At 40.9% G+C, this 288,358-nt stretch overlaps 5 protein-coding genes across 7 annotated transcripts; 1 reads left to right on the top strand and 4 right to left on the bottom strand.

Moving 5' to 3' along the window:
• The first annotated feature begins 4,701 nt into the window (after positions 1-4,701).
• ICOSLG (inducible T cell costimulator ligand) lies at positions 4,702-16,392 on the top strand. Its single transcript, XM_048955981.1, has 6 exons — positions 4,702-4,967; positions 6,952-6,992; positions 8,822-9,184; positions 9,753-10,037; positions 11,097-11,270; positions 13,888-16,392. Exons 1-6 carry the CDS (start codon positions 4,954-4,956, stop codon positions 13,896-13,898), a joined length of 888 nt encoding a protein of 295 aa, XP_048811938.1. The 5' UTR covers positions 4,702-4,953; the 3' UTR covers positions 13,899-16,392.
• A 48,212-nt stretch (positions 16,393-64,604) lies between these two features.
• GATD3 (glutamine amidotransferase class 1 domain containing 3) lies at positions 64,605-71,461 on the bottom strand. Its single transcript, XM_048956198.1, has 7 exons — positions 71,247-71,461; positions 68,846-68,898; positions 67,960-68,073; positions 67,531-67,650; positions 66,702-66,794; positions 66,213-66,369; positions 64,605-65,583 (listed from the first exon to the last, which is right to left on the bottom strand). The coding sequence occupies exons 1-7, from the start codon at positions 71,358-71,360 to the stop codon at positions 65,455-65,457; spliced, it is 780 nt and encodes a 259-aa protein (XP_048812155.1). The 5' UTR covers positions 71,361-71,461; the 3' UTR covers positions 64,605-65,454.
• Positions 71,462-73,696: 2,235 nt separating this feature from the next.
• Positions 73,697-92,159, bottom strand: PWP2 (PWP2 small subunit processome component). The gene is made up of 21 exons (XM_048955818.1): positions 92,038-92,159; positions 91,849-91,961; positions 90,914-91,008; positions 90,504-90,603; positions 89,358-89,501; positions 88,749-88,884; positions 87,842-88,059; positions 86,571-86,714; positions 85,315-85,385; positions 84,364-84,500; positions 83,169-83,317; positions 82,388-82,535; positions 80,693-80,843; positions 80,163-80,343; positions 79,093-79,240; positions 77,884-77,992; positions 77,391-77,456; positions 76,837-77,055; positions 75,396-75,546; positions 74,371-74,445; positions 73,697-74,199 (listed from the first exon to the last, which is right to left on the bottom strand). Exons 1-21 carry the CDS (start codon positions 92,053-92,055, stop codon positions 74,040-74,042), a joined length of 2,733 nt encoding a protein of 910 aa, XP_048811775.1. The 5' UTR covers positions 92,056-92,159; the 3' UTR covers positions 73,697-74,039.
• A 1,468-nt stretch (positions 92,160-93,627) lies between these two features.
• Positions 93,628-134,878, bottom strand: TRAPPC10 (trafficking protein particle complex subunit 10). Of its 2 annotated transcripts, XM_048955799.1 has the most exons (23): positions 134,500-134,878; positions 125,082-125,163; positions 124,296-124,431; positions 122,643-122,839; positions 121,737-121,932; positions 120,564-120,675; positions 119,333-119,580; positions 116,897-117,043; positions 114,626-114,740; positions 113,538-113,614; positions 110,853-110,944; positions 109,426-109,566; positions 107,689-107,801; positions 106,191-106,705; positions 103,860-104,001; positions 102,660-102,818; positions 100,696-100,925; positions 99,650-99,750; positions 98,660-98,786; positions 98,130-98,300; positions 96,741-96,918; positions 95,410-95,604; positions 93,628-94,595 (listed from the first exon to the last, which is right to left on the bottom strand). In XM_048955799.1, the coding sequence occupies exons 1-23, from the start codon at positions 134,588-134,590 to the stop codon at positions 94,357-94,359; spliced, it is 3,804 nt and encodes a 1,267-aa protein (XP_048811756.1). In that variant the 5' UTR covers positions 134,591-134,878; the 3' UTR covers positions 93,628-94,356. The 2 variants fall into 2 exon arrangements, with proteins under 2 accessions (XP_048811756.1, XP_048811767.1); XM_048955810.1 differs by lacking the exons at positions 113,538-113,614; positions 114,626-114,740; positions 116,897-117,043; ... (5 more) ...; positions 125,082-125,163; positions 134,500-134,878 and adding an exon at positions 110,993-110,997.
• A 21,385-nt stretch (positions 134,879-156,263) lies between these two features.
• On the bottom strand, positions 156,264-248,671 carry AGPAT3 (1-acylglycerol-3-phosphate O-acyltransferase 3). Of its 2 annotated transcripts, none has more exons than XM_048955926.1 (10): positions 248,540-248,671; positions 207,394-207,514; positions 172,979-173,205; positions 167,910-168,079; positions 167,578-167,739; positions 165,076-165,229; positions 164,256-164,358; positions 161,651-161,726; positions 159,772-159,970; positions 156,264-159,273 (listed from the first exon to the last, which is right to left on the bottom strand). In XM_048955926.1, exons 3-10 carry the CDS (start codon positions 173,154-173,156, stop codon positions 159,185-159,187), a joined length of 1,131 nt encoding a protein of 376 aa, XP_048811883.1. In that variant the 5' UTR covers positions 173,157-173,205; positions 207,394-207,514; positions 248,540-248,671; the 3' UTR covers positions 156,264-159,184. The 2 variants fall into 2 exon arrangements, with proteins under 2 accessions (XP_048811883.1, XP_048811872.1); XM_048955915.1 differs by lacking the exon at positions 248,540-248,671 and adding an exon at positions 247,479-247,596.
• Between the last annotated feature and the right edge of the window lie 39,687 nt (positions 248,672-288,358).

The following is a 288,358-nucleotide window of genomic DNA, read 5'->3' as shown; positions in this document are numbered from 1 at the left end:
TTCCTGTGTGTTCTGTTTTTGTTTTTTGTTTTTTGTTTTTTTTTTCAGCACAGAGAGTCTTTTGGCTGAAATGAAATGCCCTGGGTGTGGTTGGATCAGGTCCCAGAGGCACTGATGTTTGGGGAAGATGAAGCTCTGAAACTAGCCCTCTTGTGTACAGAGTTGAGTCCCCTGATCATCACAAAGTCAGGAATCAATACCTGCTTTGCAGTGCTGACTGTGCAGCAAGGCTAACCAAGTATTTCTGTATCAGCTCTTTGACTCTTAAAACGGGCAAGCATGTATTCCATTTTTCTGCATTGCCCAAAACAGTGGCGTCCCAGTCTCCTCTGAAAACAAAATTTAGTACATGACCAAGATTATTTCATGACCAAGTTTACATAGAGTTCCCAGGCTCAGAACTGCTCATAGCCAGAGGCCACATCTCCTTGAAATCTTATAAGGGCCCTGTAAGCTTTTGAAGGAGCAGCCCTGCATAAGTCCATGTCCAAGATCCCTTGGCTGCCCCAGGCCAGCATGCAGCCCCAGGTACCAGAGCAACTGCTCTCCTCTGCTCCCCTCATTGCCTGGACAAATAGGAAAGTTACCCTGGGGTAGGCTGACATAGAAACTTCCAGTGCTCCAGCTGCTTGATGAGAATTGCCTAGCAGCATGTCATCATGGGGCAGATCTCATTGCTTTCTCACTGCTTTCCTGGAGACTTCAGGGAAGTAGCATGAGCTTGGACAGTGCACGCACAGTAAGTGACACCATGCTGGTTCACATCCTGCTTTAGACCAGATAGATTACGTCTGTGTTATTATACAGAAGAAAACATCTTAAGTATCACAACGCTGTGGCAGATCATGACTCCTTTTAGTAGAAAAGAGTAAGGCCTTCAAAATTTCTCCTTCAGAAGTGAAAGCCTGGAAGAGCTATATCTGAAATTTGTCCAGACAAGATCACGTTATTGTCTTGACCTCTTTTTAATACCTCTCAATTTTTTTCCTTCTAAACGTCCGCTATTAAGCAATATGTCAGATGATGCTTTACTTGTACGTCTGAACTCTTGACTTCAACAGGAAAAATAAAGCTACAATCAATAAGTCGAAAACAAAATAGAGAAGTAAGACATCACTTGTGTTTCTTATCTCAGCTGCAATAGTAACAATAGCGCACATTGCTTCATCAGAGCTTGCATACATTACATCATACCAATGCTAGTGGTGGGAAAAGAAAGAGGAGACCATATCAAAATATTAGTTAGGCACACGCGCAAGGGGAGAAATAAAATAAAAAGAAATAAAGTGGTCAGGAGTGCTGAAATTAAAATTTTGCAAAAGATTGCCTGTCTATAAACAGTAATGCGAAGAGTGATGTTGGAGAAACTGATCATCATTTAATGAGCTATGCAGTATTGCTTCTTTTTAGTTTTCTGGGGCAAGAGTTGCTCTGGTGTGAATGGAAGAAAGGGCTGCTCAACCATGACTACATTTCCTGACATGACAACACATACAGAACCAGATGGTACTCCCAGGAAGATCCACCACCTGTACTTATTGGAAGACGGCTAATGATGCACCTTTAATTGCAACACTATTCACTCTAAGACACCAATTATAGATTTTGTCTAAATATTCTGACCACATCTCCTACAAGATTGGGCTTTTAGGGGAATTCAGCCAAACCACTCAACTGTCCTATAAACACACTTGCAGAAGCTGTAAGCTGTACTATGTGCTCTCTACACTTTATTGCAGGTGATATCCAACGGAAATTTTGAGCCATTTAAGCAGACCAACTTTTTAAAATAAAATGGAACTATAGTTATTATCAAGCCTCCAAGTAGTGGTAACATTTTCAATAAAATAATAAATAAACAACACAAAACTGAGAGATTTCAGTTTCTGTTCCTCACTACTTGGCATTCAAAGCACATCCTGTTGCATTACATGGTTTCCTACTGTACTGTGCTATGAGGAGATATAAAACTTTTTCTAAATGTTATGTTTCCTAATTCTGAAGACAACATTAAATTCTTTTTTTTATTATTATTATGTGGTGGGCATTGTTTTGGCCTGACAAAATTTCCTGATAATACTGTTTTTCTTCAAGGATAAATATTTTCATACCAAAGAGTGTTTCGCAAAATCTGCAAGATTCTTTATTTATGTGATGGGAATTATTTCAGTCTGGACAAATCTCTGGATAGTTTCAGGGTACTACTATTGATCGTTTAGTGAGTGTTGGTGAGTGTTTATAGAAACACAAACATTCTTGCTTCCTACTGTATTAGGAAAAATACTGCTTCCTATAACATTTGCTTTAAAAACAGATTTCTATACAATCCATTTATTTGCTTGTTCAGAACACTGTATCAGTTTCCAAACTCATGCTTAATGTGCTTTTATATCATAGAATCATAGAGTGGCCTGGGTTGAAAAGGACCACAAAGATTATCTAGTTTCAAGCCCCCTGCTATGTGCAGGGTCCAGAGCCACATCCAGTCTGGCCTTGAATGCCTCCAGGGACAGGGCATCCGCAACCTCCTTGGGCAACCTGTTTCAGTGCATCACCACCTTCTGAGTGAAAAACTTCCTCCTAGTATCTAACCTATATCTTCCCTTAGTCTTAGGGGTCTTAGTTTAAAAGTGTTCCCCCTAGTCCTATATGTATCCACCCTCATTAACAGACATACCCCCGGTACACTGAGTACTCAACTCAACATTGAGTATCTCAACTCAGAGTTCATTGGCAACATAATTTTGACGCAAAGGCATACATAAGTGACACTTAGATCGACAAAATGACAAACAGTACTTTTTCTTGTAACCTTCTTCTAAAAATCCTTACTGATAATCAGTGAAATTAATATATACATTTTTTTATTTGAAGAGCAAATATCTCCATTTATACCTTTATACCTGTGTTCATAGAGTAAATTTAAATCTTGACTTCTTATATAAACATATTTGTGTTTGAAAACGTTTCACCTGTTCAGCTATTGCAAAGATGGCTCTTAAGCATTATTATCAATTATTAGAATTTCATGAACTCTCTTCCCAGAAAGCTGTAATGATCAGAAACAGAGATTTTATTTGTACAAATGAATCTAATCTTACTACCTTTTAGGAAGACTGAGGCTTGAACTTAGTATTGGTAGAACCTATATACCCTAATATTTTAGTTTGAACAAGAGATGAGTCGCTTCATGCATCTCAGTCAAGATTCTGCTACTCGCTGGCATCTAGGCTGAGCACTAATGGATTTCCTCATTCCTAACATGTTCTGTGAGAGGTAAGAAATGGCATGCTGAAGAAGTTGACCTGAAAATCAACATCTACAGCTGGATGGTCAGGAACAAACATTCCTTTTCCTGCTCCTTACCCAAAGGCCTCTGCATTTAGCTTTGAGTTTGGTCTTCAGCTGTGGCTGCTCTCTTGCAGTTCTTACTGTTAATGCATTAAAACAGCAAAAAAGAAAAACTGTCCAAAAAGCATTTCACACTCCAAAGCATGTGAACTCACTCCATTTCTACAACAGTATCTTTGATGCATTATCTCATGTGCAAGCAAACAAGCTTTTTACCTGTGATCAGAGCAAGGAATCCCCATAACACCTTTTCAGGAAACTGCGATCAGCCTGCTATTGTAAGCTCTGCTCTCCTTTCCAACCCTTTTCTGACTCTGTGTTGTTTTTTTTTTTGGCTAGTGAGGAAGAACAAGAATGACCAGTAGTGATGATTACCCATCAGCAGTGATGGATGCCCCATTCCTGGAGGTGCTCAAGGCCAGGTTGGATGGGGCAATGGCAGCGTGAGCTGGTGGGGGGTAGCCCTGCTCACAGCAGGGGTTGGGACAGTGGATCCCTTCTAACTCAAACCATTCTGTGATTCTATGACATGTTTCACTGCAAGACAGAAATTGACTGCTAACAACACGTTCTGTACCAACTGCAATTCTTGTCTATCTTTAAGTACAACATAAGTTTAAGTCAACTCTGCCAGAACCAGGTTAATGATATGCAGTGTATCAGTAGCGTTCAGATAGGGTGAAGGACTGTTGGCTCATACATCTGAAGCTTAGTTCTCTTCCTTGCCCAGGGCTAGCAATGGAAATAGCATTTAGAATCACAGAATCAAGAAATGGTTTGGGTTTGAATGAACCTTAAAGATCATCTAGGTCCAATCCCCTGCCATGGACAGTTACTAATCACTAGGTCTGCAGCCTTGCCTAATACTGGAGTTTCTTTGTCTTCATGGACAAAATATTTGGTGTTCCCAGGGCGACTCGAAGACCAAAACCAAACAAATATTAATGCAGCGATCATTTTTTGTGACCAACAGTGAAGCATGCATTCGCAGCACAGAGCTTTGTGCCATGTGTCACGGGGGTGACAGGAGGGTGCAAAGGTGGCCCAGCTGGCAGGAGGCTCACAGCAAACACACCAAACACCGGCACTGAGATGGAGCCAGATGCCAAACGTGTTGAATGGGAACAGTGGCTTTCAAACATCTACAGCTACAACACCTTTATCAGAGCGCTTTCAAAGCCAACTTAGATCTTCCACCTTCTAAGCATGATCATGTGCCACCTCAAATATTGCTTACGGTCATTTACTAATTAGACCTCTAAGATCATCAGTCCAACCCTACCAAGAATAAACCTAATCTCTCTTGAAAGTCATTTTGAAACGTCATTTGGCAGCCGAGCCCCAGCAACCAGGACAGCTTTCCATCGGCTGGCAAGATTGCACAACCTGTCCCAACTCCACCCGGACGGGGCTCCCCCCGCTCCCTTCCCACCTCCAGCTCCAGCTCCGAAGCGGCGGGGAGGGCAATGCCCCGAGCCTTGGGCTGGCCTCAGCCAGTCCCAGCCCCGCGGCAGGCGGAAATCCCCGGCGGAGGAGGGGAAAGCGGAATGGCCTGACCCGGGCTATCCGGCAAGGCACAGCGCGGCTCAGCCAGCTGCAGCGATGAGGCGGCGCGGGTGAGTAAGCGGGAGAGCGGGCGGCCGGGGGCGGGAACCTCGCGGGGGTCCTCAGCAAAGCGAGAGTGACTGAGGGGGCTCGGGGGATGGGGGAGCCGGGTATCTCCGAGCCGCTCCGCAACCCGATAGGGAGAGCGGTGTGTGGGCTGTCAGCCCATCGCGCGCCCGAGCTGCATTGAGTTTATTACGGAGCGATGAATGGGAGAGGGGCCAGTGGCTTCGATGGCATGGATTGGTGCTGTCTGAACAGTAGGAGAGCAGCAAAGCGTCACAGACAGTCCGTATATCAACGAGAGCAAGAGGAAAAGGGATTTTGCTGCAACAGAGGGGATAAAGCTGTAAAGCATACATATGGAACAAAAGCACAAAGTCATTACTGCAAGCATGAGGTCAGCTTTTATCGGGCTATTTTGTACCAGAACAGCACTGTCTTTTGACTACAGAATAAGTAGCTCATGACAAAGCTGAGATGCTGGTAGAAAGAGTTAACTTACTGAGCAAGAATGCTTGAAAGAGGAAGTACAACTTTCTCCCACTTCGCATGATATTAAAAAAAGAGTAGTAAAAGAAGAAGGTGTGGGGAAAAAAAGAAGAAAACTCCTACACTACTCCTACACTATCCTTAAAACAATAATAATTTTTTAAAAAGAGTGATGCTAAGGGGTTAGTGTGTTGAACACATGAGCTGCACATACACACAGTGCAAAGAGAGATTTCACTGCTCTTCGCAGGCAAGAGCGCCTCCCCGTTCCAGCAGAAGCTTGGCATTAAGGGGAAGATGGGCTGAGACAGCCCACACAGCCACAGCTGCAAAGTCCTCAGAGAATGAGCATCCGTAGGTCTGTCCAACAGTATATGTGGCATAATCTACTGAAACAACAAATGAGATTTACTCGTATGTATTAAAAAGTGGATTCTGGCTGATTAACTAAGAATTCATTGATATCTGCAAATGCCTCCTAAGGGAAACTCCCTGCGGAGTCCCACAACGAGCGATCAATTGTCGTTTTCCATTTAATGCAAATGACTTGCTACATCCAGAATTTCTAACTTGGGTGGGGAACAGCAAAACAAATACAACCCAGGATTAAGAAACACACTCAGGTGAGCTTTGAGGCAGACATTTACAAGCTTGGCACAAGATACACAGATACTTCTGCAGAGGATGAATACAGCAAAAATGTAGCGTGAAACCACACACACCCAAAGTTGCTGCCAGGAACGCAAGCAAAGCTGCCTCCATGCAGTATTTAGTTATACACACATGGGAGACTTGCACTTCTGGCTGACTGCAGATTTGCTAAACTGAGGGCTACACTTCCACCTTTCTCAAAGCCTTATTTTAGGAGAGCATAAGATTACTCAGGCTTTATAGGTAAGCGAAACTGGGTTTTCTTTTATCAACTATCAGGTGCAACTCTGCTGGGGAGGTCCCTCATTGTTTACTTCTCCAAAGTAATAGAACACACCAAGCGCTTTCCATCGAAACCTTTGAATGACTCCACACTATCACTGTTTCCTGTTTACATGTTTGATTGAGGGCAGAAAACACACTGCTGCTTGCAGGGTCATAACTCCAAACAACAGGATGCAAGGCTCTGACCCAAAACTCAGCCTGCACAGCTGCTCACCTTCCAGCGACTGGGGTACAGCCCAGGGATAGTGGGGCTTCCTGTCCATCTGGGTGGTTTGCCTTCAGCAGATAAGATGGGCATAACATCAGCTATTCTGCTCTGGATTCCAATATCAGTGCATTTTGCTTCTATTTGTGGCTTCAGCCACCCACCCCAGTTGTGTTGTTTGCAAGAAGTTTGGCAGCTGTCAAAAATGCAAATACTTTAAGGGGAATTTGCATAATTGTCATTGTTACTTTATTTATCTACTTCTATGCTCCTGAAACAATCAATATTATGCTTATCGTTTGTGTAAACAATCCAGAAACTAACACCTATCTTGTAACATTTCTGTTTTCCTTTTCTTTTAGTTACGGATTTCTGTTACTGTTCCTTCACATCCTGAGAGCTGGTAAGTTGAGAACCCTTCAGTTAAAATGAATTTGCCCCTCTTCGAAGTTTTTGGCCAAATAGGCGAATTACAATTTAAACACCTGCATGTTTTCAGCAAACTCATGAGAATTCCTCAATGAGATGTTCCTGTGGTACACATCAGGGAATGAAGATCAGTTTCTGCCTGTTCCCATATACAGACTAGCAAGGAACTAGCAGTTCCTACAGACTAGCAGTTTTACTCAAATTGCTCTGCTTGCTTCACAGACATCCCCACTTATATATGTCTGAGCACCAACAGAAGTCCTTAGAAGTGGATGTTGATAACCAATCTCATGTACTTGCATCAAGTCAGTGCTCATAATATGCCTTAATTATCCATTACTGTGTCGAGTGCCCAGAATTAGCACATCATCTACTACACTTCTAAACTTCACTTTCAGAATAAAGATAAGGTTAAAGGACGTCACCTGGTGATATTTAAGTATTTCTAGAGATGTCTCTCCATTCTTTCTTAATGACTAGGAAGCATGTAATGCCATCAAGGAAACTCCGTATCCCCCAAAACAGGACAAACTGTACTAGTTTGTCTCAGTGAATGCTGGCTGACCCATCCTATAGAAGACCAGTAAAGGAGGTGCCTCCAGGCAATGCTTTTTGCAGCATCACTTTTCCCACTGCTTCAAGGAGTTTCCCCAGGTCTGAGAAACATCCCTGCTGCTATTCAACCCTGCTGCTTCTCCCTGTGCCCAGGAAAGGTCATGGGCCTGGAAGCAGACACAGCTTTCCTCCCCGCACTGTTTTTAAGCCAGATGCCCAACACTTCAGAAGTGGGTGAGCTCATTCTGAAACCACTTACTCACCAGAAGAAGAGGCTTCATCTATCCTACTAGAGGCCTGGAAAAGTGCACTAAGAACCAAATATGGTACTGTCTTATCTCAGGTGGCTCTCAGGGGCTGTAAGTGTCTAATGGACGTGTCACTAGCTGTATATTGGTCATGGTAGTTTATTTGTTCAGAGGGTGACGCCTGTAGGTAATAAAAAACGTTAACAGTACAGATATGCCCGCTTTGAGACACACCTGGTTGTTTGTTGTTTTTTTTTTTTTCACCTGCCTTTTTTATTTTGTTCTAAAAATAGCAGTAGCACTCTCTTATCTGTATTTCCAGTCCTTATGATTTCCCTACAGCATTTTTCTTATTCAAACAAAGTGACTATTGATGCACTTGGATTGGAGTATGTGTCTGCAGCCAGTTTAGTCTGACTGTCCTCCAGCCATGGGGCTGGGAACAATTAGACTAGTTGACCGTGGAGGAATAAATAAGCAGAATGCTTTATACTGTAAAAGGTCCCTTTGGAAAATACATAGGCAAATAGACACATAGAATTAGCCACTGATGAAGAGGAGCAGGTCAAGAAGGACCAACTGAAGTGAGCATCATCACTTGTTAGAATACAAATACTGGAGACACTGAATCATTAAATCATTAATGTTGGAAAAGACCACTAAGATCATCTAGTCCTCTCATCTGTCTGCTGCCACTGTGCCCACTGCCCACGTCCCTTAGTGCCACATCCACACGGCTCTTGAACACCTCCAGGGATGGTGACTCCACCACCTCCCTGGGCAGCCTGTGCCACTGCATCACCAATCTTTCAGATAAGAAATATTTCCTAATATCCAGCCCGAGCCTACCCTGGTACAACATGAGGCCATTCCCTTTTGAGTCCAATTGTGGTAGAACGTACGTAAAAAAAAAAAAAAAAAAAAAAAAAAAAAAAAAAAAAAAAAACCCAACTTTTTTTCATGCAAATTCCCCTTATTCTCCCTCTTTTTATTTTTGCAGTTACTGCGCTGGAGAAGATCATCAGTAAACCTGGGGACAACGTTACACTGAGTTGCATTTATCCAGGAAGAGAATTCAGCTTAGACAGTCTGCGAGTATACTGGCAAATAGCTGATGATGAAGATACAGAGCCATGTTCAGTAGTGCATGCACTGATCTCTGGTCAAGACAATGAAAGTCTGCAATGCAGTCAGTTTAAAAACAGGACTCAGTTATTATGGGATAAACTAGGAGATGGCAATTTTTCTCTACTACTATTTAATGTCAGAAAGAGCGATGAACGTACGTACCGATGTGTAGTGATGCAGACAATTGAATATACCAGAGTGATTCACCAGGAGCAAGTGGTTCTAAGCCTAGCAGGTAAGAACTGTTACTGCTTGCATGTGTTTGCCCAAATTCTAATTCTAGTGGTTTTAGTTAGTGCCATTTTCATAGTGTCTTTAAGCACGTACTAATGTTGGAAACGTATCTTTTGTGGGTCCCTTCCACCTTGGGATATTCTATTTTCTACTTCAATACTTTGCAGGAATGAAATTTACTTATTTTAAATGTTACAGATAGAGAATCTACAGTTGTAACAACCATTTATCCAGTGTTGTTCGCTTGTTTCTTCTCAACTTGTCATTAATATACCATACAGTCATTATTCTGAAATTGATAAATATGTCATCGGTATGCACTAACAGATAATTGGGTCACGGTAGTTTAGAAACTTGCTTTCATCCTTTGAAATTGGCATCAGCTTTCTGCCCTCCCAGCAGTTCTCACAGTACTTTGGCTTATGTACCAAGCCCGACAAATGTTTTCCTTTCAAGTTGTGAGGGTCTCATGTAACCCAGAGCTTCTGATCCAGAATTCATGTCAAGATTCTATATTTCCAATACATCTCAAAGTTGTGACAGCCATTTCCTTTTCCCTTTCTCTCCAGCTAGTTACAGCCAACCAATACTCAGTGGGCCTATAAGAAACAGTAACAACACTGGAGAAGAGGTGACTTTCATCTGCAGATCTGACAATGGATACCCTGAACCAAATGTTTATTGGATAAATAGAACAGACAACACACGCCTGTCTCAGTCAGGTTTTAATATCACCCAACATCCCAACGGCACTTACAGTGTTTTGAGCACACTGAAGGTTAAAGCAACTTTTGATATGCAAATAGAGTGCTTCATAGAAAATAAAATACTGCAGGAAAACACATCAGCCAACTGTAAGTTCCTCTGTGACACCTCCTGTTTTCTAAATAGCTGATATATCAATCAGCATGGCTCTGTCTGTAAAGATGCACTAACAAGGGCATTAAAAAAATGCAGTAGTTAAAAAAAAAAAAAAAAACACTAAGAAAGCTCAGTTTTTCCCTATCTTCTTAGCTATAGAATTTATTCTTCAAAAATAAACCTAGCACCCCATTGAGTATGTCCTGACAATAGTACTGAGTAGCTCTATTTTTCAAGGCAGTCACTAGATTCTACCTTTGGGTTCCTTGCATTAGATTACTCTTCAAATGTTACCATGCAGTTGATCTGCAATACCTGAACTCTCTGTCTGATGGCTTTGTAGCACTCATATTTGCTTTGTGCCTTGTCTAGTTTTGAAGTTCTGCTTTCGGTCTCCAAAACTCAACTCAGTGCACTGCTTAAAGGAGGCCTGTAGCTAACAGTTACCATTACCCCAATAGAACAACACTTCTAGTATCACAAGTGCAATAGGCTATTTACAGCTGATGTTAGCAACCAATGGTAGGAACACAAATATTTAGGCACTATTTTTCACAAAATTTGAAAACTATTAAAAAACAAAAGCTCTAAAAAAGTTACAGCTACAAGATCAATAGTGAATGTCACAGTCCCTGAGTAGCTATGTTACTGAGATAAACTATTTGCAGTGGTAGAACTTCTCCTGAGGTGGCTGTTCAATCTCCTTGCAGTTCTTAGTTCTGGCTCCCACCACCTTCTTTCTCAGCTCTAGCATGCCATATCCTGAGATTGGCAGGAAAGAAGAATGAAAATGAAGAAGGTGTGCAATATGATGACAATGGTGGGATGAAGTGGCACTGTATGATTATATTAACAAGTTGTCTAAGATAGAGATGGGCCTTGCTCAAAAGGAATACCTTCATAACCACAGTGAGAAGAATAACACAAATAATTAGTCCCTCAGGGTTTTTTTTTTTGTGTGTGTGTGTAAGACATAGTCACATCGTTGCCTGATATGAAATGAGCAAGTTTACAACTTATTGCATCCTTTTTCTATTTTATTCTTGACACAGACAAATCTAGACCAATCAATGATTCCAGCACAGAAAGTCATAAAGACCCAGCAAAAAGCGGACAAGGTGCTCATGCAGCTGCAGTTGTGTCAGTTGTTATTCTGATGGCTTTTCTGACTGTGTTAATCTGCTGGCTGCGGAGACGGAGATCCTCTCAACTAGTGTCATACACAGGTAATGAGGCCCTTTATTTGTCTGACTAAATCTCCAGGGAAGACCTGGGTCAAGTGGGGAAAAGCTCTTGCCCAGCTCCTGCAGGAGCTGGTAGAGGCCACATTCTTCCTTCAGAAAGTTGAGCTGTGCAACTCTTTTCCAAAACATGGAGCAGTGGAGTTCAAACCCAAAAATCTATCCTTGCTGAAACAATGACCTAGACTGTAAGGAAATAGAGTATGCAGCCCATTTTGCTGTTCAAAGAGCATTTACCACCCTCCCCCTCAACTTTGTAACTGCTGTGCAGATACTGTGGCAAAACTTGAAAAATTGTTTTAAATGCTGATTCCTCACGCCCAGATAACAACGACCACTGATCATGTCAGTACCCATGATAAAAGGGTTGTTCCCTGCTTTGCTAGGCATCATATCCTTGAAAGTCTTTTGCTTAGCTACACAGACAGATAATTTACTTTATGTCTATGAACTTGAGCCTGTACACAGCCAGTTAAAACAAACAAATAAATACTAAGCACTCATTTCCAAGGAAAAACAAGGTTCAGACTTTCAACATTTTCATAATCAAGATGACAGCGTGTGTTTAACAATTCATTATATATAGCAGGGGTTAAAAAAAAAAATTGAAAAATCCAAGACATTTGGAAAAACAAGCTCAGCACAGCCAACTAGTGAGTGCACAAAGGGCATGAAATATTTGCCTATTAATTTGGTAATTTTTGGTGAAACCAAAAGACCATTAACAGTCTTTACAGAACAGACACAAAATACTGTGGTTCTACCAAAGCTTGTAATATTTGAAACAATAGAAAGCATAGTCTGCATTAGCAGATGCAGTGAATGCACCAATTGATAGTATCCAGCAGAAGCAAAATAACCCTTAAAAAGAAAAATGTCAAGAACTAATGTTGTAGTCGTGCAAACTGGATCAATGGTCAGTTGTTTTGCAGGCCCATCATGCAATCACAATCTGATTCACTAAAGCTGTGTTTGCTAAATATCAACAGACACTGCACTGTTTCCCACAGAAGGTCATGTAGAAAGAAGGATTACTTATATCTCTTCAGATAAGAAACAATTTCTTCTTCATTCCTATGTGCTGCATTAGCATAAATCCTAGCAGTTCGTTAAACATCAACCTTTTCCTCCTCTGACTTATACCAGGCCCTACGCAATTAGGTTTCTGGGCTTACCCGTACCTAGAAAAACCCTGACATAAAAGTAAATATTTATTTTGTATTGAAAGCTGCTATAGCAAAATTTGTTTAATAAAAACAAAATGAAGACGCTTTGTAAACACTGTATTTTCCTTGGCACAACTCTGTACTGTTTGTGGAAGAGGAGGTGGGACAGCAGCTTTTATATTTTCTTACTATCAGAATCTGTCACACCTCCAAGGGCAATTTTCTGCCAACAAAGCTGTGGAAGACACTGAAGGGAAAGGGTGCTAAGTCTTTTGATGATCCCAATTTGGAGACAACTTAGACCAAAACCAGAGAAATGATCACTGATGAAAAAATTGGTTGTCCTTGCCTTTTCCCCTCTAAACAATAACATACAGACAAAATAACAATCTTCTTTGGAGAGTCTTTACAGAGGACAATTTATTTATTGTCCTAACCCCATGGTCAACATGCTTTCAGGCACAATGGATTTAAACAAAGAAGATTTAAAATGCATGTTAGGAAAACAGCTTCCCTAAGGGAAATAGTTGAGCACTGCAACAGGCTACCAAGTCTCCATCAGCACAAGCATGCTGTTGGCCTTTTTTTTTTTTTCTTTTCTTTTTTTCTTTAAACAACAAAGAAAACATGATAAATATCCTAGAAGTACCTGGTGCATCACTGGGGCAAGAAGATTGTCTCTTGGAGAAATTCCATCTCAATTCAGCTGTCACCAGAGATTTTCAAGCGCACTGTGTGATAGGGAGTAAGGCACTGCAGAGGTTGCACCCAACAGGAAGCTCTGCCATGGCATTCTGCTTTTCAACACTGGTATGTTTCTGCTACTGGTGATTTGACTATGAAGATCAGATTGCTTTGGGAGGTGGAATCCTGAATACTGCAAGAACAAGAATCATCTACTGAGACTAGCTGCTATTAGAAAGAAAAAGATTTTGGAAATGGGAGGAAGATGCAAAGAAGCCTAACTTCATCTCCATGGGATTTAGTCTCTCCAGCTGTGCATTGTAGTTGGTGGGGCAAGATGCTCCACTCAGGAGAAATTCAGACCTGGATCCAAAACTGCTGTTCTGACTGCTGTCCAGAGAGATCCCTCCACTGCCTGTAGAGCTGCCTCAGGAAGCTAGTTTCTTTTGGCTACATATAGGCTACATATAGTGCGTCTGATTTTTGGATGGTCCTGTGTGGAACCGAGAGTAGGACTTGATGATTCTTATGGGTTCCTACCAACTAGGGATATTCCATGATCTCTTTATCTGAGATTACCTTAAAAGAAACCAAAAATGCCACTGACATCCCTTTCTTTCTTTTCAGCTCATTCCACCAATTATAAAGGAAAAATAACACTAGGAGATGATTATTTATGTGGGCTTTTGTTGTTGTTGTTGTTGTTTTAACTTTTTTTTTTTTTCTAAAAATCAGTAATTTTGTTTTTACAGCACCTATCTAATAGGAACATCTGCCAACAACTTAGGCAGCTGGAGGTGCACCAAGAGGAGCATCACCCCTTGTCCCAGCAGCAGCATTGCTTGTAATACAAGCGACAGGTTTCTGCAGAGTGTGCCAAGATTGATGGCAAAAAGCTTCTTCAACAGAAGAAAAACCAAAGTCCATTGGATTCCTGTTCTGACCAGGAGCTGTGTCTCAACACCTGCTAACTTCTTCAGATGGTTTTCAGTGATAGCTGCCAGTGTTTTGAGCTCTTATGCTGGGGAAGAGCAGTGAGCCTCGCACTTAGCTACTCTGTTCTAGAGTCTCTCGCCATCACCACCGAGGAATTTGTTTTGAGTACAAGTGGCCATGTTTCAGGAGCATGGGAAGTTCTGTTTCCTTCTCCTTACGCTGACAGTGACTACTGAATGTGAAAAGGCAGCTAAAAATGAGAAGGAAAAGAAAACTGAGGGACTTTCTACGAAGTGAGATTTGTAACTTTTTCCACCTTTCTCTATCTACAGTACATTCTGTCGTTGGTTTCACCAGCTACATGTTATTACGTACAGAATGAGCTAGACTATCTTTACCTGATCCCAGTAAAATAGGTTTTGCCGTGGCTGGGTTAGGCACTGAATGTGTAAACAAAAATAAATCTCCTTTAAAAAGCACTTGATATTAAAATTGTATTCTTTACTGAATATTCTACCAAAAAGGAGACTTCAACTTGCTACAGAAGCTGGTGCTTACTGTGGAAAACAGATTAAAAACAGTGCTCTGATGTAGGGTTACCTCAACATATCTCTGCCTGGATGAAACGAGAAATCCATATTCAGGCTCTGTTCAATTCAGCTTGTCTTTATTTAAGGCCAGCAGCACCCAGGGAGAGTTTTGAACTGATTTTTTTATTTTATTTTATTTTTTTTAAATGCTTCTTGTCTCATCCTTTCACCAAAGAAAAAGGAGTGCAAAGCAATCAATATGTTAACCATGAATGTTCTTGTCATGTTGATGGCTAAAGGAAAGAAAGGGAAGAAAAGTGAAGAACAGCATTTTCTTCCACATGCCATTGCCTGTGCCTTACTTGTTCAGATCCGACTGAGCTGGAGCAAATAGATGAAGATAGCGAACAGTGTGACTGATAGCCTAAAATTTTGAAGGAGAATAAATCAATATTAGTCCTTTTCTGTTGGGGTGGGTGGTGGTAATGATACTGAGTCCAGGAAAAACTCCTGCAGCAGTTGCTAGACTAAAATTCTACTATTTCTGCAGTCACAGCCTTGTTTGTCCTAGCTCCATATAGAGAAGGCTGCCCAGTGTCAACCACAGGTTAGGAAGTTTCTGTTTGTTTGTTTTAAATCAAGATCAGCTTTCAAATCCTAGTGAAGCAAAAAAAAATTATCTTTTTCTCTCTTTGTGCAAAACCCATTTGGTGACACCTTCTGTTGAAACAATACCCCTATGTGGGCTCAGAGTTGGCTAACTGCACTGTCTGTATTAGGTAGGAGTCTCATGGGCTCAGCCTTTGTGACACTCAAGGGAAGGAAAAGTACAGCTCTCACTTGATGCAATCTGAGCTCACTCCCCGGTTTGAGTAGGATAGAAAAAATTTTTAAAAAGGTCCAAGCTATAACTAAATAATTGTTCATGTCTCCTGTCTGCAAGTAACTGTGTACAATAATGTTTTAAAGACATTTTGTCTATTCATGTTAGAAAAGCATTGTATATTTGTTAACTTTCAATGTCTGTTCTTTTATTGCTAAAAAAAAAAAAAAAAAAGAAAGCTATTCTTTTATTTATTAATTCCATTTTTGCCATATCTTTCATTCCTATTCACAACCATAACATACCCTACCAGGCAGGACATTTAGCTCACAATATGTTTCAGATTAAGTAGACTTACAGCATGTCATTAATCTTAAGCATCCACTTTTTCTCGCTTATCTCTTGTCCATTAATCTAAGTGTTTGAAATCTTCTGAGCCCATATTTAATCTTCAGGCAAAAATCTATTCAGTGTTTGCTGAAGACAGAATGCAAGCTCGCGAACACATTTGAAATGTGACTGCCACCTGCACAGATGTGAGGGGCAACCATTTCCTGGTGGTTCAGTGAGCCATTTTCTCACTCTCTATCCTGTGAAGTTGTTTTGGGTAACCTTTTTAGCGCCAACATAACTGACAGAAGGCTTCTATAACAACAATTTTCTTCCTGCATTTTCTACCAGTACAAAAAAATCATAGTGCTTCAGAGATGTAAGGGGTGACCTAGCAATCACTCCACAGTATGCTGTTGAGAAAATTTAGATCAGAGAAGTTCTTACTTTTGGCTTTACTTCATGACACATAGTGAATACATCTAAGAACAACAGCTTGCTCTTGCAAAATCCATACTTTCAACTGGTTTAAGTTTCCAGCTGTTTTTGGAGGCAAGAAAATCCAAGATGACAGCTGTTTGTTACTTGGAAATTCTGTAATAACAGCTTGTCATCACATACTATGTTTATATTATAAATAAAAGCCTATTAATTCTTCTTTATGTTTCACTAAGTCTATCAACACAGTCAAGACAAGCTACAACAGAACGATGCTTCAGCTAAGGCACTATCAACTGAACTCCTCTAGGCATACAAGTGGTCCTTTCCAAAGCCCTCAGATAAGAAGAAACTGATGAAACACAGAAGCTCTGCAAGCTTTTGCTACATCTTGCTCTACACCTTGAACAAGTGGAGCAAAAGCTGTGCAGTAGCTCAAAAATAGCACAAAGCCTGGGCTGGCTGACACATCCTTTGCTCACCCACCTTAGGAACCCATAACAGAGCCAAGATACAAGGATCACTCCCACTTCTAGAACCAAAACCCTCGCTTCACTGTCCCAAGCTGGTGTTGCACTTGAACATCAGCATCATTTTATTTCCTTCCGTTAAAGGCATCAGCACACACGAATCCTACCTCCCAAGCAACTTAAACACCTTGCACAGAAAAGCATCGCTTCTGTTGTGCTGTGGGAAGACTCGAAGAAATGGACTTTCACAGAAAAGCGAAAGGCTTTCACTGTGGGATGGCTGGTAAACCACAAATGGAAAGCCCCGAGAGAAAACATACATTGCTGCTGAGCAACCTAAATCCATCCTTAGAGTAGTTCGATTTTTTATTTAAATCTTTTAATTTGTGAGCTGAAGACTGAAAAATATTTTCCTTTTTTCCCACTTCAACAACCGTGTCTCTAGCCACTTATACTCACTGCTCATATTACATCAGAAAACCTTAGTAGAAACTGCTTTTGCAAAACGCCAAGGTTATTCTTCTCATATCTATGGCTATTGATTAATTAAAAAGACATGAAAGAAGGGAGACAAAAAGTCTGAACTTCTCCCAGAGCACTGTAGCTGCCTCTAGAACAAGGAGAAGTCAAAGCACTTTTATCAATTTATATTGGACACATCCTTAGACAGCCAGCTCAGATCAGTATGACAAAATATCAGCAACACTGGAATCACAATCACTTTGGGTAGAACGGACCCCAAAGCCCACTCAAATCCCATCTCTGCCATGGGCAGGGCTGCCACTCACCATCAGGTTGCCCAAGGTTCCATCCAACCAGGCCTCGAGAGGCTCCATATTAGCAAATTACCAAAAGTTCTATTACAGACATTATCTTCTTGCAGTGCTTCCTCACTTTCCACATATATTCTGATGTTTCTGTGTACACCTGGCACTAGCTGCAGCTCAGGAAGTTGCTCTTTAATTAAAAATACATTAATGAATTCTCTTATCAGAATTATGAGGAAAATCCAGTCCTGTCATGGCTGCCAATCTTCTGAACCAGTCAAGAGATCTGGCCACTGGCCAGAAACTTATAGTCCCTTCTGGTGAAATTTACTGAGTCTTTCTGTACAAAGTGGCCAGGAGCCAGCACTCCAGGAAGGTCTCATAAACTCCTGACATCATCCCACACGACTGTTTAACTTCAGGGTTTTGTTTGTGTTCAGTGGATTTAAATGTTCAGTCCATTCATGAGGCAGACCTGCCTGCTAAATTGCTGCTCATGCTCATGGAACATCTTTATCCAGCTGAGAGCTGGAAGAATGAAGAGAGGGAAAAATAGTGTTCATCTGCACCAGCCCAGTGAAACATGCAGTGTGGGAATGTTTACTTTTTTAGAACAAAGTAGGCCTTCAGCAGAGCTCTTATCAAGCATATATAATCTATCTGGCTGGAGTCATCAACCACAAGAACCATCAGGCACAAAGAAATCAAGACAGTGCCTTTTGTGAGTGTTTTTGGCAAAGCAGCAACTGCTGACAAGATTCAGACAATGTGTTTTAACTTCATTTCTGAGCAATTCCTATCAAGACATAACATATCTGGATGGAAAATTTCCAAATGAACAAACATTCAAACAAACAGTTCCTCAGAAACAGAAAATTCGACAAAAGAAAAGGTGATTGACCACTAAGCCCTGAGGCTATGTTTACTGCGTCAGCAGGCCTTCTGCCCTGGGAAGAGAGAGATCATTCATGTGTTACCTACTTGCCCTGGGAAGAACCAGTTGACCCAGTTTTTGCAATAAAACTTGCATGTCCCCATGCTGAACTCCTAGTAGCCCCACAGAATCCTAGGCATAGAGTTGTGCCCCTACCCACATGCTTCTCAAAAGCCTTTGGGGGTAGCCAGGGAAGGAAGGAATTTTTATTTATTTATTTATTTATTTTTTTAATAGTCTCTGAGCAGGAGGAGATCACTGAGAATGAGAGGCAATGGTCTCAAAGTGCAGCAGAGGGGATCTCATTTGGATATTAGCAAAAAATTCTTCTCAAAAAGAACATGCCCAGGGAAGCGGTGGAGTCACAGTCCTTGGAGGTGTTCAAGAGCCGTGCGGATGTGGCACTGATGGACATGAGCAGTGGACACGGTGTGATGGACTAATGGTTGGACTGGGTGATTTTAGAGGTCTTTTTCAGCCTTCTATGGTTGTGCATCCAGACAGATCCCAGGCAGGAATTTTGTTGTGAAGCTGGAAATGGATCCTTATCCCCTCTTAGGAAGGTCTAGCTTTAAAGCCCAGCACACTTATGCATTGCCTACGATATTTTACACAGTGTAATGAAGCCATAATCACTGCACACATAGATGCTGGGAAGGGATAAATCAGCTTGTAGACAACAAATAACCATAACATTTATCTATTGGCTGGAAACTCCGTGCATGCAGTTAGCATAATTACTTTTGTGCAAGAACAGGATAAAAATAGGAAAAAAAGGAATAGTTAAGGACCTTCAGAGATCAAATCCAGCTGCCTGATCACTTTGGGGCTAACCAAGACATAAAGCATATTTTTAAGGCATTACTCAGATGCCCCTTGAAAACTGACTTCATGGGGCATCAACCACCCTGGTAGGAAGCGTGTTCCAGTGTTTGATCACCTTCAGGGAAAAGATGCTTTTCCCTGGTTCAGTCTGATTCTCCTCTGGTGCAGTTCATTGCCATTTTCATGTGTTGTACCACGCTTGCAAGGAAAGGGTAGAGTCTAACCTTCCACTTTGCTTCCTAAGGGAGCTGCAGAAAGCAATGAGGCCTCCTTTTCTCCAGATGGGAGGCCTCAGCCTGTCCTCACAAGAAATAAGCCTTTCTTACCAGTCCTGCTGCCCTTCTCTGGAAGGGTTCAGGGACCTTAACAATACTCAAAGTGTGGCCACATCAGTGCTAAACACAGTGGGATAATTAACTCTTTTGACTGGCAGGTATGTTGATGCCCTCCAGCCAGCACTTAATATTATTTTCTGTATTCCTAGTTTGTGAGATACACTTTCCCCCTCAGAATCCTATTTTCAACTTCATTTCCTTTTGACTTACACATATGATCTAAAACCAAAGCCTTTTAGAACATTCATACAATGATGATTACATAATCAATGATGGTGATTAGAGCTGAGGCACATTCCTACACCAAGTAGTATGGAAATATTGTAATTTGCTACTTTTGCACTTTGTAGATATGTAAATTAATGCTCCATATACACACATTTAAATTTCTGTGATTAAATAAACTTATATTGCATTTGATTCCATTATACGCTAACACATGTACCTCTGAGTAAAATGTTCCTTGCAGTGTTGAAACAGTTTGTTTTTACTTTTGTTCTTGTCATGTTTTTTTTTTTTATAGGAGATCAGAGAAGGTAAATGGAATGGAGCAGCATACTAAATGAAGGTTAGATTTTGCAAGATGAACAATACGGCTCCTGAAACAAACATCTGTCTTCATCTGAGAAACGGAACTGGCATAGACCAAGCACAGACACTACTCCAATGCCACTGCTTTGTTCAGACATTCTGCTTTCAAAGGAGGACAGATCTGAACAATACTCCCACACTGCACACCTTCCCCAAGACAAGTCAAAGCCAGCACTGCTATTCATCATCAAAACAAGTTCTCCATGTGTCTCTTTGATGACGCTCCCTGTAACAATTGGCAAAACAGCAAGTTAAGCAAGTAGATATCAGAGCCTGCTTGAACATTCACACTAACAAAAAAATTGAGATTCCTCTTTTCAAATGTAGCTAAAATTGATTCTTCTCATAGGCAGAGGCCAGTGTGCTCTGGAGAAGTATTTCTTCAGGATTCTCCCATTACAAAGTGTTTGCTCAGTGGCATACTGAACATGTGCACATTGCAAACCCAAAAAAGATGTCTATGAGAAGAGGGTCATGCACAGAGCTGTTCTCTAGCATGCAACCGTTTCACCGCTCGTGCTTAGAAGCACATGCATCATATTTGGCAAAAGTCACAGAAGGCACCAAACAGCTCACTTAGTGTTGCATAGACCAAGTTTTAAGCAAGTTGGATTTTGCAGTTTCTCTGCCACGTCAAAATGAAAGACACGTTTCCCCAGTTAACTATTCTGATTGCTCTTAAGGACTGCTGATAACATTGCAATGGCTGCACTGAAATTTCAAAATACTTCTCTCCCCCTGATGGAGAGCACAGGGCAGACATTCAGAGCATATAGAGTTACCAAGCCCGAGAAGAAACCACTTACATTCCCAATCATTTTGTTACAGCCATAAATAACTTTGGAAGGTAACAGACACGACAGCAGGTGGGTTGTCACCGCCAGCTCACTCAGCTTCTGTCTATCTAACCAACCAGGCAAGGCCACATGCCACTTGAGCAGGGAGGAAAACAGAGATGCCTGCAGCAATATACGCATTCAGCTTCCCAGTCCTCCTTACTCTTCCCTAGGAAGCCTCAGAAGCAAACAAAACCATGAACACACTCATAGAAATAGCAAGAATTGCTGAGCATTTGGCATCCTGAACACATGGGCATCCATCCACATCAACATGTGACACAAGAGCAGAAGAGACCTCAGAAGTACAAGCAGCTCATCAGCCAGCCTGGAAACTTTGTCCCTTGGGGGGGGTCAGGCTGACAAAATAGCAAGAGATCAACATTGCTCTCATTCCTTTCTCACAGTCAGGCTCAATTTCTGCTTGACCATTCAGGTCATTAAGGCCTCAATCATGTATGTGTTCATGCCATACATTTGTTATTGTCAGGACATAGAGGAACATTTCTCATCTGAAATGACAACACTGCTGACTGTCGCTTCTTCATCTGCAAATGATTATACTTCATTTTTGCTGCTGCATAACGAAAGGACTTCAAAGTTGTTTAAATGATTCAATAGCCAATACAGGCTCATATTTCTTCACATCTGTGTCTTCCCTCACCCTTAGTTAGGAGCCCTGGCCACGTAACACGAATGGACCACATTACCTCTAATCAGTGGAAACTACTGAAATTAATCACAACTGGGAATACTTCTCACAGGTTGGAAAGCTTTATTCTGCAGCTGAACTCAAAACACCAGTTAAAGTATACAGATCTGAATGTTCACCAGCCCAGCGTGAGTAGCCTTTGTTCCCACCTGGACTGAAAAAGTAGTAAGTTTAGTAAAATGAAATCAGAGATTATGAGAATTGCTGCCTCATTCAAAAAACTAACTTTCTTGTCTTTTGCTTGTAGTTCACACTTTCCTTCTAACATGAACCTGACTGTATCACTTAGTTTACTTGACAACAAAGGGGAGGAAAGGAAGAAAAATCCCATTTTATTGATAACACCAGGTAACATCACCAGTGTTAATGATTAATTATGCATAACAGCCAAAGATGTGACTTACTTTTCTGGGGAGTAGTCTGCCAGCAGGGCCACAAGTTAGTATGACTACTAACACAAGGGGAAGATAAAAATAAAAGAGGAAAATTGCAAGGTTACAACATGCTAACATAGCACTCAAAGAAAAATTGCCCATTCCTTGCCTGCTGTACAGCATTACATCATTAAATTTTAGATTCCAAGCACTGGAGACTAACATAAACTCTCCCTTCGTTCTCCCATTCATCCATCCGTACATGGTCAAAATTTCTAGTTCAACTTGAAAAAACATTTAATTCATAGTGTGCAAGCAGAAGTACAGCCAACTATATTTTGCAACAAAGCTAAAAGTTTTCTAAAGTGGGTTTTTGCATTCTTTGGAAAAGGAGACTATGTTTTTCTTCCATTGAGAGACTTTCAGTAAATACAAAGAATACCACAACCACCAGGGAAGAGGCAGAAAAAAAAAAATTAAGAGGTTTATACAACCTAAAAGCAATGCACAGAAAAGCTACTGCCTTATTGAATGTCTCCAAACACTGAATTGAGTAGTTCCAGAGACTAAAAATCAGGATATTAGGAGCAATGATCTTTAATACATGAATCTGCTTAAATATTTGATGTCAGATTCATAGCTCATCTCATTGTATTTGTGTTCTGTCCATCCCAATAAGCACAAAGTCAGGCAAAAGAGCCAAGAGACCTGCATGCATGATCAAGAATCTTATGTCAAAACTCAAAACAAAAAAGGAAGCCTACAAAGGGCAGAAAGAAGGATGAGTAACCTGTGAGGAAGACAGGAGACATTGTTCAAGCATGTAAGGATGAGATTAGAAAAGCCAAATACCATTATTAAATTAACAGCCACAGATATCAAATGCAACAATGACTCCTTTAAGTACATTGGTAAAAAAGAAAAGCAAGGAAAAGAAAAATGTGGGCCCACTGCCAAAGGAGACAAGAGATCTGGTTATAATGGACATGGAAAATGTTGAGGTATAAATACGCCTTCTTTGCTTCAGCTTGTACCAGCAAGGCCAGCTTTCAGGAATTCTAGGCCCCAGAGATCAGAGGAAAAATCCAGAGTAAGGAAGAAGTAAGGTGGAAGAAGAGTATCAGGTCAAGGAATGCCTATGCAAACTGGAGTCCATAAGCCCTGATAGGATTCACTCACAAGCGCAGAGAGAGCTGGCTGATATCTCTTTGAGGTCACCCTTAAACAGCCACAATTATTAAGAAAAAGTACCTGGTGACTGAAGGGAAAAAAAAGTGGTGCTGCTGTCTTCAAGAAGAGCAAGAAATAGGGCTCAGGAAACTACAGGCCAGCCAGTTTCACCTCCATCCCTGGGAAGATAATGGAGCAGCTAGTTCTGGAAACCATTTCCAAGCACATGAAGGACAAGAGCCATTAGTCAGTGTGGATTCACCAAAGGGAAGTCACACTTGACTAACCCGATAGCCTTCTAAAATGAAGCGAGTGGCCTGGTAAACAATAGGAAACCAATGGATAGTGTCTGCCATAACTAGAGTAAGACTGAACATAATTTCCCATCATCTCATAGGCAGGCTGTTGAGGTCAGGGCTGGAGGATTAAGGAACAATTTGGTCGATAACAAGTGGAATATCACAGGGTCAATATTAGGCCCAGTCCTTTTCAATATCTACATTAATGATCTGAATAATAGGGAAGAGTATTCCTTCAGCGTATTGGTTGAAGGAACAGAACAAATAGGAATGGTTGATACGCATTAGATGGGCATGCTGACTTCTATAAAGAACTTGACACACTAGAGGAATGGGCTGACAGGAACCTCAAAGTTCAAAGAATGGAAAATCTTGCATCTGGAGAGGAACAATATCAGACACCAGTACACGTGTTGCCAACATGTTGAGGGAGATAATCCTTCCCTTCTACTCAGCACTGGTGAGGCCACACTCTGAATACTGGGTCCAGTTCTGTGCTTCCTGGAACAAAACAGACATGGACATACTGGAGAGTCCAGTGATTGGCCAGTAGAGTAATTAATGGATTGGAGTACATCTTCTGTGAGAAAAAGAACTGTTCAGTCTGGAGAAGAGTTTAAGGGAGGATTATATTGAAGTCTATAGATACCTGAAGGAAGGTAGCAAAGAGCCTGGAGTCAGGCTTTTTTTTTCCATGGGTGCCTAATTCCAAGAACAAGACAAATAGGAACACAGGAGGTTCCATGTGAATACAAGGAAACATTTCCTGCACAGATAATCAAACAGTTGCACAGGTTTCCCAGAGAGGCTTTGGAGTCTTCCTCCTTGGAGGTATTCGAAAGTCACTGGAACAACCAGTTCTAGGTGCTCTTTCCAAAACAAAGAGGTTGCATCAGAGACTTTCAATATCAACTATCCTGTGATCCTGGATGAGTAATAGTTGGATTTTTAGAGAACTTCAGTAAATTGGTCAGCCAAAACAGCAATCTCCTTCAAGTAACTCAATTCATTCTGAGTTTAATGGGACTGTATTGAAGAAAGAGAATTGAAAGTTTAAAAAAAAAAAAAAATGTTAAGCAAGAAAAATCATCCTCATTCAGTAATTCAGTCCTCTGTCAAAATAAATAGTTATAAACCATTTCTACATTCTTGCCAGCTAAACTTTTAATTTCATACTTAACTACACTCACTGTAGCACTGTGCAACACCAAACAACTGCAATGCACCTTTTTTAACTGGAATTTACAAGCTTCAAAAAACATACCAACATGGTTTATCCTTGTAAGCACATCAACTTACCGAAAAAAATCAAATTAAGTAATAGGCACGTTTCCATGCACAGCAGCCACATAGCCTTCATTTCAGATCACTGGAAGACACATATGTAGGACACCTTTCATATATTGAACAGTTTTGAGAGAGAATGCATTGATAATCCAGATCTAAGCAGCCTGATTTACTGCCAAATTTAGTGGTCAGTAACTCTGCCCATGACAGAGGGATTGGAACTAGATGATCTTTAAGGTACCTTCCAACCCAAGCCATTCTTATTCTATGATCTGCTGCCTATTTACGTAAGATAGAAGTGCATCAATTAAGTGAGCAAGTGATGGAATAAAAGAGACAGGATATTGAGACACAATGCTAGAACACAGCAGCATTTCAGTTCTCAGGATTTTTGTGCTAGAAAACTTTTGTGCTTTATACTCCATCACAATGTTAGTACACTTCTTCAAAGACCAAATTCAAGAAAAAACAGAGTATTTACTGAAATAGGACTTGATAGGGTAGGTACTAAAAAAAGGCTACTGGAGTCAATGAACACAAAGTCTTAGTTCAGCTGATGTTATAAGGTTATGTTCGGTTGCATAATATTTCAGAAATGTTCCAAAGCACACAAGAAAGGAATTAATATAAGAAACACTCCAAAATCTTGAACTTGGTTATAGAATTATTTTCTTTTACTTGGAGTTGGACTTGCCCGAGAGACCGATTTCAGCAGCTTTGTTAATATGGACAATGCTTCTGCTTTGTTTCACATAAGAGCTCTCTGAGTACTTTTCCATGACAAAATAAGCCTTCAGAAGAGCAAGAAAAAAAAAAAAATAGTATTTTTCTCATTACATAAACACAATTATAGATGGTTTCACAATTTATCAGGATTTTATTCTCAGAATTATTCTAGTGTTGTGCTTCAGTGCCAAACTTGAAGGCACTCAGAAGAATTTTCCTCTGAGTTGCCTTAGCACTCTCTGTGAATGCAAGATGTATCAGCCATTCAGAGCTTTCCAAAAGTGAAATACTTACAATCATCAGCAACATAGAAAAGAATAAGTTATTCCACTACAGCATAATGTGTGTGAGAAACATGATATTGCTGGAATATTATCATGAGGTTGACTTATTTATCAAGTATTACTTATCAAACCATGAAGTAGGGCATGGTTTGGGTTGTTCAGTTGTTTGGTTTTTTTTTTTTGGCTTCTCACAAAGGGAAACATGACCTCCTAGAGTTTCTTTGATTATTTAATGTCTGGCTTGATACTAAAAAAAAAAAAAAAAAAAAAAAAAGGCAGCTTAGTACTAAAAAAAAAAAAAAAAAAAAGACAGACTTGTACAAAAAACTGCTTAAACTTTGGTGTATGAGAGTTGAATACTGATATTTAATTTCATCCATCATCAGTAAACTCTTTGCTTAGTCTAAATGGAGGAAGATCTGAAATGGAGGTGAACACTGTCTGGAATGCTAGTCATTTCAAATCAGTTTGCATACCTTTTACAGAACGTTTACACAATGTGAAGTTCAACACTAGCAGTACATTACTGGGCGCATGTGCAACACCTATATCAGAGTATAGATGCTTTAAAAAAAAAAAACAAAAGGAGATGTCAGAAGGACTAAATTCAATGGTAGGACTACCCAGAAATCTGCAGAGAGGATAACTAAGCAGACTCTAATCCATTTTTTCATTTCTGAAGTTCTGAATTGTACAATAACACAGCTATGCGCAACAAAAACCTCAGTGAAGTGATGGCTTCACTACGTGATGGCAATCACAAAGGAAAACTTAAAACCTATCCTGAAACAACACAGCAGAGCACACCAAGTACCCCCATCCAGGATGGCAGCCCAGCAAGAGAAGCAGGAAATCCCTCAAGGAGACGGGCTTTTTATTTTTATTTTTCTTAAAACCAAGATACACTGAAAAAAACAAGAACTGGTCATTGCTTGGTGCTTGTACATTGAAAGTTGAAAGGCATTGAAACTGGGATCATATTCAGAGTAAGAAATGAACTATTTTAGTTGTGTATTTCCTTTATTTATTTATTACTATGATTGAAAGGCACGCCTGGAAACAGTTTCTGTGTTCAGATGCACTGGACATTAAGTATATTTAACATCAATTAAAAGCAATTACCAGATAACCGTTTTGTTCATTTATTTTCAAAACCAGAACAAACAAACAAGAAAATGTTTTCTTACGTAAAGAACCAAAGTCTCAAGTACCTGAGCTAAGTAGCAAGGGCTGTTTTCAGAAGCATTACCAAAATCCTTTCCTAAGCACGTTCTAGCAACACATTCATGAACATAAATGCTTCTTGGTATAGATGCACATTTCAGAGGACAAGAGGTAGACAACCTTTCTAGGAAATGCTGCAGTACCAGAACATTACACTATCACAGGCAGCTGATGCTTCAGTCCATTAAGTGAAATCACAAAGTGTGTGCCACTAAGAACAACTCACCCAATGTTTTCCTATCACATACTCCCTCATCCTGTATTTTAAATAAATTAAGTCTCAGGACAACTCCACACCACCAAAAGGGTGCAGATTGATCTTCAGCAGTCACATCATCTGAGACCTATGTCATATTTTATGGATCCTCTCTCTCTGTATGCTGCATCAAGACTTGTGATCTTCAGGAATGCTTTCTTACCCCGGCAACATAGGGCTTGTGGTAGGCAATGAAAAGAGGAAAGGCGGAACAACACTCCAGAGCTTTGGTTATTTTGGTGCAATGGTTGCTAACAAGATTGACATCAGCTGAGCTTGCCATAGTGAGCACCCTCAGTAATTCCCTTCCTTCCTCAGCAGCCAAGAGACTCAGCCTACATATCTGAGTCACTGCTTCACATCCTGCCTTGCTTCAGCACTTCCTTATCTAAAAGCAGAGGCTCCTCGGAACAGCAGATTGAACTTGCAGCCACTTCAAACAGAACAGCGAGAAATCCCAAGTAAGTAAGATACCAGGTTTTCTGACTTGTATTAGAACTGCAGTAGCTATGCCTTTTTGGCTCATGTCTTTTATAACTGCTTCAGACAATGTGGATGCAGGGAGAAAATACCTTTTTCCTTGTTATAAAATAGCAGCTTGCTGGAGACAGTGTACAGTTTGAATGGTTTCTGGTTTAAGATTTCCTGCTCTACAGCTTCACTCCCTTCAGCTGCTGGCAGCTGCAGTACCCTTGTGCATTATGCTAAAATGAAAAGTGAGTCTAACGCTATAGGTAAAACAAACAGCAGCCTTCCTAGCTGTCACATAACACCCCAAAAGGCATCTCAAATTAACTTAGTCAATTGGCACAGTTTTGCCTTTGTTGCGGCTCTTTGTCTTTTATTATCCTCAGTCAAAAAAGCAACATACCGGCAGGAGTGACTGAGCAGTTTAGTGAAGTTCAGAAAACGAAAGCTATGCTGCACGTAATCATACAGTACCTCAAGGCGTCAACCAAGAAAGAAAAGGCTCAAACAAGACTTCCAGTATTATTAGTCACACCAAAAATGAAATCTATTGTAACTTTTCAGGTTCTGAACAGACTGTTCACAAGCTGGCAGCATATGGAGCTATTAAGGTGCTATTACCCAAGGAGGGAAACAAGCCCTATTGCACTGAGCTGCACATACACATGCACAACACCTGCACCATGACATATCAGTTGGTAGCCGCCAAAGAAATCTCGTGCAAGAATAAAAGTACAAGAAACAGGGTGAACAAACGGTGTAGGTAAAGCCTTGCCTGTTATAAGTGACCGTGGTTTTTATGGTGAGCATTTATGAACTTTGGAAAGTAAGATAAGATACTGCACTACATGCAGGTCTCAGAACTTGTTGCTATTTCATTTTGATGAAAAGTTTTTAAAATTCAGTTAATATAAAGAAATGGAACCACAGATGCACACAGAATTCCACAGGGGAGGGCATTTAGGACTATCTTTTCCCTTTAAAATCTACTTGTATTCTTGTTAGCTTATCCCTTCTCCAGAAGGGACAGTACTCCCCAAAGATAATGCAGGGAGAGAATAAGGTAGAAGATAAATACTGGAAAAATACGAAGCAACCGATGCCACAAAGCCAAATTTCTCCCAAGTCTGTGTGAACATGGAATTAGGGCAACTTAAGAGCCAGCCTGACCCAGACAGTTTTGCCTTTGTGAAGACTAAACTGACAGAAGTATTTCAGCAACTGACTAAAACTGAATCCTGAGGGCACAGTGAAACTATACAACAATAGGTTTTGGTCTTCATCAAAACAAAAAGAGTTACAGAACAATTAAGATTAGAAAAGAGCTTTAAGATCATTTAGCACATCCAAAGCTTGCTACTGTTCTCAGCTGAACTTGATAGCAGAGGTGTAAGCAACGTAAAGGCAGAGATCAGCACAGATGTGTTCTTCTATAAGTCTATCCCCATGTTAGTGGCTGAAGTCAGATGTAATAAACAGCTTCTTGTGAGACAGGGTCTCTGGCTGCATGCCCTAGTAAGACTGAAAGAAGCATGCATCCTTCAGTCATTGCCTGTCTACTCTAGAAGGACTAGAACACAAGTCCTGAAGTACAAAAGTCTCAGTGTACCTATTGATCCCTAAGAATACAGATTGCCTGGAATAATCCTGTCTTCCTCCAGCACGAGCAGTTTAAGAACAATAATTACAGAGAGCTCAAGAACTCTGAGCTAGACCAGCTTCAGGCATGGAAGATTTGGCTTCATGCATGTTGAATTACACAACCTCTTACTAGGATGTGACTGCATTCAAAGTTCAATTTGGACTTCCTAAGAAGTCCCAATATCCCAGAGCTAATCTCCTAGCCAGAAGGTTTTCATTCCCATCTGTGGGTTACCACTTGTTTTTGAAGCAGCCGCAGAAAAAAAATTTCCCCACATGCAAATCAGAAAAGCTCAACCCAACACAGCTTTTTTGGTTGGAGCATAACAGCATCTCTAGCAACAGATACTGCTTCAGTTCAGCCATTGCCACAGCGTACATCTCCTTCCGATGGTAGGGAGAAGCCATCCCTACAGATATAGAAGCCTTAAGGGCTAACACCAGAAATTATTTCACTTAGAAGGTACTAGTTTTCAAGTTGTTTTAAATTATTTCTACAACTTGATTTTGCAGATATTTCCTCCTCCCACCTCACCACCCCACTCTTTGCCCTCCAATGCCTTCTTGTGCATATATTAAGTTTCAGCTTTTTATATTCTCCCCCCCCTCCCATTCCATTTTCCTGCAAGCTTGCCAGAAGCACCAAGCACGATGAGTTTAAGGAGACAGCTCTTGGCTTTCTTGGCTTTCTTTCTCGAGTTTATGAATCAAGTTACAGTTAGACTTTACAACTATTTCTCAGCTAAATATGTTTGAAGGCAATCTTTTCTCCTCTGGCTTCCCAGATGTTATTTCCCAACCTCTGAGTTTCCCATGCTATGCATTGCCATGTGCTTAAGATCAGAGCCAACAGCTGTTTGTAACAGCAAGCTTGCTTTCAAGCTCCCATCTAAGCACCCTTGCCAGGGGAATGTCAGTTGCCACCATGATTAGAAAGCTACTGGAGCCAGAGCCAAATTGATCCTTGCCAGCACATCTGAGAAGAAAGAATTTCTTTATCTTGACCTCAGGAAAGGGAAGAGCATCCAGAACTCTCTAGATATCCCTTGCTGATGCAGCCAAGTTTGAACTAAGGTTGTTTTCTTAAAGATTCCTTTAAGATTTCCAGGGCTTGCAGGGAATTGTGTTTTGCTTTCTGTATCTTTGTATATATGCAAATTTATTATTGTATACATCAGCAGAACCGGCACATTTTAGGTACTCAGCTTGGCCAGAGCTGATGTTTTTTCTGATTGTAGCAGACAAACAGCACTGACCTGTACCCAAAAACACATGGATTTTGTGATTGTCATGAAATCCTACTGCATGTTCAAGAAAGGGCCTTGAATAGTGCCTAATCTTCACTGTTCTCATCTCCACATCCTCCACCGGAAATACCCGTTCTAGGGTTCAAAAGCAGGGAGGTGAAAGGAGGGGTAAAGATGCCCAGAAACATTTGTGAAATCCCAGAGATGAGAGGAAATTGCAACAGGGAGCATCTCTGCTTCTCCAGCTCTACCACACATCAACAAGAGCCAGGATGTTACCCTAGTTCACTCCCATGCACTCCTCGCAGTCATATTAATGCTCCCTGTCCGCCTGGGCTGCAAGCGTTGTTTTCCTTGCAGCTGGCACAGTTACAGCTAGTTAGCAATGCTGCTGCCTGGGGCAGCTCAGCATTGGGCACAAGATAAGCACACACACAGCATGCAACAACACAGTACCAGTCCATTATCAAAATACACAACACTGGCAAGAATACTGTCTCAGACATCTGCACATCCTGTAGCAGCTGCACTGGAGTTCTGTTTCCAATAGGTTTTTGAAGACAGTGTCATAATACATAGCTCAGCAGAATTTAGAATACCCTTTAATGGCTTCTACTGGCTCCTACAGCAAAACATTCTTTCACAGAGTTGGTTTCATTTCATTTTTTGTTTCTTACCCCCACCCCAATGAGGTAAGTAAAGGCTCTTGCTTGACAAAAGACTGCTACATCCAGTTGAGAGGACTGGAATGAGAGCCCCTTGAGGTACCCACGTTATGCGCATCTCTTCTTTTCCCAGTGTCCTGCTGGGAGGGAGAAAAATAATAAATTTGAAGGTAAAAGGATTCTCTGAAAGAGTCTCATCTGCAAGACAGTCTGTCTTATAGCTGTGTCAAGCTAGTGAGCAGGAGGTCAACACTTCTTCAAATTATTAAAACCTCTTACCCATTTTACTACTATCTTTCCTATTTATTCCCTCTTCACTGGGGAAAAAAAAAAGCACATTGATTTTCAGTGGAACATTGTCATCCACTCAGTAAGTATGCTGCAGGGAAACTTAATTCCATAAGAACTCTGGCCCACGATGCAGACATATTAAGACCAAGAAGTGCAACAATGCCTTGGTAAACACAGTCAATTCACAACACCAGAATCTGGCTGAACCACACCCTGAATGAAAGCCTAATCTTCTCAAATTAAAACTACCTAATTAAAGAGCTAACAGTGTTTCGTGGCTTGTTGGCCTGGGGGATTCCAATTTCCTCGAAGAAAAAAAAATATATTTCTGCCCTCCCAAAAAAATCACCCTTTGGAGACTTCAGTACAGCTGCATGTTTTATGGTAGTCATGGTATGACATCATCACATCAATTTAAATGCATCTTCTGGATGGTTTCACAGCTATAGCTGAACATCTTGATTCAGTTTCAGAAGTGATATACAGTTCTACAGGCCCTACTTCATCCCAGCTACACATCTGTTTCACATGTCAGAAGGCAGAGAAGGATTCAAGTTAGGATAGCCTTGATCAAGTTTTAGTTTTATCATCATTTGCCCTCACCCTTGCTTCTTTTCCATGTCAAGAGGAATAAAGCAGATTCTATCCACAAATTCCTTCCGTCAAGAGTTATCTCTGATGGATGTTACCATACTACTTCAGCTCCAGCCCCCCTTGCATTTGCAGCCTGAAGTACAGGAGAGTTTAGGAGGAACAGCTTTAAGGGCTGAAGCAATACAAGCCATAGCCAAGCCCACCATCAGCTCACTTACCCCATTTAGACCAGGGCCAGATGGTGGTGTCTTAGACCAGGCTCTGGCGTCAGAGAGGTTGCAAATGGTGTACTCAGACATTTTGCCTGCCCTGAACTACTGTTTACAAACAAGGTTTCTTCAGTTCCTAGGAGCTCTGGCTTCCACTTTTAGAGTGGCTCTAAAGAGCCCACAGTCCTTGTCCAGCTGCCATTTCAATTTAATCTCCTAAATAACTGTTTACAGCTCGAATTAAGGGTTATGAAAGACCAACACATAGCATTCTTAGTCCAGCCCCCTAAATAAACAGTCACAGATGCACCAAGATCAGCTCTGAGGACCTCATAAATCTGGAGACTGTAAGATGTATGAGCAACAAATTGAGATTCTTCAAATCCTAACCAGTGGAAAGACAGGGACCCAAGAGCTTCAATACGGAAGCATGAGATCAGTATTAAACTTCTGAAGATTTTCATAAATGCTCAGAGGAAGTCTTCAGAACTAAGCCATCTGAAATTTACATAGTTTTACTGCTTTCTATGAGTAATTTTTCTTATTTAAACTCATAAGCATGCACTCAGTTTAAACAGAGGGCACAGTACCAATCAGATCCAATCATTGCTAGCTTGCTTTCACTGGCATGTAGTAAAGACAGGGGAAAAGGAACTTGTTTCATAACAATCTCAGAGATAACAGACATTTGTGTCTACAAAAAGGGCAGCAATGATGTTTAATGATATTTAAAAAGGTGCTCAAGGATGAAATACTTCATTTGCATCTGTAGAGATGGCAGCTGCCAGTGAAGTCAGTACAATGCCATAACAATGTAAACTTTGTACTTTCGTGTCCAAGGCCATCACAACCTTTTTCCTGTGAGAGGTAGGAATGCAGTAGGTAACATCTGCCAGAGTTCTGTCAACAATTCTCACTTCCCCACCTGAAATTACAAGACACAGCTTGGTTAAGCAGTAGGCAATCTCCCTATCCTCATCATCACAAATTCATCAACTTAGGTTCATAGAATCATTAAGGTTGGAAAAGACCTCTAGGATCACCTAGACCACCCATTCACCTGCCATCAATGTCACCCACTATACCACATTCCTAAGTACTACATCTATTCCCTTTCCTTAAAAACCTCCAAGAACAGCAACTCCACCACCTGCTAGGATGGAGCGGTGAGTTACTGGAACAGGCTAAGAAGAAATTTGTCCTGATATCCAACTTGAAGTTCTCACTGAATGCGTTGTCTCTTTTTACTATGATGAAAATACAAATGGGAGGAATCCTGCCTTTCCAGATCAATTTCTGTGAAGTTCAGACTACAAGTTCAGACATTTCAGTGAGTCTTCAACTTGTGTCTTACATTACAACAAATACCCAGAACTTAGGTTTTGGCCACCTTCAGAAGATGGGTATTCACTAACCATCACTGGTTAGAGAGGACATGGATTCAAGCAGCACAGCTGTGGCAGGCAGTAGTCCAGGGGACATCCAGGGCACACATTCCTTGCCAGCAGCAGGAGGAAGCTCAGCACTAAACCAAGTGGTCTACTAAAATAACAAAAGCACACCTGGATACAGCTTTGTTAGTCATCACCATAGAAGTCCCTAAAATCTCCCTAAAATCTGATGGCAAAACAGAGAAGCAAGCATTTACTTTAGCTCTAACAGCTGTAGGTTGAATTCTGTTTTCAGAGGATTTGACTTTATCCATAAAACACTCAAAAGCACTTCAAGATGTTCGAGACGAGACAAGCTTTCAATCCTAACAAAGTAACTAGCTCACACTACAAAGTGTCAGAGACCCTCTCCAGATTCAGGCTACATTTATGCTCCGCATTTTGTGCGTGGATAAACACAACTTAAAAAGATTTGGCCAATGATTTTAAATGAATCTTTCACAAGGACTGAATTAAGGAAATTAATCTGTTTCAAAAGAGTACCAGGAGTTTTTTAGTTAGAGAAACCTGAATAAGCCACAGAATTCTCTCTAAAGAACACAAAAACAAATAACACAAGCACTTATCCCTTCAAATAGTTACTTGTCTTGCACTCGCTTACAGAAAGCAGGGCTGTTTGCTGATGTTTGCAGTCCTCAGAATGCATATGATTAACAGAGACAAGGTGTTATAACATGCTCACTTGATTTGGGTAAAGTACACCTTAGGAAATCACTGAAGTAGACACAGTCAGAAGCTACGATTGTGCACAGTTTCATAAATACCACAGCTGGGATGCCCAACATCTTTTTAAGTCACGGCTTTAGGATATTTAGACAGAAACATTTGAGAAGGCTGGCCCTTAAACTACAAAAATCAACCTGGATTTTGGGTGGCCTCCCGAATGATATATATTTGCTGACAGTATCAGAGAAGATATTCAAGGATGCAGAGTTACGCCATGACATAATCAGAGATGAGAGGGGCTCAGCCACTCTTGCTGCCATGAAGCAAAGAGGAAGAAGGGCTGGGAAGGGGTAAGAAGGGGTAAAGAAACTATGGAGAAGCTGCCTCCAGCTCCCAGAACAGCAGCTGCCAATCCTCACAACTTAGTGGCTCCTTCCTTAGACTCCAGCTGCTTCTCAAAGAGTGCTCTAGGTGCCTGCCTCCTGTGCAGGATGGAAGCTGCAGTTGGCAGAACTGTAGAAGCATACAAACTGTATCCCTTAAACATTTGAGGTGATTTTGCTTTAAATCAACTCACTGATTACAAATATATTTGACAGTACCTGAAATTCCCACCTGCTATGGATGATAATCTCATTTAACCACAGAATTTACCTAATGGAGAAAGGTGAGGCCTAGAGAGCAAACAATAGGTCATGTTACATACTGTCAAAATTGCAAGCCTTATTTAGGATGCAGTTTCCAGATCATCAAATTTCAGTTTATGGCTGGTTGGAAATACAAAGTAAAGTTAAGTTTACCCAACTTTCACAGGGGATTTCCTATAATGAAAGTGAAGAACCACAGAGAGGTCAGGTTGGCCTTTCACAGCATGAAAACTAGTGACTTGGTGCAAACGGCTCCTCTTTCTTTTCAAGTCACTATTTACCTTCACATTTAAAACAGCAAAGTTTTAAAACTTAACACAAAAACTTAACATAAACTTGAAGTTTTTTTTCAGCATCTCTGACATCAAGAAGGGCTAAGTTTGATGGATAAGAGACTGCAACAACTACCTATGCACTGCTCTACTGATATGTGTCAGATTTTAATACCTCACCAGCAAGCTGCATTTATAGCAGAATTGTACAGTGTTGATCCAGTGACTCATTACTAAGGCATTTTGGGCCCAGAGCCACATCTGAAGTAGTCTCTGCTAAAATGCTCAGGATGACCCCCTGGTCTGCTACTAGATCATTGGATGCCACTGCAACACGAGACATCTGGGTAGCATTCATACACTTGACAACACGCTTTCACCTATGGCCTACTTTCAGATGACAAATATCATGCTCTGTTGTGTTAAACATGGTAATTGGTGAAAGGATTTTGTCATCACAAATGAAGCAAGCCTCTCTTGAGGAAATGAAACAGTTTACTAACAGAGCTCCATTATCACTGAGGTATATCATCATAGAAGAGCAAGCCAAAGACCACTTTAAGACTGCTCCCCGCCTTGTCAGCAACTTTCAGGACTTAAATCCCCCCACATAGTTCTTGGGACCCTCATTTTGCATATTGGGTTCCCAACTTCTATATAATAAATTCAAAAAACTAGCTAATCTTTTCTCTCACAGCCCAGAGACATAAGTACCAACTAATAGTTCAAAGATGCAACTCGTGCTTTACAGCCTGTTTTAGGTTTTTTTTTGTTTGTTTGTTTTGTTTGTTTGGGAAAAATGAAGGTTTTGTGATTAACTAGAGCACCATTCTAAACTCCACCTCCTCCTCCCCAGCATCTGTTGTAACCCTTAGAAGTGCATTTCAAAAATTAGGAAAATAAAATAGAGGAGATAGTTTGCACCACTTTCAGGGTGATGGAAAACACAAAACCAGAACAATCCTATGAATTTAACTCATACAAGAGTCCAAAAAAATTTTAACAAGAGAGAGTTCACTAAAGTCACAGTAGCAGAACAAGATAAAATAGCATGCAACTTCCCCTTGTATGGTTACATGGCTATCCCATGTAGTTTTGTGCAGTTTTCTCATAGAAGTTCCAGAGCAAAAAATTCATCTTTGGAAATGGATGGCATTGGATGTTGTATTCCTAACTTGACTGCTGGTAACTGTTCCTTGGGCAACTTCTTTAACATAACCTGTACTGCTGTTGTAGTAACAGCAGCTTTATTTCCTTAGCCTCTCTGTCCTAGTTATCTTTCCTTGTATATAATATGAATTGCATCCTGCAGCTCTTGCCAAGCAAGACAAGATTTGCTGGATCAGACAAGTCTAGCCTAGTGCTTCAACTCAGCAAGAGGAAACATTACAGAGCGATAGCACAGATATCTCGCATATCAGTCAGGCTTATATTGTGCTTGTGCTCCACCACAAAATAAAGTCGACTTTTACTGCTTATGTGTACTAATCAGTCGCAAAGCCAGAGCAAGAGCCACTACAAATGCCTCCCAAAATGGGAAACAGCATTTGCTAACCTTTAGGATCAGTAGTGTGAAGAGTAGAATATAGTAGAAGAGTAGTAAATAAGCCCGTGTTTCAGAATCACTCCCCATCACTAGGTTTCAGATCTTTTCTAGCACTAGGTTGCCATTTCAGTCAAGCCCAGATCATCCTCAGAGACAACTTAGATGCTCCTTGAGTTCTTTGTCCTGCTGTATCTCTCCAGCAACACATCATATTGCTAAACCACACCATCATCTGTGTTTTTTCAGTCAACTCCATGCTACCAGGGAGAGGAGAAATTATACAGCTAAGTTCAACAGTTGAGCAATTCTTCTACAGAGCTTCATAGTCTCTTGGGGGTCATTCTTGCTAGCTTTTAATAACTCTAAGTTCATCTGAGGCATCACTATTGCCTCAAAGCACACCAGAAGTTATTACTTCAAAACAAAAAAATGGATCTGGCAGAGATTTTGGGACCTCCCCCCCCCTCAAAAAAAAAAAAAAAACACACAACAAAAAAAAACAAACTAAGCTTGCTATCTCACTTCTTTGCTGTAGCAGAGTTAAGAATCACTGTTGATACATACATAAAAATCCAACCTGCTATCGATTGCTACACAACAACCAGATGATTCACGGAGCAGACAATTAAGCGAGAAGAAAAAAAAAAAAAAAAAAACAATAACAGCAATAAAAACCATAACCAAGAAGCACAAGATGACCAATTGTGCCCTGTGAAGACCAGGGCATGAAAGGTTGCCAGGGCTGGTTTGTAATCTGAAAATGGAGTCACAGAAAAGCATAGAAGTACTGCAGAAGGAAACAGGATAATATAATTGTAGTTTCAATCTCTCCCTGTTCCTCTCCTTTTCTCTAAATGAAGAGGCCCTTCTACTGCAAAGGATCCATTGGAGGGGGAAGAGGGAGGGCTGTTACTATTTGTTTTCCTGGTTTAGTACTTTTAGTACTGTTTTCTTTACTTCTAAAAAAAATACAATCTCTATCCAAGAAGCGGGTTACCTCCCAATTCTGGAAAAGCAGCACTCCAGGCAGCTAACAGTCCTCACCTAAAAGTAATTCCCAAGAAACACTGCTGAAGTACTACACAGTCCCCAACATGAATGTCAAGACACCAAATGACCACAGAAAAGGGAAAGCAAAGCCTTCATACATCAAGATGCACACTTGGAGTAGATTTCCCACATTACCTATGGAAGAGGCCAGGCAATATGTGAAAATTAATGGTACTCTAATAATGGAATAGGATTCCATTATTAGAAAAAGGCAAGGAGGATGAAAGAGGTGACATAGATCTGAATAGAATCTTCTACAGGAAATAAACCTAAGTAGTCTTTCACAGTACTTTGAGAGAAAGGAGCTTTTCCCTTTCAAACCCCAATCTTGCTTCTTTGAAAAGAATCTAGCAACTTCTTGTATCATCATGACTAGATATAGGAAAAAAGTAATATTACTGATAACAGACACAGGCATTTCGGGGACAGAAAAGAGGCAGTATCTGATCACGTTCACAATACTTAAAGATGGTTGTAAAATAATACAGTTGAACTGGATCTGAACTAACCATTAACAACTAAGTCTTAAAGCTTTAAGAAAACTGAGAAACAATCCAGAGTAGAGGGCCTGCAGAAAGTGCTTATGAATCCATTATACAAATAGGAAAAAAATGCTTATGGTGTATGGAACTGTTGAGTTGGAAGAGAACCTTAAAGATCATCTGGTCCAACTTCCCTACAATGAACAGGGACACTCTACAGCTACATCAAGCTGCTCAGAGCTCCCTTCAGCCTGATCTGAGTTTCACCAGGGACAGGACATCCACCACTCCTCTGGGCAACCTGTGCCAATGCATCAACACTCTGATTGTAAAAATAAATAAGTCTTACATCCAATCTCCAAGTCTTCCCTCTCTTAGTTTGAAGCCATTTCCCTTTGTCTTATTACAACAGATCCTGCCAAAGCATCCATCTCTTCCTTTTCTGTAGTCCCCCTTTAGATACCAATATTGTATGTTGAATTAATGGGATGTGCATAAGTTTCATCTCCACTTAGAATGATTATTTACAGCTTAGAAAAATGAGCACAAGTGTTCTCAAGCATTGCTAGACAGCCCTGTTTGAAATGGTTTGTGATTTTTTTTTTTTGTCCATCTCTGGTGGAATGGAGTTAATGAGACATCAGAATTCTTATGTTTGTAACTGAGCCATACCCAAAGAGAAACATTCAGTTTCCATACCAAAGAAAGCATAGAAGGCTGTAGACTTCACCCTTGTAAATACTGTCTAGGCACTGGGTAGGCAACTGTTTTATTTTCTAGGACCGTAGTATTTGGCAACTGCCAGCTTTATTTTTGTCACTGGTTCAAGAGCCCTTGAACCATTAGGTCTTCATGATTTTACTACAATGAAGTTTACACTTCACAAGTACTCTGCACATTTTATTGGGTAACTAAGAAGACGACCAGCAGTGATTCCTGCAAAAGGAAAAGTCTCCTCTTCGTTAGTTACTTGCATTCAGTGCACTCAATTGTCTTTTGGGGCAAGAAAGTTGCCTCTAGAGCCTGTAGGAATATCCTTTGTCAGGACAAAGGTGTACATGATGTGAATTACTCTTGGGGAATCTGTTCTGTAAACACCTTCTCCCTCCCCAGAAGAGTTCACGTGTGAACTGCAACAACAATTAAAAAAATAAACTGAAGAATCATCAAATGAAACCCATAGAACTTCAGTTTCTTTAGCAGACAAGACAACAACTCAGGCAGACACTAGCTCCTTTAGGATTTAGTGACAGAATTGAGTGAGTTAATACCTTCAGTTGATCTCCAGATTTGTTCTGGCACTATAAAAAAATTTACAATGAACAGTTGGTTTGAAATACGTTCAATGAGTTGCATTATATAGCTTAGGAAAATAAACCAGGATGTGATTCAGTGGTTCCTCTCACTTGGAAGAGCTATTACCACGGAGTTAATTCTCTGTATATTCAAGGCCTCCAAGAGATGCCCAGCACTGAGCTTGGCCAGTTCAGTCAAACCAATGCTGTGTTCCTGGGAAGAGCCACAACATACTATGCCAACCTAGGCTAACCTCAGTTTATTTTTCTCCTCTCATCCTGGTATTCTGAGCTTTCATTTTCATAGTTGCTATTCTCAGCATCTACATGCTCAACATAGGAAACACAATAGCAACCAATTGGTCTCTTTTACCTCTAAAGCTCACAGCTTTGCTGTAAATATCTACTGAACTTCATCTGCTCTACAGCTTCCCTCCTGATCTCAGCTATTGGGAAGTATAGATCCAATAGACTGTAGGGTCACAGTTTGGGAAGGAAACACGTACTCTAGGAACAGGTCTGACATGAAAGAGAAAGCTAACTAGTATACCTACGTGAAATTGTGTGCATATCACTAATAATATCAGCATGTCTTGAAGAAAGGTAGTTTCTACAATATGTGAATTAAAGTCAGAGAGAAGAGTCATGCCCAGAAAAGCAATGGGCAGCCTCTACAATCCCATGAGCCTGTTGTTAGCAACAGTTGCCAGAAAAAAAAAAAAAAAAAGTATCTAAAGGGCAGGATTTTCCAAAGCTATTTCTGTGCCAAAGCAGACAGCAGCTTTGGAGAATGGAAATTCTCTGGAGATACCGCATTGCACTTCCTCCTACCCAAGGCATCAAACAAAAACAAAGACAGTTTATTGACTAAACTATTCACTCAAAGCAACCTTCTGAGCCTGAAACAGTTTCCCTTCTGCTTCCTAAGAAAGTCCCTCAGAATCTCCCTTTCTCCCTATCACTTGTGACTGGGCTTTACACTCTACTCTACAGATCTGAAAGTTCAAAAGGGAGGGATTTTTCCTCTTTCCTTCTTCAGACCGATGACATTTCTTAAGGGTTTTTTTCTATTTCTTATTTTTTATTTTTTTTAAATAATCCCACCTTAGTGTGAGAGAGAACTGCTGACTGAAGAGGAATAGAAATCCTTGTAAATAGATGATAAGTTGAACAAGACACAGCTAAGACTATCACCCCAAACTTGTAAAAAAAAATTATTTCCTGCTTTGGTGCTTTACAGTATGAAAAGCTCAGTTTGGTCCTTCCTTCAGGTTCAGCAGATCAGTTCTTGTTATATCCCTTTAAGATCTGTGTCCATCCCGTTGTGCTCTGCCAAGACACCACACAGGTGAGATAGAGAACAAAGATAATGCTCATAAACACAGACTTTCTTGCCAGGCTTATCAGCTGTGAGCAGGTGGTAAAACCAAGGCCTGGTAGGACAAACCTGAGGTCAGACCATATCCCTGCGTCAGCAGACAGCAGGCCCAGCTCAAAATAAATTATACCAACAGTGGGAGGGAAATGCCACACAAGAGTGATATCAAAGACCAAGGAAAAATACCCGAAAGCCACACCCGTAAAGTTCAAGAACCTCCCCCACATTTCAATCCATCTCAGTTATTCTTGACCACATCCATTTAATGAGAAACTACATAGAAGAATTCATATCATTTGACATACTGCCTAAAGGAAAAAAAAAAGTAATTTAAGTACCTGGGAGGAAAGGCAGTGAGAAAACCTCATTTCCCGCTTTTTTTCAACCCCCAACACAGTCTGCAGACCTTTCTCTTCTGCTTATGACCAGCAAAAACATGGAACTCATACACATTCTCAGGCAGTAAGAGAGTTGACTAAACTGTAAAATATAATAAGAAAAAAAGATAATGGCAATAACTAGGCACCCGTGAAGAGTCACCTTTGTAGAAATTGAGCTCTTTGCTCTTAACAGGTAGCAATAACGCAGCTCAGATCATCTCTCTTCAAAACCAAGTCTCATCTTCCTCAAAAAAGCTTCAGACCACCCAGCGTAGTACTATTATTGCCTGTCAGTGAGTCCAACAGTTCTACTGACTTTAGTTTAGTACCTTCAGGACTCCTCATGCAGATGTGCCTCAGCATTAGCTGAGCTGTTTGCCATTGAACAGAGTGCTCCAGAATCAAATAACGATTCCACCATCAGTTTAAGCAAATGTCAGAAGGAAAAAAAGAATTTAAAAAAAAAAAAAAAAAAATCAAGTGAAGAATCAAAAATGGAGATCCTTGTTCCGTGTTAACACTTTACTTCAGAATACCTCTATCTTCAAAGTTTATACAGCAGTAAAACAAGATGTCAGGCAGAGAGCACTGGAACCATTTATTCAGACAGTAATTACCTTTGGAGACAAAAAAAAAAAAAAAGGAAGAAAAATACACAATGCTGAATCCTTTCACTTCTTTCTGCATCAATTCTTTAAAGCTTAGGTTTTCTAGAACAAAATGTAGAAGCACATCTGCCTGTGTCATGTAACTGCAATCTCTCGGAAGAGCAGTTCTTTATTCTTCTTAAGAAGAATGTATTCATCAAAAGAGAAACATTTTGTTGGGATGGCCAAAGAGCAGTGGAAACTCTCAGAAGAGGACAAAAAAACTGGGAGAAAGAGGAACTTGCGGTGTCTCTCTCGCAGCTCTCTCACAAAAAGGAACAGCAACTTCTTGGTTTGTCTTCGTAAGTTTCATAAAAGGGCACGAGACCACCACCACATCACCAGTCACGGAATAAGCCTCACCCAGCAAATGCAAAGCAGACAAAAATCAGGACACACAAGGTACTGCTTGGGTTATGCTTTCTGAGCTTCCACCCAAAGAGATTCGAATCCACAACATTCAGAAACCCAACAGAGCATAGGATGTGCAAGATGGGGATCAGTGGGGCTGAGAAGATTTTTTCAGGATTAAGAGCATAGAAGTGGCTCCCTAAATCAAGCCTTCGCCCTCAGATGCAAAACAAATGACAGGCACTGCCCTGACATTCTGTAGGGCAGCTGTATTGTCTTGCAAACGTCATTGCTAAATCTAGCACAAAAGTCACAATACTTAAAGGACAAAGTGTGCTTCAAGAGAATGGGATACATTCACACTATTAAACATTACTGGCAGTTGATTTGTCTGTCTGACAAACCCCACAGGCAGCAGCCTAAAATATCTCCAAGATCTCCAGACATCCTCCTAGTCCCTGTATTGGTCCTTCCAGTCCCTGCATTGGCCCTTCAGCTAAGGGAACCGTTGAAATTTCTCTCAATTGAGGGCTGGAAACAAGGATCACAGGGATCTCAGTTGCCTGAGAATTCACTCAGACACAACATAAAATGAAACTGCCCAATAACCACAAGATAAGAGCAATATTTGATCAGTGTTGAGATCTACTGACTCGCATACTGAGAACATGCTTCCTTCCTTCTGAAACTTGAAATGAAACGTGCCACATTTAGCATAGGTCCCACTAGGCCACCCAAACTGTTCTATTTTGCAAAGCCAAGAACAACTTCAGTCTGAGAGCTATTAGGTTATTCTGAAATCAAGATTTATGTCTAGAAACCAGAACACTCAGACAAAGTGTTAACTTGGATATGTTCCCTTTTTGGCCAGGCACATCCAGAGTTCAGCTGTTTTCCTCCAAGCCTTTGGGAAGGTGCATATGTGAGTTTGAATCCTGCATACTACAATTACATATAAACCTTAATCCCTGTTTTATTTCCATGCATATGGATGAATTTCTTTTTACCAGCATTGCTTATACAAAGTCAAGAGAATGAATGCGGTTTTCTGCTGTAGGACTCTGCTTTGGATACAGCTTTCCTCTGGGAACAGATCACACACCACCACTTCTATTCTTTAACCTCAAGAAGGAATGACTTGGCAGAGTAGATAACACAGTCGATAACAGTCAGGCTCCAGAGCCTGACATGCTTCATACAGGCAGCAGGAAATTCCAGCAGAATAAGAAAACATGATCAAGCCTGAATCCAGCACTCCACCCACCACGTGACTCCTCCATCACATAGGTGGTGTGACCAAAGCATGGGATGAAAGAGGGCAAGTGCAAACAGTGAGAAAAGGACAAGGTACAGGAGTTTCAAACAGCTATAAATGACTAAACCAAACAATCCTTGAAACAAGACCAGCCTCCAGCTCTCCTCATAAATACTGGAAGTTCACTACAGTGCACCTGAAGAAGTCCTGCTCAGAACTCGGCTGTTAATCTCACATAATTTGCAGCCTGAGGACTGGGACAATCCCCAGGTGTCAAAGGGCACTTCCCTCCCCCTTCCCTCTCCTTCCTCCCTCCCAGCCTGCCTTGAACAGAGAGGATGAATTACCCAACAGTTCATCTACATAAATACTAATTGTCATTGTTCACAAATCCCCAGAACATTACTTCTAAATTAGCTGTTGAAGTAAATAACTCTAACTCCTTAAAGGAGAAAGACATGGTCATATCTGGATATATGACAACCTTATCCCTCACTTGATGTCATTAAAACTCTTCTCTTAAAATAATGATGGGACAGCTGTCCAAGTGACACCTTACTTTGATTACAGCTGTCTTTCAGATTGGAGTTAATTACCCAGTTTTGATAGAGATCGTTGCACCATAAGAACACTCTCCAGGAAGGCAGTAATTTCCACCTGCAAACTCATAAGCCTTCTATTAGCAAACGTAAAAGGACTGCACAGTTACACAGGCAGAGGGCACTTAAAGAAATGACAAAAGATTGCCAGGTTTTGGACAAGGAATAGTAAAGGTGACATTTCTCTGCTGAACACACTCTCAGAGTTTCTAAACTAAACTGGGGAGAAAGTTTTCCCTCCCCATCCCTCCTCCCACTAACAAGAGCCAGTTAGCACAAATTTGTTCATATAAGGTAAAGAAAGAAAGGCACATAGGATACACACTTGAAGAAGCAATCAGTGACTAAGCTGCAAAGATTTGCCAGGTGCATAACAAGTTGTTTCCTTCTTGACAGTGGCCTTCATTCATCTGCTAAATGCTTTGGGCCAGCTCTTTCTAAACTGCAGGTGCGTTCTCCAGCCTGTGCTACCATTCATTCCATTCCCATTACTTATTACTGAGCCAGCAGTGGAGGTTAGTGAGTCAAATGAGAAGGTAGTAGACCAACCAATTTTGAGAATCATAGAATAGTTTGTATTGGAAGGGACCTTAAAGACCGTCTAGTTCCAGCCCCACTACACAGGTAAGGATGCCTCTAACAGTAATATAACATTTTCCCCCTCCTGCTCTCCCATTTATCCTGGCCAGCATCCTTAATGCACCGCAACAACATTATCTCCAGGGTTAACAGATCATTCTTGGAAAATACCATTCTAACTCATTTTACAAGAAGCATATCAGTCCTGCAAGAGGGAAAAAGCCTTCAAAAGTAACAGTGCCACCCTCATTCCATGGAAAGAAAGAACGTGAATCTGTTTTCTCTGTGACAAAGCCTCCCCACTCTGCTTGGAACATTTGGTTGTTATCCTTCTTGGTTGATTGCATTATGTTGCACGCTGAATGAACATGTTCAGTAAATAGCTCCACACCCATCTGACGCCTGCATCATGAGAAAGATATTGCCAAGAAGTTCAAATTTTGCAATTTAATCATATGCTCTAATCACTGTGCATGCCTTAACTACTTCAAATAAGTTAGTGTGCTGAAAAGAAGTGGTACTTAGTGTTGTAATTCTTCTAGGAATGATTCTTCATCAAAAAGTCTTATTCAGTTTATCGTTCTAGCATCTCAAAGCAAGGTCTAAATACTTACTTCATCAGATTAATGAATAGTGGATTAATTCTTAAGTTTGAAATGCAGTAATTTCCTCAGCTTCCATTTCATTTAAGCCAGCACTTTAAAAAGTTTAAAATAAAGATGTGAAAGACTGAACAAAGTAATAGCTTTGAATGCTTTTCTGTCTGGTGACTGAAACATCCGAGCTGCACTGCACAGACTGAAATGAATCTCCTTTCGTGTACCAAAAACAATCCTGGTCAATGCTCTGTGTAGACATTGACATTTCAAGCAGTGTCAGCTTAATTCAGAAAGAAATGTTACTCCAGCAGAATCTCATCCTGGTAAGATAAATTAAGGGCCAGCTAGAACAATCTTGTAGTTTGTTATGAAGAATAAGACACAAAACAACACCTTCCTTGCTAGTTTTTAGGCATAAGTTTAAACTTCAGTGGGGAAGTAGCAAAATCACGTGGGTGGCAAGAAATATTAAGGTTCTCATGCAATTCAGATGCAACTTAGTATTTCAGGTCTGATTTCAGAACTTCCCCCCCAGCCTTGGCTTTTGTACAGATATTTGTCAGATTCAGAAACCCCACAAGGACTCTGTGGGAGTAAACTCTTCTGTCTTCGCAGGAACAAACAACTTCAATTGGCTCTTGTGTCAGGAGCAAAACTGTTAGAAAATGAATGATTAAAAAAAAAAAAAAAAACCACTTCTAGGAGATCTGACCTCAGGGTCACTTCTGTTTTGCTGCTCTTGCACCTTTCTCAGACCCCATAAGCTAGTGACACCCATTGGATTTTGAGTTCTTTCTGAACAAGGAGATACCACAAGGAACAACCTTGTACACTGCAGAGCACTAGCAAGCACGCTGCCTTCCTTCGGCCCTGCAACAGACCTGCTGCTGCCTAGCAGCACAGATGCATGGAGCCCCAGTCCCTCCAGATTCATCCTGTCCTCCAGGCCAGGGCACAGGATAAGACTGCTGCTGGTACTTTTGCAGAGCAGTCTTCTGTAGAGCGGAACATTCACGCAAAGCTGAGATGGAGGATAGAGTCATTGTATCAGGGTTATTTAAAGGAAGGAAAATATGGAATAAGCTTGCTTTGCCTAAGTTGATTTTCCTGTTTGAAGTAATAATCATTACAAAGGAGATGGAGGCAACCACAGTGGAAGTCTGTCAGAGACATACAGACTACTCTGGTTAAGATCTATGAGAAAACTCAAACAGGCAAGTAATTCACGATAGTTTCACTTCTGAACCAAATCCTTCCCTACATCAGTTACATCAACCAAAACACATCCCCTGCTTGCTCATCTCAAGCCACCACAGAACAGCCCACCAGCAGCCTTCCACCAGCTCTCAGTCACACACACTGAGTTTAACTCTTGCAGCTTATAGCTACCAGTCTGGGAGATGATTGAGCTTTCCAACACAGAAGACATTCATCATAATGTTATAGCTCAAATTCAACCTTCACAGCACCACAGCAGGAAGGAGGAGGATCTAGGAGCAAGACAGGAATCCCAGCTGGCATTCAGTTCTTGCTCTCAACAAAGACTTGCACTGATTATCAGGAAAGGGCAGGTAAATTAAGCAGGGCTTGACCACAATGGAAGAGTACAGAAATTCAGCTCTGTTATTAGATTTAGAGAACAAGCACACAAGCTTCAGCCCTTGTGGGACTAGTGGGCTCTCCACCATTTGAGGCCTCATTTACCCCAAGCAGCACCATTTCACCAAAAATAATAAGCAGCACTTTCTCCCTTCCCACACAGAACTGACTCCGAAAAAGATGACTACCTTTGCTAAACCACTACTTTCACCACTAGCATCATCTCTGAAGCACAATTGGGAAAAGCCACTACTCACTTGTTTGTATTCCCTAAGTTACAAGATGCTGAGAGGATGGCAAGAGGAAGCCCAAAAAACCCATTTGTTTCATCCTTACTCTATTTTCTTTCTTTTTTTAATCTCTCTGAGAAAGCATCTGATTTAACATCCTCCTCAAAAAAGCTCTTTCAACCAGTATTTCTCTTACAGCTTATTATCTAGAGCTGTGTTTTGATGGTAGATATGCCAGTGGGAGTCATGTTTGGTAGAGTCTGAGATACTGTTTGTACCTCTTCGTCAATACAACATCCTCTAGGTTTCACCACCTTCTCTGATCTCCACTGGCTACAGAGCAAGAATTCCCAACAGCAGAATGAAAGCTCAGGAACTGCAATGGCATGGCTAATTACTCACACACATCCCACCCATGAAAATAAGTTCCTGCTATTGTACACACAGAGTGTATAAGTAGAGATTGAACCACCAAAAACTAAGCAATAAGAATACCTTATTCCCATCTATAGAAATGCTTACGGCAGCAAACATTAGAATATCTTTCACTCTTTTGCTTTTCTAGAGACCAAAGGAGCACCGAGTGAAGTCAGCAACGTGGAAGGATTCCTAAGGACCAGCAAACTAAAAAATGAAATGGTAAGCTACGTTTTCTTGTGTTGCAAAACAGCTGAAGCTTGTAGGCAGAGGGAATTTCTTTTAATTGCCAAAAGAAAATAATCCCAGGAGCAAATTATGGCTACACATATGCCATTAACTTTGCCCACATGAGAATGCAAGAGGGAAGCATGGGTCTTGCACTTGTGACTGAAACTCATCCCATCATGACCACCAAGAAAGCTTAGGCGTACAGGGAGGACTTACACCCCACACCAAGACAAGATGACAAATCAAGCCAGGAACGATAAGCCATCCAATTTTGTATCCAAATTCTCTTCAAAGATGAGGAAGTTATTTCACCTAGCATAACTTGCGCCCCATTTCATGTCTCTGACCTCTGCTCTAGCGTTCTGATAAAGTACTCAGAATTTCTATTTCTCTCACTTTACTAGGGTGACTGTCTGGATGTTTGCTTGCTTGCTGATTACATCTCTACCCAGAGGTAAATATACAATAATATACATCCAAGAGTTGTGGAAATATTTACTCATGAATACATAAACACTTATGATAACGATTCACTAAGAATCTTCAAGCAAAACAAACAAGTGTGTGCTGTGTTTTGCTTTGAATTTATTTCATCACAGTCCAAGACTTGCAAGTGCAGGCAATAACTTTGAGATAAATCATATTTGAAATAAGGGTTTTTGAGGTGTAGGCATTTCCAGCCCACAAATCTCCACCTGTAAAGATGATCTGAGCCATATCATTTAAATACTCTACCATTTCCATAAAATTAAGGATGGGTTGGAATCTTATTCTTTGCAATCCTGACCACCTTGTATCCCTTTTTAAGTTAGCTTAGAAATTCAGGAATGTAATGAATCTACAGGAGTAAGCAGGTAAGCAAATGGACCACAGCCCAAGATCCCTCTCTTTCCTTGAGCCTTTGCACAATTGCTGCCAAGTTCTAGCAGTTTGACTTTTGGAATTACATAGACTAGATATCACAATCTTCCCTATAAAAGAAGTTCATACTGATAAGAAAGATTTCTACAAGCTACAGGTGTAACTTCCTGTAATTTCTCCTTCTGAAGATGAAACTTAAGAGCTCTACACAGAGTTAAAATTTCTCCATTTATCTGAAGGTGTCTCATTCTTACATGCAAAACATGCATTTCATGAAAAGCCTATGGCAACTAAAGATGAACACACCTGCAAGCATTTTGAGCTATGACTCATTTTTTGCCCCTGTAAATAAAGAAGTTCAAGTTCAGTATTTCCAAATGAGCAACTGGGATTGCAAATAACATCCTGCCTAATCCAATTGCTTTGACACACATGTGAGACAAGATATATAGAAACCGTGCAATGTTACCTTGCCAGGGTAATATTTCAGTTTGAACTCATAGACACTCAGAAACACAAAAGCTTTCCCATTACCACATGCCTAATATCAGAACGTTTCTCTACTTAACCCATTACTTCTGAAGCTACTTTCATTTAATAACAGAAACACAGTAGTATTATCAGTGACAAGAGAGAGATGCCAGTAGGAGATCCACAGCTTGCACCTTGTGGAAAAAGGGCCTGGTGGATGGAAAGCTCTTGCATTACATTTCCCTTCAGCACAACTAACTACCTCACATCATCCCCAGAAGTGGGAAGAGAGAACAACAAGAAAGCCCAGTCCTTATGACCATCTCTGCACCATGCTATTATGGAAGTAACAGTGCTTATTTGTTATAGAAATCACATTAATTGGTTACATTATCACTCTACTTCACATTGATTATCTCAGCATTTCGGTCATGGTTTTTTGTTTGTTTTTGCCAGCATTTAAAACAAGTTGTTTTTAAAAGAACAGAGGCACAAAACAAGCCTAAGCCACGCATTACATGTGAATCTTCTACCTACAGGTACAAGCTATGTACCAGAAAGCATTTTTGCCCAAAACCCCACACAGAGCTGCACAGGTAGATCAGATGAGAACTACTCACCATACTCCACACGCGCCCAGCAGCAGGATTCGAGCAGCCCTGAAGTTCACCTTGAAAGAGCTTCAGTCTCTAGACCAGTGAACATCCATGTCTTCTGCTATAGCAAGGATCTTGACAAGAAGCTTAGCAAAACACTATCTAACCAGTAACATCTACCTCCTTCTCAAAGCTGGCTTTCACACTCAATTTACATCTGGGTCTGCTTTTCTTACCTACCAGAGATCTCACACACCTGTAGGCTCTGTTAATCAGTTCATTAGAGCCAAATTTCAGCCACCTGTTCTTGCCCACAAACAACTTCAACAATGCCCCTTTTACAGCTTCTTGCTGTCCTGATTTCACCAGCTGGAAGAGTAGGGCAAGGTGGATTGGAGCCCTCATTTGTTCATACACTCTCTGTAAGCGTTATGAGGTGTGCACTCTGCATTACACATGAAAGGAAGAGTTATGCTAGGCTTATGTATGCTGACCACTGCTGTTCTCAGCATTCAAAAGGAGGCTGAAGAGACAAAAGCTGATGTACTTATCAAATTTAGAAGTGATCACAGTCTGGAGATAGATAGGAGAGGCTCTTCAGAGCTGAGGCTGCTCTCTTTCTCACTCTTTCCTTCCTTCAGCCCTTCCAGGTGTGCAGGATACAGCCAATATAGCACTGGGGGAAGCTGCTAGTCACAGGGTGGAGGCAACCCCTCTCAGGTAGTGATAGGATGAGGGGGGATGTATTTAAACTGAAAGAAGGAAGATTTAGGTTAGATGTTAGGAGGAAATTCTTCGTTCAGAAGGTGGTGAGGTGCTGGCACAGCTGCCCAGAGAAGCTGTGGTGCCCCATCCCTGGAGATGTTCAAGGCCAGGTTGGATGGGGCCTTGGGCAGCCTGAGCTGGTGGGGGGCAGCCCTGCCCGTGGCATAGGGTTGGAAATAGGTGATCTTTAAGGTCCCTTCAATGTGAGCCATTCTGTGACTATATTATATTGCTGTAATTTGGGTTCCAATTGAGGATGTCATCAGTGACTTGATGCAATAGGAAAACAACTGAGCTTTCTGCACAACAGGAGGAATCTCTTTGCAATTACAAATAGAAGTAGCTCTGGGGATATGTGTTTTTACCAGCTAGAGGTTTAAATTGTTGGGCAAAAGAGGACTGGGATTTTCAGCTGAAAAATCCGCAAACCTAAGAAAAGCATATGTTGAGTAAAAAGGTTTAATGGAAGACACTTATCTCTGCTATTTAGCAAGCTGAATAATAGTTTTCCTTCTGCTTTTATATCTGTTTCAATGTACATACTCTAAAAACAAGCAGGCCTTAAAACAGATACAGATAAATATAAAAACAGAGGCCTGAGTGTGTAACCAGCAAAGCCCCGGTTGGTGTCAGTGACTTGAAGAGAGAACTGGGACTCATTTTAATCTTTAGCTCAATATATGTACCAATCTGGTGTGTTTACAGGCCTACACAGGAATAGTAACAATGCCACCAAGAACATTTATTTCTGTATTTAGTCTGATGAATTACCCCTTAGGCTTCACAATATTTTAGCCATGAAAGCAGATTGAGTTCTTTCACAGTGAGATTTAACTTTTATTCTTGCCGCAATTCCAAACTCCTGCTGATTTTGTTTTAGCTCCCTGCTGGGGATGGAAGTTTCCCGTTCAAATTAATTCATCTGTATTTCAATTCATAACATTGTTTTATGAAATAGGTTTGGTCAAAGCATTAATTTCGCTCTATGCTGTAAATACCTTGCTGTCCATGCCTTGAAAATCTCGGTTTTATTTAAAAAAGAAAAACAAAAACAAACCACCACCACCAACAAAAGCTAAATACAATGTCAGTACAATTCAGGGAGTGCAATGTCACTCCCTGAAAATGTAAAGTTAAAATCTAGTCAGGTTTTGTAAGTCTAATAAGTTGTTCAACATTATAGGCCTGAGAAGTGGGCCTATGGAGTGAACGTCATGAGGTTCAACAAGGCCAAGTGCAAGGTGCTGCAGCTGGGTCAGGGCAATCCCACATATGTATACACACTGGGAGAACTTATTGAGAGCAGCCCTAAGGCTGCATCTCCCTGAGTTCTTGCAAAATTAATATAGCTATTGGGGGAATCTCTTAGGGATGCTGGGAGAATAAACACAGCAAAGAGTAGGAGAAGCCTGGACACAAGTGTTAGTAGCAGCCTTGAGTGCTTGCACATTGACTCACAGAAAGCAGCTTTGTTCTGTCAGGCTGTCTTCTTTATGTCAGGTCCTCCAAGCCAGAGCCTGTACCTTACCTATGAATCCAGAGCCATGATCAGATGCAGTGAGGATAGCAGGGAGGACCAGGCTCTTCCAGGACCTTCCTATTGACAATGCAACATCCTTTTCACACTTCTCCTTTTTTGTTCAGCCAGACTTCCTCCCTACCCAAAAGTTGTTTAATCACTTTATCCTGTCTCCACTTCCCTGCATCACTTTCTGCCCTTTTGAGCTGATTGATTTAAACTGTCTTACACTTAAAGGTTACTGTTCCCAGGAGCGAAGAGAAAAATTGCCAGCTAAGCAGACAGACTCAAGCAGCACCCACATTGACAGATGCAACTTGTGTGCAGCAGCATCTGCCCCTCTGCACCTCTCTCCAGCTGGGCACTGAGCACACGGGGCTCTTAGTCCTCCTGACGCAGCCCGTGTTCCCTCCTGTCTGGCTGGGAGCAGCACACTGTCAGAAAGGGGAAAGAGAGGCTGTAACGATGCGAGCAAGCCAAGTTATAGGAAACTCAGTGTCCCTAGTGCTGCTCTGTGATGAGAAAGTTGTCTGTTTGTATTCCAGGTCAATCAGACATGACATGCCATGCATTTGTGGGAGAAACTGTTGTGTTGCCTTGCACCAGCACCTCTCCTGAAGAGCTGAACATTTCCCACTCAAAGCTCTACTGGCAGAAAGAGGATGACTTAGTGCATTTCCTTCTTGAAGGGCACGATGATCTGATGTCTCAGGATGAGCAATACCATGGCAGAACCAGTCTTTTTTTAAATGAGGTGAAGCATGGCAACTTTTCCTTAAAGCTCTCCAATGTCCAGCCACAGGATGAAGCTGTGTATAGTTGCATCTACAGCCAGTCTGGGCATCAAACACAGAAATCTAAAATTAAGCTCAAAGTATCAGGTAAGAATTTTTTCTTAGTTCAGAGGGAAGGAGCTGAGGGCAGCATTTCTTGCTGACAAGCCACATACAGCTATCGATTTGGCTAAGCACAACTTTTAAAGCAAATCTTCACTCAGTTTCTCTCTATTCCTTGCTTTTCTTGGAAAAAAAAAAATGTAAAGGGAATTGAATAAAGTATCTTTGATATGCATCAGCATATCAGAATGTCTGCAGTAGCAGGACTCCCAAGGTCATGCTGCCTGGCTCCTCCTCCTCCCTAGATTCTTTAATGATTAATAGCTCTCCCAGACTTGTAAGCATTTGGTTACTGAAGGCTCTGTTCTGCCCAGGATCCATCTTGTCCCCAGAGAAATGCAGAGTTCATTTCATTATTTTGTTCTTGCATCTGTGAAGCAGATTGCTGGTAATCCAAAGTCCAGGTTCCAGATGACAAGATGGTTGTTAATTATCTTTTCCCTGGTCTGGAAGACCTGGATCTGATTGCAAGGCTGGACTCATACCATGAGAATATTATTTTTCTTTCCTAGGAAAGCAACTAAGACCACAACACGTGCTTAAACAATGCCAGCAACTCAAGCAACTTGCTTGCATTGCCTATATGTGTGGCCAGTGAATGGTGGGGTATTTGGTTTGACCAGCTGACTGACTAAATAAAGCAAAGTAAGAAGAGGGATAAAAATCAAAACAAATCCTTGTTTGTTGAAGTTGCTTGAAGAGATCAGCTGGAAACTTTCATTGCGGTCAACCACACATTTCATTCAGCTTGAAATAAACACTTGGTTTCAAGCAATATGAACAATATCAATATCCTTGTTTTAAAGCATGTAATTCTCAAGAGACAAATGTTTTAGAAATGTAAAGTGAAATACTTATATTCAGCAAAATTAATGTGCTGCAGCTTTCAAAATTAATAACTTATTTTGCTTTATTTTATTTTATTTATTTGAAAATGCAGAACCAAACTGTTTTCATCAACTCATTTTTGGGATCTGTAAAGCATCTTTTCCTCTGATTTAATTTTGTGACCAAATTTAAGGTTTTGTTTGACAAACGTTCTTTCCCAGAAGAAATACTAACCCTTACACTGATTATTGGTACCTATTTCCTAAGCTAAAACAAGTAACTTTGATTATCATGGGTTGTTTTTCCCAGACTCACCTGGCACTGAGGAGAAACATGAGTATTCCGGTAAGGCAATAATCCTTTACCTGCTAAGTGCCTAAGTGATTAGCTTTAATCAAATTAATTGAATTAAATTGCTTTAATTTGAAATTGATAGATAGATAAGCTGTGCTGAATAGAGAAAGTCCAAGACACATCAAGCAAAATACAAACTTAGGTACAGCTGCTTGAACAGGGAAAAACATCTTCACCACTAACACAGAGAGAGACCACAGAAAGAAACATATTAAAGTGCCAGTGGTCTCCACAAAGTCATAACATTGAGTTGGAAGGGGTCCTTAAAGGTCATTTAACCCAACTTCCCTGCAATGAACAGGGACACCTACAGCTACATCACGTTGCTCCAGCCTGACCTTGAATGTCCCCATGGACAGGGCATCCACCACCGCTCTGGGCAACCTGTGCCAGTGCCTCACCACCTATACTGTAAAAAAAATTCTTCCTTATATAAATTCCCCACATTTAGTGTGAAATTATTTCCCGTTGTCCTATCACCATTGACCCTGCTAAAGATTCTGTGTATTCAATTGTGTAAATGCAATAGAGAAAGACTGTCCAGCATGCAGACACCTTCAGATTTATATTTCCTAGGAAACAAAAAAACTTTAAAAATTGAAGGTAGCATTCTTTTTATCATAGAGTCATAGAATGGCCTGGGTTGAAAAGGACCACAATGACCATCTAGTTTCAACCCCCCTGCTATGTGCAGGGTCGCCAACCACCAGACCAGGCTGCCCAGAGCCACATCCTGAATGCCTCCAGGGACAGGGCATCCACAACCTCTCTGAGCAGAGATTTTAGATCTAAGATAACTCATCTTGTAGGCTTAGAGGTCTTTAAAGCATATGAAGTTACATTTAAGATGGCATCATACACCATCAGTGGCACAGCATTACAGAAGAACATTGTAAAGGCAGATAGAACAGGAGCTTGAATATCTCTGGCTGTCGCCTTCCACAGGAAACATGGTATAAGCAAGGGTCAAGCTGTTTAATGTTGCAGCAAGGGAACTTTCTGAAAACAAAAGGTAAATAGTGGGGGTATAAAAATGGCAGCATTTAAATGAGATAATTGTGTATTTTTTTGGCTTGGTTGAAAACTCTGGCAACTTTTCCTCAGCAGAAACAATAATTAACATGAAAAGGTTTTCAACTGAGGAAGAAAAAAAAAAAAATAGAGAAGCTATTCAAGCAATTCAGCTTTGCAGTGGGGCAAACTGAATCACACACTTTAAGCAGCTAAAGAGTTCTATACTGACTGATAGATTGGAGGGGTTTGGGGAAAGGGCAAAAGCCTAACTTTTGAAACATAACATTTTGAAAATGAAAAAGATATTTCCTTTAGGCAACAATCTTTTAGAGAATAATGTTAGGCACACTTCTCACTTTTTTGTTATTATTGTTATCAGTTATTTCTTAAGAAAGGTGGGAAATGTTTTGTTTTGTACCAGTTGCCATTTTGGAAGGGATTTAGCAATGTTAAATGAGCTGTTGAGAGCAAAGAGACTATACGCAGAAATAGCTTTCACATTATGCAGTCATTACAACCAGGTGAGCAGAGTTTTTTATTTTTTCTTTTTTAACAAAGCAGAAATATTGCTGAACTGTTTCACCACTTCGCTTCTGTTCATCTGTTTGCTTGGTTGATTTTTTTTTTCCTTATTATTTTAAAGAGCCTGATTTCACTGTCAATTCAATGCCATCATTTCTTGGGAGAGTCCTTCTGGCTCAATAAAAAACTTATTTAGAGTTTGTTTCAGAAATGAAAATGCATGAGCCTAGCAGAGGTCACTTGCTATAACCTTACATCTACATCAAGGTGTTACTGACAGCTGCCAGCATCAACTTCTTTTATATACAACATACTCCTACAGAATGGAGGGAAGAAAATCACATCCAAGCTAACAGCTGTGACACACTGGAAGCCTGGAGGAGCTGAGATACCACAGCAAAAGGAGCAGCCTAAAAATTAGTGTAGAAAACAACATACAGCTTCACCTTTGCAGAGAAGGGCTTCAACCTAAACAGTGACGGGGAAAAAATTCTGTACTATTTTAGTCAGGGGGTCAAAATTGTTCTCTTTGCTTGTGGACTACATTCAGCATGGGCTGCAGGTACAGCTGTGGGAGGGCCGCTCTGGGTCATGTGCCAAACCACGATTGCTCATGCACCCATTGCATGACCCAGTGCTACTGCTGTCTGTGCATCCATGGCCTGAGCTTTTTAATGTTCATTGCCTTTTTTCATGGACTCTCAATCAAAATGCCTATCTCAGGCTCTCACTTTGAAGAATTATAATTTATTTAATAGTCTTTTTGTTGCTGCTCTATCAGGATTCTAAATAAGTATTCCCAGCCATCTAGAAATGGAAGCTATACTGATTGATGCTGAGTGGCTGTAGCACTTTTAGGAAAGAAAAAAAACATTATTTGTCAGAGTACCTTGAAGCAGGTTTTTCTGGATGGTACAAACACTCACACACGTGGCCACAAGTTGTGACAGGGGAGATTCAGGTTGGATGTTAGGAAAAATTTCTTCTCAGAAAGAGCAATGGGGCAGCAGCACAGACTGCCCAGGGAGGTGGTGGAGTCACCATCCCTGGAGGTGTTCAAGAAACACTCAGATGTTGTACTGAGGGACATGGGCAGTGGGGAAATAATAGTGGTAGGTGGATGGTTGAACTGGATGATCATGGAGGTCTTTTCCAACCTTGGTGATTCTATGAAAAATTAAAATTTTGAAAACAAGCCAAAATCCACAGGATTTTATTTATTGTCAGTTTTCCTGGAGGGCATTTATATAAACTATATTACACAAAATCCAAAAGAGTTCCTTGTCAAGTCACTGGTTACCTGCAGATCTTCTCTTTTTTAACTTTCCAGGACACGCTCAGATTTCCTTGAGAAGTGCTGGTGATGCACCACATCTGGATCTGTTTCCCCTCTCTTTTCATCTCTTGGTGGCACTAGGGGTTTGTCACCTGTACCTGGGGAAGCTGACCTTCTTTCCCTTGGAAGCTGTCCAGAAAACAGAGCCTTACTAGGGAGAACAGCTCTGTAAGATCAGCATGACAACTGCTCCAGAGCCACATGAAATAAACACCATCATCTGAACATGGACCCAGCACTAAGGTGCTTATGTCTTCTATTTGGTGTTCCAGAAAACCAAATGCAGCTGAGCTCATAGCTTGCTTTTCATTTGTTCCTGGAGCCCAGCGTTAGTGCTGCTAGTACAAAGTTTTTATTCTGAATGTTGTGACTCTGATTTAATGACAAGATAAAAGGCTCACGAAGCTACAAGGTCACACACTGTCAGACCTTGTGAGATTTTTCACCTAAGAACTCATCTGCTGTCCTTCAGGAGAATTGAAAGCAGGAGAAGAGACAACTACTCTCTGTCAGATCAAACATGGAAGTAGGAAGAGGCTCACGTCATGAAACATAAGGATGGAAATCTTGTGAAACTTGAGTTTCTGTTTTATTGCCAAGCGTCATGGTCTGTCATCAGAAGTATTTTTTTCCAAAAGAAATGGACTATTTCTTCATCAGAAGGGTGAAGCTGACAGAGATGATGGTGAAAGTTCAGAGAATATCAGTGCAGAAGAAGGAAGTGATGCAGTATAACAAATCACTTCCTTATAAACCAGAGGCTTTAGAAGGCCAAATTCAGCATTTTCTTTTTGCCATGAAGCACAGAAAAGTAAAAGTGGTCGTCGTATAAAAGCTCTATTTGTAAGCTGGAACTGCGCAAGAAGAAATTCTTACTGTGATAATGTTCCTAACTTAAAAATGGTACCTTTTGGAAGAAATTTCAGAATCTGGTCAAAAATGATTGTAGCACTTACCCACGTGTAGTAGGCAACACCCATGCAAATGAAATGAGTTCTTAAAATGTCCAATCCAGGTAGCATAAGATGTCCTGCGTAAACTAAGATTGAAAGGATCCTGAATAAGAATATTATCAGGAAATGGCTAAGCTTTGTTTCAAGCCAGAACTGCAGCAACAGCACTATTGCAGAAGTGAGATTCTGTTGAACTACTCACCCTGTCCCGCAGGGAGAGCGATGCAGTCATTGTGGCAGACAGAAGAGAGTGACTGAGAAGAATGCACATCGAGTCATCCGGATTTGGAACAACTCACCCTCTTTCCAAAGGAAAGATAGGATTGTTTTTGCAAGAAAAGAAACAGTATAAAATAGGGCTTTAAATGGTATCCATTAAGGTAAAAGAGACTGTTAGCTTTAACCTTCTTTAGCAAAGGGCTATCTATGGTGGGGAAGTGAGACAACATTCCACTTGCAGCTGCAGGAAAGCTCAGTTGGTTTTTAACTGCTGTGGGTACAGAGCAGCTTTGTCTATCACCTCTGGTCCCACTTCAGGAAAAGATCTGAATATGAGAATTGTACATACTGTGATCTTCCCTTTGTCGTCTTACCCTCCAGAGGTTTGTCTCAGATTCTGTGTATTTTTCAAAATGAAAACTGATTAAAAATAAAAAGTGACAAAACAAACAAACAAAAAAACCAACAACTGCTAAAAGCAATGGCTTGGTATCACATCAAAGTTCTGTATTTGTATTCCAGTTGTACTAACAGTTTGCTAATCTCCTTGTTCTATCAGTAGGTCGGAAAGCTGGGATCTGTACAGGTCCATAGGTCCCAGAACTCTGAGTTCCTTGCTCCCATCTCAAGGGCTGTGACTTCTGTGTGATTTCTGAAATCCAGCAGACCCTTTAAGCAGCCATCTACTTTTCAAAAGGTGCTGAGGCCTGTGAACAATATGAGCCTCTCCAATCACTTGTGGACACTGTGTGACCATACAGGTGCAAAAAAGTTTATTGGACAAATAATTACTTACATAAGTGTAGGCCATGCAGGGCTACAACAGTGCCTCACTGCTGTGAAGGCAGACAGCTCAGAGGTATGCTCAAAAGCTGCCAATGGACTGGCTGATGCTTATGAGGAAGCTCCAAATTCCTCAAGCCCTTCTTCAACCCTAGAAGTGATTCTCCCTGGCCCTTGCAAGCTGGCATGAATCACAGTAAGCACAGGGGCAGCTGATGGCTGGAGGAATGCAGAGTGGGGGGAAGAAGCCTGGATGAGCTCTTGATATCCTCTGCAACCATACTTTTTTATTGATCAGATTTGCAATGGCACTTGGGATGCTTAAACATCCCTGTTTATTATATTTTCCCATAGCTGTAGTTAATGCCATTCTCAATAGTAACACATTACTAGCATTCAGCTTTCCTATAGGACTGCAAGGGAACATGTGAATTACTGCCAAACCTTGATGTGTCCTCCTTCACCCACGTGATGATGTGGTGAGCAAATGTCTTACAGCATGAGCAGCACATACTGCTTCCGTTTTCCAGAGTTTCACTATGAACTAGAGGGATAGCTTTGAAAACAAAGGAGCAGAACAATTCATACATTAAGAAGGCAGAATCTCAATTTTGATAGGACCCGGGAAGAGTTTTAAACTAAAAAAGGGAAGATTTAGATGAGATGTCGGGGAAATCTTTCACCGAGAGGGCGGGGTAAGGTGCTGGCACAGCTGCCCAGAGAAGCTGTGGTGCCCCAGCCCTGGAGGTGCTCAAGTCCAGGTTGGATGGAGCCCTGGGCAGCCTGAACTGGTGGGGGGCAGCCCTGCTCATGGCAGGGGTTGGAAATAGTTGATCTTCGAGGCCCCTTCCATTTCCCTCAGTTGCAGTACCTTTGGAGGCCACAAAAGCACAGAACACAGAATAGCTGTCTATACCTTAAAGAAATTCTTCAGTGATCTTTGTGAATTATTCTTGCAAAAGAATGACTGTTGAAGCAAGTTTTTCATGTGTGACAGTGACAGAAGTGACAGAAACAAAAAGGAGTTTGTTTGCTTATCTTGTAGACTATCTAATTTTACAGTGAGGTAACTCTAATACTTGTCACTGACCTCCTTTCAGTTCTGTATGACACAAGAGAAATGGCCCATACAGATCTCATCAGCAAGGCATGAACGTGATATGTTTGGTGTAGAATTTTCACTGTTATTTCAGCTAAGTCTAAGAGCACTCATTCACATAGCACGCTACTCAGCAGTTGAACAAAATAATGCTGAGAATAGGCATTTTCTAAATATAAAGGAAATTACATCACTATGGATAATGCAATCCTTGTTGCAACTTCTGTTTCAGTTTCTGAGATCGCCCAAGCTTAGTCCCTTCTCTTCCCCTCTCACACTGCCTCTTTTCCCAGAAGCTCTGAAATCATCTTGTAAAACATATCCAACTATCAGCTCTCTAACTCTTCTGAGGGCTGAGGCTGACCCATACAATAAAACAAAGGCTTTCCCTCAGCCACTGCAAACCATAGCAAGGAGAAAAAAAGACAGCTTGAACCAACAACTGCAGGCTTGGAATGCAGATAACTTCAATTATCTGCAGGTGGATGATTATCTAAGCAGACAAACTTCTTTTTTTTTTTTCCAATGTATACACACAGTTAATAGAATTATACAGGTTGGAAAAGACCTACAGGATTATTTAGTCCAACCATCCACCTATCTGTGATATTTCCCCATCCTCCATGTCCCTCAGTACATCCACACGGCATTTGAACACCTCCAGGGATGGTGACTCCACCACCTCCCTGTGCAGCCTGTGCCACTGCCTCACCAATCTTTCAGAGAAGAAATTTTTCCTAATGTCCAGCCTGAATCTCCCCTGGTGCAACTTGTGGCCACTCCCTCCAGTCCTATTGCTAGTTATGCAGGAGAAGCACTGACCCCCACCTTGCCACAACCTCCTATAAGACAGTGCTGGCTTGCAAACCCACAAACCCTTGAAAAACAGTTTGTTTCCTCCCAAGAGTATTACTTGGCATGACAAAAGTCCCTCCTTACAAATCTTGTTTTTATGTCATCTTTTCTATAAAAGTATCATTATTTAAAAAACCTAAACTACAGCATCATGTACTTTTAAGACACTACAAAATTCATCTCATTTTTCAATGCTAATCATATCGTGGGAAAGTTCCATAGCTTAATGCAAGCATATTTGATAGTATCCTTTCATGGGGATAAATAAGTAGTCACAGTGGAAAAGAAATGGGTCTTAAGAAGAGAGCTGGACAAATGCATTCACTATAACAGAATGGGACTTCTATTTCTTTTCGTTAAACAAGTAGGGACCAGTACTTGTTTGACTCTCTCCACGTGTCCAAAATATTAACATAAAAATGCCATTAGAAACCACAGCTGGAATATTATGCCTGACAGCTGGGTGAAAACCTGCACCGACTATTGTTCCCAAAGTGTTCTCTGCTGGGCATTTGCTTGACAAATGTTCTCTTGTCACCACAAACCACAGGGGAAAAACTGAGAGACTCTCAAACCCTGCCACTCTGTTTCAGTAAGAACGATTTTTGCCTGATCCAGGTCTATAAATACCTAAGGTGTGGGGGGCAGAATGGCGAGGCCGGACTCTTTTCAGTGGTGAGTGGAGACAGGACAAGGGGAAACGGCTGGAAACTGCAGCATAGGAAGTTCCACACAAATGTGCACAAGAACTTCTTTACAGTGAGGTGACGGAGCACTGGAACAGGCTGCCCAGGGAGGTGGTGGAGTCTCCTTCTCTGGAGATGTTCAAGACCTGCCTGGATGCCTACCTGTGTGACCTGCTGTAGGGAACCTGCTTTGGCAGGGGGGTTGGACTCCATGATCTCTGGAGGTCCCTTCCAACCCCTGCAATTCTGTGATTCTGTGATCAAAAATCAAAAGGTCCATAAGCCAGATACTGCATGCCTCCTTGTGGAGGCTTGGAGAACGCACACTTTTTCACTTTCATTTCTGATAGCACTTAACAAAACGTATCAGTCACAAATTTCTGTCCACTTAGTTGAAATTAGCAACCCCCTAAGCAGCTCCAAACATCCCTAGAGAATGAAAGGAAAAACCCAACTTGGCAAATGCTGCATTAATCTCTTAAGTGTACGTGGAATTCCCCTCTAAATCTACGCTTGCTGAAGGCCAAAAGGACAATCTTATATTTCCCACCAAAGTCAAACAACATTCTAAAAACACAAAACCTTAAAAAAACGTGTGTTGGAAGTTAGCATTCCGTACAGCACTGTGGAATTACAGCCTCTCCAAATGAAGTAAAGGCAGCCAATTATTTCATTCTTAAAAATCTCTCTAGTAAGAGAAAGGTAGAAAGATATTCTGAAATGAATTATTTCTGAAAATAGTATTTTGTCTTTTATGGGTGCTTCCAGCACTGACAATACTATATGGGGAGTTCTTTTTTGGTTTTTTTTTTTTGTAATTGCCTAGAAAAAGGTTACAGGCAGAGAGTAGAAACTGCTTTCTTAGGGGCTCTCATTAGAGCTTAGAACTGTAGCACTCAAACAGGCAGCAATACTGAAATCACCACTTTAGAGTACTGTCTGCTCTTGCATTACTGCTAGGTGAGATAACACATCAAATTAGGTGCCTTTCAAATTTGCAACCTTGATTCTAAGCATAAGTTTTTGTGATATTCTGACCTGGAAATCAGTAACTCAGCAATTAACACGACCAACACTGTATCTGCCTAGAATGGCATACAGTGGATTATTAGTAGCTTTTGTTATTTGAGTAACTATTCAAGAAAGAATCTCAGAGGCCAGAAGAGTTCTTGCCAATCTCTGCTCCCTGGTGACAGTAACAGGACCCAAAGGAAAGGCATGGAGCTGCGGCAGGAGATGGTCAGGTTGGGGTTTAGGAAAAGGTTCTTCACCAGAGGTTGAAAGCTCCCCAAGGCAGCAGTCAAGAAGCATTTGTACAACACTCTTGGATATAGGGTTTGATCTGGGTGGTGCTGTGTGGAGCCAGGGGTTGGACTGCATGATCTTTGTGAGTACCCTCCAGTTTGGGGTATTCAATGATTCTGCAACTGTAAGAGGCCAAAAGAGGCACCACCTGGATGATCCTCGAACTAACTTACAACAACTCCATATGATAGGAGCAATCTCTTCAAAATATCTTCTCTTTCTCAGCACATCTGAATCTAAGCAAGAGAAAAACAAAGGTTTATGCCACTAAAGGTGCACTTACTAGGTACTGCTGATAGGAGAAATCCCATCTTCATACACGCAGCCCTGCTATGGCAAGTGTTGCTCATACAAAGACTTAACTTATAGTTCCCAAGAGGAAAAGTTGAGCTCAATTTACATCACTCATACAGATGACAGTGCACAGGCAGCTGCTCTGGAGATTTGAATACTACCTCTGATTTGTGGTAATTTCTGATGTTACCGCATTTCTTATAAAATTCCTGGAGATGTGGGAAAGGTAGCAACATTTTAAAAATATGTTTACATTTTATTTGGAAAATTCCTAAGTTTCTTCAATTCAAATGAAACCTGCAGATTTTCTATGATATTTAGGCCTTCTCCCATTTTCTCCTAAGCCTCTCTGTATAAAACTGACAGTATAGGTTTCCACTTGTGTACAAAGCTTATGGAAGAAAGTTTTGATTTGCACTGAATTACACATGGACAGCGTTTTATACTCTGTTACCTACTAACTACTGAAATTTCCCACAGAATGTGATGCACAAGCTGAACACCAATCACTGTTTCAGAATATGTCCAAAATCCATTTTGTGAACCATGTCTGCTGCCATGACGACAGTGCACGATTTCTTAGTAACCACACTGGAGTCTGTGATCTGTACAAAGGATGTCTATGCAGCCCTTGAAGAAAACAAAGCCTTTGGAGGGCAACTTCAGACCACCTAAATCCAACGTGACTTTTAATGACAAAGAATGGATCGTGTGCTAAAATGGTCGAGAAGCAAGAACACATTCTTCATGAACACTCACCAAGCACACTGATAATGTCCATTCTGTTTCATTCCTCCTTTCTTCCCAACAGTAAAAACTATCATTCCATATCCTTAGTGACTCTTCAGCCATAGACAGTATTTCCAATCCACTCTAAGTCTTGTAGGTCTAATTTATGAAACACACAACTATCCCTGAAAGATAGGGATTTCCTTCAGCATGTCTTTACATAAAAGGAAGGGCGTCTTTCTGTTTGTGTAGACTTGAGAAATGTTGTTTCATGATGAATAGAAAGGTGGCAAGTAGCTTGGAAGGTGAGGAAGGAGATTTTGGATTCCGTATATTAAAAATACCTCAAATATGTAAAGGGAACTGAAAAGCAGAAGAACAGCTAGCATGTATAAACAAATAATCAGAGGCAGTTATGAAACAAAGATGAAGGATGAGATAAAGACAGATTTATTTATACACCATTATTTTAGACATTCAGCGTTCCTTTGGAGAAAGTTTTACTACTCTGAAGCAGGGAAAGTGAGTGTATTTTCAGATTTTTTTCTCCTATCCATTTGCTAGTTGTGCAACTACTTCAATAAGGACATTATCCTTAAAAATTGTGCGTCGCATCAGCAGATTTTCTCTCCTCCCTTTCAAGACCTTTTCAGCTAAGATGGGCCAATGGATGAATTTTTCCAAGTGCTAGTACTGTGACAGCTAAGAAGCTGATATTCAGAATGACTCCTTGGTGAAAACATGGAAGAGGAAAACTTAAATCTTGTAATTAAGCCAACAGTAGGATGTGGAAAATACGGAGTCAGCTGGCCCTGGCTTATAGTTCACAGATACAGATCTGAGCACATCAACAATGAATTATACACTAATTCCACTCTACTACCATTCTTCATCCACTGGATAGATATAGTGGCACTGCATCTGCTGTGTCTCTACAACACATTCTCCTCCCATTTCTGAAAGAAACTTCAGTTGCTATTTGTTCTCAAGGAAATGACTTGATACTGGTGCACTGTGACAACTGCTGCCAAACACATCTGCACAGCTCCCTCCAGCTGAAAAAGCTCAAGAGAATGCTCAATGTCCCAGGCCAGACTGTTTGCATAGTGTAAGCCCTCCCACAGGCAGCTCTTTCACAAAAGCCCTGCAGCACAGCTGGGAGTCGATCAGCTTCATAAAAGCAATTATCAGACTGTGAACAGGAAAAGCAGATGAAAATACTTCCATTGGTCCATACAGCTGTTAATACTATACCTTCAGCTTAAACATTTTTGCTTTTCATGTCAGAAATAGATGTTTTATTTGCCAGTTAATTTCAGCACATTCTTTACCATGGCCCCAATGCCATCAAAGATTTTATGTAATTCTGTTTCACACATAAATGCTGGGGTAGTCACCACTTTGTTTTTGGTATCCACATGAGCTTCGTAAAAAGAAGTTAAGGAAAACACAGCCTGTGACTCCCTTGCAAATGCTACCTGCAAAGTAAACCATCACTGACATAACCTTACAACTCTATTATCCCATAAACAGACACCTCCAAGTTCAGCTATAAAGACAGCTGTAACCTGTAGCCTGAGATAGTAGAAGCTATATTGCCTGAAACACAACCACTGCCAGAGCAATCTGTAGGAATGACATCATCAAGAACACAGGAAAACTTATAGAACCTACTGATTGCAATAAAACACCTCTCTCTGAGTACAGTTTGAACACAGCTTCAGCCTTCTGGAAAAGAAAAAATATATATCTCAAAGGTAACTGATGAACTGTATCTCATGCCAGTTTTATGCACAAATTCACTTGGCAATTCTGGTCTGTGTTAGCAGGTGTCCAAAGGAGATCTCTGGCAATAACTGAGAACTTCAGATTACACAGCTAGGTACAGAAGACAATGTTTTCTAATCACATATTATTCTGCACGTGCTATCTGCTACAAACCATATATTCTCTACTAAACTACAGTGTTAGTAGAAAAGCACAGATCCTGCATGTATTCATTACCACAATGACACGTTACTGAACTCTTCATGTGGAAATTAACAGGAAAGGATATAGTTACTTCCTTCACACAATGCTTTCCTCCCAGTTCTTTAATGGCTCCTGCAGTTCCAGCATAAGGCCACTTGCCACCTTCCTCCTCTTCATGGCCCACAGTTACTTCAGCACCAGAAAGAACTTTTGCTGCCAACACCGGGGAAATGCAGCAAAGACTACAACAAAGGGAATCACAAAAACAATGCTGTGATGGCACTCTTTCAAAACTTGGTCATGATTGGAAAGACCCAAATGGATGCGGTCTTACAAATGTGAAAAGCATACCAAAGCAACATCCACTCAACATTTTCTTAGTGTCTTCTCTCACAAACACCTACACACACACACACACACCTTGAAAAAAAAGCATTTTAAAAATAAGCTACAACTGATAAAACAAAAAAGCTGTTTTTTTTCTAGCTACAGCATAAGAGCCACACATGTCAACTGCAAAACACACTTGGTCTCTACGTGCAAACAAATACCCCTATCTGACCAACATACATACCCAATAGGTTTGCCCGCTTTGTGGAAGTCTTTCAAGACACGTTCAACTTCTGTGTTCACCTTGCAATCTTTCCCATCAACAGCAAATGTAGATCTGCCACAATAAGAAACTTTATTCCTCACCATAAATCTACAAATAGGGCTGTCTATCTGCCCTGGCTCTTGAGGACAATACAAACACAAAACTTTCTGAAAAAGTTGAACAATGCTGCAGTTGACCAGCAATGCATTAGTCAAAATGATTCACTTCTAAGGTTTTAGCATGTCATACAGCTACTTATTTAAAATAAACATCTAGATAAAAGAAGTATTAAATTAGCTTTCTAGGATTACTGAGAAGAACAACAATGCTGACACAGAAAAATTCATAAAGTAAGTCAAATTTCCCAAAGCCAACAAAATAACAAAACAATTAGAATTCCTTGTGGCTAATACTTTTTTTTTTTTCCTGAACTAGTTATTATTTTATAGTTACTAATGCAAGAGAATACTTTTTGCCATGAAGGAAAAGAAGGATAATACTAGCAGCATCTGAAACTAATGGAGTTTTACCTTTGCTTGCCTCAGTCAACCTCAAAAAGGATCACCACAAAGGCAGGGGGAAAAGTACTTGTTGTGCATTATCTAAATTCTCCAATTCTCACCAATACTGCTAGTGCCATCAAGAATTATAACTGGAAACCATCACAAACAGCACTTACTTTAACAATTTGAATGGAGTTTTCCTTATTAAATAGTAGTTGCGCGTGTGTTAAATAAAGCCATTTGTTACTCCTTGATTTTACTGTGTGAATTACAAAGAAGGAATATAATATTTAATCGACACTTACAAATTTTTAGCAGCTCCAAATCCACCAGGGAATATCACAGCATCATGGTCCACTGTCGTAAGCTTAGCCAGGTTAGTGATTTTGCCACGAGCAATCCTTGCAGATTCCACTAAAACATTCCTTCAAGAACCAGAAATAAAACAATGACACGAATTAAGCATCTGCACACAAAAGAGCATAAGGAAAGTTTTGGCAGAGGAAGGGAGGAAGTGAGAAACGTGGCACTCAATAGCTGAAGCTATAGATGCTTTTGATATATCAGCACCCACCAGAACTATTACTTTTTAATCTCCAGCAAAGCACCAGCTAGCATCAAGCTATTAAAGCCAGCCAGCAAAGGGCTCTCAGCTCAGTTACAGACTGCTACCTCTGAAAAACACCAAAGGTGAAGACCCAGGAGTCACAGGAATCACAGTAACATGGCCTTACCTTGACTCAGCTTCAGTTGGTTGCCCCTTACTGTGGTCAATGACATGCATCTGAGGAACATCTGGAGCATACATCTGAACCTCAGCTCCCCCACGACTAAGGTGTACCAGTACGCTACAAAAACGGAAACAAAACGTGCTGAAAACCTTAGGAGAGAGCATTTATCTGTCCTGTATGTCTCGCTAGAAACATTCCACCTGATTTTGAAAAAAGAGGAAGAACACATCCTATCAAAGTAGGAGCAAAAGAGGGAGCAAGAAACACCCCTCTTTGGTGTAACACCAAAGTTCAGAGTAGAACAGAAAGTCAGTCTGGGGGATGGTCAGGAAAGCTACAGACAAGTTTCTTTGCTCAGTGTTCCCCTTCAGGAACCATACAAACTTCTTTTCTCATTGCAAATTCCTGGGTGTTATAGAAGAGTCCCACCATTAACACTAGGAGCACACTTAATCTAGGTGAAAGATCTCTTATTAACAAATATTAAGAGTTAACAATTCAACTTGAGAATTAACATCTACAGTTTTGAATTTAGCTCCAGGATGAAAATTCCAGACAATTATGAACCTAACTCTCTACTTATCTCTGCTGAAATTGATTCCGGAAGCCTGAATTTCTGTCTCTGAAGGAAAAAGTCTCTAACTCATTGCTCTGGCACCACCTGCAGTGCTCTGCATCTTTGGACAGGGATCATATAGCAAGAATGCAATGCAAGCTCCCAGTTATGCTTTGACAAAAGCCTCACAAACCCACAACAGGACTCTGAAGGAAAACTATACCACATCTTTCAGGGAAAGTTCAACACCAGAGATTGCAGAAATGAATTCAATGGGTCTCTCTAACATAAAGCAAACTTCTTTTGAGCCCACAATTTCACAAGGTAACTTACGCAGAAGCCTCGTGGATTTCTGTGCCATCGTAGACACCACAGCCAGACAAGACCTGCAATAGGAAAATCAAGTACTTCAAGTGATACAAAAGTTTGTACAGTCCTTCTTAAATTTTAAAAACACAAATGAAATAAATAGGAGAATAGAAATAACTTCAGGACAAGCTCTTTGCCAAGCCAGTCAGCATCACACCATTAGTCCCAGCACTGCCATTTGACATACAGCAGAACTGGCATTCCCTATTTTTAGCTACCCACCCCAGACAGCCAGGACTCAAAGAGAACTACAGTTTATTTATTTGCTCTTGTACTTGTTCCTCAGAGTTTATAAACTGGCAAAGTATCATGAATGCAGTGGGTTATTTTGAGTGCCATACATTCGATGTATCAAGTGTCATTAAGGTGTGAAACACGCTCTTACCTAAACGCAAATCAAACCCAAGTGGGTTAGAAGCACAATTATGGCACTTACAACTGCTGCTGCGTTTTGTCTGAGGATCCAAATCACCGATTAATAGTTAAATCACTTTCAACCCAATTAGAAAACGTTAACTACACTTTACTACCATGGTAATATTATTTTCAGTTTGCTCATAACGCAAAGGAGATGAAAAAGCACAAAGCAATAAGCTGTTCTTGTATGGCTGGAGGGAATCTTTCACAAAGTAGAAAAAAAAGAAGGATTAAAAAAGGAAAAAAAAAAAAGTTGTGAGAACAAACAAACAAACAATCCGAAGTGCTCTCTGGTTCTTGAAAGTATATACACAAACACTTCTGAGTTTCGGTTCCGTTTTCTCCAAGGAAAAAATCCAGTTGAAGAGAGTCCATTTCCCCTCTTCCCTCCTGGCTTTACCCTTGTATTTCTGAAATCTGAAAGTTTTTTTTTAATCACAGATACATGAACAGAAACTGTCTTAGTTAGAAACTTGGGATTTGGAGGGGCTGTCAGCTTTTCACATCCAGTTCTCTGCTATCAGTCTTGATGTCCCACCACCTCTTCACTAGATCAGACAACATTTTGTTGTCCACATTAACTACAGTTAACTACAGTTTCATTGCTCAGATATTTACAAGTGATCTTTACTTTTTACATTTTTACTACATCTTTTGGTGAGCACAGAATGAATAAACACAAAAGCAACTGTCCTGTACTTATCTTCTTTACACAACACTTGCTAAATGTTCTTGAAACTCCTTAAAATCCTGGGTTGTATCAAAAATAGTGTTGCCAGCAGGATTAGGGAGGTGATCATCCCTCTGTATTCGGCACTGATGAGGCTGTGCTTCCAGTGCTGTGTTCAGTTCTGGGCTCCTCACTACAAGAAAGACAATGAGGCCCTGGAGTGAATCCACAGAAGGGCAAAAGAGGTGTGAGAGGTCTGGAGAACTTACGGGGAGTGGGTGAAGGAGCTGGATTGTTCAATCTGGAGAAGATGAGGCTTAGGAGAGACGTTATTGCTCTCTACAACCACCTGAATGGAGGGTGTGATGAGATGAGGGTTGACCTCTACTCCCTGGTAACAGCGATGAAAGGGAATGGAGTACCAGGTCGGATATTAGGAACCACTTCTCAAGACCAGTGAGGCAGTGGCACAGGCTGCCCAGGGAGGTGGTGGAATCACCATCCGTGAAGGTGTTCAAGAGCTGTGTGGATGTAGCACTGAGGGACATGGGCTGTGGGCATGGTGTGATGGGCTGCTGGTTGGACTGGGTGATCTTAGAGGTCTTTCCAACCTTAACAATTCTATGATTCTATACTAAAGCACTGTTCTCTTCTGCTGTGCCAGTACCTTCCTAGTTACAAAAAGTACCTTGTACTATAGTCAGAAGTTTACATGGCTAATGTCAACAATAAAGTCTGTTTTCCAGTCTCTATTTGAAGGGTGATGGTTTGCTAAAACGTCAGCATTCATATTGAGCTCTCTGTAACGCACAGAATTAGAGAAGCAGGGGGTTGGAAGGAACCTCAGGAGCTAATCAAGTCCAAGCTAAAGCAGGTACACTACAGTAGGTCACACAGATAGACGTCGAGACAGGTCTTGAGTATCTCTACAGAAGGCGACTTCACAACCTCTGTGCAGCCTGTTCCAGTGCTCTGTCATCCTAACTGCAAAGTTCTATGTAAAGAACTCAACTCCAGGCTCCACAGAAGCCCAATTTTACATAAATTCCTACCGTGACCTGGCTCTCTCGGAGGTGCGCTATTCCAAGAGCAGCTTTACCACTCAACTGCCGCTCGTCTCAGCCAGGCCTCACGGTACGCCGAGCCCTCCCACCGCCACCCCAGCACCGAGCCCCGCTGCCCTTTCACCAGCACAGGAACGGGGCCGGATGGACGCTACCAGCGCGCAAACCAACTTCCTCCCCCTGCTGTGCTGCGCCGTTCTACCGCCTCACTCACCACAGCGACGCGGGCGCCGCGGGGGCGGCGGGCGGAGCAGTGGAAGGAGGCGAAGCCGCAGGGCGCTGCCCGCCGCAGCGCGGAGCACAGGGCCGGCCCGCGGACGAGCAGCATAGTCGCGAGAGCTCGGAGCGAGGCCGGAGGGCTGGCGGAGCGCGGAACTGCAGCGGGGCAGGCCGCGGGAGGCGGGCCAGGCCGGGAGGCCGCTGAGCCCTCGGCTGGGGTGTTGGAAGCGCCCTCTAGGGGCGGGGAGGCCCACGGCTAAGCATTCACTGGGGAAGGTGAACAGCGGGCATGCCAAGTTCCATCGCAGAGATTGGGCGTATATACACACATACACACACACACACACACACACACATATATATATACATATCTATATACATAGCAAATAGGTGTATCTATCACCTATTTGCCACAACGAAAGCAGTGCTTGCGGCCAAGATCAGCTGAGAATCATCACACCTTTCAGCAGGGCCTGGAACTGGTGCAGAAGAGCAATGGGCTGCCCAGGGAGGTGGTGCAGTCACCGTCCTTGGAGGTGTTCAAGAGCTGTGTGGATGTGGCACTGAGGTGTGATGGGCTGGTGGCTGGACTGGGTGATCTCAGAGGTCTTTCCAACTGCAATGATTCAATGAGCAGTGCTGTATCCTTTTCCCCAGTTTCCCCGTGATGCACCACAATCAGTTTTGATAACGCTACTAAGTGTTTCTCACAACATTCCTGTTGAAGTAAACATCTATACAGGATCAGATCAAATTAAACTGCACATGCAATCTTGCATCTTGGTTTCAAGTGGCAACAGAAGGTAAGGAAATGACACTGCTTCAAGGCATAGCCTACTCCACAGCTTGTGGAGTGCTTGTGTCCAACTTGCACATTTTGCTAACAGGCACAATGATTAGGCCAAACTTGGACCTACCAGACTTAACATTCAGTTTCTAGTATTTTCCAATGTGTCTTTCCTTATCGAGGGAGAATTCTTATCTATCACATGCATCATGGAATTTGTCTTGATAACCTAACAGCATGTTGCAGCTCAAGCAAAATGACAAATGTGAATGGAACACATCCTTTTGTGTAAGAACAGATGCTATCCCACCTCTCCCACTTCCTCTCAAGGCTCTTGAATGCTTTTGTAAAATTTTTATCTTTAACATTCTGAACATGAAGAATATACCCCAAGCCACATCTCTAAGTTGCTCTGAAAGGCCAGATTTTCTCCAGGTTTGTGTTTCTTAATATTGCAAACCCAAAAGATTATTAAAAATGTAGGGATAAAGTTAGTCTGCTCAACGAGCAGCAAAAACAGCAAACTCCTACATAACACAAAGCTACTGTCATGACAGACCCAATTAGAGCTATGGGTTGTACAGTTTACAAGAACATGGTCCTTAAAAAACAAAACAAAACAATGCAGGTTTGACAATAAGAAACGCATATGAAAACCAGTGAATTAAGAAGTAATAATCACAATCATGTTATCTGACACATAATATGTTCTCTGGGTTAGCTAAACTCTGCAGGGATTTACACAGATCCCAAGATGAATTTTTCCCTTCTTTCTGTACTACTCCCTCCCTACATATATCTATGCCTCTATTCTGTGCAACTTGCTTTCTGCCATGGTGGGGAAAGGAAGCAGAGCGGTGGAAGAGAATGAGAAGCAATTCCAAATCCCAACACAAAACCACAAAGCAGCTTCTACAAGTGTCTCTCCAGTCCAGCAACTCCCTTCACTGCCTCGAGACCCTGAAACATTGTTATGATCATGAAAAAAAACATGAGGCAAGAGAGCACCAGCAACTGAAAAAAAATCTCAACAAAGATTCTATGAAGAAAGAAAAAATAATTAAAAAAAAAAATCAAAACATTTGGTATGCTTATTTAAGTAGCGAGTGCATATTAATTTTACGTATTGAAATGCAACATGAACTGACTGCACATGTCTGGTGTATACTTTGGATTTACTTTTCTCTGCAGCACTTCTCTATATTCACACCTCTTTTCCAAGAGTAGAAAGAGACCAGAGAAGTAATCCAGAAGAACAGAATACACTGAAAACAAAATCAATCCTGGCTCATTGTTATTATTTGCTGCACCTTAAATCAAAGCCCTTTCAACATATGGCTTGAAAACAACACAAATATGGATATAGTTCTTTGCATTCAGAACCTCAGTGTCATTATTAGCCAAGTCCCATGCCAATTCCTAAAAGCAAGGAAAACAGAAGTTTCTAATTTTCATGTTAATAAACAATGATGGGGAGTTACATAACCAAGAAAACCAGGTCCACTTATTCCTAACAGTGCTCCAATAATATGCATGTATTATAACACAAAAAAAAAATCAAACAAATTGAGAGCAATAAGCAGCCCTCCCACTAAGAATGACATAAAAACAGAAGTAAAAAAGAGTCCATCACAAAGTATGACAAGGCCACATTAAAATTAATTCTCAATATTTAATCTATTCACAATGTGTTTTTAATAAAGAATGCATTTCTTCCAGTCATACTTCTAACTTCATAGATAAAAACATGTTTTTACCTTACCTGAAATTGAGAACAATTTAAAAACCTAAGAAATCAGTGCTGTCAAGCAACCAGTCACTGGCATTATGGACAGAGGCTGGCACTGCCTATCCTAAATCTCTCCCACTTTGTAACCCAGATGCAAGCCCAGCCCACACTGTTAAGAAGAGCTAAATTATGCCACTATGAGGGCCACTCAGTCCCAGTGAATACCACTGCGCAAATTTACGTTGTCTTAGGTTTTCTCCCATGAAGAATAACTAGGAAGTGAAATTATCAACATGAACTTCTTGCATGAGATAATCACTGTCTGAAGACTCCAAGTCGTCTTCATCTACTGATGTTTCTGCCACACGCTTCATGCCCCGCTGCTGTGAAATGGCCAATGCATATTTGATATTGTAGATATTCCATTCACAGCTGTAAAAATAAGAACATGTTAGAAACAAGATGATGTTTTTTCTCCTAAAGCATAAGCACCTCTAAAAGAAGAGGGTCTTGAAACTTCTAATGCTACATTATCGTCCTTCTAATTACTCTACAGTGCAGTGAAGGGTTTTGATTTAGACTTTAAAATATAACAATACATACAGCTTGGATACATCTTCAAAGTGACGCTGGATGCTTTTCTGAAGAAACTGAATCATGGGGAGCAGCTTCTGCGACCTTAAATGGAGAAAACGTACAACTTGCATTGTAATTTATATTTATGTGTAAAAACAGTACTTTTCTATATACTCAAAACTTTAACAAACATAAGTGTCATTGTCTAATTTAACATTAGACAAACAAAAGCATCTTGCTTTTGATTGTGCCAAAAATGATTATATTTAAATACAAATAATCTACTTCCAAACAGTTTTTAACGTCAAGCTGTAGCATGAAAAACTAAATTCTGCTTGCTGCAATGACAACGATTTCTTCCAAGTAATAACTTACTTTCCAAACAACAAACAGCTTGTTTTAAACTCCCTACTTCTACTTTAATAGAAACAAAAAGAAGAAAATTTGATCTGGCCATTTCAGCCACTCAACCATTAATACTAATATTGAGGTAAGCCATGAGTTACACAGTGCACTATTACTTTAACCTGCATCTATTTCAGATGGCTGTAGCTCTCTATCATACCTCCAGTTTACCTGGCTTTATTCCAAGGAGTCTACAAGCTGTATAGTAAGAGAAGGTTGAATACAGTTCACAGAGCAAGCCCATATAGTTTTGAAGAAAAACTTGGTAAAAAAAAATCAAAGCACTTACTAAAAATGCATGCTATAATCACAAGCTAACTCTATGAAGTGCAGCCAATACAAGCTTGTTATCCTTCAGTTGTATTTAATGTACATAATTGTTTAAAAATAAATCCCAAAATCCTAATAGTGCTTTTGAAATCTTCATGCATTTATAGACTAAGCAAACTATGGAAAGTTTTACCTACAGTATTTGAAAAATGCTTTTACCCCCACAAATGCAACCCAGTTCTCATACACACTCGTCAGCAGAGAAGCTGTAAAAATCAAGTTGTTTCAATTCCTATGTATGCATCTACCATTTCAGTCCTGAACTGAAAGGAGTGTTAAAATCCTTATCAGCTTTTTTCATTTTCACAGCAGCTCACCTTGTTTTTAATTTCTGTCCATGCAGCATGAGCAACTTATGAGCCCAAATAAGATAGAACTCTAAATGACAAGATATCTCAAAGGCAGAGGCCAGGAACTCCAACACCTTTTCCACATACAGATCTGGGAGCGATGAGCAGACAACATCAACTGCGTGAAGAGGAAACAAACAAAACAAAAAATACACAGACATTGGTGTTGAATTATTATTTGGAACAACAAGAAAGAGACCACAGGAAGGGATGTGGAGAAGCAGAAGAGGGAACATGGTCTTTTAGCATCTATTCAGTGTTCAATATTCTACTTTAGGGCACAGTATCACAACCTCTCAGCAAGCCTGTTTTGAGCCTTACAAGGCCTCTTTTGAGCCTTCCAATCATTACTGAATTTAAAAGCATGAATTTAACTCTCCTCCTATCCAAGACATGCAATCTTCTCCAGAACTTGTACCTGTCTCCTTCTAATCCATAAGTGATCTTAACCACAGTTTTGTTGCTCCTGACTTCTTGTAGAGTTAAGTGGAACTAGGAAGGTGTAATATCAAGAGGCAATAAAGGATGCTTGAAAAGATCCAGAGCTGCCTGCTCACAGAGGAAGTACCTGAATGCTGTTAACAATTGCTCACGATGAAGCAGCACAATTTGTAATTGTTCAGAACAATGATGACCTCATTATATACAATTATTTCTCAAATTAACAAACTCTCACTCTCTGCAGCCACTCCAACAGTTTCACATAATATTCAAGCCAATCTATCTTTCTCTATTAAAGAAACAGTCCCACATTCCTTCTGTTAACAGTGGATTTCAACAACCTAAATTTCCATGCTTCACCCTCACTCAGCATCTCCTCAGCTGTTGTGTATTCTGGCCCTCTAATAGTTTTCCAATTCCTCCTCCTGAACGCTCCAGAACAACAATATCAGTTTTGCATGAGTTAGTAAGAACTAGACACCATGCTCCTAACACAGTCTCACAAGTGCTGAACAGAGGAGACTCACTGCTTCCCTCAAGCTGCTGACTACATTCTTGACAGTACAGCTCTGACATCAGCTGATTCTCTTCATCACACAGGCACACTGCTAAGTCATGTTGGTAAGTCCTTCTAACAACAGTTGCTTTATCTACACGGATGCAAAAGTTGGCATAAATCTGGACCTGATCAAAGTCCACGTTCTAAAGTCACTAGATGACCACACAGCAGACTGGTAAAATTGTAACAAGTTAATACCAGGAAGTCATTTTTTTTATTTTTTTTTTTTTCTACACAGAAGATTATTCTTTCTCTCCTACTCTTCAGCAACTGTAAAAAGACTGAAGTCCTTGAAAGTTCACTTTTTTTTTTTCCCTTTCTGGGAAACTTTACCCTTTATGCTTCACTTTATTAGGCTTAAACATCTCTGCTCACAATTAGCTCAAATTTCACAGAAGATCCACTTACCTTCATTACCAGGTATGGCTTCTATAACCTCCTGAATTAACTTCTTTTCATTTAGCTTCAGGGCCATGACAATAGCCATCGTGTATTCTTTCTGATGCAGTTTTTTGCGAATATTGCTGGGTGTAACATCAATGTCCAGCTCAAAAGGATCAAAAATTAACCCAGCATCCAGTGAATAGATAAGAAGACCCTCGGTGGTGGTAGCTGCCCAGCTTCGTCCTAGAAAAGGAAGTAAGACTTTTTAAGAACAAAGCTAGGTTTTCTAGGATGCAAGCACAACAGAAATAACAAACAAATGATGCTCTGCTGCTTGCAGCATGTATGACAGAAAATAGTGTATCACTGATGGATCCATCAGCAATGGCAGTGCTTGTGAAGAATACCAGCTGAATGCAATACATACATAAGCTTCCTAATTATCTACTGAGTAAGAGATGGGACTGTTAACCTAGCAAGACCATCTCCAAAGGCATTTGCACTCCTTTGCTCTTCTACTCGTCTGTTTGCTTCATACAGAAGGAAAAGAAATAAATCATACACTCATCAATACTTGCCTGTAGGAGAGAATCGCAGGCAAGTTACTCTTATTTCTGGTTTGAAGTGTCGAGAACTCATGTCACCTAAAAGAGAAGTTGCAAATTGATTTAATATAGCTTCCAAAAGTTCATGGTCTGCCTATCAATGGTAACAGCATAGTTAGAATTAGGCTGAACAGTGTGGAACATATCAAAACTTGGCAGTTCAAAGATATGGTCTCTACCCAAGAGATCATAAAATAAGCTAAACAAAGTGGCAGGATTGAATTTTGCCGTGTCATTTGAAAGATCAGAGACATAGCAAGGAACTGGAAAATAAAAATGGGTCTCAAAAGTTTTTCCAGATAGTGCTGAATGTGGTACATGTGTAATAAACCTTTGAAGCCACAGACAGTTCAAGCATACTACAAAAACTGAGCTGGACAGTTCAAAGTCTTCATATCTGGCACCTACTTTAGGAATAAAGATTCTGATCCTCACAAAGACAAGACAGCAAGGTCAAAAGCCATACCTGTTTTTACTCCAGGAAGAGGAATAGCAACACCATCTTCATCTCCAGTGCCTTCATCTATCAGAGCCATGCTGCCAAATTCAGTCATTTTTCTCCGATCCAAGTATTCCTATAAAAACACAGAAGTTCCATTCACTGCACAATCTCCTCTCCAACATCTGTATTAACTGAAAACATCCCATAACATTCAAGAATTTAGTGATTATTTCTTTGTACCTTTGGAATAAAGTTCTTCCAAAATCATCAAGAAAACTGCTAGTTCATAATAGTGGGCAACCGTATGCAACCATGTATCAGAATCAAGATGCCTCATTCTTATGGCCATAGAGTAAGAAACCTCAGACTGTGGTTTGATATTATTACAATGTTATTCTACCTAAAGGTGCACAATTTCCTCAAAGAAAGTCCTGTTTTTCCTCCCCTTCCACAATCTCACAGTGCTAAAATTAACAGCTGTACAGTCAGTTACTGAAGTTCTGCTTCAGGATGCAACTCTCCCTCAATTTTTGCATGCCTCCTCCTTGATTCTTTTCTAGTTGGCTCACTCCTGGTATTCCTCCACACTATGTGCAAAGCCATGCTGGCACAATAAGGGGCAGAGAACAGAAATGAAAACTGCTTTACAAACCATTGTTGTCAGAAACACATTTGGAACCACAGCCAAATACAGCTTGATGTAAGCATTTGAGGAATCATTATTCCTCCAGGTAAAGGGATATTAAGAAGTCTTACTGGAATTTTTTTCTTTCAATAGTTTTCATCATTTACTTTACCTTCAAAGGAACTTAACTTTACATTTGGCACTATTTAGAAACAGCGCGTGTAAAATTCAGTGATGCTTTCCTGCATCCACCCTAAATTCCTTAACTTCTTTGCTAAGACAAGAAACTGACACAAGAAAATCAGCTTAGTACAAAATATCAATCATTAATATTTTTATTAATTCTAAGTTAACTGGCTAACTATGCTTACAAGAATTTTGCTTAACACAAACATATAGTAATCCAGAAAGATTTTAATGAGATAAATTTCAGGAAACAATTTTATTTTTTAAGAAATAACTTCTCCTTACATCTCCTGCACAAAGCAAAGAAAACAAACCCACATTTATCAAAATATTCAGGGATCCTATTTAAATTAGAGGTTACACCCAAAAAATCAAAGCTTTGGCTTTGTAAGGGGTGAAACTGAACCACTACAACCACGTACCTCCATTGCATCTAAAGAAAGGTTGCACGAGATCTCAAATTTTTTCATAAGAATCTGTTCTTTGACATTATAAATACAGACAAATTTTGACAGTCCACCTGCCAAAATGGATTGTCCATCTGCTGAGTAACACAGAGTGGTAAAAGATCTGGTAAAAAAAAATTAAAAATAAATTGTTAATTTCATTGCCACTTTGAGCCAGAAGACAAAAGTGCAGTGTGAAGATACAGAAAAAAATCATTCAATCGTAAAAGTAGTAGAGCTCTTCATTCACATGTTAACACGTTTTATCACAATCAAATACTTTCAGTGCTTTACTGTGTATGAAACCACAAGCAAATTAGAACTTCAAGCTTTTTCAAGTACATCAATATGCCTGTGCCCTGCTGCAACTCTGCAAATGAGCTTTCAATTATACTCTGTGAGACACTAAGAATGGTGAGAAGAGAGAAAAAAACACCGAGGTATGTAGAGAAAGAAGGTGGTTGAGCTCACCACCAAAAAATACATTTTTAAAAAATATTATTTAGATTTGAGGGGAAGCAACAGGAAGGAAAAAGGAGGTTTGAGCAGCAATGGAAAAAGAGAGGAATGAAACACAAGACATCTGTATTACAGTATTTGAAAGCAAATAAATTCGAGTTGCCTTTAAAAACTATTTCACATACATAGTAACTTGTAATAATCCCACAGCATACTTACATTTACTTAAAATAAATTTCCTACATAGTCATAGATAGATAATGTTTACATAACAACATACCCAATTTAAAGACCCATCACATTTGTTAACTGAGAAACTTATGACAATCTTAACATTATACTGGAAACACAAACTTGTGGAAGAGAACAGATGATCAGAGTGATGCTGATCAGATGGTCAACACAGTAAAAAAACATACATCCAGATGTCAACACCAGAAATCTTTTAAAATCCAGTCAGAATCAAAATAGCTGAACAGCAGATGCACTCTGAAATCTTCATGTAAAAAATAAGTGCAAGAGCAACCCAACTCTAAAGCAAATACCAGCACGGCTCCCTCTTTTCAACTGCTACCTCGTTTACTTACTTCCCTTTGGCTGATTGTTTGGCAGTGATTTTATCGAGCTCCTTCCTTCCCATTTGAAGGTCATGTCTTCCCTCAATTGAGCCAACTTGGACTGCATTCTCATGATCCCAAAATGTTATCTGTCCATTCAAAGAAGCAACTGCAAGCTCCTTGCCATCAGGTCGGAAAGCAACAACAAGTACTGCAAAGAATCCAATTAATGGTTAAAGTACAGCTTGAACTTTTTCTAGGAAAAGATCCTATGTTTATCTAAGAAAAAAAAAATCCCTATTTTTCAAGCATGTCATCTCAACTACCACAAGCAGCTAATGATTAACAAGTATCACAGTACCTCTCCTCTGGACAACATACGTATGTTTAGCTAACCATATAGCTAGAGCTGGTAACATACAAAAAGGATTTCTTGCACTGCAGAGAACTACTCAACCTTTTGCTTCCATTATTAAGAAAAAAAAAATCTGCATTTGACAGACAGTTGCATCATTTCTGATAGTGTTTTTATACTTAATAGAATATGAAATAGAGATTACCATCAGAGTTCAACATTAATGTCTCCTTAGTTCTCCAGCTGTCTAACATATCCCATAACTTGACAGTTTTATCCCAAGAGCCACTAGCGAGAACACACTTCATTGGGTTAAAGGACAAACTGCTGATGGGGCCCTCGTGACCTGATAAGACCTAATAAAAGAAAAGACAACACGGAAGTAGGTAAGAGAAACTGAAGTTCATATGGTGTGCATTCAATAAACTATCAATACAGAAATAAAAATACACCTAACTTGTCCAGACACAGTCGAAGTAACTTTTGGACATGAGGGATGATACATACCACTGATTCTCCACTTTTTATTCCAGTAAGTTGAAAAGAGAATTGCGGAAGTGCTACCACTGCACAGGTATCTGTAACCACGCTCATGCATGCACATAGTCTTTATAGCGGTTAAGACTTAGGAATAGTCTTTTTGCCCTGTCTTATTATCAGGAGAGCAACACTAAAGAACTGTGAGCAAGAGTAATAAGTATTTTTCAAGCATGGAGCTCCCACTCCTCTCAATAGAAATAATATCCTGACAGATGAAAAACTTCACGTGACCCAGCAGTGTGTTTTTGCAGTTTGAATAGCAAATGGTATCCTGGGCTCCATCAGAAGAGGGGTGGCCAGCTGGGACAGGGAGGTGATTGTCCCTCTCTACTCTGCTCTTGTGAGGCCTCATCTGGAATACCGTGTCCAGGTCTGGAGCCCCCAGTACAAGAAAGACAGGGAGCTGCTAGAGGGGATCCAGAAGAGAGCCACAAAGATGATCAGGGAACTGGAGCACCTCCCCTATGAAGACAGGCTGAGGGAGCTGAGCTTGTTCAGCCTGGAGAAAAGAAGGCTGCGGGGTGACCTCACTGCAGCCTTTCAGTACCTAAAGGGAGCCTACAAACAGGAGGGGAGTCAACTCTGAAAGAATAGGTAACAGCAGGACAAGGGGAAATGGTCTTAAGTTGAGGGAGGGAAGATTTAGGTTGGATGTCAGGGGGAAGTTCTTTACTATGAGAGTGGTGAGGTGCTGGCACAGAGAGGTTGTGGATGCCCCATCTCTGGAGGTGTTCAAGGCCAGGTTGGATGGGGCTCTGGGCAGCCTGGTCTAGTATTAAACGGGGAGGTTGGTGGCCCTGCCTATGGCAGGGAGGTTGGAGATTCATGATCCTTGAGGTCCCTTCCAACCCAGGCCATTCTGTGATTCACCATCTACACCAAATTAAATATATGAATTGTTGAATTCATCTGATTTGCCATCAGATGTACAATGCTTAAGAACTGAAAATAGCAAATGACAGTATCTCTCCTTAATTAACTATACCCTGCAGAGAGTAATTTCAAACTAACAGCAAGACACTGGAGATCAAAATTGATAGTTTTCCAACCCTCCAAATTAAATAACCGTACAAAAATAATAAATAAATAATAATAATAAATAAATAAATAACCGTACAAAAAAAAAAGTCATGCCCCTACTTTGCACCAACGAAATCTTTCCTGCAATCTGTATTGATCTTATAATAGCACCTACACTTTCTTAATTTGAGAAAATACATAAAAAAGAACAATTCTGAACAACCAGTTGAGTGAAAACTCTTTTTCCCAATGCAGTAGCATAGTAATACTTCAGCAATATTTGTGTTACTTCAGCAACTAGAAAGAGCTCATTGCTCAAATGTTCATTGTGGGTCCTTACATCCAACAGCCTCCCACTCTGCATCGACCAGATGAATATTTCAAAGGAATCCTGGGAACCAGCTGACACAATCTCGCCACTGGAGTCCACAGCCAAACAAGAGAACTGACTTGGTCGTGGAGAAGTAAAGGTACGGAAATTGCGGTACCTGTTATAAATGTGAAAACAAATTGGAAAAAACATTTCAAGTAGATCTAAAGATACATTTTACACATTATTTTTTTTTTTTCCCCAAGTCAAATGAACTCCTTTTCAGGTCTCTTAAACTATCTACAGAGAAAAGTACTCTTCGCGTAAAAAGAGATGCCTTGGTATGATTCCAAGACTCAAAAAAATATTACTAATTTTGTAGAAAAAATAGCCCAAAATACTCAAAAGATTTTTCTTCTGTAACACAGCTTATGTCCATTCTCTAGACAACACGTTTGCTTACACATCCAGTTTTATACAGCTGTAATGACTCAATCGCTGTAACTATGGCAAACATTGTTACATAGGTGAATACTACTTACTGTAGAAACAGAATGGCCTTACTGAATTTTCAGCTTCTCTGAGCAAAGTTCCTCCACAATTTTGTTCACAGAAATTGGATAGAGTGACAGGATTTCTAATTACTACCTAAGTTTGAATCAAAGGCTGAACTAATAAAAGCACTAAAACCAATAAAGTGGTACTCGCAGTTTTGCAACTTGTTCCTGAAACCATGAATCATCAGTCTGTTGCATTTTGGGCAGGGAAAAAAGACAACTAAATAATACACAAAAGCTTTAGGAAAAGTTACCTGTGCAAATCAAAGGCCCGCACTGTTCCATCCAGGGAAGCACTCAAAATAACATAACCACTGGAAGTAAAAGTTACAGCAGTTACGCCACTGCTATGGTCTGTAAAAGTGACAAAACAAAAACTGCTTGAAGTGTTCCATACTTTGACCTGCAAGAGAGATCAGAAAAGCCTTCCTGGAATCTCCACCATCAGTTCAGAAGGAATATATAAGGAAACAGTAAAGAAAAGCTAGCTCTAAAACTCTTGAACAGCATAAGGAATGTACGCAAATGAGGCAGAGCTACAACTTGTCATTAGACCTCTAAAGGCAAATAAACACAGAAATTAAGTGGAGACAAAAAGTTTTTGAAATAAAGTTAAAATTTCAAGGAAAACTCAATCAACATCTCAGTCTCTCAAACTTCGACCTGCCAACTTCAAGACCTGCCAACTTTCAAACTTTGTTTGAAAGGTTATTTCAAACAAAAAACTTAAGAGGTTCAGCTATCTGCAGTCTGAAATTTATTGGGCTTGGTTGATTTTAAATATGAATGGTAGAAACTATGAAGTGGCAGGTCTTCTCTTTTTCCCCATCAAAACTTGTGATGGACAGAAGATGCCATCTTCACCACATTTAAGAACCAAGAGACTTTGGGATTACTCTACAAAACATTCTTTCTCCACTAAAATACTTTTAACTCTTCTTTAAAATTATCTGTCCACCTAGGCTTCCATCTCAATACAAGCTATTTATGAGATTTTTTTCTTTTAAATAGCAAACTTCTGCAATGGTACACTGCAGGATAAAATCAGCTTAGGAATTATATTTCTATAAGTTATTTGAAATAAAGTCTGCATTGAAACTAATTATCTGGTTGATTGAAATTCATTCATCTCAATATATGAAGGAACCAGCACAGACAAATATGAACTAACATCTGATGAATTAGATCTTTTTGTGCTTATGGTGACTGCAGAGCTACAACAAAAAAAGAGCTGCTAAAAAGCTTACGTGATAGTATTTGCAGAGGACACCAACCACAAATCAAAACATATATTGTGCAGAGAAAGATCAAAGCTTCTAAGAAAATCAAGGACAGAAAAATATAGGGATCAATTACAGTAACACAGCTTTCTGCACACAATGGAAATTCAAGGTGTTTACTACCTTTTTACAATTTAAGTTCATACTACAGTAATCTTGTATCACTCACTTTCCCATCCTCTCCTCCAGTTACTATGTATTGCCCATCTGGAGAATAAGCCAATGAAACCATGCTGTTGAAATGGCCCTGCTGCTTCAACACATAGGATTCGCTCTGCCATTCCCACACCAGGAGCTGACCCAAACCTGTGAACACATAAAGACTGACTGGAATTATGAATCCAACGATGGAACCTGCTAATGCACACCAAAAAACACATATTTGCATCTACCAATCAAAGAATAAAAAAAGTTGATGCAAACAGGTTGTATTATGTCTCTATATTGATTTTAATACAAGTCATTTTCATTCCAGAAGTTCAAGATCAATTTCCTAAACAACCAGAATCTGGCTTAATATCCTCAGTACTACAACAGTGCTATCAACAATTTCTGTAACAAATGGGTGTACAAAATCAGAAATATGCTAGGAAAGAACTCTGTTTTCCTGTTTACGTCAATTCATTTGCTCATTTTGCAATTTCATCTTTAAGATACCGTAGTCACCTTACTGGCAATTGACCTTATTAACTGGTCACTGCAATGAATAACCAAGGTAGCTTGGAGCTTTCCAATACTCTGCATCTTAACATCAAGGGCTGTGAAGGAGATGACAACATCCTACCTTTTAATTTTTTCACTAGGTGAACTGGTAAGAAAAGCAGGGCTGCATGAAGATATAAACTCAGTTACCATGCTAATCTTTATGGAGGGGGAGGTGGAAACAGATGTATGAACATTCAGCTCACTTTGTAAAACACCACGTGTCAGAAGTGGCTGTGCATGAGACTGAAGCCCAAAAAAAAGAGTGTACTATGTCTATTCAGACACTATGGAGATGAGTCTGCACATTATTAACAACATTTCAACATTTGGAATCAGTAAGGGAAGGAGGAAATTGGATTTGTTTGCCACAGCATTCCTCATTTTTCCATGAATGCATATCAAACACTTTACAAACCTGAACATCCAAAAGCAATCCAGTCACCAGTAGAGTTGATAGAAATAGAAGCTATCCTTTGGTCTGAAATACTAAAGAAAGAAAAATATCCAATAAACAAACCTGTACTTTCAAGCCTTCTGAGATAAAATTTGAAACTCCTGAGAAACTAGAGTTTATTTCCTCTGTTCAAGCAAGACCTTTCAATACTTTACTGATTCTTATGTATTACTGTAACATCAAAAGCAGCATTCAAACCTTCCTTTACTGTACTCAGGAACATCAGATACTGCCTTTTTCACACTGAAGACAAGATTATCCATATCCCAAACAAAGACACACTTATCAATAACAGAGCAGTCCTTCCCAAATTCAAAAAACAGTGGATTCTTTTAAGTTACACAAGGAAATTATGCATTCTATTGCTAGGCTCATAAAGCAATAGAAAAAAAATACACGTGTTTCTCCAATCTAAGTACAATTTATAGATTATTTTCAATATGCTGATTTTTTTTTTTTTAATTTTCTTTTTCTTTTCTTTCTCTATAAGCTTTATCTGCTACAAAGAAACTAACAACAGAAAATCCAAAGCATTGTAGGAATCTATGGCCAACAACTACTATTCAGGGGTTTCTCATTCAGAGCTCACTTTTCTGTAACGAATTATATAATAGAGCTGTTTAGTATTTATTATCATAGCATCATTTAGACTGGAAATGAACTTTAATAGACACCAGCACTACCAATCCCATCACTACAGCACCCCCCTAAGCGCAACCTCCACACATCTGGTTACTTCCTGGGATGGGAACTCCACCACATGCCTGGGCAGCTCATTCCAATGCCTAACCACCCTTTCTGTGAAGAAATTCCCTATGATATCCAATCTAAATCTCCCGTGGAACAATTTGAGGCCATTTCCTCACATCCTATTACTTGTCACCTAACAGACCAACTTCTTCCTCACTGCAGCCATCTTTCAGGTAGTTGTACATAATCTTCTAGCCCCTTTATCAGCTTTGCTACTTTTCTCTGAACACTTTTCATCAATTCAGTATCCTTCTTCTAGTGAGGGGCCCAAAACTGAACACAAGTTTACCTATGATTCTGCCTTTCCAGAAATTACAACACTAAATCGATGCTCCTGTGTAAGATTTTTGTGCTCCAATATTAATCCATTACTACTAAATACAGTGTAGTCTTAAGCAAAGAAAGCAAAATGAAAAACCAACAGCCCTCACTCTCAAATCAACCAACCGTTAACCCCTGTATCTCACCTCAAGGAATGTATCAGATTGAAATCTGGAAGCTCATGGAGGTGAAAGATTCCAGAAGCAAAACCAGTGACCAACAGGTGTGTTTTCTTGTGATAAGCTGCGGATGTCAGGTTATTAAAATCTCCTTCTTTATTGAAAAAATACCTGGGCATCAAAGAAATGAGAGAAGCAAACAATGTAAAAGAAAAGAACTCTCATAACTCCATTTCAATACAGGTTGAGTATTTCAACAGTATCCTATGACAAACCTCAAAAGCACTAGGTTCTGGAAATTTATTATATGTATACTTCCTATAGTTCATGAAAAGCTAATTCTCTTCCCTTTTCTCTTCCTGAATGTTTACAGCTGCTACTGTAGTCTTACTATCAGAAGTGACAGCTGACCACACACAACAAAAGGGACAAAAGTTAAGCTCAGAGGAATTGCACTGTGCATTTTCTTCTGATCATCACAGGTGGTTTTCACAAATTCACTGATATGTGTGAGCCTCCTATGGAGACAACAGTCATGAATACCATATGTCTACTGAAGGTTTTCTCCATTTCTTTGCAAGTATAACTCCTACTGGAATTAAAACTATAAGCACCCCATGATGGTGCTCAACATCACTCAAATGTTCAAATTCCTTTGTTGCCTGCAAATGGTGCTCCACAGAGGCCAAGTTAACAGTCAGGGGTAGGGCACTTTCCATACGTTTCCTTTACAGTCAGAGAAACTGGGAAGAGAAGCTTGATGTCCAGAACTCTTAGTTACCCCTTCTGGAATCCTATCTCTCTCCCACTTACTGACTAGTTTCCTTATAAACACTGTGCTCCTTTCAGCAAAACTAAATGCACCACCTATCTTAAGACCAGATTACTGTTTGTAAAATGTATCTCATTTGATGTGGACAGACAGGGAGATAATTCAGAAAGGCATCTCTGAGTAGCTTACCAAAGAGGCTGACGAGCTATTTTACCTAACACTGCCATTGTATCACCTCTTCAAGTCAGGCAATCTTGCAATCCCTCACAGCCTCTGGACTTAACTAAAGGACACTGCATTGACAATCTTATGCTGACTTATTATTCTGAACGTGAAGGTACCACCTTTCATACAGTCAAGGTAAGACAAACAATTGTTGTACTGAAAACTATTTATTATGGGATTTATGATAAATTTCTAAACCTTGGGCAGTTTTTACATTATTCTGAGTAATAAATGGTGAAAAAAGCCCAACATAGTAAACTTCCACAAAAACTCTGCCTTGGGATAAATAAAAATCACTTACTTTGCCACACGTGTATATTTAACCTTCTCTCTTATGTCCTGTTCATTTGGATTGACTTTTCCATGAATTTCTTCACCCTTGGGTTCTTCAAGAAATCCATCATCATCTTTTACTCTGTTCTTTTGTCTAGCTTCTTTAGGGGGCATGGGCTTCAGACCATCAAGCTCTGTGTCACATTGCCACACACAGAGAGCTCCATCCCGGCTAACTGTGTATAGCTAGAACACAAACAAAAACATATGATTATCACATAGCAGACTTCTTTGAAAGCTCTTGCCCTGTTTTAATGATTACACGATTGCAAAAGGGATAGGGAGTCTACACTCTAACACTGGGATTATATTTTACTTAGGCAATTTTATTACCATTTGAAATTACAGCTAATTAATCCTTTCATAATTAAAACTGTAATTTTATTTTATTTTTTTTTTTCTGAGGGGGGGAGTAGCGGCAGGGGGGCTTTGAATCACTTACTTTCATTTTAATCATGTTACTTCTTGTAACATTCAAGGAATTTTAAACTCATGGTCACTGCAAATGAGTTGAGATGGTTTTAAATCGAGGGAGGGAAGACTGAGGCTGGATGTCAGGGGAAAGTTCTTCACTATGAGAGTGGTGAGGTGCTGGCACAGGCTGCCCAGAGAGGTTGTGGATGCCCCATCCCTGGAGGTGTTCAAGGCCAGGTTGGACGGGGCTCTGGGCAGCCTGGTCTGGTATTAAATGGGGAGGTTGGTGACCCTGCATGTGGCAGGGGGGTTGGAGATTCATGATCCTTGAGGTCCCTTCCAACCCGGGCCATTCTGTGATTCTGTGAAAACAGTATAGCCAGATCTTTTCCTAAAAATAAGACTGTAGTTCAGCTACTTTAGCACTAAAATTCAGGAATATAGTATCATTATATACATACATCAAGACTGTCCTCTTCAAAAAAGCAGGCTACTATTATATCCTTATGCCCACCAAGTGAGTAATATATCAAGTTTGCCCATCGCTCTGCTCCAAACACCCATGTAGACATATCCTTGCTTCCAATTGCAAAACACCTTAAAAAAAAGAAAAAGGCAATTTGAGTTAGAACACTGGTTCTAAGACCATCACTGGCAGCAGAACATTCTGCACAGGAAGACAAGTCAGCACTTAAACATTAATGTTACATGTGAGGTTTGTAAACTGAAATGAGTACTCTTGCAATGATACATAGGATTAAATACACTCAAAGGGTCAACCATGTTCACACTTGAAACATGTGTCTTTTATGAATGACTGGACATTTTCAAGCAAGAATGCACCACTGGTCCTAACACATGCCTATTTCACACCTTCTAGTCTGCCTAGCTACAATATTTACGTACTATATACACTATGTATATAGTATGTGAGATATATAATACAGTATTTCATTACAGTATAATCCAAATTTTAAAGCTAGAATCACTTTACAGCAAAGAAAATACATGCATACATGCAAATAACATTAACAAAGTGAGCAAGTACATAGCATTTCAGTTTAACTCACTTGGAATCATCAGTCCAGTCAATACAAGTTGTTTCATCATACGGACCATAGTAAGTTTTGTCCAGAACAAATGCGTTGAATTCTCGTCTCTTCCCAGGAGCGTGGTACAGAAGAGCAACATTGTCTTTTGTAATCACAAACCTCCTGCCATAAAGGAAAAAAAGCAGAATTGCAGACAAAACTATTAAAAGTAAGCTATTTTTCACTACTGACTGCAAGAAAACAGAACAACATAACATTAAAAAGTTTTCTGTGTTACAGAAGCGATAAACACAAAATACTTCAAAATTAAAGCCAAAAACTTATTTGCAGATAGCTACTATTCCTCAATTTCAAGAATGCAGGTACTAAGTAACAGAAAACATTTGGAAAAATCAATTAAGTTGAATAACAAAACATTTATTCACTAATTCTTGTAAAGGAAGGTAAATTTCAAACATTCAAAATCAGATATTCTATTTCAATCTCTCTTCTCCATATATTAGCAACTTGCACAAAGCATGTGCATTTCTGTTACACACATCCTTTATAGTTGCCCCACAGCCGGTGCAATTCCCTAACGCAGAACTGCAATTCCAACTTCCAAGCAAGAAATTCATTTACCATCATCTCAAGTCAATTTAACTGAGAAATACTGCCAAAATGGAAGTCTGCACCTTTTCCTCTTACTCTTTGATGCTTCCCACAATCTCACGTCACTACACTTTGGCTCAGTGACCATGGACTTAACGTTTAAGGGACAAGGAAAGAACCACTCAATTCAGAGAACTGTTCCTTTTAGGTAACACAGTTGTTTAAACTAAACCAAGCCAGCAGCAAAACTGCTCCACTATGAATTGACAGTCCCCCACATTTTTCCACCTTCCTTATAACATGGAAGAACAGTTAAGATTCACAGCAAGCGTTCTGTACTTCTAGAAGTTCCACAATAGACAACATGTATGACAGCCACCTTCCAAGATTGTTGCCAAGCTTTACTTTTCCTTTTTTTTTTTTCTCCTCTCAACTTTACTGATGAAGTAGCCCTGGTCAAGCCCAAAATTAGCAAATAAAATTCCCTGGTTGGTCAGAATGTTTTTAATAATTACAACCAGCTTATGAGGCAATTTCTGTTCTTTTGCTCTAAAGCACACATATTTCACTTACTTGCCATCAGGAGAAAAGGAGACACTGTGCACTGGCTTGTGGAAATGAAACTGATGTATCACAGATTTACCAATCAGACTGACGAGCAAGGCAGCTCCCTCTGTGAGGGAGAACAAGGAGATTATTTAGTGCCCAAAGAAAACATAATCCTAGCAAGCTTAGCTTTTCCCTGTGAAAATAACAACAATAATCATGAAGTACCTCCTCAGAAACTTCTTAAGATAGCATGCTTAACGATGTAAGTCAAAAAAAGCAATCAAAGTTACCAGTTGTTTTTTAAAAAACTTTCCCCAGAAAATCTAAATTAATTGTTAAAGTAGAGCACTTCTGATCTAAGGTTGAACACCTACTTTCATGCAGTACTTATATTTCATTCCTTTATAAAGCAAATAGGTTATTTGTGCAAGTACCTTCATCAACAAGGATGGCAAGGCTTCCATCTGGAGAGAGCCCCACACACACAATGTTGTGCCGTGTGGCCAGTGGGAATGTTTCACATTTATTACTGCAAGGAGATGACAGAACAGTAAATTGAGTACAAGAACATAGAAATGACTGCTAACTCTAGCATCAGTGAAATATGGCCTGATGCCTAGAATTATGGAATGGTTTGGATAGGAAGGGACCTTAAAGATTACCTCCCAAAAAGATTATCCCAACCCCTTCCATGGGCAGGGCTGTCCCCCATCAGCTCAGGCTGCCCAGGGCCCCATCCAACCTGGCCTTGAGCACCTCCAGGCATGGGGCACCACAGCTTCTCTGGGCAGCTCGGGCCAATGCCTCAGTGCCACCTGAAGAATAAATTTCTTCCTAATGTCTAACATAAACATCCTCTCTTTTGATTTAAAATCATTCCCCCTCATCCCATCGCTATCAATTTGTGTATTATGTTGATTTCCTCCTGCTTGTAAGTTCCCTCCAAGTACTGGAACACTGCAATGAAGCCTCCCTAGAACCCTCTCTCCTCCAGGCAGCTCAAGCCCAGCTCCATCAGCCTGACTCCACAGGAAAAGTGCTCCAGCTCTCTGAGCATCTTTGCGCCCTCCTCTGGACCCCCTCCAACAGCTCTCCTCTTCTTGTGCTTAGTACCCCAGATCTCGACGCAGTACTCCAAGTGGGGCCTCGCAGAAGCAGAGCAGAACGGGACAATCCCCTCCCTTTCCCTGCAGGCCACCTTTCTTGGGATGCAGCCCAGGCCGCCGTTGGCCTTCCGGGCTGCAAGCGCACGCAGGCTCACGCCTGTTTCATGCATACGCTGCACCGGAGGGCCGGGCCTCAACCCTGCACGTTGTCCCTGGGGAGAAAGAGGTGAGGAGGAGAGGGGCGGCCGCCAGGTCTCGCTCACTTCTTCAGATCGAAGAGAGAGATCCTGTTCCCGACGGGGCTAATGAGACAGCTGCCATCGCGGGTGAAGTTGAGGTTCCCGCGGCGGTACACGGTACCCAGTAGGCCGGAAAACTGCGAGGAGAGGAGGGGGACGGTTAGAGGGGAAGGGGAGATGCAGAGGCCGCCGAGTGGCACTCACTCCACTCACCCGGTAGGCGAACTTCATGGCGGCATGCAGAGCGCGTGGACCGTACGCCGCCGGCGCGCCCAGCTACGCAGCGAGGGAGCACCGCGCATGCGCAAGGGAGGGGACAGCTCCGCGCTGAGGGCGGGAACCGGTGACTGACAGAGGGACCTCCGCCCCGCCCCGCCCCTACGCCTTCGTATGTACGGCATCAGCGGCGCTGCTTGTATCGGGGTTCGCGCTAAGAGCGCCTTAGAGCGCACCGGACTGAATCCCAGCCGGACTCAGGGGATCCATGATAACCGTGCGGTTCGGGAGCCCGACCTGCAGCAGGACACGAAGCCGCTGCCCCTCCTAGAGCCTCACACGTTACCTTCACCTAATCAACGGGCTGCCTTTCTAAAGGAAAGCAGCTTGGGCTAGAGGTGGAAGTAATCTCTTCTTAAAATAAAAAAGTCACAGCAGTAGAGAACTTGGATTTCTTTTTAAAACATGTATATTTAGAACTGTAACGCTTACAATTTCATTAAACAATCTTAGTACAATGTGTTTAATCTAACGGTATATTACAGAACGATGTGAAAAATGATTCAATAGCAAACCATGAAAATGGAATCAATTAGAATACCTGCAGTGTCAAAGTCACAAACTCGTTACCTTTTCCAGTCAAAGAATCCCAGCAGCCATTCACTCACACTAAATGATGCTTTGGGTTTTATCCAGAACAAAATGGTATGATTTCCACAGAGAAAGGGCATTCCTTCACAGAAAGAAGATGCGTAACAGTAACGTTTTCAGCTAGCAGGTCTACTTTTTACATCTATTTAGACATTGCTTTAAAAATAAAAAGAAAACAAAACAAAAACAAAAACAATGCAATATTTCACTCTTTAACTGCAATTCAGTTTGGAAAGAGGGATTTTTTTCCTTCCCCTTTGTAATTTAGCAGAACCTGAGTTTAGAAAAAGGAAAATAACAAAAAAAAATTTGCCTAATGAGCTGTTCCTTTTTTTTTTTTTTTCCTAATATGTTTAGCTTTACTGACAAATATCTGATATAGGATGGTTTTCCTCTGTGGAGTCTGTTCACAATGCACCATTATAGAACTGCAAGTAGAAAAGGTCATTCTCACATTAAATGCACAAGTTTCAATACCAGAAGCAGGACATCAGGAGTTGTAATTTTTCCAGTCACAGGTGAATTTGCAACATTCACAAAAATTACACTTTCTCTTTTAAACACTTTTTTGTATTTACATTTCAAGATATAAATAATGAAATTCTTTAAGTTACATGTTTTAACTTTGCTTCACAATTATTCTACATCTGCAAGCTTTCCTATATCAAACCAACCTCTTTCTTCCCCCGTGAATGCGGAAGTCTGGCCTCTAATCAGTAATAATTACACTAAGCCTCTGTGATGAAAGGTTGACTGTTCAAGTATTATCTCATACTGAAATTTTTGCCCCAATTTCAAAATTGGAGCAGAAAACCAAGCCACTTAGAAATGCTAACAAAAGAAATTAATCTGGGAACTCAATAAGCCAAATAATTTATTATTAAATTCTATCAGTATCTTTCTTTGGTAAGAACTATGCAAGAGGATGTCCCACCCATCCCACCCCCAAAAAAATAAAACCATATAATATGTGACATCACAGTGTATACTCTGTGAAGGAGAAAGCCTCAAAAAAATTAAGGAATTTTGTTCAGTTAAGATTGTTTATAGCAGTAGTGCTTCCATGCATTTAAGTATGCAAATGATGGAAGTTTAATATAAGATTGCAATGACAGGAATTAACAATGTAAAAGAAAAAAAAGAGGAAAAAAAAAAAATCAGGAAAGCAACTATTAAGTTGATGAACAAGTTGTTGTATGCTTTACTGTACTTGTGGCACATGTGGAAAAGCCTGTAAATTACATAAAATTCCAAGATTTGGATAATTTTGTCACCCAAACCTCAACTCTAAAATATGTAGGAAGCATTAAACTAAGCTATCAGCTGCCAGACAAAAATAAAAAAGTGGTCCAAATATTTGGATTTATTTTGTTTTTGTTGCCCTGTGTTGAGATGCAGGATGTGACTGAAGGGAGAAAACCCAATAGCTCACACAAAACATATTAAAGTGGCAATATAAACTAGCTGACACAAGCTTCACTGTACATTTAAATTGATACAATTGTCTGGTGCTTCCATGGCCAGTAAATGTTGAGTGCCATAGGTTTCTTTAGCGTTAAAATGTTGCAACAAAGACTAATCAGGTCATAATCCTTTAAAGTGCTTTCATATCCAGTTTCTAATGTTTTTGTTTGTTTGTGTGTTCCTTGTTCTTATACCGAGTTGTCACGTGATATTGACTTCGAGAACATGGTCGTCCTTGCTGGGAATGACAAGTATTTGCATACCCGTGCTGCAGTTGAAGACCTGACCAGATGAAAAGGATTGCAGACGGGGCATTGGCAAACCTTTGTGTTCCCCACTAGCTGCAGAATGCAAGCTACCTCTGCTCCTTATGCTGCTGCTGTCAGCTTGATCATCCACATTCTTGTCCACAGACAGGTTATCATTTTCAATCCAGCTATCTGTTCAAAACAAAAACCCACAATTTCATTCTATGAAGTGATCAAGTAACTCAAAATTATTTCAGAACTCAGACACACAGTCAACTTACCATATGTTAACAGTTACTGAACATCCCTGCTGAGGTAACAGTCTGCTCAAGTTTGGCAAGCAGCAGATTCGGCAGTGTGAATTAGATTGGTTTATGTGAAAAATTTGAGTAGTGTTACCTCACATTTGTCATAAACTAGAAGATTGCACACTGGCAGTTCCTGGAGTGCTGCTGACAAATGGTAAGTTGTTTGCAGGAGTGAATTCTCACTAGAGCTCTGGAGCTACTCAACAGTACAAATAAAAACCTCAAGGTCTCCAGTAGTTTAAGCCTTGACGTGGTTTATATGCCACAGGTTCTCAGTACTTCTATTTCCAGTTGGTCATTACAAAAACTGTGTTTTCAAAACTAACAGAGATGTGAGTATGCAGTTAAGGGACAATCTTCTAATCCTGAGGTTTCATTATCAAATCAATGTTCACTTGATTAAAAATTAAGTGATAACTAATTTGCAGCAGAACCTTTAAAGGAAGTAAGAAAAGAAGTAAAAAAAGAATGTGTTTATTATTTCCCCTCACATGTTAAGACTGCAACCTGAAATCAAACCTCCTGTTAAAGCAGCACCTTAAATGTTTCAAATTAGAACTGTAAAAGAAGATCAGTACAAAAAAACATCTAAGGGTACTTGGTCAGTACACTTCCTTGCCTTGCTTTTCTCTTTACTCAAGAACATGGAAGAAGCAGAACCATTTCTCTAAGAAGCCATGTATTCAAGATAGCTTTACCAGCATCAAGTTGCATGGAGTGAGCAGAATGATGAGGGAGGTATTTAAATAATCTGACATCAGGAAAAGGTAGATATCCAGCAAACAGTGGCATCACTTCCATGTGGACTTTGTGAGTTGCTTGAGCTGCTACAGGCATAGATATCACTCCAGAACTTTTTCCGCAGACTGCCCAGTTACTGCTGTTGTCAACAACTGCAAGAACAAAGAGAAGACACTACAAAAATCTTACTTGGAAAAAAAGAACCTCCAGTATAGAACACTTTGAAATCAGTATGTTTGCAGTATCTAAAAACTCACAGGATTTTCTGTGTGAAGTTGGCTGGGGCCCTGGGCAATCTGATGTAGTGGGTTGCACTAGTGGGGTGAAACTGTATGGCTTTAAAGTCCCTTCCAAGCCAAGTCACTCTGTGATTCTATAAGAGCTGTGCAAAGTAAGAAAACAGCCCTACACCAAAGGGACCATTGCCTCAAACAATCATTCAAGCAGCCTGAGTAGCACTTACACTTGAAGACAAGTTTATGAATAAAGAAAATACTCATAAAATATTCTCACTGTCCCGTATTTTGCTGGGATAGAGTTAATTTTCTTCATAGTTACAGCTCATATAATGAGCTATATGAGCTGTAACTAATATAGCTCATATTTCTGGGTTTGCTATGCATTGGTAACACACTGATGTTTTAGTGTTGCAGAGCAGTGCTTGCACAGAACCGAGGGCTTTTCTGCCTCTCATGCTGTCCTGTCACCAAAGAGGCCAGGAGCACACAAGAAGCTAAGAGGGGACACAGCCAGAGCAGCTGGCCCAAACTGAACAAAGCGATGTTCCATACCACATGGTGTTTTGCTCAGCAATAAAAGCCAGAGGAAAGGGGAGGTGGGGAACATCTGGAGTAACGTCGCTTATATTCCCAAGTAACCATTATACATGATAAAGACCTGATTTCCTGGAAGCAGATGAACTTCTGTGTGCAGATAGCAAGCAGTGAACCAATTCCTTATCTATCTTTGCTTGTGCATGCACCTTCTACTTTAGTTGGTCTACTTTAGCTGTTCAATTGTCTTTATCTTGACCCATGAGTTTTCTCATTTTATCTTTTTGATTCTCTCCCTGAGCCATCTGAGGAGAAGTGAAAGACCAGCTCTGTGGTACATAGCTGTGTGCCAGGGTTAAATCACAATTCTCACCCTTAATGAAATGAAAACTGCTTCACTGGGAAGTCATAATCACAATACAAGAATGTATTTCACAGAAAGTCTGACAGGTGACATTACTGAGACTAAACTATCAGAAAACTATGTCAGTATGAGTAAGAAAAAATATTCTTACCTTCATACATAAGTTTTGTTGTGCAATACCCATCTGATTCTGTTAATGCTTCATCCCTGTCAACCTCTGAGAGGTCAACAAGACGAGTGATGGACACCTCTAAGGAGCATAGTGAGCCTGTTTTACAGTACTCTGTCCCCAGTGGTGGAAAAATTTCAGTTTTCACATGGTACAATGTCTGTAAGGAAGAAAAAGAGTACTGTTATCAAGAAATAAAAAAGTGGGGTGCATAAGTTTTTATTGCTAAAATTAAACCAAATTTTATTTAAATTATTTTTGATACCAGCAGAGAGCACACAATTGTTCCCTCCACTTCCAAGCTTTTAACTGTTCAGCCTTTCAGCACTTTTAAATGGATATCTACCTTACTATAACTGAAAAAACTTTTATTAGCTTCCTGACTCCTCTCTTCCCAGACATTCCACAAAAATTCCGAGCTTACTTATCATTCATACCATCATGGTCCCCTGAATAAAGGTGTTCATATTATCAAAGAACAAATTTAATTACTACAAAATTAAACTTTCTACTCCCCCCAAAGAAAAAGGATTGAAATATCAGTGCTGGAAACATTTAGCTCCCTTTAAAAAAGTATATCCATAAGGATGCTGATAAAAGTGATAAAAATACTAGTTACATGCCAGTAGGCAAAAGATACCTTGTTGTTCAGCACCGTTTTGTAATGAGCAGGCAAAAAACACAGCAACACTGAAAATAGGCAAAAGGATTTAACCCAATGAAATATTTCTCATGCTGCTACTTTTATCCAAGCATCAAAAAGGCCAACATGACTGAATTTAGAGATGAGTTTTTGTAATGTTGATAAAGCTCTTTTAATGGGAAGTCATACCTAGCCTAAGCTTCCTAGCAATCAAAGAAGTTTGTCCATAAGGGGGAAAGAAGAAACACTTAAGATAATGGCCTAGCAAATCCTAAATATTTCATTAGAGGAGCTCATCAATACAAAAGCACTACAAAAACAACTCAAATGCTTACAATAGCAAAGATCTTTGGAAATGGCAGTTTGTTTTGGAGAGGGCTGCCTGAAGTCTCCAGGAAAAAAGCAGCTCAGTAGGTAATCTACAGACATTCTCCACATCACCACCCCAAAGAGGCAGAAAAACAGAGCAAAACCAAAACAGGAAACAAAAATCAAGTTCAAGGAAACTCACACAAGTGTTCGTCTCCTCCTATCCTATACCGGGGTAAGCATATAATTTACCTCTTTTTCAGTTCTACAATTCAACATAGAATGCACAGCTTTCCAATGATCTTCAATTTCATTATTCAAAGAGAATTTTCTAAAATATTTTTCTTGACTTCCCCTTTGTGTGGTGTATATTAAGAAATCATATTCAGTTAACACATACTATACTTGAGAATACTTACAAAAAAATTTTCCACTTGGAACTCATAAGTGAACGGCTTCAAGGTATGAGACTGTTTTTCAGAGGTAGCTGGACAAAAGCTGACTGAAAACAGGCACTGCAAGGAGAGAGGAAGCTCTTTTGTCCACTTCAATTCCCACACAAAGAATATTGATTGCTTACTATATATGACCTGAAAGAGAAATTGTTTATAGCATTAGTTTTCCTTCCTCTGATGGAGAAATGGAAATACACATCCTGCTACATATATTCATACATTCTGGTATCAATATAGCTTAAAAAAACAAGGTTAGCAGCGAATGGACAAGCTAATCATCTCCACATCTTTTAGAATTTTATCCTACATCAGCAGTGCCTTCTAAAGCATCTTTAAGAATGAAAGTTACTCAGAAGATCACAAAGATGTAACAACACCAATTATCAGCCTTCCTATAAAACTTACGTACAGAAGTGCTAATGGTATTACTAGCAGGAAGTTCCATCTAACTTTCCTGTCAACAGGCTCACAAAACATCAGGACAGTCTTTTTACCTGATGAGATTCAGAGTTCAGAGGTACCAGCTGCAAATCTGTACAGTCAGCAGTATTTTTTAGGTTATTGTCTGAAAGCTGAAAGCAGAGTTCTGACAAATTCTGTATGCAGACTTGCACATACTTCCTGAAAAACATGAAGTTTGTTGAATTTTCTAGCAAATTGCCATTTTTACATTTACAGAATACAAGGTCCATAAATTTGTTGTAAAGTGAACAGCTCATGCAAAAAATATAAAAGCAGGTGTATTTCTTTCAATCTTTTCTCAATATTTATTAATCTGTAGAAACAGAGATGTAAAACACACTCTTTCATGTAAAACAGAAACAAGTAACTATATAGAAATAGATCAGTTTGGTTTATTTTATATATTTTACATGGGTTTGTTTAGCTTGGAAAAGAGAAGGCTCTTGGGAGACCTCATTGTGGCCTTCCAATACTTGAAGGGAGCATATAAATGGGTGGGGGTACGACTGTTTATGTTGAAGGATAGTAATAGGACAAGGGGGAATGGTTTTAAACTGAGACAGGGGAGGTTTAGGTTAGATATTAGGAGGAAGTTTTTCATACACAGGGTGGTGACACATTGGAACAGGTTGCCCAAGGTGGTTGTGGATGCTCCAATTCTGGAGGCATTCAAGGCCAGGCTGGATGTGGCTCTGGGCAGCCTGGTCTGGTGGTTGGCAAGCCTGCACATAGCAGGGGGGTTGAAACTCAATGATCATTACTGGTCCTTTTCAACCCAGGCCATTCTATTATTCTATGACCTGGTGATAGCGTTTCCAGAAAGGTTGAAAACGTGCTTATTTTATTGTTAAGAAAGTACACTACAGGAAACATGCAAACCTTCAGCAGGAAACTGTAGGACAGCAGAAATCCCATTCAAAACACAATAATAATAAAAAAAAGTCAGCTATAAACAATACTTATGAAACTCCAGATCCCTATTTTCCTAGAAGAAAGAAATAAAAAATGCTTAATTTCTTTACCGTTTGCCAGCTGACAATAAGGAATGCTTGGCATTAAAAGGTATGCAGAATGTTAATGCAATAATAGTGGAATAAATCGACCAAGGACAATCAATGGTTACCTAAAAGAGAAAGAGACCAAAGTTGTTGCTCACAACAGGCTTTGATTTGATTTACTTTTCTCGTAATTTCCAAACAAACCTTTGCTCAGTGTCTATGTCTAATGAATCCAGATAAAAAAGAAAACAAAATAGTATGTCAGAGTTAATCTGAAAAACATCAGCCTTTTGCTTTTTTCTGAGTGAGGTATGAAATACTGAAGAAGATTTTCCCACGGAAACTCCTACACTCACTTCTGAACACCAGAAATAAAGGAAGGTGGACAGAAGAAAAAAAGAAAGATAGTGTCACTATCAACAGCATCTTAACATCATAACCTGATAAAAGGTCAATATTAAATACATTGCTGTAAAAACTGTTATTGAAATACCTTCGTAATATTTTCTTAAATACAAGCTTAAAATATATTGTCTATTTTAACTTTAAGCAGCACACTTAACTATTACATTTCTCTTGCACATACATTTAACATTATTTTTTGGAATGTGTGGGGAGAGAAGAGGAATTGATATAAATAAATTAAAATAATTTATCACATCCCGTTTTAGCAGTGCTAATCTATACCTATTCCTTTTAACCATAATATTCACATAGAAGGATACACACTTTGCAAGTAGAAGAAATACTTTTCCCATTAATCAAAAAGGTGGATTTAAAGACCACCATGCTACCTTCACAAAGACAGAAGCTGAGCATCAGAACATGAATATTCAAGTATGAGCAAGAGGAGCATGTGACAACATAGAAGACAGTGTAGATTTCTGCTTATGTATTCTCTAGATTGATACTGCATATTGAGATTTTTGTATTTACATCTTTAAGGGAAAGTTAGCTCAACACTAACGCTAAGCAGTTTTTCCCACCATTACCCTCACTTAATATTTTGTGAAGTCCATGTTCCCATGACCAAACAGATTTCATAATAAAAATATTAAATGTCATCTTACTTTTTGATCAACAGTAGCCATACAGTTGTCCAGTTTTTGTTTTTCTTTGTTTTTTCTCTGAACTTCTTTATTTGTAGTATTTTCTCCCTCCTCTGCAGATTCTGTGGCTGATGGTAAATACATGACTTCTAGTTCAAATTCAATCACATGATATGCAGGAGCCACTGGCAAATTGATGCTTGTAATCTTTTCAGAAGACTGAATTCTTAGTGATGATTCTGAGATCTTTTCTGTGTTTTTTGCAGAAAAGGGAAGTTATTTGAAAACACTTATCCCTCATAGCTTATTTCTGTAATTAAGTACAGAAATGAGCCTATAGACCTGTCATAGAAAACATATGGTAACATAACCTAGCAAGACCTTCATATTTTCAGAAACAAAAAAGAGAAACTATGTCCCGTACCTCCCTAGTAACCTTCTCATATTAACTACAGTCCACACATCTTAAATACCACTGCTGTATACAACTTCTCAATACTGATGCTCCATCCTTCTCCAACTGTAGAAAATAACCACATTTATTGCAGCAGTTTCTTCCATCATTCAAGGAAAAACCAAGAGGACAACTTGGTAAAAGACTTCGAATTAGCTGAAGAGTTAAATTAGCACACTGAATTTCTCACTATATCCTTCACTATATCCTTCACCTCCTTATTCTCATAACTCATTTTTATTTCAAAGAAACTTAACAGTTTTTCAGTTTACTGAAAATGCAGAAATAAATTTTCTTATTCAGAGGCTGGATAGCAGCCCTGCAGAAAGGGTGTTCTAGTTGACAGCGAGTTGAACCTGAGCCAGCAGCTTGCCATGGCAGCACAAAGGGCCAGCTGTACCCAGGGAGGCACCAGGCCCAGCACCGCTGCTGGATGAGGGGAGGGGCTGTCCTCTCTGCTCTATGCGATGTGGCCTCACCTCCAGCACTGGGTGTGGGTTTGGGTGCTGTGATGTAAGGACATAAAGCTGTTAGAGTGTCTGAAGGAAGGTAACAAAGATGGGGAGGGATCTAGAAGAGAAGATGTAGGAAGAGCAGCTGAGGTCCCTCGCTGTGCTCAGCAGAGAGCAGAGGAGCTGAGGGGAGGCCTGATGGCAGCTGATGGGAGCGAAGGGGCAGCACTGAGCTCTGCTCTGTGTGACAGCAACAGGGCCCAAGGGAACGGCCTGGAGCTGCGTCAGGGGAGGGCAGCTGGGGGTCAGGGAAAGAGGCTGCACCACAGGGCGGTGGGCAGGGAACGGGATGCACCACAGGGCGGTGGGCACGGCCACCAGTGCTGGAGTTCAGGAAGCATCAGGATACTGCTCTCTGACATAGGGTTTGGATTTTGGGTGGCCCTGTACAGAGCCAGGACAGTTAGCACTGATGATTCTTGTGGGCCCACTCACAGCTCCAGATATTCTGTGATTCTTTACACAACTTTAATCATAGAGTACATACCTGTATAGTATATTTCAATTTCATTTATATTATGTCCATTAAGACTGTTCTCATTTATGTAAAACTTGAGAGTGTATTCAAGCAGCTGAAGATACACTAAAGCACCCATACTCAGGAAAGGAAAATAAACCCTTTGACTTCACATATTTAAATGCAACACTGGCTAAAGAGCACTAAGTAAAAACACACTCAGACTACTTGACAACAAAACTGTATTGCCTAGTTATGATACACTCTGCATAGTAATAGAAACTCACCACCATACATTTGGAAATCATGAAACCAGCAGCTATTTCTCCGTATCTACGGTATTTCATCCATACATGTAAAAGCCACCCAGTTGTATTTACTGAAAAGTACATAGTACTACTCTGAAGGTGGAAGTTTAAGACCCTTCAACACTGAAGTACTCAGTTACAGTTCCTTAGAATTGTTCTCAGTAACAACTACTGAAAAAGTGTAATTGTCTTAATGAATTTTACTTCAGGATTACTGAATTTTCAGCTGTCTAAAGATTATTTTGATTGCTTACCTCTGGTATTGGAATAGATCACTGCCTTGCTCTCTGGATTGTACAGAATAGGCATGGCATCAGCATTACTGAGCTGCAAAGTATCTCCACTCTTCATGCTGTAATGACCTGTAGTCACTGTGAATTTCACCTTCTGTGGAATGCCAGCCAAAAGGCTATCTGAAGAAGAAAGCAGAAATTGTCAACTGATTCCAGTACTTATTAGTATGTGGCTACAGTGCACTGCTAAAGTTTGCTACCAGTTCCTCCAAGCACTCTGTTACACATTTTAGGGCAACTTAAAAGTTTGGGCTTTTGGTATTAAATCCTTTACCATGGGTTTGATCACTCAAGTTCAAACAACCTGATGTATCTGACCTAGGTCTAGATTAGCTGACTTATATAATGTGCAGCTCTGGCAGCGCAGAATTCGGCGAAAGATAAAAGCCTGATGAATTTACTAAGCTTTTTACTGAATTCTCCATGTTGTAAACTGCTTTATATTTCTGCACCTGTGGTGCCAGTCATACCCACATGGTGTATTTACATAAACAAGACAAGAAGAAAGCAAGTATGCACACAGACTCTCAAACACCTGAATCACATCCATCAATTTCCTCGGTTAGCTAATATGATGAATTCCCCTCTCCCCAGTATGCCCGTCTTCCTTTACATTAGCAATCCCTCTAACTGGGATGATAGCACAAATGCTTATTAACTCATCTGCCCCAACCTGAAAACAAAATCACTATGAACTTCAGCATGTTAAATACAATAAATCCTACAACAAGTAATTCTCAGCCATCCATGAAATCAATGGATGCATTAAGAATTCTAGTAACTTAATATTATCGCCATCAACAGACAAGCTCAGTTTGTAGTATGCATTTCTTAAATATGAAAGAGACTGTGGCATGACTGAACTAACTGATCAGTCAATTAAAAATTTAACCACTGAGTTTTCCTAATGCACATGGGAACTCAAATCACACCTAATATTTAAGTGATACTGCACGTTCCAGTTTGAGCTAAGCTCTGCAATTAGTTAGTGAGAAACAAGCCGTAATTGACACCATATTGGATCAATAATTTGAAAAAAATCTAGCTCAAAACTAAAAGTAAAGACAACATCCCAAATAAAAATCCAAGGCAGAAAACACAATCTAGTTCCAAGGAGAGTATAACAGAATTCATCAAATTCAGTGCGGCAGTTGCACCTACCAGTCGTCGGTTCCACTTTTAGCTGGGGCTCCTGAGAATAGACATCATACTGCACTATTGGATAAATATGAAGAAGGACAAACTGTATTTTTCCCACTGAAGTGCACAGTTGCCTGAGGGTGTACGTACCAGGTTCCTTGGCCTTTGAAGAAAACATTGGAATGGCATTTTCAATTTAGGAATTACTTCTAAAACAAACCTTCTATTAAGGACAAGTATTTTCTCAGCTCTTTTGTATTTGTAAATCAAAACAAAACAAAAACAAATCAAAAGAGTTATTCAATAAGTGACAAGAATTTTTTTCTTTTCTCATGTTAAGGTAGTAAGCTCCACAGTGCATGCTAAGTCAAGAAAGAATATAACACATACCACCAATCAGAATAACTAATATAGCAGCTACTCTCTCAAGACAAAAAAAATCCCCAAATAAATTGTCCCCCCCCCCTCCCTCCTCAAGTGCACATAATTAAAATATAACTTTATTAAGTACTGAAATTATATTTAGCAAGTAGCAAAGTACTTATTTAGCTAACATTCATAAAACCCTACAATGTTCATATCAGGCACAGCCCTCAGCTCAAGCTATTCAGTTCAAACACACTCAAACTCTTCCCTTGACCTGTATAATGAGATTCTAGATATTTTGCAATAACATTACAAAAAGCAAATCCAGTGCACTATCATCTGTATTTATTCTTGATTCTACTTACACTTAGCCACTACTACTACAGATGTAAGAGGTATTCTTTTTCCATGTGCCACTTTACCAAGAGGAATTCATAAAACATATTAATGCTGGGTAGAATTAAATCTAAGTAGTATTAAAAGTTATGCAGAAAAGCTGCACCACCAAGACATCTGTGACTCAGACATCAGTGTCCTCTCACTCAAATTTTCACTGCACTGTTGTTCATTACTGTAGCACTGAACTCTACTAAACATTTTCCTATGAAGGGTTGCAGAAGTGAGGAGGGAGACAGTACAATCCAAAGAACAGAATGATACTCTGAGGCCAGAACCACCTACTTCAGAAACTCCAAACAGATGGTGAAGTATCACTTTTGAAAAGGCTTGCCATTTTATTTACTAGAATTAAGCTGGGAGGGAAATGTCTTTCACCAGTTCATTAACAATTATAACTAACAAACTAACCACAAGACAGAAAAGTAAAAGGTCACAAAATGAATTAAGCACTTAAAAACCAAGAAACCACCACACTACCAAAAACACCTAGGACTGATATCCAAGATCCAGGTCCAAAGAAGGGCAACAAGGCTTGGTAAAATATCTTGAAGATCGAGTTCAACCCTGACCTAACTATACTACCCTAACTCTAACAAACCTCCGCCTAAAAGGTAAAGGCTGGGGGAATATGCCCTACGAGGAGAGACTGAAGGAAATGAGGCTTTTTAGTCTGGGGAAAAGGAGGCTGAAGGGAGGCCTTACCGCTCTCTTCAAATATCTGAAAGGTGCTTACAGCCAGAGCGGGATTGGTCTCTCCTCACTGGTGATGAGAGGAAACAGCCTCAAGCTGTGCCAGAGGAGGTTAAGGTTAGATATCAGGAAACGCTTCTTTACAGAAAGGGTTGTTGAGTCACCATCCCTGGATGTGTGTAAAATCCATTTGGACACGGTGCTCAGGGACATGATTTGGCAGAGGTTTGTTAGAGTTAGGGTAGTATGGTTAGGTTGGGGTTGAACTCAATCTTCAAGATCTTTTCCAACCTGAGCAATTCTATGATTCTAGCTACTACACCATCTAGTACTAGTAGTGACATAATGCAAGCATAAGCGATGAAGACTACTATCCTTAAGTATCTCAGCAATTACTAAGAATTCCTAATTTGCTGGAGGAAAAGAAAGCAGGGAAAAAACTGATAGCTCCAAGTAGGAATCTGACTTACAATGCATATATAAATAAGGACTCGGAGGAGTTTTATATACAGTACTATATGGCAGAAGCAGGACTTCAGCCATTTCCCTGAGGGTGGCATTTAGCTGCTGACCTCCTACTTCCACATGTGTTTACTCATGTACATTCAGCTTCCTTTAGCAGAGATTCCTTATGTTCTTTATGGTATTTCCCTTCTCATTCACTGCGTGATTAATAATGAGGGTAATTAAAAAGAGTAACCAGAACAAACACAACATTTCCCTCTTTGAAGGGAAATTATGGTCTAGAACAATAAGAAGAAATTCCACAATGTGAACAGCGTAACCCATACTGTAACAGGAAGCAATTCAAATATCACTTGCCAGAACTATGCTCTTCCTCAGCCATTGCTTTTAGCTCTTTCCCACATATTAGTTCACTCAACTGTAAAAACATACCTGAGTACTGAACGTTATTTTATTGACCCCTGGTTCCAGTATCAAGTTGCGACATTTTAACACGTGAGCCCCATCTTCTAGAGTTAGCCCTGAGGGCTTATCCAGAGAACTGCTGCTCTCTTGCCTTCGTAGTAGCATGTGCACATTTTTGCAGATAATTCCTGCTGTGTTCAAAGAGTTATCTGAGGGACTCCGTTCATACATTTCGTACAGCTCCAGTGCAGGCAAGTTGTTTCTTGACCAAGGAAATCCTACAACCTCATTTGGGAAGCTGATAACACCATTGGAGATTTTGTGCTTAGTGAGCCACTCTGCTGTTTTTCTGTAATTATTCTTTTCAATGCTGAAGTGAACATGAATAGCAATCTGGTCCACTTGGATAGGAATGGGCATTTGGCTCATCAAAGTCAACTCAATAGACAACTTCCCACCTACATGGACAACAGCATTTGGAGGGTCAAAATGTAGAGTTTTCAACTGTGCAAAGGAGTGCATAGGCAATATAATTTTTTGACCTGAAAAGGTAAAAACAAAACAAACAAACAAAAAAAATCAGCAAATTTTTGTTTTCCCCTCAAAAACTTAATCCCCAGAATTAAACAGATCAACAACTTCTCACAATCAATCCTTTTAAAACAAAACAGTACTTTCATATTTTAGCTTTATCTTGCACAGAAATTACAGTTAAGATGCTGCAATTTATTTTCTAAGAATACACTTAATACAGTGTTAGTACTGCTTAGGCTATAAAGACAACCAAGTGAAAAGGTGGCAGATAAGCAAAAGTTTAACATTTCAATGTTATATAAATCATCACAGATGAGCACAGTAAAATAAGGTGATAAAATTCTCACAGTATGTTAACTAACAGCAAATATAAGCTTGATGCCAACAACTTTACCAGTTAAGGGATTTTCTCTTTTTCTGGATTCAAAGGCAAGCAAACAAAAAAACCCGAAAACTTAAATCTAAAATTGCATATGGTACATCCACTCATTAAAAAACAAAACAAAAAAACTTTTACATAAAAATAACTACTTTTTGAGGACAAGACATCAATGAAGCAGAGGAATGAATTAAGACAAAAGGTAAGATAATCAAAATAATGAGGTGGAAATGGATGGGAACAAGTCTAACATTAGAAGAAGCACAATCAATCACAGAGCTGCCATGTGCATGTCAGCAACACAGAGGCAAAATTAAGTTAGGAACTAGAAAAAAAAAACCACCAAGCAATACAAGAGAAATTACGAGCTACAAAAGCAGAAACAGACAAGGTAAAACAAAAACCTCCTGGTATTCAGGATGAAAATGTTAATTCATCACTGATTAGTTGGCTATTTCAGAAGCGTCATAAATGTTCTGAATAGAAGAGGAGCCACGTTAATTCTGAAGTCATATACCAGGTAATGAAAACAAATAGAAAAAAAACTTCCCTGTCTACTTCAGAGAAAGATTACAGCAGCTAACGCTTTATGCATTTAAAAACCAGACTTACCTTGGTTTTCTGTTTGCTGATTGGCAAAATCTAGTATTTCTTGGCAAAAGCTTTTACGCTCATCTTCTGTTAGGTGATTATCACCAGCTAAAAGACTGCTTATTTGAAGATAACTAATAAAGTTAAGGAAACATGAGGTAGCAACATTTCAAAACCTGAGCAAAAATACCACAGCTTCAGTATTGCCTTCCTAATCTTTTAATATAAGATCTACTTTCAACATCACCACATTCTCAGACTAACTAAAATATTATCTATTATTAACTTGGGCAGTCTTTCCTCCAACTCTCATCTACAAATATTAGTGAGCATAGAAAATTCATTATTTGACAAAAGATAAATGCAGTATGCAAGTTAATGTCCCAATACATTGCATTACACTGCACATTTAGAATTAAATAACTTGAGTATTTGATTACTTTCTGATTTACTCTGCTGACACTGTGCCAGTTGTTAGAGCACCATTTACCATAATTAAATTATAAGGCATTCTTTATATTTTGATTGCTGAGGATACACGTGCTCATCTAAGTATTTAGTGAAGGTAGCAACATTACTGTTGTGCTGTTGTTTTTTTTTAAAGAATGTACACAATGAAGCAGAAAAAAATAGCAGCGCTTAAAAGCAATCTAAGAATTTTCAACAGATACATTATAACAGCTGTTTAGTTATAAAAAGAATGTGTGTGTGGAGGGGGGGAGGAAACAAAAAAATAAGGAAAGGGAAATCCACAACCAGTGACAGTAAGCTTCCCAGTGCTGTCACCCAGAGATCATCATGTTACCTTTTGGGCTAACATTAAAAAAGAGGAGGGGTAACACCATCAAGTCTTTCCTTGAAACTTCCGCAAGAGCTGTCTTGCATCAGTAAATCTGTTAAGCTGAACACCCCAGTTGGGGCACCCAAAGAAGTTTGATTTAAAGCTACGAAAGCAGTACTATTCCCTCAAAATAGCAAGAAATAATGCAAATTTGCCATTTTTTTTTCCCTATAACATACACAAAGCACAGCAGCGTATATTAGAATTATGTTACTTAAGCTAGCTACTAAATTTAGGCAACACCACATGAGGCTAAAATAAAAAGCAGAATTCAAACTGAAGTGTCTCCAATGACAAAATGAATTAAAAAAAGCACAACCACCAAAGCCAGTCAATAGACTGTTTTTCTTACAGACACCTGGTACCCTGGAAGTGGCAGCAGCACAGCAACACAATTACGTTCACAGGGTGAACATACTGCAAATATCAAAGGGAAAAAAATCGCTGTCAGTCAGATACAGGAACAAGGTGTTACCAGTTTTGTAAAGAAAACTGGGAAATGAAGCTCCTTAATATGGGCAATATTTCTAATGATGCATTTACCAAATGAAAAAAACACTATGGCATAAGAACTACCACAATGATTAAGTACAAACAGAATCATAAAGGAACCCTACAAGGACACATATTGAACTAATGACAAACTTCACACTATACGTGTTGAATCTCTAGAGCACAGACGTAGTCTAACATTAAGAGTAGCACTGCATGCAAAAGGTATTAAGTGAACAAGGCGTAAAAAAATGAAAAAATAAATAACCCAACTCTCCTGAAATGAAAAGTAACAAAGGAAATAAGAAAGAGCTGTCTGATATTTGGCTGTCTCTAATCTTAAATAAAATCAGAGCTATGTCAGAAGAATAAGTAGTATTGTTTTATCCAGTCTTGATTTTCTGGCTCCATCTTTGAGAGGATACTTTTCTATTTGCCCAAGGTGTTTCTGACATTCTGCTAACTGCTTTCTTGTATGCGTGACAAGCAATGCCCAGCCCTCAGCAAGGTAAGTTTTCAGTGCTCCTTGAAGATAGACTTCTGCCTTCTGTGGACCTTTCTTCCTCCTTTAAAAATAAATGAATACAGAGTGATACTAGAGTCTTTATGGCCATGAAAACTGTCTCTAAAAAAGCAGTCATGAGAGAGGAACATTTTATATGAATGCAGAACAAACAGCAACCAGCCATTACTGCGCTAGTGCCAGATCAATGTATTGGTCCATCTGCAATTCAATTGGGCAGAACTGCAATTAGTCTAAATATATCATATGTCAACAAGACTTCCTATACAGATCTATCGTAAGTCAGAGCAAGTGAGGCAAAGCTACCTCCCACAAATGCACTTTCATGATGAAGCCATCTCAGACTTCTGACAGTTAACAACATGCTACCTTAACAACTTCGGTGCAGAAAACCACTTTAGTATTTTAGTTATCATTTTTATCACTACAGTTCCATGGTAGCCTTTTAACCTGATGTTATTCCCTCAGGTGAAAATTTACATTAATTTAGGAGAATCTTGCAACAAGAAGTTCACATTCATTTAGTGGAGGTAGAGAGGAAGTAGGCTCAAAAATAAGAGCACCCCCCAGAAAGGAAATAAAAACCACCAACCACTTGGAATTCCCAAATTCTTTAAAATAAAACCAGAAGGCCAATGCAGGAGGATCATTTAGCAGAATTTAATAACAGGAGCAAACACAGGAATAAGATCAAGTTTTCCACAGGTGGAAATAAAAATTTTGTATACAAATACAAAACTGATTTATTTCTAAATTATGTATTTGCTGACTCTTTAGTATATATGCACGTAAGTGTGTGTAAGTTAAGAAAATATTAACTTAAAAACATATCAGAATCCACATTAAGACAGCAAGTTACAGCAAATGCAGGTTACATCTCCTGCCTGGCCCTTTCCTCCTTCATGGAAGAAAAGATGAAAGTAAAGAACACAAGATAGTTAAAAGTAGCAGTAATAAATAATGAAGGAAGAACTAGGGTTCAGTACAAAAAGACAGCCAGTTCTCAGCTCTCCACTATTTCATAGAATCACAGAATGGCCTTGGTTGAAAAGGACCATAATGATCATTTGGTTTCAACCGCCCTGATACGTGCAGGGTCGCCAACCACTAGAGCAGGCTGCCCAGAGCCTGCCTTGGCCTTGAATGCCTCCAGGGATGGGGCATCCACAATTTCTGTCTTGTGTCTCCCTCCCCCCAAAATACAGCCAGAAACTTAGCATATGTTTACAATTAAAAATATTTTCAAAAACTCCTTTTGAAATATGGGTTTCCTCAAGCATTACATTGGAGCTTTTCAAAGTTAATGCATTTAACACATTTAATGCTTACATGTAAAACTCTGCCAAATCCTTTCCGACAAGCTTAGCTGAGCGAATTCTCCCAATATTTGTGTACATTTCAATGGTGGCATGGGACAGATCCTGTTTGAAAGAAAAGAGTTAATATTAACTATGTATTTCGAGTAGCACTAAGTAGTGCTACCTAGTATTTCTCACAAACTCATTATCAGTAACTAAGCTATTAAGACAAAATTAACAGAATAAGTCACTTTTTAGATTTCCTCTTCCCTTCAGGACAAACTTTGGAGCAGTCTACAACATAACTGTATTGTGAAATACAAAAGAAAAGCCTTACCAAAAATGAGAATTCAAAAATCACAAAACTAACATTTAGACACAGTTGTAAGTACTTCTCCACACTTGAATCCTTCTGCTTTCTTTGAAAGCATTTATTTCTCAGCAAGTATATCCTTTATGCCATCATTACAAGATAGCACAATATGACATTGCATGATACACCTTGGTGTAATGTATTTCTCAGAATACTAGAGCTTGCCCTGAAGATCCTACTGCCACTTAAAAATAACAGCATAGAGTGCACAACTCTTTCACTTAGGCTGCACATAATACCATCAAATACATGAAAGTTTCGTTTTTTAGGTAAAAGCAGTATGTAAGCATACAATTACATGCAGAATATGAAGATGCAGTTGGAAAAATTATTTTCCAAACTGTGCTTTAAAGCAATTGCTTGAAGCTATGCAATCTTGATTTAAAATTTCTCATTTTTAAGCTTAATTCCCACTGTCTACAGGTCACTATCCTTAACTTGCCCTAAGCCTGTAATAACTACATATTTAGTAAGAAAGATCTGTGACTATTACACACTGTATTCAGTCAAACTTATTTCTCAAACATCTAACCATATCTGGCCATAAAGACATTTCATACCATATTTACAAATCACATTTACAAACCACCAGCCATTTCCTCAGCAGCTCATTGACTTTCAGATGGCATTTTATTCTTCAAAAGAGACTGTTTAAAAACTTTCAAATGCCTAATTTTGTTTGTGGAGTATCTGTCAGAAAGCATCTATTCCTGTGAGGCAGGAAAGTGACCTAAAACAATATTCCAAAGGTCTTCTTAGCCACTTCTTGATGTTTCTTAAACAGAGCCAAGGGGAAAATCACCTGTGCATTCTCCCTCTCTCATTAAACAACTCCAAGCAGTACTCAACAATAAACTAGACTGGTTCACTTCTTAGCCAATCAGTATAAAAAGAGACATCTGGGACACCAGCAACACATACAAACAAAAAGATATCTTCCCCCAAAATTAAGGTACTAGCCAAAATGTTTGTAGAAGATCTGACAGCCTAACAAAAGATTCTGAAGTCGTCACATAAGACTAGCCACTGAACTATAAATAAAGAAATAATAAAGAAGCCTTTTATGGTAAAAAATGCTCGATTTCTTTCTTTCAGTATTTCCAAAAAGCTGCATTTCACTTTCCACACTCATTAAAAGATTAAATGTAAGTAAATTATCTTAGTTGTGTTTAGAATTTTTAAGTAATTCTGTGTACTTCTTCACTGAATACAGTGGATAGAACAATAACGTATATACAGTAAATATTTATCCGACAACTACATATAATATAAAATATTGTTTTCTGTCTGAATTTCAGAATAAAACCAGTCAGCAATACAAACAGCATAAGCAATTCCTTCATAGGCAACCTCTGTACCCACTTAGTTTCTTAAGTTTAGGAAGGCACTGCTCAGTCTCGTGGAGATTCCAGGGTCCAACGTAGAATTGAACATATAAGCATATCTTGAAGTTCTAAGATCTGAAAAATCTTAGTTCTGGCCTGTTATCCAATTCTTCTCATAAGAAACAAAGCATGGAAGTGAAATCTGCTATCTTCATAACATATATCTTTTGAGACTTTCTTTAACAACAATTTTGTAAAAACAAGAAACCACTTAGTTTTCACATTTTAAAAAAGTGCTCAATTTTCATCTCATTTTTCCCCACAAAACCTTAACAGCATCATGTTACTATAAGAAATATCAGAGGAAAATAATTTAAGGAAAACAAGCAAGAATAGAACCAACCATTTTTGTGACAATCAGGTGTTTTGGGTTTTATTTAACCATTTCTTGTAAAATATAACCACAATACTACTACAACAGCTCCTCAATAAGGGAGCTGCCAGGAAGTAAACGTATAGTAATGTTTCAGACTCTGCCAGTTCCAGCTGTAATGTTCACATATCCCACACTTCATATAAGAGATTACACAATCTAACTTAATTCATGAAATAAGCATTGCAAGACGCAAGTCTAAACCATTTGAAAGAAAGCTGCATTCACATAACATTAGTCTTCCACAGAAAACTCAAATTTAGACAGCAGAATAAATAGCCATGACATAGGCTCTCTGAATATTTAAGTATATTTACTTACAGATAACCTTCAGCACTGTAACTATAAGTATTAAAATTCATCTCCACCCTTGAGACCCAGGACAAATACAGAGCCTCCGGTTGTAAAACAAATCAGCCTTGGCGTGTTCAGTATGAGAGCAATGAATTTTGATACCAAAAGATAGAAATACAGATGGAAGTTCCTAACGTCATCTTTTCAGGTGCGAAAATTTTGACACTGTTCAATCTATAACGTAATATAAATAATTTAAAACTAAGATAAATAGCAGAAGACTATACTTACTAAGTAGTGCTTTTCAAAAGCTTCTACAGATGATAAGGCCTCTTTAAGTTTCTTGTAAGGGCTCTGTGATGCATTGGCTGTAGAAGAAAGAATAGGAAACGTCACTCACAAATACAAATTCCTATTTTAATACATCCCCTCCAACACTTAAAATAGATCATGCGTTTCTTGCCCAGACTCTAAAATAAAATCAAGAAAGGCTGTTTAATAAATGTGACTTCAAGACATTTATTCAACCTAGCAACACATACAATTGTACTTAAATACTACTGTACTTTCCCACCAGCAATATTCTCACAACTTTTTACTGTTAGATTTATGAAACAGTATGTCAGAAGTATACGGTAATTTTTAAAAAGTTTTTACACCTTGCAAGATACTTCAAAGGAAAATGGCTACCAATTCTTTTTCTTGAGGTAACTTGCTCATTTTAAAAGTTCTTGCCAGACTAAATATGTGCCAATATTCCAGAAGGAAGAAAGCCCCCATTTTCAATAAACACAACAGGTACTACACGTACTACAGTCTGAACTGAGACTCATATCATCGTAACTGCAGGAGCAAGTAAGTTGTCAGTCTGGCAGAAATACTTAAAAAATACTCATTGTTCTTGCACTTTTAAAATGTGAAAGTTTCTTCTCTTCAGAAATAGCTTTGTGAATAATAAGAAATTCACAAGCAAGTAAATAAATGTGATTGCTCAGTCAATCAAATAATATCATTCTGTAGCTCCTCTTACAGGTTATCTTTTTGAATGACATCAGAGAGCTTCCATTTCATTTTCAATGAATTTTATTTTCAGTACTTATCTGAAAGTATTAAAAATTTCATCCAAAACTGTTTAAGAATATTTAGTTAAATGCTGATAAATGGGCTTTTAATGGAAAAACCTTATACTTGCGAAAGCGAAGAGATGCACTGATTGTTTCAAGTACTAGAGAGACTAAATTAAAATCCTCTTAAGGTACAATACTTGTACCAATGGTTATATGTACATATGGATATCTGGAAATTATTGTTGTATTAGTATGCCATGTATTTAAGACAAAGTCAGTTATTACAAAGCATGTGTACATTCCTGGTAATACCTGTTTCAGGACGTTCTGCTCCCAACCCTGCTAACAGATCAACAGTTCTGTTAAGGTCTTCTGAATTGGGTCCGTTCTCTGACACCAGCCCACACAGGTAACCCAGAGACTTTAACTGTAAGAAAAAGAAAAAAGAGATGCTTGTTTTCAACAGGCTACAAAACCAATAACAAATATTTTATTTTATCGCACTGTTCTAAAGCCACAAGATATTTCTATGGAAAATACTGCTGCCATGTTACACTGCTTATAAATCTATATCGAAGTTGCTTTGTGGGAAGATTTAGGTTGGATGTTAGGGGGAAGTTCTTTACTAGGAGAGTGGTTAGGCCCTGGAACGGGCTGCCCAGGGAGGTTGTGGATGCCCCGTCCTTGGACGTGTTCAAGGCCAGGTTGGACGGGGTCCTGGGCAACCTGATCTGAATGTGTGTTTGGTGGCCCTGCTAGGCAGGGGGGTTGGAACTACATGATCCTTGGGGTCCCTTCCAACCCGGGTGATTCTGTGATTCTTACTTCTTGTAGAAGCTCATTTTATTAAGAAGATGAACTAAATCACATATAATGCAAGTTAAAGAGTGAACATGCATACACACAAATCCCTGCATGCATCCTTCTATTTTTCCCTATGAACGGGGAAAAAAGCTAAGGATGTTTTGCAGTTACTGCCAAAAGATAATTTCTATCTGCATCTGTATTTCAGCACAGAAGTTTGAAAACGACACAAATGCACACAATGATTAGATGTTCTTCTACATTATTAGCATCACTAATCAGTGTTAAAACAGCATCACACAACTACTACTAAAATTCCTGCCAGACAGCAGCTGGCATGCTTGATATCCAGACGTCAGTAGAGGATCCTGCCTTCAAGTTTACTGTTGGCCATATGGTATCTCATTTAGCATAACTAACTCAACCGCCAAGGGTAACTCCTCCCCTCCAAGAAAATACGGTCTCAGTTTGTTAGATTGCTCTAAACCATATAAAATGTGGGTGGCCAACAAAAGGAAAAAAAAAATCCACCAAAAAAACCCATTAAATTCCATATTTCTCACTAGTTGGTAGATTTCATTCATTCCATTTCACCTTACTCCTACTCATTATCCTATCGTTTTCCCTTTTTACTCTTTGGGGTAGAAGAACTACAAATGGCATGAACATTTCCAAAACAGATAAAAAACTTCTTTAGAAATACATAAGCAGCACATGAAATCTGATGCAACCAGCAGCAGTTTAAATTATTGTTTTCTTTATTCTGAACTTCCCTTCCACTTTGTTTTTTTAAGCACTAAGTCTTCTAAGGTGAAATTGTCTTTCTCTGCTTTTGTAATACTTCAGACAAGGATGACCTACAATCAGCAGAAGATTCTTAGCTTTACTAAAATATACACAAACTACGATCACAAGAAATGGAAAATATTCTACAGGCTACAGAAGGAAGAGGATAAGCTTGTGGTGATCTTTGAGAACATCGACCAAGATCACAGTTTGGTATTTCATTAGCTTCTGAAGTTTCTTGTCAGCTTTCAAAATTGTTTTTTTCAACACTGAAAAACTATAGCAGCTTTAGACACTAACTCTAACAGAGAAATGGAAAAAGTGGAACTTGAGAAGGCATTAATGTAATTAGGAAAGGGGCTTAACCACACTGAAAAGGCCACTTTATAACTTTCAGACTTCCTCCCCACTTATTACAAGGGCTTCTCAACTGAAAAGTTCCAAGTTAGCATCTGCCTTTTGCACAAGCCTCCAAGGATAACACCTTCAGTAAAGATTAAGGTATATTATTAGCATACTAACATGCTGTAGGAAATAAAGTAAAACTACGTAAACAGATTGGTGTAATCTCTATTAAGAATATTAAAGGCATCTAAATCTGGTCAGCATCTGCTATAATTGAAATAAATGTTCCTTCTCTTAGTCAAAAATGATGAGTTTATTTTGGAGTTTAATTAGCCAATCATTGTCAAACTATTGGCAGGGGAGGATTGGAAAGGTTGGTGGAGGAGTTAGTGTTACAAACAGACAGTTTTATGACATGAAGTGTTTCCTCATTTCCATCCCTTCTCCAAAGAAGTGAACATAATTCTAGTAATCCCCAGGTCTCAACCACCTGTGGAGCAACTGGATAACAAACCTGCATGTCTCCCTCAGAACAGACAGAATGATACGTCACAAGTTTCACAAGAAAACATAAGAAGTCTGCTCCATAGAAAGAAATGGCCTACTTCAAAATTGTAACGCCACAAGAGCAACACTTCATTTACTCACCTTCTCAGTAGCATAGCTCCATAAACCAACCGTGTGGGAAACATTTGCATCTATTTGAGCCCTATCACAGCAGCCTTCTATTCTTTGTAAGACCTCCAAACAACTCAAAAATACCCAACAATCCAAAGCTCCGGGAGGAACACAGACCTGAAGATAAACAGAAAAAAATTAACTGGGAAACAAACATTAGTCAGAAGGCACAATACTTCAGAAAATTACTTTCCTTGATAGCATATAACAAAACCTCTTGGAAGAACTAACTCATAAAACACATAGAAGAGGCCAGCTCTTCACTATATATATATATATATATATATATTCACTAAATAACACACATAAAACCAAATCCCAAAGCCATAATGACTAACAACATTATTAATTCATAGTGGTTATGTGAATTAGATTTGATGTAGTCATCAGAATGAAAGAAAAGCAAAAGAAGCCTAACAGGTACTAGTACTTAGAAGTTTCCAACTTTTTAAAAATTCAAGTCTAAGGAGAACAGAGCTAGGAGAAAAGTTCTGTAGATATGCCACTACTTCTGTAAGGAGACATCAGACCTAACTAATGCTAAAAGTACACTAAGAAGTAGACTAAAAATCTGAAGAAAAAAAAAAAAAGTGAATCTACATTTCCTTCACCACAGTAAGTTTGTTAATCAAATGATATTCTGTGATTCTGTGATATTTGTCATGGACAACTAATTAAAAAACAAACAAACAAACAAACAAACAAAAACCCAGAAACAAAAACCAAAACCAGGAAGGAATTATCATCATAACGCAATGGGGAATGAGAGAGGAGTTTGGTAACAGAACAATCAAGATAAAGATTAGCACAACTGGAATAAAAGTCACAGTAGTAGTATCTCAAAATCTTACTATTAACCAATGCAAAAACATTACTTTCAAAAAAGGCTATTACGGATCTTGAGACTTAAACAAACTAGGTAATTGACTAATGTGACATGAAAGTTCAACATAGGAGCACAACACATTAGAAAAAAATAAACTGAATTCTGAAAGAATTTCCAGGAAGTGAAAGACCATAAAAACAGACTAGCTGCGATTTCACCTGTGTGTTCACTGGCATCAAGCCATGGTATGGCTGTAATAATAGGAGGTATGACAACAGGGATAGCTGCACTACATTCACAAATACACACTCCTGTCTCAAAGCCTCAATATCTTCATTCAATTTGGATCTCCACATATTAAGGCAGAAACATCACAAATAAGGTGCAGAGAAGAAACCCAGACGCTAGAGTGGCAGACTTGGGCAGTGGAAGGAAGAGGGGAATTGCAGGAAGTACCTTCAGAGATTTAGAAGGCTGGTTGTATTTATTTTGGAAAGATAAAGTAAACTAACAACAACAAACCACGTCACAGAACACACAAGCAAAACATGCTTCACATGGGAATTTTAAGTAAGTTTTAAATACATGAAGGCGCCATTTTGAAAGGCAACACATCTGAAGCAGACTTTCTGTTCTTAAATGCAGCACGTTATGGAACTTCACTAACCAGTGCCAGGCAGGCAAAACTTAGCAGTTACTGTTATAAAAGCACAGACAAAATTTGCAGAGAACCAGATACTCAGGGGATTAAATTGGTGTACAAGTCACAAAGTGAAGTCTACAAGTCTCCTAATGCACACTATACTATTCTTGATTATATATGTCAATTAAAAATACCTATGGTGATAGACAAGAGTATGATTGGTGTACAACATCCTTGATACAGTCCCTTTAGAGGATTAAAAACACTAGTGCAAACTACTGGGTGTAACTTTGAGGCAGGCAGCATGACAAAAAGCTGAGTGAAATCACATGTTTGTCTGCTCCTTCTGTCATTAGATGAGAGCCACAGGGACACGCAAAACATAAAAGAGCATTACTGGGCACCAGAAGGAATTATAAAACAAGAACCACAAAACGTGATCAAAATAACATCTACTTGCAGAGCAGTAAGAAGTCCTACTGCAGATCAGTGTTTAAAGTTCAGAACAGTCCTTTGTTGCAAACAATTAGGCTGCCTCTCAGCACATTAACCACCCGATCTTATTTTCTTCAACACAACACTGTTCAAAGATTTCAGTCTGTTGGAATGGTAGCTCAAGAGCTCAGTAGTCAATTCATAAAATAAGAGAAATTACCCACCAGTTTAACAACTTGAAATATTCTAATCTTCACCGAGAAAGTCACCTAAACAAGGTTTTTCAGCTGTGATGTCTCCAATTTCTTTCCAAAGACCATTTCATAATGAAATACTGAATTCTAGCAGTGTTACAATCGAGTATTACTGCATCGTGTTAATACTACACAGACTGTACTTAACTGTATTCCGGTGGCCAATACCTGGACTTCAAAATTCTTGTTAGATCACTATTGGATAAAATCATTTGCATTATCATTTGCAATATATTATGCAAACTCACTTCTAATAGCTTGAGTTCTTGCACACAGTTGTGAAGAAGCTCCAACGCTCGCTGGGAAACCTCCCACGGCCTCTGCAGGAAGATCAACAACGTGCACTGGCGAGAAAATAAGTAACTACGCAAGTCCAGTAGAGTAGCTTCTTGATTCTGAATTAGCTCTCTCTTCTCCATGTCTATTGGTTTTCGAAGAATTAAACCATTCCAGCTCCTCACTGGCTGGCAAAAAAATGTCAGCCAGTTTGCACCATCTAAACAAATAAAGTTAATATCCAAGAATCAATCACTGTTATTTAATGCCTCTTCTTCTGCCCTCCACCTCTAGATTGCAAACTTGCTTATTCCTTCTTAAGTTACTTGATAATCGTAACGTCTTAACTTTAAAACCTAAACAACAGAAATTCCATAACTAAGTCAACAACAATTTAGAACATTCAAATGCCACATGCATTTGGTCTTAATTGAATATTTCTTATTATCAGTATAATGCCACTGAGTTTGCAATGTATTTCTCAGTAATTCATTCTAAATGAAATTCCAGACTACCCAGTTTTATCCACATATGTATTTCTTACTCAGCCACCACAGATATATATTCTCACCTTCAGATTTAGCATCAAGTTCAGTCAGGATAAATATATTTCACTGTACTGTATTTTCACTATGATCATAACATGCACTTAATGAAAGATCTTATGTAACACCACATACTTCCCCTCATTAAAACAGTTTCAAGTTATTTGGTATTTCTTGTACAGTAAATTCTTTGTGAAGAGAAAGTTTCATCTTCTGCAGAGCAAATTAAGCACATATTTGGTAATCACCACAAAAGTGAACGGAAATATCTCATAATTTGAAACAAAACTGGACGCATTTGTTCTGGACGCTCTTTATTAACTAACTTAGAAGTGAGCGGTGAGAACAGCAATTGCATCCCAGGCAGACTGAAACTTAGGTAATTACAGAGGCTCAGAGCCCTTTTTATAACAATCACTGAATAAAAGCAAAATGCAGATTTTCATTAAAAACTGTTTTTCACTTCTGAGGCTTAAAAGCAAGAACTAAGAAGATACAATGAGATTGTGACAAGGGCACAGCTGCCTAGCAGACCTCCACTGCGATGTACCGTCTCTTTCTCCCACATACACACATGGTACCCAAGGTATCATCGTCTTTTAGTGAAGCACAGCACATAAATGAATAAGGATAATTTTTACCATTTTAAGACACTTACCACCAGCCCCAAAGTTCACAACGTACTGAGAAAACAAGGCATCCAGCTCATCATACTGCACTAGTGCATCTTCAAACTGCTGCAGCATCTCAAAGACGAAGGCCAGTTCTTCCTTTTGACACACAAGCAAGACAGTGAGCACATTACGGATACTAGTCATGTTTGGTATTATAAGCTGCCTCCACCTTTACACAGAGCTCCAGGAAGTACTACTTCCAACATGTTTCTTCTTCTGGTAATCGTATACAAAAGAAAAATCTACCACTGTAGTGGATGCACCCTTTCCTCCTAACACAATGAAGCTAACAATAAAACTACAAACATACAGCTATGCCAGTTCATCCTACTGTGAATCTGTGCCACTGTTCATACATCTACTGAAAGTTCAAGTTTCAAAGAAAACCTACTAAATAGTGATCTCCCATAACAGTAATAATGTCTCTTGTGTTTACACCATGAAAACACCATTGCAGTATCAATAAAGGTTCTGCAGTACGCCAAGAGACAAAAAATTAAAGGTAGAAAGAGTCAGAGAAGTAGACATATCACAACAAAGTGGCAGCAGACAAACTCAGAGGAGACGTGAGGATGATGTGAAATTAGTGTAAGAAAGGGAATTATACAGTGACTGGAAAACCAAAAAGAATCAAAACTTTAGTTCTATTGAATAAGATCTTCTTTCTTTTCTCTATATCACCTAAAGCAGACATAGTTAGAAATACAAAAAAGCAGAATTCGAGGGCATTCTCTATTTGGCCTTACTCAAAACAGACACTTCTCCACACATACTGTTAATAAACTAAGCAAATAAAGCATAGTGATATTTGCATTAAATGCCAATTACAAGTTTGAATGTCTTTGTACAACCCTATTAATAGGACATTTATCCAAAATTCACAATATTTTCTAGATGATTTTGTGTTTGTTACAGTTGAGATTTGTAACACTTTGTTTGCAATAGGCTTGCATGCACAACCTCTTTAGGCTTGCCAATATGAAAATGTTGCATTTGTATCAGTATTCATCTCCCCTATCCCCTTCTACCTCAAAGAACAAACAGAGCATTAAAAATACCAGAAAGACAAGCCATTATTAGAACTAAAACTCAAAGCACTTTTTTGTATTAAAAAAAAAAAAAGAAGAAGAAGAAAGAAGGAGGAGAAACACTCTTACCTGGACCATGAAATACTCGCAGAAGCTCCATCCTGGTTCAGTCCTTTTTTCTCTCAAAGTTCTCATGTCATCTTCAAACTTGCCTAAGTTCTTGGTAAAAGACATGAGAAGCAATGTCCTGAGTTTGGTCAGGAAGGCATTCCAAGATTCCTGAGAACGGGAAGAGTCTTTCAAAGGGTCTGAAAGTACCACACATCTGCAAAAAAATTGATAAGTTATTTGGGAGGATATATAAAATAAAATTTTTTACATATAACTGCACAGCTGTAATACAGTGCAATCCAACAGGTTCACAGTGAATAAAAATTATCTTTTAATTCAACACTCAAAGAAAAAGTTTGGGGGGAGAGAAGGAAAGGGGGCAGAGTGTTTTGCTTTTTGTTGTTGTTGGTGGTTTTTTTGGTTTCTTAAACTTTCCCGTGTATGTTTAAGGCTGTTATATAGTTTACTAAGTACTATAGTATATGTATATATATATATATGTATATGTATATACATATACATATATATGTATATGTATATATATATATACATATATATGTATATGTATATATATATAAGTTAAGGATGTCAGCTTCATTTTCCCCTCACACCACACTACCACTACCTGTAGTTCTGATAACATTTCTGCACCTAAGTTCTGAAAACTGAGAAGAGCATGGAATTTTCCCCTTCAATCAAGATAAGTTATGAAACTTCAGTGTACTTGAAATATTCTTGAAACATTTCACAGACACCGCTAATCCATGAGGAATTAAAATAAACTCCTCCTTTTACAGCTTTGCATCTGGACATCAGAGAAGATCCTATAAAAAGCAAGGAATCTGTTACATAGAAAAGTTAAGGTTTTAAGTCAGCACCACACTAGTCAAAGATCTCAAAGTTTGCAAGTAAAGAATTCCTTACCTGTCACTTTGCTTGTTACAGAAGTCATTTCTTATTTTATCTACTATAGAAGTTCGGGGAAGGATATTTGTTTTGTTCTTTTTCTTGGCATCACTCTCAACCACCACAATTAGCCAGTCCACTGAGTTGTGAGCCTTGAGAACGTTCTGCCACTTGGTGATGTCATCCTTGACTGTGGTTTTGTACACTTCTGTGTCCTGAGGCAAGAAGTGGTGAATCACCAAAGCAAACAGTCATTCTAAACAATTTCAAAAGGCAACTTCTGTACTTTTGTTCCAACAGAAGAAAGCCATAAATGCTTATCAAACAGAATTAGTGACAATAAATTTACTTATTGCAAGAAACCAAATAAGCCAAAGGTTTTTGGTCTTCAAATTTCATTTATTTATATAATTGATTAAGAGTATTTGCCATAATTCTTGGCCACTTTGTACTAATCATTGTACCAACTAGTTTTTGGTACAGTCCTTTAGATTATATTCTTAAATTTTACAACATGAGTGTGTTTGACACCAAAAACCTAAACTGTTATATTCTTGCATAACAACAGAAGCGTGGCATTTGTGCCTTCTAACACAGCTCAAATCTTAAAGTGTTTACAAGCTGGAGGGGAAGAAAGGCGAGCTTTTTGTTTGTTTTAAACAAAAAAACCCAAAACCACTGAAGGTTATTTGGCATTTTTTCGGTTGTTTCCAAACAGATTAATTCAGATGACTCTTAAACCTGTTAGGAATGCCTTTGGTCACAAATCAGAAGTTACCTCTGTCATTCAACTGGTCTCTATTATGAATTAGTTATGCAATCTCTGAGCAGTGAACTTCAGATAAACAGAATTAAGACCTTCCAAATATTATCCACTTGTGGTGGTTTCACAGCCTGCTCATTCATTGGCCTCTCCTGGGCTGCAGGGAGCTTCTGCTTTGTACCTGGAGCACCTCCTGCCTTCATTCTGTACTGACCTTTGTGCCTGCAGGGTTGGGCTACTGCTCTCACAATTCTCATTCCTCGCTCTCAGCTGATGTTGGGCAGCAGTTCTTCCCTTCCTTAAAACTACTCTCCCAGAGCACACCCAGTGAAGCTCACTGCTCAGCTCTGCTCACAGTCCCTTTCAGAGCAGCTTGAGCTAGCTTTGCTCTGACATGGGGCAGCTGCTGGGCTCTCTGCACACAGGTCACCCCTGCAGCCCTCTGCTACCAAAACTTTTCCACCCGAACCCAATACACCAGTTTAGACCACTGACGCATACTAACAGCTAACATACGCAGAAGATAAAGCAAAATACACATTCTTTTTAAGATTTAAGCTTATGAACAGATCATAACCAAAATAATCTGGCCACATTTCTGTATCATGTAGCAAATGTCCTGCGCTACTGCAATAACGCTGTTAGACTTTGAGGTTTTTTTTAATGACAAAATGCTAAAAAAAGGCTATTCAAAAGCCTTCCTCTTAGCATCAAGCAACATTACAAACATCACTTATAACAAAAATGTACTTAAGATGACAAGTTTCTAAAGTACTAGGTATGTACACTTATACATTGCAAACTTAATTGTTCAAGCAAACACAAAAAGCAAGTTTGAAGAAAAAAAAAACCACAGACAGGGCAAGCTGAAAGTCAAAACAATTTAATTTTATTTTTCTAATACTTACACAACATTCTGTCCAGTAAATATGAAGAAAGGGAAAAGTCAGAAGAGCCTTATTCCCCTCTTTGGGTAATAGCTCCTCTTTAAACTGAACAAAGTTTGATTCTAGATGAATCATCTTTGGAGCACGGCCATAAGACCTGAAAAATTCAAAAACTGAAATTAGCAACTGAGACATATGTAGCAGAACCCAAAAATGAAAATGGATTTTGTTGAATCAACTGAAAAGCTCTGGGTACTGGAAACTCAAAAACTATGCTTACAGTAGTTTACAGAAAGTCAGCTAAAATATGGTATCACTTGAAGTGTTATTATAGATGCTCCTTTTTACAAGAACAGCAGCTAGAAGCTTTTCAGCCTTCATTAAAAGATTTTCTATACCTCCAAGACCTCTAAAAGTAGAAAATCCTAAATAAGAAAATCCCCAAAATATTTTCCTCCACCAGAACGCAGTGGGCCATACCAAGGATTCTGAATGAAGTTTCATCTAAAATTCTACCTGTATTTTCATGAAAAAGAGCAGCACGCCCCTTTCAAACACCCAAAGCGCATCAAGGCACGTACCAAAACACCAATAACAACAAAAAGAAACACAGCATTGCTATTATTTTCCTTCAGGTAAGGTTCAACACAGCTGAGATGCAGAAGTGAGCATTCTGAACATTTACCTTGACTAATTAAGGCAGGTGCCTGACTCACTTTATGGTAAAAGCTTCCCACGACACAGTGGCACACTTTCCCATGTTTAGTAACATACTGAAATGTACTACAGAACCAAATGCAAATTTACCTCCTCCATTCCATGGGTTCTCTTGGAAGCTGCTGAGAAAGCGTAGGATACAGGGAAGTAAATAAATTCTGATCTCCAGCACCTAAACATGAAATAATTTATCACCATGTGCAAATTACAAAAGAAAAAAAAACAAAACATATTAATAAACTATGCTTTGTTTCAATATAAAAGTTGTATTTTTATTTGCTTCGGACACTTGAGTCCAACATAACCTAACAGAACACCTCAACAAGGCACATAATATATATGCTATTATAACTTCCTGACTGAGCAATCAACCATACTAGACAAGGTACAATGCCTCAATAGTCCATCACAATTAAAGAGAAAATAATGCATGTCACTTCTGGCACATAAACACATTTCAGTGAGAATAGGACTGAGGCTATAAAAATAAATTTCATAGCATTTGATCAGAGTTCTAATACCTATTATGAAACGTGTGCATTCTGATGTTGGGAAAATGAGCTGGCCCATACTAGCTGTGATATCATTTATGCTATCTCTCACATGCATGCTGCCCTGAAGTTATCTCAGCTATTGCTCTCTTCTTTGTGGCTTCTCTTCTCTTCTGCTCCTTATGGCTTTATCTTTGAATTGCTGCATTCCCCTTTTTCTGAGACTGCAAATTAATTTTTTTTTTAAATCCTTTTTCCTTCCTCCAGAAGCTCCACATTCTCACTTTCCTTCCCCCACACCTTTCTCAGGATCTCTGGAGCTGAAGAGTTATGTTTTCCAATTACCATGTTAAACAGGCATACAGCAAGTCAGCTTCCTGGCAGTTTTCCACTTGTCTTTATAATCTTTATAATCACCTGCTGTTGTACAGCCCAACCCAAACAAAGGATCTTCTTGCCTTTCTATGGAACAGAAGAGCTAAGGCTGGAGAAGAACCTGACATCCTCTCTTTTCCCTCCCATTGTGCACAGAACAAGAAACTGCTCCTAATAGGAGCTTACCAAACTTTAATTACAAACATAGAATCAAAGAATGGCATGGGTTGGAAGGGATCCCAAGGATCATCAAGTTCCAACCCCCCTGACCACATGCAGGGCCACCAACCTCCCCATTTAATACTAGACCAGGCTGCCCAGGGCCCCATCCAACCTGGCCTTGAACACCTCCAGGGATGGGGCATCCACAACCTCTCTGGGCAGCCTGTGCCAGCACCTCACCACTCTCATAGTAAAGAACTTCCCCCTGACATCCAACCTAAACCTTCCCTCTTTGAACTTAAAACCATTTCCCCTTGTCCTATCACTGCCTACCCTTGTAAAAAGTTGATTCCTCTTCTTTTTAATACCCTTTTAAATACTGGAGGGCTGCAGTGAGGGCTTGCAGCCTTGCCTTCTCCAGGCTGAACAAGCCCAGCTCCCTCAGCCCATCTTCGTAGGGGAGGTGCTCCAGCCCTTTGATCATCTTAGTGGCCCTCCTCTGGTTGGGAATTAGGTTGGCATCTTTTACAGTCCACCCATCTTTTCCTAGTTTTCTCTAATATACCACTTTGACCATCAGCCACTAGCATAATGCAATCATCAGATACTAAACAAACAAGTTTGATGAAACACCAGAACAAGCAAACCCAGGTGCTCTGACATCTGACCAAGACAGCTGTTGTTCAGTGATACCATTTCATAAAACTGCTTAAAAATAAACCAACAGTTACTCTATGATTACTGCTTGAGCCTGAAGTCTCCAGAAAGTTACTGAACAAGCACTTCACTCTCGACTCTGCGCTACCTCCTGCTCTGTTTGAATTAAGTGCAGCACATGAAATCTTTAATTTAATAGTATAAACAAATTCTGAAATGAATATTGAAACAAGTGTTGGCAATACTGCTTAAAGCTATCTCATACCAAGTTACAACATCTTCCTAAGATGGGCCATAAAAAACTGTTTATTGATTTGCAACTCATTACTGCCCATAGAAAGTGAAATATGGCTCAGCGATTTAGCAACAGCACGCTGACCACATCAAAGAGATAGCCTGGGAAGCTTGGAGCCTGACACAAAGAAAGGAGAACTACAGATTTTGCCTCTGGAGCACAGCAAAGCGCTCGTCCTGTGCTGCACCTAAAAATCCAGTTTGCACCCCAGAATGTCTGAGAATTCAACATCTTGAGTAAAAAGATTAGTTCCGTAATACAGAAAAAATACCAAATGGTAATACGTATTTAAGTGCCCTCCTGTTACAGACAACCACACCACACTGTCAGCTGAAGAAAGACTACATTAGTTTTAAAACTCATTTGTTGTAATTAGCTTTTTCTCCTGCACTAGATTTGAGGGCACATAAGAACGTATCTGTGATCCATGCAAGGCTATCCTCAATGATTAGAGGAAAAAAGGAGAACGGACCTCCAATGCAAACTACATCACCTTATCTTTTGAACACGGACCAAACACAGTCACCAAGTATTACAAACACCCAAAGGATTGCAGTATTTCAGGTTCTGCTCAACTAGACCCTATATCTACTGTCATCAGCAAGTTTGAGCCATTTCATCAAACACTGAATATGAAGTTATCAGCAGGCAGCACTAGCATAAAACTGACACAGGACAAACATTAAATGAGTTGTGGTTGTCCCCTCCCTGGAAACACGGCCAGGCTGGATGGGGCTTTGAGCAACCTGGTGCCTCTGCCTATAGCAGGGGGTTGGAACTAGATGATCTTAAAGGTCTCTTCCAACCCAAACCATTCTACAATTCTTGAAGTTGGTAGTACAACCTAGAAAGGACCGTAAGACTGGCAAGATGCAGGTCAACTGCCTGCTACTGGAGTGCTGGAGTGGAGAACATCAATATAAGCAGACAGTAAGAGTATCGCCTTCCTAAATAACAGAATAAAAGTTCCTGGAAGATCAGGATTGTTTGGGAGAGTTGTTGCATAAGATTCCCAAGACTCAAAAGACATGAAATACTGCAAAAGTATCACACTGTTCTGTATGCATCCCTGAAGCATTAGTAGTTGCTGCATGCATGATCTACGTCCTAAAATATTTTTAAAATAAGACAAAAAATGAACAAACAAAAAAAACCCACACATGAATTTTGCCTTGCATCTAACTAAATTTTGAACAAAACATTTCCAAGAATACAAGTACCCCTGGAACTCCAACTTACAACAAACTCCAAAGTCTGGGGGGAAAGAAAGGGAAAGGGGGGAATAAAAAAAGAATATATAAAGTCTGAGAATGGCTTTAAATAAGTTATCTTCTTAAACAAAGGCAGACACACAACAAAACAAATACAATGTGGATGGATGCCTAAGCAATCATATTGTAGCAAACTCATCTCGGTGGAAGGGCCTCAACACTAAGCTTTCACTCCAAGGATTGTCACTAGTAGAGCCAAAGCGTAAAGGATGACCAGACACAGCTTAAGAAGAGAAAGATGGATGTGTGTAAGAGGGAAACAAAAATAGTTCTGGAATCCCACAACTAAAACTCAACAGCCTTTTAGAGAAGGACTTCCTTCTTCTGAAGAATTGACAGAATTAAGGACCTAAATATCCCAATAAAGATCATAACTAGGAAATAACATCCCTTATCACTTAAAACAACCAGAAAAGTGCATCTTTAGTTCTACTATATTCTTTAAGCATATCTAATAAATATATTTATAAATAAAAAAATCAAAATAGATTTAAATGATTTACATAGTTTTACCACAAGCCCAGATCAAACAGTGAGCCAAAAAATCATTTTAACTTATGCTTTCTACAACTGGCAACCACTTGACATCCACCAAATTGACATCCAAAGCATCCAGATGGCCAAATCAAGCAAAAGAGAAGCAAAACTTACTAAAATGAATGCTGATTGTGAAGCTGGCTGTAAACCTCATTGCCTAACTGAGTAAAGAATGTATCAATCTGTGGTTCAGGGATAGGCTATATCCCTATAGAGAAGTTCATAACCATAAACCTAAACCTGTGGAAAAAATTCAAGGGTGACATTAGTTAAGAACTGAAAGGAACAACCAATGCCAAAATACCCTTTGTTTAGGTGACGAGGTGACAGCATAATGCTAAGGTGGCTGAGCACTCCAGAAAATACAACTCCAGCAGTCCACATGAAGGTTCAAGCTACTCACTGAAATTTTATGCTATTGGTTCCAAGTTTTTCATTTCTCCATTCCTTCTTGTTTTACTCCCTGGTACTTTGGTACAAGTCCAGGATCCCCAAGAGGAACAGGTACTCTGTGACAAGCTGGCTGATGCACAAGAATCATAATAACATTTTGAGACCTATCCCAAACTCACCAAAATCCCCAATAATCTTTTTTTTTTTCCCCCAGCACATGTCAAACTTCCTAGATGCTTGTCAGTGAACTATCTGAACATTCCCAAATCAATATTTTCTTCTGAATGAAATCATTCCAATCCATTAACTAACCACACAGGCAGTGTTAAGAAAATAGAAACAAAAACACGCACACCTCTGACGTCAGATGACTAAAGCAGACAAATATTTTTCTTTGACATCAGTGAAAAACTGTCACGTGAGACAAAAGGCTCTAAGAACTTTTGAAGGAGCACAGTGCCAGGACTACACTTCAGTGGGTTTGTTCAGCATTTATTCTCAAATACTGTTCAACACTAATCTTTCTGATCTCATTTATTATTAAATTGGTTAAAAGTCCTGCTGTGGTATTTTTTTTTTTTTCTTCAGAATTCACTAGCCTGTTATAAGCGTATCCATCTAAAGTCTTGGAAAGATTCATTTGCTGTTTGTTTGGGGGTTTTGTTGTTTTGCTTTCATTTTTTAAAAGGTCCTCCTGCTCCCCAACCTGGATTCATTTCCCGAAGAGGGCTGAAAGGTAAAATATAAGACATCTTAATTGCTATACAAGAACTCTACCTAATTCACTTGTAACCTGTAGAAGAAATTTCCGGTACTAAGTTTTTCCATCTTAGTTGCACCACCGTGTTTATAAGATAGGAGCTAACACTGACAAGAATATGCTGCCTCTTCTCATGATAAAGGTAATTAGACATAAGTACAGAATAAAATCTCATCACCTCCTCAATGGTAACAACTTAAGTGCCTGTTTGCTAACAGAACACGCTTCTGCAGGATGTAGTTGTTTAAAGGGTCTCACTAGCACCAAATCAATTAGGCTACATGCCACTTTTTGTTTGGCACATTTTAAGACCTCTACCTACTAGTGATACAAACAAGATCATCTGAATCAAGCTCTTTCAATCCCACAATAGTATCCTTAACAGTAGGTACTCCTTCTTATTCTAAAAAGATCTAAAACTCTCTTTGCTTTCATTCGTCCTTTCTATTTTTGCTGCTCTTGTAGGTATTTGCAGACACTTTCCATTCTCAGGCTTACGATGATCTTGCTCTTGCTGCATCACAACACATTCTGATGAAAGCGATGCAACCTGTTCTCCCCAAAGAGACATAAAGTAGAAAGTTCCTTCTACTAAAAGCAGTGACCGCAAGAACAAATTATACACGCAGTTTTATATATATATAGACAGACACTACGTATTGATAAGGAGCATTCAACTACTTGACAATAATTGCAAAAGAAGAGCATGGCAGAAAAGCTCTGAGAAAACTATTACATTACTTCATTCACCAAGATGGTCTACAGCCTTCAACTTGCTCTTTATGTGGATAATGACAGAAAGTAACTGAAGTGTAAACCAGCTACATAAGGACAAGTTCTTTAACCAGAACACTTGGTTGGCATGTATTATAATGAACATCATATTCCTATTCAAAAGACTTTCTCAAATTAAATTTAAAATGCGACCCAGGAAACGCAAACAGCATTGTTCAGGTTTGCTAAGAAAGCAATCTACTTTGCTTAAAGATTATGCCAAGTCAGCATTGCAAGGAAGATACCGAAGTCCAAGATGTCTGAGGCTCAACCTGCCTCTTTGAATAAAAAACAATTAACAACACTAAAAATAGTATTTCTGCAGCAGTGAGAGAAAGCTGGAGGCTGACTGGTGAGAGCTTGCAATGTAATGTATTGCAGTGAGAATATCCACAGCTGGATATGTGAAAGTCCCCACTGGGTTTAAGACTGACAGTACAAAAACGTGCCTCAAACTGTTCTGGAAAGGAGTCATCACAGCACTCAGGCCTAACTGACAAGAATGACTTCATACTACATGGGATGCTGCCATTTTGAGGAAAGGTGAAAAAATAACAGGGGAACAGCACCTGTCTGTGCATATACTACCTTCTCCATTCTTACATAATACAGTTGTCTGCTTGCCTACAGAAACTGTCTTCAGATTTGTTAGTTATATGAAAAGAATAAATGCAGTTAAAAACTGCATTTGCTATAGGCACCAATTATACAAGCCACATAGGAGCTGCCATTTTCACTTTGTGGGACAAAGCATACATACCCACAGTGCTACATTCAGGAGTCTATCAATTTGGCAAAGGATTACTTGCACAACAGAGACAAACTCATAGTTTTGGAAGCACAACTCTACCAGTTCTTTTCTCCACAGAAGCATTCCTTTGAAAATGTGCTCAAATGTTTCACGTAGGTAAAAACACTTGTTTGCAACATATCACTATATGTGCAGTGTCGTGAAAACAAGTTTCATACCAAACTTTTCTCTTCAGTTCTCAATTACCAAAAATAAATTCTGAAAGTCAACAGGAGCATTTCATGATATAAATGTTTATTTGACAGATTAATCTAAATCCTGTAGCAAAGGGAAATAAACGCTTCTGTTCTGAGACACAACCTCACTTATCTTCACATAGACAAAAGCTAGTCACAGAATCACTGAATCAGAAGGGACCTCTGGAGACCATCAGGTCCACTTCTCTGCTAAAGTAGGTTCCCTACAGCAGGCCACACGGGACAGCATCCAGGAAGATCTTGAGCAGTCTCCAGAGAAGGAGACTCCACCACCTGTCCTTGCATCTCCTTGCAGTTCTGTTCCCCCTCACATGCACCTGCTGGGCAGGACACTTATCCCAGACAGCTTTAACTGCCTGAAACCAGGACAACAAAACAGAATAGAAGTTGTAGTAATTGAATGGTTTCTAATATTGTAGTTCCGAATGTACTTTCCAACAAACCAATACAAATCCAGCAACTATTTTCCTAAAATACCAAGCCTCATCTGCTCATGGATGATCAGAAATGCTTTCCTTCGCCAAAGTCATTTTTTGTTGAACACATTTATTTGAGGTTCCATCATCTCCAAGTGCACTTCTCTGGACAGAGAAGAAAGGAAACAAAAGCTGCTAAAACAAAATGTGTTCCCACCACAAAGAAAAATGTTTGAAAATGATAGCAAATCACCCTTACGACATTCACCAGAGTCATCATTGCTGAGCGCTTTTGCTCAGTTACTTTATTTTCTGAATTCAGTTTTGTCAGATCAATCAATTCCAATTCACATCAGAAAAGGTTTACTGCCATACTGCTGTCATGGTTCCTCACAGCTCCTGTTGTCCAGCAGCAAGGCACACAAATGATGCATAATGTTTACCTTGTATCTCATTTGTGATATGCTGCCATCATACTGGATAGTGATGAGTCTAAAACACTTTGCAAACACAAAATACATTCGCTATATAAAATAATTATTTTTAAAATCGGATACCTGGGCTTGATTGAAACCTGATGAAATTCAGCGTTTGGAAATTTGAAAGTTTCCTTGCACAAAGAGGCCAGAGAGCCTGAAGTAAAGCTGCACGTACTTCAACAATCTGAAAGGTACTTTACGTACTCCAATCATACAGGAACAGTAAGGACTGATATGCAGCCCATCTCCTCTCCCTCATACATACACACTCCAATTCCGGACACAACACAAAACCAGCAAACCTAAAGAACATTCCACCTCAGCCTGAGTAGTACAGTGACACCAATGGGGATCACAGAACCACATGAGTTGGAAGGGATCTCTGAAGATTGACTACAACAGCCCTGCAGAATCGCTACAGTAGATTGCACAGTCAGTGATATCCTTTATGTGTTTCTCATATGTTCATTTTTCTGTCTTTAGACCTGAAATGGATTTCAAAGGTGTCTGAAGTAGGTGAGGACAGAATATTCAGTAAAGATATCACTGACTTCTATTTAGGAGCTACATCCAAAATCAATTAAAAAGTTTAAGAGAAAGAAAAGCACAGTTATAAAAGAGTCTGGAGAAAACTATATATATGTATTTACACACACACAATTCTGTAATTATGTGGTTAGGAGTTTACACTTGAATATCAATATCAGTCTAAGACATAAATCATTAGTCAGGAAATACAGTAGAGCTGACTCTCTACAATGACAGCACACAAACATGGAACAGTTTTTATTCTGTAAGCACACAAAGCATTACCATGGCCTTACTCATAAAGTGCAAATAGTCACATGAGGAGTGGCTGAGGCCCCTTGCTGTGCTCAGCACAGAGCAGGGGAGCTTAGGGGAGGCCTGATGGCAGCTGCAGCTCCTCACAGGGAGCAGAGGGGCAGCGCTGAGCTCTGCTCTGTGTGACAGCGACAGGGCCCGAGGGAACGGCATGGAGCTGCGTCAGGGGAGGGCAGCTGGGGGTCAGGGAAAGGGGCTGCACCACAGCGCGGTGGGCGTGGAACGGGATGCACAGGGCGGTGGGCACGGCCACCAGTGGGGAGCATCTGCACAGTGCTCTCAGACATAGGATTTGGATTTTGAGTGGCACCATGTGGAACCTGGAGTTGGACTTGATGGTCCTTCCAGGTCCCTTCCAACTCAGGATATTCTGTGACTCCAATTCTGTTGTTTCTGATATCACAGATGAACCTCCTTTTAAAGCACACAGAATTCTGTGGCTGACCCCCATCAATCAGCAGCACTACGGCTGTGCTTCATGTGTTTAAGTGAACTCCACATGCCGCCCTCTACACCTGCAGAACCACAGGAGCTGCTGTTTTCCATCAGGGCTGGTGTCCACACGTCGTGCTTTACACCTGAGGGAACTAATCCATCACTGGAACCACAGGACACGGCTCGTTAAAACACCGTCTGCCTTTCAGAGACGGAGCTAAAGCACAACAGTTAAGGATTAAATTATAACGTCAGCGGGAACCCACCAGCAGCGACCCCTCCTCACCACAGAGGCACGCCTTCCTCTTCGCCCTCAGCAGCACTACACCGACCAGAAGTTCGGGGCGTAAGTTTCATCACCACGTTTGCACCCCGAGTGCCTGCAACCCCTTCAAGCCACGTTCCTTATTTACCACCACCCCATAACACACCCGAAGAACGCAGGGCCGCGACGAGGGGTGGTAGGGCGGACACCGACCCGCTCCCCGGTGCCGTTTTCCGCACACAAAGCTGCGGGGTGTCCCCGCCGCCAAGCCGCTGCCGCCCCGCCAAGCCGCTGCCGCCGCCGCCGCTGCCGCCGCCCCTTAGCCCTCCCCGCCCGGCAGCACTCACAGGTGACGATGGGCTTGTTCTCCATGGTGTAAATCACCGGCGGCTTCTCCCCGCCCTCCTCCTCGCCGGCCGCCGCCGCGGCGGGGTCCATGAGCGGGCGGGGTCCTCAGCCCCGGCTCCCCCGCCCGCCCGGCGCCATGGAAACGCCGCCGCCGCCGGGGGGGCTGCCACGGCCCGCGCCTCCGCCGGGCCTTCTCGCGGCCCCCGCTCCCCTTCCCCGCCGCGCCGCTCCGTTCCGGAGGGGAAGGCGTGCGGGCTCATCCGCTTCCTGGATCACCGGCGGAGCATTACCGCTTCCGGGGAGCGCCGCGAACGGCCGGCGAGGGGCGACGCCGACCGGGCCGGGCGCGGCTGCTGACGGGCGGAGGGAAAAGGGGAGCGGGGCCGGGCAGCAGCGGGCCGAAGAGCGGTGCGCCTGCGCGGGGCGGGCCGGGCGCTGAGGGGAACCAGGTCGGGACTGGGTGCTGCGGGGCGCTGGTATGAGAGCTCAGGGTCTGCCAGAACGGTGGCCTGATTTAGGAGAGGCGTCAGGGGAAAGTCTTTCCCCAGAGGGCGGTGAGGCGCTGGCACAGCTGCCCAGAAAAGCTGTGGTGCCCCAGCCCTGTAGACGCTCGAGGCCAGGTTGGATGGGGCCCTGGGCAGCCTGAGCTGAAGGGAGGGGGCAGCCCTGCCCATGGCAGGGGTTGGGACGCTATGATCTTTAAGGCCCCTTCGAGCCCAAACCATCCTTGGTTCTGTAATAACCATAGGATTCTGAAGCGCATACTTAATAACGCTGAAGAGCCTAAACCATTTCCACAGTGGTCAGAGGTGCTTGGGTGGGAGCATGCACCTGCACTGTCTTTTCAGTGACCTCAGGCACGCCAGTCAGTTCTGTTGCAGGCCATCTGGAAGATGGACTTTACAGGTTGCAGTGAGTAAGGTGACAGATGGCTGGCTTATCATTCGGCCTGAAGAAAGGTAGCTTGTGCAGTGTGAGGCCAGCAGGAGGATTGCAGGGAGCAGAGCATGTGGCATGGGCTGGTGAGCACAGGGATGCGAGCGAGGTGCTGGGGCAAAGCCAGCCTACACACAGGTACATCTTGGTTTCAGAATCACAAAGAGCAGCTAGAACATACCAGCAAATATGGCCCACAAAGCTTAATGATTTATAATGTAAGTCTTTGAGTACACAGATATAATACGCTATTGCACTTATTTTGTATCTGATTGTTTTGCATTAAAGTACTCATAAAATTGGCACTCTTCAAATTCCTGAAGGGAGGTTGCGATGAGGAGGGCTTTGGCCTCTTCTCCCAGGCAACAAACAGGACCTGAGGAAATGTCTGCAAGTTGTATCAGAAGAGGTTTAGGTTAGAAATAAGGAAAATCTTTTTCAGAGAGTAGTCAGGCGCTGGAATGGCTGCCCAGGAAGCTGGTGCAGTCGCTATCCCTGGCAGTGTTCAAGATGTGTCTGGATGAGGAGCTATGAAATACAGTTAGTGGCTTGGCTTGTGGTAGCAATGGCAACGGGAGGGCAGTTGGACTAGATGATCTTGTAGGTCCTTTCCAACCTTGTGATTCTGTGATTCTTGTTTTACTGCAGCCACTGTTCACCTCAGCAGTGTACAATTTCTTCAACCTCCCTGTAATTTCCTAAACTTGGAGAATGTTAACTTGACTATCTTCAACAGAAGTAATTAAGATATGAAACGTACTATAAAGTTTTTTTTTTACCATAAAGGGTAAAAAAATGAAGAACACTCCATACATGTGTAAAGCTAAATAAACCTAAGGTAGGGCTAAAAATATCTGTGTTACTCATAACTGTGTATTACAGTAACATTGTGCTAAGGTGCTTTGGGTGTCTTAAATATTTACAGAAATCATATTGTTTAGATTTTTCTTCTAGCACAAACTTTTTTCTTTCACTTTATTTTTGTTTCCTTGGCACAGTCAAATACAAAATACTTTAAAAGGCCAAAACTTTAAAAAATTTATATGGCACAATAAATAAAATGTCTGTTCTATATGTCTAGATGAGCAGCTGAATGTAAACACTTTATTACTTCTGTGTGTGTGTGTGTGTGGACTATGAAAGTCAAAGTATATCATGTCACTGCAACTCAGCAATTTTAAAAATGACAGCATTTATACATTTGTTTACAGTATCACTACTAAGTGTATGGCAAATACATGGTTTTCTGAAACAAAAACGAAGTTACAAATGTGGAAAAATCATGAATTCCTTCCAGTCAGCTCCAACAGAATTTATTCCATACATTAATTACATTGGCCATCCTGCACAGACCTAAGCAACACAGATATGAAAGCAGGCAAATGTGGGTTAAATACGTGTGAATCTCTTCCAGCAAATCTCCTGTTAGTGTACAGTGCTCGTCCCCTTTTCTCAGAGATTAGAGCTAAGGTCAGTGGTTCAGTGGGATTAAGGTTTTAGTCACCGCAGAATTTCAGTCTCTTTGGATTTAGTAGTCCCAGTGTAGGTGTTTCCATTAAGCTAAAACAACAGCCCTAGCCAGTTTTTTGGGCCTACAACTTTTTCCTAATCATGCTAACATAGCAGAATTGTACGTGGAGCTGAACTTGGGGCATTTTGTAGCCAGCTGCTGCTTGTGCAAGTGCTTCTCCTTAGCATCAGCATTATCATTTTATTACAGCAGTGAGCTCAGTACCCAAGTAGGTCACCACTGTGATGGATATTGACTGTGAGGTGCATTGTAATGGAATAGATTAACCTAGGAGGCATCTGTATGAGAGAATGAAAAGCTGTATGTGCTACCTGACCAAGGAGAGACTTCTGGTTTCTGAGCCTGTGTTCATCTCAGCTTCTGAAGTTTAGATTGCTGAAACAGAAACGTGCGCAAGTCTTTCCTTTCCTCCTTACTAAGCAGTCTGGTTTCTCCACGTAGGCAGCTGTGTTGTGAACAGAGGCTGCAGCATGCTCCATTGACTCTTAGATGGATGTTTATGGGAACAGGGCTCTGGGTGCATGAACCTACTAGCAGTAAGAAAACAACATTGGAAAAAATGAACTGTCTCTGAAAACAAGGGACACAAACTTTTCACTTGAAAATGCAGGCTATGGTCTTGCTACTAACTTTCTAACTGTGCTTCAAGCATTAGCTGTTATCAGTAGCAATAGCTGATGTTTATTCTTCCTAATTTCACATTGTTCATCTACACTGGGCTTTCAAGCCAGCTCACTTTCCACTGATTTCACTTCTCTCTGCAGTAGCATCAAACAGAATTCAAAGTTGTCTTCATAAAAATTTTATATGGCTGTAATTGCTACTGTTAGTCCTGTTAATATTTGCTCTTATTGATGACTCAAAGGCTTATGCACCCAGTACTCAGCCATCAGGCAGTCCCACCAGTATAAGATGAGTCATACTATGTGGCTAATTTCTACTTAGGTGTGTTTTGGGTCATTTCTATGGCTTTTGGGATCACATCCTCCAGGAGAAGGAATGAAGTCTGACTTGAAAGGTGAGGACTGTATCAGAGAAAGAAGCTGTAACATTTTCTGTATGTACATGTTGTGCAGTGGTTAACGTAAGCAATTAAAGAGTTAAATTTCTTTGTCCCCTTCTGTCCTGTCCCATATGTTTTGAAGTGCGTACGCACATGGCACAGGTGTCAAATAAATGCCAGAAGTCTGCATATCTAACCCCCCTTTCTGCTCCTGAATTTCCATTTCCCTTTTCTCCCCCCCAGTTCTTTTTCTCTTACTGGTTTATGTAAGTGATGTTTTCTGCAAGGCAGGACAAAGAATTTCATTATCTCTGTAAAATATTTAGCACTTTTAAGTTACCAAAATAAGATGTAGCTTTAGGCCTAAGTACAGTACCAGAGAGATTAATGAGCTCAATAACTGAAGGAGAAGTAGCAGTAGTTTTGTGAGGAACTGGATCCTCTGTCTCAGGTCTCCCAAAGGGCTAGAAGGTTAATTAAGCCCTAGCTCACTGTTGTAACACTAAATCCTAACATATGATGTCAGTCTTTGGGTCTCTACTGAGACAATTCTTGTTGAAAGTCTTTCAAATACTTAAGGCAGAGGAAAGGGGGAAAAATAGAAAAAAAAAAAGGAAGGAAAGCAGTTAATTTATATCCCTAATTACCTTATGTTTTAATGTGAGTTGTTGTGGTTTAACCCAGCAGGTAGCTAAGCACTGCACAGTTGTTTGCTCAAACCCCACTCCAATGGGATGGGAAAAGGAATCAGGAAGAAAAACAAAAGCAAAGCAAACAAAAAAAAACCTAAAACTCATGTGTCAAGATCAAAACGACTTACTAAGATAGAAAAAGAAGATGAAAAAGTGATAATAGTAATGGTTACAATATATACAAAACCAGTGATGCATAAGCAGCTGTGCACCACCTGTTGACCAATGCCCAGCTAGTCCCCAAGCAGCAGCAGGTTGTTTAGCCAACTGCCCACTGATTTTTTATGTGTGTTTTGGGTGTGTGTGTGTATTGTTTTTTTTTTCCCCCACACAATGTTCATATGGTGTAAAATTACCTATGTGGCCAGGTTAGATCAGCTGTTTTGGTTCTGTTCCCCTCCTGGTTCCTTGTGTTCCCTCAGCCCTCCTTGCTGGCAGAATAGTTCAAGAAACTGAAAAACTGAAACATCCTTGGCTCCATACAGCACTGTTGAGCGACAACTAAAACATGAGTGTGTTATCAACATTGTTTTTTCTCCTGAAGCCAAAACATAGCATTGTACCAGACACTATGAAGGGAAAAGATCAACTTTGTCTCACCTGAAACAAGCGCAAAAATCCATTACAGGAGGAAACCCACATTTGATAATCTTCCTGCTGAGTGTGGAGACTATATCAACTGTCCTATCTGGGAGGAACAGAGAAAGGAGAGGAGACAAATAGAAAGAGAACAGTGTCAAGGAAGGGAAATGATCCACAGCTGACAAGGGTGTGACAGGAGGAAGTGAAATTTCTTTGCCAGGATTTGGCCAGGATGGAGACAAAACAGCAGTGTAATTGGATTCCTGTTCTCTAGTTTTGTCTGATTGCCTTTAAGGTCATGAAGGTCCAGGAGTATTATAGAAGATCCCAGGATTTGCTAGCATTGAGCTACAGATATGAAATTCTTTGTTCCTGCTAGTCCACATATCTAACTGCTCCTATTTGATCACTTCCAAGTAAAGATTTTCCAAGAAAAAGCATATCTCTATTCTCTACATCTGTCAGAACCTAACATTTCTTTCCATTTCTTGTGGTTGGTTGACCCTGGCCAGCAGCAAAGCAGCCATTCATCTGCTATCTTGCAGCTCCACCCACAGCAGGATGGGAGAAAATAAGATTAATAAAGCTGAGAAAAATCATAGATTAATAAAAAATAAAAATAAAAAAATAAAAAAGACAGTTTAGTAGATGAAAGAAAGAGACAAGAAACAAAACAAAGGGAATCACTCACCACCTCCTACTGGCAAAGCAATGGTGAGCCTGTCTCAGAGCAGCAACCACCTTGGCAGCCACCTTCCTCCCTCCCCTATCTCCTTTCTCTATCCAAGTTTTCACTTCTGACCACGATGTTGTATGGTATGGAATAGTCCCTTAGTTCAGTTTGAGTAAGCTGTCCCACCTGTGTCCCCTTCCCTAGTCTCTACCCACCCCCCAGTTTACTCCCTGCAAGAGATGAGCAAGAAACAGAAGTGGTCTTGATGCTGTACAAACACAGAAGTAATCAAAACATTAGCGTGTTAGCAACACCATTTTGGCCACAAATTCAAAACATGGTGACCCTACAGCTGCTATGAAGTCAACTCCATCCCAGCAAGACCCAGTATGGTATCTGAGTGGTTCAGATTACTGTTATGCCAACTTTGAATCGCATGGAAGGTCTTGAAAGTGTCTGCTCAGAGCTTTTCACTGTAGGCACAAAAATTTGTACCAAACTCTGTCCACCTTCTCTTGTTTCTACAACAGCCAGTCATTTAACAGATTGTATTGGTTTTCCTGGGACTACTGGCAGCCTGGTCTAGTATTAAATGGGGAGGTTGGCGGCCCTGCATGTAGCATGGGGGTCGGAGATTCATGATCCTGGAGGTCCTTTCCAACTCGGGCCATTCTGTGATTCTATTGATTCTGTGATAGTGTAGGATTATACCAGAGATATTCATGATAACAATACCTTGGCTTTTACCTATCACCGCTGTTTAAAACAGAAGCCTGTAGGCATTGCACAGTTCTGGGATTGCCATGAAGTAGTAGGAGGAGATGCTTATCCATCTGGTATGCACCGAAATTACAAAAGCTGTCTGGCCTAAAACTGGATACAGAAGGAATACTCCATAGGCAGAATATCCCCCAGTCTAAATTTGTCACTATCTGGAACAATAATAATTTTTAGAATGAAAAAAAAACCAAGGTATTTTGATAGAAAGCTTCCTTCAAGTTGAGCATTCGCTTATAAATATGGAAGAAGTCTGAAGAACTTCCAGTGAGACGCACTGCACTTGCTCTTCTAATTCATTCTGTATGGTATTTGGGATTAAAAGACCTACTTATTAAATGTAAATAAGTTTTAAATGAGTACTAAAGGAATTCCTATCTCAAAGAGCTAGTCAAGAGTCAGACATAAAAGCAAATGTCTAGTTTTATGCTGTCACTTCAGCTTGTGGGCAGCAGTCAAAGAGCTGGCAATATAGCACCTAGTCTGGTGCCACCTGCTTGTGGCCCATCTGTGAACAGCTCTCTTGCAAACAGATACAAGCCCTGTCAACAGACATCATATTTAGATGGAGTTTTATATAATTCCTCCTGTCACTAGTGTAAAAATGAGACAAAATGCATTTGCCCCATAAAATAGATGTCATTCTTCTACACTTGATATACTTCCATTTCTTTGCCTAGACTTTGGGATTTTATTAAAAGCAGAAGTTGCTGATATATGCATTTGATATTAGCTTAGCAACAGCTTTTTTTCTATTACTGTACCACAAGAGAAAAAAATATGCTGGATTCATTCTATATTAATGCTTTTTCTTTCAACATAAAGGCAATTAAGAATTAATACTGGAAGCATTCTTAACTTTTTGTCACCTCTGGGCCATAACCAATAAAACTCTCCTGCACGCAGTCAGTAGGTTATTTTTAACTGAACTAATTTTCAATAGAAAATTCTGTTTCGAATTAACTAATACCACCAATTCACTGCCACCCAGTGAATTCTGCAGGAGCAGAAAAGATGTTGGCATTTGGGAAAATCCTTTCATAATATCATCAAGTGAATTCTTTTTCAGAATGAGCAGTTTCAAAAGGACCTCGTTGTTTTCCATTAGCGTGTCAGCCGCAGAGCAGTAGTTATACATAGCAATCAGAACTTTGGCTTTTTATTTCATGTTATGGGGAAGGAGTTGTTGATTGAAATTTACTAGCAACAAAACAGTATGAGGTCTTCATTTCTGTACCAGCTTAATTTGAGAGCATTTTCGTTTCATTCCTTGGATGTCTGAGTTTCAGTGGCAGAAAATTGTGCAAACTGTCTGTACATCACCAGAGAGTAATGAATGCATGGTGATGCAGTAACAACTAGCAAAGACTGCATGTGTCCTTGTTGTGGAGCTCCTAAATTGCTTTCAAGACAAGCCAGAGGGACAAGGTGGAACTGAAGTGTGAGATGACAGGCTTCTGAGAAGGTTCAGGAAAAGTTATGAAGAAGTCAAGAGAAAAGGAAAGTTTAAGTATGGAGTTCTATAGGATGGCCAGCAAGCTGGGGCAGAACACCTGGAGCAAGGAAAAGGAAATGCTGCCTGACTTGGAAAGGAGGATCAGTAACATACTATTTCTCTGCTGTAATCATTATAACTTGTCAATATCAGTATTACCTTGTGGGATTAAAAAGAAAAAAGAAAAGAAGGAGGTGGATCTTTCCTGGCAGTGTCTCTTTCTAGCACTCTGTATGACTGGAAATCTGCCTGATGGAAAGGGACTTCAACGTACTGGTGGAGAGTCAGCTGAATATAAACCAGCCATGTGCCCAGGTGGCCAAGAAGGCCAATGGCATCCTGGCTTGTATCAGGAATGGTGTGGTCAGCAGGACTAGGGAAGTCATCCTGCTCACACTTCAGTACAGAAAGGACATTGAGGTGCTGGAGCAGGTCCAAAGAAGGGCAACAAGGCTTTTAAAGGGCTTGGAGAATATATCCTATGAGGAGAGACTAAAGGAACTAGGACTGTTTAGTCTGGGGAAGAGGAGGCTGAGGGGAGACCTAATTGATCTCTTCAAATACCTAGAAGGTGCTTACAGTGAGAATGGGGTTGGTCTCTTCTCACTGGTGACAGGTGACAGGACAAGGGGAAATGGCCTCAAGTTGCACCAGGGGATGTTTAGTATGGACATCAGGAAACACTTCTTTACAGAAAGGGTTGTTAAGCACTGGAATAGGATCCCCAGGGAGGTGGTTGAGTCACCATCCCTGGATGTGTGTAAAATCCATTTGGATGTGGTGCTCAGGGACATGATTTAGCAGAGGGTTGTTAGGGTAGTTATGGTCAGGTTGTGGTTGGACTTGATGATCTTTAAGGTCTTTTCCAACTTCAGCTATTCTATGATTCTATGACAAACCTTCCCCCTCTCCTAAGCAGTTTGCATTGAGTAGCTCTCAATTAGTCATCGGAGGATCTACAATAAAGCAGCATATCTGAATTGTCAGAGGCAGTTTCCCCTTGCAGGCACAAAGAGAACACTATTTGAATTCACAGACCAAATGCTGAGAATGTTATAAGTTCATTTATCCATCTTAGTAAAAAAGAACAAACTCAAAGTGTGCTCTGGATGGTAGTGATGGGCGTCCAAAGTTCCAAACAACTGTACCTCTCTCTGCATCCCATGAACAAAATGAAAAGAAAAGAGGAGATCAGACACCTTTTGCTCCAAGCTAATTCTAAAGATCAGAGGAATTTGGCCCAATCACTTCTGCAGTTGAGCCACCATTATACTTGCCTCCTTTTCTTCGCCTCACTAGGTCATTTGTCCATTTCACACTTACATTTTAGATACTAACTAGCGATGCTGCAATGATCTTACAGCCCTTTGCAGCTCTGTTGAAGTCCAAACAACATTTCAGTCAGCAATCTTCCTCCACAGGCAGAAATCAGGTCGGCTGAGTTCACAGAGGCCCTCAAACCTTACCGATTTCTACTGCTGCAGACTGATTTCAGGACGTCATTCTTAGGCCCAGGCTGCAAAACATTTCTGTTGTTACCAGGGAAGCATTAGGGCTGATTATCTGGTCTTAAACATGGAGATCCGAACCATTTGCACCTGTTACTCTCACCAGCATTTTGTGAGTGCCATTTCTCTGCATCACTTGCCTCTGAATCTGTTCCCTTAGTAGTTTCCTTTTTCATATTATGCAGCCCTGCTGAGCGTGAAGTCGCAGCACCTACTGCAAGTTAACCAGTGTTACGTTAAAATTGAAAGCAGTTATCCTAGGCCAAGCAAGAAAAGACTCGCATGGTATTTCCTTTTCAATTACACTAAAAGCATGGGTGGGAGAGAATTCTAGGCAGAGTCTCAGAACTGTCAGATTCCAAAGCGGGATTTTAGGCTCGCTCTCAGACTGTAGGTCCGAGAAGAACACAGGTTTTTTTCTTGTCTATCTGGAAAATTAAACTAGGAAGGTGTTAGAAGCAGAGGAGGACAAGAACTCGAAAATGGCTGTACTTCAGAAAAATTGAAGGCAGCATTAGGAGGTGTTCCCACGTACAACTGGAGTACAGGAGCTTTGGGATTAGCAAGACAACTGCATTGCAACCTGCAGTGAAAGCTTCAAGAGACTGCAACTTGGCTTAACCTGTTTCATAGCCAGGCGATTCCCAGTTTGTAACTCAAGGTAAATCACTGTTACTGTAGCTGTGTTAGCAGCTGTGCACCCATGCACCCAAACTTCCTAGCCTGCATAAGGAGGACGAAAGACAGCTCTTTTCTCCAGTGTGCATGTATGTACATGTATGACAGCAATTTTTCACCTAAAAAAGCTGTTGTTAAAGTAGGTGTATGGTCACATCTAGCAGTCACTAAACAAAGGTACTGAAACACTAATAACACAAACCCTTACTGACAAATTACATCTCTGCATGAATGTAATAGTGATTCTGGTTTTGTACTCCATTTATCCGCCCGCTTAGGATGAGCTTCTGAAGAGTGCAGGTGAAGTTGTAATGAGTTAGACTGTAAAATTTCTAATTTGATTTTCTAGGAAATAAATATTTCTGTTTGCCCATCACACCAGCCTGGTGGAGTGCTCACAGATCCAAACTACAATTAAAAAATGGTGAGAAAAGGGAGGGAAGGAAGGAACCATAAAGTGAGTTGCACCATTATTTAAATACTCTGAATCCATCAAGGGATAACTCATTTCATAATTAGCATGTCAAAAGCTATTAGTTATTAAATTAAAATGCAGTATTAATTAGCAATCAGATTCCCTTGCAAGCTTACCTTAGGCAGGTCCTCCCTGGGTGACAAAAATGGAAGTGTTACCACAGTAGTGAAGTCTGAAGAAGAGGCTCAGAAGGCCATCAGAATAAGCCTAGGAATGGATACAAGTGGGAGTCTCCCACTTCAGAGTCCTAATTTTTCTGCAGTTCCATGAGGGAGATGATCAAACAGCATACATGGGTAGAGGGAGGATAGCTTTTGTGTGTACACCGAAACATAATTGTAAAGATGGCAAAGGTGCTTGTTCTGGGAACATTCGCCAAGTATGGCCTCAGACCAGTAACAAACTAAAACCAAGCAGAGAGAGATGGTCACATTCTTGGATTTAATTTGTGGAAATACTTCAAATGAGATCATTGCTCTGATTTTACAAGTATAAACAGACTTGACTTTTTATTTTTAAATCCCATTTTCTCAATTGTGACCCCTCTCCCTGGTTCCATACGTTTCCTACCTGGTGAAGAACTTCAGAGCATTGAAAAATAGGTACAAAACTGCTTGGTTTTATCATAGAATGGCTTGGGTTGGAAGGGACCTCAAGGATTATCAAGCTTCAAGCCCCCTGCCACAGACAGGGCTGCAGACCTCCACATTTAATTGTAGACCAGGCTGCCCAGGACACCATCCAACCTGGCCTTGAACACCTCCAGGGATGGGACATCCACAACCTCTCTGTTTCAGCTATGTTACATGAAATTCTGTTCTGGTCTTATCATTAAGTTGTTTCCGAGACGAGAGCTGTGCAGAATTGTCACACTTTGCTCCTTTGTTTCCTCATGGTGGCCCTATGCTTCTGTCTTGACCCCTGTTAGCACAGCAATAACTTCTCAGAGAGAATATGAACATTTTTCCTCTGTCCCCAAAGTGGACAAAGCTTAGCATAACCCCTAGCTAGATAGGAAGAATGAAATAAAGAAGTTAGTTTTGTTGTACAGCCCAGAAGATGTGTAGATTTTTGGTATTTGTAATATGATGTAGATTTTTTGGTATTTTTAATGTGCAGCCATTACAACAGAGCGGCAAGGTCCTAGGCTGCAGCAAGTGAGAATTTGCTCAAATGCAATAGCTTGGGACACAGAAACAAAGGAAAAGAGCTGCTTATCTTCAGAAGGCCTCAGCTATGCAGGGATCTCTAGCAAGGTCCTCTTACTCCCACTGGCAACTTTTAAATGAGGTCTGGGAAGGATGAATCCTCGCTCCACTCCTTCTGGTCACTCAGGTACATAACATGCACCTGAGCCCCCCTGGGTTGGCCCTGCCTTCCCACCAGGTGCTTCATAACTGATTCAGGCCATAACTTAGCATTTCCACTATAGGTATTCATAGGCATCAGTTGCGTCAGGAGGAAACTTTTCCTTACAGCACCATCAAATGGTAAGATGCTCTATTATCACTAACATTTGCTTTTGAAGAAAAGGTCTGATGCTTTAAATACCATGATAGCAGCACCTCTTGGCGGCTAGACCGGCAGTTGCTACTTTTCATTTTAGAATGTATGTGATTTTGCAAAGAAGGTGGATGAAGCATCCAAGTGCACAACAGTACTGTAAGTTGAGATTGCAAATACATACAGGCAACACAGGGCTTTTCTGCCACAGGCTTCTGTTTCATGATCTGATCCTTTTAAACATTGATGCTCTTGCTAATAAAGATACTAAGATGACTGTAAAACAAATGGTAACATTGATGGGTGAGAAAGGACAAGAAGGTCTGTCACTGATTCTTGTTCTGAACTCCACGGCCCCCCAGGAATAGGGTTGTATATATTTCCAAGGGCCAATGTTTACGTCCAGAATCCACTAACAGCACCATAAAGAAATGTTCACTATTACCATCCTGTGTTGCAGAGTGTTTTTCAGCCATGCTGAACAACATATTAAAGATGGATGGACACTGTGAACTTTATACTACGGACCAAATGTGAGCTGAGCAAGATTGAAACCCCCTGCCAATTCAGTTGCTGGTCAGTGAAAACAGGTTTTGTCTCGTGAGTGAGAGAGTACAATCCTATTATTTAATTTTTGCAAAGATACTATTTGAAGGTATGGTATTTTGTTTTGTTTTAAATCCTGAGTGGGAGCATGTACTCTTTTATCACAGTCTACACAAGGTGCTCTCCCTAGGAAAGGCCACGTACCCTTTTGATGGGGATTTTATCTCTTCTTGTTTGGGGAGCAGTCAGAAAGGCAAACCTGGGCATACAGACGTGGGTGCAGCTTATGAATCCAAGCTGAATCAATCTCTGAGAAGCCCAAGAGATTTAAGCACTTGACTCCCATCAGAATGAGGAGGAAGTCATGTGTCTAATCCTATTAGTGCCTGTAATATTCCCAGATCAAATATTAGCTCCAGAGGTTGCTTCATTGAGGGATCCCTTAGAGAGTAAGAAAAAAAATCCATTGCTTCAGTGCAATTTGTTCTCCCTAACTATGTTATCGCCTTGAAGTTAACAAGAATAATTTATGTTCCATTATGCGCCGTACTTAATTTACATAGGCCAACTGCCTTCTTGTACAGTTGCCAGCAGGAGAGTGCACAGCCTCAGGAAATTATCAGTTTGCAGGTTTCCCATCTTGCTGGGCTCAGGGTGGTGGTGGTGTGATTATTCTAGTTGGACATGGACCTACCATGTCTGAGCAAATTTCTTTCCTCAAATGACAGGTTTACGCTCTCTAGCGTATAAATGCTGTTTTGTCCACACCTCACAGCTTCACGGTATTCAAAAGCCCTTTCATGTAGGCATCTCCTAGTGATCTGAGGAAGCCTTTTCCATCCGTTTGTGAGCCATTAATATTAAATTCATCAGATTAGAAATATGGGATTTGCTAAGCAGTCATTTACTGTGGCCATTGTGGCTGGCTCCGAACCTAACAGCTGGCAGACACAGAAGTGCTTCCCCACCTCCTGTGCATAACAAACGGGTCATGCCATTATGATTCCAACGAGTGTACTGAAAATCTTCACTGTCTTTAAAAAGAGAAAGAGGAAAGGGAAAAGAATATACACCTTTACAATATTGGACATTTGGAATAAAGCTTTGTAGACAGTGGAAGTTACATGATTACAGGCTAGTCATAGCACAAGAACAAAGCAGCAAAACAGAACCTAACAAAGAGAGCTTAGTCCACCTTTTAGACTCTTCAGCACTGATTGCTTTTCCCCTATGCCTCATTTTTCTGCAATTGCTTCAAGTAATGCCTTACAGCTTTATCCACGTGTGCATAAATGGCTTGGTGTTGTTTGCTCTGTCATTACACTTGAAGAGGTTATGTGAAGAGAGGAGTCACCACAATGGAAAGATTTTCTCCTGGGAAGCTCCTGGAGAGCCAGCTGAGCTCTGCAGCACACACGGCCCACAGGACCCCACTTCTGCAATCTGCAAACTGGGCAGCTGCCAGGCTTGCAGCCCTTGGCCTGCAGTCCTCTCTTTCCTATGCACTGAGGTAACCACAGCCCTGCCAGCTGTGTGGGGCTGTTTTCCGGCTGCTGATTCCTATGGGATGATTACACACACTCCAGTCACTGCAGTGGTCCAAACAGGATGGAAATCATACAAGAAATAGCATTTTCCTGAAAATATTTGTAGAGCTTGTACTTTATTGCCAAAGTCAAGGAGGAGATTTACACATGTTCTTAAATCCTGCCTAGTTTCTCTCTCCTACTGACTTTCCTTATGAAAATGGATCAGACCCTAACACACAGGTGTTTGTAACCTCATTGGGCAAGTAAATAAAAGGTGTCACAAGACAAGTAGGCTACAACTGAAACCTGCTTATGCAAATGTTGCTCTATATCAGCAAGATGAGAACCAAAGACAGTTCACATCACAAGCCACAGTGAGGAAAAGCAAAGCAACCTGTCTTCAGAGTGAACTGTGCTCTTTGCTGTGCTCTTTGCTCTCAGTCCTCCGGCAGCCTTCCTCTTACATCCTATTTACTATAGTCTTGCATCTATGCAAGACACTTAACACAGATGGTGACAGTGAAAAGCAGAGGTGTGCTTTTGATGGTCTGCTTTCTAGCAAATACCTTGGGAAACCACATGCTTTACCTTTCCAGTGATGAGTGGAAGTGCCTGCTGCTTCAGCCTCACATCCACGCATGAGAGTGTCTGCATGCCAAAGGCAGGTTAGGGCAAATCATACCTGGACTAGATCCGATGCAGGATACTGAAAGAATCCTGAAAGAATGTATCAGTAGTCCAAAAACGTGTCTCCTCTGTGGCCATTTGATCTGTCTTTGAAGTGTCAGTCGGAGAGCCTGGGGTAGAATACCACTGTCCATGCAGGCGCCCAGCAAGATGCATCATTTAGTGTGGAAAAGAGGCTCAGGAGAGACCTCATTGCACTATACAACTTCCTGAAGGGAAGTTGTGATGAGGACGGATTTGGCCTCTTCTCCCAGGCAACAAACAGGACCCAAGGAGATGGCCACAAGTTGTACTAGAGGAGGTTTAGGTTAGAGATAAGGAAAAACTTTTTCTGTCAGAGAGTGGTCAGGCACTGGAATGGCTGCCCAGGGAGGTGGTGCAGTCGCCATCCCTGGCAGTGTTCAAGAGGCACCTGGATGAGGAGCTACGAGACATGGTTCAGTGGCCTGTGGTAGCAATGGTGATGGGAGGGTGGTTGGACTAGATGATCTTACAGGTCATTTCCAACCTTGTGATTCTCTGATTCTATGATCCTGTAACTTCCCAGAAGGGTTCATTTACAGAAATGGGTTCTTTACAGAAAAGACAGCTCTATGGCCCCTGTGGCCAGCTGGTCCCAGAGCTCAGAGTCTGTCCTCCATGTGCCTGACCCTCCTGCAGCAGCCATGCTATTAACCTGGGGTTGCAGGAGGAGATGTGGATGACCCTTGCGGATACTCTGACACCTGGAACAAGAGCTACATGCACATATCAGTCAGCCACCAGCTGTGAACTGCTTCAGGACATCAGTGATGTCCTCTCTGTTTAAAGATGTTGGAATTAAAAGACATTTAAAATTAGTTTATTTTATAATAGGAATTCAGCTGCCCTTGTTGCCAACTAACAACCGAGATATCAATTTTTCTCTCAAACAGTGGTGAGAATGGAGATACACAGACATACTGCATACATACTCAGTTTACCACTACTGCCTTGCATGAAGGTGCAGCCATGTACAGTGTTATGCACTGGGACCATACCATTAAGATCTGACCTACAACGTGGGATAATGTGTTGAAGCTCTTCAGCTGAGCACAGTACCCCACAGCCTCATGTACCTGAGTAGCGTTACATTGCTGGCTGAAAAGGATTTCAACACAGCTTGCTCAGCCTGTTTGTTAGATCTCTTCTCCATGCTGCTTTCCTTGTCTGCTGCCCTCCAAAAGAGATGCCAGGCCCTGCACTGTGTCTGGGAAGCTCGTGTTCCCAGCACACCATGGCAAAGAAGATGTTGTCATGAGCCACCCTGCCAAGAGTTAAGCATTCATTGGGTATCAGAGAACACCTGAGCCATCAATCTGGGCAAACAACATCAATAACCTCTTTGCTCATCACCTTTCAGGTGAGAGGGACTCACCACCAGTGAACAAACTTCCAGCCTATCCCAAACAGCAGCAGGACACCAGTAGTTCCAGTCCCAGCAGGTTCACCGTACAGCCCACCACAATGCTGCCCTTGGCATGTAACTTTACTTCAGCAGGAGCATGATGTTGGCATTTTGGGATATATAGAGAAACATTAAAGGTTTATGGGTGTGAATCTGTAAGGTGGCAAAATAGAGAGAAGCATTTCATTAACCCATACCAGAGTGGTTGAGCTACATCTACCTACAGATGTCTGCTATAACTTGCACAAGGCTATGATTCACAGGCTGTCAGCCTCATGGGAACAGATTCAAGTTTCAGAAAGAGGTAAAAATTCACCTTTGAACCCATCCCTCTTCTCCCTATGAAAAGACCTTTGCTGAACTTACCTGCAGCCAGGAGCATGGCGTATCTGAAACATAAATAGTGCAGCAGCTGTTTGCATTTGGTGTTGAGGATACTGCACTGATTTTATGGAATTCCAGGCTATTTTCCCAAATGTGTTAATGTGGTATTGGAAAAGAAATATTGGAATAAATGAGAATCATGTTAACCTAGAAAAGCCAAGCCCAAAAAGGGCCGTGACCAACAAGCTTCAGGACGTATAAGAAGCTCCCACAGCTGTGATGTAACTGAGCTGCTTCATAGAGAAAGAAGCCAGCTAACATGTCCCATGTTCATCCATGCAGCAAATAATTTCTTCTATTTCTGCAGCTATCCTAGAGAGAACTGCATTACAATCACAATGGTGTTGGCCTACCCTTGTCCACACACCCCATTACTCCTTGTTTCTGCTTCTGTAGTCCATGCAGCTGTGTTCCTGATGCTGGCTGAAAAGAAAGCAAGCAGCTCAGTAAAAAGGATTTGCAGAAGAGCAGGTTAAGAGGCAACGAGGTCAGGCAGGCACCACTAAGGACAAGAATTAGCAAAGAGCCGTGTCTCTTCTGCAGTTCACAATAACACAGCACACGTGGAGGAAGCAAGCTCCGCCTTCAACTGAAGCTTTGATTTTCATGGCTTGGCTTTTGCGTGTATTAAAGATTATGCCATCTTAGTCAAATGAGTTCTTCATTACACTGCACTGAGAGAAATCTCAACCCAGATTTTTCATTTTTAAGCTGAAAACAATAGTCTTAAAAGAGCATTCAAGATTCCACATCAGAATAATTGGCTTTTAAAAATGAATTATGGATCTGAGGAGATTCAGGGTTGGCAAGAAACTATGAAAAGCTGTTTTTGTGCAAGCTAGTGAAGCAACAAAAACAAGTTTCTGCTTGCATACTTGTAAAATCAGAACCCATCCTCTGCCTTAGAAGTCTGCCTCTGTACAGTGAAACACGGTGCAACTGAGCTGACATCTTAAGGTAGCTCAGCATAACCTGGTATTTGCAAAGAGCAAGGGATCAGGGAAGGGAGAACTTACAATAGAAGCCAAGAACTCAGAGCTGGCAGTTCAGCTGAAAGATGACAAGAGGAAAGGGATATTATTGCATGATGAGCTGTTACAGGCACAAATATCATAAAGAAGAACTAATGCCTTAGGTGACAATACTAAGACCTTGCAGGTACAGAAGCAGGCCAGCAATATGTCTGAGGTAGAAATTGCAGAGATCTGCTTCTGCTGGGCAGCCCTCTGAAAGAAAGAAGAAGAGGGAAGCTAAGTCATCTTCCATTGGGTCTTCAATTGCCTTCAGGCAGAAGCGTAGGATGCGATGTACATGTCTGGAATGGGGATGGTCTTCATCTTCCGGTGAAAAACAGAAACTTGAAAGATGGCAGATCTGAAAAAGTAGTTTAATCTACAGCATCTGTCTGTACAGCCAGCTTAACCTGCTGGATTCACTCCTAACATCACACAGCTTTGTGCTTACTTGGGAAGACACGTGCCATCCTTTCCCATCCTGGTAAAGTGAAGGAACCACGTGAAACTCCAGTGTACCACTTACATGAATGCTGCAGTAATGCACAGTCCCTCCACGGTTCTTAACGACAGGCTTAGTGCAGCAATGGAAGTTGTGTTAAGCTTGTTACTTACTCCCAAGGTGCCAGCCCTGACCAAAATGATGCACCCAGGTTAGTGCTGCAGACACGTGGCCCTCACATGGATCAGTTTGCAGGACAGAGATTAAAAACAAAACAACAACAACAAAAAAACAACAAAAAAAAAAAAACAAAGCATAAAATGGAAATAAACCCAACCAGAGCAGAAGGAAAATAGCCCTTAGTGCGTATTTGGTTATGAAAAACAGTGTGGCAAATAGGGAAGGAATGCAGATCTTCAATTTATGTATCGGCTACTTATTCAGTAACGTTGAAGAAAAGCACATGTTGGGCAGCCAACGTTCTTCACTTGAATACAATTTAAAAAAGAAAAAGGATGCCAGCATATTATGTACAAAGTCACATACAAAGAGTTGGGCAACTGAAAGCATGAATGACATTCTACTATACAGTACTTTCACACAGTCAAAGCTATTTTATTTTACAAGATGAATCTTTTGCATTAATCCTCTTTTTTTTTTTTTTTTTTTTTTTCCTGAAAGCTCAGTAAAAACAGTAAAACGAACCCCTTAAACAAGATTTAAGAGACAACTTACAAAATGAAATTTGCATAGCACTGTAAATCTGTGTATTTGTTTGGGCACAGTTCTTTTCCGAAACCAGAGCGGGTGACAGAGTGAGGGCTGTTTGCTTGTTTATTTTTCAAGCAGATTCTGACGCTTCTGAACACCAAAAAAAAAATAACCAACCCAAAAACCAAGTGCAGGAAATCACTGTAGAAATGTACAAAAATATATACACGTGCACAGTAAATGTGTACCCTGTATACAGTTTTATTACTCGTTAGATTTGGTTGATAATGATCATCCGGTACTTACGTTTCCCTCCCAATTATGAGTTTGCAACAATCAATCGAGGCTAAGGAGGGTCAGTTTCCTCAACGAGATTTTCATTAAAGCTCAAGTACTTGCTGGTGATCTTGATAAGTGAGCAACATGTCAATTTACACAGCTTGCTGGCTTTCAGGCAAGCAGCATTCCATGGTCACAGCGTACATTTCTGACAAAGCTGAAGCAACGCAATGCAAATGGGTACAGCCTGTCTCTGCGCGCAGATGCAAATGCACATAATAAAGGAGATCTATCTGATGCCTTGGGAAAAATTTGCATTCCTGATTAGCTTGTGCTGCCCACTCTGCCACTCTTTCCAAATTAGACGGTGATGAAGCTAAATATGTTTTCCTTGAAAATATACCTTGGCTAAAAACAAAAATATAACCCAAAACCTCATATAAGACTGAAAATTGGCGCTAGCAGTCCCCAGACTAGAGAATACTTTCAATTCAGATTTGAAAACTACCATTATGTTCCAGTTTCTGTTAAAGTTTCTATTTTTAAATACATTTCCTCTTAAAAAAGATAGAATGCTTCTCTTGCTAATGGAGTTTGTAAAGTGTTGAAGAAATAGATGATCAGCTACACTCAAGTACTCTCAAAAGTGAAAATGAAGAAATTAACCTTCTTCTGAGTTTCAGAAACTGCAGAGTAGCTTCTAACCACGGGGGTACACTTAAAGAAATCCAGGTAGTTCTCCGAAAACCTGGAGAGGTCAAGGATAAGAGAAAACATGACATGTTTGGCGTATGGATGCCAACCCAATGACTTCCCAACTCCAAAGTGTGAAGTATTTCCAAGCCATTTTCTGGTGGTAAGCAATTTGAGGCAGAACTGGTAAAGCTAGTTTCCAGAGCTTTCCCTCAAAATCATAGCAGTTAAAAAAAATCAGCAAGTCTCTTGGTGCAGAGATTGCTGAGATGAACAGATAAACTGTTCTCCAAAATAAATGGGGTGGCAAAACAGAAGTTGCCATCTGCAATGAGGAGATAGTCCCTTGAAGACCAGTTCTGACTTCAGTCATGTGGGAATAAGTGAGGGTTACCGTGTGAGTAGTCAGAGGGAGGTTTCACTTTTGTGTTAGGGATGAGAATTTGCTGCCCATGTATGTATGCTCATCTCTGCTTTGCAGAGCTCTTGACAATCTTTCCTTTTCTTGGGGGAAGGAATTTAGCTGTATCTGTGCAAATTTCTCTGTTCAGCTGTGCGTACTGCAGCTCAGCTCTACTGTTAGCTGCTTCACATCCCTGCATCACACTCATTCAGAACCGGCAGCTCTGGAGCAGCCGATTATGGAGCGGAATGTTCAGAAATAGGGCAATGAGCAGCTGTCATGAACTGTGTTAAAGTACAAATCCAGCCTTACCATGGATGGATGGACTTCACAGACTTAAACCAGGATTGTGCAGCTGGGACTGCTGTGCACAACAAGCTTCACACCAAGTGACATGAGTTGTGTGGACATCCAGGAGATGGTATGAGCTACTCCCATGCATCCAGTGTTCAAAAAGGAAACTAGAAATGGATTTTTCACTTGCATCTGTGTTTATCTGTGGCATCCCAATGAAACACAACTGGGCAAAGTGTGTCCAATGTTGGCCTTACGCTCACCTCCATATACTTCGCCAAGATGTCAGAATAAATGATTGTCCGTCTTCAATCTGAAACACTCGGCACAGTGCGAACTCAGCATTACAAAAAGCATCCATCCTTACATTTCTGTGATCAAAATGCACACGAAGCAAATACAGATTTTAGGAGTAGCCCTAGGAAGAAGTATTACCTTTAGCAATTATCAGCTGTACATTGACCCCCACTCGCTTGTTGCTCCATTATTGAAGAGCTTGTGCCAGCTTCCCTTTTACTGGTTTCATCAATGCCAGAAGAGATCTGTTGAGGTAATGAGTGCCTATTTGTGGCAGGCCTGGGAGGGACTTACACTCCCTAACAACGTTTGGCTCAGAACGTTTGGCCCAGCAAAGTTGCATTTTCAGTAGACTTAACCTTCAGACCTACTGGGCACATCAACCAGTGACAAAATGCAGGAAGACAAAGCCCCAGCTACGCGAGGTGATGACAGGAGGACTGTTCAAACTGGAAAACTCCAAGTATCAGCCAGGTTGTAAATGAACCATCTGTGGAAAATACAGACAAGCAAATATACAGACATCAGTAGGTGGTGACAAGTGGTATCATGTGGAAGTGAGCAGACACGTTCACTTTTTTTCTGTGAATACTAGGCAATTAGGACAAAGGTAGTGTCATATTCATTGGTCAGCAATTAAGAGTAGAGCCCTTTGAGATATGTTAAAGCAGAACAAAGGAATGTTGCCAGTGCTGTTTGTGCCAGAGACAAATATTCTGCTCAGTAACACTAAGTCAATTGCAAGAGCACATTCAGCCCACAATGAGCAACAGAGAACTGTAATCCCTGTTGAGCCAAGACATCTGGATACCGGTTATCCAAACATATCACAACCGGTCCTTCTTCAGCATCAGCTTTTTGTGCCTTCCTCACCGAAAGACATCACCACACCAGCAGTCTCAGAGCTCTCCCTTAGCTTCTCAGACGTAGATCAACATGATGCCATCTTGGAACTGCAAATCCCACTTTGAGAGCAATATCATTGTTCTTCATTACAATGCTCAGTGCTGCCATGGCCCATTTCGGTCATCTTCGGAGCCAATGCTGAACTCCACGAGTCAGCTTGCAAGTCCACGCTGAAATACATGGTATTTAATCTAATCAAGCAATAAATGAATGTTTTGAAAGGTGGAGAGAGAAAATGCTCCTATAGCTTTATGTTTATTAAACTCATACAGCATGTTGAAAAGCAAAAGACAAAAAACATGATATATTTTTATTTATTATTGCTCTTAAAGGGCTTGGTAGTCAAATATACAAGCTACGTTCTATTAAACCAGAAGAAAATTGTGTAAGATATAAAATCTACGCTCACTTTTCCAACCCAAGCCACTTGCTAATCTTCGTCAGTGACATTAACTTTAGCTATTTCAAGTTATTTTAATTTATACATACTGTGTATGTGTGCGTGCGTGTGTACATAAAAACCCCTATTTTAAGAGGCAAAATTCAAAATGAAGAGCTTTCTGTTGGTTTTGTACTGTTTTGTGCACTGCTGTATATTTCAGTTTCCCAAATGGTTACTGATATGTTTGCTTAGAAGAGCAAATTAATTAAATGATGACGCATGTATCATATCTTCAAAAAGAAAGCATGACCAATAAGTTATAAGAAAATAAGAAACGTGGGTTATTCTCCCCTTGACGTACATGCATTAGTCCCATGATTCGTAGTAGGAAGTTGCATGCACTGAGAGGAGAAGAGTATCCCATAAAGAGAAAGGCTATTAATTCCTTTCTTCTTTAAACACTTCCCCTCTTCTCAACATTAAGAAGGGGTTTATTTTGTGAAAATCTTGTCATGCCCCATTAATATACTGCTCAAAATGTAAGTATAAAACATAGTGATCAGCCTGCTTTGCAAGCCTCACTTCGCCAGTACAGTTTACTTATACTCAATATCATCTTCAGGAAGCAAGTATACAGCATTTGCAACACCTTTCTAAGAAACAAGAATTATACCCAATATGTCCATTAGTGAATTACTTGTGGGAAAAGAAAAGGGAAGGGGAAACAAAGAAAAGCCCACTGGTTTTAGCCTTCTGGTTAAAAAAGTGAAAGATCAGAGAGTTAGCTTTATCAGCATTTGGAATCCTAACCATCTTTAAGTACAAAAGCATTCAGTAAGGAAAACAGAGTCATGGCTAGGATCTGTTCTCAATTCCTAAAGAGTATTTCAAATTTCACTAGCAACAGTTGCTTCTCCTCTATCTTAGGGAAGATTTTTTGGGGTAGAAAGATAACGTAGTAATGCTGAGGCTATGGGTACAGTGATTCAGTGAGAATAAGTCTAAGCAAAGACAGACAATATAGGTCATCCTTCAAATCCTTTTGTTGGAAAAATCACTAGCAAAAATTGAGTGCATGACAACAGTGATTGATGACCCTCAGTAAAATATTCTTCCAACTTACAAAATTCCTCTTCCAGTCTTTGAGAACAGAAAAAAAAATGTAGGAGAAGAGGTTACAATCCAACAAAACAAATATGAAATGAAGGTAAATTATTACTTTTTTATCTTTGTTACTAGGGCAAAGATGAAAAATAACTATCAGTGCTCTGATAAGATCTGCTGTTTACAGAAGTGAGATAAATATTCTAGTGGCAGCTGGGTTAAACTGACAGGCCTCGAGGGTCAGCTTCTGCCCTCAGCTATGGATCTGCAACCCATTTCCAATTGTAGCTAAATGCAGATTTTGGCCATCAGACTTAAACACGTAGGTAACTCCCATCTATCTGTAATTGTGCACACAGCAGCAATCTGCAAAAATCTTAGAATGAGCATTTAGAGGAGGGGAAAGACAGGTACAGCCAGGATTCTGATCTCTATTTTCAGTGGAAAAATCTAAAGGTCTATAAGTAAAACTAAAGGTATTTAATATCCCTGAAGAGACCCCATACTCATTCTAATGCTTAACAGCAACGAGTCACCTTGTAATATTCTTCACATTAATATCTATAGCACAACCAAGTAGAAAGTGCAGCACACTCTACTGTTACACGGAGTACGATCCTGCTTTCATCTGTATCGACACCAAAACTCTCATTAGAAGTTCAAGAGATGCCAGTATTTGGAATCTGATTGCTACAGACCTTTCCTTTCAGAATTCTTGTAAAGGACAACATTATGAAAACTATTGTGCTCATTTCTGCTATTATCTCCCTTTTTACTAAGAGACGTTGATTGAACTGGACTTAGGTGATGACAGACATCAACAGAAATAGGAGGAGAAAACATCAGGACAATTGAACAAATTTCCTTCTTTGCACGGCTCCAAATCCCATGATCAAAATTCAGAAAACAAACCCAACTCGAGCAAATTCAAAATTACATGTGTGCATGTTGTGAAACAGGGCAAATAACACTCAAGACTGAAGTACTATTTTGTGATTAAACAGCCTTGAGCAGCTGGCAGGAGATATGATGAGAAATCTCTACTGGATAAATACAAGTGGATTTGCTCTATGGTATGTACTCATAAGTAACGCAATGCTTCCAAATCCCATTATCCATTCTCCAAAGTTACAGAAGTTTTAAAAAGTTGCCTGAAAATAAAAAGTATCAGTGTAACATACAAATAGGATTTAATCTGTAGCCATGACAACACAACCTTTCCAAAATGACTAACCCAGCGAACATGTCAACTCAAAAATGATTGTTTTTCTCCTGGATCATTAATTAAAAAAGTTGAAAATCAACAAATGCTGTTGGCTTTAGCAAGAGGAAACGTTCTGCGGCTCCTCTTGTAAAAGTGAATGTAGTGCTCTTGACAGAAACCAGTGTATTCAGTCATCTGAAGATGCACACAGCCTATATTCAATGACATCTTTTCTCCCCCTACCCCCAAAACCCCAACAAAGCAAGAAAATTTAGATTCATCCTCCCTCCACCCTGATTTTCTCCCATAGTTTGACTACAGTAATCCTTAAACAGGCAGAAAGTCGATGCATTCTCTTCAGGTGATTCCTCCAAATTCTTCATTCTTGGCTCAAGTTTTATTCATTAATATTAGTCATCAGTTATTAAGAAAAAGATCGTTTCTAAATGTTTATTGTTTTTGTTTTTTGTTTTTAACTGAAGTTAATCGGATACCATAGTCTGGTTATATGTGCTGAACTGCAGCTGTCAGTTATTCCTTTTTCTTGAATTCTTGGTTGCCATAGCTGGAGCCTTTTTCTATTTCAGTTACTCCTATCAGTCTACGAACTCCAAAGGAAGCTTTAAAACATAACAGAGAAATGGGATGTATATTAAAGCCAGTTCAAGAATTCAGGAGATTACGTTAAACACAGAAGCAGAACAAACATACAAATACGAGTTATTCCAAGCCTAACAACAGTAGTTACTATTACGATACTAAAGAATGCTGCTTTTCAACTGCACACTGTATGAAGTTGCATGTAGACCACCTATTTTTGTGTGTTTTTTTTTTTTCTCTCCAAGATCATAGACAAGATGTGCAGTCTGAGTATTTTCTCCTTCAGACATGGACTACAAGACTCACTTGCTATTGATTGCTACAGATACTGCTTAAGATATGAAGGAAGTCTGCCTGGATTAAAAGCTTTTCAGATAATAAAAATACTATACAAGGTAAAAGACTACATAATGAGCTCTTCTGCAAGTCCCATTCATATCCATTATGCACAGAACTTATTTGAGCTAATGGATCCTATTACATGTCACTGGGCTTAGCATCTTCTCTGCTTTTATTACCTGCTCCAACAAATCCCAGGAATGCAAGGATAAGGAGAGGTGATCCACTTGCAAAAACTCCAAAGCCAAATGTGAAGAGAGGGGAGAGAAGAACTGTGGCCCAGAAAAGAAAGTTTAGGAGAGTCCATGGTCTCCTACGTGGTTTAAACTGCTGGCCAGGAAATGTGCCTTCTTGATTATACATCTCCTGCAAAGCATCCTGCAAGAAAGAGAAGATGGATGAAAACATAATCCTATGTTCTTACTAAGCAATCCAAGACTAGTTAACTCTAGGACAACATCAAGGACATCCTCTGCAGTAAATACTTGTCAAGAGTACATGGCATCCATTTCCATCTGCTGTTGCAGCTTTTTTGCTGTTTGGGCATTTCAGTTGACTGCCAGAGCTACTACCAGCTGAGCCCTTTGAAGGCTGTGTTGGTCATGATCAGAAACTGAAACAGTATTGGCCATCCCACCACCAAATAACTTCATCTGCTTTCTTAATCTCTTAAGAATTTATGGCAGTATAAGGCCGCAGTTCAGACAGTATTTGCCTCTTTGCTGGATGCTTTTTCTTCCCATTTTTACTTCCAGAAAGGTCAGAGTGATTTGAGTAAATCACAGCACAAAAATGCTATATATACAGCAAAAAAGAGGAAGACAAATCACAAACTGACCAGCAGAGACAGCACTGTACTAACCATAAATGCAAGACTTATTCTTCTCTTGGTGTGTAAGAATGCTCTATAAGACATCCAAGCCACTACCAAGGATGGTTCAAATTAGGCTATTTCTTTTTTTTTTCCCTGCTTACGCTGTTTTTCTTTTAGCTTCCCTTACAAAGGGCTGAGATGTTCAAGTTGTTCTTTGCCAACAAAGAACACAGCCTTTTGAAGCCATATCCATTGTACAGGAAGAGCATTTTAAGGATTCCAGTTACAACATACTGCTACAATCGTAAGATCAATATATGAAATACCCACATATATAAATAATACCTCCCCTGACAACATCCCTCACATCTCTCAAGTTTAATGGAGGAACAGCAAACATTAGCAAGGAACACCAAGCCCTCAATTTGCAAGCAAAGCAGAGCATTCTGTCCAAAGAACGGAGCCAAGCAGAATGGAAGCTCTGTGCTGCATCTGCTTAGCCCTGCCATTGGTTGTTTAACAAAGACACAAAGAAAGGCCCTATAAAATACCTCATGAAGTTTGCTCCTCAAACCAGGCAATTTCAGCAGGAATTTTCATACCTAAGAGTATTCCAGACCCTTAAAATTTGCTGCCTTCCTACAGACCTATTGTCTAAGTGTAAGCTTGGAAATGCTGCAGTGTAGGCTAACATAGCAGAAGAAAAGCAAAGACAGTTAATATTTCTGTGCTCCCCGTTCCCACACAGGGACTATCTGTACCATGCCACATACTGTTTCAGAGGTATTACAAGAAGACAAGAGAAGAAAAGTGAGTGTGGAAGAAATATAAAAGCAAAGGACCAGTGTTGCTAAGAGCCTGGACTGGCTGTCCCTGGCACAGTTATCACTCTTCTTGAGTTCATAAAAGCATCCACTGGGAACATGGGGCTTTTAGAAATGCGTGACAGACCCAAGAGCTGAAGAACATAAAAAGATGGTTGACTGCTATTAGTCTTCTGCAACAGTCTCTGAAGCCCAGTGTGCTTCCCAACAATTTGAGACCTACTCAATGGCCGCAGAGGGGTGGCTAAGAGGCTCCCTTAACAGCATGCCTATTCTGCTCCATTCAGTAATTTGAGGAATAGCTATCAAATTATATATATTTCCATCTCTCCCTCTAGTGGAATGATGTGCATTTCTCAATTCTTTAGCATACTACCTCTGAAAATTCTGAAAGAAAGATAAGAAAGAAAAGCTATTTACCTTTTCTTGGTAAAGCTTATGAAGCCAGTTTGCAGCTTCCTTTTCATCTTGAGGGATATCTTCCAGAGGAAATCTCCTGGTTTAGTAGAGAGATGAAGGAATAAGCAAAAAAAGAATTAAGAGAAAAATACAGGTGTTTGACTTTAGACCTCTATTAGAGAAGATCTCCCATTGAATAAAAGACACAGGCTAGATGTAATAATGTCACTGATGGCAAAGTTTTTTCTTTAGTGCAGATGAATTGAGATGTAAATAACTGCTGATTCACCACCTAAAAACTTAGATTTTTAAGAAAAAACAAACTGTACTGGCTCCCATCAATTTCAGAGCACATCAGTGAAAAAAGCATTTCACATTAGAACGCTGTTACTTCCTCCCTGGAGCCATCACCTGCTGTTTCCCAGTGAGCTCAGACTGAGGCACCGAGGGCTGAAATAAAGATAAGCAAAAGTGACAAAACTGTTCCATTCTTTTAGTGAGGCGAAAAAAAAAATTGGAATGTATGGAAGGGGAGTGGTTACAAATTCACTTTGTACCTACTCCATGGAAAACAATTCCTACAGGCTGCCTTCTTGCTCTCTGCCTCTCTGGCCATACAAATAAAAACATACACTTCTGGTGCATATGAAAGTTATGCCCAGCTCTGGGCAGTGACTTGACCTCACTGAGAACAGCTGCCTTTTGCAATCCTCTTCCTAGCAGTGAAGAGCCAACCCATTCCCTGCATTCTTTTGTTTTCTGAGGTACGCTGTTTACACATCCACAAATGCATCGTCTCCTTTCTCAGTGGCACACATCTTGATGTCACTGATCAATTCAGAAAGAAGATGCACTATTTGTAGAGGTGAAGGACACACATCTCCTACCCTCAGCTCAAGCATATTTCGGCAATGCTCCAACAGTATGAGGCCCCTCTTACAGCAAGGCATTAAGAACAGAAGTGTTATTTCTGGGAGAGCTCCAGATTCAGTGATAGCACATAAAATTTATTTGCTGTTGTTCAACCAGGGAATGTGTTTCCACAGCTCAAAGTGAAGCTTTTGAGCCTGCAGCAGCAGAGGGAAGACACTCCAACACATTTCTAATAATTTCTGCATCCCATAAACAAACGGAAAACTAGGGTTTACAGATTTCTTTTTAATAGCTCTAACAGGAGGAGATGCTCAATTAATAGAAGTAATGCTCAATAAAAGCTCAGTAAAAAGTCATTTGCTGAAAGCCCTCTGCTGCAATTGTTGCTGTGTTGATACTGCCACTAGAGGGAATCACAGCAATAACATTTACCAGTTTAGCCCTGGAGTCCATCAGGACAAAGATTGAATCATCTGCAGCTTTGCACAGGTATCTGCATATGCATATATGAAGAACAAGAGCTTACATGCTTCTTTTCTCTATCTAAGCCCTCTTTGCTGGCACATCAAAGACAGCTAAAGATTTTGAAAATGGTCTCCTCCCCAATAGAGAACAATAGCTTCAAGCATTGAAAAGCATGGAGAGAATGTTGATTCACTCCATGATCATATTATAGATCAAAATTACTGAACAAGATCATTACTAGTTTCTTTAACAGAGTGCCATTAGTAATTTCACCTGGCAGCCTTTCCTCAGATAGCACTTCTTCCACAAAACCGTGCTGTGGTACCTTGACACAACGGATGACCACTGGGATTCCTACAGAGCCTTTCACCCATGGAAGGTCTGGCATGACAAACCTGCTTTCACTGAGACATTGTATAGAGCTGGTGCCACGCATCTGCCATGCACAAACCCAAAGGCAGAGGTGAAAAGAGTGAGAGAAGTGGCAAGACTACCTGCGACCTCAAATAGCTGAAGTGAGCTGTCAGAAGAACAGTGGAAAGAATGATCAGATGGTTTGTCAAGCCCAAACACAAAAGGGAAAGGACGAAAATCAAAAGGAAAGTGTCAGTAGCTTCTATGATCACAAGGAGGCCTTAGAAGAAGACAACAAGAAGAAAGCAAGAAAGAGAAAGCACGTGTGTGTCCATGGGTGAAGTACGTGCCATGGTGTTAGGTGTTAGCAGTCACTCTTTCAGACAAAAAAATAATGAAGAGTGTGAGGAATATATCACCTCATTCATATGATGTTTGAAATTCGGCATTATTTAACTTCTAATCTGCTAGTCAAACCATGTGACAGAAGGAGAGAAACTGGCACAACAAAGAGCCTTACACCACTCACTATAAGAAACTACTAGTATTGGATAGGCTATTCATAGTATGTGTATGCTTTACAAGAGACTGGAAAGGGGACAGAAAAGTTAGTTGGCTTCCTGTTCCCAGCAGAGAAAAGAAGGCGGTATGTAAGTGCCCTCACTGCACAAAGCTTGGGGAAATCCCAGCTGGACTGACAGTGCTGTCATATCCAGCCTTAAAAAGCCTATCCAATGTGCTGTGACTTGCTAGGCAAAATCAGGGCACGATTTTCAAATATGAAAGCAAACTGAAGCAGGGGAGAAACAGGGAAGTTTCAGTGGCCTGCAGAGAAAAGAAAACTACAGCAAAAGACATTTCCTCCAACATCTGCATACACTTCAACATGCCAAAGCACCCATCTTAAGGCTCACCTCCATCATGAGATGCTCACCTTACACACATATCTGCTTCATATTTCTTTCCATAAAGAATTCCTAATAAAGACGGGTTCTTGTTTCCTCTGAAATTTAGTGTTACATCATACACTGCTGAAACTGTTGTGAAGAAGAAAAAAAATGGCTGTTACATCAGTGATTCTAGCAACCACATTGCCAGCACCCTCGCATTAAACAGCACCAGGGCCCTGTGCAAGCCTTGCATTAATGATGTCAGGTGGCAGAATCCTTCCCCACTTTGTTCTTACATGCTGTATTTATCTATTTCAGCCACCTGACGTTCCCAACTACATTACCAAAACACAAGGTGACTTGGTGAACTAGGCAACAATGGCATACATAAGAAGACTGTTTTTTTTAAATGGTAACAGAGTTACATGGCACAAATAAAATTCAACTCTTTGAAAGGGTAGATAAGAGCAGGACAAGGAGAAATGGTTTGAAGTTGAGGGAGGGAAGATTTAGGTTGGATGTCAGGGGGAAGTTCTTTACTATGAGAGTGGTGAGGTGCTGGCACAGGCTGCCCAGAGAGGTTGTGGATGCCCCATCCCTGGAGGTGTTCAAGGCCAGGTTGGATGGGGCCCTGGGCAGCCTGGTCTAGTGTTGAATGGGGAGGTTGGTGGCCCTGCTTGTGGCAGGGAGGTTGGAGATTCATGATCCTTGAGGTCCCTTCCAACCTGGGCCATTCTGTGATTCTGTGAAATAACACGACACAGTGAATGTTTATTACTGCCAATGCACTAATTGTGATTAACGTAATGAACAGAGCATACTACACTGTGCTACACATTACAGTTAAAAACAGCTTGCCAGTACCTGTTCCCCTGAGACACTGGACAGCAGTGGTAAAACCTTTGGTTCTGGGCAACAGGTGGTACTTCAGTTTGGGCAGCCCCTTGGATTCAGCTACCTCCATACTGATACGATGCTTGGTCTCTGTAAAACGAGTTCCTTCACAATACAGGAGAAACTAGTGCAGCAAGACAAAAGGCAAGAACAAGGATATCTTGTGATCACAACAAACCAAGCAGAACACCAACATTTTTTGAACATAAGCATATATCTGTGCATGTGTACGTAAACACTTCAGGAAAAAGTGTATTAATCATAATCATTAAACCTTGCTCATTTACAATTTGTACTGTACAAGCAGAATTACTCATCTGAGGACAGACCTGTTTGTTTGTCTGAAAGCTTTCCAATTGTTTTTTATTATTACTTGTGCCAGTTGTGTTCATAAATAGTGATGTGTTTTCCTAAAACCTTTACCTTGTTCATCATGTAAAGCATCAATCTGACTGCAAAATCCTCCCATACGGACTTCAGGCAGCACTAAACATTCTATCTGTCCTTTTCCAGCCTCTACGTTACCACTGATCTACTTGAGAGAGAGACCAGAAGCAAAGCAAAGCCATGCCAAGAACCAACAAAGCCCATCTGAGCACCTTGGGGTGAACATCTGTTTAGTCCTGGTCATTGTGGCAGGTGGACATCATTCCCATCACGCTTTTGATTCTACCTTGGAAACACTGCAGGATTGAAATGCAAATCTGTGCCCCACAGGTGCAACAGACATGGGGAAAGCAAAGGTTGCTACTCCTCTTTCTCACAGCACTACCATGCAATGCTGTAACACTGCAATTCAAACAGAGTACCTGTTGAATGAGTCACTATACACCTGCAGTTTGTTAGAGCTGCAGCTGCTCAACTTTTCCTTGGTGCTGTATGTAAATAATGTCCATCACAAAAGGTAAGTTAAAGGAGTGTTAAAACTACAAAGCCATGCACACAGTAGTTGGAAGTGCCTGAGTGTGTGACAGCATGGAGCTGGTCCTGCAATCTTTATTTGGCCCTTGAGGGAATACCCCTTATGGAAACAAGACCAACCACAGGCAGGTGCTGAGGACAGCTGGAGGTGTAGAGGCTGATACTGCACACTGAGCTTCTGGTCTTGAATTCAAGTTCTCTTTCCCCTATACCAAACTCTCATCTTGTAACTCAATGGAGAAGCAACCCTTTTGAACCCAGTACGTGAGCAAGGCACAGACTGCACTGTGAAAAAGACCTAATGAAGAAAGGTTGTACAGGCTGTGCTAATTACAACACTTGGAATGCAAAAAAAAAAAAAGGAATTGATTTGTTCAAGTCAATTTTAATCATGATTTAAATTACCACGCAGGAAGTCTTGATTTAAGTAATCAATGCTATCTATATTTTGCATTTATATTTTTTGAGTTGTTTTCTCCAGAGACCAGTCCTTGGATCTCAATACAAAATCATTACAATATATAGATTTACAATTATCATGCAGTCTTGATGAATATTAATGGGTATGTTTTTTTCTTCTTTTATTTTTAAACACTATATCAGAAGGGTATATTAAATTTTGTTCATACTCACATATTCTAGTTATTCAATACTTGAAAATACATTGGCCAGAATCCTCTTTTTCTAAACCTTGTAGTTTTGCAATGATAGAAAATCCTGAACGATGCACTCAGTGTGAACAAGGTAAGCCCACTATTTCACCATTCATTTTAACAGGCTGTGTTGAATGGCATCAAAATTCAGTTAGACTGTGCATAAAACCTCTTAAAATGTTTTATGAGCCAAATAACCGTACATTTAAGTACTGCTAGAAAATCAAAACAGTAAATTTATCTCAATATTTTCATTCAAATCTAAAAGAAGTTTACTAGGTTGACTATTCCATAGCAAAGTCTAACAACATTGCATGTAATGCAACATACATGTTTACCCTTGGCTTCAAATAATGTCAAAATAAAAAGGAAATACGGTAAGCTTATGATTGCTTTTGCAGTTGTGTATTTTCTCATGACTTTAAGGAAGCATATAATTTTACAGATAAAGAACACACCAACACATGAACTTCCTATTAAAATCCATGGTGCGTGCATCCCCCCATCCCACCTCCTTTTCCAGAGAGACTTTGGTTTGTGTTCTTTTATCCTACCACAGAAAATGTAACTTAATAGTACACAGATTTGAACTTATGAAAATGAACTTATCTTATGCATTGCACAGCTTTGATTTTATAAATCAAATTTAAGCTCATAAATCATCTATGCAAGCTTCTGAAGTGCTTTCCAAATGCCTATCATTAAGAACAGGCAAACAGAACAACACTTTACATGTACGTACCAAAAGATGCCCTGAAACAGAGATGTTTTCCATGATAACATGCAAAGAAAGTAGGGAGCAAACCTTCTCCTGATATATAAGGTATCGCACTGCAAGAGCACAACTTCACTGTTTCACTTCCAGCAGTCAGTACTAGAGGAGGAAGCTGACACTTACCCACATGTATTCAGGATAGTCAGCCAAACGTTTTAATCCCTCAATAACTGTGTCTCTGTCTTCTTCCCATTTCCGTTTGCAGAAAACAATCTCAAGGAAGTACCATGTCCAGCCAATTAGGGGCACGTACAGCAGCTCTTTCTTAGCAAGAACTTTGGAACTCTTGGAGAAAGACAAAAACAACAATCCAAAAACGTCATTGGCTGATGTGCACGAAACGAAAGCATTAAGGTTAAGGTGGTAAAAAGCTGACAGGGCTTTAGCTGAGAATCTGCATGGGTCTAAGTCAGACCTCTAGCCATCCAGATGAAGGGAAAGCTTATGGCACATACCCCCAGCACTCCAAAGCGCTCCGTCATGGTCCAGCCACACAAGAAGTCAATTTCAAAGTTGTGATTCAAGATGATGATGACATGCTCTTTCCCAAAGGTATTCACTGTAGCCTCGTCAGAGAACAAGGTGCACTCTGTGCCCGACCACCATTCCAGCAGCATTACTAACTCTGAGAAACATGAAGAAGAGAGAGATGAGTTAGGGGTGACGCTTACTTACAGAAAACATTCAGTGTTTCAATGGCAGCCCCATGCAGTGCCTGGTCTCTTTTAACTCCTGACAAGACTTGTCATCTTCTCAATTCAACCCAGCCAAGATTAAATGAGAGGTTGTAAATCTACAGACCAAGTTACAATGCTATCCTTGAGCAGAATTTAGATAACTGGATATATGCATTATGGATACTTTAACAAGTTTTTAACAGTGGCAAGTTTAGACATTGTACTACGAATGTGAAATTTTGTGATCACCAGAGAAAATAGCAAAAACTTCATGTCTGAAAACAGACAGCTGAGCTGTTGATTGCTCCACTAAATGAGTACATATTCTCCCAGGTGGAACACAAATTATGCATAGATGCAGCCTAATGCTTTTACTTAACATGAAATAAGTTTTATGGAGGTAAACAGACCCGTGAAGGGCTTTTAAAGGGATGTGGTGCACAGATCTTCTGCAAGATATTTTAATATTAGAACACAGGATTCTTAACATTCTACATTATGGTCAGAAGCAACAGAGATTCAAGCTAGTTTATCAAAATACTTGCACAAAGCCAGGAATGATAAACTGCTTCTTTTGTGTACAGCTAAAGAATGAACAAGCCCTTTCCCCTCCGTCTTCTCCAACTTTCAGTATACCAATGTATCTCCTCCTCCACTCTGTACCTTTCCTTCATTATCCACTCCTCTTATTTTCAGCCTCCATCCTTTTCATCTTAGAGAGACCTTCCATTTAAATTCAGCACGCATTTAGTGTAGTTGCTATGGTTTGCCTATTTATCTCCTTTCAGTACAACGAGGCAGATGGAAAGCATTGCTGGTATCATGGGACAACTATAAAAAGTATGAGAATAGTTCATTTTCCCAGTATGAAGATTTGCTTTCATGCAAACTGTAGTCATTGGTATTTTCTCATTTCAGTAAGTTATAGATGCAATCAAACTTTGTGTGCACAACTATGGCAGTTAAAAATTCCAGCTCTTCTGATGCTACTATTACAAATATGCAGGGTTAAAACTAGTCCTTTCAGTTCTCTACATCAGATTCTGACACACTACACTTCAACCTTCTGCCAGGAAGCCTTGGTTTTGCAAAATGCAACAGTGCCTTCCTGCATGAGGGCTTCTGATCAGTGGGATCACAATTCACACTATTCTGTCTTTGCTGCCAAATAAGAGTAAGTCCAATTCTGCATCAGAGAGAAGGCAAACATAGATAGTACCTGGGTGAATAGTAAGGGAAAATGATCCTAATCTGCTGAAGACACATAGCTTCTGTAGCTTATCTGCCAGGTTGTTCTCCTGTATGATTTTCAAGACTCACTTATTTGGAGGCCTGACAAATGTATGCAATTTGCTGACTGAGAGAATGCAACCCTAGCTGATTGGAATTGCAGCAGAGAAAAGAAAACTTTATACCAACTAGAGATTTTCATCATTTCTTTACAGCTTTGTCTCCTTTGGGAAAGATGTTATTGCTTTCCTTTCTTGTTCTGATTATACTGGCTCAGCGCAAGAACCAAAGAATGGTTTGAGCTGGAAGGGACCTTTAAGATCATCTGGTTCCAACCCCCTGCTATAGGCAGGGACGGCTCCCTCTAGATCAGGTTGCTCAAAGCCCCATCCAGCCTGACCTCGACTGCTTCTAAGAAGGGGGCATTCACAGCCTCACTGGGCAACCTGTTCCACTCTCTCACCACAAGAATTTCTTCTTAATATGTAGTCTAATTCTACCCACTTCCAGTTTAAAACCATTTCCCTGCCAGCTATATGCAACCAGAATGTCCTCAGCTTAGAGCCATGTTCTCCCATGTTGGTGTTTGGGAGAATGGAGTAGTGGTACCAAACACAGTGTAATGCTCCAAGCAATATTGCCTTTTGAACAACTCTAGTAACTGCTATATTCACTGTATTTTCTTAACAAAAATAAAATCAATCCATTTCTTTCTCAGCATCAGGTAAAAAGTCTGCAGAGGCAGGTGTGGATGATTTTCTGCAAAGCATTCCTTGTAGTATGGATTCCAAAATAGTGGAGGAAGCTTTGCTTAGACTTGCCAGATTTCCACTCTGAAAGAGGAGGGTTGATGAGCCAGAGAATTCATATGAGGAAACAGATTGTCCTTTACAAGTGTACTGATAAATGAAGCAATTATAACAAGGAGTGGGTTCATTTCCTTTTTCTTTTGGTGTGTGGGTTACAGCTATTTTGTGTGTACTGATCCTGTCAATGCTACAGCGAACCCGTATTTCTGAACCAAAAGGATGTACAACTTGCAATGTCTGGGATACTCCATGTAGCTGCCACTGAAAACTAATATTTTGCTACAACAAAAATCCTTCTTATGGTGTGGAATCCAAAACACCAAAGCAAGTGGTTTTCTGACTTCCCAAACCATTCAGAAAAGAAAATAAACAAGAGGCAGCATAAAGTACTAAAATTTGAGTCTGGTTTTGGAATTGGACTAAACTAAACACACTGCTATCCAAGAGCATAAGTCATCAGAAAAGAGTTGACACAGGGAAACTTGGAATACAGACTACCCCTCATGAATTGAATATGCAGTGACGTGTTTTACTTTCAGCCCAGAGTCAGACAGAAATCTCCAGCACCAAGTTACTCCAGGAAGGTGCTGGCAGGAAGGACAGGGAGGAGAGGATGCCACCTCACTAAGGAAGGGGTAATTTGAACCATGCCATAGATGAATGCATTTCTGAGCCATCCCTGATTACAAACAGTAGCTCTCTGAACACTGGCAATCCACTCCAGCATACAGTTACGTACAGATGAGGGAAAGCAGTGCTTTAGGATAACTGACTCTTGCTGCTCTCCATCTCTGCACCATGTCCAGGTTAAAGCTGGAAGTGGAGGTGATGGAGGGGTGCTGAAAAAAAAAGGCAGGGTCACACTTACTGGAGCCTGAGGGGTGAAGCCTCTTTGCAGGAGGGGATAAGATCTGCAGGGCTGCACTCCAGCAGGATCTGTGGGGTATGGCTTAGCCCTACTCCTGGAGTAGCACTGAGTGGGGATAAAGTGCTTTGTGTGTGGCATAAAGAGAGAGCTCAGCTATCACAGTGAGGAGAAAACAAAGAAAGAAGATAGAGCCCACTGGTCTGACTTGTCCTTAAATATCTGATCCACAGCTCTGCTAGATTATCTAAATTCACTAGTACTTACCATAAGAAAGCTTTCATGCCTAACCCACCTCTCTTTTCTACCTTTACTTTTTCCATGTCCAAAAAATGTTTGCCATGGACACCAGATAAAACCTGTCTCCTTTCCCTTTTGAAGCCATGCTTTATGTACTTAAGAAGAGCTATAGTAATACAGCCTCATTTTCAGTGGACTACAACATAGGCACACACACCAACTACTGTCTATCTACCCTTACACACCATTCTTCTGCCAGACTGGCAGAGAACCTTTTATTGAAGGTCATTACTGCTACGGAGAGATCCTACATGAAAAATTCTCAGCCTCAAATGAAACAGTTTCAAGAAAATGACCAAAATGAAGCATCTAGAATATAATACCAAGCTGTAGGTTCACTGCCAAAGGTTTCCTCATAATAGAACACATTTTGTTATGAAGGACAGCATTTGAACTGTTACGTTTCCACAGCTTAATTATTATAAATCACAACCACAGCGCATAGTCTCTGGCTCTTTCACTACAGGCCATCAGCACTGTGCAATCCCATGTAACATTTACATTCATTTTCACAGCTTAATTTCTCACTCATTTAATTTATAACAGGCTATACACGAGGGGTTATCCTAGGTACAATGCATTTATCTATCTCCTCTGAATCATTTTGGACAATAACTTCCTTTCTCCTGTGCCTCTGAGACAGCTGTCTGAGTAGGTGGGACAAAAAGCACAGGAAAAGGACAATAATCTTAAAACACAACCAAACTAGGTACTTCGGAGAATTTCTGTTGGTAGTACTGCACACTGATGACTTCAGAAATGTGGGTGCCTGTCAGTGGACTGCTCAGTGGTAATTTAAGTACTTGTTCAGGTGATTCATTTACCCAAAGCGGGATGCTGAGCACTAAGGTAAGTGGTTGCACATATTGGGTGGAGATGGAGAACAGAAATAAAATAGATGACTCACTACTGAAATAGGAAGTGATATTTGAACTAAGGAGCCTTCAGAATGTTCATTTCAGAAATCTAATTTCCTGTTAAACTGTATGATGGCAAATTCGAGACAGGGAAGTTTTGCAAAGTCTTAAGAGAGGAAAAGTGAAGCAACTGAACTCGCTGTGTAAAGCTCTCTCAGATGCAGAAGAAGAAAACTGTTCACAAGAGACACAGGTGTCATCGACTGATACTGTGGGGTGTGAGAGAATTCTGAAGCTGTCACACAGTCCAGCTATAAAGGCATCTGTTGTAGATACTTTCAGACAGACATCTGTCTTTGCAGACTACACAGTCATCTTGAGCTCCTAAATAAGAGGTCAACATGGTGCCTATTCTAAACGTCTGAAGCAGTCTCTGTGAATTCCACTTGCTCACACTGCTTAGCAGAGGCTCCAAAGCAGGGTGAAAATGTTACTGATCAGCAGTTTCCTACCCAGCCAGGAAGGGTATACGGGGTTGTAAGGAGCTTTACTTCCCACTCCTTTTACAGAACAGAGGGACAGTATGTCTCAGTGACTTGACTTCTGTACATTTGCCCAGTATTTCAGAAAATACAGTGGCTCTGAACTACTCGGAAAGAGTCTACTTCCAACATAGCAGCTCTCTTTCTATATGTGTAGATATTTTTTTTCTTCTATTAACAAAAAGAAACAAAAAACACTCCCCTCCCCACCCCCAGACCTCATGTCTCCTTCAATCATACTCACGGCTCCAAAGTGAATAGGCAAGGCGACAGTTTACTCGGCGATAAAACTGCTTGTTTATGGGCCAGAGGATTAGTGTGCATAGTTGAATGAAGTTAATGATCAGTCCACTCACAACAAAGACAAACCCAATGAGGAGGTGAACAATGAACTGGGTCTTCAGAAAGGCAATGAAGCCCATGATAACCACTCAGAAGCGTGTGCAAGGGCCGTCACTCAGAATAACTGTCCTGCAAGAGAAAGAAAAGCATCTAATTGAGTTTGGATCCACAAGCCCTGAGAAAGGGCAAAATAGGAGCGCTGAAACAGTTTGTGCAACTTCAGCAACTGTAATCCAATCATACAAACTGTTTACTCTCCCAGTCTGCCTCATTCAGGTTTTCATAGAATAAGTCATCGATGGTACAAATCACTTCCACAAACAGAAAGGGACATTCATTTGCAATTTACAGCCCACCAAGTAGATTTGAAGATGAACCTCACAGTTCTCTCTTCAGACAAAGCTCACATAATCAGACAACACTCGGAGGAACACAGACCCATGCAAACCAGTCAAGCCCTCACTAGTAAATAAACTGAGCTGCAATTGCTGTGCCTTCTGGGGTTGCTGCTCCTGAACTGCAACAGGAGTCTCATCTTTCCTCATCATCTTCCCCCTCATCTACCCATAAACAGCATGCTGAGCCTCCAAGACTGCGTAAATGAACCGATGCCTTCCTAGCCTGCCCTCAAAGCTCAGTACACACCTCTTCTGAACAAGCACAGACTGAGGGCAGCCAGGTGTTACAAAGGCTTTGCTACATGTTTGCTACAACTACAACAGTACAGCAGTCCATGTGCAGTGCAAGTTCTTCACCCTGCAGCAGATTCATGATAGAAAGAGCACAGCTGGTCAAGAGCATCAGCCTGGCAAACTAAGACATGGAAAGAGAAATTAGGTATTTCCACATGCAAAGATCACGCCAGAGCAAGTTTAATAACTTCTCACTTTGTCAAGCCATAAACCAGTTAGTAGGAGGAAAAAAGTAAAATAATAAAAAATCCTTAGGCTATCTAGCAGTACAAACTTGATCTGGGAAAGGTCTTGGCACAGAACACGTGTCCACTTCCGAATTAGCCAGAATGCTTAACCTGGCATGGGCCATGTTTATCCCTCGTGCAAGAAGCTGGGTGATGTGTGAACCAGCATAAAGTCATAGGAGTTCAGGCAAGTCTAATCCAACACAAATCCTGCCTGTGTGAACGTAACTGAACAAAGTATTTTAAACAAGAAACCTGACTGAGTTTATTCCAAAACTGTGCTATCTCACACTGGCCTTTCTGATCTATTGCGTGCTAGAAGATCTTCAATGAAGCCAACCAGGTTACCAAACCACAGATCCAGTGCCTCACCCAAAAAATAAAAGCACACCCCTAAATTTCTGCCAAAGTTTGCTGCAAGTATTAATGTTTTCTCTCTGCAAGTGTTGCAAATGACCGGAGCCACCAGTAGATGGTAACAAGTACATTTGACAAGATGAGCATCCAAAGGTGATGCTGAAGTTCCCAATGCCTGGAAACAAAGCACTTTCCAGCTGTGAGGAACCAAATGCCACCTGCTTACATTATGGTGCTATTTATAAAACTCAACAGTAGTTTTACTTGGCAAAGCTTATTCTCTTTCTGTCTCTTCTACATCTTAGTTACTGCCTTTCAAGCTACAAAGTGTCCAGCTTTTACACAATTAAAATCTCTTTGCATGATTAATAATCTTGTTACTTCAGAAGTACATTACAGAGGGGAAAGGCACTATTGTGCCTACCACAGAAAGCAGAGCGAGCTGAATAAGCTGATATTGAAGCTTCTGATGAGTAATCTAAATTCTCCCAGTGTTTTCCTGTAAAAACGAAAGAAATATTTCTTCCAATAATAAATTATTTCAGGAACATCTGTTCGGAAGCAGAAACTCATGTTTAAAAAGAAGCAAGTGATGCCCTCCTTCCTCTCTCCTCCCTCATTGAAGAGCTGCAGGGTGTAGTTATCTTCCAGAAGCCCAAACCCCACACCACTGTTGACAGATACCATCCCATTCAGGAGTACCACCATAGCACTCAACGTCCAGCGCTCTAAAGCAGCAATGGGTTCATTTATCTTTTCAGCTAACATGTGCTTCTCATAGAATCATCTGGGTAGGAAAAGACCTTCAAGATCACCAGGTCCAACCAGCAACCTGACCTACCAAGTCCCATCGTTCCACGTCCACTCATCTTTTAAATACTTTCAGGGATGGGGATTCCTGCTCCAATGGCTGATGTGAAGATATTTCTCCTAATATCCATACTAAACCTCCTCTGACTCCCAGTAATTATTTCTCACATTGTGACTTGCCTTCTGTACAAACACATGCAGGCAGCTTTCCTGATGACTGTATCCCTCACAGTTATCGTACTAGTGCTTACTACCTCCCAAGTCACAGTTTAGCCCATTGCAGGAAAGTATTATTAATGAAGCACATACAAAAAGCATGAAGAAAAATGAAGTTTCAAGTATTATCCTCTAATAAAATGATTGGGCTGCACTTCCATAGTCTCTTTGATTTGAGCAGTCTGGAGCACTCTGGTATTTGCCCTATAAACTAAGGACATTGCCATATTAGGCACCAAAGAACACGTCATATTACCCAATGGAAAGCTGGAGACAACATGGCATGTTGCCTCTCCAGCTTTGCTGTGAGCGGAAATAGCGTCTGTCACCTTTGCTCCAGTTCCCTGCCCTGCACTCTGGCATCATCTCTTTGTGGATCATGAGAAAGGTAAAGAGAACTGCAACCAAAGAAGAGCTGGTGTCCATTTTGCCAGTCCCTCACTTAATTGCTCTTGATTTTTTAAGGTATTTATTAAGTTCACCTTAACACAGGAATTCTTTATTCTCCTGCCCATGTAAGACAGTCATGCAATTCAGGACAGACCAACAGGCAAAGGATGGTCAGCAGCTGCTTTACTGAATCACAGAGACAGGCTGGGAAGAAGAAGACAGAGAAATTTTGATGGAATGAGGAAAAGCAGAACTTCTACATCTCACTGACATATATGAAGACCAGCTAAGGGAAGTGGTTAGGAACTGAGCACCTGCTTCAGCTTAGACAGCAAGTCTCGGCACCGTTCACTTCTTTCGAATACGTAAGCATGTTCACTGACGTGCTAGTAAAATCTCTCAATTTTACTCCCTCCTTTCCCAAAGCAACTTGTATCTCCACAGCACTGACCCATAACCACAAAACCTCTATTTCTAACTGTTCAGCCACAAAGAGAACCACGGTTAACTTTTCACAGCCTCAAAAAGGTCCTACTTCTCCCACTCATGCCACAGGGCAGCACTAATGTAAAACCCAGCTCAAAGCAAGTGGCATACTTCCAATGCCTTTAAGTGCCTTATCTCACAGGGTCACTTGACTATCAGAGACCACTCCCCATAATATTAATCTTCTCCAACAAGAAAATTGTTCAGCAGTCCTGGCTAACCAGGGATGTCCCGTCAGACTGGAGACTGGCAGATGTGACGCCCATCTTCAAAAAGGGCCAGAAAGATGGATCCTGGCAGCTACAGACCTATCAGTCTCATCTCAGTGCCCAGAAAGGTTATGGAATGGATAATCTAGGGAGCCATCATGGACCAACTAAAGGTTAACCAGGGCATCAGGCTCAGTCAGCATAGGTTTACAAATGGTAGATCCTGTCTGACAAACCTGATTTCATTTTATGACAAGGTGACCCACTTAGCGGATGAAGGTAAGGCTGTCGATGTGGTCTACCTGGACTTCAGTAAAGCCTTTGACACTGCCTCCCACAACATCCTCATGGAGAAGATGGTTGCCCATGGTTCGTATGGGCAAGTGCTCTGCTGAGTGAAACACTGGCTGGATGGCCAGGTCCAAAGAGCCGTGGTCATTGGAGTTAAATCCAGTTGGCGATCGGTCACAAGCAGTGTCCCCCAGGGCTTGGTACTGGAGCTGGTTCTATTTAACATCTTTATTAACAATCTTGATGAGGGAATTGAGCGCACCCTCAGTAACTTCACAGATGACACCAAGTTGATCAGCCAGAGGGGAGAAAGGCACTACAGAGGGACCTGGATAGACTGGATCGATCGATGGGCCAAGGTTAACTGTATGTTTCAACAGGGCCAAGTGTTGGGTCCTGCATTTTGGTCACAACAACCCCAGGCAACCCTACAGGCTTTGGCAGGAGTGGCTGGAAAGCTGACTGATGGAAAGGGACCTTGATGTACTGATGGATAGTCCTGAATATGAGCCAGCAGCATGATCAGATGGCCAAGATGGTCAGTGGCATCCTGGCTTGTATCAGGAATGGTGTGGTCAGCAGGACTAGGGAAGTCATCCTGCCTCTGTACTCAGCATTGGTGAGGCCTCACCTCAAGTACTGTGTTCAGTTTTGGGCACCTCAGTACAGAAAGGAAATGGAGATGCTGGAGCAGGTCCAAAGAAGGGCAACAAGGCTTTTAAAGGGCTTGGAGAATATATCCTATGAGGAGAGACTGATAGAACTGGGGCTGTTCAGTCTGGGGAGGAGGAGGCTGAGGGGAGACCTTATTGCTCTCTTCCAGTATGTGAAAGGTGCTTACAGCACCAACAGCAGGGTTGGTCTCTTCTCACTGGTGACAGGACAAGGGGAAATGGCCTCAAGTTGTGCCAGGGTAAGTTTAGGTTGATATCAGGAAACACTTCTTTACATAAAGGGTTGTTAAGCACTGGAATAGGCTCCCCAGGGAGGTGGTTGTGTTTAAAAGCCATTTGGATGTGGTGCTCAGGGACATGATTTAGTGCAGGGTTATTAGAGTTAGGGTAGTATGGTTAAGTTGTGGTTGGACTTGATGATCTTTAAGGTCTTTTCCAACCTGAGTGACTCTGTGATTCTATGATTCTTAAATACTTTACACCCTTCTGAGCTCCCACCATGTTTACCTCATTCTCAACTAAAGGGCAAGAGCTGAGCGCTGAGGCTCCACATTCACACAGATTCACAACCACAGATACGTGGTTCTCAGTTACACCATCTTTCTCCATTAGCCATCTTTCTGCATTCATCACAGCCATAAAGATTAACCTGCTTTGAAACATCTACATCTCTTTTAAATGTGGCTCAAATCTGCTACCAAGCTCAAAAGCCATTAAAAAGCAGAATGGCAGAGAGCAATACTGCAACTCTTTCATTTCATTAAGAAATCAGCTTAAAAATGAAACAGATGCAGCACAAGCCCTGAGTGCATTACTGTCATTTTGTGAAGTTTATATTTATTTGTGAGCTCCAAACTAAAAATGAAGCCACTAATTATTCTATGCATGCAGTATTTCCATTTTTAACTCAAGGTTTTAATTCATTTACTGCTGCCACATACATACAATCCTCTGACGTTCATAAGGTATGCATGAGTAAGAGCACAGAGTTAGAAATTGGTCCTCTGGTTCTAATATTCCAACCCAACAAGAATTAATATGCTTACAACAACCAAAGCTGCTGCAGCATTACTGACATTGTCAGTACTGACGACCTTCTGTCTTCAGGTTTTTGAGCATGCCCTGCTTCTGTTTTCCAGTTGCTTCTACTCCACCAGACAATGATTACCTCCACTTATGAAGCTAATTACTAATATCTTTTGCTCCGAACCTGTTGCCCTCACTTTGATTTCTAGTATTTTGCCTACCTCATATTTTTGCTGGTCGAAAAATTAAGCAAAACCCTTATGAGACTGAATTCTGCCATTTGCTCTTGTATTTTAAAATAGTGTACTTTTCAAACTGAGCTTTGTGAGCCTCCTTGCTGTTTGTAAAAACTTGGCAATCTTATGAAAAAAGGCCAATAACACTGCAAGTCAAAAGCAGTACAAAAAAACACTTTGGTGGTCATGTCTCATCAAGAGTTTCCTGACCATTTTTCAGAGCTCTATAAACTCTGCTTATCAGAAACACATAAAGGAAAAACCAAAACTCTTTTATTTTCACAGAGAGGACTATTTGTTCCATGAGCTGCTCCATGAGTGTGAGTGGGACTGGCATGAAGAGCAGCATCTGGAGCTGATGAAAACTTCTCTCAGTACACTTTCTGCCTTCCAGTTTCACAGAATCACAGAATAGCAGAATGGCCTGGTTGGAAGGAACCTCAAGGATCACCAAGTACCACCACAGGCAGGGCCACCAACCTCCACATTTAATACTAGACCAGGCTGCCCAGGGCCCCATCCAATCTGGCCTTGAACACCTCCAGAGATGGGGCATCCACAACCTCTCTGGGCAACCTGTGCCAGCACCTCACCACTCTCATAGTAAAGAACTTCCTCCTGACATCCAACCTAAATCTTCCCTCCCTCAACTTCAAACCATTTCCCCTTGTCCTGCTGTTATCTACCCTTTCAAAGTGTTGACTCCCCTCCTGTTTGTAGGCTCCCTTTAGCTACTGAAAGGCTGCAATGAGGTCACCCCGCAGCCTTCTTTTCTCCAGGCTGAACAAGCCCAGCTCCGTCAGCCTGTCTTCATAGGAGAGGTGCTCCAGTCCTCTGACCATCTCAGTGGCCCTCCTCTGGATCCCCTCCAACAGCTCTCTGTCTTTCTTGTATTGGTGTTTCCTCTAATGAACTGATGCACTTTGCTTTTAAAACCAGCTATGAAAATCAGTACTGTAAGCATCTTTGCCCTCATCTCCCTTTACAGTATTAGAAAGCCCAAGAGCACTAACCATCTATCCAACAGTCCAGGCAGACTTGTGAGGGAAAGCAGTGCTCCCCCAGGACTCATTTATTTCAGGAGCACAGGTATAGAAGAACCACTGGCAACGAGAGCTGTGTAAGTAGCTAGAAAACAGAGCTTAGATCAACAGCAGTGAGTCAGAGAAACGCATATGAAAGGAAATAAGGTGTAAAAAAGAGTTCTGGTATCCATTTGAACAGTCTGTACCAAGGATTCTCCAGATACGCTGTAAAATAATAGTCAGCTACTCAATCACATCCCACACAGCATTACAGACTGTCTACTACAGACCAAGCCTTTTAAACCTGAGCATGACAGGAAAATTATCTTAGTTTCTAATACAATACAGATCTAATTTCTCTGCACATTCCTCTGACAAATGCAAGACTGATTCAAAGTTCATTAAAAAAAACCCTGCGTGTCACGAATTTCCAAAATTGAGGTGTATGGAAGAGGACATTAAGCCGAATTCAACACACAAAGTTGAAAATTTGTTTCCTAGTTGTTAGAATTAAAAACGCGATCTCAAGGGGAAAAAAAAAAAAGCAGAGTTGCCATCATTAGAATTTATTCCTTGAATTATTTTCAATCTTGACTGCACCGGTTTCTAGAAAAGGTCAGGAGTGAAAGATCATCACCATGATCTGGTGATAAATATGTTTGCCACATTGGTCTGGTTCTCCAGCCCATTAAACCATAAAAACTTCCACTATTGTCAATAGGTTTGGCTCAGTATGTTTACAGATTTTTGATGAGTCTATTTGCCCCGAATAGAAAGATTTTGTTTGACTCGCCATCCTAATGAGATGATGGTACTTCAAGGTCAAAATAATAATAAGCTGTGCATATTGCTCTGACATTCATCATCACTTAATAAGTGCACAGACTGAACACATTACCTGAAGAAATTACACACAGCAGAAGAACACAAAGTAAAGTGCATTGCTAATGCAATGGTCAGTCAGAACAATGACAATCATGGCAACAAAGCTGTCTGTAAACATAAGAAACAGAAAGCAAGCCATGTGAGAAGCACACACCCTCAGCAGAAGCACCAGTCCCTGCTCCTGGACTCTTCCATTCTCCACCACTCTTTAATGTTACTACCAGACTGAGTTTACTGATAAGATTTAGGAGATAGTAGTGTACAAACTATCAAGAAGCAGCGTTTCTTTCCACGTGCCAGTGAGTGCCATTTGGGAGTGACCACAGAAGGCCATCTTTCCATCCCACAAACCCCACACCAGGATATGGCCACAGTGAGGGGCAGCCTGTCTGTGCCCTGGATACCACCTGTGGAGCACTCTGCTACCCAAACTGTCCTAGAAGAAATGTCCAGAAGGGCCCATACCATGCTGGGATGTCAGCCCCAGCACTTCTGCCTCCTTTTGAAAGTGGAACAGCTTCCTATCGAGTTGCTCAGGAATAACAAATAAATAATTAAATCCCCACCAAAATTACCAGTTGTTTAACTTGTATTTATGAGATAGAAGACCACAAAATATGTGAACAAAGCAAAAAAAAGCATTCCAATGACTTGATGGAACCAGGAGGGAATGAAACAGCTCTCGGTAATACTTATCACTGTAGTGGAGGGGCAGACTGCCCTGCCTTTCCTGCCCTAAATGAAGTGGAACTGACACGATTAAACCTCTTTCCTAGCTGCAGAGTGTTGCTTCTGCCTCTGTTAGAGGTGCAATTGTATTTTTCCAACTTGCTGCAGCTGAAAAGATGAACAGGATTAAAATGGCTATTTTCCAAATTTAATTTCAACCACTTTCTTTTATTCTCTTCACATACAAAAAAGCAAAGAGAGCAAGTATGCCCAAATTTCATTTCTACTAACACTGTACTTAGTTAGCTCAGTCTCTATTTAAACAAATGGATCAAGTAACTGAAGTGAGTCCTGGTTTGCTTAGAGATTCACAAACTGCAGGACAGCCACCACAAGGAAGAACTGCTTGAGGAATCTCTCCTTGCAGGCATCTCTATCTACAAAGAAAATGGGTATTTTCATAAGCAGTTTCTGCTCATGACGTGCAAACGGGAACACTGGTGTTTTAAGTTCAGTGGGTGACACAAGCCCAGGCAACTTCATTATTTGTACTGACTATCACTGAACTGCGGTGACATCGTTATTTCCATAGCATGGATTTGCTGCAGTCATGAGACTCTACAGTATTCTAGTTTCCCACCAATTCAAAGGCTGCATGTGCATCTATGAACCTTATCTATATTCAGGAAGACCAACAGTTGTAAGGTTTAGCCAACTAAGGATGGTTTCAACTACAACATGTCGTTCAGAACAGGTGTTAGATTATCTGTCAGTACTCTCTCGTGTATGTGCAACACCATTTGTCATCTTTCAGTCTGCAGTTTGGTGCTTTGACTTCTGTATAAACAGTACTGATAGTTTTGTTCACAGAATTATAGAACCATTAAGACTGGAAAAGAAAACTAAGCTCATCTAGACCAATCAGTCACCTATCACCATCGTGCACACTAACCACAGAATCATAAAATCACCAAGATTGGAAAAGACTGCCAAGATCATCCAGTCCAACCATCTGCCTATCACCAATAGTTCTCACTAAACCATGTCAAGACAATGTCTAAATGTTTCTTGAACACCCCAAGGGTCGGTGACTCCACCAGCTCCCTGGGCAGACCATTCCAGCACCTGACCACTCAGATAAGTAGTTCCTAACATCCAATCTGAATCTCCCCTGGCGCAACTTGAGGCCGTTCCCTCGAGGTCCCTCAGTGCCACAGTGTTGTAGTCATCAATCACTTTTCCCTAAAACTATATTATTACAAATGTCTTAATTGCGTACTAAATTTAGGTTAGATAATAATTTGCAAATTCTGCAAGTTTGTTTCATTTCTCACAGTTACATGTGGTTTTTGTGAGTATATTCTCATTTAGACATACCTGCAAAAATCCCTGCAGGGCTTCCGGACTGCAAGCGTTTGAGCTCAAGTTCTTTCTGTGATGTGCTTGCTATCAAGAGAAAAACAAAACACACCAAAAAACCTAGCCATAACTGTGCCCTACAACCAGTCTGATTTTGAAAACCATACAAGACATTCCTCCTAGTTTTATCTTTAACGGAAGGGGAAAAAAATCAACAGTTAGGGATAAAAAAATAAAAGCTATTCAATTCCAGTTGTCTGAACCAAAAAGGAACTCTATTTGAGTAAGCCTTACTGCAGCAGCATGAAGCTAAACTGCACAAACATGTGCATGTTTTAAGGCACCAGCTTCCCCATTAAAGGGTGCCAGCAGTCCCACACCTCCCCTCCATGCTGACAACTATTAGTGTGGGCTATACGGGGTCTGTCTTTCTTTGCAGCATTACAGAAGTCAGCCTCTCAAACAGTGCCTCTCTAGAAGAAATGAGCAGGCAGGCTCTGCTACAGAGAAAGAGATGTAAAAATCAGCCTGAGGCAAGGGGGGCTCATGTTCTCAGCAGCCTTTGGCATGGCAGGGCACAGCAGGAAGGGATGTTTCCGGCTCCTGCACAGGGAGAGGAAGGAAAACAATGCTGCAATTTAACAGAAAGAAATATATACGGAAAGCACAGAGCAAGGCATTTGATATTGAAATGTCTGAGCTAAAGCACTGTGCATTTCGTGGCCTGTAAGACATAATAGGAACTATAAGCAGTGTTCCATATTACTCACGGCTCTGGACAGGCAGTCGTACATGACTCTGTCAGAAATGGCTGCCAAACACCTCCTGCCATACTTACTCCCCTTAGCAACTTGTACGCCTCCCCCTGTTTGTGGGCAACTATTCCTCCCCTTTGCCACTTCAGTGAAAGCCCAGCAATTCCCGTTCCCAGTATGGGAGATGTGAGGTGCTAACCCTTGCTCACTCCCTGCTTTCCTCTTCCTTCTCTCATACTGTACTCTCTTTTTTGTTACACGTCCCAGCAGCTTCTTGGGTCAGGGAAAGATTCCCATTGCGTGCCACAGTGGACTTCTGCCATTCAACCACAGTGCCCAGTGCTACAGGCACTGCCTGCCCATCTGGTATTCAGTTGGTACATCAACCCCAAACGCTGAACAATGTTGTCAAATTTCCAGGTTGCACTGGCTCTGAGAGTAAAAGCAGGCAAGGAGAAGCTCTTGGACAACTTAGCACACTACAGCAGATCTCACGGCTCCACTTCAGGTCCCTGACAGACAGCCAAATATTTTCCATCCTGCTAAAGGCTCTCTGCAATTTCATTCCCAATGCAGCAGCAAGGTGCTCTGCCCAGCTTCAAGTGCACATCACATGCAACACTGGAGTGTTAAAGTTAGCATTGTAGATGGTTAAAATTGCAGCACCATGATGCAATACCTGCCAAGCAATACTGAGCTGTGATTCCTCCACCAATCTTGTTGCTGAACACACAACTCTTCTCAGCCAAGTTCACTCTTCAGTGAGATTCCAGTAAGGGCTTCCGTGGCATCTTCTGCAAACGCTTCTCATTTCTTTACTCTCTGTATGTACATGACACAGCTGATACTTGTGAGAGCCAATAGCTACATGAAGCTTACTGCATAGTTCGGCAGCAGCTCACACATCTAATCACTGCTCTTGTAATAAGCAAAACTGCCACCAGCTTACAAAACATTCCAGCAGTTCTGAATGCTTGCCATGAAAAATAAGCTAGCAAGCCTCTAAAACCCACTGTATTTGCACGCTTCTGATTTGCTTCCAGTTACACCATAGGAAATCTTTTCCTTTATGCCAATTTACATTTGTAGGATGCTGTAGATGTAGAGCATGTCCCCACAGGCACCTTGGATTGCCCACTTGCTTGCATTGCTCACATTTCCTGCTGCTACCGGGTGAACCGGGTGAACTGGGTGCCCAAGCTGTGGCTCCCAGTTTGTGCACAGTGCCACAGCAATGGGGCTTCAAGATTGCAGGGTGTCAGCTGGCCAAAGTGGGAGATAGAGTGGGACAACAATTATCCACATAAACCCTCTCTAACAGCCCCTTATCACCTCCTCAGGCACTGGCGTGGCCTCACCTCAAACACTCAGTACAGTTTGGAATACATTGGAGCAAAAAGACCATCAAGCTATTAGAAAGTGTCCAAAGGAGGGCTACAGAGATGGGAAAGGCTCTGAGGGCAAGGCGTATAAGGGGCAGGGTTTTAAAAAATCACTTGGCTATAACATACATTTAACATGCAGAGCTTGTTTTAGCAACTTCCAGGAGAGCAATTGCAGGCCTCATAGAATTTCACCTCAGCCCTGGAGTTATGCTTGTATTTGGAAGGAAATGGTCCATATGTAATTAGCATTGTAATCAGGCACAGAGCGGGAACTCAGCAGAGCAGAGACGACAATTAACAAGTAATGTGGCAAGGCAAGGCTGACCATAACAAACGTTCTTATGAAGTCAGCACATGATCTATTCTGTCACAGGGCAGTTTACACGCCTATGTGAATGCTACAGGGTATCTGTGATAAAACTCGCATTTTGACAGAAGCAGCAATGCAGACAGAATATCAAATCTTTTCCCTCTCCACAAAAGTAATTGATTCCATTTGAATTTTTCCTGCGCAGTCAAGGCGCAGATGATCAAAGTGATATGAAAGTTAGAATTCATCTTACGTATTCTCTTCTCTAACAGGACTGACAAAAAGTAGCAGTTCTTTCTAACTTTTAAGTGGCTTCGAACTGATCCTTGCTTAACATTTAACTTCACAAATGTTAAAGGAAACGCATATGTAATGAATTTTTGTTCTCTGCACTCAATGTTACTGTGCCATAAATACCTCAAATACTGGAGAGCACTGTTGGGCTGACCAGCAGCAATGGTGCCGAAGCACAGCACTTGTACCCTTGTCAGCTCCCACCTCCTTGCTGCAGACTCCAGCTCTGCTTCATGAGAAGGTGGGCAAAAGCAGCACCACATACATACACACATATTGTGAGACAGAAATAAAAGTCAGGCTTTTAGCCTGATTTCCAAAATAATTAAGCACACTCCAGTTGCTGAAAATGATGAAAGAGGACTGAGACCAAAACTTACTATGTATATGTATTACAAACATTTAATTAACCACAGAAATAACTCAGGCTGCAAGTTGCCTCTGTAAGCTCTTCTCAGCACAGCTGAAAACCAGCATTTCTATTATTTTGAAGAGCTCAGGACTTTTGCCCCACGTAACTGCAGGTCAAGTCAAGATTTAAGCACCAGGAAATCACATTTTGCTTTTAGCATCTCTATTATTTTCAGCTTTTCCTATGGAAAAAGTGCTGATACTTACATTTCCCTCTCAAACGCAATCACTTTCAATTCCTTTTGTGAAAAAAGACTTTTTGCCTTAATTATTTCTGATTTGGATAGAACTAGCAGGTGTAGAGAGACTATTTTCTCCATTTTGACTCGCTCATTCAAAGTTGAAAACCCAACTGGGAGTTGAAAACGCAAAGAGCCTCTTACAATCTGAATAAAAAATGGTTGGGAGAAAATGAGGCCTCAGTTTTAAATGGGGAGAGACTTTCCATGGTACTTAAGTCTTGGTTTTTGTTGTTTCAATAGAGCTCTGCTCTTCAAGCAAACATGTTCTAGCTGTGGCTATTCTTTTTCTTAGTAGAAAAAGTCCAGAGTGGATTTTCAACACAATTCAATGTCATTCCAAAGCTTCTCATTCTTTCTGAAGTTATAAAGCTGAATAGTTTGCCTTCACAGGTGAAAGCGCATAGTTACGAATGCAAAAAATCGTACAATAATTATAATTGGTATAATAAAATCAGAATTTGATGTCTACGTGCCAATAATAGCCCTTTTTAAGCATTAAATGAATGCTATGGGGAAAATGCTGACAAATATTTAAAGAACAACACACTTAAATACATTGGTCCCTCCCTTGACTCCTGCCATACTTTCTAACTTCTAATCTCAACTTCCACTTTGTATCAAGTCTCTCCTTAGGTCCCAAAATCGGAAGTTCAAACAAGTTTTTCAACAAGCAGGTTAAAAATAAAACCTTTTAGTTCTTCTCCATTTCAGAGCAGGAATTTTCAATCTGACAGATTTCCTTAGAGCACCCTGTGCTCTAGAGCACCCAAAGTGCCTGCTGTGATTTATACTGCCAGCATGTGGCTGGAGCGCTGATGATCTGCTAGTTGGTTGAGACGACAACGGAGTAATTAGCTACAGCACGTGATTTCTTAAAATGTTTTAGATATTTTTTTTCCATAGAGTTAACAAACAAAAACAAAAAACTGTAACGCCAGTAAGTTAGCACTCCTCACAGACCAAGAATTTACAGAACTACAAGTGAAATACTGTACAAAAATGCATCGTTTGGATAAATGGCCTGTTTTTCGATCTGCGCACTGTCCCCCCCATGTCAAAAATACATGGATCCCAGCTGTCCTTTGGAATCACTCCCAACATGGGAGGATGTTTTCCAGTGTGAGCCATACAACTGCAAAACAGAAATCCTGATATATGCTATTGCTGAGGTCAGCAGTCAGTTCAGTCCAAGAACTGCAAACAGAAAGAACAAACTTTCAAAACTGCAGCCTCCCTGGATTCCTTCAGAACCAAGGCAGGGAGGATGCCCAAGCTTTATTCTTGAGCTTTCTGCCACAAGTGCAGCTCAGGTTACTAAGAATGGAAAAAGAGGAGTCTTGAAATGCAGACAAGCCTAGAGCTGAGAGCAGAGAAGACTGAAGAGGAATAAAGGCACAGAGCAGGACAGAGAAGCAGAACCCCCATCCATCAGACCATGTTCCCCTCTGCGATTTGAATTTGCAGTATGAACATGTCTTCTGTGCATCAATTTTCACCTCCAAGCCAATATATTCAGCACGTTATTTCCCTCCCCTCACTACATTTAGTTATTTATATGTCAGAAGAAATCCTCATAACTTTATTTTTTTCTCCCTATTTGCTGAATCTGTAAAAATGACAATCTGGCATTCTGACATCAGTCTGATTTGCTGCTATCATGTCACAGAGGCATCATTAATGTCACCACCACAACACTTTGATTTAATCAGGCAGGAGTTACTTAATAATCGGCCGGGGGGAAAAAAAAAATCTATATTTGTCATTTCCTAGCTGCTGGCACAGGAAGGAAGCCGCATACACTCGTGCACATTTCACATTGTGGCAGCTTTCTTCCGCTCTGTCCAAGCATCAGCTTCCTTCGGCTACACTCGCTCCCCGTGGACTAGCAAAGCAATCACTGGTCAATCCAAAAATTTCTCAGACACATCAAGAGGATAGTAAACCTAAAATATCTCTATCTTTTCTCATCTTCTCACCATGCACACTTTCATTTTCAGGAGTGCAGCTTCTAATACTGGCCTCCAGAGAAAAACAGAAGTTTCATTTTTAATTCTCCCCTCGTCATAGCAATACATGTACTAAGTGGAAAAACAGTCAATTTAGTGAAGTGCATTTGATGCTATTCCTGAACACAAGACACAAAATAGTACCTTAATGCTTTGTGAGTCTTATTTTTAAAGTAAGTTCCCAAGAACTCAAGTTCCCATCAATTTCCTGTCACTACAAGTCATTCTCTTAGCCGTGTTTCCAGCTAAAAACTTTCTGAACAAGGGTTATTATTAAATTTTGAGAACAACATTTTTTCCCTGACATTTCTTTTCATACTGCCATTTCTACTTAGTTCTCTCTGTAAAGATTCTTCCTCTCCTCTGCGTTAATACATTCTTGATATGTACACCAATGACATTTTTGTCCCCTTTCTTACTCTCGTGCATACAGCTAATTAGCCTCCTAAATCTTGCGCTGTGTGACAGCTCCTGCGAGCACCTGATGATCTCTGCTACACAACTCAAAAATTATGTTCAATTTCTAGCTTTATACATAAATTGGACTGTGCAAAGATGAGCAGAAAACATGCATGACAGTGACATGGGGGAAATTATCCTAGACCATTTACAGATGAACGCATACACCAGACCACAGGATGAGTGGGAGAAGGAGAAAAACTCCAGCTTCTAACAGCATATTTTCCCTGATAGATTCCTAATGCAGGATGAGAGCAGGTCTTTACATAGACAAGGCCAAACTGTGGGCACCCACCCGATACCTGGTTCTCTCTTTTCCAGACAAAAAGACTGTTAGCAACAAAAACCCATGGGTTGCTCCCAGATATTCTTCAGTTTTAAGAACGCCAAGCTTCAGATGTTTGTTTTACATTTTGAACATATCTCTCCTGAGATGAAGCCATCAGAATACCTTCCTATTGCTCACTTTTGGACGTTAATAAGAAAGCGTATCAGTTCACGAAACACTGGAAACAGTTATTGGTCCTAGTATGGAGTCATCTTGGAATTTAACAGTACAATGTACAACCACTAACACAGCTTCTCGTGCCCTATCACCCTCCGGCTTACTGCACACGTGGGCAGTAGCAGAACAGAGGCAGACAGCAGCAAACTGCCCCATCTCAGCCACACCGCGTGCATACAGGCCCAAACACAAACAGGGGATCAAATACTTCCCACCACTGACATCCCTTCATATTCCTTTATCTGACAGGACTCTATCTGAAAGATGCAAACAGACAAGTGTACTCCTTGCCAAGATCTCCCTTCTCATTTTTCAGACATAACTAATGACACTGATTCATACTATTACTAACAGCTTTAACAATATGCAAATAGTGCTTCAGCACTACACATCACGGATCATCGAGTATAACCCGAGTTGGAAACAATCCATAAGGACCACAGAGTCCAACTCCTGGCTCCACACAGGACCATTCAAAATCCAAACCCTATGTTTGAGAGCACTGTCCAGATGCTCCTTGAACTCCAGCACTGGTGGCCGTGCCCACAGCCCCGTGCAGCCCATCCCACACCCACCGCCCTGTGGTGCAGCCCCTTTCCCTGACCCCCAGCTGCCCTTCCCTGATGCAGCTCCATGCCGTTCCCTCAGCTCCTCTGCTCTGCACTGAGCACAGCGAGGGGCCTCAGACACTCCTCACACACCTTGCCCTCAGAGCCTTCACTACCTTTGCAGCCCTCTTTTGGATGCTCTCTAAGAGTTTCATGTTTCTCTTCTATTCTATCTGATTTATTTTACCTCCTTAAGGTGTAAGAATTGCCATTTTAAAATGTTATTAAAAATAAATAAATGAACGCTTGTAAAATTCTGAGCCTTCTGTTACATTTCAGTAGGAAAAAAAAGGATGTTAAGACCTCATATTTGACCACAGGAAACCATTCTTGGATCCCTTCCCTCCTTGAAATGTCATCAAGTGCATTCTACAGGAAGGCAGGCAACACACTTTGAGCAATAATAATGAAGTCCAAGCTGCCTGAGTTTTCTCCACTTCCCAGGTGGCTTTCACAGCCTGCAGTGAGCTTTATGTTGCCATGGCTACTCTTAGAAGCATTTCACCCTTCCTTTAAAACTAATCGTTTCACAGTTTCAGTACACGCACACCCAATCAGCCACAGATTCATTTTTAACTCTACCAGCTCTGAAATCTAACATTTGATTTAAAGCAAGTTCATCTGTTTTCCTTCTTAAGGCAGATGTAAATTACTTCCTTAGAGTATATCTTTTATTCCCCTTAATATTTGCAGCAGCATTAAGAAGATGGGACTCTCTCATTGTATCTTCTAAACTCCAGCATTAAGTCACATGTCACAGTTGGACATGATTTGTTTGCAAAGGACACCCAAATCTACTGCTGGGGACCAAATGCCTGGGGACCCGTATTGCTGCATATCCCAAGTGAAATGGAAACAGTGCCAGCCTCTCCATAATAGAGGTCTGTTGCAGAGCAGCCAATGCAATGGGCACAATCAGCAAAGCCCCTGAGGTCAACTTGGTTTGTGTTCAAGAGTAAGAACAGGCTGTGCTCTGTAGTCAACTGCTTTTGCACTCTTTCCTCCAGCCTTTAATATCTCATTTTTTCCTTAGCTCCAACAAATATGTCAGGATCATCATTTTGTTCATGCGTAATGATTGCTCTGGCTGCAGAGAAGAGCTAGAGTAACCGGCTATTAATGATTAGAAAGCAACCTGCTTTCTAATGGGAATTTAACAAGTAGTTCCAAAAGCATGGGTCCATACAAATTTGTATTTTAATGTTGACTGTCACTTTTACAATCTCATATATGTGTAGATGTATGGATACCAAAGAACATACAAATTTATGCCATAACATTTCTCTAGGGCAAGACTCTTAGCACCTTCCTCCCCTCCCTTGTCACCTTCATGAATCTCACAGGAATCCATACTTTGGAGATATCTTGCTCTGCCTCCACTTTCCAGCCAAGCATATCTAGAGAGCTCTCAGTGGCTTCAAAAAAAATGGACAGAGATAAACGTATTAAAACTTACACTGTTATGCTGTGCTATTTCCATAGCAAAGCAGGCTGAAAATCTGCCAAATTCAACCCCTTCAGGTCATTCAATTTGAATGCACAGCAGTGCTACATTAGACTGGATGAACTCTTTGGTGGACATGGGAGGAATCACAAAATTCTCCAGATAATGAGTTCTTAGATATTCAAGATTTCCACGTTTGCAGAACAGCTGCCATAAACAACCCCCCAAAATCTACATTAAAAATAACTGTCAGAGAATCATAAAAGCACCCAGGTTCCTAAAGATCTTCCAGATGATCGAGTTCAACTGTCAAACTAAACTACTGAGTCTCATCATTGAGCCACATCGCATAAAAAGCTTGAACTTCTCTGTAAACTCATGTTATTTGAATAGGCTATATTCTTAAAATAGAGTGCCTTGGTGCTGTGTGTGTGTTTGGAAGACACTGGCAGCTTAATCTCCAGGCACTCATCTCATAGACAATTACCGAGTCAATGGAGGACACCTATCTTCTCAGTACTTTATAGTTTAAGCTGCCTAAATAAAGCAGCAGAACATACAGTGGTTTTATACAAATGCGGTGATATTTAAAGCACAGCAGCCTGTAGATTACATTACCCACAAATAACAGAAGTTACAGAAATATGTAATGTTGCACTTTGTGTATCATGAGAGTCTACAGATGCACTCAGAAAAATGAGCTTCCATACCACACTTAGATGCATTCTTCCTCTGCCGTGTCCTGGAGAGACTGAAAATACTTGCGTTGTCCACACTGAAGAAGAGGCCAAGAGATGGCCTCATTCCTCTCTAAAACCTCCTATGGAAGGGAAGAGGGAAGTGCTAGGCTACTGCTTCCCATTCCCTTCCAACTGAACAATTTTATTTTCTCTCATCACTTTATGCTAGAAGCATGACAGAGAATTTGCCAGGCAAAGCTTAATTCTTCTCCCCACTATTCTGTTTTGAGAAAAATGCCAAGTTCTCAACAATGTCACTAGCTTCACAAGACTGTAAGCTGCAACTGCTTTGGGCCCAAGTACTCTGGTCCATCTCCACATGCAGGGCAAGGGCAGAGGGATCTGGGGGATACTAGGTATTTCTCCCCACCCCACACTACCAGTTTGTTGGCAAGGCAATGCAAGCCTAAGCGCTGAAGTCCTCAATGTCCATGGAACCAACCCAATTTTAAGTCCTTAGATAAGCAGATGAGGTAGACTAGTATTTACATATGTGAGTAATATACTTTGCATAGATGAGACTTCTGCTATTAAAATCTCCATCCTAAAAGTTCATCACACTGAAAATGGCACTCTCTCCTTTTCAGCCAGGCAGGAAAGACGGGGGCTCAGAAGAGAAGGGCTCTCTCATCAGCTGTGCTGTTCCCCTAACAGCTTGCCAACTGGTGCACAAACAGTAGGAGCAAATCTGCCTATTCCATTTTGGCTATTTAATTCCCCCAGAAGTCAATCTTTCTTTAAAACAATATTTTAATAGGCAGTCAGTAGAGAAGTTTTCCACTGAGCTATTCTCTTCAGAAAAACACAAATCAAATACCAACTTGATAGAAGCAGAACTTTAAGTTCATATTCGATTAGTGTAACATTTACACTGCAGTAATTCCCAGGGTTCACCACCCCGAGGTCCGGTTGCACCAGACTCTGCACTGACAAAGGAACTGCCTCTCCCCATAGTGTGTAAATCATTGCTCCAATAAGTAAAAGTAGAAATCTCCAGATTATTCCTCCTAAAACACCAGACTGATGGCAACAACAACAACAACAAAATCAGTATACAATGTAAATATTCAATCCAAACATACAATAATGGCGAATACTAATAAAACCTGAGTGAAACTGAAAACAATATGAGATCCTGTGCTAAGCTACTGTTTCAAATACCTGAGATCAAGAGAGCAAACCACAATTGTGATCAATAAAGCAAATAAAACAAATGGCCAATGAAATTAGATAGCTCATTAAAACACCTCAAATATACGTGGATTTCGCCAAAAGTAATGCCTCCTGTTTATTTCCAAGGAAACTACAACAGATACAAAGAACACAATGACACTATTTGAAAGAGCAAATTCTCAGCTACACAACACTATTTTTCAACATGGCCACCACCACTAACAGTGTATTTCCACCAGCAATGAATAAGAACCCTCATGCCACACTTGTAAAAATCTGCACCAGCAGAGGTGACCCACTGTTTCACAGTGGCTTTGGCAGTGTCATTGCTAGGAAAATGTTGTCTATGCAGTCCACCTTTTATTGGCCTGAACAGACAGAAGGCAGAAGGTGCAAAATCTAGACTAGAGTGTGGATGTGGCAGGACAGTCCAGCCAACGTTGGCAGTGTGCTCCATGGGCTTCAATCTGGTGTGAGGTCTGATGTTATAACACATGTTAGTACTTCAAGTTCCTCTGCTGGCTGAAAGCTCGAGCTGTGAGGGCATATTCTGCAGCAGTTGCCATAACAAAATAAAGGCATGAGCTTCATTTTGCACCTTGGAATGGTTCAATTAAAAAAAGAAAAAAAAACACTAAAAAGTTAAGAGTTGACGATTATGTGTTTATTTTATATGTTAAGTGATCACAAGCACATATGGAATGATAAATGCATTATTTTGGTGCTAAGCAATTTGTTGATTGGTAAAGAATGACAGACAATTCTTTCATGGTTTCATGCGGGAAAACTTTAACCAAATAAATTTCCTGAGGAAGTAGTGACTAAGCAAAGACGGAAAACTGATGCCTTGTGTACTTACAATATTTGCAAACTCTCATTTTGGACTGTAGGTTACACAACTTGTATATACAATGGATTGCTGCAGTACATTTTGTGAGACGTTCACACCAGTATCAGAACAAGCAACAGGCAGACAGCAAGGGAGCCAGTTCCAGGTGAAGGAACGGATCCCCTCTGCATCCTTAGATGAATTCCTTGAGAGTTTGAACTACATTCAGCCCATAAGGTGAACAAAATGGCTCCTATCCAGCAAGCTAATAAGGGTGCTCCAATCTAGGAGAAGCAAAAGATCACAGATGGAATTACAGAAAAACCGGGTTAATCTCTCAATATGCAAAGTTGATTCCCTGCTGAACTGGTGATCTCTGATCCTAATCACTCCGGCTCTGTCTGAGGATATTGAAAGAGAATTGCAGCAGCCAAAGTAAACAACAAACAAACAGAAAGTCTTTCTAGGTATTTTCTATGTAGCAGACATGTTAAAAATTTGTAATAAAAAACGTTCAGCCAAGTCAGTTAATTGTAAGAAACAATATATGAAGCAGCAACAAACTAAAGAGCTAAACAAACTAATCCAACAAAGCCAGAGAAGCCCTGAAGTATTCTTGTTAATGTCTCACCCATAACTAACGAGAAAGCAGCTCTCATCAAACCTTTTTCACAAACAAACTGATGATGTCATTAATTTTCTCTTGAACCTTAAGGTTGTTGAGGAAGAGGATCTGATCTAATACCAGTTAATTCCCACTGTGTGCGAAATTGTAATCTGTTCTGCAAACCAGATCTGACCTGGATTCAAGTCAAGAATTTGTGAGTTAACAAAAGAGGAAAAAAAAATATTACAGGACAGATGTATACGCTATACCTATGTATACCATGCACACAATTTGATATTTTTATCGGTACAAAAGCCTAACTGATATCAGATACATACTACACTCCAGTATTAGGTCAAGACATGGGGAATTAATAAAAACTACCATTTTTAACATACACACCTATTTTAGAAAATTTCTTTTTTTTTTTTAAAGCAGAACCAAAAAACTATGGCTGTTAGCACCTTCATGCTCTTCGTTTCCTGTTTTTTAACATTAAAACTGCAACGGCACTTATATAGGTCCTCTTTTCTTGAGTATTTTGAAGACTGAAGAGGCCAGTAACCATGCACATTTTAATTTGTGCTGCTATGCTGTACGGCTGCAAGCTTATATATCTGCAGAAATTCACTGCAAAGCTGAAACATAAATAAACCCATCAATATTAGAAGTGCGTGCATACACACACAGAGGACTGTAGGCTTGTAAACAGCACAGGCGCAACTGCCTGGAGGAAACACTTGGCAAAAACAAAGACAAGAAGATCACCCCACAGATTTTAATTTATTTGTCTCTTCAGTGCTTAATAAAACAAACAAACAAAAGAACCCACACAATGCTCTGGAGAACCGTCTTCTGCAAACTCACATCCCTCAGAAAGCCTTTCAATTGTAGCCATATTAATTACAACTCCAGCAGGCTTTATTTTACAGCTGAAGCAGCATGTAATTTTTCCACTAAAAGTAGTTAACAGATTGCACTCAGGCTTCAAAAAGTTGTTATTTACTCCAGACGTAGCTCGACAAACTTCCAAGATTTCTTTTGGCTGCAAATCTTAGGCAAATGTAGAAATATCCAGAACTGAAGCCAGCCCAGAAATGTAGGGCAGCTCTGTGCTACTTGCTCTTCCCTTTCCCAAAGCCCAAACAGACACCTCGCTGAGGGCTCCAATGTGCAGGAAAAGCCAGGTACGCTCAGCCTCCATCCCTGTGCCCCATTTGCCCTGCCCCAGTTAGGGCTGCTCGTCCCCAGCTTGCAGCAACCCAACTATCTGAGATTTCTTCTGAGGTGCTGAAAACATGGATGTCACAAATAACATGACAGAAATACGCACCCTGGCTATGAGCCTGTAACAGCCTGATTTCCAAGTTCTGCACCATGAGACACAACTACACAAACCAAGAGCATGAAAATTAGATAGAAATTTAAAAGCTCTTACAATCAAGAGGAAAGACGATTACAGTTTGAACAAATGTTTCCTATGGCATCCAAAACCATTGTCTTGGTAGAATAAAAGTATACAGCAACCTTGAACAGTGGCAACAAAACTGAGTCCCACTGCACCTAAACGCACACTGTCACAGGCGGGCAAAGAATGAAGGATGCTATCTACAGCTAGCAACAAGTTATTAAGAATCAGCCTCCAAGAGCATTTCAAAAGGACCATCACCTTCCAGCTCATTCAAGAAAACATTTTAAAGAAGCTATCACCACAGACACAGCACAAAAATTCAACTTACCAGTACAAGTAATAGGCTAAAGCCAGCGCAATGAGTGTTGCACAGATTCCAGCTAGCAAGCATGCCCCCGACTGGCCTACCAACATCTTCCCAATCTGTTATTGATTAATAAAACAAAAAAAAGGAGTAGAAATAATGCAGGGGCAAAAATGGGAGATGCAAGTCGTTGCTGGGAAAGCAAATCAGTCTTGACATGGAGGAGGGATTATGATGACAAAAGCACATCGAGGTAAATCTGGAAGCACTGCAGCTACTAAAACTGCTGGCTCAACAACAGGAAAAAAATCTGGGTGTCCTCTTCTTTGCTTGGCTTCCTAAAACACCGCACTAAATGAGCCCCTCTTACCTCCAAGAATGAGGACGTGATGGGGGCATAAGTGAACTCCTATTTGAAATAGGTAATACTTCTCAATAAATATTACTGTCAGGTGGTGTTGCTCACAAACCAGGCTTTTGTTCTAATCCAGTAATCTTCTTACAGCAAATTACCAGGCTACAATCAACTGGATTCGCTCATGTGGTGAGGTACGTATGCCCAGCACTGCTGTTTGACACGTTTTGTGTTAGGCTGGTTTTTTTTTTAACAGCTGAGAAAAGACAACCCTAGACAGTAAGCAAGAGGAGGCTTTTACCAACTGCAGCCTGTCTCTCTCCCACACAAGGACCCAACACATGGTTTGAGAGAGCAGGGCTGCAAAGAAATGGTTTGGTCTGCACCCAAGTACAGCCTTTCCAGGGCTGAAGGACTATTTGCCTCAGCACCGCAAAGAAGGGAGGTCTTAACATGAATAAAGGGGCTTTGCATCCAGCTGGGTGTTTTTTTCAGAGAGTAATTTGGGACTGTGCTGCCTTTACCCTTTCCCTGCAGCTCTTGGAGGAGAGCTCTACCACTATACAGGGAATGACATTTTCTCTCTTCTTATTGAGGGCTCTGGGGAGGCTTGAGCCACTGCAGGCCTGCTCCAGTAGCCCAGTTTAGAAGAAGGCACTAGAGGAGGCCAGGGATGAGAGGCAAGAAGTCTGTAGTCACATGCTGTGAGCCCAGTACCCATTGGGACATTTTGTGCCATGGTCTCAACAGTCCCAATGGAGACTTGAGGCAGCAGCCATGCAGTTATGGGATGGTGGGAGAGCACAATCTCTGCTCGCTTACAACTACACCAATGTCCTCAGTGCAGTGATGGTTGTTTCAACTGATGTAACTGATTCTCATGAGGGAAGGGTTAGACCACCAGGAACAACAAAAAGAAATAACATCCAAACACAATCCTTAAACACTGAAGAAAAATTGAAGTGGTCTTTGCAGACCCAGCACTTCTGCTTCCTGACCCAACTTCGGCAGTAGTGCTGCAGTAAGCTGTGGGGTGCTTCTGGCCCTTCCAGATCTCTTGCTGCCCTGCACATGTGACCACAGAGGTTTTAGTGAAATAGGAAGAGAGAGCAGAAGCACGTAAAGCAAAAATAAACAGGAAATAGTACAAACAAAGGAACTTGCAACTATTTAGAAACATGGCCAAAAAGGAAACTAAAGATTGGATTTGAAAACACCGACCAATAGGAGATTTCATCAGGTATGAAGTTCAGCAGAGCCGGGCAGAAAAAAAGCAGTGAGTATAACAAGCCACCTCCCAGTTTAAAAGCAAGCACAAGATAAGCATGCCACATCCTATAAAGTACATTGAGAAGGGTTCCATGCATCAGGTCGTGCATGAAGTCAACTTCTGAGTCAGGACAGAAACAATCCAGTATTCAGGATGTTAAGGAAAATTTGAAGCGCCCTCTCTGCACCAGTTCAATAGGTTCTCCTACCCTGCTGCATCTTGAGCAAACTCCAGGGCTATTTCGAATGTTTTTTCAATCTCACCTGTAACTCAGCCACATTTCTGATGTGATTACACAGGCACAAAGTCTTACTGCTATCCTTCTTTGTCAGTTGAGGAGGCAGCTTGCACCTAGATCCACTGCTTGGGAATAATAAGCTCTTGTGGGATCCAAAGGAATTTCTATGGGTTGTATTCCCCAGTCTCATTTTGAGATTGGTCACATACAAAATTATGTATTGAAACAAAAACCTCCGCAGCAAACACACACAGTTCAGAGATGGCAGGAGGTTTACAGACATTGACAATCTGCAAGCTGGTGCTAGCAATGTTGCCACAGGTGAAGCTGAATCACCAGTTACCAGGACTGCTGACCAGTACTTTTCCAGACCACAATATTCACTGCAGAAAGTGCATATAATGGAATATGACTGAGCAAAGGACAGCCTTACAATTCTGTAAATAAAACAACAAAACCAAAGTGGCAGTTATCTAGAGGCTTCATTTAATAAAATAATTAGGAATTTGCAATTATTGTCTATATCTGGAACAAATCTTACTTGTTATTTCTATTATAAAAACAATTCTAAAATTATAGTGCCAGCATTCAAACAGCGATTCTATAATACCAACCTTACATAACAAACAGAAAGGAATTATCTAAGAAGCACTACTAGTACAAAATGATTTCTGAGTAATAAGCCTCTTGAATTGTGTGAAATAATCAAGTTATATAATTAAACAATGTTGCCAATCTTAGTCTCTGATGATTAAGTAAAACCTCAACAGTGTCTACTCATCTTTAAGACTACACAAAATGCTCCCCTCTGCTCCAGGTGGTTGAATTTTCAAAGCTGGTGGGAATTCACTCTTTGCATTCAGATAAAGTACAAAAGAAATTCAAGAGCACTTGTGCATTTAAACACAAAACTGTAAGACCTAGGGGCCCATCAAAAAGCCCACTTCCAGCCACAAAGGCTGGTGGCTTTAAATATGAGAGTAAGTAAAAAGTAGCAGGAGGAACATAGGCATAGACGCAGGCGTTTATAAATTTGAGTCTTCTTCTAGATAAGTTTGTGTGAAACTGGAAAATGCTTGGTTTTCTTACCTGTTTCTTCTTATAGCTTTCTTACCTGTTAAAACCAGGGACAAACAAATAAAGTCCCATCCACACCATGCAATATTTAAGTATTCTAAGAAGGAGGATACACTTTGCTCTCCAAATGGTAAATTAGTCATAAATTGACCCTCAAACAAAAGAAGGAGTCAGCCAAGAGATAGCTGTCAACATGGAAATATGCTTTTGCTGAACAAGGAGAAGCTTCTGACTGTGGCTAAAGTCTCAGCAAACACTGTATGTGCCCCCACTCAAGTTCAAAGCTTTTCTTTGATGTAATGCACACTAACTGGGAAGAAATTGGAAGTCTGTATTTCAAGAAATGCCAATCTGCTTTAAATTTTGGGTAGGGAACATTATTTTCTGCAAGACAGGAGCAATGTTATTTATTTTATGATTGTAGCCAGTGTCATACTACTTCCTCACGACTTCTAAGGGGTTCAAACTGGGAAGGAGGTGTGTAGCAGGTAGAAGAGGGAGGGAAGATGAAAGCCATTGTTCTGAAGTATTTGGCTTTGGAAGATCTCAGTAGCAAGAGAAACAAGGAATAAAAATGCCGAACGCAGAAACTGTAGGTGCTCTGCTGAGCAACTGTCACTCACATGGCTCCACTCCGTTGTTTAGAGCCATGAAGGAATAATAGGTGAAATAAGAATAAGTGAAAAATGTGGTTTGGAATAACAACAGGTGGAGAACCCAAACAGCCCATGGAAGCTGAGTTGGCATGCAAAATTGTACTGGGGAGTTTGATTCCATGGAGGAGTATGTTCAGTGCAATGTTACTTTGTACAGACTGCCATTTACAACCCAATGGGAAGAATGCAAGAAAGGTGGTGTAACAGAGAAGTCGCATCACCTCTGTTCTTCCTTGTATAGGATCCAACTTTCGTTCTCTTTCATGCCATCTCAACTGTCATCAGGAGTACATTCCAACCCAACACAACAGCTGGGCCTCTTGCAGGTGATTTTATTGACAAATATTTCACAGTGCTGTTATCAGTCTGAACTCATAATGATCCCTGTGGTCAGTTCTCTTTTTGCATATACATAAGACATATATTTTTCAAAAAAGGTAGAGCACGCTATCAAGCAGACTGATAGCAAAAGCAAATACATGCTGGGCAAAGTTTCTCATTCTGTGTCCTCAGACAAGATCACACCAGCCCATTCAGGCTTAAATACCAATGCTGTCAGCAGCCAAACAGCATACAACCTATTTGGTGTAAATGAAATAAGAAAAAACAAACAAACAAACCAAAACCACAACCAAAGAACAATTCACCCCCCAAAAGAAGAAACAAACAAACAAAACACTTGAACACCTCATTTTGATTGTAAATTTGAACTCCATAAACATGAAGTGTATTTTCACATATGGTGAAATCTTTCTGAATTAGAACTAGCACACTTTATAAATACAGTATTCCACTCATTCAAAAAAAACTAACTTGGAAGTGGAAGGCTTGTATGCTATTAAAAGGTGGGACTGTTGTTGGCTATTCAGCTGGGACACCCAATAGAAGCTGCTCTGCATAATAGTTGATCTATTTTAAAACCTATGTGAGAGAAAGACCTGAAAAGAAACGTTGATAGCTCTCCCCATGTATTAAAATCTTCCGTCTCCTGGTAGCTTCACATCCTATTGATAAATAAAATAAATAATCCTATTGATAAATAGGTAATTCAAGCCATTATGAATTCTTCAGAGCACGGCATCCTTCCATGGTAACACATGCGGGTTTTGAACACCAGCAAAGATCTGAGATCAAAGACCTGTTAGCATTTTCATGATTCAGTTTTCTCTGCTTACCTTTGTCCAAACAGTGGCCTTCTAATGCAGTATTGGAAATAGAGGTAACCTAGTTACCCTTCTGCCAAAGACTAGGGATATTTGACGTGACTAGCCCACTAGAAATGCATGCTTCTGTTGTTCCAGAGGGCTACTTTGCGCAAGGTCTACTCCCCAAATGACAGTAAAAGAGCCAAAGTTTTCACAGATGCTCTCTGCTCTTGTTATCATCATATCATGCACAATAGCTCAGACTGGATCTTTACAAAACATCATTTAATGATGGCTGTGAGTTCCTTCTCAGCCCTACAGGTGCTATAGCATTGATTCTGATCTCAGTGTGTGAGGTTTCTCAATAGCCTAACCCAAATGAGGTGGGCAATCACATGCATGGAAATTTCTACATTACAACCACACCATCATTGCCACTCCTGTTAGAGATATACAGCATCACTGCAGCAGAGACTGTTTTGTTTCCTGAGAGTTATAAAGCACCAAAAGAAACGTCAGGTGAAATTAGCAGTATAAAAGTAGGCACCCGTTTCTTTTGGAGCTTGCAGCATTTCAGAATAGATGGACTGCCAAGCCACAAGTTTCTCTCCAACATTCAAAAAATTAGAAGCTTATTAGTAAACAGAGGTGTTCATTATACCAAAGCCTAACATTTAAAAAAGCCTGTGTGCCATGTTTGATTATGGAATACCATCACTCTAGCTTGGCACTGCTCTTCAAAAGCTCTTCAGCCAGAAACCATAATGGTTTGAGAAGCAGCATCTATGTTATTATGATTCATTTTTATTTGCTAGAATAATCCTTAGCTCATCTGCATTATATGCAAAGAAAAAAATCAGATATTCAAGGATATTAAAAACTGCCTGCAGTTCAATGTTTTGTGTTCATATAGAACACATTTATAGACAGTGAGTCTAGCAAAGCAAGCTGGCTTCATTTTAAATAAGCAAAGAAACTGCTCTAATTACCAAACTAATCCAAAAGAATCAATATTTCCCCAATCAAGATATATAATGAGAACCTTCATGCTATTTACTCAGCAATGGATAATTGCTTCTTAAGTCCGCGGACTACACTGTTCACTTTCAAGCCCATTAAATGTGAAATAGTTATTTTGATTCACTCTATTTATGTTCCTCTTACCTCCACTACAAGCAGTCAAATTTTGGAAATATTTGCAATAATTGAAACTTCTCTGCGTTAATAAGGAAAGTATTTTTTTGTAACTAAGTTCATCATTACTTCCAGGTGACTGGAAGCTTATTTAGATGTACGGTTTGTCTGATTTCTCAAGAGTCCCCCTACTTCAGGCACTCCTAAAGGCTCGCTCTTAACTCATACTTAGGGTCAGCATGTCCTGATGTTTGCTTGTATTGATACAGGCTGGTTGAGTAGTTGGGATCAATACATATTAGATTAAAGACCAATATATTAATGCTCAGGTTGGAAAAGGCCTTAAAGATTATCAAGTCCAACCACAACCTGACCATACTACCCTAACTCTAACAACCCTCTGCTAAGTCATGTCCCTGAGCACCACATCCAAATGGATTTTAAACACATCCAGGGATGGTGACTCAACCACCTCTCTGCGGATCCTATTCCAGTGCTTAACAACCCTTTCTGTAAAGAAGTTTTTCCTGACATCCAACCTAAACTTACCGTTTGCTTTTAGTTTAGCAAAAGGAATTGATGCATGTTAGTTCTAAAATGTTCCAGTTTAGCTTTGCTTGGTATGTGAATGGTTTTGTTTTCCACAGTCCATGCTTCACTGAAACCACAACAGACTGCTTTTTATCTATATACCACATACTGGGAGTTTCTCTGTATCCACCAGGTGCAAGGACTTTTTCTTGGGTTTCATATAAATTGTTTTGAGTAATAGTGTACCAAGATACAAAGTTGCTCATTATGGCATAACAAGCAATGGAAATATGTCAAATTGGAGAAAAACAACTGAAAATCAGCCAAAGGTCACTGTGATTAAGCTGAAAATAAAATAAAAGAGATGAAATCAGCAGTCTTCTGACAACTGAAGGTCTGTATTGCACGTGTTCACAGGATTTTAGCATATATTAATGAGTTCTTGGAAAAGAATGAATACGTATGCCATTTCCAGTAAATACATCACATATTTATGCCTTAACTGTGTATACAAAGAACCTGAACTCTGAGAGTGCACGCCTGATTTGTCAAGTCACCCAGTACGTACCATGAATAAAGGAATGCCTACTTTCTAACACCACACAGGGATTAAGTGGATCCAGAAGTAAACAAAGAGTTTACTTCTGGACTTTCTAATGACAGCATAAATAATCTTACAGCAACCACTTATTCCTGATTTGTAAAAACAAGATGTATCTTAAGCTAAGCTGTAATCATTTCAAGGAATTGATGGCTGTAGGCACAGAGGGATGAGTAGACTGAACACAGCAGCACACGTAACTGCTCTGCAAGTTTATGTTACCAAATTTCCCAGCACTATGCTGGCTCACAGACATTAATAGTACAGACATTCTCCTGTGAGGTACACATCCCAAGAGTAAGCAGCAGTGCTATATCTGCAATGCAAAAGAAAAGGAATTGCAGGTTAAGATGGTTCTCTATCGGAGCCCTTTTGCTGCCTTCTTCTGATACAGATCTAAGTTATCTAGATGACTCCTTACTGAGTATAGCAGAAGCTATACTCAGAAAGAGTAGAAGAGAAGAGAAGAGAAGAGTAGAAGACAGACCCAGCAGTGCAGCTGTCCTACACACACACTGGTTCTCCACCATGGTGGAACAATTTCTAAAGCAGCCCAGCCACCACAGGCATCATCTCCAGCTCAGTGCAGGGTCACAAAGATGACGAAGGACCCAGACTATCTCTTGTATGAGGAAAGGCTGAGAGACTTGGGACTCTTCCACAGGCTGGACAGAAGACTGCAAAGGATGTTATCAATATTTATAAATACCTTAAGTATGGGATTCATATGGATGAGGCCAGGCACTTTTCAGTGTGTGAAGCTAGAAGACAAAGAGCAATGGCCAAAACTGGAACACAGAAAGTTCAATTTCCATACAAACGTGCAAAAGAAATTCTTTGCTGTCAGAGTGACAGAGCACAGGAACAGGCTCCCCAGAGAGGTGGTAGAGTCTCCTTCCCCAGATATATTCAAGATCCACCTGGATGCTTTCCTGCTCAACCTACTGCAGAGAGCCTGCTTTAGCAGGGGGTTGGACTCTGATCTCCAGAGGCCACTTCCAATACCTGTGATTCTACGATTTACCAGCCATTTTCTATCACAGATGTATACGGTTGCACAAACTTTAACCTCTCAATCTTGGATCAAGCCACACTTGTGCAACAGGCTACTGGTCCAAATGAACATGAACACCAAAACCACGGCAGAAACAGAGAGACTCTTAAGGAAACAACAAATGTGCAGAGTCTTGTGACAAAATTGGCTCTTGCTTATATGGAAAAATAATAATGCCTTTTGCAAGAGAGTCTATAGGCTAAGGAGCACATTCACCAAATTTTAAGAACCTTAAGGAGGACTTAAGTTGCATTTAGGCACCTGCTCCTAGGAGCAGCAATTACTAAACTCTTGTCCAAAAACAACTTATGGATCTTTGATTTCCCCTGAATTCCACTGTGCTCACACTGGTCCTTGACCACTCTAGTAGGACAGACCAGTGATGGGCCCTGTTCCCAAGGTAGCCAGCACCTTCTGACAGTGCTGTTCCTTCCTCTCAGCCTCCTAGGGAACAAAACAGTGTGGTGCAGTCCCACTGTTTTCAACTATCAAGAGGATCCAGTGCTTCACAAAACACAGCTGGTACCCTTGTTTCTTTCAAATGAAAATCAAGAGAACTGACCTTCTGTTGTCTCTCTCCTAAATAGAGGCTCAGTAGTTAGAGGGGACATACTCAAATGAAAGATGTGATAACAATATTCTCTCCACACTGAAATAGCTCAGAGCAGCACTTCTCACCTGGCATAAGAATGCTGCATGCAATAACTCACACAATAAACAAACAAACAAAAAATCCAACACTGAGAAACAACCCAACCTACTCAAGTGTTTCTGAACTACCAAGGAAAACTATTCCTTATTTTTACAGTGTCCCAGCGCAGTGTGCTATCTATTAAAAACAGATGGGAAAGAACATTACTTTTTATGTTGTGCAAAATCGACTCTTGGCTTAAATATCATCCTACACCAGACTAACAGTAGGGAATATGTCTCTGGTAGCAGCTTTTCAGAGTCTGCCAGAGTAGAGGCCTCTGCTCTACAGGCTTTGAAGCTGCTTCTTAGTGCTGATAAAATAAGTATGAAAACAGAGAATGTAAATGGTTTCTAATATATTCTACACCTCTGCTTGCCTGAACTAAAAGAAAATTGTGACTGTCATTACTGCTTTTGTGAGCCACTTCTTGTTTTAGTCTGCTAGATCTTTATGTCCACAACTGCTTTGCGAAGGTTCTGTTTTTTCACCCAACCAACTTATATTAAAAAACAAATCTTCCAACAACTGTTACAAATTGCCACACTGGTGAGACTGAGAAAAATATATCCCCCAGGATGATATACTGTAAGGACAAAACCAGCAGGAGATACCTACAGGGCCTCTGCTTATGAACAAGCCCAGGAAAGAAAGGGCAGCCATTAGGAGAGGCGCTGCCATAATTCAGTCTCCCTGCACTTTATTCCCTCACCTCCTCAACTGTGTGCCCATTGGTACCAGTTGTGCTCTTGCTCATGAAATGGAGATTTGTTCTGCGTCAGAAGTGTCCGCTGGGACACTGAAAAGCTCTCAGTGAAATTTCTCTAATCCATATTAACATCTATCGACCCACTCAGGATTTATCTGAACAATGAAGAAGGCAAAGGCTGAAGGAATTATTCAGGGGATTATTCAACCTGCGCAGCTTCCAGCAAGGCCATCCGCCTCACTTGGGACATTTCATTTTCAGAAGAACCTTCCATGCTTTATCAACCTGAGATAAAAGAGTCAGGCATGCACTATGGCAGGCACAGACACCAGGCTTTGCAATCTGCAGGGCTGGGTTAGAGAAGCCCAAATTCTCTCTTCTCCAAGCAGAAATAGAGCTTAAAAATCCACCAGCTGTGCATAGTTCATACAATCCTGTCCCCTCAATATATTTTAGCTTCTCGCTAATGCTCACATTGATGGCCTTAAACAAACAAACAAACAGAAAGAAAGAAAAGAAAGAAAGAAAGAAAAAGAAAGAAAAAAGGCAAAAATCGCAGCCGTAAAAACTGAAAAATAAGCCAAAAGGTAGCAAACACATAAAAACGGGCTTTGATGCATTTCTGCAGCGTTGCTTACGCACAGCAACAACCTCAAGAAAAAACACTGCAAAATCAGCTTTGAAAGCAACTGGTCACCATCACAGTATAACAATGCTGTTTCATCTGCAACCCTCACCCACCAAAGCTGCAATGGCCAGCATTAGCCAGATTCAGGTGAAGTGGCTAATTGTGAGTGCTTGTGCAAAATTTTGATCCAAGAATATGTGGGGGTTGTAGATGTGATAATTTGCCCATCCAGTATGATCTGAGATCAATGTTTTAGCTCTCTCTACAGCTGGATTAAAAAAAAAACAACTTCAAATGGGATATACCTTTGCATGGAGTGAATGCAGACTGTGGCTGATACAGTGCATTACAGTGCACATTGCTTTGTGAGACTGAGCTTTGAAGGGAATCTCACAGAAATGAAAGTTTTGTGGGAGATGACTTGTCCTATAATAGACCTTGAAAGGCTATAAAATACCAAAGCAACACTGTCTGTTTGCAAAATCACCAGAGCTAAATTACTTTCCTATATAAAAAAAAGCCACTAATAGCCCATGAAAGGGGCAGAGTACCACAGAGATCATCATTAAAATGTCAACAGCTGACACTAGCCAGTCCATTTTTAAAATTTTGTCCTGGAAATCTCTGTCCCAGTGGGATCTCATCAGCTTTTTACTTTTGCTGCCACCTTCTATGGGTGAGAGACCACTGGAAAAAAAAAAAAAAGTGTTGCTGTAACTGAACATTTTCATATCTGGTTACCAGATAAAATTTAAAGGCTATCTGGCTTAAAGTCAGCCCAGTCTGAAATGACTTTAGAATCAGCTGTCAAGAGATTTCTAGGAACTCTGTAAGAACCACTTCAAAGCACATTAAGGCAGTTCCAAGTACAATTCCAAGGAGGGAGGAAATAATTTAGCACGTAAGGAGTCACCTCAGTAAGGGTTTATCTGTGGTTGAGTCTTTGCTGCAATTAATACCAACAGGTACAGCATGCATGAAAGCACACGAGTCAACTCTACAGCACACACCAAGCTGAAGCGCAGGTTTCCCTAAACTAAATTCAAAGAGTGGGTGATGTTTGACGCCTCTCCTGGCAATCCATAGAGATCTATGAGAAAAACAGGATGTGCACCCCCCTTTTTTTCTAAAAGCATCTAATTGCTACAGACAAAACACAAATACAGAAACGTGGGGGATGATTTCTTTCTTACCACCACCACTGTGGACCACTTCTGGCACCTGGCAACACTCAGAGCAACAGGAGAATTCCCATCTCCTCCCTCCAGGAAAGTACCACTGCTTATATTTCAAGAGATTTGCTTTCTCATTTGCCTATAAACAAAAAAGATATTCTTCAATGAATGAGGGTAAAAATATTTTGTTTAAAAGCAAAATACAATGCAAATAACACAGAGCTGCTAACCCCACTCACCCATCCTTCAGCTCAAACTCTCCCTATAAACGTTAACTGTCTTTTCTTTAGGTAAAGAAAAAAAGAAAACAAAACCAAAAAACAGCTCCGTCCCTCTTCCCATGTACTAATGTTACACTCTGCTCCACATGCATCAACTACCTTTACTTTCAGAAGGTCTGGCTGGCACATATCTATGAAATTAAAAGCAAAAGTGCTCTATTTATATTTAGTAGTGAAACTGCAGCTCCTATTCAGAAATGAGAAGGGGTTTGCATACTGAAGAACTAACCTACTTTTCCTAGCTTTACTAATAAGCATAACAAAGGGTATTTCTTCTACCTACAAAACCCCGTCTTCATAGAAGTTACTTGAAAATGAAGCAGAAGCAATTATCTATTCTCAAAACACACACTTAATCCCTATATTTTATTAAGAGTGAGGTTTTTTTAAATGATCTTGAAGCAATTAAGTTAATCATTATTTAATTTTAGATTTACTGAAGATTTACTTCAGACACAAGCTCACTTTCCACATAATTTAGTCACAGTAATTAGAGATGCACTTTACCCAGAGGTGGCTTGTTTAAAGCGTGCTGATTTCACAAGCCCTGCAAACTAGATGCAACGTTTATGTAGAAATCTACAATTCAAACTTCAAAACAAGAATAACCCTCAATAAAATCAGATTTAACAGACTGCAAGCCTGTTTTTTCTCAAAAATAATAATTACTTTTTCTCAAAAGTAATAATAAAGCCATTCAAACATCTATCCTGCAACTCAGGAAATCACGAAAGTGAAGACATAACATTTATCAAACCCACCACGACTTCTACCAGAGTTCAAAGACGTTGAATCGTAGTCTGTCCCGAGTTGGAAGGGACCCATAACAATCACTGAGTCCAGCTCCCAGCTCCACATAGGACCACCCAAAAATCAGGCTATATTTTAATCAGGTCTAATTTTAATCAGGATGTAGGGCCTGCAGAAAAATGCATACATTTAAGAGAATGCCCAGCAGACATCTGGTACTGGAAGTAACCAGAACTCCATTCTCCACTGCAGAATTCTGTGACAGTTGTATGAGAGAAGCAGAAATGATAACCAGGCATATAGGCTCACAAAGTGAATATAGAACCATAGAATCATTAAAGTGGAAAAGAGTTCTCTCTGTTCACTAGATTCAATGACCAGTCCATCCCCACCATGCCCACTAACCGTGTTCCTCAGTGCTTGAACATCTAAAGGGATGTTGACTCCATCACCTCTCTGGGCAGTCAGTTTCAGTGCCACTCCATTCTTTCTGAGAATAAATATTTCCCAACCTGAATATTTACCCTGCACCCTACACCATTCAAAAACTGCTTTAACTCTGACCTACTTCAGAGAACTTTGTGCAACCACACTGTTGACATCGACTCACACCAACAACTGGTGAGCCATTCAGCAAGCTGGTAATGCTCTACCTCAAATTTAGGTTTGTACAGTTAATGGCATCACTGCCAGTCCAGCTGGGCTGGCACAGTTCCCAAGGTCATTTTTATGTCAAAATGTGTTTGCTGGTTTTTGGAGCAAAGGGTGCCATCATCCACCATTTCTGTTAGAGGCAAGGGAAACAGATGACCAGGCAAGCATTTTAAAAGATTACATCACTTTGTACAGTTCTCTCTTGAAAGCTGTCCAACAAAACACAACTGCTCAGTGTTCAGATTCAACTGTTTTCAAATCAAGAAAAATCTCATTCTCTCCAAATATGGAAACGATAGATTTTTTTCAAGATTTTAAAATCCCTACTGTTATGATGTAATTTGGCTTTCTGCACAGAAAGGGCCACATGAACATGGCATCAACCACACACAAGGCTTTCATAAAGAGTGACAAAAATTAAAACATGTAGCTACAAAGACAGCGGGACATGAAAGATTTACTGAAGGGAGATCACTGAAAATAAAGGTAAGTAAATTTAGGTAAGATATTAGGAAGAAATTCTTTCCTCAGAGGGCGGTGAGGCGCTGGCACAGCTGCCCAGAGAAGCTGTGGTGCCCCATCCCTGGAGGCGCTCAAGGCCAGGTTGGATGGGGCCCTGGGCAGCCTGAGCTGGTGGGGGGCAGCCCTGCTCACGGCTGGGGTTGGGGTGGGTGGGCTTTGAGCTCCCTTCCAACCCAAACCATTCTGTGATTGATTCTCAGCTATCTGGACTTTCAGAAAACATTAAGTAATACTTTTCTGCGTGGCACTGCATGAAGTAAACAAGTTGGAGACCTGTCACTTGGAGTTGACATCAGTAAGGATCCCACCCAAGAGAGATGGTGACAGAATAGTGTGGAGAGAAAAAGCTGCAGACTTTCCATGAGTCACTAACAAACACACTAAATAAAAAACAATATCAGTTTGCTGGTTCATTTTCATCAATTACAGCTTACATAAAAGATGACAGCAGATGATGACAATGTTGGAAAGCAATTTCAACAGAAATGAGAATTGAATTGTCATGCAACAGGTAACACAATCTTAAAAGCTGGAGCCACACAAGCAAGATGGAGAGTTCCTAATATACAGTGCACAACTCCACATGTAAAACAAGCAAGCTCAGACACATGCTGGAAGCTGGTGAGTGCCAGGAGTAGAAGGGCCTTGATGTACTAGCTGATCTTAGCACAAAAAGGCTGGAAGTCACCACAGAGATGCAGCTGTGCAAAATGCTTATGCAATCCTGGGATATATCCAGAGAAACATTTCCAAGAGAGACAGAAATACATGGAAATACAGAGAAAACTCTGCTAAAATCCCATTTGGAATATTGCACAAGACAGATCACCTATGTTCAAAAAGGAAACTCTAGAAGCAAAAGAGTCTGACAGAACGCTTCCACACTGTGCGCACGGTGACCTGCATGCATGGCCTGAACAAAATGGTTTAGAGTGGATGCATTTGCCCCTGTAAGACAATAAAGATAAAGATGAGGAAGGGGAATAAGCTATCTGAGCCAGAAAGGCTGCTGGTACAAGAACAGAAAGGCATCAGCTGATCAGAAGTGAGTTTCAGAAGGAACCAAACCAGAACAGCGGTGTTCTCAGTGAAGCTTTCAGAACAACAAACCCATGTGCTTAAGGAGTCCTTTGTGATATTTGTGAGAAGGGCACGACAATACAACACCTGTTCTTTACAGTTCACAGTATTTTTGGGCTACTCTATCTAAACATCCACTGAAGGGTCTATGAAACAATCACCAAAAGCAGCTGGTTCTTTGTGGGGTAAGTGGTACAGTGTGCGGCTTACAGAAGAAAAATACATAAATAAAGCTGATTTATAGGGGAAACTGTAAATAGCTCAACTCATCTTCCTTGCAGGCCAAAAAGGCAAACAAATATCTCCTAATTTAAAACAGTAATTTTAGCAAATTTATTTACATTAAAACCTTCACCTGCTAAGTACGGTAATATAAAGTGTGCATTATAAAAGCTCAGCATAAAAATATTCGAGTCCTGCTTCCCAGCATCCCCCAATACAGCAATCAGCAGAACCAAAGAAACAAAGCATGCTACAGTTCAACAAACTGCACTGCCTGAGCCAAGCAGCTCCTTGGAACAAGTAAATGTTCTGCTTTCAGAGTGATTCTTAAGCACTGCCTTCGTGGCATTTGAGAGGGATCTTTGCCTTTTCACTGTGTACAGCTCCTCTCATGCAGACATTTTACTAAAACTGATAGTACTGAGGTCAAAGTTCCCATAATGAGACACTACAACCGGTAGGAGAAAAATATCTGGTTCAATATTGGAACAAGGCAGTGTTATGCAAGAGAGCAGGATTTGAAAGCAAGTTAGATCTGATACTTTCTGCTGTACTGGTGCACGCATGAACGCTGGAGCCCCCAAGTAAGAGAATCTTTCCATTTAGGATCCTTATCTTCTCCCACTTTTTAATTTATTATTTATTTAATAAGTATAACCATGAACTGGAAATATATCAAATTACTGCTTGGATGTCTGCCAAGACTCATCAAAAGCATTTATACAGTACATCGAGCACAAAAAAAATTGCATCTGAGTACATACATTTCTCCATTTCAAAGAGAACTTCTTTCAATTAAATATACATGTGCATGCACTTAAATGCTTATACAGTTTCTCTTGCATCATGCCTTGCTCTGAATGCAAGATGATAACCCCCCAAACCACATCTCCATAAGCTAGTTTCATATCTCAGGCTTTGAAAATATTCTCAGCACTCCGACATTCAGGATGTACAGGACACAGAGTTGAACGCATCCAGTTTTGTCTTCAACATCATCTCACAAGGACAGCACTTTATGACCATTCAGATTCAGATTCAATTGAAGAGCTTCAGGAAGCTACTTTCTGTGACCATCCTACATTTGGAACCTACTTGGAACCAAACCCTACAGCTTTGAGCTTCTTTGTAAGAGGGGGAAGAGAGAAGCATGAATATATTGCTTGATACATTTACCTATATCCTCCTGGCTCATTCAGCTTCTATATTCATCTTGAGCAAGGTTGAGCAGCAGTTCACAGAATCATAGAATGGTCTGGGTTGAAAAGAACCATAATGATCATCCAGTTTCAACCCCCCTACTGTGTGCAGGGTCACCAACCACCAGACCAGGCTGCCTAGAGCCACATCCAGCCTGGCCTTGAATGCCTCCAGGGATGGGGCATCCACAGCCTCCTTGGGCAACCTGTTCCAGTGCGTCACCACCCTCTGAGTGAAAAACTTCCTCCTAAAATCTAACCTAATTGTGTCTAATGTTGTCTGTAGCTTCCTGTAGAGACAGAGCTATGATGGTTAAACATCCTCCAGCAGATCCAAATGTGGCAGCTAAAACATGACTGCCCTCTCTTGTATGTTCTATCCTTCTGCTGGGATTACTGTTTCAGAATGGGAACACACACCTGAACCTTAGTTGTCCCAGTTGACAACTCAATGCCTTACTTCAGAAACCTCCAATAAATGTGCATTCTTGGAATGGCTCCTTTATTTTTGGTGTTTGGCTGTTTTTAGGGTAGCTGGAAAATTCTGTTGGAGTTCCCTGTGAGCTGCTGGGATATGCACAAGGTCCCTCCTGCAGTACCAATAGCTGATAATATCTGGAGGAGCAAGTGATGGCTGACATCAAAGCAGCGAGATTTGCTAGACAATTCGGGTCTAAGCTGAAGAGGTTGAATTATTCTTGATTAAAGAGGCTATAAGACTTCTGATACCTGAGACATCCTAGCAACAGAAACAAGGCAAATCCTCAGCAAGTCAGCAGTCTGTGTGATACTGCAAGCTTAGTTGAAAAACTTGTTTCACTCCCAGCTTCCATCCCAGGCTGGATATACTCTGGGCAGCCTGGTCTGCTGGTTGGCAATTCTGCACATAGCAGGGGGGTTGAAACTAGATGATCATTGTGGTCCTTTTCAACCCAGGCCATTCTGTGATTCTATGATTATATATGATATATGCAAAAGGAAATCATGGCCATACAGTATTAGGCAAGCTGGAAAAGCCACAGCTGTCCTAAACAACTGTGACAGAACATCATTGAACTAAGGTAAGCATGCACAATCCTGAAAAATATATTAGCCCAGTTATAGTCAAGAAAAGCTTATTCCCAAGAAATCTAATGATTTATCCGCAGTTTCTTAGAGATCAATTACGTCCGAGGTTTTGCAGTGAATAAATGCTGATTGAAGTCAAGATGAAAGACAGCCCAAAAGAGAGGATATATGAGAGAAATTTGAGTAGGCTCAGGCTAGGTGTCTGAATTTCCCTGTGTTTGGAAGTGCTTGGTATACAAGGCTTTTGGCTGGGTTTATTAATGAAAAATACATTGTGAATACATTCTAAATGTGGATACAAGCTCACCCATGCCTTATGAAAGAATTACCCAAATTGGTTCCTGGAAAGCAATAGACTGTAAAAGACGACCTAAATTATATGGTTATTATATTACTGGATGTTGTGTTGAGGGACATGGTTTAGTAGGAGCTATTGGGAATAGGTGAACGGTTGGACTGGGTGATCTTTTAGGTCTTTTCCAACCTTAGTGATTCTATGATTCTATGATTCTATATTTTGTAAAGCAAATGGATATTTAATTGCAGGCGTACGCTTTTTGTACAGCAATATACAAGTCTGTCATGTTCAGAGTAACTCCAGTGATTTTTATTTTCCTTTTAAACACTGGAATATTTTTTTTGTTTAGAGTATTCCTATAATGAAAAATATTTATGGTAACACAATTCTGCTTAATACAGAGCTACACAGCTGCCTTCACAGCTGCCTTCACAGAAACACAGACAGTTAAATGTTGTATTTGGGACCTAAATATTATATCAACTGACCTGCAGGGTGAGGAATAATTTTTTGTTTCCTAATTTCCCACTCTTCTAATCTTTCAAGTCCATTAAAAAAAAAAAAAAGTATTCCTCTGTATTCCTCGATTGACCTTCCCAGTGGCACCTTCCTTGCATTATGCTGCACTTCTGCATTCGTTTTGTGCACTGCCTCAAACATTGGGACCAATGTCCTAGTACTAGTCCTAGTACTGCCTTCAGGGTGAAACCTCCAGCACACTGGTGAGGTTGCGCAAGCTTTTCTCCCATTACTCCAACATTTTCTTCAATGTGCAGTGGGTTTGTAGACAGATTTTAGCTCTGTAGATCTTTTAGGGGCCTTCAGTCTGGGGGAAAAAAAAAAATCCCAGAACACAATTCTTCATAATTAGTCACTAATGAGAAGAAACTGATCACTAATTTTTCTGCTCTGATCTTCCACAAGCAGACCTTACAGGTACTCCAAATTAACTGTTTCTTATGAATTCATTGATAAAGTTAATATGAAGGAGTCATCTGCTGGGATTTGAGACTTGCAGTTAGTATTTGGCAGAAATATCTTTATACATACTCCAGTTTCTAGCAGTTCTAAAAAGAAAGTGAGTATGTGAAGCAATAGTCTCATCAGGATTAAAGCTCCCAGCCAGCTTGGCATGTGCAACACACTCTGGCCCAGCTGGCCACCCTGGCTGGGCTCTGCTGGCTGTCCCACCTGCCAGACAGCCACTCTCTGTGCCAGTCACCACTTCAACACAGCTAGCAAAGGGGACGGACTCATGTCCATACAGGGATGCCTTCCACTGGGAAGCTAAAGGCTGCCCCTTTGCAAGAGATGGGTAAGTGGGCTCTGGGGACCCAGCCGCATGGGATGCCAGCTGGTCCCACCCACAGCTGCGTGTTCCCGAAGGTCCCTCTCCCCACTGCCAACACAGAGTCCTGCTATCTCTCTGCAGTGCAGGAAAGTCTATTTTCCCCATCTGTGAAGCAGGAAAATGACTCACAGCCAGGCTAAGTAATTCAGAGACCAACCGCGTAGCCTCCCAGGCCCCTTAGAGAGGCAAAACATCTCCCTGAGCTCACCCTTACAGATGCCTCTTCCCTTTCCACATAAGTCCCTTTTTTACAAGGGACTGCCACTAAGGTCATGAGTCAAGCTGGCTTGTCTATAAATACTCCCAAATACCATTCCTCATCCGCTTTACTGTTTCCCACGTGACCTTCTGCCACCACACTCTGCAGACCCTTCAAGCTTCGAAGTATTTGGAAAGCACCCATGGTCACTGCACCAGCAACCTGCTGGCTGGAGACAGGAAGATCCCAGCCCTGGGCACAATCCTGAGTGGCAGCTGGTGGATCATCCTTAGCTGCTGTTCCATTCCTCCTGAGTAGGTCAAACTACCTGTACTGCTGTTTATTCAGTGTGCATGCTTAAAACACAAGTGAAATTAAAAGGATGTAGAACAGCAATCTAGTTAAGAACTTTATTGAACACAAGCAGCATTTTAGAAATAAAATCTATTATAAAGCACTTGCAGGCCTAATTAGAAACTTACTCTCTGCCCAAAAGGCTTTTAAAGAAAGCTTTAAACTTCTGAACTTCCACAGATAAGATCTGAACAGGCAGCGATGGAACTCACCACAACGCCATCGTATCTCATTCCATAGTGCAAACAAGTTAAATACACCTGTACTTAAGAGCCCTCTCAGGGGCCAGGGCTGCCCCACCCTCAGCAGGTGGAGGAAGCCTGCCCAGAGCGCTCTCTGCCCTCGCCAGCCCAAAATCTGGCAGCGGAGCCCCGGCTCAACCCAGCCAAGAGAGTGACTGAAGCAGATGCCAGCTATTTTTACACTTACACACATCTACATTTGACCCGCTTGGAGAGGAGAAGCAGCTGCAGCAACAGTAACGAGGAGACAGCCCCATTGTGGAGAAGGGGTACTGATGGCCAGGATGTAGCCACAACCTTGAAATGATCAGCAAACTGTTAAGGTGTGTTCTTCTCTCCATGGCTGTGGCAAGCTGGCTTTAAAGAGAATTGAAGTGCACTCAGAGAGACATTTTATAAATAAATAATAAATAAATGGCATTTTCATACAGGAAAGATGGCAGTGTAGTCACACCATGAATAAGGATGTGGGTGGGGAGCAATTGTGAGAAGCACTTACAGGCAGGCTGGCTTACATCTGTCAGGAAGATGTGAGAGCAGAGCAAGGAGGAGAACACCTCCTGGGCCCCCTCCAGCTCCACCTGCTGTAAGCCAGCAGCTGCTGTACACCTGCGAGCTGCCAGAAAGGCCCCAATGCCCTCCTCCCTGTGCATCACCCAGTGCACAGCCTTTTGGTAGCAGCAGATTGAGAGCAGCACACACCTGGTCTGGCTAAGTCTCAGCATTTCCTGACACTGCATGGCATGCACTTTGTGCAAATAAAAGAACTTGGCTTGCCTGGAAGGCCACTGAAGTGATACTCTAACCTCAAACTAATTGAGATTAAAACTAATGTATTAACTGATAAACCAGCTTGTTCTCACAATGCAGATCTCAAAAGGCTATTCAGAATGTAATGGCTAGCTTTGTGCAAGGAACCTTGTGTGTGGGAGATCATCTGCAAATTGAGAATTACTTCAAAATCCATCTCAAGTGTGTCACTCTCCTGCTCTGAATATCTCAGTTTCTAAGATTAGAGATCTTTTGGATGATTATTCATCCCCTCATCTCACACTAAAAAAGAGGCCAGATTTACTCTATTCCAAACTGTAACTGAAGCCATTCAGTGCAAGCAGCCTTCCTATCAAGGGACCCTCTTTGCAGTGAGACCTTTTATAGACCTTGGAGTTTGAAGGAGGCATTTATTGTCATTTTTTTCCAGAAACACAAGAGCTGTGCAGTCTTCTAATCCCTGAGACTGCAAAGGCCCATCTTCTACAGCTGCAGTAATTAAGCCAACTTCTCATGCCATTACCCACCTCAAGTCTCTTGCTCAGCATCTGCTCTATTCCCACACTGCATTCTCAAATCAAACCAAGATAAGCTATTTTCCAAGGTCAGCTGACTTGTTTCTCCCTCAAAATCACTGCAGCCAAAATGATTCTGGTATAAAGCATTGTGCTAAATATCCAAAAGGTCTCTTTTAAGGGGGGGGGGGGGGGGGAAATGTAGACATCAGTGCGTGTGGATATTTTTAGCACCTGAGTTGTTCCATATTTATTCCTTTATGTCTCTCTGAAAAAAAAAAAAAAAAAAAAAAGAGGAAAAAAGAAGCATGATTTCTGATGAAGCATTACCAGAAAATAGAGCCTACTGGCAAGGCTGCTTTATGAACCTGAGCTTGATGAACACTGCAACATGCTTGTCACACTACCCATTAATCTCAGGGTTAGGAGCATGCACAACATACTTAAGCACAATCTGTTTGCCATTCTATTTAGATGCAACACCCTAGACTCATGTTTTAAAAAACGGGAGCCTGAAGTAGTTGTAAAGGCCTAAATCCCCAGGTCCCGTGCAACATAACCTCAAGAAGCTTTCTGAGTTAACTGTTAAATGCAAAGCCAAACCACCACCTCAATCTCAAATCAGCAGCAACAGCAGCATCTTGAGCAATATTTAGGCAATAAAAGATTACTTCTCTCTTCCTTATTCTGTTTCCTTATAGCTGTCACCTTCTTGGCTCAAAGACTCCTGTCCCATCACCTCCAATGCTTTTACTCCAATATTCTTATGCCCCTGATCATCAGAGGCATGGTTTATTCATGTGGGAAGAGGTGCTTCTGATAGACAGGAAAAGCAGACTGTGTTACGGAAGCTATACCCAATTTTAGTTTCATTTAAAAAGTTTAGTTTCATTTTCATTTAAAAAGAAAGAAAATAAATGAAGACTGGATCATATATTGCCAAAAAATCCATTTTTTTCAATAAATAAATTGTATTTTGCAGCTTGCAGTATTTCAATTTCCTGCTCTAGGAATGTACCAGTTATACACCCACAGTTATGTTAGACATTTGAGTTATGGCAGATCTTTTAACATATTGTAACAGGAAAACTTGGAGTAGTGGAAGAAAGAAACTAACTGAATAACTACCTCTCTCTGTAAACCTGAAATTTCTCTCTTCTCTGAGCTCAGAGGACTCAATCTTCCTTCCAGATATCCCCTACCTGTAAGACAGGTGTATCTCATCACTCAGCCATACTCTCCAAGTGTTTTTCCAGCAGGCATTACCTACATATAGCTAGCTCTCTCATCCTAGAATAAGCAATGCACAGCGAGGGACTCCACAGCATGAAACTAAACTGACAATAGCTCAGGGCACACACATACGAATAAGTCTGGCCAGTGACAGGTTATCACTGATTGCACGTGGTACAAATCACTTGAGTCTGCAACTTGCTGCAAAGTATGGATTTTCAAAACATTATAGGCCTTTCCAAATGAGAAATATATGCACCTCACATCAACCTCAGACTGACCCTTGTATATTTACCTTTGAAGACATTGCACTGCATCACTATTGCGCTGCAGAAGCCAGCAAGACTTCAGGTTACATTTATAGAATTTTAAAACAAACTGCTCTGAAGGCTTTCACTTGAGCAAATTCACCTGATGGTCCTATCCGGCTTTCAACTGTTTTTAAATGAAATGTTTCCCATCCAGCGGTGGTTTCATTTGAATCTTCTCAAGAAAACGAAAAACAAGAAAATTCCAAATTCTTCTCTACTTAAACATACAAAATCATCATTAAAAAAAAAAATAAATAAATCTCTCACTGTTGCCAGCTCCTCTTTTACTACTAAATAAGTTTATCATTGTAAAGTATCCCAAAGCAAAGGAACAGAAACATCAAAATTTGTAGAAAGAGAGAAATCAAATGCTGCATACCCTCTATGGTTATTTCAAAACATAACAAAACAGAAAACATATACTACAGCTGAAGCAAAGAGTTCACATAAGAGAAGTACAGCTGTGGGAGAAGGAATAGCATTGTAAATTTATCCTTATTTCTGGGATTGGAACAACTTAAGCACACATGACAATTCTTTCTCAGATAATTTGCCTACCTTTTGTGAACTGGATAATCCTTTCTTTCAAAATGGACTGGAGTCATGAATAAGCATGGCAAAAAAAGTTTATCCAGGAAAATGCATTCCAAATGAGAAGGATTTTATGTTGATGGTGGTTTATTTACTTTTACCTCTGTCAGTGTTCCATTCTGCTATGTTATTTGCCATCCAAATTAAACTGTTTTGCAGCCTTTTGTTAGCGTTCTGGTATCAAACTGATCACAGATAACCCAAGCACTGAAAGGTCAACAGGCGTCTAGGTATAACCCATTTGTAATTAGTCACTCACGTACCTTTCTCAGTACTAGAGTCCTCCAGCATGCTTCTCTAGGCAGACCCCCTGAAGATATCCTAAAGATATGAGCTGATTCATTAACCAAAGCCCTGAATATTGACTCACAAGGACATCTCCAGATTACAGAGGGAGTCACTACCAGGACAGCAGTGATGCAATCCAAAGAATCATATCCAACACATGAGCTACAAAAATAGCTTCTTTCAGAGGAATGAAGACTGCAACAAGATCTCCACATAGAAAGTTTTTTCACAGAGAGTGGTGGTACAGGTTGCCGAAAAAAGCTGTAGATGCCCCATCTCTGGAGGTATTCAAAGCCAGGTTGGATGGGGCCCAGGGCAGCCTGATCTGTGCACATACCAGATTTCCTTTGGATGAAACTACATCAGAAGATTCACTCTGAACATCACTCCTAACCAAGGCCCCCAAGAGGGGGCTAACTAAGCAAGGAGCAAGGCTGCTGACTTGTCAGTGCAAGAGGACTGGCAATCAGTGCCACAGAGATGAAGACAGCTTTCTTAAAGGCAGGTGGTAACATGGCAGACAGATAAATTAAACAGATCATTGAGCACATCATCAACCCTGCTCCCAACAATGGGATTTGCACACACTGGAGCTGGAGTCATCACACAGGAGATTCTGGGGAAAAAAAACAGCACAGTCTCTGGCATAACTCTATGCTTCCCATTCCCAGACTCTGCAGGTAATTCCTGTGGGGGAACATGCATAGAACAGACACCTCCCTTTGCCCTTTCTGCTTCATGGCCAGCGCCAACAACCTCCAGCGCTATTACCTCTGATTCCAACCCAGTGCATTGCCTTTCTGTGACTACTGCTAGGAAAGATGGATGCATACACACCAGTTGAAGCAGACTTACACTGCTAGGGTTTGCTAAGAGCCAAACAAACATCATCAGTCTGACTGGAAAGGCCGTCACGCTTTTAAAAGCAGTTCCAGAAGGGCAAAAGATTGCTTTTGCTCATAGCATAGCAAGCTGCTAAACTGCTAAATCCTCCAGTCCTTGCCCCATACAAAAGTCCTGTGACCAAGAACATCCACACACAGTGTGTTCTGCTAACACAGCACTTCTAGGGCTTCCCCGCAAAGAACCTGACATATCCCCCCTATTTTCCTAGAATACTAAGATACATAGTGATAATATGGTAAAAGCACTACACGCAGCAATAGTTTCAATCACAACTACAGCTACCTGATCATAATTTGGGCTGTTTCCATTTATCTGGAACACAAGGCAGGGAGAAACTCTCGGAGTGCTCAAGCATGGTAAGACCCTTCCCCTCATTCTGGTCCTTTTTTCATATTTCAACAAGCCTTCTGATATTTAAAGGAAGATTATAAACATGAAAAAAATAAACTTTTTAAACAGCTAGATAGTGATAGAACAAGGTTTAATGGTTTTAAACTAAAGGAGAGATTTAGATTAGATGTTTAGAGGCAGTTTTTCAAAGAGAGGGCAGTGAGGCCCTGGCACAGGCTGCCCAGAGAAACTGTGGATGTCCCATCCCTGAAGGTGTTCAAGGACAGATTGGACAGGGCCCTGGCAGCCTGATCTAATGCCTGATATTAACATAGACTACTTTGGAAATCTGCACTCGTACCCGATTCACCCACCTAACATCAGCTCATCACTGGTAGTAGGCACTGAAGATACTGCTATTTTACAGATGACAGTCACTTTCTTGTGCAAGGTCTGGGCTGCTAAAAATTTCATCTGGTGACAGCAGAGGTGTGTTATGGTCCGATGGCAGTTTTGAATCTTCATACACAAAAACTCCGTACCCAAGTTTGTCCACTAGGATCAGAGACAAAGCAGCAGCAAAACTTTCAACAAAGCTGTTACTTTTGACTTGTTCCTCGAACAAGATGGCCAAAAGGGAGAGATTTTGGTCATTTGTATGTGCTCCTGGAGCAAGTGATGGTGAAAAATACCAATCTCAAGACTCAGGAGGAGATTCAGGCAGCAGGTCATGGGTCACTCAAGTAAATGGGAAGATAAATTAATTTTGTTCCCACAAGAGGCCTGCACAGACACTAATTAGTGACAGGGCAATGATATGTTGGCATCTGTCCTGTGAAACAGGGAAGAACCATCAGATATTTTCTGGAGGAACAGTCCAAAGAGCAGAGGTTAGTAAGACACCTCTGCAGTGCATGCACAGAGAGGGCAGTGTGACTGGAGAGAAAGCTAACTTGAATTTAAAGAACAGTAAGCAAACAAACATAAAACTGAAGCCTGATGCAATGACCTGCTCCTGCTAAACTGCACATTTGATCAGGGCAAGCACAGCCATGACTTCTAGTAAAGTGCTTCCCTCTTCCATGCACAGGAATCCACAGAGTGCAGCTCCAAACTCCAGGCCAAAGTCCAACACCACACTGCTGGGAAGAAACTTATTTTCTCCTTAAAAGCATTACGGGTACGTGCTATACTGCAGTACTTGACTGTCTTTATAAACTTTTGTTTCAGATGCCTGATAGAAAGGTACTTTTCAAGCCCTCCTTTTCCTACAATACATACATTGACCAAAATACATTTGTTTTTATTGTCACTGCAACTACTAGAAAAGACAGAGGCTAGCATGTGTATTTAAGCAACTGATAAGGACAGAAAAGCAAACGACATAGTCCTTTGACTTCCATTTTGAGCAATATCCCAAGTCTGAACATTTCACAAGGGTATGTTTACCCATTCTTACTCCAAACACCAAACATTCAAAAACCCCAATGTTTTGCCCAATGAAGGGCAAACTTCTGTAGCAGCCTTTTTGTTCATTGGTGGACTTTGTATTGATTCCGGAGTTTAATGTAAGGGTACAAGTCTGTTTTGGCATGTACCCTGTCAAGCAAAGTTGCCATTATTACTTGAGGCAATGCTACTTTACAGTATTTGTTGTATTTCTGTGCTTTCCCATTTCTTTTAGTAGATGCTCTTTGAACTTGGTGCTGGCACCCCAAAGACAAGAGAAACAGCTGCTGAACAGAAGGAAAAATAAATCAGGCAGTTCACTCACTCTTCTTTTAGGAGTTCCCAGCCAACAGGGAATAGCCAAACTGTGTGACAGGATGAAAAGGGAATCAAAATGTAAATTCAGGACTGGGTAGACCTAGTAAGCTGCCTGTAAGAGAGGATGGAAGCGGCTCCATCTCTGAAGAGATATGAGATAGACCTTCAGATATGATGAGGGAAAATCCTTACCAAAGCTATAGACTTAAAACCTTTGTGTCACACACTCCTGTTTGTGTTTGGACAATACTCTGAGGTCTGGAGAGAGAACTGATGTGAGCATGGCTAATCACTGGACTGATGAATCAGCTCTCCAATGTACATTCTCCTCGGGGAGAGAAAAGAGAATTGGCAGAGGACAGTGCTGCAGAAGACAGCAATATTAAGAAACAGCTGCTGAATTTGACGCAGGAGCACTTTGGTGCAGTGTTCTTGGTCAAAATCATCATCCCCAGTGAAGCATATCCCACAGCTTGTAAGAAACAAATACATTTCCTTACGATATCCAGTCACGGCTGCTTCCTTGCAAATCCAAATGCTGGAACAGCACAGCCCAAGGCTTTTGATACTGTACATTCAAGTAGCAGTGAGACAGAAAACAAACACAGCAAAGATCAAGGAAAATCAATATTGATGCAAATCTCTCAAGGATAATAGTATCAGTTGTGTGCAACAAAAAGCAATGAGCTTATAACACATACATAGCTCTATTTCATGAAACCTGCACTGGTCTGAGGACCATTTTTTGTAGCAACTTGTGGTTCTTTGGCCTTGAGTCAGCACTGTTAGCTTCACTTTGTAACCTTTAATGGGATTATACGCAAAAATAACTTTGCAGTTTCTATTGTTATTTTATAAGAACCTTGAGCCACACTAAAACAGGAGAGCAAAGCTCCAGGTAGGACTGTACAGCCCAATAGATTTGCTGCAACTTGCAGAAGTAACTTCATGTGTCACACGCCTCTTCTGCTAATTGAGGCAGAGGCCCTTTTCTCTCCTTTTCGAAGAAAAGCTCCAACAGCTGAAAAGCAGCAGTCAAAACTGCACTATCAAGCCTTACTGTGAGACAACCTCCCTGCAGACTTTAAGGCTACCATTAATTCACCTTAAACACTGCTTGTGAAGTTAAGGGAATGACAAGCAAGCCATTACCCAGAGTAACTATAGGAAAAAACGTCCTTCTACAAAACAAGTTATTTTCTCATTGACAAAACTGATAGAATGAGTTTAGGGATCCTGACATCACCAGCCTCTTCTAGTTAGAAGATTTTCAAAAAGTTTAAGTTGCCAATTCTCCACTTAACAGACCAAGAGGCTTGGCTGGCTCAAAATTGATGCCTTCATTGGTGACCCTAGGACCCTCTGGGAGCCACGTTGCCCTTCAGCATACCACCATATGGCTCTTCACACCAGAAGCAGGCACAGTAAGATGTGGACCAGGAGCAACCAGACACAGCAATTTCCTGGGCAGTGATGGCTGTGGAGCAAGCAAGGCAGAGAAGAAATATTGCATCCATATGTTCCCCTGGACCAGCACTAGTGCTGCAAAGATGACCTTCAGCACGGGAGCTGTGCTCACACCAGCAGCCGGCCTTGCCCTTCATGGTTATCTCTTCCTATCAGGCTACACTCATTTCCATATCCAAATACACCTCCAGGAGAGGTGCAGATAAAGGTATACAAAAGCAGCAGTTACATTTCTTCCTTCACACAGGTGAGCTGAGAAGACAGGCTGCTTGTTCACGCCTATGCATGCTGCAGCTTAAATATCTTCGCAACCCTCAGGATCACGACACCAAGCAAAGGATCCACTTTATTGCCTGACAGCAGTGTCAAAATGGAAAATGTGAAGGGTAGAAGAATTGCAGGAACCAGTATTTGGGCTCACATGTGCAATATTCTGCAGTCCTTGCAAAAGCTTCCTAGAAAGTGAATCCCAGAGCACAGAGACAGCACTGAAGAGATTGCTAATTGTGCAAAAACAAGCTGCCATGCAAGAGTGTTGATTCAAAGAGAGGTAAGGTTAAAGCTATCAGGTAGACACGCTCTGGATTATTTCGACCTAAAAAAAAACATGCATGCAAATAAGTGCCTGCACAGAAGAATTTATGTGGAACCAGCCCTTATCTAAAACAAATACGCTATCAGTATTCCACATGAAAATCTGCCCTGCACAAGTTGAATTCTTTATTCATCCCACAGGGCAACGCTTCCAGCCTGCAAGAGGATGGCTGATAAACAAGTACTGCTCACCAACTGGATTTATCGGTCACAAAGATTTGAACAGCATCCTCAGTTAAATTAGACCCATAATAAAAGGTACAAGCCAGCTCCGCTCCTGATGAGCTGTACTGTGCAGTCACTTTAATGTGACAGAGAAGTACATGGAGCAAAGCTACATTTCACACTTTTGTTCAACCAAACACTAGTTTACCACTTGCCTTCTCACCTACAAGTTTCAATGGCAGTAACATCCTACCTCCAGGACTGATGTATTCTTCCTGTATCAAAGGCAAAGAATTACATATAGAAAAATCACAGTCACAAATATAAACATTCTCCAGGAGCTTTTCACATAATGCAGTTTATTCCAAATACTTTTACACTTTTTTCCACAAAAAAGCAGGCTTCTATTTTATGCCACACTGACAGATCCTCTCCTCCCTTTGAAAAATAAAGGAAGAAAACACCTGACCTCGGTTCTGTCAGCTGAGAGAAGACCTAACCTCAGCAGGAACTGCACATAGCTTAACCTTTTAATTTTTCCTAATGCTTCACATGCGTCCCCATCAGGGCATACTACAGTTTTAGTTATTTCTTCCTTTTCTTCCACACAGCTAAAGAGAGCTTTCTGCATGAAAGATGATGCCTCAGCCACTCCCAGCGGGCCCCTTATTTATTGTTCACTGCAACTACTCTCTCCTACTAGCAACAGAGACTGGCTTGCTAGATTTCTGTGATGACAGGTATAATAACATGCAAGCAGATATCTTTTATTGCGATTCTGGACACCTGCTCTGAAAGGGTTTTCTGTTTCTGTCCGCTGTCATTTGAATACGTGAATGACCTCTCAAAGACAAGAAACAGTTTTCCCCAGAACGCACTCATGCAAACTGTCAAAGTGAAGGGCAGAAAAGTACTCCATCTCCTCACACATCTTTCAGCACTGCCTTTGCACACTGAAAGATCAATGGCTTCCAAGAACTTATTTCAAGCCCTGTAAATTCTAAGACTTAAAACAAGTGGGACTATACAGTTGTAGTCTGAATAAACCTAATGAATTCAGACTTCTATCAAGGTTTTTATTAATACCAAGTCCTGTGGATCAACACTGCTGATTTTTTCCACAATCTTCCTTCCAGGTGATCAAAAGGAAAATACCGAAAAATGCCTTGTTTTGACAGGCATCCAGAAGAGCAAAAAGGCAACTCTTTTATTCTAAGTATCAAAGCACTGAAAACAAAGGAAGAACTCTATGTACATATTTAATTCCCTAGGCAAGTGAGCTTTATGACTTGGGATCATTACTTGTTCCAAAGCTAGCCTTAAATGGAGAACCATATTAATAGACTCTTAAGTATTAGCTCACTGGTTTTCAAACTGGTCCATCTCACCACCCAAAAAGAATATAAAAATTAAGTCCTGGGAAAATGGAAGAATAACCACATCAGCAGAAATTAGGACAGTCCTCAAGCAGAGAGAAGAAGAGCAGTAAAAGGAAAATCCAGAAGAGAGGTGGAAGAAGATATGAGAGCAAACAAAAGATGAAGAAGATGCAAGATGATGGTCAGGAAGCACGAGGAGGAATGGGAAAATGAAATGGTCTGGCTCTAAAGAGAGACTGATACAAACAGGAGAGGGGACAGTCATGCATCTGCATTGCCACGCACAGTTCTGCCTTCAGGAGCTCAGGGATAATGCTTACAGATTGAAGAGCTGGAGGAGCTATGCACACAACATCAGCCATCAGAGAACAAACCTTTAGCTGAAAACTAACAGGAACAGCTATTTCAAAAAGAGGGGAAAAAAAAGATCCACTGGCTTCTGGACGAAACCAAAAATTCTGGTCAAATATCAGGTACATCAGCAAAGATGACCAAATCCCGGGCCAACCCACAAAGGCTAGGTTATTTTCCATGGCACTTATTCAAGACCCAAAGAGGTGGAGAGGTGGGTGAAAGAGGTGGGACAGAGAAAGAAAGCAAAGAGGTAGAGACAAACAAAGAAAGCAGGTTGATAATCATAGAATGGCCTGGGTTGAATAGGACCACAGATATCATCTAGTTTCAATTCCCCTGCTGTGTGCAGGGTCGCCAACCTCCAGACCAGGCTGCCCACAGCCACATTCAGCCTGGTCTTGAAAGTCTCCAGGGTTGGAGCATCCACAGCCTCCTCGGGCAACCTGTTCCAGTGTGTCACCATCCTCTGTGTGAAGAACTTCCTCCTAATATCTAACCTAAACCTCCCCTGTCTCAGTTTAAAACCGTAATGGACAAGAATGAGGAGGAACAGCCTAAAAACAGAAAGCATGATATACATAACCATTTTATTTCTTCTCATTGAACACGTGGGAAACAAATTGGATAAGAGAAACCAACTCTGTGCAGGAGAATGGGGCTGAAGATAGAGAAGAAAGCTTTGGGTTTTTTTCTTTGTTTCAGAATATTTTTTCCAGGGTAAGCAGTTCTTAGCACCAGAGAACCCAGGTCCAGCTCACCTTGTGGCACATTTACCACCAGGTGATGCACAATGCCTTGTGACAGTATGGCACAGAAAAATGCTCAACGCACCCCTCAGGCATGCTTATACTGCCTAATTCATGCAGATGACAAGAATCCTTACAGCCAGTGACCTCATCTCCAAATGAAATGTATAAACAGACGCTCTTTAATAGCCACTATATTCCTCCACATGCTGCCTCAATCGATACAGCCGTTGCTTATTTACTCCACTGCTCCAAGCTACGTAACAAGGTACAACAGTGAAACTCTACCTGGACTTCAGCTCTGGGGGGGAATCAGATGTGTGCAGGCATGGCGATGTATGCAAAAAAGAAAGGAGACACCAGGATATGAGGTATCAATGTACAAAAGCACAGGAAGCAAAAGACTACCAATGTGAAATGTCTCTCATGGCATCCTCCAGCAACAGCTCTGGAGTGAAGTCACACAATCACATCAAATTGGATTCTCTGCATAACAGCACAAAGACCTGAACATTATAGACAGGGGTAGCTAAGCAGGTAAATTGTATAGGGCAAATCTAAAAGCACTGATCAATTTATTAGCCACAGAATCTTTAGAGCAAGTTATTTTGTCTTGGTTATAGCTCTAACAATGAACACAGCGAGGAAGTTGACTTACTTACAGCTGAGCATGCTTCTGTTGCCTTTGCTGGGCTGTAAGGGAGATCAGTTCCCTCTGCAGATTCCAGCTTACACTTGTCTTTGCTCTCAAAACCATGTCCAGAAAAACACATGCAGCAGGAAGTTCTCAGCGTATAAACACAAGGCTTACACTTTCTGCAGCTGAGCACTACCATTAACAACGTCAACAATAAAAAGGCACAGCATCATACCACATATACACATAGGCTATGTGTATATATATATATAGGCTAAAGCTCAACATTTGAAGATAAATATGACACCTGAAAGTCTTAGGAAATTAAAACCAGGACTTCTTTTCTCTGCAAACCTCCTTTTGCTTTCACCTACATTCATGTTTCATGCACACAGCTTTTCATTCCAGGACAAAAAAAGAAACAAACATCTGACAGCCTCTTCCCCCCCCCCCCCCCCCCCCCCCCTCCATCTTTTCCTCTGTCAGTCCCAAACAGTCTCTCTGCAGCTGGTGCAATACTACCCTGGATCAGCTCAGTGACCTGCACTGCTCTGAGCTGCCCCAAGCAGCATTCACTATGCAGATTATCAGAAAGAGAAACCAAAATGCTCTTAATGTAGAGATATGCACAAATGACTATAGAATTACTCAGTGAAATTGAGTGGAGTTATCAGTGGGGTGCAGTTCTTTCTGAACACTGAGGCAGTTTACTCACACCCCGCACACTTTTAAGTGTTAAACTGCATATTCATAAAAAATAAAACATGCTCCTTCTCATGTGTGCATTTTCCACTGCTTCCAGTCACTCTGCTTCTTGGAGCTCCAGTACTCTTGGTAAAAGGAATAGTCCTTTTTTTTAATCTACCTGTTGAGTTTCAGATTAATTTCACAGCATGCTTTTATTAACAAAATAAATAAAATCAAAGAAAAAAAGACAACATCTGACTGTGAAGGAATGAACTGCCCAAATATATCATTTGTAAAATCTTTCATCATATGAAATCTTTAAACAGAAAGAATAAAACAAGGGAAGAGTGGAATCTTGAGGAATACAGCTTTTTTTTTTTTTTTTTTAATCTTTTAATAAAACTTGACAGATTTGGAGGCCATCTCATGCCCACTAAAAAGCAGTCCTGGCATCTACATGTCAGCAGACTGTTTTTACAACTAATTGCCAGTGTTGTCAGTCAAAGTATAGGGTGAAGTTTTCTCCCATTCTCAAATCACCAGTGCCACAAGCAGCTAAAATGAAACAGTAGAGTCACTACATATTCTAATAAGAAGCTAATTTAATTAAAAAAAAAAAAAAAAAAAAAAAAAAAGGAGCGAGAAGATCACAGAATAACTTAGGTTGGAAGGGACCTCACAGTCCACGCACCCCAACCCCTGCCGTGAGCAGGGCTGCCCCCCACCAGCTCAGACTGCCTAGGGCCCCATCCAACCTGGCCTTGAGAGCCTCCAGGGATGGGGCACCATAGCTTCTCTGGGCAAGATGCTTCACACATCTCTACATCCACAGCACTCACTTAGTTTTCACCTCCCGTGAGATGAAGAAATGTCTCCCTATTATCCTTGCAGGAAACAAATCCATAGATGAAGACATCTCCTACATCTTTAAGAGATTAAAAGATCATTGTTTCAGAAGTGCAGGACCCATAAAAAAATGAACCAATATAAATAATTAAAGATTAAAATATTTACTGGCACATGAAAAATAATACTTCACATTGATAAAGCATTACAAGTACAGCGCATTCAGCAGTAAATGGATTAAGCTCCCAGACAGATGTACAAGTGGACTTGCAGAAGATAGTTAGTCATTAAGCTATTTGGCTGCTGCTTTCCCTGTGTGAGTTTCCATCTTCTCTTTGCCCTCAAGCCGAAACATTGCTTTAAAAATCACAAGTCATAACCCCCTTTTAACAAACTGAGCTGTTGGTTTTTGTTTTGTTTTTACCATGCATAACTGAAGACTTGCTAAGCAGACAGAAGTAGGCCTTCAGTCCCTGCAAAACACCGCATACTGCCCAATAAGCTGCAGATACTGAAGATCACTCCTCTAAGAAGCCAATGACCTGAAGGTCACCTTAAAGACAGGGTCACAGTCACCAGGTGGTGTGGTCACAATGTACCCCAGCAGCAGCCTCAGGGTCTTATTTATGCTTGAACTCACATGGCTCCAACTTACCCTGTCCCAAACGGACTGCTGACTCCAAGTTTGGCTTTCAATATCTAGAAGAGGGCGATGAGAATGAAAGGGACAGACTCTTCAGCAGGGTCTATTATGACAGGACAAGGGAAAACTGTTTCAAACCAAAAGAGGAGAGATTTAGATTGGACAGAAGGAAGAAGTTTGTTACAATAAGGGATGTGGGTTGCTGGCACAGGTTGCCCAGAGAGGAGGTGGATGCTCTGTCCATGGAGACACTCAAGGTCAGGCTGGAGGGGGCTCTGAGCAACCTGATGTAGCTGTAGGCATCCCTGTTCATCGCAGGGGATTTGGATGAGATGGTCTTGAAGGGTCCCTTCCAAATCAAATGGTTTTATGAATCAGCAGGAGACACTCCAGTTGAAGCTATGCTCCTCATCACTACAAGAGGCAGCTGGCAAGATGCTTGCATGCTTGCTACTGCCAGATGTGTCCAACTGCACACACAGCTGTTAAGCCAAGCGATTAGAAAGACATAGCTAAACAGCTGGACCCAGTCTGCATTGGTTCTAATCATGTCCAGAGCAGTACTGCAATTATTTACCAATGTTTATTTACATAATACCACTCACATCAGTATTCAACAAACAACATCCTTCAAAGATCCGGCCTCAATCTCACCTTACTTGAAATCTAAATACCTTTTGGAAAAGTTACATAACTAGGGGAAAGTGCACAGACAAAGCAAACACAGAACGCCCTCTGCATCTCCTACGTCATCACCAGTGCTCCACGCACAGAGTGACAGACAAATTTGAGAAATATTGTTATAACCTTCAGCAAGTTTTACTGATGGGCTAAAGTCAACCTGAGCAGATTTCTCTGAATGCATTTCATGTGGAAGTGCAGCCACAAGGAATAGCAGAGTTCTTAGCAGCACATTTCTCCAAGTGCCACACTTGGCTTTTAATGCCTATCTATTCAGACTCTACCAAAGTACCCCAGTCGCCCCTGCTGCCTCCGGCTCAAGCTCTGCTCACCCTGTGCAAACATTCTCAGCCACAGCCAGCAGTTTGTTATACCACAAAACAGCATTTGATTACAGCTCTCAGATGCATGCTGAACTATTTACAGAGCACAAAATTACAGCAGTCTTTATCCATTTCATTATAACGTAATATGCTATTGTATGAAAGACTGTTTGCTTTTACAATGTACGTAGGCCATTCCAAAAGTAATGCCTCCTATTTATTTCCATGGAAACTACAACAGATACAAAATGCACAATAACACCATTGGATAGAGCAAATTCTCAGCTGCAAAACATTATTTTTCAATATAGTTAACACTACTAGCTATTCATTCTTGCCAGCAATAAACAAGAGCCTGCATGCAGAATATTGTTGGGAAGGTTCAACCTCTACTGTCATACCACCAACCACCACCTCTGGCATTATGGGCCAATACAATAAAATAGAAGGCATTACTTTTGGAGCAGCCCTTGTATGTACTAGTGAATAGGATACATTTCAAGCCATATAAGAGTGCCAGCTGATTTTTAGATAAAGGAACAGTAAAAACAAGCACACAGCATCTCATTCTGAAGTCAGACATACCAACTACAACTATAAGCAGCACTTCATGCACCCCTAAAGGAAAGAATGCTTGCTTCTCAGCTGTCCAATAACCTGGATTAAAAAGAAAGAGAGAGAAAGAAAAGGAATATATGCTTATTATAAAAACAAACAAACAAATACATGCCTTTTCTCCTTCTACTGCATGCATTCTTTCTTTCTGGACATGTATTTAAAACATGAAATGCTTTCTCAAAATACTGAGCAATTAAATCTGTGTAGTTATTTTACAGGCACCTGCATACACCCATGTTGTTTAGTTTTGTTGTTGGTTGTGGGTTTAGGACAGGGGGAGCTTGTTTGCTTGGTTTTTTTCCTTCATTAGAACTGAAATGCTTAGCAACCAAATAGCTTGCATCACCTAAATTTCTGATAGACATTCAGACACCTAGATCAACAATATTCACAACTCCACAAGTCTTACCCTGATTTTGCATCATAGATGAGACCACTGTTCAGAGGCTGGGTTTTCTCTTAATACCAACACTGATTCTTCCACAGCTCAAGACAGGGGTTGCACTTTCTATTATAAGGTGTTTTGATAATTATGGCTCCTTCATTCACAAATGGTATTTCAAACTCGGATGATGATCGTGACAATTGCAATAAAAAGTAGCTGCATTTAGGACACAAATCTTGAAATCAAGAGGACTTAAATGTAAATGACTGTAAGTGTTTAGGTGAATCAGGAAGGACCGGAAAGCACAGAGATGCTAATAATTTTTACTAGGGAATTATTTTGCTCTTCACATGACAATTATTTTTTCCAAAGCTAGAAACCACTGATCATATTTTCTTTTGGTTCTTTAAAACACCAGATTTATCGCAAAGCTATCACACAGTGATGTTATTTGTTTAGAAGGACAGTGCTGAGGGCAGTGGGAAACACTGAACAAAGCCCACAAGCCATTCCCTACCTTGCTCAATTTGTCAAACAGCATGCCTCTGTTAGGATAAAGACCGTCTCATTAAAACAGCCATGATACTGCCAGCCAGGAATAGGGAAGAAAGCAAACAATCAGACTCTACTTTGCTCAGCTGCCTAGACACTATTTAATATATAGTAAAAAATCTTGATCCTGTCAACAATGAAAATATTGAAGTTTGCAGCATTCACAGACCCATAAACCCATACATCTTTGAAGCCACACTGTTTAACTGCTCAGAAGTCTGGATTTCTGCAGTGTTGAATCCACGGATTCAACTTTTCAAACCATCCATTCAACCTTCAATAAGTAATCTCATAGCAATTAAGTTACATCTATGTGAGAGTCAAGTAACTTAAAGAGAATCCACATGCTGCCCCACGGTCAGATTTGCTTATTGGCTCTTTCAGTTTGGGCTTTAAATACAAATGATGAGGCAGGGAGATGAACAAAACTGAGGTCTGAGGAAAGGTCTGTTGAAGATGAACTCTTCCAGGTTACCAAGCAGATAAAAAGCTGCAGCTTTGAGATTTTTACCAACACTTACAGAGGAGTTCTCTGTTTTTAAACATAGGCAACAATGCCATTTTAAAACATTTCCAAGGTATACCCATGACATCTTTGAGGGACAAGCTAATGTGACACCAGACCACTGGAAAACCTATATTCTAGGAGAGTGGTTCCATGCCAAAAGAATCACAGAATCACCAATGCTGGAAAAGACCTCCAAGATCATCCAGTCCAACCATCCACTTACCACCACCATTTCTCCACTAAATCATGTCCCTTAGTACAACATCTAAACACTTCCTGAACACCGCCAGGTGTTCGTGCAGGGATGGTAACTCAAACATCTCCCTGGGCAGCCTATTCCAGTGTCTGACCACTGTTTCTGAGACAGCTTTTCCTTATATCCAACCTGAACCTCCCCTAGCACAACCTGAGGCCATTCCCTTTAATCCTACCACAATTTACACACAAAAAGAGCCTGATCCCCACCTCACCACAATCTCCTTTCAGAAATATCAAGTGCCTAAAATGACATCAGATGCTCAGACACCTGAGTCGCCCTACCAGTACAAGTGATAACTGGATTGACCAGGGAAGCTGTGGATACCCCATTCCTGAAGGTATTCCAAGCTGTGGACAGTCTGAGCTGGTGGATGGCAACCCAGAGAAAACAATGATCTTTGAGGTGTCTTCCAACCCAGACCATTCTATGATTCTGTGATTAGTCCCAGCCCAGTACACTTTCCTACTTCCTTTCAGCACGTGCCTTTAATGCAAGGGCACATGATTTCAGTGCACAAAAAAAAAAAGAGTTGCTTCCTCAAAGCAAGTATTTGAAACACTTTACATGGTATAGGTCTGAAACTTTGAGAATAGCGATCGTGGGAGAAAGACCGCATACTAAAACTGAGCTGCGCAGAAGGCAAACAGAGGATGGCAGCACAGAAAGACTTTGTTTTACAGCATGTAAAGAGATGTGCTGTAACTCTACTCCTATACAGTCCACTGGTTCATGTACACTATTTCCCATTATCACTTCGCAAGACACCAGAGCAGATTCTCTTTTTATTTAGAACAAGATAAGGCTCCAATATGTAAAAGTACACATCACAAACTCAAAAGCATGTTTTCTAGGTACCAAAAGCATTAACTACCCGATATGCACGTTTTCTGAAGGCATTTTCTATGCAGGCATTCCAACGCCATTGAGATTACAGATGGTGTATAGTCAATGAATATAAAGATGTTATAATTATGAAATAAACAAGAGAGTTTGGCAAAGCACACTATCACAAAAAAAGAATAGTTAGAAAGCTTACACGCACCCTGGGCTCACTGCAAAACTCCAGAGGAGGGATCTCCAGAAGAGATCCTTTCACACTGGTAGTCAGCTCTTAAATGGGTCTAGGAGAGGGGGAGCCAGGTTCCACCCCTTCCTGCAGCACAGGTGAATTGCCTTCAGCTGTGCTCCCATGGCTGACTCAGTGCTCGCCTCAGGTGATCAATCAGGGGTTCAGGCCGTGACTCAGCAGTTCCCATATAGATGGGAAGCACCATGACATCACAAATATGACAGAAGCATGACTTAAGACTCCAACATCTTTACCTCATCTTACCTGAGTGTTTTATTAAATTTCCTCTGCTCGGTGGCAGAAGTGTGAATTTCAAACCCATATTAGGAAAGAAAGAGGTCATAACAAAACATAGCCACAGCTAATCTATACAGGGAAAAAAAAGCACAAAGGCAAAAGGAAATATTTCTGCTCCTCTTTGGGTTTTATTATTTTCACCAAAACATTTGTGATAGACAGACAAATGTACATTTAGTACAGAACAGAAACCAGCGTGAAGCAGTCTGAAATGAAATCATATCAGGAAAGCCACTATTTGCAGGCAGGAAAGACCACTGGGAGAAATGAAGTTGAATGATTCTTCCAACTTCTATCGTGAGCAATGCCCGGCAACCAAAACATACCTATGCACAACAGATCAGCTTCTGCTGAAGTTTGATTTTTGACCCGATTACATTCTTGTTCCTGAAATAACTTCTCATCATATAACCAAAAAAGCTGCAGCAGAGAACTGGCCAACGTAACCAGGGTCTTTAGCAAGCTTACACAACTCCCTCAGTGTGTGCAGAAGCTATCACTTCCATCACTGGAACTGTGAGAACAGTTAACATCTGAACAAGTCTTAAGATAGGATCTCTCCATAATTTAGAATTGCATCCAGATCTGAAGCAGCAAACTAGGACTCCCTAGAAAAAAAAGCAGAGATACTGCCATCCCCCCCCCAAAAAAAAGGGAAGTGGCCCTCATACACTTGCAGAAGCCCACTAAAGAAGAGCTCTGCCCTCTCATCCTCTGGGAGGCTTCTTCCTATCCTCTGGGAGCTGGGAAGCTTCTCAGCTGGGTGTGGAAGGGAGGAAGAAGCAGAGACAATGCAATGAGCACATGGTGGAGAAAAGAGGAATTTCATAGAATCACAGAATGGTTTGGGTTTGGAAGGGATCTTAAAGCCCATCTAGTTCCAACTCCTTGCCGTGGGCAGGGCTGCCCCGCAGCAGCTCAGGCTGCTCAGGACCCCATCCAACCTAGCATTGAGCATCTCCAGGGATGTGCATGGATATGTGACAAATAGATTCAAGATCTAAACTCACTTCCACCAAGGAGATGAGAGAAGCTGTAAAGAGAGGCCAGGAGAGATCTGCTTCAGGAGTCCAGAGTGAAGCAGTCCAAGAAAGAAACAGGCAAAACAAATGATTCCGTACAGCCTTCCCTCTCAGCATTTCCTCCATAACCTCCTCTTTAGCAAGACCCTTCCCCAAGCCCTGCTGGCTTAGTTTGCAGCTAAGAAATACCAGCAGTACCAACACAGCGTGCTGTTAGGCCTAGAGAAGTCCCTGAGGTTACCAATGCCACGTGGGCCTTCCTTTACTCTTCAGCCATGAAGCTGAGGTCCAGTCAGCCACAGAAACCCTGACAGAGGAGACTGCTGGGCGAGGAACCTCCTGGCAGCATCGCTCATCATCAGCCAACACACACCTAGACACAAATCTAACAAAACGTGGGAGTAGTTCAGTCTTGCTCATTCCCTCCATGCTCCTCCATTCTCTCCTATTGTCAGTACAAAACATTTACAGGGAGAATTAAGAAAATCTGATCCAATTACACCACAAGTACAAAAATCAAATACGCAGACCAAGATTAAGCACGACTTCATCTGTCATGCAGCACAGCATTAAACTTACCTGCTCGTTACTGTAATTTGGCGACTGAATTAAATGCTTAAGAAAGAGCTCTGACGAAACTCACAGTAAGTGGAATGAAACAAGGAAGAGGAGGAAGAGGTGAGCAAGAGAAAACTACACCAGGAGATCAGGATAAGATGGATATGCATAAATCCACCTGTCTGAGCAGATCTGCCTTCTCCTTGCTAAGAATTCAGCTGCGGGGGGGGGGGGGGAAATACATCCAATGGTGTGTGTCTGACACTGTTAGAACCTGTTAAACATAGCTGCCCTAGGACAGACACAGCTGCAAACAGGATCCGTATCAGTGCAGCAGGCTTTTAATTTGTTCAACAATTACTCTCAGGTACAGAAGCACAAAGCTCAGGAGGAGACTCTGCTCTGTCGGAACAAGCACCAGCTTTCTGTCATTTACATCTTCACTCCCGGAGTAATTTCACTGGGTTACAATGTATTTGTGAATTCCAATTATTATGTTATTTGTTAAAAAAACAAACAAACATGGTTTTCCGAGACACGGGTTCCACATACCAGACACTCTGTACTACCCACAAATCACATTTTAAGGGCACTCTGGAACTAAGGCAAGAACCCAGCGGGGCTCCCCTCTCATAAGAACATATGGCATTTTAAAAAGCAGCATGTTACAAACTCGTACAAAAGCTATTGAGTCACTCAGCAGAGGCTTAATTTATCTCTTCTCTCTCTCTCCTACCTAGGCATTTGCACTATAGTCAGCGACAGGAAGACTGAAACTCCTCATAGTCCTAAGGAAGCAAGCTGTCTCTCATTTACATTAGAGATATCCTCACTTTCAACGAGTTCCTCAGATGCAGCTGACGACAGTTCGGTGATGCCAAGGTTAGGCATTGGCCATTGCTGCGGAAAGAACACAACGAACAAGAAGTTCCTTGCATGGAGCATCCTAGATCACTTGTGTTTTACCAACAAGCAAAAACCATATATCCTGCCAAACAACTTGGGCACACCACACATAAAAGAAAGCATTTCACGAAGCTGGTTAATGTTTCTTTTCTGTTCACACAGAGTGACAGACCATCACAGCCCATAATTTTCTGTTACATCATCTCTAATGCTCATTCGTCAGCACAGGGAGCCAGAAACTTGACTCAGATTTTAATTCATCACTTATCATTTTGCAAAACTACTCCAGCACCCACCAGCTTGTGCAATGGCTGTGATGCCAAAAAGGCGAGCAGAACAAGAATCAGCGCTTGCATTGAAATTCTGAGGGCACAAGCTGGCTAGCTTCTGAATGAGGGTTACCCAGCCTTTCAGCTTCTGTTTAGTGCTCTCCACACATCGCTGGTAGTTACAGCTTGTGGCCTGAGCAACTCTAAGTTATTCTGACCGGTTGTCGGGAATTAATTTGGTGCCACAGAAATTTACTGAGAGCTGAACAGATGAAAAATGGCAAAACAAAAGAAATGGACACAAAGGTCTTTGCAGTAACCGCATTCAGGCTCCAGTCTTGAGGCTGATCCGCGAGGTCAACACGTCATCCTTTGCTTTGCCTTCTGCACAGAACACATGGACCACAAGCGAATTGTTTCCATACATTTACAAAGGAAGACATGAAGTGGCTGCTATGTGAAAGGACCCCTTGCCATAAGAGTGAAAACACTGATACCCTTCCCAGAGTCATTCAGTCTGGGATGCACAGAATGTTGCCCTGTGCTGGAATTTACAGCATGTGAGGATCCTAGAGCAGAGCTGGCTTGGAGCATGAGTCTCGAACAAAATTAAAGGGCAGTGTGCACAGCTGAAGGGGATTTCAAGAGGTCACCTCATCCAGCTGTCCCCAGTCTTTCATAGCTAAGCTTTGCCATCGCCTTTCACTTCACTAAGAACACCAATTTCTTGTTCTCAACTTCCTCCAACCCGTTTTTACACAGCAATGTTAGGGGAATGGAGAGGCTGCCAGAACTTATGTTCTTTGGCTTCTCCTTCTCTATATCTAAAACTGGGGCCCTTCCTACCAAGGACACGGTGCTCTAGACCCCAGAGAAAGAGCCCCAAGCCCCAACCCTTTCCAGAGGCATCTGCCAAGATCCACTCTTTCTGAGTTCTCTCCAGCATCAGAGATTTCGTAACTCCCATTTGGCAATAGAAAGCTTTTTCCAAAGCTTTCCAGCTCTCCCTTCTGCATCTTAAACCTATAACTTCTTGTTCTCTCTACAGTGGGCAAGGAGAGAAAACTACTCCCGCCTCCTCTACAGTAGACCTTCAAGTGCTATCTACATAACAAGCCCATTATTCTGCAAACCTTCCCTTTGGTGATGTTTTCTAGACTTGCCTGTGACTCCTTTCATTTCTCTCAAAGCTTTGCCCTTGGGAAAAAGGGTTTCTTTAGAGGTAATGCCTACAGCTGCACACCATACTATTGCTTGTGCCATGCAGAATCAGCACAGCAGTGTGCATGCACCCCAGTATGTCTGGTTTCTTTCTTTTGGTGTAGGAGGCTTTGTGGACTGTTTTGCAACCGTGCAAGACTGTCTCACATTCAAGTTGGTGAACTGCTAAGTGGAAGCACTACAGTTCTGGTTACTATCAAGCCAGGTACTGGTATGAATACAGGTAAGCTTGAGGCTCTATTTTCTCTTAGATGTTCTGCCAGCCTAGCAGAGTTAATGAACAGCAATAAAGAGATTCCAGTGTAGGCACGAAGGCACAAATTAATGTAGGCAGTGATATCACCAAAAAGTGAAACTGTTGTGGTTCTTCTTACATCAGAAGGATTAAGAGCACCAGCAAATGGGCTCCTCCCCTGACCAACTAAATTGCAATCTCACTGAAAAAGATGCTGCCAGCAGCTTTTCAGTGCTCATATTCCCAGAGCAGTGGGGTGGAGCCAACCACACAGGAGTAGAGCAGCCAGCTCTATCTGCTCAGTGACAAAAAGCTCCCAGGAGTGCTCCATTATTCCACTGCTCCACAAGCCAGATCAGGTAGAAACGTGAATGCACAAGCATATGGCTCTGTAGCCAGGTCTTGGGAAAGGTAATACCAACCAACTAGAAAAGGAACATCCTGCTGGAGGAAGGGGGGCGAAGGGAGAGGGAGGGGAGGGTGAAATAAAGCTTAATTCAGTTATTTTAGGTCACCCAATGAAACCAAAGCATCTACATAACACTGCTAGGTTCACATTTACTACTGAATTTGTAAGGTTGTAAGTGGGGCTTACAAACTGCACAATATGCTTTAGATCACTCTTAGAGCTTTTTGGCCTGAACTCAGACCTTTAAATACAGCCATTTCTTCACCTAACATACCTGCCCCACCATACCTCCTTGTACCAGAGTAACGATGCAGGAGATGCTTCTCACCAAAAAAATTGGATCCTCTTTTTCTCAAAGGATGAGGGTCAGGAGGACGAGGGCACCATAATTTCAATAAAGGCACGTAAAAAGTAATGATGACAACAGAAGTATCAGCACAATTTTAAGACAGACAGTAATATTCAAGCTTGCTTTCAGCTTGCTTAAGTATTCAATCAAAAAATTCACCTAGGCAAAGTTATTAATCAAAATAAATCAATCCAGGAAGTGAGAATTAAAGTAACCCTAAACTCACATTCTCTTTGGAGGTTTCTTCACTGAAAAGAGATGTCTTCACTCTGACATTATAAACCTAATTGCACCTCAGTGGATGCTCCTTTGTTTGCAGCAGTTGTGGGTGTACAGAGCATCCAGTGCTAATTCCAAATGCAACACCAGGAGCTGTAAAGCTTTTGTCACCTTCATTTGAGCAAAAACACATCATCCTTTCCCTGGCATAGCAAGCCAAGTTATCCATAGCTAACCCTTCCAGGTAATTCATGGCATCATTTGGACTTATCAAGAGAGCCTTTAAATTGGCATCTGGAGGACCAGTGCAGATGAAAGAAAAGGGTTTTATAAGAGAAAAAGAAAGCAAAGGATTATATTACTTTCTTTTGCTGTAGAGAAAAGTATGGGCACACTAATTGAAAGAGGTAAGGCTCGTAACAGGTTGCATACAGCAGCTCCTGTTATTTCTGTGATGGTGAGAGCTGCTTTCACTGTGAGATACAGCAATGATGCTGCAAATGTCAGTTAATAAAGTACATGGAAAAACAAGGAAACCTGTTTTTTCTAGTAATGCTAATAATAACTCTGAATCCTGGAAAGCTACAAAGCCCACTGTGCAACTTGGTACAAAAAAAAATATTTTATCAGTACCACCAAGGTCAGTTCTCCTTGGCCAGCATGACATTGCTACTAAGACACCAACATATCACTCCAGCAGTATACTGGAGTACACTGTAAAAACCCTGTAATACACAGTTGGACTAACTGAAACTCTTCAACCAGTAAAGTTTACTTCCTTATTGATCAGCTTCCATCACAAGTTTATAGATTAAAAACAGAAAAGTATTGACAAGAGGACTATTATATAGGCACAGCTTCATCCAGGGCAGCTTGCTTATGCTATCAGATATACAGTTAATATGGAAATATACATGGTTAGCTGACATCTTCATTCTAAGAGTGCACTCCAAATCTTTTCACACGAATAAAGTTATGGCCCTCAGCTTACAGCTACAGCTGTGAGAAGTAACTTGGAGAAATGCTTTAAGATATACGGCGGCATGGTTTTTAAAACACAAATACGAGCTCAATACACTGTGGGTGTGTGCAGAGGGGGAGCTCATTGCTTGGCTTCTGGTGAATATTTGGACAGGAAAACTTGGAAGGAATCCAGTAGCATTTGGGAGTAATAAGTCTTGAACCATCACTGGGGAAAATGCAACTGGAAAGCTAAGCTAGCCTGTTTAGGTTCCACTGTCAACGACAACTGAACTCGAGAAAGCAAAAAGCAAAGTGAATTACTCAAAGCACATTACATTTCAGCTTAAGCAATCTCAGTTCTTAAGAGAGATCACATAAGCATTCTTGCCACTGTATGAGCTGTATATGAGACATTTATTTTTCAAACAATTGTCCTTCCTACAGAGGGATACTGCAAGGAAACTCTACAAGAGAAACATTTGCAAATTTCAGAAGGGTTAGTTAGCAAACAGAGACTACTAAAAGACAATGGCACTCAGTCTCATTAAGGAGAGCAGACTTGGGGAAGGCCAGGAGGGCAAGACTTGGCCAGAAAAGCTAAAGACAAGATAAAAACCTGAAAAAAAACAATATCAAAGACCACTTTGATTCACTGATCCCAGTGATAAAGGAAACACAACTCTGTTTAGTTAGCCTGTGTGCTTTGCCTTAGATTTTCATTCCTTGATGTCAGTTAAGTTGCTTTCTTTTCCTTTGGTTTCATCCCTCTAACATTCAAATTTACAGTGGAGGTTGGCCATGTTGTTAATAACCAAGGGCCGTAGGCGCCAGAATGATGAGAGTAGCTCTGCTCAGACACACTGGTAATGAGAACAAGAGTGCAGGAAGGCATTTGGAGTAAAGGAGCCCGCAGAAAAGTACACCACACAGCATGGCATTGGATCCATCACAGCTGCGACTGAGAGCCAAAAAGACTTGCATCAAGCATTACAGATAAATGGCTCAACTGCATAGCCATGCAAAGATGTGGCACTGAGGGCCATGGTCAGTAGGCATGGTGGTGATGTGTCCATGGTTGGAATAAGTGATCTTAGTGGTCTTTTCCAACCTTAATGACCTATGACCTCTGGCCAGCAGGGAGAAGGAAGGATGCTACCACTGCAATCTGGTGGAATGCTACCAGTCAAGCTAGTGGGTTTTAAAATTTATCTTTATAAAATAAACTGATTATAGCTGCACTATCTAATGGCGTGCCAACCATGATCAACATTTGGGTCCGTAGTGGTCTAGCTTACAACACTACCAAGAATTTGAAACCTGATCCAAGACTGAAAGTTGAATTTTCCAAGGCTGAGAATTGATAACACTAAATCACCGTATGAGTTATGTTAAAAGTCCTACAAAATGAAAGACAGAACATTTTTGAATCAGCAGATAATGCACATATTTCAACTATCGTGCTCGACTGAAAAGACCAAATCTGCATTTCAAGTACCAACAACTTGGAATTTCTAGGGAAAAAAAAAGTGTTTTTTGTGCAGTCAAGCTTAGGCAAATCTTGCAGCAGTAATTACAGAGAGTGCTTCCCCCCAAACCATCTGCTGTGGCATTTATAACTCTTGGAAGGGCAACAGGTGGTGATGGTGGAGGAGAAGAGAGATCTCAGCAACCAAAGGCAGGCTGCAGAGAAAACCCAAGGCACTGGTCTGACCTGGCACAATGTGGCCACGTCCCAAATGGGAAGTTATGCTCCAGCTGACCCTGCATATTGACAGCTCCTGCATCTGTAACAAGCTTTCATCAGTAGCACTACAGTGGGAAGAGCTAGCACAATGGCAAGGTTCAGTGGCAGGCCAAGCTCTGAGCCCTTTGAATATCCCACTGTCGCAGTACAGATGGAGACAATGCCGGTTAATTGTTCCGCCATCCATAAAAAAATTACTACAATACCCACTTCTTAGGGTTGTCACAAGGATTACTTAACAGTTCTGAAGAGCTTTGAAGAAGAAATAGTGGCTATTGTTTTGCGTCGCACAGAATTTGGAAAGATTGCACATGAATTTTACACAAGTGTCCATCTGTGACAGATGCAGCACCAATACATTATTTTCTCCACAAAACAAACAACACCAAAAAACCAAGCCTCACAGAAGCTCGTTTACTTTGGGCCATGTTTTAGTCGGAAATACACTTTGTTTTGTTTATTAATATATTCTAAGTAGACATCAATTTGACTATTTAACTGACGGATTCAAATGCTGGTTCTAGTCTATCTTAATTAAAAGGGAGACATTGCATTTTTGATAAAGAACTCAGTTTAGACTGTCGGGGCTCCAAACAAACACACTATAATTACCTAAGTGATGCTAATGCATGGGAACAACAACAAAGAAAAAGAAACCAAAACAACTAAAAATTATGCAGACATTCCATTTTCTTTAGAGCAGATGAGGAAGTCTCTCAGCACAGAACGGCTACACACAGAGAGGGGCCTATGGTATATACTCACACCCGACCACCAGAGAGCTCTGAACGCTGATGCAGAAACATTTTGAAGGTTTTAAACACTTCTTCCACAGATGCCCAAATACATAGGAGGCATACAGGAACGTACAGGAAACCCATCTGTCCCTTCATTCTCATAAAACATAGAAAGCTCAATGCCTACTTCAAGGACAAGCACTTTTCCAGGCACACTCAAACTAAAGCAACAGCCACAACCAGACAACAAGGCTGTACTGAGACAGAGGCAGGTGAAGCTGGCCAAGAGAACTAACTTTTCCACTAGAAAAAGAAGTTTCAAAGGATCTTTAAGCTCTTTGGGACACAGACCTCATCTTTTGTTTGGAAAGCAAACAACAAGTTATTGATACTACTGCAAGACAAATAACTCTGCTGGGGCCTGCCGCTACCCTAGCTTCCATTCCACAACCAGGATGCAACAGTGTTTTTTCTCTCCCATAACTATGTCATCCCAGCTCTACACTCAGGAACCTGCACCTACATGCATGCACAAAAAAAAGAGAATGGTAATATTGCAGCATTTCTCTCTGTCTTGGTAAGCCTCACAAAGCCCAGATCTCCAGTTTCCTGACTCTCGGGGGAATCACCAACCCAAAACTGTGTGTTCTCCCTACAAAACACATGGAAGAATGTGAAGAATTTGCATGTCTGAGAGCAGCAAAGAGAAGAAATAAAAGACAAAAAAACCCAACATGAGCAGCTGGGCTGATCTACCCAGAGCAACGCAACAAGATGCAACATCAGTCCCGTCTTCCCCCAGGTTTATTTCAGATAAAGACCAACGTCTTTATGGAAAGCTCAGTTGCTAGGATTATACCAACTTCCTCATAAAACACAGGTATGAAACAGAAGAATGAGAACAGTACTCTCTTTTGCCCAACAGACCAATGGGGCTGTGCGCTTATGTGGTTTGAGCTGCACATAGTTTTGCTACCTTCTGGAGAAAAAGGAAGGAAAACTGCATCATAAATGTCACCCAGCAGTTCCCTGCTTGCTTACCAAGGTATCCCAGCACTGCTGGTCACTACTCTATCCTACTGAAACTGTTGTTTTCACATGACTTTACAGGCCTGGAATACAAAAGGAGTCACTGTGGCTTTCAGTTCCTTCTTACCATACTGAATATTCACTAGCACATGGACAAGAACCCAAACCTCCTGCTTCCTGTCCCATCTACTGAACCACACAGTCATGCTGTCTGCCCTGGACAAGGTTGGACAGCTATGAATAAAGATACAGAAGCAGAAGGTGCCGTTGTAAATGGATCAAAAAGTAGTGCTCATAGATTGATCTTCACAAACAAGACAGCTATTTCTTTCACTTTTGCTATGACTTCAGTGCAGCAGCTGCAGTGCCCAGTGTTGCATCACTGTCATGTCTTAGAAACTCTTCAGCATATCTAGACTGAGAGGAACAAGAAAATTTTACAGATAAATTGTAGGTATGCTCTCATTGCAGGAGAATTAAAATAATACATAAGCAAGAGTTTGTTACCTTTTTAACCATTTCTAATTTCAACTTTTGCAATTAATACACCAGAACAGGAAGCAGAAATTACTGTGCTGGTGCATCAACCCCCCTCTTAGCTCATCCAGCTTTTATCCATTGCCGCCTGCATCCTTGCAGTCCCCAGCCTGGGTGCTGACTCACTTCTAGAATCCTGATATGATCATGTATTAGATAGCAAACTGATTTTAACCTAACACTCTGAAGGATATCTTCATTGAATACACTGCAGAGGCTTTGGAACATGTTTCTTTTGTTCACAGTTAAACAAGAAATGTAGATAACACCTTCTAATGCCTCCACTTTCCCTCCCTTTTAGTCTTACTTCAAAAAGATGATATTGATTACTTATCAAAAACTAACCACAAGCAAGTTTCCTGATATCAGCCTGAAATGCAAATGTACAGAAGAGCCTTACTAGGGGCTCAGCACCAGAAGGCAGCGGAACAGTCTGAGATGCAATGACATATTTGGTTCCTTTTGCTTTTTGTCATCTCTTGTACCAATTACCTGCTCTTTGTTCAAGCACTGACTATAAATGGACTAACATACACCCACCAATAATCAGTATTACCACTTAAGAGCACTGAAAGAACAAGACTTTCTCGCCATTATGAATGCCAATTACGTTTGTCAGTATCTTGGCCATTCCTAACAAGAATTGTGTTCTTCTAAGCCGTAAGAGCAAGAACACAACCTTTGTTGGGGTTTTTGCCTTTCTGGAAGGCATGGTAGCAGCCCATGGTAATTTATAGCTATCACAGATTTAATTTAGGTGAACTCATTTTCGTTAACAGCAATGCTTTATTCATACCAATTCCCCATAAAAAAGTAAGGTTCACATCCAATTACTCAATAAGAATTTTGCAAGTACACAAAACATCACTTATGATTTGAAAACAGTGCGTCTTTCTGCAAACAGAGATAGAGAGAAAGAAGAAAACTGTTAGAGAGTGTTACATAGCTGTGAAGGCTCTGAGGGCAAGGTGTGTGAGGAGTGTCTGAGGCCCCTCGCTGTGCTCAGCGCAGAGCAGAGGAGCTGAGGGGAGGCCTGATGGCGGCTGCAGCTCCTCACAGGGAGCGGAGGGGCAGCGCTGAGCTCTGCTCTGTGTGACAGCGACAGGGCCCGAGGGAACGGCATGGAGCTGCGTCAGGGGAGGGCAGCTGGGGGTCAGGGAAAGGGGCTGCACCACAGAGCGGTGGGCAGGGAACGGGATGCACGGGGCTGTGGGCATGGCCACCAGTGCTGGAGTTCAGGACATGTTTGGACACTGCTCTCAGACGCTGAGTTTGGTTTTAGATGGTCCTATGTGGAGGCTGGAGTCTGACTTAATGATTCTTGTGGGGCTCCTCCAGCTCAGGATATTCTCCTATTCAAGGTGTGCTCCCCTTGCTGGCTGAACCTAAGCTACGCTTGGGAAACCCACTGCTCTATACACTGTTTAAGTGGGTTTAAAGGTTGGAGAGGTGGAGATGGGAAATACAGATGGAGATGATAAAACTTTCCTAAAGAGTCCTCAAGATTGTCTTCACAAAAAGTCTGAATAAAGGCATTGAATTTAATGTGTGTAATTTTTATACTGAAAGTTCAGTAATAACAGAAATAAAAGAGAAGAGGACCAGAGCACAAATAAGTCAATGAAAAGTCAAAGTTCTTATGGGAAGGAAAGACCAAAACATTGATGTTTCAGAGCCAGGGGCCTCAAACTGTTCACACTGCATGGAGCTTTGTGAACAGCAGCAAAGCAAGTTCAGGGCAGGCTACACCTCCATTATGCTCCATCACCTGGAATACAGCTGCAGCCCCGAAAGAAAATCAACAAAGACTGCATGGCTTTTACCGCTGATGGAATCAAACTTTACAAATACACATCAATGGCTCAATATGATTCTGCTCAACTTCTCCCAGTGACTCACAGTTCAAACAAAGACCTCAAGTCAAGAGTGCCACGACACAAGGAACGCTGCCAGGACCACCACTTCACTCCCAAACAGGCTTGTACCTACTGGCAACCCAGCCATGGCCAGTACACGATCTTGGACCCCTGCGTACTTCCCTCAGAGCGGGCAAAGGCCATCAAGTTTATATCGGGCTTGAAATTAATGAGTTTGATAACGTGACGAATGGTGTGGGCAGCAGAGATCATTGCTACTTTGAAGAAGGAGCAGCAAGACAAATGCAAACTCTGCCTCTTGACTCTGCCTCAGTGAGGAGAGGAGAGGAGAGGAGAGGAGAGGAGAGGAGAGGAGAGGAGAGGAGAGGAGAGAGCAGCAGAAAAGACAGGTGAGGCACAGAGCAGGTAGTGCTAAAGTTGCCTCAGAACACAGCGTAATAAAAGCTATAAAGCGCTAATCAGTGCACGCCTTGGTTTAGATGCCTGCATGTTAGGCTAGCAGCTCGTCAGACCCATCAGCATCATCCAGGCACAACAACACCCCATACGCTCTCAGATCGATAGGCTTTCGCTCTTCTCCATTTTCCACTCGCGAGCGGTGCACCCAGGTGCAGCCCAGCTCGCCGGCAGCACGCTTCTCTCCGATTGTTACCCTTATTATTCCTTACAACTACCCTCTCGTTTTCCACCGCCCTTACCTGCCACCCCCCCCAGCGCCGGGGCACGGCGAACCTCCCCGGGCCCCGCGCGGCCCCCCCCCCCGGCCCCGCCGCACAAAGCGCTGCCGCAGAGCCGGGGCCTGGCGAGAGGGGCGTCCGGCGGAGCGGGCACGGCCATCCCCCCTCTGCTCCCTCCCTCCCTCCTCGCCGAGCCGAGCGGCACCAACCTGCGGTCCCCGCCGCCTCCTCGGGAAGAGCCGCCCGCGCCCGTCTCAGCCTCCAGCCCCGGCCTCGCCCGCCTCCGCCTGCTGCTGTCCGCGCGGCCCCCACGGCGGCGGCGGCGAGCTGCCTGTGCGCGCCGGGACCCTCGGGAGGCGGGGAAGGGGCGAGCGGGGCGGGCGGCGGCGGCGGCTCCGGCAGCTTCTCTCATGGAGTGCGGCAGCCCCAGCTGTCGCCGCCGCTGCTCCCCGCAGCCGCTACTTCCTGTGCGGCGATGGTTCAGTTCCTCTCGGGCCGCTGGGGGCAGGAGAGCCGGGCGGCGGGGAGCGGAGGAGGAAGGTCGGGGCAAAGCGCGGGGCTGCGGTACGGCAGCTCCCCCCGCTACGCACTGGAGCCGGCGCCCCAGCACACCCCGCCGCCCGACTCCCTCCCCCTCCCCACCGATGCGGCCGCGAGGGGGCGCCGCTGCTCCCGCCCCGCGGAGGCCGATGGCCGCCGAGTTGATGGGAGCGCGAAGGCGGCAGCGCGAGGGATCGATCAAGGAGATTCTCCTCAGCGCAGGAAACCGCTGCGTAATGCTGTGAAGAAGCGAGGGGACGGGGCTGGAGCGAGGAGAAGCGCTGAAGTATGCACACCTCCTGTGTGCCGTGGAAGGGACGAGCCTATGAAGCCTTCCGGGCTAGAACACCAGGATCTGAAGTTACCCTTCTTTGTGCCGACGTGTGTTTGTACTTCTGAAGATGAGGAGAGCTCGCGGCTCCCAAAGCCTTGTCGTTGAAATTGCGTGTGTCATCGCCTCTGAAAATCGGTTCACCCTACGTGGATCCACAATGCGGGTTTTGCATTAGACAGCGATGCTGGAGAGCAGCAGTCAGAGTGCACTCGGGGTCATGGGAATAAAGCAGCCGCTCCCCTCAGCGGTTATGGAGAGACCTCGGGGGAAAACAGCGTTTTTATGGGCTACTGAGGCTCTGAATGCTTCTCTCTTTCCCTTGCAGTCCATGGCATTCAGACCACGCTAACTCGACCTACTTTAGATACCGCTCGCTGAGTTTTTCCAAATACTTACGTTCTGTGTTTACTTAAGGTGCTATTAAATCCTTTATTGGCTGTTTTACTGTTGCAGGATTCTCTGCCAGGCGTGTGCGAATTCCGGCGCGAGGCAGAAGCTCTGCTCGAGGTCAGGTGTGTGTGGCGCTTTCCATCCTCCCCTTTCTCTGCCAACTCTGACAACCCCATCTAATGCTGCTCAGCCCACACCGGCTTGTCCAATCACAACACCTTTGGCTGCTCTCCTGTCCTGCTGTATCTTTAGAGCAGGCTGCCATAAACTCAAGCAGTCCTGGCAGCTGCCTGAAGAACATCACAGGTGATTTCAGACCCCTGTGTGTACAATTTCTCTGAGTCCCAGCACTGAGCCTCATTTTTGCCTTCATGTTACCAGCAAATAGCTTGCTTTTGTGCTTCTCCTGGTTTGGCACAAGGAAAATGGAAGTGTTGCACATTACGCAGCTTGCATTTTTCCCTAAATAAGCTATTATTATACCTGGGAAATAAGTTCTGTTTCTGAACAAGAGATGATCACTGAAGGAAGTGACCTAATAGAAGCAGCTCGCCACGTTCTATTGTAAAAACAGAGCAGGACACAATTCCTCCAGTCAGAATCGTTTTCTGATTGTATTGCTAACAGGAAGTCTATTCAGCTTGACTAACCTGTTTCTGGTTCATTCAGATGTTAACTACAGAATAGAGCAAATACCCTACTTCTGTTACCTAGTAGCAGTCCTGCACAGTGCTTACCAGCTTGTAATGCAATGCAGTGTCTGCTGAAGTCTGCCTAAGTATCGTGTGTAGAATAATCAAATGGTCAGAACTGAAATCTGAAAGAAGGAGATATATTAGTCTGAGAGATACAGAGAAGCAGTAGAAAGAAAATAAGTCTGGAATAGAAATGGTGAATAGAGAAATATAATGAAAAAAGAATAATAGTATCTGTAAAGAATGCCAAGCAATTTATTCCCATCTTCCTGCCCAACTGCATTCTGACATCTTACTGGCAAGTAGTGTCTTCTCTTCCTGAGTTACTAAGACAGCTCTGTAAAGTGCTGACCATTACTCTGAAGTGACCATTACCCTATTTACCCATTATAATCCCCAGGCTTAAAATGAGATGTTGTACAAAAGCAATGCTCACTCTGTGCATGAAGCAAGATGGCAAATAAAGCAGTATTCATCTTTTCTGTTGAGGAAAAAATACTTGAAACTTCAACATGGTTGAAACCTGTTTAAGAGTATCGGGTGATATTTCATATCACCCCAAGTAGTCTACAGCATCTGCTGGAAAGGAAAATTTTCACATCGATCCTCAATTGTCTTGTCTTTTTTTTTTTTTTTTTTTTCTCCTGAAAATATGAATAGAATTATGAGATACAAAGTTTCTCTCTATTTCAAGAGATTTTCAAGGGGTAATGGACTCAAGTGTGTCAGGGAAGCTCAAGTTGGACATTAGGAACAATTTGTTCCCAGCAAGAGTGGTGATGCAGTGGCACAGGCTGCCCAGGGAGGTGGTGGAGTCACCATCCGTGGAGGTGTTCAAGAGCCGTGTGGATGTGGCAGTGAGGGCCACGAGCAGTGGGCACAGTGGGGATGTGTTGGACACCTGTTTACTAGATGATCTTAGTAGTCTTTATCTTAATGACTCTGATTCTCTTCAATGTTCAGTTCTCTTTGCCTTTAAAATGTATCTTTTTTGTACTCATCGCACCCTGGGCACCTCATTCTGGTTTCTCAGAGCTTTAGAAATGACCAGTGGACGTTTTCATGTTAGTTCCCATGTTAGTGCTGTGCTTGAGTCATGTTCAACACCTCAATCTGAAGACAGCTGCTCATTACTTCCTATCAACTGCAGTGATGTGCTGATTAATTCCTGGAGTGAGCAGACACCAGGCAACTATTTGCAGTTCTCTTCAGTAGATACCATGTGAGCCATGATGCATCAGTTGTCGAAAGGTCAAGGAGACTTGAATTGGACACTGAATTTGTTCTCATCTATACTTAAAAATCCAGGGGCATTCCAACAAATGCAGATATGCAGCATTTCTTACATAGCTAAAAGCACTGTTACTTTCTACTGCTCCCACATCCTATCCTAAATTCAAGTGCTTCTTCCTAGTAAATGTGAGGTCTTAACAAAAGAAAGCACTACCAACAGAACAGCAACAAAAGATGCAGACACGACACATAAATGTGCACGTGATATGAGCAATAAAAATGAAAGCCAGAAGAGGTTAGAATCTTGTCCACAACCTGCATACCCTCTGAGCTTATCAAATGTTCAACATTGCCTTTACAATCATTTCTACAGTATAACTCTACTTTGCTGTGTTCTCGTTTTTGTTGGTGCTGATGATTCTGACAAACATTCAGAACAGAAACTTTATGGCAATGACCTGAAAAGTAATTACTGCTACAACTGAAATCTCTCAATGCATAAAACTTTTTTTTTTTTTCTGTTGGGAAAGTGAAATCAGCTTTCATTTGGTCAGTTTTTAATTACATAAGCATTAAAAAAAATTCCTATCACTGTTATTACAAATACGTCCAGCAGGTTAGAAGATGAAGAAAGTTGCAAGCTAGAAGTATCTATGTATTAACTGTTTCAGAAAGGACCTGATTTTGTGTATCTGACAGCACATACTTTCAGGGGACTGCTTTTCAAAAGCTGTTGAGTTTGTACAACTAGTTTCATTCCAGATGTCTCTGTTGCAGTGTTATTTCTCTCTCTTCTGTCAATTCTGGTGTTGGTTTGCGTTAGGAATGGACCATGAAAGTCTGATAAATAGTGCTGTTTTTGAGGCTGGGACATGAGAATGCCTATTTTATGAATGCCAAATCATTTCAGCCAGTGGTGACATACACAGATTTTCAGCTCTACATGCATAGTCAATAAAACCTCAGGCAGCTAAGCAAAATATGAGCAGAAAACTTCTGTATGAATGTGAGTCAAGTGGCCTGGGAGGTGGCTTAAATTGCAGTCATGCATTTTACATAAGTGCTTGACCACTATGGGAGATGGTCCTGAAATCACAGTGAACCCAAGTGCAATTTAGTTTGGGTTTTCTCTGATACATAGGCACACATACTTCACACACATGTAGCTTTCAAAAAGGTTATCAAGTTCAAATACAAAGAGGAAAAACATAATGTTTTACTGGGCATAACTGAGGAAAATCAGTGTTGTTTCTTTCTCCCTGGAAAATTAATTCTACTTCTGCACAGAAGTCTTTCAGTAAAAACAAACAAACAAAAAAACCCCTCACATGATGCTGAAAAATGGACTGTGCTGCTAAGCAAATAACAAAATACAAATACACAATACATGTTTTCTTAACTACAAATCCCTACACTTTTTCCTCAAATTGCATTCTTGATCTTCAGATGCCCTGAGGTGAGTTTTAGTTTTCTTAGTCTTGCAAGGCACTCTGAGCTAAACCAAACACTCTTGACTTATACTGAAAATACATACTCTTCCATGTGATCTAAGAGCTGTACTTGGTACATCCTCAGGAAAGAAAAAAATCCAATAACATTAAAGGGAGATTTTCTTTACATTAAGAGCAGGATCACAGTCACATATGTAATTAGATCTGAAGAAACTTTGGATACAAGCTACCTTGATTTAACTTCTCTCCTGGAAATACATATCTAGCCTCAAAGCTAGGCTTGCTCTCCTAGCCTTTCTTCCCAGTGACATGAGAGAGCCCAGCTAGATGTAAATGTCTGCATGGGAGATGTTACATTACCTAACCCTAACCTAATAGGAGGAATACATTAGGTGTTGTGAGGCTGCAGAAGTGTGGGTCTAAAAGGGAACATGGAGATCACTTGCTCATTTTCTGGTTCATGGGCTACATAAAGTCTGGAGAAAGCCCTAGGTTCCTCTTTGCCTTTCTCTTTGTTAGGTTTCCTCTTGTGAACTTTGCATATTTTCTTCCTCACCTGCAGGGAAAGAGGCATTTATATTTGATACTGAGTTTTGGTAGCCTTTTCGGTCAGCCACATTCTGACAGCTCATGCACGGTCTCAGACCACAATGGGGGGAAAAAAAGGATCTCGTTCATCTAGAGAAAATATCTGTACAAAGAAGTAGGATGAGCTAATGGAAACTGCTTAACACCTCAGACCAAGGAAAGAGAGCTGAATTTACAGGTGATTCTTAATTCAGAATTTTCTGGTATTTGCCATAGAAACAGGAAGCTGATTTGGCATTATTTTAGTCTTGAAAGTGATTTTGGGAGTTTATTCAACTGATTTCCCTTTGCCTCTCCAGAATGGTGGATGGGGGCCTAAATGTGAATGCAAATTGGACTCTCCAGCTTCTGTATTGCAACAGAAGAGCTTTTCTGCCAACTGCAGTGCCTTGCTCTCTGACTTGAATGACAGCAGCTTACAGTTCAGTTTTGTTGTGTTGCTAATGGCCATCAGCTCTGTGGGAAGTGTCCCACTACTTCAAACTGAATGTTGACAAACTACCATACCTATTCTGTGCACTGCTCCAGCAAAAACCTACCCACTCGAAGTTAAGCCATTGCTGTTGGTATTGGCCTGAGCTACTGGCAGGCTGCCCTACTATGTATAAACATGTAAAACATGAAAAGATAAGACTGCAATGTGCCAGATGACAACTTGTTCTCCTCCTCCCCCCTCCTTCCCCATGTGGAAGAAGTTATTCTCTCCTAGCTTGGGAAGCATGACGTTCATACAGCAGTAAAATACTGTTACATGGAAGGGAATATGCTTTTATAGTATTGTATGCTTTGATGCATATCAAACTGCTTTTCTTCAGTAATCTATTGCTTTGATAGCTTGAAACTCAATAAATATAGTTTAAATGTCAAAGTTTGAGTGACATTGCTGAATACATCATAAAATAAATCACCGTTGATTTATTAATGTATGAACGAAGCCAGAAAGATCATCCAATATTATCCATTGACATCATATACAACTCCCGATCTATGAACTTTACTCCTTACTTAGTTTCTCAGGCATGGCTTTAGTGACACTAGTGGAATCAGACTGGTTCTACAACAATATACTCAAGAGCAAAACCAATTCCTACTTGTGCCGCCAGCTGATGCAGCAAGCTAACATAAGCCCCCAAAACCAGGTGGAATTATTGTGCATGGTTGTGGCTACATTTCAGTGAGACAGGTATGGTTTTGTAGTCCTTCCATACATGTTAATCTTTCCACATGAGCAATTACACCCAAGACATAAAAATGAAAATTGAATATCACAGTATCTGTTTGGTCTGTGCATCTTTTACCAGTGACCTGGTTTACATGATGCTGGTAAATTGTTTGCAACTCGAAGAACATATCATTTTTATTGCAGATGTCTGTCATACAGATGAATGTAACTGTCACATTTCTTGAGTTACGTAGGCAAGAGAAAGGAGGAAGTGGTCTCATCCCCTCACAAGTGAGCATGAAAGGCATTGTTAATTCACACAAGTTTAGAAACCCCACTGATTTCTAATGTGGCATTGCTTCAAATTCAAGAAACACATGTGCTGAGAAATTGCGGTTCCACAGTCATGTTACTGTCTGGATTTGCCAGAAATGGAAATGAGAGTAAAACATGACAGATTCAGTGTCGTCAAAAGTACTTTAGCATATCCGCAGTTGGGAAGAAGTGTTTGGGTGCATTTGTGTCAGAAGAAAAAAAAAAATAAAAATCAGCAATTACTGATACAAAATCTCTGAGAAAGAGCCAAGAAGTCTCTGCTGTCAGATGAGGAAAACAGAAAAAGAAAAAAAAAGCACGAAAAAACCAACATATTTGAAAGAGTCAACCAGCACTTCCTGAATTGCTACGTGTAATGCACAGTAATCGAATGTGCAAGTAAGAAAATCTGCTGCAGAGAAAAGAGACAGTAGGTGCTTCACAAGTTTCGCTAGTGAGGTTAAAGCTGGAAAAGTCTATTATCTTTGTGCTTGTTTCTATATCTACTCCAAGAATAGAGAGATCAATATTGCAAAATAAGTGTGAGATTTATAATCTTGAGTCTACATTAGAAAGTCCTTTACATGCAAACATCTTCTGGTTAGAAATATTGTAGTTAATCCAAGTGCAAGAGCTATGATTGACTGTAATAAGATTGATACTTCTATATGAGTCAGTAAGTAAAGTATTTGTGGCAGAAGCATTTCCCATTGTAAGCCAGAATGAGTTTGGGGAATATCTTTCATGAGAAAAGAAAAATAATACATCTGGAGAAACTGATTCTAGTATGCTTACTGTAGACAAGCTAGTGGTAATTAATAAAGTGAAACATTCTGAGTTAAAACCAATTAAATCTCAAGCAACACATAGATGTGTTCAGTAGAGCATTACAGCCAAGAGCTGAATTTACTCACAGCACCATGTGAATCAGCATGAAGAAAAAGACATAGGCAGAAATGAATACTGGGCCTGCAGAAAGTAACCCAGGAAATATCTTGACATTACAAAATGAAACTATGGTTGGACTAGACAATACAGTGGTCTTTTCTAACCTAAACAATTCTATGATATTCATCAAAAAGATGACTACATATTTGAAAATCTTTTGGAAGATCTCTGTTAAGATTCCAATAGGGAAGTTGTATATTCAGTATAACGCTTGACATTTCTAGGAGAGAACAATAAAGGCAGTGCAAGGAGCAAATCTCTTCCATAGTGTACCCACAAGGCACAAGGTCTAAGAGCAGAGAGGTGGGTTTTTTTGCGTGCAGCCCTCTCTAAATCAGGATTCATCAAGCTGTCACATGAAATGTGACCTACGATATTCATATACCACACTTGCCCCTGTGCCAAACATGGGTGCAAAGAAAGCCAGGAGAGAGGAATTAACTCCAGCCTTTTACTACCATGAAACCTCTGGCAGTGTTCTTCATGCCTTGAATGCATGCTTGTAGGTATGAAATTGGAGATGATCCCAACTGTGCTAGGTCCAGTCAGCTGGGGATCCTTGAAGGACACACAAGCAATGTGAACACTATCACCGCAAGGCAGAGCCAAACTGTTTTCCAGTGTGGGACAATAAACAAAGGACACTTTAGCAAAAAATCCAAAACGCACAGAGCTGTGCCAGATGCCAGTCCAACTAACTCAAAAATCTTTGGTGAAGGCCATGGCATGGTGTGTGCACTGCTGAATTTGGAAGAGAAGAAAAATACATTTGTCTCTGATAGGAGAGAAAAAAATTAATTACTGATAAACTACTACCAAGAGAAGATTATCATATCTAAATCAAGCCTAAAAACATAGTTGTTTCCCTAAAATGCATCCTTAAAATTTTCTGCCCTTAGCTGTACCAAGAGCTGATGTTTCCACGTTTAATCTGTGACCTTTAGAGAGTAAACGAAGCAGTATGCTCTGGTTTAGCTGTTGTCATGTTACCGTCTACAAAGAGTTTCATTACAAAAGGGAAATATGTGTCAAGATATTAAAATCAGAAGCAGTTCAGTGCTGGAAGGAAGTGTTGAAAGATTTTCTTTCCCAGTGACTGAATCAAATCTTGTCAAAGTCATAAAATATAAAGAAGTCCAATTACCCAAGCAATTAGAACATCTGAGAAAGCCTTCTTAGAGGCAAGTAGTCTTTCTTTTGTTTAATAATTTAAATGCAGACCAGTGAATGTACTACTGCAAATAAATCTCTAATATGAAATATTGACTGCTCACATTTAAAAACGAGTCCTATTATTCATCAGTAGTGCTCAGCACACATTAGTATCAAATTAATTTTCTTTATTTCCATTACTGACGTTATATCACTCAACACATAGAATGCAAAAATTAAGCATGGGAATAAATATATATTAAACTAGGTAATTATTTTAATAAGCATATATATAGGTTTGGTTTGTGAAAAAGAAGAATGAAGTAGCTACTATATATATGCTTGCAAAGCAACCTATTTAAGTGGTTTTAATGCAATAGTTGTCAACTTTTCCAATGGAAAGAGATGAATAATGAAGGCCAAGAAAGACTGATGACATAAAAAAGCAAGTATCACCTATGCCTTAAGTCACAACTGAAATCACTGTGGATTCAAAATAGAACTGCTGGGTGCTACAATTTCCAATTCTTGAAATACTACAGATGGGATACAGTACAGATGCACATGAATATATGCAAAGGTACATTTTGCCTGGCTGTTGGCTTCCCAGTTGGTCTTCTGGACAGAAAGGAAAATGGGTGTGACAAATCAAGGGAGAAACTAGTCATAAGGAGCCATCAACCACAACCTGCTGTGCTTTCAACCCAGCTGAAGAATTTCAAATGATGGCTGAAAACTGAGCTGTGTACCATGGTTCCTGCCACTCAGGAAGGTCTGTTGTAATGCCTTCAGCTTTTCCCAACTTATATTGAAGTGGTAGTAAAAGACAAGCAAGGAGCAAATCCTTCATGTTTGGATCCTGAAACAAAATTCATTGCCCTGATGTCATGTATTAGCCTGCAATCACGTCACGTGCATGCAGACCAGCTTTCCAGTCTTAGTATTACCAGATGAAAGTACTGAGAAGGTAGAGAGTAAAAAAGAGTTTGCTTGTTTGTTTGTTTTTTAATGTACAAGACATTGCTTCCTTAGAATATATTCCACTAAGCTGCTCGCGGAGCAAATGATGTTGATTAGTGTGTTTGATAAAGTAGTCTGAACATGGATGTTTGGGAAAAACTGTAAAAGTTGCAATTTCCAGCTGGGAGGTAGCTCATTAAAAAGCATGAAATCAGCTCAAATTCTGCCAGGAGGGAGAATCAAGGCAAAAAGATCCCAAGGTAGTCTGTTACTGGTATGGTTTATTTGCCTTGCTTGAAATTTAAGATATATTTGACAAAGAGAATGCTTTCTGTTACTCTTCAGAGACTTTCAAAAGAAATCTGCTCCTTGCCTTCTGTATTTTTTTCCACAGGTTTAATTGCCAAGGACTCCTGGGTTCTGCTGCAATAGCTATCAATAAAACAGCGGATATCTCCATGTTAATTTACCTACATCTAAACTTGGGATGATCTTCCTAGTTTTTAGAGGGCATTAATTGTTTGGCTGTAAGTGCAGAAGGACCTGTGCCTGAGAAATGCCTCCTGTGCCATCTGATTGTCTTTTAAGTACATTCTCCCAAGCTTCCCTAGTATAGCAAATTCACTAGTTAAAGAGTTAAATTCACTCAAAGATGTGAAATGAAGTGAACACACTCTACCCTACTGTGTTGCAAGATGATGGCATCATGCTTGCCTCCTCAAGCAGTGTTCAACAACCTTGACCCTGTCACCAGTCTATGAAGACAACCTTCATATTATAGCGGATGGGGGATACAGGCACCTTCAAAGAGCTGGGCAGGATTGTGGAGCAAAGTAACCTTCTGTGACTTCCCAGGGACTAGCTGCACAGAGGTGCTTTTTACCCAGTCTCGCTCCTTGCAAGCCTGAGTAAAAACTAGAAAGAAAGTAGCAGGAACCTTAGCATTGACTGTAATCAAGAAGCAAAGTAGGTTTGGGCCATTTGGGTTTGCTAAAATTTGACAGAGTTCTGCAGCAATGATGGATTATCAGGTGTTACACCTGTATAAGGAGCTTCTGATCATTCAGTATGGGATGGCACAGAAGAGAGGAGTTTTGATTTAGCTACGTTCTGAAGTGTCACTGAGATAAGAGGAAATATCTGCAGTCTTCAATTCAAGATTTTCAAGGCTCACTGCCTGCAGGTAACGTACATTTATGGCCCTAATATACAGACATGCATAACTATTCCCTTAGCATTAAATTTTATAGCTGTTTCACAAAGCCTGCCATTCAGAAATTACGAAGTTAGGAGTTTAATGGAAGCTTCTCTCAGCAAAAAAAAAAAAAAAAAAAAAAAAAAGGAAAAACACCACCTACAAAAACAAAAACCAAACAACCCGCTCCCCCCCACTACGGCAACATAGAAAATATACAATAGAAAACCAGAAACAATTAAACCGGTCTTAAGAGAGATTAATTCAGTGCAAATGCCTTGTCAGAAAGAGGAAGAGATTGTCATGTTCATGTCATTTTCTCTAAATCAAGAAATGGAATTAAGTGAACCTGATGCAATCACATCTCTGATAAGGACATAATCCTTTGCCTGAGCCAAACAATGAAGCTGTAATCTCCACCATTCACATGGTCATGTCACAGTGCAGTCGGTGCTGGAAGGAGTTCAAGGAATTCTTCACTACAACTCCAGCAAGAATCAGAAGGGAAGGTTGATATGATTTCCTTAAACATTTTCTCTAAAAATCACATCTACTGTTGTTCTGAAACCTACCTACCAGAAGGTAGCATTTTATCAGTAGTCACAGAGAACCCTTTTTCTTTTTATAAGATCTAGATAGTCACTCTGTGGCACATTTGTCATAGTGTTGCTGAGGTGCCAAATCAATCAGGTCTTTTTCCTCACTTTCTTCAAAGAAAATATCTTACTTTTCCATTTTGTTCACCTGTCCTTTTCCCCCCACCCCCAAAATTTGTATATATTGAGGTTTTTAAAAGTGATCATTGTATTCTATAATGCATCAGAAAATACGTATGAAGATTTATGGCAAATAGCATACAGCAGTTTTGTTTTGCCGTTTGCCTGAGCTCATTCAGAAGTTAACATTAAGATAATGCCCGTATCAGACAGAAGGGAAAAAAATCCTCTTGATGCCATTTTCTTCTGAGATTCAAGGCAGAAAGCAACTCATCCCACAGAGGGGAAGGCAGGGACGAGTTGTTGGCAGCTGGGGAGACCAAGCAGCATTTTGAGTGGGAGAGTGTGAGCAGAGCCCACAAGCTGTGGGAAGATGAGCTGGGGAATTCTGCACAGCCAGTTGTTATTAGGAAACAAATAATACCCAATGAGACACTTGATCAAAGACAAGCAGAGAGCAGTGTGGGATAAAACTGTGGTTGATTACTCAACAGAAGCCATGAAACAGTCAAGCGTGCTCTCAAAATGGCAGCCCAGCCACCCAAGAAAGACAGGAAATACATGTTGGGAAGTTCACCCTAAAACAAAAGAAACCAACATCCGGCCTGTGACAAGTGTGGAGACCACAGAAGTATTGCACTGGTTCAGCTCAAAATCAAAACAAAAGTTTGTTGAAAACAAACTTAATCAGTACACCAATGACAAGACGACCATCAGATTCCTACGAAACACTTCCTGATGACAAGGTAATGAATTAGATTTGGGATTTCTCAGGTGGCTCAGACTGTTTAGCTTAACAAGGAAAGAGTGATAATTAGATCACACACTGTAGATACCTATGTGGGAACCAAAATCTGATGAGTAAAACAACAAAAAAAAAAGCCATCAGACTTGCTGGATCTATAAACTCAAACTAAAAATAACATGCAGAATCCAAAATGCAAGTCTAGGTCACCATTACAAGCTATACCAATATTAGATTTCCCATTTCTGGCAATCCATCAGAAAGCTGTACCAATGCTTGCAATGGATTTCCTACTTCTCTCAATCTTGAAATCAAAAACAACAACAAGAAAGCTGTGAGGGTCTTCGTGGGGTTTGGGGTTTTGTTTTGATGTTGTTTTTTGTTGTTGTTTGTTTGTTTGTTTATGAGGATTTTCCCATAGAAGACACGGGTCTAACAAGATTCTGGGGAAGATGGACTGTGTTGTAAAGGTGCGCACACTGTATAATAACAATTCCATATGTGCCTTGTAATCTGCAAATCCTTCTTCTATGTGAACCCACCCATTAAAGGCGCTTAGCAGGGTCTATCACAGGTTAAAGCGGTAAATTTCTGTGGGAACTGCTTGTCAAAATATTTGCAGCTTCTCCCTGAAGCATTCTTAGTAAATAAAGCTCCCTCTGAAATCACAAATGTGTGAGAAAGAGTCAGGACTGCATAGGCCATCACTTATAAAATTACACGCAGTGCTCTGTAGAGGCATATATAAACAAAAGGAAACTGAGATCATTCAAAAGACAAAGGAGAAGCTCTGCAGTAGAAATTAACTGTCACACCCCTGAAATCTTTGGACATAAACGTGATGATAGTTCATGCTAATAAAGAATTGCTTCAAAATTCTTATTCAGAACAAACAGATAAATGTCGTTTCTTACATTGCCTTTTGCCTTCATCCCAATAATATACAGTCAGGCTTCTTTATGTATGTATGTGCCATGAAGTACTGAAGAAATTAATTATTTTTCCTCTAGAAAGGCAGGTTTTCCTCAGATAAGACTAGTGGGTCTGAACTAAACAGACCATAATGTATTAGAAGAGCTGATGAAATTGGGCAAGGATGAAGGGAAGGCCTGAAAGATAGATAACAGAAATTTTAGAAAAAGGAGAAAGATTTCAGCAGAGACCAACCAGTGGCTTAACTCAGTTCCAGTATAAATACCTACATCTCTACCTCCAGTAAAGTGTAACATAGATGATACACAGTACGATGGACTGCCTCGTCATGCAAAGCATGAACCTGTCTGGGACGCGCCATCATTTCCAATAATCAGGGCAGAGAGACAATAAAAAGAAGCAGCTTTCTGCCCTTATTCTACTTCCCCATCCAAAGCATTAGGAGCATATCACTACAGGGTCAAGAGCCCAGAGGCTTGGGTATGACCATCACCAGCATATATGAAATAGGATACTTAGATGTCCACATTTAAGAGTAGACTACCTTGTAGGGCTATAATGACATACAGCATAGTCTTTGGGGTACTTCTTCACCTTATTTTTGCAGCTTCCCGGGACTGTACCAGAGTTTGGCCTGCTCTCTTACAACTAGCTTGCATAACCTTCTTAATATGGATTTGATTAAATGAATTTAAAAAAAAATTTTTTTAAATGTTTATTTTTGGTGGGGAAAGGGGTTTCATATCTGAATTTTAGATTTATAGATCTCTTCCAGTCTTGGGGCATTATTGACTGTGCAGCAAGTTTCAAAATCAAATTAAATGCATTGATTTGCTCCTGGGCAAGTCTTGCATGAAAGAAGCAGCTGTTTCTATGACTGCGTCTCCTAAAATTAAATACAAAACAAAGCTTAATAAGAAACACTTCTTATCTGATGGAGTTTTTGGCCTTTTACAGAAAATATTTTTAGCTCTGATTGTGTACAATACTAGTGGAAAAGCTCTTGTGTGAATCACAACAGATAAGAAGCAATACTAAAAATGTAGCTAGCTTTTAGCTAGGTTGAAGAGATGGTAGCAAAGGTGGTGTTGTATCACCTAGGAATATTAAAAGTCTGCACTTAAAAAAAAAAAAGACAAATTGTGATAGCAGTCAAATTTTGAAAAGAAACCTATTTCTATTTCTACCTATTGTATCCAACTGATGCTCATTTTCCACCCCAGCACAGTGTGGTATATTTTGGGATACGTTCTTACCAACCTTTTTTATCTTACAGCATTACACATCAGCATCCGAGGAGAGACCAGGGAATAAGACATTTCTACAAGTTCCATCTGCAAAACTCTCACTAATCAAAATCAAGCACCGTGGTTACTTTTAAGCAGCCATGGCTGTTGAACCCTGGAGCTTTAATTTGTCATTTGAACAGCGGGTTTACTGCCTGTGTAACTGAGTTCCCCGTAATTTAGGAAAACAAAGATGTAAAGTCAAACTCCTCTTTTATTTCCCTTATTCTATCTCAATTAGGAAAGCTGTAACTCCCAGGGTGAGATACCGCTGAGCAATGCCATCTATCATGGTATTCATTCGCTTTTATTCAGTGCAATTAATATATGATTTGCAGCAATACATGGATGTGAAGGAGCTCTGGTGTGGGGTGACAGAGTGGAAGGCATCCTTGGAGGGGACAGGGATGGAGTCTCCTTTGGAGGAAGTTTCGGCAGGGAAGCATGGATTTGTGTGTGTATGTGTATCTGTGTGTGTATGTGTGTGTGTGTGTGTGTATGAAGAGAAGGACAGGGTAATCAGTTAATGTGCGTGTGGTAGCTGGGGGCATGTTAGAAGTAAGCATGAAGAAATGGGCAGAAGAGCTGATGTGCCATAGCCATGACATATAAATAGAGAGGGAGACATGAAAGTGGCTGGTGCACATCACCAACACAAGCATTCTGCCTTCACTCCCCTTCTGTCACAGCTCCTTTGGGCTGTATCCCCAGCTGGGGCAATGCAGCACACTCAAGCAGGAATCAATTAAACTTCCTTCTGTACACCAGCAGGGACTCTCTTTTTCTCTTTAGAAATCATGCTCCCTAGGGCATAAATTGAGCTTCAGTCTACAATAGAGCAGCACTACAGTGGCTCTACTCTTGACTGAATTAACTGGGAATTACTGCAATGTAAATAGTAATTTTATAATATTCACGTAAGTTGTTAGATTGCAGAGTCACACACTATTGTTAATACTCCTGGAGTTAGGCTGCTCATGAACAGTCTTGCAGAAGGTTTAATTAGGAGAGCTAGGTAACTACAGAGGGGTTACTGCAACCATTTCCTGTGAGGATAATATGGGTTGCACTGTCTGCAACTCAATAGATCTGTGTGGAAGATCCTGCACTAGCACTGGATATGAATCATGGCCCTTCAGGGATTTTCCTGCTTTGCTTTTCAAATATGAACACAAGAGAGAGAAAACTATATCTGAAAAATTTCACTCTTCACACATTGGAGTTTTTCTTTCTTTCTGCTGTAGTTGCACCGCATTTTCCTATTCCTTATGCTGCCTTCCAATACTTAAAGGAGCTTATAAACAGAAGGAAATGCACTTTTCACATGGACAGATAGCAATAGGATGAGGAGGAAAGGCTTTAAACTAAAGCAGAAAAGATTTAGACTAGATGTCAAGAAAAATTTTTCACTGAGAGGGCAGTGAGGCGCTGGCACAGCTGCCCAAAGAAGCTGTGGTGTCCCATCTCTGCAGGCACTCAAGGCCAGGTTGGATGGGGCTGTGGGCAGCCTGAGCTGGTGGGGGGCAGCCCTGCCCATGGCTGGGGTTGGGGTGGGTGCGTTTTGAGGTCCCTTCCAACCCAAATCTTTCTTTGATTCCTCCTAAGAAGTTTTAAAATGCATAAATGGTCACAAAGCATGTATTTGCATTAAGCATTATGAGTGACTGTAGAGAGATTATAATTGGGATAAATCTCCCAGCTGAGGCCCTGACCTCACAGCAGTCAGTGATAACTGATTTTAGGCGGTTGAGATTCTGCTGTCAGAGTTTTATGGACAACGTCAGCTTAGCAGCCTGCATCTGTGTTTACACAGTGGGGCGGACGCTGGATCCTGTGCTCTGGCTGTTCTAGTGGGAATTGGGCTTGGGATTTCTTTGGTGATTTATGGGCTAGGTAATAAAGATGCAAAATAAAGACATGTGGAAGAGCGCACTGTAAGTAATTTGATGATTGTTGGTGTATCCTCTTTCCCAGAGACGCTCTTTGAATACAATCCACATTGCATAAAAATATAAGAAAACCTTTGCTTGCCATTTGGCCTTACCCTTGCAGGTCACAAGCCTCAGCTGTGACAGGGATTGCTGAAAGGCTTTCAAGATTGAATAAGGTGTAATAAAAACACAACAGTGGCAATAAGAAATGTAAATATCAATAGCTGAGTCCAGCTAGTCTGAGCAAGCACTGTATATCTATATCTGTAATATTTCTATATGCCACAACTGACTGCAGAAAATATTACAGAAAGCTTGACACCAACTCCCAGAAGGTTAGTCCTCTCCAAAGCCAAAGCATTAGCTAGTACTGCTAATAGTAATAACTATTTTCTTCAAGTTGTTTAACAGTAGAATTCTGTTTCAGTGAAAGCCAGGCAACGGTCACATTCCTTGCAAAGAATCTGCCTGCTTCATGTATTGAAAATATTTGAATATCTCATTTCTTACACTCTTTCCCTAAGTATCTCCTAATGCCCAAAGCTGGAGACAGGATAATAATCTAGACAGGCTTTGGTATGACTCATAGAGGCATGCTTGCACATCAGTGTGCACCAGTGTACCTTGTGTTTATCTCTGCTTCCAATTAGCGTATCACTTGCTCCTTCCCCACCCTGTTTGCAGTCCTCTCATAAGATCTAACCCTTACTCACCCAAGACATGTGCCTTTGACAGAACATGTGCCTTTGACAGAGTTAACTGCTGTGAGAAAGTTGTCTTTTTTCAGGTCTTCCCAAGCTGGAAGGAGACAATCAAACCAGGAACACGCAGTGTTCCAAAACTGCAAGGGGAGACACAAATTAGGCCGGCCACAGTCAGTAAGCAGGATATTAAAAAGTCTGATGAGAATCAAGGCAAACCAAAAGTCAGGCAGAGTAATCCAGAAAGTTTGCACACTAAGCTCCTGCTCCACAAGAACAGCAAATGGAAGAATGAAGCTCCTCACTTCTCTTGGCCTTCCCTGAAGCCACTGAGCAGGAGCGTTTTGTCCAACAGCATTTAGCTTATATCACAGAGATGTATGCAAGCAGGAATTTAGGCATGTCTACTCAACAGTCATTTGTGAAGATAGAAGCACCTTCAGCACAAAGAAGGCAACTCTGCATCTCTCTGTCACAGTAAGCAGAGTGTCAAAGAAAGGTTTTCCAGGGAGCTAAGCTGAGAGGTGCCCAATCTGCAGGCAGCACGGCATGGGGCAGTGGCTGATCACATCTGCTTAGAAGAGTCAAAGTGAATGACAGCAGTTCTCTCACACTGAGCATATGCAAGCTTCATCCAACTCATCAGCTGAAAGAGCAATGGTGGTTGTGTAAATGGTATTGAGTAGATGGTTGTCCTTGGAAGAAGGACTATAGATTAAACAACAACAACAAAATATTATCTGTGATTAAAAAAAAAAAATAATAATAAAATCTAGATTATCTTCACCCCCTTTTTCTGTGTTAGGTGTTAGTGGTGGATTTATAGACAAGCTGTCCCGGAAAACACCCTGAAAATTATCCTCTTATTTTCCTATCATACTAAGTTGTCCTGAGAGGGGTGTGCATTACTGCATTTTCCTCTATATCCAAACCTGCTCTCCTACTACAACCATGCACTACTCTACAAGAGCTAGAAGGATGCTTCTGCACACAGAGATGAAAATCTGCAACATTAGTGACTAACCACCTCAATTTTGCTGGGTCCCTGAGTCATAACCCTTAATAAAGTACAAGCCACAGATCCTTCAGCTGACATTAAAGAAAATAAACACTGCTGTATCAGAAGCAGTGCTAAGGAAGCAGTATTTTCTACTAACTGGCACCCTACAGCTGTACTCTCTCCTCTTCACAGAGTACCCACTGCTTCCTTCCACACGTTCCCTGTGGTTCATACTTCCCCTCTTACTTCTCCAGCCCCCTCACATCTACCATGTGACCCATAACTTCAAAGCAGCCTTTCAGTATCTAAACGGAGACTGTAAGAAAGAAGGGGACAGGGTATTGAGCAGCATCTGTTCTGATAGGAAAAGGGGAAATAGTTAAAACTGAAAGACGGGAGATTTAGACTAGATATAAGGAAGAAGGTTTTTACAATGAGAGTGATGAGGCACTGGCATGGGTTGCCAAGAGAGGTGGTGGATGCCCCATCCCTAGAGACACTCAAGGTCAGGCTGGACAGGGCTCTGAGCAACCTGACCTAGCCGTAGGTGTTCCTGTACTCTGAAGGGGAGTTGGACCAGATGGTGTTGAAGGGTCTCTTCCAACTCAAATGATTCTCTTACTCTATCTTGCCCTGTATGCAGCACTGGTAAGGCCCCACCCTCAGTACTCAGTGTTCAGTTTTGGGCACCTCAATACAGAAAGGACACTGAGGTGCTGGAACAGGTCCAAAGAAGGGCAACAAGACTTGTGAAGGGCTTGGAGAATATATCCTATGAGGAGAGACTGATAGAACTGGGGCTGTTCAGTCTGGGGAGGAGGAGGCTGAGGGGAGACCTTAGTGCTCTCTTCAAACACCTGACTACAGCAAGAGCAGGGTTGGTCTCTTCTCACTGGGACAGGACAAGGGGAAATGGCCTCAAGTTGTGCCAGAGGAGGTTAAGGTTGGATATCAGGGAAAACTTCTTTACAGAAAGGGCTGTTAAGCACTGGAATAGGATCCCCAGGGAGGTGGTTGAGTCACCATCCCTGGATGTGTTTAAAATCAGTTTGGATGTGGTGCTCAGGGACATGATTTAGTGCAGGGTTGTTAGAGTTAGGGTAGGATGGTTAGGTTGTGGTTGGACTCGATGATCTTCAAGGTCTTCTCCAATCTGAGCAATTCTATGATTCTGTGAAGTGGTGAGGAAGTCAAATGCACACAGCATGTCCATCACCAAGCAAGTTTATTCCTCAGAGGAGGATTCGTAACAAATGTCTGCTCTGAATGAAGTATGAATGGAGGAAAACCTGCACCACAAGAGTTAACAGAGCAGCCTCTGCCAGTACCCAAGGACAGCAGTGTTATGCTGAAGATGGTGTTGTTTATGCCAAGACCAGAAGGCCTATGCTCAGGATAAACCCACAGCCCCAGTGACTTGTCAACAAGAGATCACAGAGGAGAACATCAGCAAAATTAGTATGCTGCCTATTCCATTCCTCTTGGTGGTACCTCTCAGATGTCCTCAATGTGGAAATGCAGACACAGCACGTCGGATTTTGCTAAGATTTATGAAGAAAAATTATGAGGCCAAAGGGCCACACCGTAACTGATGGCCTCTAATTGTCTACAACAAATTCAGCATCACCAACACAGTGGAACTGCCGGGTCACATCTCTTACTCTCTGTATTACACATACGCATCACACTGTGCATGGCTGAAACAGGGAATGATTGTTGGTTGTGAAATCAATTGGTTTTGTTTTGTTTTTTACACTAAAGACAAAAAAAAAACCAAACACCCACAACCTTAAATTTCCTCAAGATCTCACATCAAGCTCTGCTGCATTAATTTCCTGCGCCTGAAAGACAAAGGCAAATAATAAAAAGGCTTCCTACTTCTGAGTTTCTACTCAGCATCAATCTATTGACCAAATGTCCCCCTCATTCACTATATGTTCTCCTAAATGGTGCCACTTACAAGCTAATATTTAGTATTGATCCACACATTTGTTTTTATCTGAAGGCATCTGAGCAGATAGAAAGATTTTAAGAGTGAAAAGGGTTTTAAAATAGGCAGCCTTCCAAGGTCCTCTCCTTCGCCTCCAAGGTCTTTTCTCCCAGTTTCTTCTGCTGCTTTACTGAAAGGAATGGACTGTTTTCCATGCTCCTGACTCTTCTCCCTAATTTCAACGACAGACCTCTATATCTGGTAACTGTCTCAGCAACGAGGTAAATGATCCTTTTCTCCTAAGCATTTCCAGTTCCTTCCTTCACCTCGTCAAGAGCAGAAAATAGAGCTGCAAAAAGCCAGATTTCCATCAAGTTGACTGAAGCTGCGACCTGTCAAATCCCTCTGAAACCTATTTTTAATTGCTTTTCAAAACAAGCGCTTCCTACAGAGTCCTTTTTTATTGTATTCAGTGCCTACTCTGTTTTGCCTTCACTCTCCCTGATGCTTAACATGATCTCAAACATTATAGTTATACATACACAATGCTAACCCTATTTCTTGGGTTATCAGTCATTTTTTTCTCTGTTCAGTAGGTGCAGAGTTATCTTGAATTCACTGTCTCTTCCCCATTCTTCAGAAAATTGTGATGCTCTCTTGGGGGCGAGTAGAGAACAAAGAGCATCTTGTTGGGCACCTCACAGTCTGTTAATGCAAGCTGTCAGAGGACTTTTACTGCAAAGCAGATAAAGCAGAGACATGGTATAGGTGGAGTGGCACGAAGGCACTTAGCAGATGTCATACTGGCTGAGAACCAGTAGGACATCTCACTCCTCAGACCCTCAGTGCTGTGCCCAAGGGTGACCACAACTCCCCAGGTTTCTCATTGCTCTTCCCCACTCCACTCACACCTTAAAGTGACCCAAAATGAATCACCTTTTTTTCTTCTGGAGAGAGCCATGCTGTTTCTTCATTTCTCCCTGTCCACTTGTGATGGGTTAATGGCTGGACTAGATGGTCTTAAGTGGTCTTTTCCAGCCCTTAGTAATTCTATGATCCCTAAGACCTCTATGACCAACTTTAGACCCTACACAGTCTGTGGTCCTTTTTGGAAACAGTTAACTACACCTAAGCTAAGGGTTTTCCTTTCTGCCCAGTAGAACATGATAGCAAGGATCTGAGAAAATATCCAGGCAGGAAATCATTTCTTCGAATGAATTCTTTGAATTCTTATTTTCATGCTCACTGAAGATTTTCAGCTTTATATCTGAGCTACAACTCCTTGTAAATAAAAAACAATAGGAACAGAACAAGCCTCCCCACCGGATCACAACCTTTTCACAAATTTACTCTGGGACTACACATAACTAAAGCCATCAGTGCCTCACTGGGACTCACTAATAAGGCAGCACAAAAAAAACACACGCAAAATTTGGTTTGCAAACAGCATGAGCTTACAGTAATGTGAACATTCTGTTTAACAAAAAGGCTGTCTAAATGCAAACTTAAGATTCAAAGTAGCTCACAAGAACTGTTAACGTCGTTACTTGTGTAATGCTATTATGGGATGGAAAGCAGTGCGGTAATAGAAGGGCGGCAAAGTCTTTGGCTACAGCGAATGGAAGCAAACTCAAATGCAACAGTCAAGATGCAGAAATGAAGGAAAAGAGCTGTGCACATTTGAAAGGCCTCAGCTATGCAGGGATCTCCAGTAAGAGATGCCCTCCCCTCCTTTGCCAACCTTTAGATGAGGCCTGGGAAGGGGTGGATCCTTCCAATCACTCAGATCATTGACATGTACCTGAGCTCCCCTGGATTGGCCCTGCCTTCCCAGCAGGTGTGCCATCACTGCTTCAGGCTACAGCTTAGCATTTCCACTACAACTTGCCAGTTGCTGTCTCTACTCACTTAAGTGAAATATTTCTATGACAACAACGATATGCCTTCCAGATAAAAAGGCAACTTTCACATTTCATCTTAAATATTTATATATGATAGCACATCAATCAAAAATACTGATACATATTATTAAATAAGGGTACAGCCACAGCTTGACTTGGCCAAGGCGTTAAAACTAAAACCCCCACAAACTGAAGGCAGTTTTACACGCTTTTATCTGAACCTGTATAAATTATAGAACAGTTCCACTATATGGTAGGGTTACTGAGTTCTCCTAATCCATACTAACCCTGCAGCTCAGAGAGTCAAACAACTTTGCACTTCAATAGTTTTCAGAAGACGAGATCTCTAAGGCACAAAAGAGAGAACATCGTTTCAGTGCACACATTTCTAGAATAATAGGAGAGTGTACTGCTTCTTGCAGTTGTTTCAAACCTTGTGTTGGCTAACCCACACAGAAGGAAATTGCTTCAAAATACTGGAGACAGGATGTAGAAAATTCACCTTGCACTGTGTTAGCAAGCCTACAAGTCTTTTGTTTTGTTATAGATTCCAAGTAACGTTTGGACTTCACATAGCAAAGGTCTGGACAGAATGCTTTCTGCAACTGGGTTGCTGTTAGCATTGCCTGCGTATCAGCTGTCTGGAACCACTGATTTATACTATTTGGCCATTTCACAGTTCAGACATTAAGACTACAAGAATGCTGCTTGGGAAGAACTGCTGTAAGCTTCCCCTGCCACTCAGAAGATAGCCAACACAAGGCTGCCCCACATATCAGCAGCATTACAGGAAACTTTCACTTAAATCAGCTGGGGTGTATCTGTGATCAATCTAACTGACACCTTGGTCCTGTCTTACCATACAAAAATTATTACTGTTTGTTTTCCGCCAAGAAAAATTAAGAGAGAATGATTATATTATCTTTGAGAGCGTTCTCTTCTTTAAAGATAATTTTATCTGCTTTTTAATGTATCAGAAATTCACTAAAGCTTATGAAGTTAACATGGAGATAAGTAGTTTTGACAGATTTAAAAATAAACACCAGAAGAGAGGCAAAACACACAGGGAATTTCTGCTTATCACAGCAACCAACCAAAAACAACCACCACCAAAACAAAGCCATTTACGAATACCTCAAGATTCCGCTGAGTTGTGTAACACTGAGCAGGAGACACATTAGGAAGGAATCTCCAGACTCAGCAGGACCAACTGAAAAAAAATGTTTTTTGATCACACATGCAATCCATACAACTCACCATCTGAAGCAGTTTTACAGGCTGATGATGGCTCCCAAAGCAGCTAGCTCTTCTGACAGCTTGTTGACTCTCCAGAGCTGTTTCAAAACTGATGAAAAGAAGTCAAATGGAGCAATGGTGTTACCTCTCTGCAAAGTTTTAAGACTCTTCCATAAAGGATCCTTGAAGCATACTGCCTTCAAAACCTGTAATTCTCAGAAGAAATCCTTCTAACTATTTAGAATCACTTATTTAGGAGAGAACAAGAAAAAAAAAAGCCCTAAAAACATTCTGTAACGGAAATTCTGCCAACTCTTACTTTAGGCCTAAGACGTGGACTCTGTTTATGAGATATTAACGAGGCTCAGCTGTCTAAGTGTGGGAATCACCTGTTTGCATAGACCTTGCCTCCCTTAATCCCACCTTGCTGTTTGCCAGCTGTAGAATACAGCTCTCTTTTTCTTGTGTGTGCACCAGCCAAGTTTTGCCTGGGACTGATCTGCACAATTCTTTGGGTAGACTTCTAAGAATCAGGAAAATGTCCCAGTTCCATCTCAGCCCAATTCACTGCCTCCTCCCAGCTAGAGAACAGCCCTGACTGTTCCCATACAGCTCCAAGGCCACAGTTTTCAACCTGATGCTTTCCCAACACATCCTGAACCATGCTGAACAACTTCTAACTTGCAGTCATCTGAGAAACAATAGTTATCTCATTCCCACTCTGCTTTTTTCCCTGTTTGTATTCCTCACCATGATTTTGCTGAAAACAAAAGTAAAATATTCATTCTCTATTTCCATTCTACCCTCACTACATGACAGCCCCACTGCTTCATTTTCCTGATGGCTGACGGTTTTTAATATTGTGTTTGCTATTACATTTTTTTATTACTATTTCTATTCATATCCTTTCTGAAATCCATCTCATTTTGATTATTGACAATTTTTACTTTTTTCTTGAATTTTCTTCATCTTGGAACATCAGCCTTGCCAATGGCTTTACTCCTAGTGTCTACCCTGCTGCACTTCTTGTCTTATGAACTTTGCCTTTTCTTAAATATTTTTCCCTGTTCACTTGCATCCAAACCCCTCATTCTCATCAAATCAAAGATGCAAATACTGCAATTAAGCTTCTAAGCATAGCACAAGCTTCACAAAGATTGGCCCTTTAAAATAAAAGATTTTTTACCTGCCTTTTTTTTTAATCCCCTGATCACTTGACCCAAAGTAAATTTCTTAAACCACTGCTCTATGATTTTATTATTTTTTCCAAATCAAAGCTTCAAGGTGTCAGCACATTTAATTTGCTCAGTGACCAAGTGGAAAAGAAGAGGTGGGTATGCATTTTCCTGTATATCTGGATTATACTATAATAACTAGTTTATTCCATGTAGGATTAATCCAGGCAACGGTAGAGAGCATTAACTGCATTACAAGGGACAGTAATCATAGAATCACAGAGGTTGGAAAAGACCACTAAGACCATCAGGTCCAATCATCAGCCCACTGCCCATGTCCCTCAGTGCCACATCCATACAGTTCTGGAACAACTCCAGGGATGGTGACTCCACCGCATCTCTGGGCAGCCTGTTCCAATGCCTCACCACTTTTTCTAAGAAGTGTTTCCTAATATCCAACCCAAATCTCCCCTGGTGCAACTTGAGGCCATTCCCTTACATTCAGTCATTGTTATCTGGGAGGAGAGGCTGACGCCCATCTTGCTACAGTGTCCTTTCCATTGGGTCTTCCATGGTGAAGCCACACAAAGTTATTCTAATGCTTTCATTTGTTCTTAGGCTGATTTGGCTTCATGCAAAGCATTATTTTTTTGCTGCTGTTCTTTATGTCCTGTTGCACAGTGTATATTTTTCCATTATACTCATCTTGGAAAGTGGTAACATGCCCTACACACGAGAGCATCATCTCAGTAGTTCATTTTCCAAGCAACTCTAATTCTTGCATCACACATAGTGATTTTTTTTAAAAAACAGGTTACCCTGGGTACACCTGGAGTCACAGGACTCTTCATGAGATGCAGCATCAACATTCAAGAATTACAGACATTATTTAAATGATGTGATGCAGTGACGCTTGGGAATGCGGCTGTTTCTGACTGCTCTTTCTTCCTCCCAACACACAGGCATGTTACATGTCTAAGATCAGCCTTGTCAGAAGAGATAAACAGGGCAGTGAATCAGCCTCTGCTAGCTGGGCTGGTTTGTTGGCCTCACAATCATCCATCCTTTTCATCTCTGGAAACCTTCACCTGACTTCAGAATACTGAAGCAGCACAGATAAAATGTTACTGAGTGGCAATAAAAGTGCATGAAAAAAAGTAACACATCAATTTAATTAATACAGAAAATAGTGTCTAATGACCACAAATGCCATCAGACGCTGTACTTTGCATATGATCACACAGACACAAGCAGAGCAACACAAACCTACCATGCAGCCAATGCACCATAGATTCACAGAGTAGCAAAACATCCTACTAACAAAGCAGGATCTTGTTTATTTCCTGCTGGTTTTGAAGAATCCATTCACATTTTTGACTATGCTGCTATGGATTTAGCAGAAATTGCCTCAATCAGCAGTACAGTCTTCCTCACCGCTTGTTCTTCAGGATCTGCCAATATGCACATGAAGTTCTGTGTGCTAAAGTGTCTTACTCTGCATGTGGCCATGTGGAATGTCATTCACTACTTAATTCTCAAGCCAGTCAGTACCACAAGATCTTCCTTTAGCTCTTCACAACTGGCTGTGATTTTGATTACCCAAAGTAATGCATCCATTTATGACCTGGAGCAGTGACTTTGCCTGGTTGTAAAAACTGACACTTTCTGTCTTTAAATTGGTCTTTAATCCACAAAACAAACCTCCACCTTTGAGACAATTCAGTTTATTTAGGGAAGAAACTCCATCAGAAGCTTTGAGGGTTCCAAGTACACTGTATCTACTGGATTAGCTTTATCTACATGCACACTGATTCTCACTGAAGAAAAAAAGTAGACTTATGAGCCATGGTTTCCAAGCTGTGTCAACTCCTCTCCTTTATTCTGTGTTTTTGAATACGTCTACTAATTCTCCGTTTTTATAATGCTTCTCACACATGCTCCTCAAATGAAAATTAAATGTATGAGTAAGCAGCTCCCTGGATCCTCTTAGGGACCTGTTTAGAAGTCGGCATCACATGTTCCAGTCCCTGTGACCTTGAGGCTAATTTAAGCAGAGCCAATCCAAGCACTAAGTTCTTCATCACAGTTAATAGTTTGGCAGTTTCATATCAGAGCTCCTCAGGAGCTCCTGTGCGAGTGCCATCTGGTCCTGTTGATCTGTTGTTAACTGTTTCACAGGTTTGTTTTAGAAAGTCTTTTAATGTCACCTCAGTTTGAGATCTTTCCCCAGATTTGCCCAATTAAAGTTTCCAGGATGGCAATTCTACTGAGCTCCAGCATTGGAACACACATCAGGGAGCAATCCATTTGGCTTTCCATCGCCCTGGCTTCTTTTTACACTTTGATCATTTATCAGCTACAGTGAGCTCCTGCCAGAGACCTGTTTCTGACAAGTTTGAAGATTTTCTCATTATTAGTTCCATGCCTTTGGTGTGCTGCTCCCAATAAATGTCTCATTGCCTATTGCTTTCTTATACTTTTACATTTCCTTTGCCAGAACGTGTATTGTTTTATCGTTTTCTCATTTGGATGTTCCCATCTATTCTGAAAGAAATCTTCTTTGTCCTCTACTTTCGTTTACTTTGCTGTTTATTGGTGACAACTTTGAAATTTGTTTTCAACACATAATATTTTCCTACTCTGAATTCCAACATAGTATTAAATGTTTACCTGAAGAATTAGATGTTTACCTTTGAATTAAAACAAAAATCAGGTATTTAAAGTTTATTTTTAAAAGTGCTTTCTCATTTGTACTTTTTGGCCCATTTCTGAAGCTCTACACAGAGATCTTTGCAAGATTTTTTCTGCCTGTGGACCTGCTGCATCTGGGCACACTGAGTTCTCCATGCTGAAATGCCCCGGTGATATTTATGTCTGCAGCGATCCCCTGCTCATGGCCCAGGATGACACCAGGAGCTGCTTTTTCTCAGCTGTGCTCTCTGCTTTAGTGCTGCAGAAGGAGTTATTTACAGCATCTACAAATATAATCTCTGATCATATTTTCTCATAACATTCACCAGGCTGAAGGACATCACTGAGGCCTCAGGTTCCCTTTGTTTTCTGCCCTTTTGTGCTTTCTAATTCTTCTCACTCCTCAGCCAAGGCCAACAGCCCAGTCACACTGTTTGTTATTCTTCCTTCTCCTTTAGGCACTAGCTCAGATAGCAGAAACTGCTTTAGTGAAGCACTGGCAGAGGTTACCCAGAGAGGAGGCAGAAGACCCATCCCTAGAGACATTCAAGGCCAAGCTGGAGGGAGCTCTGAGCAACCTGATGTAGCTGTAGGTGTCCCTGTTCATTGCAGGCAAGTTGGATAATGTGGCCGTTAAGGGTCCCTTCCAACTGAAATGACTCTATGGTTCTACCCCATGTGCCACGATGACTGATTAACCTGGTCTGATTCCAAGCTGTTTCCAACATGGAACAACATAACACCACCTGCAATTCCCTCTGCAGCTGCAGCTGAGAGCTAAGCTGCCCCATGGCTCTGCTTATTCTCCACATTGCTGCTTGGAAAGTTCCAAGATCATTATATCAATATCATCGTGTGAAATCCCTCCCATTTCAATTTTTGACCTCTATCCATTTAACTTTAAGAATTAGAGTTTTACAGAAAAGCCAGTATGTATCTTCTGATCCTGGCCTTGGCGATAAAGATTTGGGAGCTTTTGTTCATAACTGCTCCTTGCTGTCCGCCTCAGAAAATTAATCAGCTTCAGCCCTATTTTTTTCTTTTTGCTTTTGTTATTTCTCACCAACAGGGGTGTAACTCAGCTCTCTATATGGTCAGGAATGACCTTCAAGTAAATTGAAAGAGGTACAGGATGTTTGCTCACTGACATCTCAAAGCAAAGCCAGAGGGTACTCTGCCAACGTTTGGCTCTTGTAGCGTGAGCCATTACCATTTGGGGCTATTGTCTATTAATTAACAGGACAGAGTTGTGCAAAATCAGTCCTGTTAGGAAGCAAATAAAGCAGGATAGCTTTGAAAATGCTCACAATGAATCCTTGGAGTGGCCCGCAAATGATGAGCAGCCAACAAAGCACAGAGGTCTGCCAGGGACCTAGGCTCCCAGCAGCAGGGCCCAAGAAACCTATTACTGTGATGGGGACACACAAAGCAACTGCAAGTCCAACAAGTCGGGCCTCACCTTCAGTGGGGCTCACAAGGCCCCTGCCCCTCACTTCACTAGGGAATCAAAGGAGCAAACTTCCAAGAAACTGCATTGTACACTAGAGACATTACCACAGCATGCTTGCTACACTGCCAGACTTCGCTGCCCCAAGGCAAAACCACATTATTTCCTGTGACATAATGGAACCTACAGATTAAAAATTAAAGTGTTTTGTAACTTACATATTCGTAAAATTATACACTTTATGAAGGCTGCTCCAAAAGCAATGCCTCTTATTTTATGTTTACCTGCAATGCCAGAGGCGTATGCTGGTGGGATGGCAGAAGAGGTGGAACCTTCCCACCAACATCCCATGTTGCTGCTGTGTGACAGACGGCAGCAGAGGGGCACTCTGACACAGTGGCATCTGACATGGAAGTGGAAGAAACAGTGGCACTCACTGACACTTGTTGACACGTGCTGAACACTGATGGAGACCAAAGATTGGATGTGAGCTCAGTGAGGCAGTGGGTGATGCAGGTGACAGCAGGTCACCTCCTCTGGTGTAGTTGTTTATGAGCACAACATGCAGATTCTTGTTCATTGCTGGCAAAAATGCAAAGCTAGTGGTGGTGACTTGTGTCATCAAATAGTGTTTTGTAGCTAATAATCTGCTCTATCAAATAATGTTATTGTGTTCTTTGTATCTGTTGTACTTTCCAAGGAAATAAATAGATAGCATTAATACCTACATAATGCACACTAAATTATCCAGCTCACTAGCTGACCAGCACCATATGCAGCACAGGACACAAAAAGCCCTGAGAAACTCAGTGAGTGCTGCGAGTGGTTAGACCACAAGTGTTGCTGTGGTTTTTCAGCACCAGAGAAACTAAGGCAGACATCTGAAAGCCTTGGTGTAGTAAACTGTAGCCAGCTGAAGTGCATACATGCCCTACAGTCCAGGCACACTTGATGGACATACATGTAGGAACGAAATGGAGGGTATCAGAAAGCACAGCTGACACTTGTCCTGGCAGACCATTGGTATGCTTGTGGTCAAGTTCTTTTCTGGCAAAAGAGACTTCACAAAACTTTACAAAACTGCAATGTATGTGCTGTGAGCAATTCCTCATTGTGAGGAGAAGTACGGGGAAAAAAACAAGACTTTTTTTTGTAAACCACTGAGATTAGATAAAGCAAACGAGTAAGGAAAATATCATGACTCAAAAAATCCACTCCAAAACTCAGAATGTACCAACAGTACAATTTGCTATGGAGAGAAAAGAAGAGCTGATCTTGCATCTTCTTTTCCCCTCCAGTAATGAAGCAATTCCTCCTTCAAGCTCAGACATGTGAGTTAGCTCCACAGCCTGTGAAACCACTGTCTTTTAAAGAACAGAATCAGGCTGAGGAGGAAGAAATTGTATAATTAATCTGAGTTCTTTTCATTCCACCCATTCTATGATGAGAGAAATGAAAACACCTCCCCTAGCACAGCACTCCCAGAGATGTTTTGCTTTCAGTTTAGATAGTCATGGTTTGAGGTAGGGAGACACAGAATGGACTTTCCATCAGCACAGAAGGAATATGTTCAGAGATTTCCTTTAGCACAGGAGAAGCAGCATTTTCTCCAGGATTTCCCAAGGTCCAGAGCTGAGGGGTCTTTTAGATTCCCCAAACCATCTTCTTTGTACCTTCCTTTTTATCGACAAGATAGCTTGGCCAGTCACATGTACGGCTAACTTGGAATCTTCCAGTTATTACTTCTCTTCAGATTTTGAGAGAATCAGCTTACAGCCTGTTGAATGCTTTACTCACTGCCTTGCTGAGACTCATTTGATCCACTGACGGGTTGTGAAGACTTACTGATTTTTCTGTCATTTTATTATGTTACTCTTATACAAAAGATGAACTACAATCAAGTGGCTAACACAATTAGCACACAGGCAGAGGTAAGAGCAGGCAGGTTAGATGAAGGGAAAGGCATTCTGGAGCCACCAGAGGAGATGGCTGAGGCACTAACACAGCTTCTCATGGTTATTCCTGAGGCTCCATCCGTGACAGGTGGAAGACACTGTGAAACCTAGCAGAGGACAAAATGCCATGTGCCAAATTCCTCTTCAAAACACGAAAACAGTGAACCCAAGGACTGATGGACACTGGCTTCAGTATACTGAAATGAATGATGAAAGCTCGGATACAAAAATAAGAGAGTGATTAAAAACTAACAGAAAAATGTAGAAAATTTTAAATCACAGAGTTTTGTATCGTACTTGTGTTTGTGGAGGGAGAGTAAATCCAAAGTTTCTCAACACTTGGATGGGACAACACTGCTGACACCAAGTGACTAACTTTACATGCACAGTCTGCCTTGGGACAGATGGGCTGCTGGGCTGTTTCTTCTCTGACATCTCAGCATCTCCCTTTCCTGCTGCTTAGTGCAATCACTTCACTTGCACAGAACAAAGGGTCAGTCAGTAAATTAATTCCCAGTTTTGTGGGGGTTTTTTTCCCATTAAAATAGCCCCAAATTCCACACAACTCCTGTTTCATGCAGAACACAGACAAAGGAAAAGGCAAAGGAAAATCCCATCTGGGACAAAGGAGACAAATCTGGAGCAATTAAAATAGACATACTTTAAAAATGCCAGAATCAAGGAGAAGAAGAAGGAAAATACCTTTAGAAGGTGGCAAATAAATAAATAGTTGCAAGCGTGCAACTATTAAACCATTTGATGAAACATTGTTTTTCCCAGATTAAATAGCATTTTGTTCACCTTAAGTAGCAGTAAACAAAAACAAAACCAATACAAAACAAAAACAAAACCCTCTGACCTCCCCTCCTCTCAAGCTTGGTTTGGCTATTTATATCACCATGTTTTCAACACTATTACAGCAGTTCTGCCATAGCCTTCCTATTCCAGTGAAGCCCTGAAGAAGGGAAGCTGGCAAAAAGAGAGACTAACAAAACCCATATCTTCTCAGCCTTATAATTGGTGGGCCTATTTCATATCATTACTTTTCAGAGACAGAGACACAAGTTCCCTTTTGCATTTTCTTGCAAGGCCACTGTTCCTTGAGACTGCAGACTCAACCAGGAAAAGGTCTCTACATTCCAGACTGCCTCCAGTCTTAACCTCTCACGAGCTCTTCCACATTGGTGAGCATCAGGTCCAGTAACACTCTGATTGGGCTGTCCAGCATCTGGATCAGGAAGCTACCCTCAACGGACTTCAGGAGTCTCCTAGATTGCTTCAGCTCACTGTGTTGTTTTCCCTGCAGAATTTTGGGTGGTTGAAATTCCCCATCAGAGTGAGGGTGTATGAATGTACAACCTCTTGCAGTTGAAGCAAGAAGGCCTTGTCAACAGGTTCCCCTGCCCCTACAGGCAGACTGTAGTAGATCTCGACCACCAGATGATCTCTTTTTGGTCTGTTCCCTGATTTTAAGCCGCAAGCTCTCAATCTGACTGTGGCTGTTCCTCAGAGGCAGCTCTCTGCAATCTATCCACTTCACAACATAGAGGGCAACTCCCCTGCCCCTCCTGCCTTGCCTATTCCTTCTAAAAAGCTTGTAGCCCTCAACTGTAGTTTTCCAGTTGTATGATTCACCCCACCATGTCTCCGAGATAGCAATTAGATCACAGTTTTCTAATTCCACCAGAATTACCATCTCCTCCTGTTTATTTCCCATGCTGCATTGATATAAATAAGATTATTAGATAAACAGATAAATATGAATGTTAGCACAGTGTCTTGACTGAGGACAAGCACTGTCTCTCTCCTACTTACAGTGAACAGAGCACCCCCAAACCTGACTGAGCGCATTTCTAGCCTTCATGTCAGAAGAGAGTTCTCCCAGAGAATGCCTAATAGAATGAAAACCTGATGTATGCAGAAATAGTTCTTCAGATTAATGTTTGGCAACAAACTTTTTTACAGTTTCAGCTCACTTTCAGCCTTGTATTAGGCTGTAAATTAGGACTGTATAAAGAAATACAAACTTGTATTTCTTTCACCAAGTAACTGTTTTGATAGCGCTTCTCACGCTTCATCCAGCATTTTGTGTGCTATTCATGTTAGAAAGACATTTTTCTGTTCTCAGCAGATGGAGAGTCCTATAGTCAAATACTTCTGGATGTTATCCCAGGCCTTTTTCCTCCCTTTCTCATTTCCCTTCTCTCCTACATCTCCCTCAGACTGAAGAAAGCTTTGCACGGATTTGGAGGATTTTTGATTTCACTATGTGTTTGAAAAGTATGCATGTCTGGGGGATACAAAATATACAATATGAAGCAATGTCTTCAGCTATGAAAATCTGAAAGCCAGTGCCTTCTCATGGAGCATCTACATTAACTTGGTTCAATAAGCTACCAGTTGTATCTATATTCCAGTTACCCCTACAGATGCATTCTTACCGTGACTCTCAAGAAAGAACAAAAGTAAATACATTTTCAATTACTTCCTCTTCTGCTTTTCCTGAGATGCCCTGTTGTTTCCTTGTCTCTTACCTTCACTCCTCTAATGGTTAACAAGACTACTTTTGGGCTTGGAGTTAAGCTTGATTTTCCAGACTTTGGTTTCCAGATTAGTGCTAATTGATGTAAGTCTAATACATACTAAAGATACATGGAATAGTGAGTTAAAAACAACAGCCAGAGTTTTATTCTTGCTGTGGTGACAATTATCTTTCTCCCTTAACACTTTTTGCATTAGGATCCAGCTTCATAACTCTTGCAAAGCTACATGTCTGTAAGGGACTCAATGGAAAGAGCCCGAACTGTCCCAGCTAAGCAGCTAGTCCTACATTTTATAGATCAAAGACATAGCATTTTCCTCAAGTATTCCTCTCACCCCCTTTTATTTCTATGGATTTCCTTATGTCAAACATTTTCTCACATTTTAGGACAACTCAATATCTCATACATTATTGAATATATCTGTACTCACCTCAGGTTTCCCAAACTCATTTCCTCAGATATTACTTCTGAATGTATGAATTCTGTGTTCATTTTAAAATTAAAAAAATTAAAAAGCAAGAAGCCATTTTCCCATCAACTCAACGTACTTCATTTAATGCCTTATTCATTCAGTTCACTGAGGTAAATATTCTCTTCAAACTTCCTTAAGAGTTACAGGTGACAATTTTCTTCTCCAGTTAAATGACTCTGAAACAAACAGCTTTTGTGTTCACCTTTCATTACAGAGGAAAGCCATGAACATCAATCTATCTACAGAAAAACAAAACCAAGTAAGTGAGGGGAAGGGGGAGGATGTTGGGACAAGGAGCCAAGAAAATACTTTTTACTTGAGCACGATGTATTTAGTAATGTGTTACAGCTGTTTGGGAGCTTTAAACGAAGTTCCATCTCTGAGGGATTATACCATGCTGTGTTTGACTTTCCAATGAGTGCAAGTCCATTGTCTGTACTCAGAATCTTTCATGGCCAATCTTTCATCGAGGCAGCCTGACTATCCGGTCAGTGTCCAAGCAGTGCCCCTCTGCTGTCTCGTCTCAACATCTTGAATGTCATTTATTTCTCCAGCCCCTTGCAAAGAAGGCCCACAGACTGGCTATATGCATCAAAATGAACCCCAGAAGCCTCCTGGACATTATTTCAGTGGTCATCAATTATTTGCCCCCCATAGTGGTTGATCAAATCTGACTACAGGCTGAATTTTGACCATCTGGCTTGCATGATATGATCATAACATTGTTTTTAGCTATTAAAATCATGCTGTGTAGATATTGAAAGCAATCCTACCAGCATACACAATACACTCTGCAGGGGCTTTCTGATTACCGCCAACAACCCTCTCTTGCATCCTATAGCCCCCAAAATCCTAAAAATAAAAGGTGTGTAGAGTGAAATGAGTACTGTAACATTCTTTTCAAGTAGGTACTCCTATATACTCACACAGTTTCCTTCTTCAGAAAAGTGCTTTCTGTGAAAGGGTGTTCCTAGTTGCCTTACAAATTAAGGGCAACCGAGACTCCAGCCAGTGTTTTTTGCTCTTTCCCTTGTTCCGTGTTTCTCCCTAACTTGTTAGATTTCTTTCCTTTTCCCACATATCTCATCAGTTATGAATAGACTGTAACAAAAACAAAAGCCAGAATAAGCAGCAAAGAAAAGCTACTGCATATCACAGTACCAGCCATAGCTTTCTGGAGTCACACTAGGTATAGAAGAAAGGACAGAAATAAAGAAGAAAAAGCAGTGATTCAGAGGTTATCAACAACCATCACCTGAGGCAGCAGGGGAAAATACAGAGAAGATTGCTGCTCTTCAAAAGCATACTTCTTAAGCATACCGGAGTACGTGCACTGCTTAAATGCCTACAAAAGCTGATTAAAGAGAGAAACATGGAAGGAGGACACTATAAGTAATTACTATCCATTATGAGGAGAGAAAAAAATACCCACAAGTTTTCCTCTCTATTGACAAATGTTGTATTCAGTAGCCTATAATTTAAAGAGGAGTCTTGCCCTCTCAGACCCTTTGCCATTTTTGTAGCTCTCCTTTGGATGCTCTCTAATAGCTTTATGCTCTTATATTACTGCACCCAGGGCTCGAGGTGAGGATGCATAGCACAGAGCTGAGTCACAGGAAACATACAGGTGGCATATGCTTATTATAAGAAGATACCGAGCAAGGAAACATATTCTGAGAGGCAGCCAAGGCCTGGCAGTCAGAGACGTTGTGAATTAAAGGGGTGCATTATCCAGCTCCCTGCACTCAGCCATGGAATGCTGGCTTAGAACAGAAGGAATAATTCATTCATTTGTAGAAAGCCAACGTGGGTCCAAGCTGGGGAAAAGATGCATAGAAAATAACCTGTGGCTATTTTAAGCTTTACAATTGTTTCTCCACTGGCTGAGTAGCACATTGATGAGAATGACCTTATACCAGCTGACTTCTGCCCACAGAGAAGCACAGCAGGGGAACCTCTGAGACCAAGTGATAGTTTCCTTCAGTTCAGTGTTTCATGTTCAAAAGCAGCAACTCTAAAACCATTCTGTAACCCTCCTGTTTATTCCTGCCTTTTGAATTTACCCAAGCATCTCTACCTGCAGCTACTCCATTGATGTTAGTTCTGGAGAAATTGGTTGGAAGAACACTAGGGAATGACATCTTCAATATGTCTGGAGAGCAGTTCCTGAGCAGCCTTCCTTCCAGAGCAAAATCAGCGGCCTTCCCCAGAGATGAAGGAGAAACATCAGAGCTACTGAGGGTGGCTCATTCCCTCTGCTCACACGCTCCTTGACTTCTTTCCTGAGATTAAAATGAAGAATCACGTGGTAACTCTGATAACTGTGTTCCTCGTGCTGCCTTATTTGCTGATTGCAACATGCAAGAAGCTCAGCTGTTGGAGCTTGCTATAATTGTGAGAAGGCAGGTTCTGGCTCTTTATTTATTTATTTATTTACTTACTTACTTATTTTTGCTACCAGGCCACTCCAATTTATTATTTATCATATGGCAGTATGGGAGACTTCTGGGAGCCATCTGACATGCATACACCTTCCACTTTACCTTGTCAAGCATTGTAATAACGGCAAAAGGTATCAGAAAAGAACTCATTCTAATACTTAATGGAATTGTCACAGTTAATGATATGAGCAACCCTGTGCCTGATCATTCAGTCCTGGCTGTTGTTTCAACCATCTTCCACAGAAACCCCTCAGTTACACGGGAGCACCACCACAACTGTTCCTCTGTGTGCAGCTGTGGTTATTGGTGCTTGTGCAGAGGTTTGTGATTAAGACCTGGAGAATTTCTCTCTAGAAAACAAAAATCAGACATTTGGAGACGTTTCTGGGAAGGTAATTTGATTTCACATTTTCCCCATCTTTAAAAATAAGTTTTCTCTGCTGATATATGTCTTTCAATCAGAGAAGCACTGTTACCTTCTTTATTGTTTATCACTTACTAGGGCTGAACTTGAACTGATAAGACCAGGATACAGTGTTTGATATCAGCTTATGGTACAGCTGGAAGATCAGCTGCCAAAACGATCTACATTTGCACATTCAATTTGATCAGTTCACATCTTTCAGTTCAGAGAAAGGTAGTACTTATTTTTCATTATTACTTTGCAGATTCCATAGAACTGTCACATGCTTTGCATTATTTCAGCAATACTTGAATAATCGTTATGCCTGACTTGATAAAAGGTGACTCGTTCAATATTAACGTTATCTAGACAGCATTTTCCAGTAAGCATCGTGACCCATTCTGTTTTGTATTGAGAACATTTGCTTTTTCCACAGGGAAAAAAAAAATCCTTATGGAAATAATGATTTCTGTAAAATGTTTCATTTCATAGAAATGTGCACATACGGAAGATAAAAGCATTGAATGAATACAGCTATTAAGAGTAATACAGCAAGAATCGGGAAACACCCTGAGAGCTGCACACAGGCATCACTGTAGTCTTCTAGGAAATACAAGAAGTTACAGAAGTGACTTTAAAACTGACACAACTTTATAGAGAATAATCCAATTTTTGCAGATCTCAACCAGCCTAAAGGAGTAAGGGTGTAGTTAACAATCAGTATATGTCATAAAGCATTTCTGGTAGTAGGGAATTCTGTTTTGTATGGTAAATATTGTTTTATTGCATTGATTTATTTCATTTAGTTAGCTCTCCTGCTAAAGAGAAATCACTTTGTATGTTAAAATACTTCAGTAATATTTAAATATAGACCAGAATTCCGTCCTCGCTGAATCCAATGGCAGATTCCCAAACTAGATTATAATAGGACAAATACATCATTTACAGACGGAAAATAAAATCCATTCAGCTCTAAGCAATTTGAAAAGTTGCTCTGTTTTGTGTCTGACATTTTTATGGAGCTAGAAGATAAAAACCTGAGAAGGATAACAGTGAATCAGATCTATCTTGTGTGGCCGAGCAACAAGCAAAGCCCGTGAGCTCTGGATTGCATGTGAGGCTCAGGGCAGTGCAGGTGGGGCCTACTCTCCTCACTGCCTGGATCCCAACATAAGGGACTCTCAGTGGGGTCCTGCAGGAGACCAGGGGTAACAGCAACTGCAGATTGCTCTACAGCTATTCAACATATGCTCTTTAAAGCAAAGGAAGGGAATTGCCCAATTTACACCAATGGATGGAGCATCAGCAAAATCAGTAATCATAATCAGAGTGAAACCTAGTGATCTGTGGTGTAGGCTTCCTAGGGAGGTGTTTGGAAATACCATTCCTCAGAAGTTATGCATTGCAGGTCTACGCATGGCATTCAGCATCACAGCTTTGGTAACTGGAGTGGCTGCTGGGGAAGAGAAGGGCAGGAGTATATCTGGGAGGGGAGAAGCAGCCTGGATGAAGCATCTCATTTCACAGCGAGAGCCATGGGTGTTCAACCTTTTGGTTTGTCTGGACTGCACTGAGTGAAGAAGAATTGTCTTGGGCCATATATATATGTGGACTGCTCCAAAAGTGATGCCACCTATTTATCTCCATGGAAACTACATACATACATACAAGATACAAGGAGAAAAATAACATTATTTGATAGAGCAAATTCTCAGCTACAAAACAATTTTTCATCATAGTCACTACTGTTAGCTCTGCATTTTTGCCAGCAATGAACAAGAGCTGCATGCTGTGCTTGTAAACATCTCCTCACTGTAGATGGCAACCCATGTTGGTTGCCATTGCGTCAGACTGCCCCTCTGCTGCCATCTGCCACACAGCAACAAAACACAATGGGATAATGGTGAGAAGGTTCAACCTGTTCTGCCATACTACCAACATCTGCCTCTGGCATTGTAAACATCAGAACACTGGAAGCATTGCTTTTGGAGCAGTCTCCATAAAGTATATAATATAGTTAATGTGCTTCATCCTTGAAAATGGTTGTTCGCAAATGTACGTACTGCCAAAAAGAGGTGATGTGAATTAGGTGTGACTGAGAAGTGAGGGGTATTCCTCTTTGGTAGGAGAGGGATTATGGAAGTCTGGTAAAGAGGTATGATCACATATTTGAACACAGTTGAATGTCTCATTGCAACTTGATACATTCCATTTGAAAATCCACAGCTGAAAACAGAATCACAAATATACAAAAAAAAAAAAAAAAAGATTATCTTTTTTGGCCATCTTGAAACCTGCTCTCAAATACAGCCCATGGGAACTGGTTGGGCATGCCTGTAAGTCAGCAGTCTTCTGCAGCATTCTGCCTTCTTACAGTTTGCTCTCAGCATCAATGCGCAGCCTGGGCATTCAGAGAGAACAAACTTGTGAGCACGTTGAGTAGAAAACATGTTACTAAAATAGCACTGGAGGTCACAGAAAAAGCAGTTTCTAAGCTAACCACCAGACTGCCCTGCTGCAAAGGCTTTCAGATTTTCATAGCACTGAACAAAATATCACTGGAGAGCAGGGTCTGTGGAGCTCATTGTGAGCAGCTTGGCAGTGCTGTGCGGTTTCTGGCAGCTGGACAAAATGCTTGGGGTTGGCAGGCCTCTTGCTAGACCATGGGTGGAAAGGATATAAAATAAGCACTGTTTCTGGATTAACCAGAGAGACAGGCTGCACTGGCCGGTCACCACACAGTGCAGGAAGGAGCAGGCTGAGCTCCCTCATTCACCACATCCACTGCTCCTGTGGAGCCAGAAGAAGGCAATTAAAGGTTGCCACCAGGAAAACCAAAGGCCTACATGAATCTTCCAAAGTAGCTGATGTGACTGGAGACTTGTTAGGAAAATGCTTTTCATCTTATATACAGCTCAGCAACAGAAGCTTTTACTTTAATCTTCTCATTTCATAATGCCTAGGGTAAAAAAAAAAAACGTCTCAGCCAAGTTTCAGTTTAAAAAGACTGTATGGCAGCTCCATTGGGTATTTAGGTCCAGTGAATTCCTTATAATGTGAGAAAATTTCTAGCGACATCTGGATTCCCATTTTCCTCCTCCAGGCACACTCAGTCTGTGCTCTCACCATGAAAGTTCAGAGCAGGTTGAAATATCACCTGCAGGGACAATTTTTGGTTGAAAAAATAAAAGGTTTTCTTTTTTTTTTTTTTTTTTTTTTTTTTTTTTTTTTTTAATGCCAGTCATTACCAGAACAGAATGCCCAGGGAGGACATGGAGTCACTGCTCCTGGAGGTGTTCAAGAACTGTGTGGATGTGGCACTGAGGGACGTGGGCAGTGGGCATGGTGGGAGTGGGCTGACAGTTGGACTTAATGATCTTAGTAGTAGGCCTTTTCCAGCCTTAATGATTCTACAAACTTACAATCAATTAATGGCAGCCCATATTCTCATCTCAAGAACTCCAGTCTCTATATTGTTTCTTTAACAAACATTAGAAGCAAGATTTGGTTTTTCATTACTGAATAAAGCGGAGTTCTGTTAGGCTTTTGGACTGATCTGGTTTCCCAGTCTTATTTGTTATGCTTTTTGACTGATGTGCGCAGGCTATCCTCATTATGAGAAGAAAAAAGGAACAACATCAGATGAACTTGTCATCAAGTTATTATTTGTCAACAAGACCAAACAAAGCCCTGCCCTCCTGGAGAAATTGAATTTCCCTACCAGCCAGGTTAAATACTTACAGCTTGTATCCTGCCACCTCCCAGCAGATCTGTTATTAGGTTCACAAAAGTTCCATCAGTCTCCATCAAACTCTTTAACATATTCATGAGAGCATACCTATACATCCCATTCCCCAAATAATATTCAGTTAAAAAAAAAATCTATCCAAAGCATCAGATTACACTTGGTGGTGTGTAGTGATAGGACAAGGAGTAATGGCCTAAAATTTGAACATCAGGAGTTCTATACTAACATGCAGAAGAACTTCTTTACAGTAAGAATGATGGAGCACTGGAACAATCTGCCCAGGGAGGTTGTGCAGTCTCCCTCTATGGAGATATTCAGGACCCGTCTGGATGCCTACCTGTGTGATCTATTGCAGGATACCTGCTTTAGCAGGAGTTGAACTTTATATCTCTTAAGGTTCCTTCCAATCCCTGTGATTCTATGATTCCCAAGTATTCATCTTTAGTGTGCTCACAATGCTGACCCCAAAGCAATTTTGTATGGTGAACTCTGAAGAGTAGTGTTGAACACCTTTCTAGCTGAATTCAATCTGTAACAATACTTTGAAGAAAAAAAGGCCTCTGCTCTGCTCTGTACATCCCTGCTAATGAGCACAAGCATCAAGGAGAGCAGTGGCCATGTTACTTGCCCAACTGATTGCTGTTGCTAATGAACCATCCTGATTAAAAGCTGTTCTCATCTGTCCATTGTGGTGTTCTGAAGGAAGATCCTTCCTTCAGAAGTAGTAAATGAGATCATCAGTGAAATGATCATTAGTATGTGTAGATCGTTAAAACCTGCCTGAGAAATGCTATAATGGGGCTAGAGTTGAAAGTACTTTTAATTAATTTTGGGTCCATAGTCCTTGGGATGTGAAAGTGATCTGTCACTAT

The sequence above is a fragment of the Lagopus muta genome, chromosome 1, assembly GCF_023343835.1.
Source record: "Lagopus muta isolate bLagMut1 chromosome 1, bLagMut1 primary, whole genome shotgun sequence".
In the NCBI taxonomy this organism is placed as follows: Eukaryota; Metazoa; Chordata; class Aves; order Galliformes; family Phasianidae; genus Lagopus; species Lagopus muta.
This window is presented reverse-complemented; position numbering and strand designations above follow the sequence as displayed.

What these genes read in the sequence shown, in the direction of transcription:
- AGPAT3 (XM_048955926.1), bottom strand. Translation starts at nt 173,156, where the DNA reads ATGGGCTTCATTGCCTTTCTGAAGACCCAGTTCATTGTTCACCTCCTC. An exon ending in GAAGCAGATATGTGTGTAAG is followed by an intron (nt 161,727 to 164,255) that starts GTGAGCATCTCA and finishes CTACTAAACCAG; the next exon opens with GAGATTTCCTCTGGAAGATA. An exon ending in ATAAGCTTTACCAAGAAAAG is followed by an intron (nt 159,971 to 161,650) that starts GTAAATAGCTTT and finishes TCTTTCTTGCAG; the next exon opens with GATGCTTTGCAGGAGATGTA.
- TRAPPC10 (XM_048955799.1), bottom strand. Translation starts at nt 134,590, where the DNA reads ATGGACCCCGCCGCGGCGGCGGCCGGCGAGGAGGAGGGCGGGGAGAAG. An exon ending in CTTTTGAAAAGCACTACTTA is followed by an intron (nt 110,945 to 113,537) that starts GTAAGTATAGTC and finishes TCTTTCAAACAG; the next exon opens with GATCTGTCCCATGCCACCAT. An exon ending in CACCTTGGGCAAATAGAAAA is followed by an intron (nt 107,802 to 109,425) that starts GTATCCTCTCAA and finishes TAACTTTATTAG; the next exon opens with TTATCTTCAAATAAGCAGTC.
- GATD3 (XM_048956198.1), bottom strand. Translation starts at nt 71,360, where the DNA reads ATGCTGCTCGTCCGCGGGCCGGCCCTGTGCTCCGCGCTGCGGCGGGCA. An exon ending in GAAATCCACGAGGCTTCTGC is followed by an intron (nt 68,074 to 68,845) that starts GTAAGTTACCTT and finishes CCGTTTTTGTAG; the next exon opens with CGTACTGGTACACCTTAGTC. An exon ending in CCAACTGAAGCTGAGTCAAG is followed by an intron (nt 67,651 to 67,959) that starts GTAAGGCCATGT and finishes TGGTTCTTGAAG; the next exon opens with GAATGTTTTAGTGGAATCTG.
- ICOSLG (XM_048955981.1), top strand. An exon ending in AGTGGTTCTAAGCCTAGCAG is followed by an intron (nt 9,185 to 9,752) that starts GTAAGAACTGTT and finishes CTTTCTCTCCAG; the next exon opens with CTAGTTACAGCCAACCAATA. An exon ending in GGAAAACACATCAGCCAACT is followed by an intron (nt 10,038 to 11,096) that starts GTAAGTTCCTCT and finishes TTCTTGACACAG; the next exon opens with ACAAATCTAGACCAATCAAT.
- PWP2 (XM_048955818.1), bottom strand. An exon ending in TCTCTCTTCGATCTGAAGAA is followed by an intron (nt 91,009 to 91,848) that starts GTGAGCGAGACC and finishes ATCTCCTTGCAG; the next exon opens with TAATAAATGTGAAACATTCC. An exon ending in CGGGCCTTTGATTTGCACAG is followed by an intron (nt 82,536 to 83,168) that starts GTAACTTTTCCT and finishes CATTTATAACAG; the next exon opens with GTACCGCAATTTCCGTACCT.